At 36.4% G+C, this 208,622-nt stretch overlaps 10 protein-coding genes and 2 non-coding genes across 18 annotated transcripts in view; 8 read left to right on the top strand and 4 right to left on the bottom strand.

Moving 5' to 3' along the window:
• LOC129746578 (uncharacterized) overlaps nt 1-1,021 on the top strand; it is a 1,939-nt gene extending 918 nt beyond the window's left edge. Inside the window, exons 2-3 of the mRNA XM_055740298.1 lie at nt 1-662; nt 719-1,021. The exon at nt 1-662 is cut by the window's left edge and continues 427 nt beyond it. Of these exons, the coding sequence (XP_055596273.1) occupies nt 1-662; nt 719-883 (827 nt within the window). The 3' untranslated portion in view covers nt 884-1,021. The remainder of the gene's footprint in view (nt 663-718) is intronic.
• Nucleotides 921-14,114, bottom strand: LOC129746577 (phospholipid-transporting ATPase ABCA3-like). Of its 2 annotated transcripts, none has more exons than XM_055740296.1 (9): nt 13,536-14,114; nt 13,077-13,364; nt 12,808-13,009; nt 12,468-12,746; nt 12,018-12,405; nt 6,502-8,330; nt 5,574-6,423; nt 4,429-5,467; nt 921-1,250 (listed from the first exon to the last, which is right to left on the bottom strand). In XM_055740296.1, exons 2-9 carry the CDS (start codon nt 13,283-13,285, stop codon nt 1,067-1,069), a joined length of 4,980 nt encoding a protein of 1,659 aa, XP_055596271.1. In that variant the 5' UTR covers nt 13,286-13,364; nt 13,536-14,114; the 3' UTR covers nt 921-1,066. The 2 variants fall into 2 exon arrangements, with proteins under 2 accessions (XP_055596271.1, XP_055596272.1); XM_055740297.1 differs by having other exon boundaries at nt 13,550-14,114.
• Nucleotides 14,115-20,545: 6,431 nt separating this feature from the next.
• On the bottom strand, nt 20,546-39,107 carry LOC129748519 (phospholipid-transporting ATPase ABCA3-like). Its single transcript, XM_055743167.1, has 12 exons — nt 38,745-39,107; nt 38,230-38,509; nt 37,964-38,165; nt 34,074-34,352; nt 33,761-34,015; nt 26,909-27,041; nt 25,007-26,844; nt 24,726-24,935; nt 24,383-24,659; nt 21,865-22,221; nt 20,789-21,803; nt 20,546-20,732 (listed from the first exon to the last, which is right to left on the bottom strand). Exons 2-12 carry the CDS (start codon nt 38,439-38,441, stop codon nt 20,546-20,548), a joined length of 4,965 nt encoding a protein of 1,654 aa, XP_055599142.1. The 5' UTR covers nt 38,442-38,509; nt 38,745-39,107.
• A 9,857-nt stretch (nt 39,108-48,964) lies between these two features.
• Nucleotides 48,965-79,354, bottom strand: LOC129748456 (phospholipid-transporting ATPase ABCA3-like). Of its 2 annotated transcripts, none has more exons than XM_055743098.1 (10): nt 79,235-79,354; nt 65,940-66,171; nt 65,388-65,877; nt 53,402-53,789; nt 51,960-53,334; nt 51,804-51,901; nt 51,254-51,615; nt 50,981-51,187; nt 49,254-50,914; nt 48,965-49,187 (listed from the first exon to the last, which is right to left on the bottom strand). In XM_055743098.1, the coding sequence occupies exons 2-10, from the start codon at nt 66,152-66,154 to the stop codon at nt 49,007-49,009; spliced, it is 4,977 nt and encodes a 1,658-aa protein (XP_055599073.1). In that variant the 5' UTR covers nt 66,155-66,171; nt 79,235-79,354; the 3' UTR covers nt 48,965-49,006. The 2 variants fall into 2 exon arrangements, with proteins under 2 accessions (XP_055599073.1, XP_055599072.1); XM_055743097.1 differs by lacking the exon at nt 79,235-79,354 and adding an exon at nt 66,282-66,401.
• A 34,814-nt stretch (nt 79,355-114,168) lies between these two features.
• LOC129748112 (peptide transporter family 1-like) lies at nt 114,169-150,704 on the top strand. 4 transcript variants are annotated; one of them, XM_055742603.1, is made up of 6 exons: nt 114,169-114,391; nt 114,981-115,291; nt 145,536-145,614; nt 145,734-145,962; nt 146,027-147,380; nt 150,048-150,704. In XM_055742603.1, the coding sequence occupies exons 2-6, from the start codon at nt 115,256-115,258 to the stop codon at nt 150,525-150,527; spliced, it is 2,178 nt and encodes a 725-aa protein (XP_055598578.1). In that variant the 5' UTR covers nt 114,169-114,391; nt 114,981-115,255; the 3' UTR covers nt 150,528-150,704. The 4 variants fall into 4 exon arrangements, with proteins under 4 accessions (XP_055598578.1, XP_055598577.1, XP_055598580.1 ...); XM_055742602.1 differs by having other exon boundaries at nt 114,933-115,291; XM_055742605.1 differs by having other exon boundaries at nt 114,175-114,293.
• A 7,258-nt stretch (nt 150,705-157,962) lies between these two features.
• On the top strand, nt 157,963-160,169 carry LOC129746962 (uncharacterized protein K02A2.6-like). The gene is made up of 2 exons (XM_055740934.1): nt 157,963-158,637; nt 160,144-160,169. The coding sequence occupies exons 1-2, from the start codon at nt 158,131-158,133 to the stop codon at nt 160,159-160,161; spliced, it is 525 nt and encodes a 174-aa protein (XP_055596909.1). The 5' UTR covers nt 157,963-158,130; the 3' UTR covers nt 160,162-160,169.
• Nucleotides 160,158-162,778, top strand: LOC129746961 (uncharacterized protein K02A2.6-like). The gene is made up of 2 exons (XM_055740933.1): nt 160,158-160,334; nt 160,452-162,778. The coding sequence occupies exon 2, from the start codon at nt 160,675-160,677 to the stop codon at nt 161,872-161,874; it is 1,200 nt and encodes a 399-aa protein (XP_055596908.1). The 5' UTR covers nt 160,158-160,334; nt 160,452-160,674; the 3' UTR covers nt 161,875-162,778.
• A 726-nt stretch (nt 162,779-163,504) lies between these two features.
• Nucleotides 163,505-165,417, top strand: LOC129748624 (uncharacterized protein K02A2.6-like). Its single transcript, XM_055743286.1, has one exon. The coding sequence runs from the start codon at nt 163,777-163,779 to the stop codon at nt 165,328-165,330; it is 1,554 nt and encodes a 517-aa protein (XP_055599261.1). The 5' UTR covers nt 163,505-163,776; the 3' UTR covers nt 165,331-165,417.
• Nucleotides 165,418-169,484: 4,067 nt separating this feature from the next.
• On the top strand, nt 169,485-171,541 carry LOC129746356 (uncharacterized). Its single transcript, XM_055739979.1, has 3 exons — nt 169,485-169,792; nt 169,846-171,132; nt 171,190-171,541. The coding sequence occupies exons 1-3, from the start codon at nt 169,766-169,768 to the stop codon at nt 171,412-171,414; spliced, it is 1,539 nt and encodes a 512-aa protein (XP_055595954.1). The 5' UTR covers nt 169,485-169,765; the 3' UTR covers nt 171,415-171,541.
• Nucleotides 171,542-172,178: 637 nt separating this feature from the next.
• LOC129745317 (mitogen-activated protein kinase p38b-like) lies at nt 172,179-203,837 on the top strand. Of its 2 annotated transcripts, none has more exons than XM_055738308.1 (7): nt 172,179-173,064; nt 199,453-199,786; nt 200,055-200,289; nt 202,873-202,952; nt 203,112-203,266; nt 203,321-203,418; nt 203,477-203,837. In XM_055738308.1, the coding sequence occupies exons 1-7, from the start codon at nt 172,961-172,963 to the stop codon at nt 203,545-203,547; spliced, it is 1,077 nt and encodes a 358-aa protein (XP_055594283.1). In that variant the 5' UTR covers nt 172,179-172,960; the 3' UTR covers nt 203,548-203,837. The 2 variants fall into 2 exon arrangements, with proteins under 2 accessions (XP_055594283.1, XP_055594282.1); XM_055738307.1 differs by lacking the exon at nt 202,873-202,952 and adding an exon at nt 201,025-201,104 and having other exon boundaries at nt 172,181-173,064.
• Nucleotides 202,208-202,280, bottom strand: Trnaf-gaa (transfer RNA phenylalanine (anticodon GAA)). The gene has a single exon. It is a non-coding gene; the product is annotated as a tRNA-Phe (tRNA).
• A 1,648-nt stretch (nt 203,838-205,485) lies between the features above and the next one.
• On the top strand, nt 205,486-205,558 carry Trnav-cac (transfer RNA valine (anticodon CAC)). The gene has a single exon. It is a non-coding gene; the product is annotated as a tRNA-Val (tRNA).
• The last annotated feature ends 3,064 nt before the right edge of the window (nt 205,559-208,622 follow it).

Below are 208,622 nucleotides of genomic sequence, written 5' to 3'. Positions count from 1 at the left end.
TGGAAGCTGCACATCTTGAATATTTTAGTATAACCGCTCCAAATTTAACGGAGCTTAGCCTACACATACGCACAGAGGATGACATGGATTTACTACCTCATTTTGCTGCTCAATTGATTCATCTTACCGTGGTATTCGTTTCTAAGGATATTTATTATTTCTACCGATTGAAATTCCCAAAACTGAAAGAAATGGCAGTTCACAGATGTTTGAAGGGAATGACTCGCAGCGAGCAGAACATCAGCATTGTATTTTTCAAACGCTTAACCCAGCTAAACAAACTACATCTCGCTGTAAAATTTATAGACAGTTATGTCTTGCAGCGAATCAGTGAGAGTCTTTCTTCCACAGTAGACCTCAGTTTAGTTGTTAGCGAAGGTACCATCGAATTATCAAATATATCTAAACTTGTGAGTTTAGAAAAGCTGACAATTTCAGCTGAAAAGGTTAATCTTTCGGGAATTAAATTTTTCAAATTGCGAGAACTCCGGCTTGGTTCGCAAAACTATAACAACGGTACTTACGTTTATGGCTTGGAGAATTTAATGTCATTCCATAATCTTAGAGTCATGGCTTTGCATAATGTCAAATTCTACCCAGAGATTCTCAAGCTCACACCTTCATACAACGTTGAGACGATGATAATTACACATTACAAAAGGGTAAGATTTGCTGATTCAGCTTAACAACCTATTTTAATTTAATCGTACTTTTCTAGTTGGAGGAAAACCATTTGCAAATTTTGGTACGAAAATTTTCAGCAGTTGTCTGGTTAAAAATAGCATCATGCCCCGGGTTCACTATTCGAGAAGTAGAAAAGCTGAAACGTCTTATTCCTAAGCTGTGCGTTGCTTTCGATGAAGTAGCTCTTGGAAGGCTGTGATACAATATTAGAAAAGAAAACGATCCCCTAATTTAACAAACCTTTGTTTATTATTGCACAACATTTAATGAACAAAATCGTAGCTTCTGTTGCTATTCACTGTAAATAAATAAGTACTTACTGTTGTTGTTTTTGTTATTCGAGATTGTGTTCCTTCAAGTACTGAAATTTCCAGAGTGCAGATCACTCATCACTGGGTCTCTGGGAAGCCGTCAAAGCTAGGAAGACCTGTTCCAACGTCGTTTGTCCCAGAGCGTAGTCTTCGATGCCGAACCGGGCCTTGGCTTGCTCCATGAGTCCGAACATTGTTGACCATTTGAGGGACGATTTTTCAATGTGGTACGTCAGATAATCCTGGTAACGTTCCCTAGAATAAAATTTGATAGTTGAACACAAATTTATGTTAAGAGTTAAGAGTAACATCTTTCATAACAGTAAACCAAAAAAGTATTATGTAAAAACAGCGAAAAAATTTTCAGAAGATTGATTCTGTTTCCTACCTACCTAAGGGTCCAGCGCCGATTGACCGGCGCATAAGGCTGAGATAAAAGATCTCCACTGCTGGCGATCCGGAGCCAGCGTCTTCACTTGCTGCCAGCCAAGGTTCTCGTCAACTGTGCGGATTTCAGCGGCTAGACTTCGCCGCCACGAGCTTTTGGGCCTGCCTCTTCTTCGATGCCCATCTGGATTCCAGTCAAGCGCCTCTCTGCAAATCTCGTTTTCATCTCTTCGCAGCGTGTGCCCAATCCATCTCCACTTACTTTCCCGAATCTCGATTTCTAGCGCCTTTTGATGACACCGGCGATGTAGTTCCTCATTCGAGATCCAGTTGCCAGGCCACCTAGCGCGGATGATATTCCGCAGGCAGCGATTCACAAAAACTTGCAGTTTTCGCGTCGTCACCGCATATGTGCACCAAGTTTCACACCCGTACAGCAATACGGATTTGACGTTTGAGTTGAAGATTCGGATCTTAGTTCGTAGAGAGATCTGGCGTGACCGCCAGATGTTTCGGAGACTCGCAAACGGAAATCGGGCTTTTCTGATCCGGGTTTCGATGTTCTTCTTGGTACCACCATCAGGCGTAATCTGGCTACCAAGATACTGGAAGCACTCCACTGTCTCAACCTGTTGTCCAGCTACCACGAAATTGGAACGATTTTCTGTGTTGATTTCCATCGACTTGGTCTTTCCGACATTGATTTTGAGACCTGCTGCCTTAGAGCTTTCGGTGAGGTCGTCGAGTTTGCTCTGCATGTCTTGTTGTGTTTGGGCGAGCAAAACAATATCGTCTGCCTGGTCAAGGTCGTTCAGTTGCTCCATTGTTGAAGGATTCCACGGCAATCCTCGGTTTGGTCTACAGTCGATCGATCCAGTCAAGATCAGTCAAGATTACGATGAGAAAAAGCAGCGGTGACAAAATACATCCTTGTCTCACTCCAGCAGTTACCGGGATAGGTTCGGACAAGACACCGTCGTGCAAGACCTTGCACGAAAATGCCTCGTACTGTGCTTCGATGAGATGGACTAGTTTCTCTGGGACCCCTCGTCGTCTAAGAGCAGCCCAGATGTTTTCGTGGTTCAGTCGGTCAAATGCTTTTTCGAAATCAACGAACACCAGCAGAAGAGAGTCCTGGAATTCGTTGATTTGTTCCAGTATTATTCGTAGCGTTGTGATGTGGTCCACACATGATCGTCCGGATCGGAATCCAGCTTGTTGCCGTCGGAGTGTAGCGTCGATTTTCTCCTGGATCCTGTTCAGAATCACTTTGCAGAGTACTTTAAGGGTTGTACAGATCAAAGTTATGCCACGCCAGTTACCGCACTCTGTTAGGTCTCCTTTCTTTGGAACCTTTACGAGGATACCCTGCATCCAGTCGGCCGGGAATGTTGCAGTATCCCAAATGTCAGCGAAAAGACGGTGCAACATTTGTGCTGACAAGGCAGGGTCGGCTTAAGCATTTCAGCAGGAATGCAATCGATTCCAGGCGCTTTGTTGGATTTCATGTCCTTGATTGCCGCTTCTATTTCAGCCAGCGTGGGCGCTTTCGAGTTGACGCCATTACTGCGACTTACTGTGGGCGCCTCGAGCTGCGGGTTCTGTTGGCCATTGCTAATTTGTAACTCGGAAAAGTTGATAAAAATGCTCAGTCCAACGCTTGAGCTGATCTGTTCGATCTGTCAGCAGCTGACCTGCTCGGTTTTTCAGCGGCATTATTGCATTAGTCCTTGCACCACTAAGGCGGCGAGAAATATCATATAATAATCGGATATCTCCAATGGCGGCGGCTCTTTCTCCCTCTTCGGCTAGGGAGTTTGTCCAGGCTCTCTTGTCTCGTCTACAAGCTCGTTTAACTGCCTTTTCAGCTCCGCATATCGTAAGCGGGTGGCTGCTTTGGCTGACTCGGTACATGCCTGCTCAATTCCGACTTTCGCCTTTCTCCGATCATCGATCATCCTCCAGGTTTCATCCGACATCCATTCACTTCGTCTTCCACAAACTTTACCGAGAGTACCATGGCTCGTCGTGATAAAGGCATTCTTGATTCCACACCACTGTTCTTCGACTGTTCCGTCTGTCGGCAGCTCCGAGGCTCGGGATTCTAGCTGTCCAACGTATGCCCTTTTCACCTCTGGATTCTCCAACCGCAACTCTCAGTCAAATCTCGCAAAGGACGAGGTGATGGTCAGATGCAATGTCTGCGCTTCGTTTGTTGCGGACATCAAGAAGGCTCCTTCTCCATTTTCGACTGATGCAGATGTGGTCAATTTGATTTTCTGTTCGGCCATCTCGGGATACCCAAGTGACCTTATGTGCTGGTCGATGGGGGAAGAGCGATCCACCGATCACCATGTTGTTGTTGCCACAAAATTCTACAAACAGCTCTCCGTTTTCGCTCATCTGTCCTAGACCATGGCGCCCCATGATGCGCTCAAAGTCCTGATTATCGGAGCCAATCTTTGCGTTGAAGTCGCCTAAGTGGATTTGAATGTCACCCTTCGGAATTCTCTCAACCACGCTGTTCAATTGACTGTAAAACTGCTCTTTCTCCTGCAAATCGGCAACGTCAGTTGGCGCATAACACTGAACCATTGTAAGGTTTCTGACCCGTGTTCTGAATCTGGCTACGATTATTCTTCTCTCTTATTTCTTCTCTCATTTTCTGTAACAATACAAGGTATCAGGAGCAGTAGGTTGTTAGCCTAAAGTCCCTATCCCGCGATGGGGCTGCCATCTTGGACTTAACTGGTGGGAGCTGCATTTCATAAATTCAGCCGCTTGCTGCAAGACAGACGCTGTTTGAGCCGCCCCTGACCTGGAGAACAGACGCTCGGTTGTTGTTGCACGCCGCCCCTGACCTGGGGAACAGACGCGTTTAATGCCGATTTTAATGCCATCTTGAAATCCAAGGTAACAATTTCCGTTTTGCTCTAACAATAAACAGTCGTATAAACCTAAACATTTGCTTTTGGAAGCAAGTAACACAGACTTATCCAAACAAGACCTAGAATAATAAAATGGAACAAAAAGTGTCATCTCTTACCTTAGACGGCTTCCTTCTAGTTGAGTTTCGATAAAATTCATGACTAGATTGGTTCTATCATCTGTAGTTGGTTTATCACATTTGCTAAGTTTAACTGTTAAGAAGTACCCTTCGGTGAATTTGTTCTTAAGATGCTGGGCCGATCCAAGGCACTTGAATTCCCCGTTCACCATAATTGCGATGCGAGTGCACAGTGCTTCGCATTCTTCCATGCTGTGCGAGGTTAGAATGATGGCCTGGCCATTGGCCCGAATCCGGCAGATCACGTTCCAGAAATTCCGCTTTGCTCCCGGGTCCATACCGGTAGTCGGTTCGTCCAGGTACACTATTAGTGGGTGGCCGATTAAAGCTAGTGCGGTACTCAATTTTCGTTTATTGCCACCGCTATAAGTTTTGATTTGCTTATCGAGATGCTTAGTGAAATTGAAATCTTCCGCAAGTGTTGAAGAAACCGAATCAATGCATTTCCGGGGAACACCTCGCAAAAGTCCAATAATTTTTAACGTTTCTCGTCCAGTCAAATCTTCCAATAGAGCGTCAAATTGTGGGCAATACCCAATCAAACGGTTTACTTCATTCATCTTTGCTTTCATTGAAACTCCTTGCACCCAACCATTTCCGGTTGAAAGCTTTTCGTCTCCCGTTAGCATCTTGAAGGTTGATGTTTTGCCAGCCCCATTCTGACCCAACAATCCGAAACATTCGCGTCCTTCCACCTTAAGCGATAATCGATTAACGGCCAGGAATGATCCGTAGTATTTGGATACGTCCTTCAAGACCAATGAATACTTATCGAGATCCCGTTCTTCTATACCATAAATGAGATCTCGTTCTTCTTTCACATCCGAATCTGATTCGCTTGTATCTTTTCTAGTTGCGGTAATCTGGGCTTTACCCCATGGTTTGGAACATTTAAAGTTGCAGTTGAAAATTTTAAGCTCATTTACTAGTAAAATTGTGAATGAAATGACACCCACGGCCAGCATATACACCAAATTCCGGCTGATTCCAGTTGGTTGAAAGGAGAAAATGTCTGTATCTGTAATTAAATGAATTTACTAGATTTTCTTCTATAATTTTCTAGCGTTTATGCATTAACTTTGAGAAAATATAAGAAAATTTGGGTTTTCTATCAGCATACTCACCACAACATCTTTTGTCGAAGCTACACAACAAATCGTCGGTACAAAATGGCATTGCTTCGCATTGCGCATCACATATCTGCCGAATTGTCAAAATGAGGTTAATGTTGTTCAAGCTATGACTTAGCGCGAAGTGCGGAAATATCATGTAGATCCATTCAAGTGTTTCGGCAACGTCCTTCAAATTAAATTCACTATACTTGAGTAGAAAGATTCCGGTGAAAAACACAGTTCCAGTGAAAATATTGAATATTAGCATTTTGATGAATCCGGTCGAAGGGACTTGGAAAAAGTACGACCCTAGATAGGTGAACGGAATAACTGCACTTCCGAAGCAAAGCATAACAAGAGCCACCCGAGACAGCTCCGTAGCGGATGACCATCCTTCTTCTTGAAATACTGACAAAGTTAGAAGGTAGAGAAGCATTGCTAGGATGAACACCATAAAATCCCACAAAAATGAAACAACCCAAAACACCACAACATTGGCGCCACTAACGAACTGCAACAATTTAGCACCGGAGGCTCGCTCCTTGATATAAAACATCACATACATGGCTCCAACGAAAGCCATCGCAAAGCCCGTATTGAAGGCCAACTGAAATCCTAGATTACTGCCGGCTTGCAGGCGTAGAAACCGAACTCTGGAGCTGTATGGCAGCGGTTTATTCATAATGTCTAGGGTGCAGTTATCGCAAAACGTTCGCAATATCGCATTGTAGATCGTGTTCAACGAAAGTGGTGCCGTATGGTAGGCCTTGTTGTTGAACCATGCCGTGTAGTTGAGCTCCGATTCGTCTAGCGTGGCTCCGATCATGTACTTATTGTCCACCTGCTTGATATTCTCCATGGACTAAAAATTAAAATGAATTACTGTTTTCATTCCGAAATTGTCCGAATATAACCTACGTATAAATCGACAATAAATTACCTTTTCAAGAATGTAATTGGTGAATGATTCTGGAATAACAGCCAGTTTGTTTGGTGGTGATGCTTCCGTCACAATATCGATGTAACTCCTCGAGACTGGCGCAAATTTGTCGTTTGTTTCCAATACTGTTGTCAGCTGTGAGTAAGATTTGAATGAGATTTCCAGCGGTGGCAAAACGATATTGTTCGGAAAAGAGCGTACAATAACTATAATAACTATAATGTAAAACATAGACAACGTAGTTTGCAGCGTTGAGATCTTCCAGGCTCGAATAAAGCTGAGATACTTTTTCATGAACATAGCTTTGATTTGATTCGCCAGTAGCCTCTTGCCGTCGGCTAATAGTGAAAGAGATTCATGAGGTTCAAATGTATGTCCATTAGCGATCATAGAAGGTTGTTCCAGCTGATCATGTACATTCGAGTCACTTCCTAGTTTCATAAATACTTCTTCCAGAGTTGACATGGTGATTCCAAAACTGGAAATTCCGCATACTTCGGTGTGCTGCTCTAAATCTAACAGTATTGCCTCATATTTGCTCAGATATTGTTGCTTAAGTACGTAGCTCAACTCGGTTCCAATATCGGTATCTATTTCTATATCCGGAATGTAATTCTGCAATAATTTGGTCAAAACCGTAGGGTCACAGTCATTGTTTTTAACACAAACGAGCCTGTAACCCTGACCGAATTTCTTTTTCAAGAAGAATGGTGATCCAATGGCTTTCAGCTCACCCTCAGCCATTATAGCCACTCGATCTCCCAGAATATCGGCTTCGTCCATGAAATGCGTCGAGAGCAAGATGGTACGTTCTTTTTTCTCTTGCTGTAACAAATTCCAGAGAATTCGTCTTGCTGCGGGATCCATCCCTGAGGTAGGTTCGTCACACAGCACCACTTTTGAGTTTCCGCAGAGTGCAATAGCCATGGAAAGTTTTCGTTTCATTCCACCGGAGAGAGTGTGCGATTGTGCATCTCGTTTATCTTCTAAGTCCAATAGCCGTATGTACTTGTTAATTTCTTCAGTGATTTGCCTATCCTTGAGTCCTTTTAGTTTCGCAAAGAATTCTATGTGTTCCGCAACAGTTAATTCGTCGAATAGAACATTGTGTTGTGGACATAGCCCTAGCGAGTTTCTTAGTTGCTCAATATCATAGCGTATGTCGAATCCATTGACTACTGCTGTTCCACTCGTTGGAGGAAAAATTCCGGTTAGCATCGACATTGTCGTCGTTTTACCAGCCCCGTTATGACCTAGCAGCACTGATATTTGACCTTCATAGAAATTTAACGTTAAATCGTGCACAGCCGTTTTGTTTCCTTTGTATATCTTGGTAAGTCCTAGCACCTTGATTCCTGCATGTCTATCCGTGGGCTCCTCCTCTGCATTCGTCTGGCTTTGATTGGTTAGGTATTCTCTGTTCAGCGTGTTTGTTTGACGTTCGTATCTGCTTTGGGGATACCAGAATTGTTTGGTAAATATAAAGTTCCATTTTTTCGGAACGCCGAATTGTCCTGGAGCAACTTGTTCCACATATAAGGCAATGGACAGGTAAATTAATGCATCAACTATCATCATACCCATGACGTGTGCTACTGTTAGCTGATCGTCGACTGTTACTGGTGAAAACAAATTTGACCATTGTAATCCAACCGATGTGCCTTCGTGTTTCATGAGCAACATAAAACCGTAGCCCATTGCCGTGTTACACCACAAGCTGGAGGCCAATTTGGCTCCCAAGGACATACGATCGTAGTTACCGAAGGTTATATTGTAGGGCGTCAATGAGTAGAACCATATGATTCCGGAAACGCCGGATGCGATGTTTGCTGGAAAGGAAACGAGAAGACGGAGTTTATTAATTTATCTTGGCCATTTGAAAGGTGAGGTCTGCCATATGGCAGTAGACTGAGTCGATTTTGGGTCATATTTTAATTTCTCCATTCTTGGGGTCTTAAACGCTTTGTTTTGGTTCAAACTCATCCATGAGTTTTGCCAAATTTTTAAGTAACGTTTAAATGAGTAAATTTAAACGTTTAGGTTTGTATGAGAAAATTTAATATTTTGTACTAAAAAATCATTTTTTTTTTGGTTATTTTGTGAAACCGAGCCTGCTAATGGATTTTGTGCTAATTTGTAAATTCTCTGAAGGAAATTTTTCGCTGAACAACGCTGCCCAAGACCGTAGCTTTGTATCTTATTACACAAAACATTTACTAGGTGTTGAATAGGGGCTTTTTTGGCATTGAAAAACAATAAATTCAGTTGACATCACTGCTGGGTGCATAGCGAGGTATTGCATAACTACTTTTCATGCAACACTTCGCGAAAAACGTCGATAAAATTCAACAACAATACTTTGCGAGGCAGAAGCAGTGATGTCAATTAAATTTATTGTTTTTCAATACCACAAGACATATCCCAGCTAAACAGCTAACTTTTTTTGAATGCATGAATAAAAATCGATCAAATTTTCAGCGAAGTTACCTAGTTACGTAATGTTTACATATGCAAATTTTTATGATGTTCTGAAGAAATTTTTCGACTTTAATTTTTGGGCAACACGTGCGCCATCTAGAATGTATACTATAAACGACCTTTTTTTTAAATAATGGCAATTTTTGATTTCGTTTACTGTTTCCTGAAGCTTGACCTTCAAAATAACTCAAAATTTTGAATATGGTCGGAGTTATAACAAGTTTAGCTGATTGTCCTCCTTCGGCACAAAACAATATAGTTGAATTTTTATTACTCCACCACCGTTTTTGAGTGATGGCACTGTTCCAAATCCAACTTAAACAGATAATAAACTTTGTGGGTCCGATTGAACAGCTTTGAAGAGAAAACGGTCGCATTTGGAAGCAGTCTTCTTTGTATTTTAGCCATTCATCCTGTCATTCGTTATGTAAGAATGAGTAATTTGCAGTTTCCGCAAATCGTTAGCCTCCTCAAGTACTAGGCTCAATTTTTTTTCAACTTTTTATCCTTGTTTATCTCCGGGAAATATAGGCGAGAAATGTCAACTAAAAATTTCTGTTTGGAAACCTACCAGGTGACCGCTAGAGAGTTCGTTTTGCTGTCCATTACAAAAATTTTCAAAATATCTCTCCACAAACAGTCCAAATATTTTGCGCACGATTTTACCACCGTATTTCGTTTATTTTAGCGGTGGGTAGTTTTTATACCTTGTTGAAAGGAATTCGAGTCTATTTAAAAGTCAACTAGACGAACTAGTCAATGATCCAGTCAATAAAATGACTTTTTTATCACTTCCTTATTCATATTCTCGGATTGAGCTTGAAAAACCCTCTATCATTCCTCTCACTTCACGGAATCAACAATCTTCACTTTTATTCAAATTTTAGCTCACTATTGGGTCCTCTATTACTTTTTAAACGATTTACCATGTGAACTTTGATCGAATAGATGATTTCCAGCTGTTTTTGGGTCTCCCACTGGGACTTTTTTGGATTACTCTCGATCCTGTCTAAAAAATTTTGTGCTTCAGTATTGGGCGATATCTCAAAACCCACTTGATAGATTGTTACCAAATTTTGTGCACGTACACATTACATTACTAGGTAGCTTCACTAAAAATTTCATCAAATTCCATCCTTACATTCAAAAGATATTCACGAAACAAAATGTTGCATTTTTTTCGAATACACTCCTTACATCAACGATGCAGCTGTCAGACAGTCATTGAAAAACTTATTCAGTACAACTGTGATCGTAAACATCAAACTGAACTCGAACTCGAGGACATCGGCTCAGGAAGCAACTGACTTGCCAACTGAGCTATATCACAGACCATTTAAACAGCTAATAACTTTTTTGCCTAATAAAGCATGGATCACGATGAATCTGGACGCACTGTTTATTATACCATAGCGCTCCTAGTTGTCGGATCTGGAATGTTTTGACAGTACTTTGTTCGGAAATGTTTGCTCTATCAGTGCTGAAAATTTCATTACGATTCGTTTTGTTCCAAAAAAGTTACACGTGATGGAAGCCGCGAGACGAAAACTAATTTTGGACACCCACGTCAAAAACCCAACGTAGTCGGGTTCAAAAATCGCGAAATCCATAAAGATGGTCAAATCGACCGTGTGCAGCGTTCTTAAACGTTTTCGTAAGTTGTATACTATCGATAGGCAGGTTCATACCAAGCGTTATAGTCGACCTAAGGATCGGAAACTGCATTTGCAGGTGTTGAGAACGATCAAGGTAAACCTGGTAAACCCAGGGCAGTCGGACTATGACATCACCAAGAAATTCAATGCCGACCGGTGCACCGTCAGAAGGATTCGTCTGCGCGAAGGAATACGATCTTATCGGGCCAGTAAGCAGCCAAACTGGACATTAAAGAAGTATGTAGAAGCCAAAAGACGTGCCCGGAAGTTATACAACAAGGTTCTAACGAAGTACGACGGATGCATCCTCATGGATGACGAAACGTACGTGAAGATCGATTTTGGGCGGCTTCCTGACCAAAAATTTTACAAAGCCACTGGTCGGGGTGATGTCCACGCCAAGTTCAAATTCATTTTTGCCGATAAGTTTGCAACAAAGTGTTTGGTCTGGCAAGGTATTTGCAGCTGCGGACGAAAAACTCCGATTTTTGTGAAAAACAAGACCATGGACTCCGAAATGTACAAGAAGGAGTGCCTGAAAAACATTTTTTTTTTTTCATATACATATTAGATCTCACAAAGGACCAGTGAGTTTTCGACAGATTTGGCAGGCTGCCCCTACAGCAAAGAGGTACTACAGTGGTATCGGGACAATGGGTGGATTTTGTCGAAAAGGACATCAACCCACTCAACTGCCCTCAATTCCGCCCTGTCGAAAAATTATGGGCAATTGTCAAGCAGAAGATGAAGAAGAACGGTAGGACGACTCAGGATGCAACAGAGATGAAGAGATTGTGGAACAAAATGGCCCCTGAGGTCAGCGAATAGGGTGTCCGAACTATGATGCGTGGTACTCAACGAAAAGTTCGAAATTTCATCAAAACAACATTGGAATATTTGTTTTATTATTTTTCCTTTAAAGTGCAATAAAATTCCTACATTTTGAGTACACAATATTTTAATTTCGTTTACAAAGCTCTGAGATAGACCCTTTTTAATGCGTACATGTTCATCGTGATCCATGCTTTAAGATACGAAGTTACCATCTTCGACAAAGTTGTGCAGCGGAAAATTTCCTTCAAAGAATTCATAGATTTCCCCAAAAATCATTGAGTTTTGAACCAAAACGAAGCCTATTAGACCCCAGGTTTAAGAAATTCAAAAAAGACTCCAAATCGACTCAGTCTAACATGGCAATGAACTTGAAACAATGTTGTAGAATGAGTACTCCTTCAGTTCTCTTGATTTGATATTTAAAAAACGCAAAAAATCGTTTCTGACAGCACATTATTTTGTATCAAAGCTAGTTTTACTACAAAATCCTAAAAATTCTCTGACATTTTTGAATTTTATTACATTGTAAGTTTTTCTATGACGACTTACCTTTAGAGAAGAACGAACTAAGCATAAAGCAGAACGTGATGGTCATAATGCTGTAGATGAAGAGGAAAATCCAAATCAAAAGCCAGTTCGAGAACTCGAAAATCGCTATGTCCGTATTGGTGGTAAGGCTAACGCAGAGCAGCACCGTAATCAGCGTGATCGAAATCGACAGAAGAATTAATGTTTTCACAAACCACGCGGTCCAGTGCAGCCAACCGGTAAGACCCATCACTTTCATCGTTTCCTTCAACTGCCGCTCCTTTTCCAGGGTAATAAATTTGACCGTATTTATGCACGAGTAGAAAAAGGCGATCATTATTATGGCGGGAAAAAGATTTTCCAACCCTCGTAGCAGTGGATCATTGTAGAAGGGCGGATACGGGAATCGCTGCAAATTAGAATTTGTGTAAGTCTGATAGTTGCAATTTTCGTTTAATTTTATATAGGTACCTTTAACGAAACAGTTGGTAGCGTGAGATTCACATTCTTAATGCTTAGTAAGGCACGTGTAACAGCATTTTGTACAGAAGCGAAACCTTCGCCGTAATAATTGGCCGGATATCCACCGTCTGTGTAATTGACTGCTCGAGCTCCGTAGGTTTGAAACGGAGGAAACACCAGAAAGGTACGCCAGTTAGCCCAGAACTGTGCTCCCGGAAGCATAGTCGTTCTCATTTCACTTGGATAGCGCAAGGCAAATGAAATATCATCCGGAATGCTGGTAATGTTCTGAAAAATTCTCAGACGAATTGTCATGTTGTAACAACTGAACGGAATCCTCCAATTTTACCTCTAAATTATCCCCAAATTCAATTCCTGCTAAGTAGTTGTTGGTCACTAGCACGTTATACATACTTTTGCTATCATTATAGCTTCGCACTCTTACGTCGGTTCCTAAGGTTCGAGCAGCTTTCCGAACAACCCGTTCTAGGAGTGCATTCTTGGGGGCATAGGCCAAAGTTAAGTCAATCGGATGATTCGTTACGAGAGTTCTGAAATTAGATATTTATTACGTTATAAAAAAAAAACACTTCATCGATTTCTATTGATTTCACCTACCGTATATTTGCTATACTGCTCACATTCAGGCTTTCGAAGGTCGTCGGTTTGCTGTAGGTTGAGGGATTTACCAAACCACGAACAAGAATCAATAATGAACAAGCCAGCACCGGAATGGTTATCTCGAATATGGTTTGAACGTAATGCCTTTTCTGGATTACCCAGTTTTTCCACAGCAGCAGCCGAAATTTATCCCAGTTGGAGGTCATGGTGGAGCTTTTCTAACTGCAAACTTCTAGAGCCAATCGAAGTTCTAGACTATGCTAGCAAGCTGCTCTAGGCAATCACCTGAAAAGCAATAAAAGCGATGACGATTATCCACTAGTATTAATCACACTTTTTTCCGCGAACTGCTTCCAGAGCATTTGCTTTTCGAAGGGGGTTCTGCTTCTAAGTCGGTTGGACTTTGTTATCTAATATCTAGTTTACAATAAACCCAAACACCAAAAATGTACATACCACTTATTAATTACCATTACTTCCTGTTACGCTTGATGTCATCGAATATAGGTACCTACTTAATGACGACAAAGTGCGTGTGATTCAAGTGTGTCATCTACCAAACTCAGCTGTAAGTGACAAGTGACCTTACAGTAGCAGAGCTTTGATCGAACGCTCGAATGATTAGTCGGTCCTCTTGATGTGGTGTAGGTGAAACCGCTGAATGCTGCCCTCTCAACCCCCCAAACAAAGCATGACTTTTGGCGATTCCGCGTCATGAACACACAGTCTGTTTATATCATTCACATTTCGGGGAGCACGTGGTCGAGCGAAGTATGGGTGAGATCTCGCGTACGTTTGGTATATAATAAACAAACGCCATGCGCAGTTCAGGCAAAATGTTTGTTTACCTACCCGGTGCAAATGTACTGATCAGTTTTGTATAAACCATCTGTTTTGATGTTTATTTTAACTCACATTTCATTTAACTAATTTAAACAATGTTACACCCATTGCACTGCTACATTATTTACAATAAGTTAAGTTAAACACTACATACTTCGACAAAATAATCGAAAAATTGGTCACCGGCGGATAATGAAACCGGTTTTGAATGAATTCTCTCTGTGAATGTGCCATTCATCTGTTAACCCTTCAATAAACGTTCTTGAAAAAGGAATTTTAAAAATCTTTTTAATCTCTTGCACCATCACATAATCAAAATGGCTAAGAATGATTAGCACAGTAATGTTAAATCTATTCGACCATTTTTAAACATTTGATTCAAGGGATTTAATTTAAAATTGGAATTCCCTCGCGAATTAACGTTCTGCATAAAAATTGAGTGAAATTAAAGCAATTGTTATCTTAAATAGCTTCAGGGGTGTGATTTTGCTTGTAGTTAAATATCACAGAAAGTATTTTTTCTAAAAGACAAACGTACCAAGCTAAATTCCTCATCGCGATATGAATTAGATCAAGCTCAGTTCATTTCGAAATGATTGTATCAAGAGACAGTAACAAGCAAAATTAAGCTACATTGAACTGCCGCAGCGATGTATGCGTGTATCTAAAAAGCCATTCTTTTGATCGAAATACTGTATATGAAGGAAATAAATGTATTTTTTCGATAATTCATGAAAAATTTGGAAAATATTGATCAGTTTTTCCCACTTATATTTCGACAAATCTGTATTTTGGGTGGCTGTATCCTTCTTCTTTAGTTTACGCTTCTTTTTGGTTCAATACTTCTCTTTTGAAAGAAACTGAAGGCAATTTGATAGACAAAAACCAAGCAAAACCATCATGAGATTGAACCTCAAGTATAATCGGTTAGTCAAGACCGTAGGTTGCGAAATATACCTACAAGAGTGCTTTTTTAGGCTTTTAAAAACAGTGAAAATCAAAGTTTTTGTTTTGAAAATTGTTGTTTTTTCCATAGGAGCAGAGTCTTGGCAAATTATTATAGTTTTATAGAAAACATCCAGCAAATACATACTTTAATCTACTAGGGACCGTGCCACGAGCAGAAATGTTATAGGATTCAACCGCTGGAATTTGTTTGAAATAGGGTTTTTCACAAGTTTTGTCGTCCATCAGAAATCATCTGTCCCAATGCCTCGGTACCGGCAGTTTATAAGCTCTGGAACTAGCAAAAAATTTCTGTTTGAGGTTAGATTTCAGTGATAGCTAGGCAACACTTTTAGCTTATCGGAGAAAAATTTGCGGGACATTTAAACGATATACGCTTAGTTTTTTGCTTGTTCAATAATAAAAACTTTGGTATGCATGATTTGAACTTGGTGGACATTTTTGACAGTATTTGCTTACTTTTCCACCACTCGGTCACATTTTTTTTTTTGAAGAATTAACGGTTTTCCAGCTATCGATTTGATAATGATGGTTTTATAAGGAAATTTTCCTGTGGAAAAGAAACAACAATTTTCAAAACAAAAATTTTAGTTTTCGCTGTTTTTAAAGGCCTTAAAAGAGTAATCGTGTATGTATCCTCCGCAACCTACAATCTATGCTAACCGTTTCAATCTAATAATGGTTTAACTTCGTTATTGTCAGATTTTGCTAGCAGACATTCCATTAAAAACGCTTTTAAGTGGCTCAAAAAAAATCAAGTTTTGTTAAAAACAGCTGTATCCACTAAATTGTCCTCAGTTTCTATCAAAATAGAAGTATTGAACCGAAAAGTAGCAGAAATTGAAGGAGGAGGATGTAGCCACCAAAAATTCAGATCAGACGAATTATAAGTTTGAAAAACTGTTCAATGTCATGACTGAAAAAAGTGTGCGCTGGCCGATGGAAGGTACCAAGAATAAAGTATAATTTTTTCTTACGTTAACGTAACATATTTTTTTTCAATTTTTTTCATGAATTATCATAAGATACTTCATAGAAAGTACTTAGATCAAACGAATGGTTTTTTTGATACACGCATTCGTAACAGTCGCATTTCTAAAAGAACTAAGCGTTACAATTTCGAATAAATAAACTTAAACTTACACAAAAACTAAATTTGCTAATGCAAAAGTGTATTTTAAAAACTATTCATATGATCGGAAAATTTTCTATGGATGAAAGGAAGGTGTTATTATGATATTTAATGTAGAAATATAAAAAAAAAAGTCCATTGATTAAAAATAAATACTCTTACTTTATTAAAAACAACTTTTCTATCTTTGCACACTTTTTTCAGTCATATATTGATCTATTACTTTTACCACAGAAGCAAAACCTATGCAAAATCACGATATTTTACATAAATTTACCTGGAAAAACCAATTGAAATCTGGTTGGAACCTTTTCATGAGTAGGCATTTCGAAGAATTTGACCTCTTAAATTCGGTTTTAACATTAATTTCTTTGTCCATCAGAACACATATGTCACATTGCGTAAAAACCGGTTGCACAGATTGCGATCCATGGAAGTGCTCATTTTTAGTTATTGGCTGGATGTCTACTAGACAGGCAACAGTTTTCCCTTATTTGATATCAAGGGTTCCACTACGATGCTTGGTTTGAACTTCGTGAGATTCCTAGAGTGGCTTTTTATACTTCTTAACCATTTTGACCAAAAAAAAAAAATTTCTGAAAAAAATCAACCATTCATGAGTTTTCAAATCAACAATGAAGAATTTCCAAGGCGGTTGTGTAAAATTATTTTTTTCATGTCTTTTTGCATCGTAAATATCTCAAACACACGTAATTTTAAAAATCTGAAAAAATATGCAAGATAGTCCTTTTTATAACCAACACAATGCTGCTAAATTTTTGTATATCCGAGCTCAAGGAACGTAGCTATCACCGAAACAAAGTGCCCGAATCATAGCTGATCATAGCTTTAGCTTCTCGATTGAACAACAACAATCAAAGTTATGCCTCTTTAAAGTTGTGTCTTAAATTCACTCATTTAAAACCGAAGAGGGTAGTGTACTAAATTCACGTCACGAAATTTCAAGTTATTCTGAACAATTTTCGAACGAATTTGATGTACACTAGACTGCCCCAAATTTGTATGGGAAATTTCAAGCATGTTAAATGTTATGCGCTGCTGACTTAAATTGATCCTAGGCCTAGTACAAGGTATCATGCCAAATTTAGGCCAGATTGGATCACGGGAAAAGGTCGCTCAATGAGCCTAAAGTTTGTATGGGATTTTGGGAAATTTTTCTCGGAAGGACATGAAAATCCCCTTTTTCATGAATAAATTTGGTCCCTTTCGGCCGACTTCATTTGAAGACGGTTTTTCTTAAAGCCTAAACTATTTTTTCAGGGTGATATTCATCACTGTTAATGCTGCCTCAAAATGTTCGAAGCAATGTCTCTCATTAATAGTGATGAAAAACTCTTAAAAGAGGTTAACTATTTTTTCAAGGTTAATAACTTTTGTGTCTTATCTTGAATCGAAATGCAATCTTTGGATGAAATAGTTGTCATAGTTTAGGCTTTAAGAAACCCCGTTTTCAAAAGAAATCGGCCGAAGGGGACCAAAGTTATTTATGAAGAACTGTATTTTCGTGTTCCTCCAGAACAAAATGTCCCAAAATACAACCTTACAAACTTTAGGCTCGTTGAGCGACAACTTCCCGTGAACCTATCTGGTTCAAATTTGACATGAGACCTTGTACTAGGCCTAGGATCAATTTAAGCCTGCAGCGCATAACTTTTTCAAATATCGGGTCATTTGGGGCACTCTAATAAACACTTTTTAAAGTGATAAACTTTTCAGTATCTTTCCTTATTTTGGCTGGCACTTGAATAGCAACATATTGAGGAATCATATGTTAAAATTACTACTGTTTCTCACAATCTTTATTTGAAGATTCACAAAACATTTTTAATTTTTTTTTAATATTTTTGTTTTCATATTCGGAAATAACAAACGAATTAAAAATCAACATGTTCGATTTGTAAAAATCTGACCACCTGGAGGGTCAAACAGCTTTTAGAGCAAATTTCATTTATAACATTTTACAAAAAATCAAAAAAATGACAAAAGAAGAATTTGAAATTTGCTCCTAATCCATTTTGGAATATCTTCGCGATGAGAAACTCCATGGTTTAGGACCTACAGGCCTCGCATAAACTCATAAACATACGTTTATTCACATATGTTTGAAAAACTTGTGATCCTAAAATAATTTTTCATCTTTCCTTTAGTGATTGAGGGCATGTTATAAAGTTCAAATTTAGCATGAGCATTTTTAGAATTTTTTTTTCCATCAATAAACACAGACCAGAGTTGTTCAAAACAGTCTGAGATTCATCGGTTTTGGAATCGAAATCTTGGGGCTAAATTTATTCCCTATTCTAACAAAAGATTTTAAAAGTGAAAAAATCATTTTTTAAGCGCTAACTTTTATATGTTTTGATGAAATCTTCTGCTAAGTTGATGTTTGAAATCACACGTACTTTCGAGAAAGTCATTTGGATCACATACAATTTTAAATATAATTATAAATTATAAATACAAAAATTTCAGCACAAAAACAACATATTTGACTTTTTATCACTCCACCACAGTTTTCGCGTAGTGACAATATTCCAGATTTAACCAAAATAGAGAATCAACTTTGATATACCTATTGAAGTGCTATGCAGTAGGAAGGAAATGTTCGCATTTTGAGGCAGTCTTTTTAGTATATTTAGCCATTCATCGTGTCAATCGTTATGAAACATTGACTGAGTGACATACACCGTCTTAGCCGATTTAGGCTTTACAGACTGAATAAATGACGTGAACAACTTAAGATTAACATTTATCATCCAGTACCGAGATGGGAATCGAACCCATGCCATCAGTGGACCTAGCGATTACCGTCTTACCACGCTAACCACTCGACCAGCGAGACGTACAGTTGCAGCTTCTACAGATCGTCAGCCTCCTCAAGTGCTAGACATCGCGCATTACGGGCGGGTGCTGTTCGGAATTTTGTGAATGGTTATCTAGGCAGTTGTTGGATTGTGAAATATGTCCGTACTCGAATTTGGAGTTAAATGTGGATTTATTAGTGTATAGCAAAATTTGGTAGGGGATAGAAAGGATGCAGAGGCAGTGATGATTAAAGAAGATATGGGACAGGAATTAAGAAACAAACCATGAGTTGAGATTCCTCAGATTTTTTACGAAGAAGGTGACGCTTAAAATAAAGGTGATTAGAGTGAATAGGAAGTTCAGTATTTGCAGATGATGATTTCACATCGTAAAAATGTCTGCCCATTTACCAAATGGTGTTTCTTTTTCACGAGTACGTCTTTAATTTATGCGATGAATTCGGATTGACACGCACACTCAGAAGTGCGATGCTGGTGAGAGCGGAAGAATAATCATCGAATGTGTGAATAGGTGTTAGTGTGGCGTAATTTGATTCAAGCAAGCTGAGGAATGAGGAAGCATATTGAAAGGGAATTTGGTGAGCTCGTTTCATGGCATTTCTCTTCTTTTTTCTCTGTACTCCTGTACAAAAAGCGCCTTTAAACCTACAGTGGCGAGTAGCAAAAACATAATTGCACTATTAGCTAGCTTTGAAGTGCTACTGAAATTATACTTCATTGTACCACTTCTTACTGTATCCTTTTGAAAATATCATATAAATTATTATCATATACTATTATAACATTATATACTCATATATTTATATTTTTAATATTTTCACACATTTCCTTATACTACAGATCAAATAATAATATATTTTCAGAAGGAATGCATCTGGTGATAACCCAAAGAAACTATTGCAAGCGGAGTGGGTTGCCAACCATTGTAGGTTTCTTAGGGTTGGATGCCTTCCTTCGATGAACCATCGGCCGTGGAAGCCCGAAAAGTAATTCGAAGGCCAAGCCACACAGACATAGGCAGGCCCTTGCTACCGATGGGGGAACCATACATACATACATACATCACCGGAACATCCAGGCGAGACATTCCCGAGAAGTATCTGGCTGGAAACTTACTAGGGCCCGCTAAAGAGTTCATTTTGCTGTTCATTACGACATTTTTCAAAATACCGCTCGAAAGCAGTCCAAATATTTTGCCTGCGATTTGACCACCGCATTTTGTTAACTTTACAAGTAGGCAGCTTTTTACCTTTTAAAATTGAAATAAGGCGTGTTTATTAGTAAGCTACACGAACCAATCAGATTTTTTTATCACTATTGAAAATTTTAGAATTGCGCTTCATAAAATCTCTCACATTCCTCAACAACATGTTATCAAACTTTACTTTAAAAAAAAAATTGTAACTGTTGGATCCTCTTGAACGATTCACCTCACAAATTGTGTTCGAAATGTTGATTTCCAGCTGTTTTTGGGTCTCCCACTGAGACTTTCCTGGATTTTTCTCGAGACTGACCAAAAAATTTTTTTCTATCGGACGCTATCTCAAAAACCACTTGACTTGATTTTCGTTCTTTCACCGTGAATTTTCAGAAAAAGGAATGTCCGGAATTACAGATTACCAATTTTTTCATTGTTAAAAACACTTTTACTCAACATTTTGTACAATAAGTAGTGCGTTCGGTTATTCTTTCTCGTTCAGTCGCTGATATTTGGTGAATCCCAGGAACACCTGCTCCAGAGTCGTTTGCCCGAGCACATAGTCTTCGATTTCTAAGGTTCGTTTCGCTTGTTCCATTATTCCAAACATAGCCGACCATCGTATACCATGTGATGGGATTTGGTACGTTAGGGATTCCAAGTATTCCTCCCTGAAAAATAATTTTGTTCAGTTCATTTATTTGTTGTTGGGATAAATTAAACTTACTTGAGCTCAGAATTTGGGAATCTTTCCTCGATGAATGCCTTAATTTGATCCACCTTTACAGCATCGGTTTCGAAAAGTTTTCTTTTCAGTTTGATCGTGAGATGGAAACCGTTCGAAAATTTATTTTTCAAATGTTGTGTGGAGCCGAGACATTTGAATTCTCCATTAACCATTATGGCTAGCCGAGTGCATAGTGCTTCACATTCTTCCATACTGTGGGATGTTAGAATGATAGATTTTCCGGCGCCACGCTCTTTGCAAATAACATCCCACAGTTGTCGCTTTGCTCCCGGGTCCATTCCCGTGGTGGGTTCATCCAGATATACTACCGAAGGATTTCCCATTAGTGCAAGCGCCGTGCTCAGTTTTCGTTTGTTACCTCCACTGTACTGCTTAGTACGTTTGTCAATGTGCTTCAAAAAGTTCAAACTCTCTGCCAACTTCAAGCTGACCGAAGCTATTTCGCTTCGTGGTACTCCTCGAAGAAGCGCAAATATTTTCAACGTCTCCCTCCCGGTGATATCGTCAAGAAGAGCATCGAACTGTGGGCAATATCCTATCTGTCGGTGAACAGTTGTCATGTCAGTTTTCAAATTGTAACCGTTAACCCAGGCGTCTCCACCAGAAATATTCTCGTCCCCAGTCATCATTTTGAAAGTAGAGGTTTTTCCAGCTCCATTAACTCCCAACAAGCCGAAACATTGCGAGTGTTCAACAGAAACCGAAAGCTGATTTACAGCCAGGAAAGATTTGTAAAACTTCGTCAAATCTCGAAGTACCAGATTGGTTGCACCTATCTCAGCTTCAGTCATTCGGCTGACTCGTTCTTTTTCAGCTAGCACATCGGAATCGATATTGAGCGAAAGTTGAGGGGCTTCGTTTTTCCGCATATTGATTGATCCAAACAGTCGATATTCAATCACCATTAGCAGTATGAAGCATCCCACGCCAAGTGCAGTCATGAATAGCAAATTACGATTGATTCCGGTTGGTTCGAACGAAAATATTTGAACATCTGAAAATGAATTGAACGATTTATTGATAAATTGAAATGAAATATTAACTCATTTTACTACCGCAACAATTGGGAAACAATTTGCAGAGGAGTTCTTCTGTACATTGCGGAATTAATTGGCATTGGGAGTCACATATTTGCAGCGTTGTCGAAGCTATGTTGATGCTGCTTAGGGCATGACTGAGCGCGAACAGCGGGAATATCATAAAACCCCACTCCAGGCCACGTGCCACGTCTACCAGATCAAACCCATCAAATAGCAGCAGAAAAACTGCCATAAAGAATATGATTCCGGTAAATATGTTCAACAGCATAAGTTTCACGAAACCGCTGGCCGGAACATCGAATCGGAACGATAACAGATACGTTAGAGGCAGGAAAGCAAACCCGAAGACCATCAACACCAGAAATACGCGACCTGAAAACGAGTGAAATAATATCTTAAATTCATGTTTTTTATATTGATTTTGTATTGTATTTTCTTTTCTCCAGTGTACACCATTTTTAATAATTTTAGATAAACACTTCAGATATGGTCATGTATTGAAATCGTGGTCATTTATTTCTATGAGACCCCAGTTGTAACAACTGAAGCGTACAGTGGTTAGAGTCTCAAATCTTCTAAGCCAATGGTCATTAGATCGATTTCCGTACACACTCTTTCTTTGTGTAAAATGCTGTAGCTAGCCAACATAACTTCGAAAGATATACTCTTTAATGTTAAGGAAAATAATCTCTTATAAGAGACTTCAAGCTCCCTGAGATCCTAACTGTGTAATAGACTGCCCCAAATTTGTATGGGAAATTCAAAACCTGTGAAATGTTATGCGCTGCAGGCTAAAATTGATCCTAGGCCTAGTACAAGATCTCATGCCGATTTATTTATTTACATAGTATTCCGTCTCACGACATAACTTGACGAACATAATTCCTAAAATTCACTCGGTTCATAGCAACCGTTCTCCAATTTCTCGGGCACCCCACGTTCGCCAGATCACGCTCCACTTGGTCTAACCACCTCGCTCGTTGCGCCCCCGCTCGTCTTGTTCCTACCGGATTCGTAGCGAACACCTGTTTTGCAGGACAGTCGTCCGGCATTCTCGCAACATGTCCCGCCCAGCGTATCCGGCCAGCCTTCACCACCTTCTGGATACTGGGTTCGCCGTAGAGGCGCGCGAGCTCGTGGTTCATCCTTCGCCTCCACACTCCGTTCTCCTGTACGCCGCCAAAGATGGTTCTTAACACTCGTCGCTCGAATACTCCGAGTGTACGCAGGTCCTCCTCGAGCAATATCCATGTCTCGTGCCCGTAGAGAACAACCGGTCTAATGAGCGTCATATACAGGTTACACTTCGTGCGAGGGCTAAGTCTTCTCGACCGCAGTTGCTTGTGGAGTCCATAGTAGGCACGACTTCCGCTGATAATTCGCCTCCGGATCTCACGGCTGGTGTCATTGTCTGCGGTCACCAGTGAGCCGAGATAGACAAAGTCTTCGACTATCTCCAGCTCGTCGCCGTCGATCGTGACCTTGTTATTACTGGACAAGCGGGTTCGGTCGGTCTCGGATCCGCAGGCCAGCATGTACTTCGTCTTGGACGTATTAATCATCAACCCAATCCTTCCTGCTTCGCGTTTCAGTTTGCGGTAGATCTCCTCCACCGCCGCAGATGATCTGCCGACTATATCAATGTCATCGGCAAAGCAGATAAGTTGACTGGATCTGTTGAAAATCGTACCCCGCATTTCGCCCACCGCTCGTCGAATAACACCTTCTAGCGCCACGTTGAACATCTCATGCCGAATTTGAGCCAGATCGGATCACGGGAAGGGGTCGCTCAACAAGCCTGAAGTTTGTATGGGATTTTGAGACATTTTGTTCGGGAGAAACATGAAAATCCAGTTTTTCATCAATAACTTCAGTTCCCGTCGGCCGATTTCTTTCAAAAACGGTTTTTCTTGAAGCCTAAATTATGAAAAATATTTCATCCGAAGACTGCATATCGATGAGAGTTAAGATAAAAAAGTTATTAAGCTTCAAAAATCGGCTAACTTTTTTAAGGATGGTATTCATCACTGTTTATAAGTCGGGGGCGGTCGAACATATTGATGCCTCATTAACAGTGATGAATACCACCGCTAAAAAAGTTAGCCCACTTTTGAAGCCTAATAACTTTTTTATCTGAACTCTTATCGATAGTTTAGGCTTTAAGAAAATCCGTTTTTGAAAGAAATCGGCCGACGGGAACTAAAGTTATTGATGAAAAACTGGATTTTCATGTTTCTCCGAACAAAATGTCTCCATGGGAACTTCAGGCTCATTGAGCGACCCTTTCCCGTGATCCGATCTGGCCCAAATTTGGCATGAGATCTTGTACTAGGCCTAGGATCAATTTTAGCCTGCAGCGCATAAGTTTTTCAAAAGTCGGGTCATTTGGGGCACTCTACTGTGTAAGTTATGGTTTTTTTTTTTCTAAAGAGTCCATGAGTGTTATGTTAAATCTCTGATTCAAGCCTAAAAAGATCTAGCCAGTACCGGGTGTACACAATGTGTAGAGTTAAGAACCTTAGTTTTTTCTTACCCAATTGCTCAAAAGTGGACCACCCATCCTCCTGGAAAGCAGCCAACGTCGCGATATAGAACAAAACCGTGATGATGTATGTCATGTAGTCCCACAGGAACGATACCAACCAGAAGAAAAACACATTGACGCCACTGACGAACTGGAGCAACTTGGCCCGCGTTACCCGTTCCTTGATGTAAAACATCACATACAAAGCGGCCACAAACGCCATTGCAAATCCGGTATTGAAAGCCAACTGGAATCCCATATTGTTTCCAGCTTGAAGTTGCGTGAACTGTTCAGTTTAAGAGTATAATAATGTGTATTAAGTAAAAAGAACGTTTGGGCTACTAGCTCATACCCTTGTTTCCGGGCGGAACGGAAGTGGTTTGTTGGTCACCCTGATAGAACAGTCATCGCACACGGTACGAATGAGCGCATTGTAGAAGGTGCTGATAGCGAGCGGCGCCGTATGGAACCCCTGGGCATTGAACCAAATTGTTATGTTATCATTGGCAATGGTGGCCCCAGCAAGAAATTCGCTGTTCACCAGGGGTGAGTTTGCAAGTGTCTGCAAAATGTGGGCAAACAATAAAATTTTAATAATGAAAATAATGTATACTGTTGATTTCTAGTAATTACCTGTCTCAAAATGAAGCTGTTCATGTCTTCTGTTATTGTGAGCAGCCTCCGTTCGGTTCTGTGATTTCCGATAAAAAGTTTCTGGTACGCATTGATAAGAGCGGCATCAATCGAATCATTCTCTAGAACAGTCGTTGTGCGAACGTAATCGTCGAAGGAAATCAGCAAACTTGGCAGCCTGACGTTATCCGGAAATGAGCGTACTATAACAATAGTCATCACCACGAAGAAGATTGGAATAAATATCTGTACCAGCATCGATATCCAACTCCTGTAGGTCACAATTACCTTTTTAAGAAACATTGCGTGAATTTGATTCAGCTTCAGGTTGTATCCCGAAAGCAATTTGTCATGTTCTGCCATATTTATTGCAACTTTTGAACCGTTGCTTTCATGATATTGTTGTAAGTTATCATCTTCCAGATTGATCGGTTCTGATGAATTCGAATCGCTTCCAACTTTCAGAAAAACTTCTTCCAATGTTGTCAACGATATACCGTAACTATCTATTTTCAATGGTTCGGAATTATTTTCCAAATCTTGTAATAACGTAGGAAAAATATTGATAAAATTATCATCCAGTACATAGGAAAGCTCAGAACCGACCTCAGTATCTACCGTTATATTCGGGATATATTGATTCAGCAACTGTGTTACATTATTCGAGTTACAGTCGTCTCTTTTCACGCAGATCAATCGATAACCAACACCGAATCTTTTTTTCAGGAAGAACGAAGAACCAACTGCTTTCAATTCCCCGTCAGCCATAATGGCAATCCTATCGCCAAGTATATCTGCCTCGTCCATAAAATGTGTCGACAGCAAAATCGTTCGTCCCTTCTTTTCTTGTATAAGTAGATCCCACAAAGCCCGTCTTGCTGCAGGATCCATCCCGGAAGTAGGTTCGTCACACAGTACTACCTTGGATCCTCCACACAAGGCAACTCCGACGGCTAGCTTTCGTTTCATTCCTCCCGACAGTGTATGTGACTGAGAATTGATTTTATCTTCCAATTGCAACACTTTTACATAATGTTCAATTTCATCGTCAACATCTTTACTACTGATTCCTTTCAAGCGCGCAAAGAATTTTATATGTTCGGCGACCGTCATTTCATCGAATAGAACATTATGTTGAGGGCACAATCCCAAGGATTGTCGAGCGCTGTCGATGTTTGTTCTTATATCAAAATCGTTTATGTACGCTGCCCCAGAGCTTGGCGTAAGAACACCAGTTAACATCGACATGGTTGTAGTTTTTCCAGCGCCGTTATGTCCCAAAAGAACCGTTATTTGATCATCGAACATGTTCAGATGCAAACGCTTCACAGCTACCTTATTTTTACCGAATTCTTTTCTCAAACCTACAATTCTAACGCCTGCATGCTTACCGAGCGGATCAGGTTCTCGACTATCAGGATTCTCCATAACCCCATCAAACCCGTCGGAAATAACATCCACTCTATTCGTCCAATACCTAACGGTGAAAGGAAAATACCATGGCTGTGCAACACCAAACTCACCAGGTAAGACTTTTTCGACGTAGAGAGCAATCAGTAGATAAATCACAGAGTCTGCTAGCAACATCATCATCGTTGCCCCTACACTCAGATCATCGTCCACGGTGACCGGACTGAAGAGGTTGGACCACTGAACTCCGGCAGTGGTGCCCTCATGCCGCATCATCAACATAAACCCGAAGGACATTCCTGAATTGTGGAAAAGACATAGGGCCAGCTTGGCTCCCAGCGAAAGCGTATCGTAGTTCGAAAAAGCTATGTTGTACGGCATAACGAAAACAAACCACATCAAACCCGCTATCCCGGAGGCCGTGTTAGCTGAAATTGAAAAAAAAATCAATACCTTCTAGATTAATGAAACTTTTGATTATAATTTACGCACCTTTGGAGAAAAACGTGCTCATCATGAAACAGAAAGTGATTGTTGCAATCATGTATACCAGAAGGTACACCCAAACGACCGTCCAGCTTGCGTAGGTGAACACCGCCAGTTCTGTGTTGCTTGTGATGCTGACCTGAAAAACAAATCACTTCAGTTTTAACAACACCAGAACAGAGGTTGCAAAATTTCAATGCCGATTGGAGCAAACTTTATTCCGAAAGCGTGCTAAAAAGTGCATTGCGCCGAAAATGACACGTTGCCTTTGTAACAACTGGCATAAATACTCGAGCTCTCGAGCAAAACGATGCATTAAAGGGTGATACGGTCAAAATTTGGCCAATATCAACTTGACGTATTTCTTTCAATTTTGCATTTAAAAAACCTGAACACCCCTCATTTTGAAGGTGTGTATGTAGAATGTTGCTCCTATTTTGATTTTGGAATTCACTCTTTAGTTGTCAAAATGCCGTCCAAGGATGAAGAGCAGCGTATCCAAATTTTCCTCGCGCATCGCGAAAATCCGAGCTACTCGCACGCAAAGCTGGCAAAATCGCTAAAAGTTGCCAAATCATCCGTTACAAATGTAATTAAAGTGTTTGGGGAACGTTTGTCGACAGCCAGGAAGTCTGGATCGGCGGGAAATCGAAAACCGGAAGCCGCTGAGACGACAAACAGAGTTTAAAGCGATTGCGGTAGTTTCAAGCGAAACCCAAACCTCTCTCTCTGAGATGCCGCAAATAAGCTGGGTGTATCGTCGAGCCAAAAATGAGCCGGACTATCGACTTACAAGAAGGTAGTGACTCCAAATCGCGATGATAAACAAAATACGACGGCCAAAGCGCGATCCCGGAGGCTGTACACGACGCCGCTGACGAAGTTTGACTGCGTGGTAATGGACGACGAAACCTACGTCAAAGCCGACTACAAGCAGCTTCCGGGACAGGAGTTTTATACGGCAAAAGGAAGGGGAAAGGTAGCAGATATATTCAAGTACATGAAACTGTCAAAGTTCGCGAAGAAATATCTGGTTTGGCAAGTCATCTGTACCTGTGGCTTGAAAAGCAGCATTTTCATAGCTTCCGGGACTGTCAACCAAGAAATTTACGTGAAAGAGTGTTTGAATAAACGTCTACTGCCTTTCCTGAAGAAACACGGTTGTTCCGTACTGTTTTGGCCGGATTTGGCATCTTGCCATTACGGTTAAAAGGCCATGGAGTGATACGCCACAAAACACGTTCAGGTGGTTCCTAAGGACAAGAACCCGAGAACTCGAGCTCTAGTTGTGGCTGACCTGCTGACATCGAGAATAGACTCTCCCACGCTGCTGGAGGCTGTCCCTCTCAGTGTACGACCCCGAGGATTAAGAAACCAGCATTTGCAGCTCTACGTTCCCATTCGTCTGAACAACTATGGGGCCAAAAGCGCTTTTGTCGGAATCTTAAAAACTTTTAATCGTTTTTCTGCGCATTTCGACTTTGACGTTTCGAGAAATGTGTTCCGAAGGAAAATATTAGACGTGTCCAGAACTGTGTCGAGTGGATTTTAATTCTGATAAGGATTAAGTTATCATTCGGATCAACATGTGATCCGTAGATTTTTTATACAAATAAACAAATAAATAAACCCTCCCAACACGCCAGAGCTCCGCCCAATTGAGAAATACTGGGCTATTGTCAAGCGGAACCTAAAGAAGACCAAAAAAACTGCTAAGGACGAGCAGCAGTTCCAGGCAAACTGGCTTCTGCGGTGAAGAAGGTGGACAAGGTGGCTGTACAAAATCTGATGGCAGGGGTTAAGCGTATGGCTCGGCAATTCGGATTTGGAAAAGCGGAAGCCTAACTGAATATTTTTCCTGAATTTTATACTAGTTAAACTTGAAAAAGAAATTTAATTTGATATTTTAAATAAACGATTTCACCGATTTACATGCGTTTTCCCTTGATCAAATTTTGACCGTATCACCCTTTACAGCTGAATACAATCATTTAAGTGAAAAAAGTGCCAGGCATTTTTTAAATTGAAAAAAAAAAGCCGATGCAAAGCGAGGATCGATATCAAAATAACTTCTCAACTCGTTTTGCCAGCTACACCACTTTGCCATGTGTTCAACCTGGGTCAGTTGGAGAATGACGGTTAATTGTCATTGTGTTTTGAATTTTTTAAGCTTGCTTCTTGGCGCTTGGTCGGTGATTTTTTTTTAATCCTGTAAATCCTTTTAATCTTGTGTTGGGAATGAGAAAATGTTTTTTTACTCTATATCAAGAACTTAATCTTGCCGGCTTATAAACATGCGTTTACGCTCGTATGATTCATTCGAATTTATTTTTGCTTACAGCTGGGCTTGAAGCTGTGTGAGCTATGCCCCCTTATTCTGCGCCGCGCGTGAGGTGACGATAGTCGAGTCACCCGATTCCAGTAGTCACTTTAGGTGAGAAACGTCTTTTAGAATTAACTTTTTGAGTTATTATCCTAATCTAGTAGTCACCGTGAGTGACAAATCGTATGCTCTGTCACATCGGTTTCGGGAATAAGGTGACAAGACTCACGCGACTCCGACTCGACTCGACTATCGTCACCTCACGCGCGGCGCAGAATAAGGGGGATGGTTTTGAAATACGGAAATGTTTTTTTTTATTCCGTAGTTTTTCTAATACACACGCACAGGGCTCGTTCGATTCATTCGTTGGCTGCCTGGTACTTGACCGGTTATTTTTTGTCTTGTGATGGGATATGTTTCATTTGGTTACTTTCAAACATACACGCACCTTTATTTAAACTCAAAATTAAGTATGACCGAGGTTCAAAACATAGTTCGATTCTACGAACATAAAGTTAAGTAACCTTTTTCCTGCTTGCGATGGATCAAAACGGAGTTCGAACTGCGAACTCAAAATTGGTCCTTTTTTCCTTCGGCGAGGAAGCAAAGCTGAGTTCGACCTTGTGAACTAAAAATCGAACTCTCTTTGTTGGACTGAAAACACTTAGCGAGTTCACTTTGAACCGGAACAGCAACCAACGAACACGACGCCAAATTTTATCGTTCCGGAACTATTACCGGAAGACTATGGAGGAACTTCATAATGGAATGTCCACCGTGTCAGCGTAAAATTCTGTCCGTCATTGTTATCAAATGGTTAATGACTTGAAATTTCCGAAAACTTCCGTATGTTATTTACTTTCCGTGGGAAGTAACATCCGGAAGTTTTTTTTGACCCGGAGTGTCAAAACTTTCCACCGCTCTGTAATTGCAATGCAATGTACCGGAAGAGCAACATCCGGGTACAAAAATTTTTAACCATCTTTTAATTCCCTGAAAATAAACAACTCTCGAATAAAAAGGATAAATTTGAATTCGGCCGCCGAACTTAGTATTGAGTATGCCTATCAAAACTTAGTTTTGCGATTGCCCAATTGAACTCAAAGTTGAGAGCTGCCACTGAAGTGCTGTTTTGAACCAAAACTACTTAATTTTGAGTTTAAAAAAAGAGCGTGTATGCAATGCGGTTGCGCTGGGAGAGCAATGCCTGGCGGTCTCAGTTAGCTCTTGAAACTTTGCTTTTTCCCCAGGAATGGGTCAACCCAGAAGGGGCTGCCCAGCAACACCTAGTCCCTGGTCTAAAGCCACGGGGACTAATGGGTTTGGGCGCTCAAGGCCTCTTTTGTTCCTGGGTCTCAGGGCGTATGTTAGGCTGGGGGAGCTTTCGGATGGGAGGATTGTATTTCGGCGTATTCACGTTGGGATGCCACGCACACGAGGTCGGGATGGTAGCGGGGCACTCGGCTCACTCGGTCGAACGTCTTGATCGCCAGGCACCTGGCGACGCCTGAATGGCCAGGGGAGGAAGCGCGGTACCACGCACTTACGGCTGGGTTCGGTCTCTCTCTTGGGCTTGGATAGGCAACCCACACACGCGCCTTTGGGACCTCTCGGCTGGACCGTCGTCGCACCGGACGCAACGTATGGAAACGGATGGAATGGAAGAGGTGCGATACCACGCACCGCACTCACGGCTAATCGGTTCTGTCTCTCTCTCGGCTGGGATGGGACCAGACTGACAAAGCAACGCGTAGTGTAGGATCACACACACAAGGCTGATCGTCGTTTACGCTGCTGGCTTAACGCGCTTGCTTGGCGCACATCTCGGCTTCGGGATGCTGCTGACCAAAATATTCTAGCCACGCGTAGGGTGGTCACGCACACACTCTTGATCGCGACTCGAACGCCCTGGCGGCTGGCACACAAGAGCGGGTAAATCCAACCAACAAACGCGCTGGTTGGATTTTCGCACACGGGTTTGGTCGGTGTTGCCTGGGATGGCAATTCTCTGGCTTCGGTCTCGTTTCACCTCAGAACCACGCACTGCACGGCTAATCGATCGCCTCGGACCACTGCCTATCGATATCGGTCGATCGATAGGAATCCTCTTCTTCGAAACTTGTTTGGGATTCGCTTTGAGGAGCGCTTGCTGGAGACGTCTGATAACTTTCGCCGCCGGAAACCAAGAGCCTTGGTGATTTGTCTCGCCTCAGCAAGAAACCTCGGCTCGGCTCTCCTTGCGTTCTTCTAAAACGCGTGTATCTTGCGGCGTTGCGTTATAGGCTTACGCAAGTCGTCAAACCCATGTGCGGTTTGCTGTGTTCGCTGACCACGCTTTTGAATTCGAACTCGCCGTTTACTTTTTAAAGTATCTATTAACAAAATACTACCCTAACTCCAACCCATCAATAAATATAAGAATAATATTAAAGCAAAACAAAACAATGTTACCGAGTTGGCAACACTCTTGAACTGTAGGAAGGAAACTGTACCGAATGTCTTTTTACTTTTCCACTATTCGGCGATACTAATATTTGGCTGAATCTTCGTTCAATATTAAATTGAAAGATCTAGCACTAGATATGTTGGGTTTTTTAAAGATATAATTCGTCTCATTGACGCTACTGAGTAGGCTGCGGCCTTGAACGACGGGTGTGATTTTTTTTCGCTGCCAATTTTAACTCCTGGAGAAAAAATCATTTTTTCTTGTCATTTGTGCTGAAAATTTGTTCAAATGTTAGAAATTCTCAATCTGTTTTCAAGAACGCCCGGAACGATTACCACGACGTTAACAGCAGACAGTAGTGTCCTCTGCAACCAATGCAATCATTATCAGCAATGCTTCGGGAAGCAACATCAACGCTTCGCAACAGGCCAGTTTATTATTAGCTAGCTACAGCAGCCCTCGAATTCTTGATCAAGCCACGGGGATTTTGGTGAGAATGTGCCTCATGCGGCCGTTTTTGATTGGCTAGCAGAGCACAATTACGAAGAACCTCGAGTCGACTTTGACGAGGGGGTGACACTAATCAAGAAATCCAAAATACCGTGTAGTGTGTACCCGAAGAGGTGGTCGGCCAACAGGAAATGCTACTGCGGGATGTCTTGGGGCTCGAAGATCGTACGTGGTGAACCGGGTGGCAATGGTTGTGCCGAACCTTCAATTTCGGAACTCGTTGAACTTTGACGGGTTTCAAATGTTGCTGATCAATTGCTGTTGGAGGTGGGTGATGTTGGTCACTAGCAGTTTCTCAAACCCTTTCACACGTTGGTCAACCCCCGGTAAGTGCAAGAAGAGCAATTGTTGGCAACTGGCGGATTTGGCTGCAGGCTTGCCCGTTCCTGTCTTTTAAATATTCCCGGAAATTATCCCTTTCAACATGTATCCTTTTCAAATGAAAAAAAAAGGTAAGATGTAAAAAGTGTTTTTTTCCTATGTTCAAAATAGCTTAACTCTATTATGGGGTTCAGCGGGGGGTTGGACAGGACATCAAACGATCGGAAGCCTGATATACAATGGATTGTGGGTTCAAGCCAGCCGGAGTATCTCGACAAATTTAGAATCATGAGAAGGTTACTTAAGTTCCTTTTCAGAATTATTTATTTGTTTTGAACAGTTGGAAGGGAGTGAGATGAGTCAAACCTGTCCCAAGCCAGTGGTAACGGACCCCTTGGTTGTGCTGCAATTATTGTTGATGAGTTAGGCATGAACAATTTTTGAATATGCGATCGAGACTTCCCGTACTGCCTCGGGTCGAAAGACCTATCAGCCACTGGTGGGTTTTCATACATACATACATACATACATACAATTCGTCTCATTGACGCTACTGACTCGTGCATTGCGTTACATAAGCACAACATTTAAAATTCTAAGGGTTAATAATTAATCGATTCAAGATGCTCAACTCCATCCCAGAGATAGAAAATATCATACTAGAAGGAGCAAAATGTTTCCCCAGCTATCAACTGTCACTCCAATCAAAAGTGCAGGTGAGTCTCATAACTCGCATATAATAACGCGAGGTAGCTACCTCAATACATCAACTGCTGGTCGCAGTAGGCTCTTTCCCACAGGGGAAATGAACGTCTGGCCATTCCTCTTTCGACTTCACCTGTTGAGATTCTCAATTAGGTACCTCAAACTAGTCTATTCCAAAAAATTTTTAATTAATTATGCCACGCACGTAAACAGGTTGTGGCATAATTATAGGTCTAACATCTTTAAACATTGAATGTGTAATTCTTACATTCAGTGACAATATTGATTGTTGAAACAGCGAAGTAAGCCCATGGAGTGATTTATTACCTTTTGAAAGGCGATGTTTCTTCATTCGATTTTGACCTCGACAAATGTTGAAGGAGTTCAAAGCTAACGCACCGCATGTGTTCTGCCTGTTTCAAATATTTTTACCGTAATTTAATATCATTACCCTTGAAATGCTTGGAATTCAACAACTGCTTTAGTGCCTATTCAACAAATTTAAAATTCAAATAGAGTATTGGCTAGTTTTTAAAGTTCAAAATATACTTACACACAATAACACAGTTATGAGCGAAATTGAAACCAACAGCAGAATGAGTGATTTAACAAACCAAGCGGTCCAGTGCAGCCACGTGGATAAACCCATGATCTTCATAGCTTCCTTCAGTTGACGTTCTTTTTCGACGGCAATGTATTTCACGGTGTTGATACAAGAATAGAAAAACGCTACTATGATGATAAGCGGTAGCAGATTTTCCAAGCCCAACAACAGTGGATCGCTGTAGAATGGGGGATATGGATAGCGCTGAAATTAAAATTGAATAGGTTAGTATCACTCTAATCTAAATTAAAGAAAACCTTACCCTCAAATAAGTCGGCAACGGTTCGAAGTCAGACGCGTGCTCCATGATGATGGCTTGCGATATGGCACTCTGAAACTGGGCAAACGTTTCGTTGTAGTAGTTGGCCGGATAGCCGGCATCATCTCGAAAGGGATTTCTCGGTCCCGGTGTGTCAAACGGTGGGAAGAATCGGTTGGTTTGCCAATGGTTCCAGAAGGCACTGTCCACCGATCTAAAGGTTCGCATTTCCGCCGGATAGCGCAGGGCAAATTCTGCAGAGTGCGGAATTTGACCAGCGCTCTGAAAAGTATTACAAGTGAAGATAATTTTAAATACTTTCAATGATGAGCGTTAAAGACGAGTTTTGCTTTAGATTACTAAGTATAATATAACTCGTATTTGGATTCTAACTTCTCAGACTGAATCCTGAATTCGAGATCTAAACATAGATTTTATCTGATTTCTTAGCTTGTCCTTCAATGTTGTTCATTAGGTATTTTGAATTTCAATCTGTGGATTTGAATCAGGTTTCAATAATCAATTTTGGTACTCTATATGTTATCTTCCCCTGAATTTTGAAAGAATTTTAAATCAGGTAATAAAAATTTCTGATGAAAATAAAAATTTGTGAATCAAATTTCTACATTTTTGGGACGGATGAGGGTTAAGGACCGCAAATTCAGTATCTTTGAATCCGAGAGAAAGTTATTTTATAAAATACAATTTCATGATTAAATTTATAACATTCGAGTAACGCTTCTGATCGTATCACATTCGTGGCAAGCGAAAAAACAAATATTTAGTTCGCGCTTTTGTAGCCTATTTTTGACAGTTTTGGTACGATTCCAGCTGATGGAAATTTAAACAAATTTTAAGTAGGTCACGTAGTCTCTGTGTGAAAACTTTATTGTTCGAAAATTAACATCGCTAATTTTTGCACCATTCGACAGCTGGGACATTTCTCTTTCATTTGAGCCCAAATTTGAAATAATCCATCGGGGGTTCTAGAAAAATTTGTTTTTTCGAAGATTTTTTTACCTTTTTAATTATTTTTTTAAAGACAAAATCATTCTAATCACTGTGAAAACGCTTGTCTTATCTTTAGCGTTAATCCAACTCCATATGTCAATAACATGATTTCCCTGGCTACAATTTTGTACTAGACATCAAAGTGATGCAAATTAAGAGAAAAGAGTTGTAATGTGACAAACAGAGTGATTATTATTCAATTTGAAAAATCTAATAAAACTTCTCGTCACTGATTGTACCAACACCAGAAACAGTATTCTACCAACTTAGTTATTGATTGTAGAGTGTTTATCGTTTATCAACTTGGTTTTACTGTGAAAAAAATGTCCCTCCCTTTTCTTGAAAATTTAGTGATATATATTTTGAGCTAAGTTAGTGTGGGAACTTCATGAACAAATATGCGGGACTAGGAAACAAATTTCACTTACTTCCTACATTTAAGCCCAAATTTTAAATTATCCACCTGGATTTCAAAACCAAATATACTTTTCACTTTTCATTGACATAAAACCTTAAACACGGGTACCAAAAGGATGATAAAGTGTCATATATAAATCTAAAAAAAATCAACCTATTGTTTATGTTTGATTGCATGAATAAGATTACAAAATCTCAACATCAACTTTATTTTCAACAATTTTAAATGGTTGATTTGATGTTACACGATTATCTGAAAATATTCTCTCAATTCACTCTAAGTTGTCAGATCTTAAAACATTAGATTTAAAAAATTTTGCATTTGTTCAAATTAATGATTTTTTTAAAAATTTCTTAGATACAATTATAAAATAATAAAAATTAATTCAAATTTTCAATAAATTGGACAAAAGCTAGCTCGCTGCAAACTTGTATATAATCTACATTGCACAAAAACAAAAAAAAAAAGCGAGAAAATTTAGATAAAACATTTGAAAAAGTTTCGTAAACATCAGCTGATTATTCTCATCTTCAACAGTTTGGCTTTCGCTCTTTCAACTGTTTGAATTTTCGAAAAAAAGTATCAAATTATTGTTTGAAAAGCTTTAAACTTTATTTATTCCCCACTTCCGGATTTTTAGAAAAATCGGAATGACAAAAACAGAATTTGATATTTGTTCCGGAATAATAAAAGCCCATTAATGCTCATTACTTCAATTAATCCTGATCAAATTTATGCAAAAGATAGATTTTTTAATGTAAATAAGCCATCTTGAACATTTAAACACTCTACAATCAATAACTAAGTTGGTAGAATACTGTTTCTGATGTTGGTACAATCAGTGATGAGAAGTTTTATTAGATTTTTCAAATGAAATGAACCACTCTGTTTGTAACATTACAACTCTTTTCTCTTAATTTGTACCATTTTGAAGTCTTTTTCAAAGTTGTACCCAGGGAAATGTCTTATTAAATCATGTTATTGACATATAGAGTTGGATTAACGCTAAAGGTAAGACGAGTGTTTTCTCAGTGATTAGTATAATTTTGTCCTTGACACTCCTCGTCTAAAACCGCTATATCTCTCTTGTTTCTCAACCGATTTTTACAAAATTTATAGTTTCGGAAACCTCGTAATGGAACTCAAGTTTGTAACTCAAAAATCTCAGACATTATTCACCTATAACACTTAAGATCATGATCGCAAAAAAAGTAAAAAAGTGATGTGAAAACCGTACTTTTCAATCAATGAACCATTAAAATTGTTTAAACCACACGATATAAATTTGGAAAGAGGATTGAAAAGTTTACGTGATTTTGCACATTTTTGCAAAACACAGAATTTTTTACGAACTTTCAAAGGTTGCTGTGTTTCGTCAATCTACATTTTTTTTTTAATTCTCCTTGAATTGTTCTATTTGTATAAAGTATCGCAGCGCTTACGTAATTATACCACTAGAATCGGTATAATACTGGCTTTCTGATAAATGTAAATTTATTGCGGAAATATTGAGTCAATATACTCAAAATCCAATGCAAATTTGAATTTAAGTTGAAGAAAATCTGAGAAACTGCAAATTGACAAAAAATAAAAAAAAAACAGCTACCTATGAAAATTTGTCAAAAATTCTGTTTCGTATTTTGACAATCTTAAATTGCAAAAATGTGCCAAATTACGTCATCTTTTCACTCCTCTTTCAAAATTCATCTTGTGTGACTTAAGCAATTTTGGTGGTTCATGAGTTAAAGAGTACGGTTTTTACAAAACTTTTTTTCTTTTGTTGTGGTCATGATCTTGAAGAAAATTAAAAAAAAAATTATAGTGTGCAACGTATAGCTTTCTTGGACACTGAGTGTTTTTTTTTTTAAATTTTGTGGCTGATCTACAGTCTTTTTCCGAAGCATGTTTTTTCAGTTTTTTTTTCCTTAAACGTTGAATAATGGAATAATGTCTGAGAATCATATTTGAGTTACATTACATGGTTTCCAAAACTATGAATTTTGTAAAATCGGTTGAGAAACAAGGGAGATATATTGGTTTTAGTCAGTAGTGTCAAGTTGACACTCTAGCTCGGAACTGTAACGGGTAAAAAATTTCTGGTATGGATGAGGGTTAATCTAGACGTAATTTCACAAACATACATCATTCGAAGATACCATAAAGATACGAATAACGGTAGGGTAAGAAAGGGGTATGTACATATGTCAATCTCAAATACTTATTCTATATTCATATTGAGTTTGAGCTCTGAAGCTACATTTGAAAAATCTATATTTTGAAATCTGAATTTTGCTGTATCCAAATTCGAACTTGGTTTTCGTTTTAAAGTATCTGTTTTCCAGTTTCAAATCTAGTTTCTTGTTCGAGCTTTAATTCGTTCTTGTGTAATCAATGTTCTTTAATTCAATTACTCTGCCTATGTTTTTTCAGTTTTGAATATGAAACTATTACTATTATTACTCACCCGATAACTTTCGGGAAACTGCACCCCAACTATGTAGTTATTCCTCTGAAGTTCCACTTCCATCGTGGTTGCATTGTCAAAGGACATGTACAGCATATTCGGAAAGTCCAAAAGATTGATAGCATTTTCGACAACCCTCTCCAAAACCTTTGACTGTGGAAATATTGCAACCGTTGGATTGACGTTAGGGAACGCATACAATCTGAAAACAAAATTGAAACTGTTTACTTCACCGTATGCAATTTGTAATTTGACGATTTGTATACCTTACAAATGCAGCACTACTTAAATCAAGCGGGCGAAAAATAAAATTTTCCTTAAACTGTTCCGCATCCACTAGACCACGAACTAGAATCAACAAAGTGGCAGCGACAACCGGAATCAAAACTTCAAAAAACGTTTGAAAATAGTGCCGTTTTGAGATGATCCAATTTTTCCACAGCAGCAGTAAAAATTTGTCCCACGCAGATGTTGCCATTTTCCAATCAGTGTACAGGTGATTACTGAAACAGATTCACGTTTTTTATGCGTTGTAATCGGAAGTTTCTGGCAAAAAAAAAGATTCGTCACTGGTAGCACCAGATTTTTGTTTTCGGCAGCAATGCCGCGACGCCCGACGGTCGTAAAGATTGTAAATCCTTTGATAACGATAAATAACTGATGACGTTCGGCACGCAATGAAGTTGTTCCTGTTCACGAAATCTATGTCACTTCGCATACTGGTGTTCGCACACCTGGACTAATATAAAGTGTGATGTCAATTGTAGGAAGCCCAACATACCTACTAATTTAATAGTTCAAGCACATGCTTCACAAGGGCAGGGCTATTTTATGGGGTGAATTCACGGTCAACCCTCCTCCTATCGATCCAGATATTATACACACGTTTTTCACCGAACAACGGTTACTGTTAGCGCCACACTCAGCAAAGTTCAAGTTGAAGTTCAACGAAAGTTTCCGGGATTTTTGAACCGAAGCCGATTGTTGCTGCTGCTTTTCCACCAAAAGTTCGACACTGACTGTTGAATAGGCAAAACTTGGATCGAATCATTAGGAATATTATCTACAAAACTGGCATTTATATCAGAGATTGATAAATAAATAACGAAGCATTTTATCGAACACCCATGGGTGTACGGTGGGAATTTCATTCACGAAGGCAAAAGAAATACTGTCTTTTTTTCCTACTTACCAGGAGAATCATACACGAAGATGATTCATTCTTCAATTTTAATGTGATAAGTTTTGTTTTGGTTGATAGCAAATTACTATCAATACCAGCCTCATCGGCATGGTTTTGCAGTCTCAAGTGGACAGACATACATACTCGTTCCATTTGACAATAATTAGGTTATTCAGGGGTCATTTTTTTCTTAAATAAAAGCTTTTTCAAGTGAGCTTAATGAGAAATTCTCGTGATTTACCATATCTAGAGTTTTCGTTTTTTTTCCACTGGCACAGTGGCAAACTTTTACAAACAAACAAAACTACTTCTACGTATTGACACCGCTTGCTTTAAGTTCAAAACTCATGCAAAACTGGTGGACTGCTAGGTGGATAAACGAATACGATGGCAGCAGTTAGTGCAAAACTCGTAGCAAATAAATTTGCTTCTGCCAAAGTTTTTTCTTTAAATCATGAATGTCAACCTTTTTATTTGTTTATACAGCATATAGCTTTCTTTGTCGCATGCAAATGCATTCTTTTTTAGATTGATAATTGTAGACTTATCATAGTTCTGACTTGATCTTTCACATGACAAAGGGATCTATCATGACTTCATGACATATAAACAGATCGCTTAAATGCCACCCAAAATAGCTAATCATTGCTCATCATGGGTTATGTTTGCAAAAACGTTCACGTGCCAGGGCAGTGCTAGGCTTTTCGGGAGCACCCATAATAAGTAGGCTAGCGAACGGTAGACAATGTGCAACTCGAGACCCCATACACCCAACCTTCGGGTAGTGGTCATATCACCTCTTGTCTGCAACTCCGATTCTCTACCTCCCCGTGGTGCTAGCTGGGGTGCGAGCAACCTTAGCGGAGATCGGGTACCCAACCCCGGTGGATGCTTTGGTCGCATGCAAACTGAGTCAGGGGGCTTCGTACGCGTCTGTTCTCCATGTCAGCGGCGGCGTGCGAAGTGCAACAACGTCCTGATGGTGTTCGGGACCCAAAACAGCAACATCACGACGGTCCTCCTGCGAGATAGTGGGGTTAGCTGCGGGCCTTGCGAGACCGTGACTACAAAAAACATAAGCAACGAACAACGAACAACAAATTTCGGATGGAAATCGGCAAAGACCCACGCGACGAAAAGGGACTAGCGATTGGAAACTTGGAACATGGAACTGCCGATCTCTAAATTTTGTGGGCAGTACCCACGTGCTCTCCAACGAATTGAAGAGCCGCTAATTCGACATCGTAGCGCTGCAGGAGGTATGCTGGAAGGGCTCCACGGTACGAACGTACCCAGATGGTCGTGCCATCTACCAGAGCTGCGGCAACACACACGAGCTTGGAACAGTGTTTATAGTGATGGGAAAAATGCAAAAGCGCGTGATCGGGTGGTGGCCGATCAACTCACGAATGTGCCGGTTGAGAATCAAGGGCCGGCATCATCAACGTGCACAGCCCTCACCTCGGAAGTACCGGTGACGACAAAGACGAATTTTACGCGCAGCTGGAGCGTGAATACGACCGTTGCCCAAAACATGATATCAAGATCGTCATCGGGGATTTCAACGCTCAGGTCGGCCAGGAGGAGGAATTTAAACCGACAATTGGAAGGTTCAGTGCGCACCAGCTGACCAACGAAAACGGCCTCAGACTGATAGATTTCGCCGCCTCCAAACGAATGGCCGTACGTAGTACCTTTTTCCAGCACCGCCTCCCACACAAGTACACCTGGAGATCACCGTACCAAACGCAATCACAGATCGACCACGTTTTGATTGACAGCCGGCACTTCTCGGACATCATCGACGTCAGATCCTGGAGTGGAGAACATGGAGTCAGACCACTATCTGGTGATGGTGAAGATGCGCCCAAAACTCTCGGTAGTGAACAACACACGCAACTGGCGCCTCGAAGCAACCTGAGGTCGCGGCAGACTACGCGCAATCGGTCGAAGCAGCGCTGCCGGCAGAGGGCGAGCTTAATGAAGCCCCTCTCGAGGACTGTTGGGATACCATCAAGACAGCCATCAACAGTGCTGCGAAGAACGTCATCGGTTATGTGGAGCGAACTCGACGGAACGACTGGTTCGACGAGGAGTGTAGGAGGGTGATAGACGAAGAGAATGCCGCGCGGGCGGCGGTAGTGCAAAGAGGCACCCGTCGAAATGTGGAAAATCACCGACACCGGAAGAAGCAGCGAGTCCGAATTTTCCAAGAGAAAACGCGCCGCCTGGAGGAGGAGGATCTCGAGGAGCTGGAGCAGCTGCATCGTTCCCAAGAAACACGAAAGTTCTATCAGAAACTCAACGCATCCCGCAAAGGCTTCGTGCCACAAGCCGAAATGTGCCGGGATAAGGACGGAGGCATCCTGACGGACAATCGTGAGGTGATCAAAAGGTGGAAGCAGCACTTCGATGAACACCTGAACGGCGCACATGCAGGAGATCAAGACGGTGGGGGAAGGTACATCGCCGGCGTAGCCAACGACGTAGAGGAGCCAATCCCAACGATGAGTGAAGTTAAGGAAGCCATTCACCAGCTGAATAGAAACAAGTCGGCTGGGAAGGATGGCATCGCAGCTGAACTCATCAAAATGGGCCCGGACAAGTTGGCCGATTGCCTACACCGGTTGATAGTCCGGATCTGGGACATATAACAGCTACCGGAGGAGTGGAAAGAGGGGGTAATATGCCCCATCTACAAGAAGGGCGACAAATTGGGCTGTGAGAACTACCGAGCGATCACTGTCCTCAATGCCGCCTACAAAGTGCTGTTCCGAATCCTATTCCGCCGCCTAACGCCACAAGCAAACAGATTCGAGGGAAGTCATCAGGCCGGCTTCATGGAGGGACGGTCAACGACGGACCAGATATTCACATTACGGCATATCCTCCAAATATGCCGGGAACACCAAGTCCCTACGCACCATCTATTCATCGACTTCAAAGCCGCATACGACACGATCGACCGTAACGAGCTATGGAAAGTCATGGACGAGAACGGCTTTTCCGGGAAGCTGATCAGACTGATCAAGGCGACGATGGATGGAACGCAGTGCTGTGTGCGGATCTCGGGTGAAATGTCGAGTTCATTCGAATCGCGCAGGGGGCTTCGACAAGGTGATGGTCTATCCTGCATGATGTTCAACGTGGTGCTAGAAGGTGTTATTCGACGAGCGGTGGGCGAAATGCGGGATACGATTTTCAACAGATCCAGTCATCTTATCTGCTTTGCCGATGACATTGATATAGACGGCAGATCATCTGCGGCGGTTGTAGACATCTACCGCAAACTGAAACGCGAAGCAGGAAGGATTGGGTTGATGATTAATACGTCCAAGACGAAGTACATGCTGGCCTGCGGATCCGAGACCGACCGAACCCGCTTGTCCAGTAATAACAAGGTCACGATCGACGGCGAGGAGCTGGAGATAGTCGAAGACTTTGTCTATCTCGGTTCACTGGTGACTGCAGACAATGACACCAGCCGTGAGATCCGGAGACGAATTATCAGCGGAAGTCGTGCCTACTATGAACTCCACAAGCAACTGCGGTCGAGAAGACTTAGCCCTCGCGCGAAGTGTAACCTGTATATGACGCTCATTAGACCGGTTGTTCTCTACGGGCACGAGACATGGATACTGCTCGAGGAGGACCTGCGTACACTCGGAGTATTCGAGCGACGAGTGTTAAGAACCATCTTTGGCGGCGTACAGGAGAACGGAGTGTGGAGGCGAAAGATGAACCACGAGCTCACGCGACTCTACGGCAAATCCAGTATCCAGAAGGTGGTGAAAGCTGGCCGGATACGCTGGGCGGGACATGTTGCGAGAATGCCGGACGACTGTCCTGCAAAACAAGTGTTCGCTACGAATCCGGTAGGAACAAGACGAGCGGGGGCGCAACGAGCGAGGTGGTTAGACCAAGTAGAGCGTGATCTGGCGAACTTTGGGTGCCCGAGGAATTGGAGAACGGTTGCCATGGACCGAGTGAATTTTAGGAATTATGTTCGTCAAGTTATGTCGTGAGACGGAATACTATGTAAATAAAAAATAAATAACATAATAAGTAATAATGTAAAATCGAAGATTTTTCATGAACTCAAATAGAATTATTCAAAGATTTTTCATGAATTTAAATTGAATTATTCAATTAGCCGGTTTCAAAAGAAAATACGAAAAAAAATTAAACGGTTATATGACACGAGGAATGAGAAGTGACAAGTGGTACGTGTAAGATGAGAAGTGAAATGTGAGAAGTAGCACGTTAGAAGTGAGGTGTGAGGAGTGAGCCATTAAACGTTGGAAGTTAGAAATTGTACGTGAGAAGTGAAATGCAAGACATAAGAAGTGAAAAAAGTCGTGAAAGAGAATAGTAAGACGGGAGAAGAAAGTGTGAGAAGTGGGAAATTCGAAGTGAGAAATGTAAAACGTGAGAAAATAAAGGGGATAAATGGAACATTAATTGTGAGACGTGAGACGCAACACGTAAGAAGTGAGACGGAAGCCGCGAGAAATGAAACATGAACGTGAGATTTCAAGCCTCAGAATTTTCAACGTGTCTAGTTTACTATTTCGTTCTGAATCCCACTAGATTGGTTTCCGTTCAATTTTAAGTAGCATTTCCCTATCTTCAGTTCCAATTTGAAAGCTTTGGACCTACTTTCGAATTGATAAAAATGTATCCTTGAAAGATGGTTAGGAGGTAAAAATGTGAAGTTTCAATCCACATAGCTTCCTCGGCCTATTTTGTGGCAGGTTTCTTTGAAATTCAAAAGACGAGGTTGACCTCCAATTTCTTAATTACCGATGAAAGAACATTTAATATGTAGGAGAAAGGTTTCCTAAATGGGCCTATCGGGTTAAATGACCCTACGGCTGTTTGATGAAATGGCTGAATAGACAGCTTATCTGACCAATGCATTTTTAGGGTGATACGCTTAGAACATAAGGCAAGAAAGAATTTTACGAATTTACAAACTCAAAAAAATTTAAAAAAAATCATACAAGGTTTTGATACATTTTTATGTAATACTAGCTGACCCGGTGTGCTTTGCTACACCTTCCAAAAATGAATGATTGCTAGTACCCAGTTCCACTGAATGGAGGGAGGGGTGCTAAACCACTGGAAAAACATTTGTTGTGTTCGAATACCCTCTCATGCTAAATTTGGTTTCATTTGCTTTATTGGTTGTTAAGTTATGCTATGAAATTAGTATCGGAACCCCTCTTCCTACCTATCCCCTATCTGGAAGGAGGGGATCAAGATCAAACATTCCGTGTATTCAAATACAATCCCATGCTCAATTCTGTCCATTTGTTCGATTGTATGATTGTTCGCATACCATATTTGGTTCCATTTGTCAAAAAAGTTCTTGGTTCATGCAAAACAATTGTATGTGAGCTCTCGTCTTCTTTAACTGTATCCCAAATGCTTTTCTATGCCAAAGTTGTTTCCATTAGTTCTCGAGTTATGCGAAAAAATGTAAAGGAGCCCCTCTCTCCTTCCTATCACGCAACTGTAAGTAGTACCAAATATTCACAGAAACATTACTTGTGCTCAAATACCCTCCCAACCCAAATTTCATTCCATTTCCTGGGTAAGTTCCCGAGTGATGTGGAAAATTATATGGGAGCATCCTCATCCCTCAAGATTTTCCGCCTTGAAAACGGAGGTTTTTAAAAATATCATAAAAACATTTCTCGTAATCAAATATCTTCCCACGCCAAAGCTGGATCCATTTGCTTGTTTATTTTTCCAGTAATGCTGAAAACCGTAAAGGAGCCCCCTCCCCACTTTCTATCTCCTCAACAGACGGAGGGAGAGGTACCAAATATTCATAGAACTATTTATCGTACCCCAAATACCCTTCCAAGCCAAATTTTGTTTCATTTGCTCGAATAGTTTTCATGTTATGTAATAAAAAAGGAGTTAAAGGCCCCTCCTCTCCTACTTGAATCTTCACTGGAAAGAGGGAGGGGTCTGAAATAATCATAAAACGATTTCTCGTATTCCACTTCCCTTCCATGATAAATTTGGTTCCATTTGCTTGATTAGATCTCCAGATATGTAAAAAATTGTAAGTTAGGTCCCCTCCCCCCTTCCTATCTCCTCACTGGAAGGAGAAAGGGGTACCAAACCATCATAGAAACATTCCTCGTACCAAAATACACTCCCATGCCAAATGTGGTTCCATTTGCATTATCAGTTCTCGAGTTATGAAGACTTATCACTTTTATTTATATGACCCCCTCCCCCCTTCCAAGAAGAGGGAGGGGTCCCAAACTATTATAGGAACCTTCTCCGGTCTCCAATACTCTAATCTGCCAAGTTTCACGCAAATCGGTTCAATAGATTTCGAGTCTAAAGGGAACAGACAGAAAGACAGACAGACAGACAGAAATTCATTTTTATATATGACCCATTCCAAGCACCCCTGAACTGGAGAACCGATTTTTATTTTTCATTATCCAAAAATAAATTACATAGCGTTAGAAAGGTTATTTCTTGAGTGTCATTTTCCATTAAAAGATTTTCAGCTACCTTTTTTTAGAATTGAGTATGTTAACGTTGAAATTTAAAAAATTTAGTATGAAATTAAATTGATTTTTGCAAATATTCTTTATTTATAACAAAACTTCGTCAAAAATCTAGCTATGTCAAAAAAAAATTACTGCAAAATGATGGTAGTTAAGCCATCTTTTAAACATGATATAAGATAAATAACAGTTACTGCAAGTTAACGCCCTAGAATCGTTGATAAAGGTATCTTTTTTTAAGCGTTGTGACGTCACGAAAATTCTACTGTTTTTAAATTTATGATTTACTGAAATTTCACATATTGTCGAAAACTGGAGGTCTCTTCAAACTTTTGAGTGGAATTTAATGCAATTTTCAGATTGAAAATCGGTTCAGCAGGTTGTGAGTTGCACCCGGGTAAAGAATGCGTTGTGACGTCATGAAAATTTATTTACTTTTTTTCGAAAACGTTCACGACTTTTTACTTCAACAGTATGATAGTATTTCTTCAATACAAGTTCAACACAACAATGTGCTTCAATAAACGAATTCGATTATCAAGTTTTTAAAGAAACTAATTTTTTTTTTGCATTAACTTAGTTGTTTTTAAACATTTCTAATAAAACATATACAACAGCGCTAAAAACGCTTGATTCAAGAATAAACAAACTATCAAACAAATGAAATCCTCATCGATTTTGTAAAAGAATATTTGTGAATCATAAAGCAGGCAGGTAGCAGGCAAGTTCTTCATATATCTATGTTAGAATGAAAAACACCGCTAGTAGCTTCTATTTCTTTCTGGCATTATGTTCAAACAAAATCAGTTCCATGAAATAAATGTAATGAGATTCAAAAAATCTTTAAACATGGTAAACTTAATAGATTAACTTTTTTATTAGAAAATTCATAAGATTTTCATAGAAGTTAATTAATAAAATTAATTATATTATTTTAATAGAAAACTGCCCTTATTGAAATTTTCACCTCAAAGAATGTCACTAGAAAATCCAAATCGAACCCAGTGTTCACATAAAATCTCACAAAAGAGACTTTGAACTGAATTACAAAATTAAATAAATTCAAATATGTACTAGCACAAGGTCTCATGCAAAATTTGGGTCAGATTATTCTAAGGAAAGGGGTTGCGCAACGCACCTGAAGTTTGTATGGAATTATGTAGATTTTGTTCGGCATGATAAAAAACCCGTTTTTCGTCAATAATTTAGGTCTTTATCAACCAATTTTTCTATTTATTTGAGTATTTTAAAGCTTTGATTAAGACAATATTTCATCTGAGGAGCGCGTTTCGATTAGAGTTATCATAAAACAGCTATAACGTTCAAAATTGTATTTGACCTATCAGAAGCTAATTTTTGAAACTTAAAAACCTTTTTTACTAAACCATTGTCGAAATGGGATCTTGAGATAAACTATTTGTCATAATGAAAGTTTTGTGAATGACTATAATCAAAACAAATCAGCCGATAGGGACTTCAGAAATTGGTGCATAACATGGTTTTAATGTCCTTCCACACCCAATTTCTCATGATTCCATACAAATTTTAGGCTCATTGTGCTCTCTATTTCCGTGGGCCAATCCCCAAATTTGGCACTGGGCTTTGTGTTAGGCCTAGGATCTATTTAAGCTTGCAACTTATAAGATTTTCATTAGATGGCTGATTTCGGCACTCTAGTGTCGATTAACTATCTTTGAAAAGATCGGCGGCTTTGAAATTATCATTTATTTTTCCTTTACTTTGCAATTCAAGATTAAAAAGATTCAGAAACACATTTCAACGCTTTTACGAAAAAATATTTGCTAGTTTTAGTTTTGTCCTAAATAATATTCACATGATCGCTCAAAAAAACTTCGAATAAAATTGATGTGAACAGTGTTGCAAACCTTATCTGCTTATATGGGCCTTTAAGATTTAATTCCTTTTAATTTTTGAGAATAAATCGATCGATTTCATCACCAAATGACATTATTTATTAAGTTTTTAAGCATTTTAAATGAATTAAGCACCCGTTTTAAGATTATACTTTGATTTATTTCATGTAGCTAACCATAAAATTTCGTGACGTCACAACGCTTTGCAAAACCCTGCTTTAAAAAAATGGTGCGTTGTGACGTCACGAAACTGAACCGCTCTAAAATAAATTGAAATCGAAATTTGAAAAAATCAAAAACAGCGATTTGTTGGTTGTAATAAAACGATACTTTCCTGAAATTTTTATAAAATTTGATCAAATAGAAGAGCAGAAAATTGGGGCGTTGTAAAAAAAACTGAAAAGTGGGAAAAGAGGCGCGTTGTGACGTCACGATTCCTTTTGCTTATATTTTGTTAACTATTTATTCTATACAAATACTTTTGGTTCCAAATTGTAGAGAATTAAATTTTGACCTTATAATGTACAATTTTCAACAATGTGCGATGTGACCTGTAAAACTTACATATAATATACCAAAAAATTGTTTTGCAAACGTTGTGACGTCACGCTGGAATGGGTCATATATAGATTTCGACTTTTAAAAATTATACGTAAAGAAGCTTAAAACAAAAACTAGGATGATTTTTGTTTCTTACTCAAATGAACTTAAGAAATTAAACATATTTCAGCTTTTGTGGAGGTTTAATAATGATTATATAGTGGAATAATAGAGTGTTTTTGTATGCCCCCATCATGTTTGTAAAATGCCTCCATTCTAAAATAATAGGTTAAATAGAATAAATAAATGATTTTTATCACTAAACCTTCAAATCTAAGCTCTGAATAACATCTTAAGAGAGAATTGAAGATCTAAAAACAGATTTGATAAAGTTTTTCTCATTGATGAACTGCCTCCAAAGTATGGCAACTCTAACTTTTGTTTTATTCCATAAAACTATAATGTACAAAGATTTTTATAAAAGTTCAGCTGAAGCGTACGGAAATTATTACTTTCTAGCAGTTCCAATGAAATTATACGGAAATATTGCCCAAAAAACAGAAATTTTGTTCAAAACATAAATAGGCGCATTTAGCCCGCACGGTTTGAGGTTCGGCATTTTAGACAATACTTATAATAAAATCGTTTTCTTGGAAAGAGAAGAAAATTTTAACATAAAAATTACTCTAATGTATAGAAAACAGATGCCTGCATACGTATATATAGTTTTTGTACACATATTCGATGTGATATCTTTGGAGAATCCTTTTTTCAATGTCAAATTATATCAAGTATTTATATAAAAATCTAAGTAGTACATTTCTCTTTAAAAAAAATTTCAAATATTAATATGACATTCTAAAATTTATTTAATACTGCTTTGGTCTACCTTACATATTCTAGCATACGCTCAATCACTCACACGCTGGTATTTTGTAAAAAACAGAAACACCTGTTCCAGTGATGTTTGCCCTAACGCATAATCCTCGATGCCGAGCGTCTTCTTAGCTTTTTCCATAAGCCCGAACATGGTTGACCATTTCAGTTTTGAGTGAGTTATGTGATAGGTTAGGGAATCCTGGTGCTCCTCTCTGTGGAAAATCAATACCGTTGTAATTAAATGTAAATTTTGATTAATTACACAGATGATGACATACTTTAGGACAGCGCCCGGGAAATTTTGTAGAATGTACTCCTTGAGAGCGTGAGAATCATCATCGCTTTCGGAAAGTCGTTTCAGCTTAACCGTGAGGAAGTATCCTTTCGAAAATTTATTCTTCAAATGTTGCGTCGACCCGATACATTTGAACTCGCCGTTCACCATAACAGCAAGTCGCGAACATAGAGCCTCACATTCTTCCATGCTGTGAGATGTAAGAATTACAGCCTTTCCGGATTTTTTCACTTTAAGTATAACATTCCAGAGGTGTCGCTTAGCTCCAGGGTCCATTCCCGTTGTTGGTTCATCTAGATAGATAACCGAAGGATTGGCTAGCAAAGCTAAAGCTGTGCTAAGTTTTCGCTTATTCCCTCCGCTATACTCCTTGACTCGTTTGTCGATGTGTTGCATGAAATTCAGCTCAAGTGCTAACTTTTCTGAAGCTTCTCTAATTTGATTGCTTGGAATTCCTCTTAAAAGACCGAAAATTTTTAGAGTTTCTCTTCCTGTTAAATCTTCTAACATGGCATCAAATTGAGGACAGTATCCGATGTGCCGATACACTCTGTTCATATTAGTATTAAGATTGATTCCTTTAACCCAAGCTTCACCTGCCGAGATATTTTCATCTCCCGTCAGCATTTTAAAGGTGGAAGTTTTGCCAGCTCCGTTAACTCCTAATAAGCCGAAACATTCCGAATGATCAACTGATAGATTCATTCGATCGACTGCTAAAAATCGGTTGTAGTATTTGGTAATATTTTTCATCACCAAATTGCCTTGGAGAATCTCTTTGCTGGAAAGATTGTGAACACGTTCCGTCTCTCTCAAAACATCATCATCCATTGTAGCTGTGATATCTCTTGAGGGATTTGCTGGATTTTTACTGCACCGATTGATAAATATACGTGAGAAAAATTTAAACTCTATCAAAATGAGCACAATGAAAGCTACAGCTCCAACGCTGGTCATGTAAACGATTTGCCTATTGACTCCTTGATTTTCCCAGGTGAACATTTGAGTATCACAACACCTGGGAAACATCAGGCACATCAGCTCTTCCGTACAAAACTCCATCGATTCACACTGATGTACGCAAACCGATCTGGTGGCAGCCATCACATTCATATTACTTAGTGTTTGGCTGAGTGAAAATATTGGGAAAATCATAAACACCCACTCCAATCCATTGGCTATGTCTTTCAAATTGAAGCCATCAAATTTCAGCAGAAACACGGCCGTAAAGCATATGGTTCCACTGAATATGTTGATCATCATCATTTTGACAAAACCCGTTGATGGGACGTCAAACCAGAACGAGCATAGATAAGTCAAGGGAAGAAAGGCAAATCCGAAGACAACCATTATCGATAGAACTCGACTCAGATCTTCGGGGGTGGCCCAGCCTTCTTCTTGATATATGGCCAGAGTTCCCAGATACACCAGCGCTGTTATCAAGAAGGTGAAATAGTCCCAGATAAACGATACGCACCAGAAGGTGAACACACTGATGCCACTGACAAACTGTAACAGTTTAGCTCGAGATGTCCTTTCCTTGATATAGAACATTATATACATGGCCACGATGAAAGACATGGCAAATCCAGTGTTGAACGATAGTTGAAATCCAAGATTGTTTCCAGATTGAAGTTGAATGAACTGTGAATGAATAAAATTAATTTGAAAAATTTATACTTTCTTCAAATAGTTTGTAGAATACGCTACCCTCGTGTTGGGTCTGTAAGGCAACGGTTTATTTACGGTGACAATTTCACAATCCGGACATACGAGCTTCAACAAGGCGTTGTAGAATATGCTTATCCCCAAAGGTGCGGTGTGGAAACCTTGAGCATTGAACCAAACCGTCGTATTATCCCCTGCGGTTGTGGCCGTCATATACTGTCGATTGACTCGACCAATGTTAGCGGTTGACTGTAAACAAATGAAAATTTATCACCCTAAGGAAAACTTCTTGAAAATCTAATTTGATCCACCAACCAATGCTAAAATATAATCGATCATCTCTCCGGATATCACTGAAAATGTATGAGTGTCCGAATATCCGTCGAAAACTCGCTGATATCCAATTCGTATGGGATCATCTGAAGAGCTAAGTTCCAGTAGAGTTCGCGTTTCCGAGTAATTTGTGATGGTGATCGGAAGTGGAGGCAATTCTCGGATGCCGGGAAACGAGCGGACAATTGCAACCGTAACGGAGATAAAATAAACCGGAATCAGCAGCTGTACGAGCTGTTGCACCCAACTGCGTTTGGTCGATAGGATCTTCTTTAGGAACATGGATCGTATTTGATTAAAGGTTAGGCTTGAGCCTTCCAGCAGTTTTTCCTGGTCTTCATACACTGGAAGAAAAGTTAACTCTTTTTCAGTTAAGAGTAATAACTAGGAATTTCATATTTACAAAAACTAAAAAGATTGTCAACACATTTAAATATCTCAGTAATTCTTCTCAAATTTAAGAATCTTTAGTAATATTTCATATGTTTTTTGTGCGTGACACACGACTTTTTGTGTTTATAACCCTACTTACGTTTGATAGTTGAATGAGATACTCCATTTTCTGCTAGTTCAAGCTCGCTTTCTTTTAAAGAGGAATTCTGGTCCAGGGCATAAGAATCACTGCCAACTCTGGAAACAATAAACCAAGATAAGATACACCGTTGGTTAGTTTTTATAGAAATTTTACCGTAAGAAAACTTCTTCCATGGTTGTGAGAGAAATTCCATAGTTCCGTATTCCCACAGAAGCTGAATTTTCTTCCACCTCTTGAAGCATTTTTTCAAATATGTCCGTGTACTTCTCGTCCAGCACAAATGACAACTCTGTTCCTATGTCGGTGTCAATTTCAATGCTTGGTATATACTTTCTCAAAAGAGACTTCAACTTTTGGCTGTCGCAATCTTCGCTTTTCACGCATATTAATCTGTAACCGACACCAAACTTTTTCTTCAAGAAAAACGACGACCCAACGGCTTTCAAATCGCCATTAGCCATGATCGCGATTCTATCTCCGAGAATATCTGCTTCGTCCATAAAGTGTGTCGACAGTAGTATAGTTCGACCTTTCTTTTCCTTTATCAGCAAATCCCACAGCGCACGCCTTGCTGATGGATCCATTCCAGATGTTGGTTCATCACATAACACCACTTTAGATCCTCCACAAAGAGCTATGCCAACGGATAGTTTTCGTTTCATACCCCCAGATAAAGTTCGTGATTGTTTGTTCGTTTTGTCCATCAGTTCCAATAGCTTGGTATATCGATCTATTTCATCCTTGATGGCAGATTTCGGTGTTCCTTTTAGCCTAGAGAAAAATTCTATATGCTCTGCAACTGTCATTTCATCAAACAAGACGTTGTGTTGAGGACAGAGACCCAAAGACCCCCGTGCACCGTCAATATCAGTGGTGATATCGTAGCCGTTGATTATTGCTGTTCCTGATGTTGGAGCAAATATTCCTGTCAACATTGACATGGTCGTTGTCTTGCCAGCTCCATTATGTCCAAGCAAAACCGTTATTTGATCTTCGTACATATTCAAATTCAGTCCACTGACGGCAGTTTTATCTTTGTTAAAAACTTTCCTCAGATTTCGTATGCTGATACCGGCGTGTTTCCCCGAAGGCTCTTTCTCCTGGTTCTCATCAAATGTGGGATATGTTTTGTGCGCGTAGGACTTCTTTGGTTTTCTTGTCCAGTATTTTTTCGTGAACAAAAAGTACCATGGTTGACCTACCCCGAACTCCCCCGGGAAAACTTGTTCCACGTATAAAGCCACCAGCAGATACAGAAAAGCATCTAGCAAAAGCATAAGCATAGTGTATCCAACCGAAAAATCGTCATCCACCGTAACTGGTTCGAACAAATTAGACCACTGCAGTCCGGTTGAAGTTCCCTCATGTCTCATCATCAACATGAACCCGAAAGACATTGATGAATTAGCAAATGTGCACAGCGCTAGTTTTACGGCCAACGAAAGCTGTTCATAGTTTGCAAAGGCAACATTGTACGGCACGGTCATTATAAACCAGATCAATCCGGCTATTCCAGCGGCAAGATTCGCTGAAGGTAATAGAAATAAAAAACAAATAGTGGTTTCTAAGTATAAAAAAAACTTAAACAATGTTACCTTTGGAAAAGAATGTGCTCAACATAAAGCAATAGCAAATGGTCGCCACGCTGTACGCAAACAGATAAACCCAAACCACGGTCCAATCGGCGTAGTGGAAAATGGCCAATTCACTGTTGGTCGTTAATTTCGCGCAAAGGAGGATGGTTATTAGCGTTATCGAAATTGATAGGAGTAAAATGCTTTTGACAAACCAGGCCGCCCAATGCAGTCCAGATGACAGACCCATGATTTTCATTGTTTCCTTCAGCTGCCGTTCCTTCTCCACCGTTATGTACTTGACGGTGTTCAACGCGGTGTAGAAGAAGGCTATCACAATTATCAGTGGAAGCAGATTTTCCAGGCCCGTCAGCAGGGGATCGCTGTAGTACGGAGGATACGGGAATCTCTACAGGAAGAGAGAAAAATATTGATAAGCTTAACTATAAGATTTGATTATTGTATTTAGCTAAATGTAAAGATACCAAATTTTATCAAATTTGAATACAAATTGTGAATTTTATAAAGAGATTAATCACCGTAATTTATGTTTGTAACTTAATTGATCTACCTTATCGGTGAAAAGTGATGTTAAGATTATGTAATTTTATAGACTAACCGTCTATAGGTTATGCCTTTCTGAGTTAAAGGGAGCTCATCTCCATCAAACCTTTTTGTAAGTATATTTCTCAACCAACTTTGTTTTACGTTTCATATGCATTATAGATTCATCGCATTAAACTCGAAAAAACAGCATTTGCCTACTTAAAGTGTGATACGGTCAAATTGTTTATTTAAAAAATCAAATTAAATTTCTTTTTCAAGTTTAATTAGTTATAAAATTCAGGAAAAATATTCAGTTAGGCTTCCGCTTTTCCAAATCCGAATTGCCGGGCCTTACGCTTAACCCTTGCCATCAGATTTTGTACAGCCACCTTGTCCACCTTCTTCGCCGCAGAAAGCCAGTTTGCCTTGAACTGCTGCTCGTCCTTAGCAGTTTTTTTGGTCTTCTTTAGGTTCCGCTTGACAATAGCCCAGTATTTCTCAATTGGGCGGAGCTCTGGCGTGATGGGAGAGTTCTTGTCCTTGGGAACCACCTGCACGTTGTTGGCGGCGTACCCCTCCATGGCCTTTTTACCGTAATGGCAAGATGCCAAATCCGGCCAAAACAGTACGGAACAACCGTGTTTCTTCAGGAAAGGCGGCAGACGTTTATTCAATCACTCTTTCACGTAAATTTCTTGGTTGACAGTCCTGCTGCTTTTCAAGCCACAGGTACAGATGGCTTGCCAAACCAGATATTTCTTCGTGAACTTTGACAGTTTCATGTGCTTGAAAATATCTGCTACCTTTACCCTTCCTTTTGCCGTATAAAACTCCTGTCCCGGAAGCTGCTTGTAGTCGGCTTTGACGTCCATTGCCACGCAGTCAAACTTCGTCAGCATCGTCGTGTACAGCCTTCCGGGATCGCGCTTTGGTCGTCGTATTTTGTTTACCATCGCGATTTTAAGTTAGGTTATGGTTTCGCTTAAAACTACCGGCAACTTTCTTTGTCGTCTCAGCGGCTTCCGGTTCTCGATTTTCCCCCGATCCAGACTTCCTGGCTGTCGACAAACGTTCCCCAAACACTTTAATTACATTTGTAACAGTTGATTTGGCAACTTTTAGCGATTTTGCCAGCTTTAGGAGTAGCTCGGCTTTTCGCTATGCGCGAGCAAAATTTTGATACGCTGCTCTTCTTCCTTGGACGGCATTTTGACAACTGAAGAGCGAATTCCAAAATCAAAATAGGAGCAACATTCTACACACACACACATACACACACTTACACACACACACACACACACACACACACACACACACACACACACACACACACACACACACACACACACACACACCTTCAAAACGAGGGATGTTCAGGTTTTTTAAATGCAAAATTGAAAGAAATACGTCAAGTTGATATTGACCAAATTTTGACCGTATCACCCTTTAAATGGAGGCAATATACATACATATTTTTAATTTCTGGCTAGAGCGATAAGAATTATACAAATTGGACGATATTCAACACCTTATTCGTACATCCTGAAAGTACGCGAGAGAATGCAAGTTTTGCTCTCAATGCATGCGAACCGTTGTCAGTGACAATATTTCCAACTTTTCTCATTGGACAATTTTTCCAATAAGCCATCTGATTTTTAGCAATCTGGCTGCACTGCTTTTCGAAGAAAGAACAACAAGGTTGTTTTCTCACTTGAATCCCGCGCAGCAGAACAAATTTGCAAACATAGCTCTTTTTATCATTTCTGATTTATACCAACTTTAAGTAACCATTTTTACGATTGTCTACTTATTTTTAAGGATTTGCGATTAGCATTAACATTGCTAACGATTTGAGCTATAATTTTTAATTCGATTTTATGATTGCTGGATCTGAGCGATCACATAGGGGAAAAGTTCATATAACGCCCCATGTGGCTAATACGCGCCACTCTTGTTTTGAAGAATCTGAAACATTTTAAGCCTGAAAAATATTACCATGTGAATCGTCATGGCAAGTATGAATTATTCCTTAAAATGCCCCTGTGTCGTGATAATTTCACAAATTAGGGTTTTCTTCATTTCGATCTAAATTTTAAAAGACTTTCAATAAGGTGTCACCAAGCAGAGAAAAACGAATAAGACAATATTTTCTGACACATCGATAGAGGAGAATCTAAATTATGGATTTATGCTAAAAAATCATACTGAACTCGCTAAGGTATGCTTTTCATGGGTATGTTCTATCATGCGCCCATGCGCTCTTTATAACGCGCCAATCGTAGTAGGCTGAAAATAGCATTAATTTTTCAAAAAGGCCAATTTTCATTGAAAATGAACAAAAAGTCTAAAACCATATTTTGAGCGTTAATTCAGCCCAAAAAATCTATTTTTCATTTTTTGTTAAATTTCTATTAGTCCATTTTGATTTTCTTTTCAGTCAAAGTGTGTGTAAGTATTGGTGTGTTTTCGGTCTTCGGCTGCTCTCGGGTGTGTTCGGCTGCTAGGCGCGTATTGAATACACAGCGGCGCGTATTGAATACACAGCGGCGCGTATTCGCAACACAGTTTTGTTCTGTGGCTTTGAATATGGTTTTAAAAAATCATGTTTTTGAAGAAACAATAGCAATTTAAGGAATGAAAAATCATAGGAATTTGTAGAAAAAACTTTTCTTCAACGATTACACCCATTTTTAACACAATTTGTACATGGAATACATAGAAAATCAGCGATTCGCTTAGGTGGCGCATAATAGGGCATGTTCCCCTACCATCTTTTTGTTCGTTCGCACTGCAAGTTTTCGTTAGTGGGGCGACCCACGCTTGCTCTACTAATTTGTGGTGGTAGATGCAACTCTATCTGTATCTACCACTTCGAAGTAGTTGACCCGTGTCGAATAAAAATTTGGTTGATCTTTAAATGATGGTTATGCCTGACATAATTATTTTTTCGCAAATTTTATAACAGAACTATTTTTATTTCAAAAAAATGTAAGTATTTGTCATTATTGTAATTTTTTTTAAGTTTTGTAGATTTCGAATAACGTATGTGGTATTAGACTGAGTCTAAAAAGCTTCGTTTTGGTTCAAAACTCATTCATGATTTTTTGTAGATTTTTTAGTGACGTTTAGATGGGTAAATTTTATTTTTTAGGTTTGTATAGGAAAATTAAGTATTTTGTACTGAAAAATGAACATCATTTTTATTTCTTCCGTGGAACCGAGCTTGTTTATGGTTTTAGTGTCAATTTAATAATTCTCCAGAGGAAATTTTCCGCCAATCAACTTTGCCGAAGACCGTAACTTCATCACTTAAAAATTCTGCAAAAAAACTTGGATGAGTTTTGAACCAGCTTTTTAAACCCCAGGTTTCGAGAAATTCAAAAATGATCCCAAATGGACTCAGTCTAATGTGGTATACTTATTTATACCGCATGAGTCAAATGACGTAAAACACATTTTTCGCTGAAACTCTCTTGCTTCTCAATCGATTTTTTGCTAAATTTATAGTTTTTGAAAGCTCAAAAAATAATTCATTTAGTACTTAAGTAAGCTAAAGGTAAATGCTATATGTTGCCAGTGTGAAAATATGTTTTTTATTTTTTTTAAGATCTGGCAACAAAAATTTCAAAAAGTGGTTAAAACCGTACTTTGCCATTAATCAACCAATTACAGATTTTATATGTAATTACTAATGTTTATTCGTATTTCACATCTACTTACAGTATGTCTTTTATCAGTCGGTCATCAAGACCCAAGAAGTCGAACAAAAACAATTGGAACGATAATCTGACCTATCTTAGAAAAACTGTTATCAATAACACATATGATTTACCAATTTAAATGCATTATAATTTATAAGTCGTACTAAACAAATTTCACGGTCACAAAAGAATTATTGCACCAAATCATTACGCTATCATTTCTATTATAAACTCTGTCTTCAAAATGGGAAATTCGCCATTCTATCAAATATTACTTTTTCCAACATGTCAGCGCCCATGAATATGAACATCAACAGCATTCAATGTTTTGTTTTTATTTTCCTTTCCTTTTATGCAAGGCCGGATTAAAGGGGGGGCAAAAGGGGCAATTGCCCCGGGCCCCCCGGCTCAGGGGGCCCCCCGAGGGAAAAAAAAGTTTTAACCTTACTTTAATCATACTACCACAAATCCATGAAAAGAAATCAAAACTAGAAAATCGGAATAAAAACTTGAAATATAAAAACTAATGGGCCCACGTGAAAAAATATCTAGATTAGCTTTTGTCTTAAAAAGTTAAGGGGCCCCCTAGAGTAAGCAGTGAAGGGGCTCTCCCACAATTTGCGAGCTGAGAATATCAAAATCTTCTGGACAAAACTGAATTTGAAAAAAAAAATCAAGAAGAATATGAGGCAAAACACCTCAAATTTTCATTTTTTTATCGAAACATATCAGTTACGATATTCTGTACAGAACACGTAAAATTTTACACATTTTCATTACATTCAAACGTCTTGCTCAAAAATAATGTTTGTTGTTACGTTAAGTTTCCAAGTTATGGTTTTCTGCACATAAATACCAGCTCATTTCGCTTTATGATAAACATTTCAGAATTTTACCCGGGCAGTATCCAGGTTAATATCGCGTATTATAATAACTTTTCACCTTCAATCATTATTATTGAAATTTTCATTGGTTTATAAATTCTTAACCCTTTTCCCTCCCTATTTTTTAAAGTAAAATCTTTTTAAATCTTTGCAGTTGCTTGAATTGGCTCAATCTACAGTACAGGGTTTCTTTATTGAATTTTCATATCAATTTCTGTCTTAGACTTGAAATTTGTACTGGAACATTTTCAACTGATTTAACCAAAATTTTATCATCTCCTGAAGTGAATATCCTGAATTCAGCAGATCATTTATCAAATTATCATTATCAAATTATCATAAAAACGATTGAGTGATTTTCTTAATATGAATATTTCTTTGATCATTTTCCAGATCCAATTCATTGGGATTTTCAAGTCTTGTGTTGTTTCTTCAGTTACTGAAGTTCAGTTTCTTCATTTTTCTGAATTTTGAAAATTCAGGATTTTTGTTTAGAGTAAGGCTGCCAGAATTTTTTCAGCACGTACCCGGGCCGAACAAATCCAGGCTATTTTAGCTAAAAACCTGGCAAAATCCGGACATTTGATACCAAAATGTCGACCCAGGAAGTACACAAATCGAGAAAAAAACTTGATTGAATCGAATTTAAGCTTTCAAAAAAAACTCTTCATTATTAATTTTATAAAACTTGCTCAAAAAATTCCGTTTGGGTTGATTGATTGCCAACACAACATAATATGATTTTCTCTGTTTGCTTTGGCAAATAATGTGAATGAAATCCGGACAATCGAGCGGGACCGGACTTTTGTCAAATTTTTTTTTTAAATATCCGGACAAACCCGGAAAATACCGGGCATTCTGACAACCTTAGTTAAGCGTACTAAACTCATTTGGATTCCGTATCTGATTTTTTTTTCAATAATAACTGATTGTGTGTTTTAAACATTTAATCTCAAGTTTTTTTCAACCGATCATTTTTGCACTAATACCCCTTTGGCTTTGAGGGCATCGAATGAAACTTTCGTCACATTTAGAATAACAATTTGATAAAAAAAATTTATCTGATGAGAATCATATTCAAAAACCTATCATGAAATGATTTTTTTCTGATTTTGCTCTGATAGTAACTTAGTATCTCTATTTTTTAAATTTAATTCATATTTTGTTTCTTAAAACTTGATTTGAAATTATGATTTAGATTTGGGACACTGTATTTTGGTTCTAAATATAACGTGATTTAAAGTTTTGAATTCCTAAACTCTTATATCTGTATCTCTATGGAATATGGATTTAGTTATTTTGTTTGTTTTTTTTTTTTAATTTTGTTTTCTATGTTTCAAATCTTCAAGCTTCTTCCTTATTGTCACTAGGTAAATATTTCTCGAATAAGCACAAACTAAACGATCAATGATTATATGAAAATCATCTAAAATACCTATCCGGTAATTTTTTAAAATTAGAGAATTTTAGTTAATGATAAGAATTAAATTTAGCATTTTGCAGCTTAAGTTAGAGTTTTCATTTCTAAGAAATTTCTAAACTCTTCCGCAATGTTTGCACGTGATTGATTAACAATTTTTATTTGAAGATACTAGAAGCTATTTTCTACGCAGACAACATGGCTATTTGAAGATAGTATACTGAACTCATCTCCAGTTTTTTAACACGTTTAAAAGCTTTTGTATTTTCTGGGTAGCATTTGAAAAAAAAAATCGATTTATAGGGCCCCCCCCGAGATAAATTGCCCCGGGCCCCCCGATGGCTTAATCCGGCTCTGCTTTTATGCATTCTATTTTCCGTCTGTGCCGCACAGTGGTGAGTAATTCCTGATTTTTTTTTTTCGAGCACCTAATAACTGATTTATGGCCGTTTTCCCGTAGCATGTTTTTTCAAACAAAAAAAACTTCGACTTTGAATAACGTTGAAATAAATGATTGTAGCTGAATACTGTCTGAGAATCACATTTGAGTTAGGATACAAACTCGTTTGTGAAACAAGAGAGTTATAAAGGAAACGTGAATGAGTATGAAGAGGTACATATAATAACAATATCAAAAAAGCACAACAAAAAAAAAATTTTCTGATACCATTTTCTTACTCATGTACGACCATCACACATGCTCGAAAAAATAAAAAATTTTACTGATACGATTCATAAACCGACTAACCATGTGATATATAAACCACAGTGATACAACCATAGAACCCAGTCAGCCTGTTAAAACTATAATGGGGTATGATAATATATCCGACACGGATCTTAATGTGGATCATATTGATAATTTTGAAAGTTTTATTCATCATTATCAAAATGTAATTGAACTTAATGCCAAATCAACACCCATTCAAAAATTGAATTTAAAAAAAGCGAAAACTGTACGATGCTCTCAAACACGATAGAACGATTGAATCCGAATATAAACGGATTCGAAATTTGTTGAGCAATAAAATTAAACTCTCAAAAACACAGAATAAATTGAAAAATCCTAAATTTCTGTAGCAAAAAATAAACGAATAAGTTTTTAAGAAAACAGGAACAAAAGATACAGTAAAGTATACAATCAATATCAACGACAATTTGGTTTCAGATGAGACAAAAGTAGCTAATGCTTTTAATAATTGCTACCTTGATGTATGTAATGAAGTTCCTGAACCATTAGAATCATTTGTTCTAGACAGAAATGTTCTAAATCCTACATTTAATTTTTCTTCTGTACTGCAAAACCATATTTCCAAATTCTTGCAGCAATGCAGCCACTGCACAGTGGTCCGAAAAGGCTAAAAGTGGAACTTTTTTCGTAGCGCCTCTGTTTTTCATTTTATCTCTTAAGTGTCTTCAGAACATTTGCTTCTTCAAACATGCTTCATAACTTGAAATTATCAAAAGTTAGTCAAAGCCTACTATAAAAAAATTGAAAATTGTGACTTTTTTAGTTCAATACATAGAGCATTACTTTATACTACAAAGTTGTAGAATACAAGAAAATATGAAACTTTGTTAAATACACCAGAACTCTATCTCTTTTCAGAGCAGAGTTATAAAGGTTTTATTTTAAAAGTTATTTAAAAGTAAGTTTTTTAAACTTAACTATAGTTAAATGAGGATTTACATGAATAAAATGTTCTAAACATTTGTTGAGACATTCAAATCCCACGTTTTGCATAAGATTGCAACATTCTACGACGTTTCCTAGCCAACTTATAGCATTTTTAAGTTTCATTTACGTGCAAATACGTGCAAGTGGATTTTCCAAACTAATAAACCACATTCAAGCTTGAACTTAGTGAAACAAATTGGTGTCGGCACCATTTGTCTCCACGCGCTTATATTTGAACACAACAAGCATAAGTTTGATGTATTTTGCGTGTTTCCATACAAAAATTATTTTTCACTGCCTTCTGCCTTCGTTTTGCGTAGCATCTGCGTAGCCTGGAAATCTTTTTTTCCATTTTTTGTATGGAAACATGTAAAACATATCAAATATATGTTTGTTGTGTTCGAATATGAGCGCGTGGAGACAAATGGCGCCAACACCAATTTGTTGCACTAAGTTCAAGCTTCAATTTGATTTGTTAGTTTTGAAAATCCACTTGCACGTTTTTGCAATAAGGCGGCATCCATAAATTACGTAACGCAAAAAATGCACTTTTTTGACCCCCTCCCCCCCGTATGTCACAAATCGTAACGCTTAGACGTACCCCCCTACGAAAATTACGTAACGCCTCCCCCCTCCCCTATGTCACAATTCGTAACGATCAAGCTTACTCCCTCCCCCCCCCCTAGGAGCGTTACGTAATTTATGGATGCCCCCTAAGCGCTCGTGAAGTTGACTAAAAATGAAACTTAAAAATGCAATAAGTTGGCTAGGAAACGTCGTAGAATGTTGCAATCCTATGCAAAACGTGGGATTTGAATGTCTCAACAAATGTTTAGAACATTTTATTCATGTAAATCCTCATTTAACTATAGTTAAGTTTAAAAAACTAACTTTTAAATAACTTTTATAATAAAACCTTTATAACTCTGCTCGGAAAAGAGATAGAGTTTTGGTGTATTCAACAAAGTTTCATATTTTCTTGTATTCTACAACTTTGTAGTATAAAGTAATGCTCTATGTATTGAACTAAAAAAGTTAGAATTTTCAATTTTTTTATAGTAATAATAATTTGATAACTTCAAATTATGAAGCATGTTTGAAGAAGCAAATGTTCTGAAGACACTTAAGAGTTAAATGAAAGACAAAGGCACTATGAAAAAAGTTCCACTTTTAACCCTTTCGGACCACAGTGTACTGGCTTGGACAGAATTTCAACGAAGTTTATGAAAATATAAAGATACTCTACCTTTCAAAGTATACGACTCTTATCAATGAATGTATAAGTACTAGTAATTTCCCTGATATCTTGAAACTTGCGAAAGTAATACCAGTTTATAAATAAGGCTGATAAAACTGTTCTTGGCGATTACCGACCGATATCGCAAATACACGATTTTGTATAAGAAATAATATTATTCACCTAGTAGATGGAATCTCAAGTGGATTAGACAACACAAAATTTGTAGCATGTGTATTTATTGATGTTAAAACAGCTTTCGACTCTGTTCACCATAAGTTACTGGTCAAAAAGCTCTCTGACATTGGTTTTTCTTATGATGCTCAGCTTTTCATAAAATCCTATTTACATAATAGAAAACAAGCAGTAAAAATTAATAACATTACCAGTTAACTACAAACTATCAAACACGGGGTTCCTCAAGGATCCATTTTGGGACCGTTGTTGTTTATCATATATGTCAATAGCATCTTCACGTTGCCTCTAGTAGGAAAACTGCAGCTTTATGCAGATGATGCTACAATCTTATATACTTCTGAAGATTTGGCTACATTAAAACGAAGCATCGAACATGATCTTGGAATGTTAGCCGACTATTTCCTATCAAATCGTATGAAAATGAACCTGAAAAAGACCAACTTTATATTATATAATCTTCCAGGTAATACCCCAACCCTTCAGATCTCTGTACGAGGATCTCTAGTGCAACAAGTCAACTTTGCAAAATATTTAGGTCTGTTTATTGACGAAAATATGAAATGGAATATTCAAACAAAAAAGGTTTGCTCTAAAATAACGCCATACCTTTTTGCGCTGAAAAAAATTACGGCCAATAATAATTGAAAATACAGCTTGGAAAATATATTTTTCCTATATCCACCCTCATTTTGCGTATATGAACTCCATATGGGGTAGCAGCGCTAGCATGAATTTGAATCCAATTCGTATATTTCAAAATAAAGCCATCAAGATCATAAGAAACCTTCCTATACTACATTCCACTCTTCAGCTTTACAATTCCAGAGTACTATCTCGTGAAATGTTGATTAAGCTCGAGTTTTGTTTGTATATCTACAAAGTTTTGATTAACATCATTAAAAATCAACTAGATCTTACACTTAAATCAGAAATTCGATCACATTACACAAGAAGTTCGGCTCATGTTAATCTCCTTACTAGACGATTTCGAACTTTCTTCGCTTAAAATAATGTAGTGAACAAATGTATAAATCTGTTCAATTCGTTACCAATCGAATCGAAATTCGTTACCAATCGAAATGCTAACCAATCAATCATTAACGATCTTCAGCACAGTATGGTCCACCCACTCTTACGAAACCATACCATACATAGATAGTATGGCTTGTGGAGGGGTGTGATTCTACTGTGCTTCTCAAACCAAACCACAATTTAAACTGCACGGACCTCCCAAGAAACTGCATTCCCACAGCGCGGTAAATCTTGACATTACTATGGGCTCTTGGGAGTAGAGGACAGGAAACTGTGTTTACAACCGTGTGCAACCTGGTGTGAGATCTTTAAAAATTGTCCTTCCTAATTGCATCCTAACCCTTATCTTCGACCACTTTCCACCATCAATTCCAATCCTTTACTTTCTATCCTTTCCTTCATCCTCAAAGGCAGCATCGAAAACCAAAATTCCAAAGTTAGATAGCAGCTAAGTTAAAGCAAACACACAATCACTGAAGTTGTAACACCTTATAGGGACCGTCAATAGTTTTTTTTTAACTTCTTCGGTTTGTAAATTAAATAAAGTAAAAAAATCAATCAGAATCAATATCTCAAATTAATTGAATTTCCGGTAAGCCATTAAAAAATTATTCAAAATTATGATCCTTATTCTGAACAAGAAATTTACCTGAAAATAAATTTTAAGCGAATTAAAACCAGAATTTAAAGCTTTCATGACTTCATGAAAGCCAATGGACAGAAATATGTAGAATCTATAAAATATAACACCGGATTTAAAGACAAAAATCAAATCCGTATTGAAAAATAAACTTCAGACCAGGTTGGAAATTAACCGTGATTAAAAATTGTTCAAAAAAATGATATGATATAGTTCAGTTACACTTTTTAATAAAAATCCAATTCTTAAGGTAGGGTTTTTGTGTGTCGAGATTTGAGTTTCAATGCAAAAGGTTTATTGAATAGCAATCCTAAACTTACAATAAAAATAAGTTACAATTCATAAACGTCAGAGTGACTTGGTACTAAATTTCGCAAGAGGCGATCAAATTTTCTTGCATGTTTATTAACACATCTCCTTTAGGGTTCAAGAAATTTCCCGTTACTATGGTAAATACATTTCTTTATCTTAAAATACTGCTTAAATACTCCGTACAATACATATACTGAAAGTGTTATCAATTAGACACTAGTCTCTGAGTTTTCTGTATTAGCTTGGTGTTTGCGGATCATAAATGAATAAGTACTTGATGAATCATCCAACACGATGGAAATCCCCGAAAAAATTCATAGATGAAAAGGGGGCTATTACTAATTCTTTATCTAACTTACCCTAAGAAACACCTTCGGAAACTCCATCTCCGGCTCCCGTTCCAGAATGATGGCCTTAGCCACTGCACTCTGTATGGCTATGAAGGATTCGTTGTGGTAGTTAGCCGGATAGCCTCCGTCATGCCAATCGCGGTAGGTGGCACCTGCTATTTGAAACTGTGCAAACATCAGCTCCGTTGCCCAATTAGCCCAGAAGGCACTGAAAGTGTCCTGAAACGTTCGCATTTCCGATGGGTACCGTAGGGCAAAAGTCACTTTGCTTGGCAACGTAGCCAGTGATTGGTAGTTTTCGGGAAATTCTATCCCCACCAAGGTGTTGTTGTTGCGCAAGAAATTCTCCAAGGCTTGGGCATTCGGGAACGGTTGAAGTTCCAGAGGTTCTTGTATTTGAAGTGCCGCATTTGCAACGAGTCTATCCACCAAAGGGCACTGCGGCGAATACGCTATCATAAAGTTGATTGGAGGGTCGATTGTTGGATTCACATCTGGGCTAAAAATTTAGGCAAGAGGATTAGTAAAGAATCTCAACAGCTTTTTTATAAGATCACCTACAATAAATGTGATACAGTATCTGTTTCCAGAGGTCTCCATATCGTAGATTCAGGGAAAAATTCCGGATCAACTAGTCCTCTGAGTAAGATAAGCACGGTGCAGCTTAGCGCTGGGATGAGTATTTCGAAGGCTGTCTGCACGTAGTGTCGTTTTTGAATGATCCAATTTTTCCACAGCAGGAGTAAGAATTTACTCCAGCTACTTGCCACTGCCATTGGTTCGAGTGCACTTCCTAGGGTTGAAACCACATATTAGAAACGTGCCCATAACTCTGATCGTGTGATTTTCGGAACAATACCCAATTTATTTTATCAATCGTAAAATTATCAATGAGTCACACACCGAAATCAGTTACCAGATTACCGTTGCTCAAACTTTCAAACATTTGTCGGGGAAATGAATGGAATGGAGCGCCAATCATTTCCCCAACAAATGTATTTGTGTTTTCGAATTACACGTGCAGTAAAGCATCGCAAGATGGGGCCTAAACAGCTAAAATATAGCGGGAAGTTTTCCGGCACCAGCTGCTTGTAGTGCGTAAACAAATTCGTGGCTTTTTGGAACCTCAATGGAATGTGAATTATCGATTTGTAATCGATCCAGACGAACGATGTGTGTTTACGATTGTTATCGAAACTGACGTGTCATAATCGGTCAGATAGGGTTTAGATATGTTATTTTGTATTGTTTAGAAACGTCACTTTAATAGGCATCGTGTGACTTCAATTATCACCATCACCGAAATCGGATTTGATTGTTGATCAATTGTTGCTTCCCAAATGATCCACATTTTAGGGCATTTTTAATTGAACACTGGAATATTTTTAAGATTTTTTATTTCTGAATTCATGGTTTTAGCATTTGTAAGATGCCCATAGAATTATATCGTCGAAGGATTTACGCTCTGTGTCGAGTTCTAAGATTTATGAATTCAGATTCGGATTTAAAAATCAGATTCAAATTTGAGATTTCCAATTTTTTTTTTAATTAAAAATACTTTTATTAATAACTCATTTACAACAAGATAACAAATTTTACATTTAAAACATTGCTTTGCACTATTCAATTCTTATTTCCATGTGTTTACTCGTTTCCTGACTGTAGCATCTCGTATATAGCGACAGAATTATTGATTTGTGAAATCAAAACAATATCTTCACTACTACGTACTGAAACGTTAGAATTCTAACCTGAGATTCACAAGTCATACATTTTCCTAACCTCAATTTTAAACACGTGATTTCTTAGCTTGTAAACTTGTTAACGTTTTCTTCATTGTCAACGAGCGCGATCGTCTCTCTTGCAGCTTTATTAAAGATGTTGTTTCCGGCACCACCATGGATTTTTTTGCTTTTCCTTCTTCCGAGCTTCCTGATTCGGTTTTAGCCGCTCGATTTCGTTTTGGTTTACCTGTCGGCTTCAAGGGTTCGGTACGTGTGAGCTGATGTTTAGTTCCACTTCCTCCAAGTTCTTGTTTGTTTTCCGTAGATTCTGTCAATTCTGGGAATGATGTCTTGTCTTCTGGCTTCTTGACTGTTTGTTGGTGCATTATTCCAGCTTTGTCACTTGTTGTCGGATGAGCGTATGACCCCAGTCTTCTATTCATCGTATTCCGGGCTGGACAATTAGCCTTCAAATGTTCTTTTGATCCACATGTGAAACATTTATTTACCATTCTTTCGTAGTAAACCCTGGATTTAAAACTCTGTACAAATACTTGGGTCGGAATTTCGTCACGCAGTTCAATGTGCAAACCACGGACGCCATTCCAGATTGGAAACCCAAGCTCCGCCGAGTAACGCTCTCGCACTATCTGCTTAATATCTCCATACTGTGAAAATACTGCCGTAAGCTGTTTGTCGTCCACCTCTGGAGGTAAACCAAATACCCGGACATATTTAATTAATCCGTTTGCTTCAGTAACATCCACCTTAACATTTGTATTATCAGCATAAATAAAAGCCACAGACTGCCCTAGTTTTTTCAACGCATTTTCCATCAAATTCTTAGTTTCAAATTTGATAAAAAGACAAAACTCCTCTCGATACATCGCCGTAAGTTCGTCTGGATTCCAACCTTGTTGTCTAAAGAAACCAAATATTTCTTCATTTGAAGGATTTCTTGTAGTCGGTCCAAAATGCAGCCTCAAAGTATTTTCTCGAACAAAAATCGATTCCATTTTTTGCAAACAATCGAACACGTGTTCCTCTAACAGATACCAGTTTGTGGAGCCCTTATCAAGCGACCTTGAACTAGACTTCACAATACCGCACTAAGCACAATGCAAAAACACGTCCGCTCTATTCCAGGTCACACAATAAACTGATTCAGCATTCAGATTCAGATTTAGAAATAAGGATCAGATTCTTATCACAGATTCAGATTTCAGATTAAAATTTCTTATTCATATTTCAGATCCAGTTTTCATATTGAAATGTCAGGATTCAGATCCAGGTTCCAGGTTCAAGTTTCTGTTCCAGATTAAGAATTTAGATCAAGGTTCAGAATTAACCCGTTGCTTCTCATGGTAGCACAGGTGATAAACAACTTTGCACAACTTGTATTTGAACTGGACGTTTTGGATCAAAACCGAATGTGCAAGTATGAGTGGAGAATCATTGAACAAAATTTTAAGTCGGATTTTTTTTCTAAATTAAATCAAGTCGTTAATTGATGTTCAATAATTTGAGACAAGTTTTCATAATAATCCTCGAATCAAAATACTGACGTGAAGAAGATTGCTTATGGAAGCAGTATCAAACGATGTTTTACTTAGATATCAACTAAAACATATAAATTTTTCGAATAAGTAAAGTGGATCACTCGTAGGTGATACACTGTTAACAAAACGTACTTTCTTGTTATGCTTATTATCAATACTCATAAAAATCATTACGTCAAAAGATTTTTCGTTTCAGGATAGGTATTTCAGTTACTAAAATAACCAATGTACAATGGGGAAAAAAGTGTACAAACCGCGAAGAAATTCAATATATTTCGCCCTACATGACCCAAATTTTTGAAATTATTCTTTCCTTATGTGAAAATTTCCGGCGAATCGATTGGACACAGTTTCAAACGCCGCACAAGCTTACGAACGGAGATATAGTGCCTTTTTAACCCCTAATTCCCCTATATTTTGTGAACATTCCAGAAAAACACTGATTTGAATCAGAGAATTTTGAACAAAAACAGACCTATCGTGTGTAATTTTTTCTGAGGAATCGAATGGAGGCTGTTTTGGCCACCGCACGCTTCAGGAAATGGAGTTATGGCTGTTTATACCCTCAATTCCCCTATGTTTTTCAATTATTTCAGAAAAAAGCTTCTTCAGACTTGAAAATTTTGAACCAAATGGGTTGTATCTTGTGGAGTTTTTTCGGTGAATCGAATGAAGGCTGTTTGAGCCCCCGCACGCTTCGGAAAATGAAGTTATGGCTGTTTTGTCTTCAATTCCCCTCAATTTTTCAAATTGTTAAGAAAATGCATGTTCGGACTTTACAATTTTGAAATTTTTGGGATGTATCTTGTGTGATTTTTTTCGAGGAATCCAATGAAGGCGGTTTGAGCCACCGCACGCTTCGGAAAATGGAGTTATGGCTGTTTTTATCCTCAATTCCCCTACATTTTTCAATGATTTCAGAAAAAAGCATGTTCGGACTTGAAAATTTTGAAACCAAATGGGTTGTATCCTATGTGGTTTTTCCCGAGGAATCCAACGAAGCCTATTTGAGCCACCGCACGGATTGGTAACAGGAGTTATGGCTGTTTTACCCTCAATTGCCCAACATTTTTCAAATAGCTCAGAAAAAGCATGTTCGGACTTGAAAATTTTGAACCAAATGAAACGTATCATGTGTGATTATATCCGAGGAATGCAACGAAGCCTTTTGACACACCGCACGCATCGGAAATAGGAGTTATGGCTGTTTTACCCTCTACTCCCTTTCATTTTTCAAAAAGTTCAGAAAAACCATGATCGGACTTGAAAGTTTTTAACCAAACAAGATTTATCTTATGCAATTTTTCCCGAGGAATCCGATGACGGCTGTTTGAACCACCGCACGCTTTAAAATATGGAAATATGGAATTTCCCTACATTTTTTTCTGAAATCATAAAAAATGTAGGGGAATTGAGGGTAAAAACAGCCATAACTCCATTTTCCAAAGCGTGCGGTGGCTCAAACAGCCTTCATTGGATTCTTCGGAATAAATCACACAAAATATGCCCCAATAGATCCAAAATTTTCAAGTCCGAACACGCGTTTTCTTAACAATTTGAAAAATGTAGGGGAATTAAAGGTAAAACAGTCATAACTCCATTTTCCGAAGCGTGCAGCGGCTCAAACCGCCTTCATTCGATTCCTCGGAAAAAAACTCCACAAAATACAACCCATTCGGTTCAAAATTATCAAGTCCCAACATGCTTTTTCTGAGCTATTCGAAAAATGTTGGGCAATTGAGGGTAAAACAGCCATAACTCCTGTTACCAATCCGTGCGGTGGCTCAAATAGGCTTCGTTGGATTCCTCGGGAAAAACCTTATAGGATACAACCCATTTGGTTCAAAATTTTCAAGTCCGAACATGCTTTTTTTCTAAAATCATTGGGGTAAAAACAGCCAAAGCTCCATTTTCCGAAACGTGCGGTGGCTCAAACAGCCTTCATTCGATTCACCGGAAAAACTCCACAAGATACAACCCATTTGGTTCAAAATTTTCAAGTCCGAAGAAGTTTTTTTCTGAAATAATTTAAAAATATAGGGTAACTAGCAAACCCGGTAAACTTCGTCTTACCATGTTTAACTTGGCGTCCATTTTTCATTTTTCCTAGTTTTCTTTACATTTCCCTTTTTCCTTTTACTCGAATCGTCCCGCTTAATTCTATCAAAATTCAACCTAAGAATTTTAACTCAACGGGTCTTTTAAAATCCATTTTTTGTAACTTGTTCCATAAATAACTGTATAATGATAACATGTATGTTTCATCCGCTGTATTTCATTTAGTAGATTAATTGCGTTTTGTTCGAGTTCACATTAAGGTTTAAACTGAAATAAAAAGTTTCTCATTTATTGGAATATATTGCTTATTAATCCTAAATTAAAATCCATATTTTCACCAAAATAATTTCCAAAAAGTTTCGCCTGATACTTAAATAATAGACTTTACACATTTCAACTTAAAATGTTTTCAAACAGCACTTGTCATAGCATTGAATCTGACGATTTTGTATACTGCAAATTCCTTTTTTATTCATGCAAAAAATGCAAATTAATTTCTTTTGAACTTTAAACCCAATGAATCAACGAAACGATTGGTTTTGAAAAGAGGAAAACATATGTTTAGATATATTCACCCATTATTTTAAAGATTCTAATTGAAGCATTGGGAAAATTTCCTGAACATTGTTGATGGTGATATGTGATTTCATTTAGGATTATGTAATATTTTTAAGATTTAATAACATTTAATTAAAAAGCAGATTTTTGAAAATTCAATAGATCGAAATGAAATATTCTGTTCAGACTTCGATGGTTTCGTGAGTTCATTTCAAAAATGAAACACCGGGGCAAATGCAAACGAATATCACCACAGTTCAACTTTCATATTTTCTGAATATAATAATATTTAAAAAAAAATATTAGTTATGTTGACAAAAAGAAATATCGAAGTATACATTTGTCCCATTTATTGGGGCAAGTGAAAACACATAGGTCTTTTTTAGATGCGTCAGTGAAAAGACTTTAAAATTAATTTAATACTTGTTCTTGTTTGTCTCTTTTATCAACTTTCATTGCTATATCCTAAGTTTTTCTCCGGAATAAATTTATGCTTGGTACTTCAATTTCACTGAATGCTGTTCAACCAAAAGACCTTGATTTACAAAGACCTTTATAATAATTTTGAATATCAGCTTCAGATTCAACACTCGGGATATCCTTTCTGGCCATTTTGAAGATAAAATTCTTAAATTATAGATGATTCATAGCTAAATGGCGCGTTTTCACTTATTCCACCTAAGAAATTACAGGAATTAATATCACTTTCACTTAATTAACACTTTCAGGTCATATTAAAAGTTCATCATAAAAATCTGCTGCCCCTGGAATATCAATCACAAAAAATCTTTTCAACAAAAAAGTGAATCAAAAGTCTCTTCTATATAGCCAAAATATGTAAAACAAAAACACACTTTTTATGTTAAGTTTGTACTTTAATTGTGTGTAAACAAACAGTAAACGTGTAAACAGTTTTTTGGTGAATGATTTAAAAAAAAGAGTTCAGTTTATTTAATCAAATTTTTTTTTGGGCCCAACAATTATTAGATGAAGAAATAATGTATACATTTTTTGTAAAAGTTGATAGTTTGCACTTGCTCTTGTCTACTATCTTATTTGAAAATTCTTCCAGAAAATGCATATCCTCACTTTTTGTCATTGGAAAGTTGATTATTTTATTAATAACTTCAATTTACGTTTGCAAAAAATCAAATAGTTCATACGGCCTTTTAAAACTTCAATTCTATCTAATCTATTTCAAAGAACAGACTCTTGTTGAGAGGACGAATGACCAAGTTGGTTAAAATCCTCTATAAATAAACAAAATAGAATAGAATAGACTCTTGTTCACTTAATGTGTCTAGCGTTCTAGGCGTATTGGATTATACGAAATTGAATGTAAAGATTCCCAATTTCTTATTTTCAAACGTACGCAAAGTGTCATAACATTATTTCATATTTATCTTTACCAAATTCATATTTTTTAGACAACAATTTACTACTTAAATTAATACGAATTTAAAATGGTTTTGATATTTGAAATCGTTTATATGGTTTTGATTCGATCGATAAAATATCAATCCGTGTCACATCTAGGCGTCATTTATTACCATGTGCTGTGTACAATAAATAAGCAAGAAAAAAAAACATCTAGGTTGCATATCGCCCTCACGTGCATAAGAAATATAGGTACTTGGTTGAGAAATAGGCGCCTAATTTTTAGATTTTTCCAGCGATCAATGATCAGTATGCTTTGGTTACTATTATCTTGTAACGACGTTTGCTAGCGACGCCTCGCCCATGCAGACGAAAAACAAACCCCTCGAAGAAAAGAAAATCTCTTAAAATGGATGCCCGACTTTTCAATTTCAGATTTTGGCAAAACAAATATTATATGTTTTATTCGATCAGCAAATTGTCAACCTGAGTCACACCTTGGCGTAATTCAAAACCATGTGCTGTAGACATGAGCTAGGAATCAAGAACAAAAAAATCACTTCAAGGCTTCATATCGCCACCACTTGCATTGAAAATATGCTTGGTTGAGAAATACGCGCCAAAATATTCTCACTGATCAGTATGCTATGCCATGGTTACTATCTTCTAACGACGTCAGGTCGCGACGCCTCGACCTTGGAGACGAAAAACAAACCGCCCAAAGGAAAAAAAAATATCAAAAAAATGGAAGCCATGACTTTTGTTTCATTCAAAAAACTACAAATTTAATTATTACTGACAACTGATGCGACTTTGTGTTATTTTTATTCGATATAAACCAATTCGCATGGCTACAGAATATTCTAAAAATAATTTCATTCGAATCGTTTGGGTCATTTCGGAGGAGTAGTACTACAAACACCGTTACAAGAGAATTTTATATAATAGAAGAAGAAGACTAGCAGACCCGGTAAACTTCGTCTTACCATGTAAAACTTGGCGTCCATTTTACATTTTTTCTTCGCTGTTTAACTTTAAAAAACCATCAAATCTAGAGTTGTTAATCGTCTCGCTTTTGTGAACATGCCCTAGTTTATTTTTACATATCCATCCTTTCCATTCACTCGAATTGTCCCGCTTAATTCTATCGAAATTAAACCTTAGAATTTAAACTCAATTCTACGGGTCTTTACATAAATTAACAAAAAAATACCTTCAATCAATCTTACATGCATCTTACATGAATTCTTTTCATTTACTTTTCTTTGATTCGGTTGCTTTGAATATTGCCGAATGGTATCAGGTATCAGCTTCCCGTTGCAAAATCGTTTTTTTCAGCACTCAATGTAACCATCAAACTTGGCAAGCTTCATGTTAAAAAAATCCACTTTTGAAACTTGTTCCATAAATAACTTGTTCCATAACTAACGAATTTATTGCATAAGACACTTTATGGAAAAAGAATTTTGAATATCGGGACAATTTTTGGAATATTTGCTCAATATTCTGCCTAACGTAGCACTTTCATCTCCCGAGTAGCTTTGGATGGTATATTTTTTAGAACTGAAGGAATAAAAAACATTAGAGAAGATTTCTTATAGCCATTTTCAAGCAGCTTTTTGTTCACTATCCTCGTCCTTGGAAGCAGTGGTATTAAGTATCTATATTTTCATCTTAATCATGTTAAAAAAAAACGCCGTTTTTTTTTCAATTTGTTCGAGCATTTCTATTTTTTTTTGTCCTAAAGGACATATCTGCCTATTTGAATCATTGTTTTCAAAGATTCTACTTGTTCCTGTTTGTCTTTTATCAGCTTTCATTGATATATCTACAGTTTTTCTCCAGAATACAATAATGCTTGGTACTTCAATTTCACTGAATACTGTTTTACCATAAGACCTTCATTTACAAAGACATTCAATCATTTTGAATATTCGCTTCAGATTTTACACTCGGGATACCCTTTCTGATCATTTTGAAGAAAAAATTCTTTAAAGGTATATGTTTCATGACTAAAACGGCGCGTTGCCACTTGTTTCACCATGTGAAATGGCAGGAGTTAATATTATTATCAACACTTTCAAGTCATAATAAAAACTGTTTGAAAAAAAATTGCATCTGCTATAAAAAAAATGCTTCTAAAATATCAATCACAAAAAAAAACTTTTCAACAAAAAAGCCAATCTAAAGTCTCTTCTGTGTAGCCAAAATATGTTAAACGAAAACAAACGTTTATGTTAAGAACGTACTTGAATTCTGTGTAAGCAAACAGTGAACCTGTAAAAAGTTTTTCGGTAAAAGATTTTAAAAAAGTTGAGTTTATTTAGTCAGATTGTTTATTTGAATCCAACCATTTATAAATGAAAAAATAATGTATATATTTTTTGTAAATGTTGAACGTTTGCACTTGATCTAGTGTATCTTTTAACCGAAAGTTCTTCTTTTTTTATTGATAATTTTTACTTATGCTTGCAAAAAATCAAAAAATTCTTTGATAATATAATCCATTTTAAAGGACAGGCTCTTGTTGACTTCATGTGTCTGTTCATTTTCAAAGGATTTTGTTGTTGTTCTGTGAATTCAAATGCGCTTGATACATCTTCAGTTAAGCACACTTGTACATGTTCGAATAATATTTACAGGCGTTTTGGATTATAAAATTGTATGTAAACCTTCCCACTTTCCTTTTTTCAAATGTCCGCAAAGGGTCATTCCATTTTTTTTATGCATCAGTACTGAATTCATATTTTTCAGACAACAATTCCTTCTTTAATTAACACGAACTTGAAATAGTTTTATTTTAAATCGTTTAATTGGTTTTGATTTGATCGACAAAATATCAATTTGGGTCACATCTAGACGACATTCATTACTATGTGGCACATAGTATGTGCTGTATAAATGATCTAGGAATCAGAAGAAGAAAAACACATCTAGGCTTCATATCGCCACCACATGCATTGAAATTATTCTTGGGTGAGAAATGCGCGCCAAAATGTTCCCACTAAACAGTATGCTATGCCATGGTTACTATCCTCTCTCGACGTTTGCTCGCGACGCCTCGACCATGGAGACGAAAAACAAACTGCCCGGCGCCCAAAAGAAAAAAAAGTTTTCTAAAAAATGGAAACCATGACTTTTATTTGATTCAAATTATTACAAATTTAATTATTACGGACAATTGAAGCGACTTTTGGTTATTTTTATTCGATATAAACCGATTCGCATGCCTACAGAATATTCTAAAAATAATTTCATTTGAATCGTTTTGGTCATTTCGGAGGAGTAGTACTACAAACACCGTTACAAGAGAATTTTATATAATAGATTGAGGGTAAAAACAGACATAACTCCATTTCCTGAAGCGTGCGGTGGCCAAAACAACCTCCATTCGATTCCTCAGAAAAAATTACACACGATAGGTCTGTTTTTGTTCAAAATTCTCTGATTCAAATCAGTGTTTTTCTAGAATGTTTACAAAATATAGGGGGATTAGGGGTTAAAAAGGCACTATATCTCCGTTCGTAAGCTTGTGCGGCGTGTGAAACTGTGTCCAATTGATTTTCCGGAAATTTTCACATAAGGAAAGTATAATTTCAAAGATTCGGGTCATGTAGGGCGAAAGATATTGATTCTCTTCACGGTTCGTACACTTTTTTCCCCATTGTGCACTGGTTAAAAAAAGTTATGTGATTCTTGTTTAGTAAAGTAATTTTAAGTTTTGCCTGGCGTCAAGTGTCATGGCCATGCAAAAATTAAAATTTCGAAAATTCCAATTGTTTTACTTTTGAAGGATGGGTATACCCAAGAAATATGTTGCAAAATACGATCGTTTTACAGGGTTGCTAGCGAACCGGGAAACCGGGAACAAAACCGGGAATTTCGGTACATCACCGGGAAAATTATCATGTTAGGAAATTTTCCACGGAGTTTCAAAGTTATTTTTAAATTGGTTTCTGAATTTAACAGCAGTTTTCGACAATCCCGACATACATTTAAATGAAGTAACACTTATTTTCGTTCATTAGTATCAAACAAAGCTTAAATAGTTTTCTCAACTCATTGCGGATCAAATACGAGATTTTGTTTTCGCTCTCAGCTTGTGTTTGCTTGCTACACTAACAAGCATATTTCAAATGTTCTAAATTTAATAATTAAACTATAATCGACAAAACTAAACACTGAACGTTTGTAACTTAATGATATTATGTTTGTATAAATTGGTCCAGTGGTTTCTGATAGATATAAAGAGTGTCGACATTCCGTGTTACTTGGGGTATGTTACCTTAAACCTACCAGTTTTAGTTTTCGGCGTCAAATGGTTCAGTATTCGATAAACACATTTCATTAAATTATTTCATACAGAAACCAAATATTTTGGTGATTTTTTTTAAGCAGAGTTACATTTTTCTTCTGAAAGAAATATCTTTTTTGCTTGGAAAAGATATTTATTTCAATGTTGTTGTTCTTGTTGTTCTGTTTTTCGTTTAATTGGCCTAAAGAGCGAAGCCTATATCGCAAATGTTTTGATTTTTTTTACTCTTCCAACGTTAAATTTTTGCTTAAAGTTTCCTGAGCTGGAATATGTGTTATATTGTGAAAATTCTGTCGAGATCTGAGGTCCCCGGTTTAGCCCTGTCTTATTCGCAATTTTCAATATTTTCACGAATCTAAAGTTCAAATGACTACAGGGCACTACTGAATTTATTTATTGTTTTGTATAAAGAAAACTATTTTTGTCTATAACCTGTCTTTGGATTTCTATAAAAAAAAATTAAACTGCGAGTAAGAAAATAACTAAACATTTCCCTCCGATCTGATGATTTTAAGTTTTTTAAGAAAATTCCTATTCAAGTTGACAAAATGATTTAATATTATATTTCGATGTATTTTCTACAGATTTCTATATGAACTGTACCATTTTTTTCTACAACTCTGTACAAATTTTAGATAAACTGGAATATTCATAGTGGCTCAAAAGAACCTCAAAACATTGAAAATTTGAAGATCGAGTCAGCTGAACCCTTTCTAGACATATTGTTCAAATTGTGGAGCAAAACAATGGATATTCCATTTTCGTTGGGTTTGCCTAAAAATTTATAAACACCTGTCAATTTGATGCAAAAAGACAACGTGTTGAAATACGTTGAAGTATTTGTCATGATTTCATACCGGTTAACAAGTTTAAAAAAAAAATTGCTAGAAATTTTAGGCCTTTATATTGGTGTTTTTTATTCGCCTTGATTTTAAATTAAAAAACGAGTATAATAAATACCGAGAAAATCATCATTTTTAACCGGAAAAAAACCGGGGGAAAACCGGGAAAAACTTTGGAACTTCAAAACGAAAAATCGCTTGCAAGCCTGTTTAGTTTGTGTGTGATCATTGAAGAGAATATATTTCATGTATTTTGCTATTATTTCTTATTTTTCATTTTTACCCTATTTGTTGTTATATGCTCAATGGAGCATATATGATCCACCTCAAAACTCCAATTTATTAACTGGATCGTTAAAGTAGACTTAAATTATGCATCTTTTGTTCTAGAAATTAAGTTGTAAATCAATATTTCTATTTAAAAAAAACGTGAAAAACCTTGTGAAAAGTAAAGGTTTAAGATTTCAAATTGAAATACAAGGTTCAGATCCCAGATTCAAAATTATATTTAGTTTGTAGGTTAATTGTGAGAACTTTCAATTGGCCGATATTGAATCTTCTTCAGATTAGTTGGATTTTCTACACAAATACGTCATTCATTCCGATGTACAATTTCTTATTCGAAAAATGAACACTGGACGCTCACTTGCTTTTTTACAATTGACGTCTGTTTTTTGCGGGAAAATCATTTACTGCATCAAATGATCAAAGGATTAATCGAATCGAAACAGTCTTCACCTAATTTTCCGAAAATAAGTTTATTGTTTCAGACATGATATTGGCTTAAATCATTTTTATAAGTTTGAAAATTCATTGGGCATTTTTATTGATAACTGTGCAAATTCTATCCAAATCATTTCGAAAGATTAAAATTCGTGAAGAAACAAATCATGCTGTGTTGTTTCGTGATGATTTTATGGGATAAAACCTAACTGATTTTAAAACGTTGTCATGTCGGTGTTTATGTTTATTCAGCTACGCAAAAGGGTTTATGTAGCACTTTTTTCATTACAGTAATGAATTCATTTGAATGCCAAGAAAAGTGTCCAGTTAACAACACGAATAACTCAAATAGTACACTAATTAGTTCAACACAGATTGCGCATAGATAACAGAGATGTGTTAATCGCAGCGCCACTACAATACGCACTTATTCGTACCGGCTACTTTAATGAATATTGATTATTATCTCTCTCTCTTAACAACGTTGACTACACCATTGAAAGCACATTCCAGGAGCCAACACTTGTTATTTTCGTACTAAAGTATTAAACACTTTTGCTATCTGATAGTAAAGATACATTTGAACAATGCTTAAAAGGGTCTCTTTGAAAGTAAACTTGAACATAGAAATATAATATAACTTATGAACTACACCAAATCCTCATTAAATCCAAATGGTCGCAATTTAGCTACACATCACCTTTCAACAACCTCAATCACAGCTTATCGAGAGCTCATAAAAGATTCCGAAAAAAAACCTTGCACCAATTCACCAGGATTATTTCGACTAAGGGGTATTACCGTCAAGATTCGAATTCGCGAATGTACTAAATTATTTCACATCGCATGCGTTGTATATAATACGAGATTCTATTGATAGTACACTGAGGTTTTTTTTTACGCGGTATTATGTCCCGCGTAAAAAAAAATCCGCGTAAAAAAAAACCGCGTTAATTCGAAAATCCGCGTAAAAAAAAACCGCGTTAATTCGAAAATCCGCGTAAAAAAAAACCGCGTTAATTCGAAAATCCGCGTAAAAAAAAACCTCGTTAATTCGAAAATCCACGTAAAAAAATCCCAAAATTCGAAAATCCACGTAAAAAATCCTTTTAATTAAAAAAATCGCGCAAAAAAGCACGTTACTAAAAAAACGCGTAAAAACCATGATTATTTAAAAATTTGCGTATAATGATAGTTTATTTTTATGATAAAAAACAAAATCAATTAGATTAATAGAATAGTAGAGTATAGTGAGGCTTATTTGACAGTGTGGAATTCAGATCGTCTCATGTCTCATGTCTCAAGTCTCACATTCCATGTCTCAGGTCTCATGTCTCAGGTCTCTATTCTCATGTCTCATGTCTCAGGTCTCATGTCTCATGTCTCAGGTCTCAGGTGTCATGTCTAATGTCTCGGGTCTCATGTCTTAGGTCTCATGTCTCATGTCTCATGTCTCAGGTCTCATGTCTCAGGTCTCATGTCTCAGGTCTCATGTCTCAGGTCTCATGTCTCAGGTCACATGTCTCAGGTCTCATGTCTTAGGTCGTATGTCTCATGTCTCATGTCTCAGGTCTCATGTCTCAGGTCTCATGTCTCAGGTCTCATGTCTCAGGTCTCATGTCTCATGTCTCATGTCTCAGGTCTCATGTCTCAGGTCTCAGGTCTCATGTCTCAGGTCTCAGGTCTCATGTCTAATGTCTCAGGTCTCATGTCTTAGGTCTCATGTCTCATGTCTCATGTCTCAGGTCTCATGTCTCAGGTCTCATGTCTCAGGTCACATGTCTCAGGTCTCATGTCTTAGGTCGTATGTCTCATGTCTCAGGTCTCATGTCTCATGTCTCATGTCTCCTGTCTCAAGTCTCGAGTCTCATGTCTCATGTCTCCTGTCTCAGATCTCGAGTCTCATATTTCAGGTCTCAAATCTCAGGTCTCATGTCTCAGGTCTCAGGTCTCAGGTCTCAAGTCTCAGGTCTCAAGTCTCAGGTCTCAGGTCTCAGATCTCATGTATCACGTTCTTAGTCTCAGAGCTAAGATTTTCTCAACTACAAAAAGATCCTAAGTGTTTTCCTTTGAAAAAGTCTTTAAATATTTTCTCTCAAAAACCGCGTTAATTCGAAAATCTGCGTAAAAAAAAACCGCGTTAATTCGAAAATCCGCGTAAAAAAAAACCGCGTTAATTCGAAAATCCGCGTAAAAAAAGCCGCGTAAAAAAAAACCGTGTAAAAAAAAACCGCGTAAAAAAAAACCTCAGTGTAGATACCCGGGAGGGCTGAACAATTCGTTTGACTTTGTGTGAATTGATAAAAACAGCTAATCGGGAGCTGATTATCGACAATTGCACCTAGACAGCGTTAAACTCCAATCGGTGGGAAATGGAATGTTTTCATTTCCATGCTTCTGTTTACGTCCATGCGTTCTCATCTGACCCAAGTGGCTATCGTGCATCCTTCATACACTCTCGGCATTCGAGTGCAATTTTTCTCTCAGTAAAATCAGTTAACATTTAATTTTTTAAAATTTGTTAATAACTGTTTATCGATTACTAAGCTCTGTTTAGCTTTTCAAAATATTATTCATATTCAGCCTTTGCAAATCCAAACTTTTGTTCTTAAGGTTTGAGTGCAATCTTTAACCGAACAATTCGGGTAGGTCAGTTAGTATTTTTCCAACGCTCACTCGTTATCGGTTGTTAATTTGATGTACAACACTCTTCAAGCAAGCTATATGTATGACTTGATACCAAATTTGACATCATGGATATTGAGTACGGTTGCACTTCACGTGGAGGTAAAACGGCATCTGTTTGCTGCTTTAATCAATCAAGAGTACAGCCAATATTTTGAAGATAGGTCTTTGTGAATGAACGAATGAGACTCTCGGAAGATTCAACCAACATATCGAAAAAAAATAGTCAAATTTAATACAAAAATTAGCTACATCAGAATATTCAAGGACAAGCTACAATTGCGCAACTTTGAATCGATGACTTCAGTTGTTAATTTTACCAAACTAGTCGTAACGAAATACTTTGATGATCCATTGATATAAACTATTTCTTCCACCAAACTTCTGTTGTTTGTGCTTAAACCAACTATTTTCGTTTTTTTCTTTTGATAAAACCGGCGTTACAAAATTTTGGTAACCGTTGATGAACTGGCGAGTCTTTTTAGGAAAATTAGCTACCAGTTCTTGGATGCGGGATTCCTAAGCATCATTCGCCTTGCCCTGTCCTATATTCGAGCTGAGGAGTCGGGGTCGGAGTCCAGGACTACCCTGTATCAGACACCTGAAAGGGATGTCCTAGAAGCCGTTGAAGGCGATAAAACTTGCAGGAGTTGGGACATTGATGAAACTAAGAAACTAAACTAAGAAATTGGTATAAAACAACACCGAGAGGAGTAGGCGTTCTTCAGACAAAATTACCAACCAGTCGGGTCTGGCTGAGCTGTTGGTGAAAGATGAGAGTATTATGAGACTACAACCATAGACTTTCTATAAAAGTGCCCTGATAGGCATCAAGAGCCAATCATAGGGAAGTTATGAATCGTCGAGGATACATTGATACTCGCCATGGAACGGATAAATTTTCCTGAACGCTCAAACAGGTATTTTGAAACAGCTATCAAAATGGAACGTCGGTTAACTGCACTGCAATGGCATTTTAATGAGAGAGGAACAACGGTCAGGAGAACTTCCATGAACAGAAAGTTATTATAAGCTGAAGTAAAACGTGATGGGTGAAGAAGAAGGTTGTTCTGAAGTATACGCCCAAGTAACCATAAGCACTAAAGCTTTGCATTTTTATAGCTTGACACCAGCATTCCAGTGCTAAATAACACTATATTAGCACATCAAGTGCAACTTTGCATTACAACAGCCCTTCAAGTGCTATACTGCGTTATACCACTCTTTTAAAATGCAACTAGCATTTTATCAGCTTTGCAAAATGCTTTTGAAATGCAACATAGCTCCAATTCATAATAACAAATGCTATATTTTATAAGCGTTAAACTGGCATCACACAAGGTTGCTTTAATGCTTTTATGCACTTTGTAAGCACTACAGTGGCATTAGGCTAAAGCACATTAGCACTGATTGATGCTGAATTAATGGAAATTTAGGGCACCGGTTGCTAGAAATTTTATTCAAATAGGCCTTTTTTCAAAGATTTAACGCGCACTTGATAGGTTCACAAGCAGAGTCAATGTCAAGTGGCAGAGCCATAGATGTCATGAGTTCGATTCCAGGTAATCTTCACCCGAAAAATGAAACAATATCATGTAGGAAATTCAACCTGATAGATCCCCTTAATATGCATAAGCGAATATAAACAAATAACAAATTTAGCATCATGGAAAATGAAAAACTTGCGTTCTTCATTTTACTTTTCAACAAAATATCGGTTGTAGATACAACAACGGCCAGGCCAACCATGTGATGAGATATTATGTTTTCCTATGGGAAGTTTTGCTTCTGTTACACAGACTACAACGATGTCTAGGCCGAGCTGTGTCGGCTTTTTAACATTGGAATTGGATAGCAACATCCAGTGCGTATTCATTATGCTATCATTCTTTCTGTGCAGAATGTGCGTGCCCTTTTCTCATGACGCAATTTAGGATTATTCGTATGGCCGTTTCTCATACTCGCTCATGAATTATTTTGTTATACGTGCAACCAGAAACCCATCTGGTAGAATCTTGTGTTTTGCTGTCTGTGATTATATTGTTCACAAACGAATAGCGAGCAGTGAGTTATGAATATCTCTGGCCTCGTCGCTGAGTGAGCGTCCTAGACTACCGCTACCCTAAAAGTACGGTCGAAAGGCCTAGGTGAGAACTAAGTGACTAGAAAGAGTGCGAGTTCATAGTAAGCATCCCCTTTATCCAACCAGGCTTCGACCTTGATTCATCAAAATAGAAGGTCAAAATGAGTACATCTAGAGAGAATCTTCGTCTAGGTGCATTGCCGTGGAGAACACTGCTAGGGCGAATATCTCTTCCATATTTTTTAACTTTTTTGATTTATGTCTAAAAGTTCGATTTATGTTAAATATATGTATGTTGGTAATCCAACATGGGTGCACGGATTCACCGCAGTTTCTGCCTAAGTATGTGCTCACATGCATTCTTTAGGTTAAGTTCGAAAAATTTTCAATGCAGAGTCGCCATACCCAAACCCCATGGCTTCGTATGAACTGTTATGGAGTGAATTGCGTGTGTTGAGAAGGTATATTAGTTTGGGGCAAGGAGTCAATCAGTTGAGCTAGTTTACTTACAGGTATTCCCGCATCCTTGTATATACCTGGCCAGCCGGCAATTGATTGAACATTCCTATTATATAGTCGGTTATAGAATGGAACACATCTTACCCGTCGTCCGCTTGTGGGATTCAAACCCAAAAGTTTTTCTTGCCGGTTTCGGGAATTGAACCCAGTATGCCTGGCATACCAAAACCAGACTCGCGCCAGCTTATCCGCAAGACCACATCGGTTCGATTAATAGTAAAATCACAGACAAACAGACGGGACACTCTGTTTCCGGTTTTCGCAAACCGGTTAAAGATTTCTCGAAGCTAGGCAATGTCGCCACCAGGGTGCACTAGTATTAATATGAATGAACTTTCGCATCATAGTAGCAGTTTGTTTTTAATATTCCCATGGAGCCTTAAACACATCAAACTTGAAAGTCAACAAAGCACGTCGTCTCTATATAATATATGTTAAATAGTGTTTCAAGTTTTTTAGTTGAAAATTCCCAAAAACCCCAAAGAAACTTCACTTCTAGTGTCCATGTACCTTTCATTCAAACGGATCCTTATTTTATACGAAAGAGGTGGTACCTGATAGTTGCTGCTGCAGTGTTCCTTTTGATACCTCAACAAACGATTGTTCATTTTTTTCAGGCAGGAATCAGGAAAAATCGTCAACCGCTGTCGAGTGTACGAACCAGCTCAGTGATTTCTTTTATGTCCAATTGGCAAAAGTTGATGAATGGAATATTTCAACTCAAGAAAATAAGGATTATAATAAGGGACAAAACAATTCGGTTTCTCATATTCTTATAATCTGAGGTGTTTTGCAAAGAAAATACAAAGGAAGTTTCCTATTGCAAATGACTTTTTCAATCAAATACCTATTAAGGCTGTTTATTTTTTTTTTAAACACATGACTAAACAAGACTTAAAAAGTTTCTGTTGATCCCGAATCTTACACGCTCAAATTTTTTTAAACATTAATAACTTTTATTGAACCATTTTATGAGATTTCCGATAGAACTGCGATTATTGTTGTTGTTCAACCACTGTTTACGGTTCAATTTCAAGCATTTTAGAAGTTCTGAGGAAGAATGTAAAAAATGGTTAAATTTCAACCGCAATAAGCAAGAAAAACAGTTGCCATCTTTGGACGCGCCGATAACAAATTTTTGTTTTTTACTGCTGTGCGTCGAATCGACTGAATGTTGAAGTAAATTTTCTCACTTCAGGGGAACAATCAGATTAAAAAGTTTGTAAGTATCTGCTAGAATGAACTAATTTGTTAAATTACTTTCAAACTTCCTCCAAACCCCCCGCGTCACTAACATTTTTTCTCTCTCAAACAGGACAACCGGTAAATGAAATTTTCTACCATTGGACGGATCACAGGCTGCTTCATATGGATCCGCATCAGGAGCTTCCAGAGTAATTCTGCAGTAACAGAATCGGATGCTCCGCAGTCCCCGCAGACCAGAAAGCATTCAGCGCTTCATCCGGAAATAGTGGCATAAGAAGTAGAGGAAAATAAAATTACAAAAATCGTAATTGTATCATATTGATAAATATATTATAAAATATAGGTACTATTCATGAAACTCTGATTGATTCTTGTTGTTCTTAATTCATTAAAATCATTTTTCCCTGAATTTATTTCATTTTCACTTTTTTTGACCATGCTTGAAAAATAACCATAATCCAAGTTCTCCCCGGAATCTCATTTTATGAGTTTTCACTGAAAACTCATAAAACGACTTGATCCACAAAACTGTCATTATGGTTATTTTTCAAGCATTTATGGTTCAATATGGCCGAGCGTGTATTGGTTAAGCAACTGCCCAGAACCAAGAAAAACACAATCATGTGAATTATTTTCTGTTTAATTTAAGAAAGGATTCTTTGGAGGTCCAGCGTCCAATAGTTTTTTTGTGTAGATAAATTCTGATACCAAAATTGTTTTAGGGAAAAGTCTTCATTGGTGAACGTATTTTATCAGTTGACTGTAACTCTTTGTAAAATTCTAACCAGAGTATTATTTAATCGAATCAGATGTATGATAATAGATGACGAGTATGACACAAATGTGGTAATTAGAAAATTGCATTTTTCTGCAATCATTTATTAATGGCTTCCAGCACTTACGAGAAAACAAATTTCCGAGCACCGTTAGGATTTTAGGTATCAAAAAGTAGGTAAAAAGCACTTTCTGAATTGGACTTGATGTCAAAAATAATCCAAATCTGTTTGTTTACATTATTTTATGAAAAGTTTGTTTTCGTGGGTATCATGATGGTTCCACATTTTCCTAACCGGTTCACGGCTGTATTTTGTCATAATAAACAATTTCGACACCAGATGGCAATGCAAGCAGTTTTGCGAAAAAAGTTTAGATTTTGCTTCGAAGTGTCATGTCTGTTTGTCTGTGGTAAAATCATTAAAATACTTCCAATGCATTTAAAGAGTAAAATAAAAAGGCTTAGATGAGCTAAATATCACCGTATGGCAAGGTTGCCGATAAAAATTCTGTGTTTTGTCGAAAAAAGAATTCGGACTTTCTTGTTTTTACCCAAAAATTCTGTTATAGTTTTCTGTGACTCTATTTCCGAAAGTTTAATTGAAAATTCATGAAAAATTGGGTCTTTGTAATTTCACTTGAGCAAAATTAATCAACCTTTCTAGTCTTATCATATTTTTCCATCATATTTATCCATACTTTACATCCAAAATTAAAATGTTGGAAACACGTACAAAATTTAAAAAAAATACCGTGAAATCTGTGAATATTCCCAAAATTCTGTGTTCTGTGACACAGATTCTGTGATGAAAATACAGAATTTTCTTTTTTTTTTTGCCACCTTTCCATATGGTATTCTGACAGTTTTGAATCGAAAAAAAAAAACATTTTTTTCATTCCGATATTACAGTTTCTTTTCTCGTTATCATCTACATTTTAGAAGCTTAAAATTATGATGTATTACTTAATATCAAAAATTTCGTTAAAAAAATAAATTTATAAAAAAAAATTATAATCGCGTCAGTTACAATTTTCGTTTCCGAACGGTATGTTTGATCAAATGGCACCCCTTTAAGATAGACTAAACCAAAAAAAAAATCATTTTTGAAACGGCTGAACAGATAAATCCGTTGTTTGTCTTGAATTTCAAACGGGTTCCCGTAACAACTTTTCTCCATGATTTCAGTAAAGATGATAAGGAATCAAGAATGAGCACAATCGGAGTTTCCCATTCAAGCCGATGCCCTTCTGAGCATATCATATTTTTCCTTTACAAATTATCATCATGCAGGGCGGGGAATATGTATAACAAACTATTAAAAGCGTAGCAAAAACCAGACCAAGATGGCACCTTCAACTGGCATAGCTACCTATTTCTTGACAACATTCAATGGCATTTTGATATGGTAGCCCGTAGGTAGAATATCATTTTCACATTACACTCTAAGTACACAGTTCAGAACGGGTTTCTTTCTTATGTTCCTTACTTGATATCAACAACTAAAGCCTGCAAAATTTACGATGTGTCCAGATTATTAGAATGATGTTGACTAAGCTGAGTTCGAGAATTTTTTTTACTAGCAGTTCTATTTTGAGACCCAAGAATTAACTTTTGAAATTTATTCAAAAACGTTAACTCTTTTTGGCAAAACTGTAGAATATTTCCGAAGTATATTAGAGGGAAGTGTTCCTAAATGCGCATAGCGGGTAATATGCGGATAGAGGAGGAGCAGGCTATATGCGTCTCTTAAGCAAAATACTGATTTTATCAAATATTCCATCAAATATGTGTATAAAAACTATATACACAACTGTATACATATGTACATATGTGTTTTCCATACGTTGAAGTAATTTTTAAGTTGAAGTCTCCTTCAGTTTTCGAGAAAATGATTTTATTTTAAAAGTTGTCTAAATTGTCGAATCTCAAACCATGCGGGCTTAATGTACCTTTTTTATGTTTTGCACAGAATTTTAGTTCTCTGGCAATATTTTAGAATAATTTTATTGAAAATGCTTGAAACTGATATTTTTCATTAGGCATAGCTGTAATTTTATGACAATTTATGTTTTTTTAATTTAAATTTAAAGGATAGAAAAAAAGTAAGGGTTGCCATATCATGGAATCAGTTCATTCATTAAAAAACTATCAAATCTATTTTGAGATCTACAATTCTCTTTTGAGGTGTTGATAAAGGCATTTTACAAACATGATAGGGGCATACAAAAACTCTTTCTTATTCCCCTTTCTAATCATTATTAAACCTTCATAAAAGCTTAAATTTGCTGTATTTTTTCAGGGTAGCCAGCGAACCGGGAAAACCCCGGGAGTTGAAAATGGGACCGGGAAAACCGAGAAAAAACTGGAAATTTCAAATCAAAACCAGGAAAATTATTCATGGATTATTTTTCCCCATACAGTAGGTTTTTTTTTGCACAGATATACGTACCGCGTAAAAAAACCGTGCAAAAAACCGTGTTAATTCCCGAAAACCGTGTATAAAAAACCGTGCTAATTGCGGAAAACCGTGTAAAAAAGACCATTCAAATTCTGCAGCTCTGAAACTTGAAACAATTTTCACTAAAGGGATCTCAAGTTGAAATCTGAGCTAAACTAATTTCTCGCGGTACTAACACTAGTAGCTTGTACTAGCGAACTCGCGACACTTTTTTTCGTCACCTACAAGTCAAACCATTTCACTAGAAGAGTCGCAAGTTGAAATCGGAGCTAAACTAATTTCTCGCGGTACTAACACTAGTAACTTGTCTCAGGTCTAAGGTCTAAAGTCTCATGTCTCAGGTCTCATGTTTCATGGCTCTTGTCTCATGCCTCAGCTCTCACGTCTTATGTCTTATGTCTCATGTCTCAGGTCTCAAGTCTCAAATCTCATGTCTCTAGCCTCAGGTCTCAGGTTCAAAGTCTCATGTCTCAGGTCTCATGTTTCATGGCTCTTGTTTCATGCCTCAGGTCTCATATCTTATGTCTCATATCTCATGTCTCAGGTCACAAGTCTCATATCTCTTGTCTTAGGTCTCATGTATCACGTTCTTAGTCTCAGAGCTAAGATTCTCTCAACTTCAAAAATTTTGTTTCCCGTTCAAAAGGCTATTTTCTGTCCAAAACCGCGAAATCCGTGTAAAAAAACTCGTGTAAAAAAACTTTGGTTTATATGTATAAACCTATTATTTCCGAAAATTCATTCATTTAATTCATGCATTTATCTTCATCAGAAAAATGCCTGGAAAAGTCGGGATTTTTTTTAATTTTCTAATTCAGCACATACATTTGTCGAACAAAGAAACGTCGTAGAAAATTTCTTAGCATAGCTTAGCTTAGCTTGTTTGACTCATATCCACTAGGGTGTTCCAAAATTGCATAACTTCTGGGAATCTGGGGGCTCACCCTCCAAATGGTAGATCAGGATGTGGAGAACAAACTTTTGTATGGGGCCGACTAAAAAAAATCATGTTTAGAGGTTCCGCAAGTGCGATCTTTGAAAAAAGTCCACTTTGAAAATATTTGATTTTAATTGCATTCTGGGTTAAAAATTTTTCACAAAATTTATATATTTTATTTTTTTAAATTTTGTTTGGATTAAATACTACACGTCAAAAATGAAAAATGAACCTAATTTGTGTCAAAATGAAAAATAAGCCAGCTATTTTCATGAAAAAAAATTTTTTTGGTCCAAAAATTTTTGTTTTCAACTGACCAAAATGTGTACCAAACGTAAAATATTTTTGATACCAATGCCACCAAAAGATGCAATTTTTGTGCATTTAAACTTTGCTGAACAAAGCATGTTGTTTGTAGCATCGTGTGAAGAGCTATTCACAGTTTAATCCTTAAAAAAAATCGCAATTTTGAATATTTTTTATTTAATTAATCAAATTTTTCTTAATAAATACCTACTTTAAAATCAAAATACTTGCAAAAAAAGACTTTGATGGTTTAAGGTAATCATCAGAAGGTCATATGCCAAATTTGAGCGGAATCGGACAACAGGAAGGGGTTGTACTGAATCTCAAGTGTAAAAGGGATTCTGAGCCATAGTGTTCTGAAGAAGCATAAAAAGCTGGTTTTTCATCAAACATTTTTTCTTTACGAATCGAATGCTTGATTATGTTGATTTTAATAAAATTTCAACTAAGACTAACATTTCACCTGAAGACTGCAACTCGATTGGGCTTAAAACAAAAAAGTTATGGCTATTCAAAGATTGTATTTTTGTGGCAAATTGTTGTTTAATACACAATGAGTACATTTTACTCATTGCGTTTTACAGATCAATTTGCGACCAAAGTACAATCTTTGAACAGCCATAACTTTTTTGTTTTCAGTCCAATCGAGTTGCAGTCTTCAGGTGAAATGTTAGTCTTAACTAAAATTTTATTAAAATCAACATAATCAAGCATTCGATTAGTAAAGAAAAAAATGTTTGATGAAAAACCAGTTTTTTATGCTTCTTCAGAACACTATGGCTCAGAATCCCTTTTACACTTGAGATTCAGTACAACCCCTTCCTGTTGTCCGATTCCGCTCAAATTTGGCATATGGTCTTCTGATGATTACCTTAAACCATCAAAGTCTTTTTTTGCAAGTATTTTGATTTTAAAGTAGATATTTATTAAGACAAATTTGATAAATTAAATAAAAAATATCTAAAATTTCGATTTTTTTTAAGGATTAAACCGTGAATAGCTCTTCACACGATGCTACAAACAACATGTTTTGTTCAGCAAAGTTTAAGTGCACAAAAATCGCATCTTTTGGTGGCATTGGTATCAAAAATATTTTACGTTTGGTACACATTTTGGTCAGTTAAAAACAAAATTTTTGGACCAAAAACATTTTTTTTCATGAAAATAGTTGGCTTATTTTTCATTTTGGCTCAAATTTGGTTCATTTTTCATTTTTGACGTGTAGTACTTAATCCAAACAAAATTAAAAAAATATAAAACATATAAATTTTGTGGAAAATTTTAAACGCAGAATAAAATTAAAATCAAATATTTTCAAAGTGGACTTTTTTTCAAAGATTGCACTTGCGGAACCTCTAAGCATGATTTTTTTTAGTCGGCCCCATACAAAAGTTTGTTCTCCACATCCTGATCTACCATTTGGAGGGTTAGCCCCCAGATTCCCAGAAGTTATGCAATTTTGGGACACCCTAATATCCACCTTAAATCATTCAACCCGAAATGCTTCTCTAACATTGTGTCTAATATTATAATTTTTTGATTATTTGAAACAAAAAATAATTGAATACATTTCGAGCTCCATGATCGCTGGCGTGGCTAAGTAGAACGAGTTCCACATCGCCAGTGGTTGCTACTCCGTGATTGATCGAGGCCATCAATTTTGTGCAAGGGCCAAAAGAATGCAGCTTGGGATTAGCAATTCCTTCTCACTGCACCAAACTCATGCTCTCCCTTTAAAAATGATCAATAACGACGCCGGCCACGTCCTAGTAGTCAATGAGGGGTGAAGGAAGGATTGTTAGTGAGATACTTTTTAGGATCAACTATAAATCCGTCGTTCCAGTTTTCTTCAAAAGCTTGTTTTGAAAAATTCTGAAACAATGATAAGTCAGTTTCACCAGCTATAGAAACCGTCTATACGTCTGCGAATCTATATTCAAGTATCTCAGAAAGGGTTGTGTTATTAAGGGAGAGGTTTGGATCAGGAGCCATTTTTGGAAAATGGTGCGATCTTCGTTTTACCTACACTCCCTTAGCTCCTAGACATTTCCCGAGAATTCTCCTCTTAATACCTATGGACTAAGGAGTGTTATTAATTTGAATATCCAACAATCAAATAATTGGAAAAGGAATCATTCAAATTTCTCACAAGCAAGCTGTTTCTCTCATTAAAATCTCTGTAACATCATCCTAGCAAATCAATTTTTTGTTGGACTAACTACTGTAGATCTACTTTTTATAATCTACACTTTTAACAATAACAACAAACAATACAAGAATCATGTTCAAAATTTTTAGATATTTGAATTTCAAATCGAATACCTAATATGCACCGTAAATCTAACAATAATTTTTTGTCTTATCCTATCAATTGCAATCTTCTACAATGCGCTCAAATTCTAATTGAATAGAATACATCTCAGAAGAAATTTAAAATTATTAAAAAAAAACATTATTATTTTAAAACTTGTTTTTTGGCAATGTTGAACTGCGTAAAAAACTAAACTTTAAACGTAACCATTAATTTAAAATTTCATAAATCAAAATTTTAACTCATCCCTGTCTAAACCTCAATTGATGGAATACGGAGAGAATGAGATCCGATGAGATTGCAAAGTTGAGCCTTTCCCTTCTAATTTTTCTATAAAAGCTAACAAACATAATGTTTTCTTTTTAAACGGTTGCAATCGCCAAAATTTAAAAATGTTACCAGAAGTTCAATTTTCTACAAATATATCTGAATAACTGATAAAATGTTTATCTTGGAGCAAAACATTAAATTTTTCAATGATTTTTTAAAACATCATTGAAGAATGTTGTTTTAACAATTAATCATTAGTTTATTTTTGGTCCAGCTATTCAAATTCATAAAAAAGACATAATCGAATGATAATAAAATGCAACTGAGAACAATAAAATTAAAATATAATTGATTTCGTTACTTATTTATCTTTTTAAAATCTGGATGTGAGTAAGTGCAGGTTCCATCGCCATACCTCGATCCCGATAACACCTCATTTCAAACTGCCGTACCACCATCACTTTTTGGTCCAGAACCGGGTAAAGAGGTTTCAATCTTGTCACTAGTGGAACTCTTACTATTCTTCTGTAAAATTTGGGCCACCAAATCTGCTCATTTTATACTCAATCGAGGACAAGTTTGAAATTTTCGACAAATTTCCATCAGCTTGTTGAAACACGTCCAGAAACATCGTAGAAAATTTCTTGACCATAAACTATTTCTTAGCTCACGCATATTGTGAAGTCCTTACTCAGTCGACTAATTTTCTGAAAAGCTATTTTTTTGTCTTATGAGGAAAGGTTGTTTTAATTAAATTGAATAATGAGATTTTTTTGTCCTGACTTTACTAATTTTCAGCTGTTTTCAATTGAGTTTACGGTACTTTTATTTAAAAAAAATACAAATTTATTCATAACCATACTTCATATTTTCGTTTGATTGGAAGTATATCAACAAAACTTATAAAAAAAATCAAATTTCTTTGTTTTTTTATAGACTTACTCACTAAAAATTATCCAAAACTATCAATACGTAAGTTCAAAAATCGAATTTCTGATGAACGACCTAACCTCGAAGCTCTTACCTTATTTGATTTCAAAAATATTTTCTTAGATAATTTAGCTCAATTTTTACTTTTGAAAATCGTTAATTGTCCCATGCGGGAAAAATGCCGGAAACAATAAAAAAAGTTGCCACCATTTTATTCCGTTGATTGATAAACGCACAGGAACCAGAAGATGTAACAAGATACCAAGTTTATGTGTGATACTTGTTCAAATTTTTTGCTCAAACTAGTAGGATTTCAAATTAAAAATCAAATAAAAACCATTCATCTTTTAAATAGGAGTGAAAATTGAGAATTTAAATTTAGATAAATGAACCAGAATTTAGGTACATAAATAGATTGAGGAATCTAGAACTCAGCATATTCTAAATAAGGTTTCAAGGTATTGATTCAAAAACATGATTCAGTTTATCAGTGATTCAGTATTCAATATGAGAACCGAAAAAAAATTTCAGATTGCTTAGCACGAATAAGGTTCATCGGAATCTGTTTTAAGAACTTAGAAGTAAAATGTTGGAATATCAATCAGTAGATTTCAGTAAAATTCAGTATTTCAACTTAAAATTTCAAAAGTAATATATATGTACATGGCATCATATTAAAATTATAATTTATCTCATGCAAACAATAAAAATAAAGTATTTTCCCTTATGAAAAGCGAGGATTGTGTGAAAGACTGGAAAGAAGAAAACAATTTTCGGCTAAGGTTAGGACAACTAGAATTATTTTCTTACCGTATAACCATCACTGTAATTTCAATATCTAACCTTTGAGTTTCAAGATAAAACTAAATAAACAAATAAGTCCTCACACCTTTACGTTCAACTTGCATAAACTTATCTTCATTTTTGGTCAAAAACCCTGATGGACAAATTTATTTGCACATTTTCAAACAGAGGAAACCATAAAATCTCAATCAAGAAAACCGGGAAAAAACCGGGAATTTGAAAATGGAAGCTTGCTGGCCACCCTGTTATGTTCATCTGAATAAGCGCATTCAGTCTGCCTGGTTTCGGAAATCGGTTATTTCAATGGTTAGATTTCAACACAAAAAAGTGCTACAATGTATAGAAAACAGATGTCTGCTCATATGCATTCAGTTTTTGGACATTTATCTAGCGGAATATTGGTCCTTTGCTAAGTATGCGCATTTAGCCCGCTTTTCCCCTACTGAAAGGTTTTAAGTCAAATATAAATTTTCTGAAACACCGCGAATAGTTTTGTTTTGGGAAGAAAAAATTTACAGAATTTCTTTTTTTGTTTGAGTTTGAGAACATTCTGGACTTCACACACACATTTCACAGTATCGCATCACTGAAACAAGTAATTGTATGAAACATAAAAATCCTCGTTGAATATATAATTGATTCCCAATACGTTTAGTTTTTCTTTAAGGTTAATTAGTTTATCAATTATCAATGATTGATTTTACTCAAAACTGAGAAGCTTCATACCACTAAAACCAGAGATTCTGATTCAAGACGCCAAGTTCTACTAAATAGTTTTTTTTAGCTAAGGACGCTGCGTTTTTCAGTTTGACTTTTATTGTTATAAGTTACAAAATAAAAAAATGCATATGCTTGATAATAATAATTTCGTTGTTCAGTGTACGGTGTTTTGTTTATAAAGTGCCGCGCATAATTGGTGAGTCTTGATAGTTTTCCGATTAAATTGTTTGTTAATTGATTGTGACCATCATCTATGTGGTATGTATGCACGTCTAACTTAGGTAATTTCCATAAAGCTTTAGCTATTGGAGTCTTCTAATTGCTATCGTGGTAGTTGCTTAATAGACGTTTACTCAACGTGTTATTATTGCCGGAGTGATAGTAAAGTAGTATAAAAGTATGCTCAGGGAGAACGATATGTTTTTTTTAAACCTTTTAGCGGGAAATAACGTTCTTCATTATTCAAATTTGATGAGTTTCTATAAATTAAATTTGTAGAGCATATTTTAAGCAAAAGCAAGAAAAACCGAGTTGAAAAAGAAAACCTAGAAACGGATTTATGAGTCGACATCTAGAATAAGAGTTCATCAGTATTTAAAGTAATTTTTTTAAATGCGATTTCATTTATTAATTAAACTATTCTATATCCGTGTACTGGAGTCATACAGTAATTTTATAAACGATGATCAATGTCGGAGCGGACATCTTCGCGCTTCGTAATCAAGTGATAATAATTTGTCGTGCCAATGATGCATTCCATTTTGGATGACTCTCCCTTCCCTACCACACTGGCTGAATACTTCGATTTGAGATGACGATGCAGGCCGTTTCTCTTATCTTAGTGCACATCTGAGATTGATATCGATTCCAGAACCTAAAGGCTTAATAGTTTTCTAGGGTGCTGGTTTGTATTTTGGCTTCAAATTTAACGACGCCAATTGAGTCATGAAAGGAGATTTCCTTATTCAATCAATATAAACCCTATAAGTAAAATTTGAAAACAGCAATAGAAGTAAGTATATTTATCGATCGGGTAATGGTACTTGTACCCTATGTTTCGGCCAGCGCTGATCGGAGCAGCAGTATTGACGAAATATTGAACACCATTCCATGATCGCAGTTTTGATGCTCTCTATGATAGTGTTCAGACAATTATACTCTATTCCCTCATCATAAAGCTGCTGGTTGTACCGTTGCGATATCGCATGACTTTATCCGAATGCAAATTTGAATGTTTGTATTTTTAATAAAATTTAAAAAAAAATTATATTCATTTTTTCATTCAAGAAACACAAGAAAACTTAGGAGTTTTAAATTTTAAAAAGTCATAGCAGCCCTAGATTCTATTCAAACAATATTCAAAAAATCATATTTTTTTTAAGTAATTATACTAGACTAGAGATATACAGAATATTCGGCCGGCCGAATACCCCCCAATAACTTTTAAGCCAAATTGCCGGCTCACCCAATAGTTCACGAATAGGCCTGATCTTCTGATATGTACGACGAATAATATGTCGAATAACGCCCAATTGGTGTAGTTTTCATCGCTTTATAAAGAAGTGAAATTTATGGATGGATATAACCTCCACTTTGGTAGATAAAAGCTGTTTTTGTAACATAATATGATCATTGTGTAACGTATATGAAACCTATATCAAATTACCATAGGAATATAGCAAAAATGTTAACTGGGATATGTATATGATATCAAAAAGAAGCATTCCTCTCTACACGTCTCGGAGATGCAGGCAAAATAGAGCATCATTGGCTCAATAAAATGGTCCATTTTGTCAGGAAAATTGAGAAGGAATTGATAAATGAAACAAAGAAAAAACTTTAAAAAAATGCCTTCACGCATGTTTTTTGTCTGCCACGGCATATCTTCAGATTAACTGAACATTTTAAAATTTTTGTTGCAAATATTGAAGATAAATTGATAACACGCATACACACGATGAAGTACACTTTCACTAAGGTGGTGCAGGAAAACGCACACTATTTCACGTTCTCTAGAATTAAGCAAAACACATATAAAGCCAAAGATTGCCATTAATAAAACTTCTCGTAAATGTTGTTTAGAATGAACGGACAAAGTTGATCAATATTCCATTACTTCAATTTTTGGATACATTTACTTTGTTTTAAATTGATGAGTAATAACTAAGCAATAATTTGCTTAATTGTTAACATCAGCCGTGAAATACAAAAAAAAAATCAACTGGCGCAAAAAAATTAATTCAAGTGATAACAATGCAGTTCTAAATTAAACAGCTTTACAAGACCTTTGCTCGATTGGAATGACACTGACAGAGAATCGAAAAATTCTAATTGTTACATTTCGCCTCTTTGTTTACTGTAATCTCTTTAATCCTAGGCAATATTTGTCACGAAAATTGTCTGAAATGAAGTCATTTTTGTAAATATGTTTCCGAATAAAAATACACGCACACCTCTGCAACAGTGAACATTACACTCCCCTCAAGGATTTTTAAAGTAAAGTGAAGTTTAATTTTACATGAATGCAAAGCTTTGCATCGATTGTTCCAGGAAAAATATCACTTTTATTCTTAGAAATCTTTGCTTTGCTATAGGACGGCTGCTAATTTTGACATTTTTCGTCGGGTCACTTTTTTTTTTTCACGAGAACTGAATGAGATTCGGATTCGTCTCACATGAATCAAAATAACACTGATTCACTCCAGATTATAATTATAATTTCTAGACTTAACGTATGTAGATGTCAAACAGATGCACTGCACATAATGCGCAACGGACTTGCAAAACAGAACTGACTGACCAACTTTAATAATCGCACACAATACGTGCTTCTAGTGGAAAAAGGATACAATATATTGCATGGTTTTATCCGCATTGCGCTCTCGTGTGGCGGCAATCCATACGGAATGCATCTAAATTGCACCATGCATTCTAACAGTGAGTGAACAGTCACCAAGATTTAAATAAGTAGGTAATTCATATATTTAAACTCGACGATGTGTTTTATTTGAAAATGGAGACCATGTTTCAACTTTGAAAAATAATTTTCATTTATTTTTTTCCAGCTACATTTGTTCCTTATACTAATTTTACTATATTTAAGTTCAGAGAGAATATACAGTTACGGTTAAAACTATCATGTAGAAAATAGTTGTGGCTTAATTCTTATTGGAATTCAAGCAACGTTGTGGATGCATGAACCGCTTCGGGAAGTGGCGATGCTTTTTCTTGAAATAAAAAAGTTTCTGTATCTTTGTTGCAAGAAGATTTAAGCCTCAAAACTCGTTTATTCTATTGTTACTCTGGTCGGTATTTTGGACCACCCTCAGTACCTATTTTGGACACTATTGTGCATATTAATAAAATTTTTAGAAACGTCGTAGGTGAAATGACAGCTGAATTCAGACTTCCGACAGTCCAGCACTTCATTTTCCACTGTCGGAAGTCGGAAGTCCGGACTTCCGAAGTAAAATTTAGTGCTGTCGTGAAAATAATTGATTTATCTTGACTTCCAAAACCAAAGTGGATTTGGTTTTTCTTTAGTGCTATAGCGTACCTACATATATTCAAGCAAATTAAATTTTTTTAACCCTCTAAAATCCAGAAATATACTTAAGGTTGAGGAAAATTAATACAGAAATTGTACAACTACAGGAGCAGAAGAACTAAATGTTTCCTACTATCTCGATTGTAGTTTTATAACATTTCAACAATGTTTCCTTAAAGTATTGAAAAATGTAAATATGGTCTCATAGTCATAATTTTAAATAATTTTTGGTAAAATAAGTGAAATATTACAAGTTTTTACAAAAATTACACTAGGTACATATTTGTCGATTTGTTGTCGTGTTTTTGTCAACCTCATCTTTAGACGGGTTTTATATTTCATCACTTCAACCTAACATAAGATCATATTTTACTCAAAAATCAAGCCGGAATGGTTATTACTCTTAGCCTTAATGTCATTAGTTTTTTTTATATGGCTACCAAAATAATAATTTTCTATAAATAGGTCCATTTTCAGATTTCTCATGTTTTTTAGCTGTAGCTTTTGTGAACTGCTTGTCAAACAGCTGCTTTAAGTATGGATTGTAAGATTTCAATGTTTTGACTCATTCTGCGCGTTTTGACTCATTCTGGATTCATGCCGATTATTGTAAACGCCGCCTTAAGGTAGGATTGGATTTAAGATAAGATTGCCAGAATTTTTTCAGCACGTGTCTGGGCCGGATAAATCCGGAATACTTTATCGAAAAACCAGGCAAAATCCGGGCATTTGATTTAATTTTTCTCTCAATCAAATCCATCAGAAGATTTTCAATCGTATTTTAGGCTTCCAAAAACCCTTTTATGATTATTTTTATAAAACTTGTTAAAAAAAATTCGTTTTGGGCGCATTAATAAATAAATTTTTTTTTTATTTGGTAAATAATTTAAAGAAATCAGGGCTTTTTTCAATGAATGAATGAACGGACTTTTCCCTATTTTTTTATTTAATATCCAGGCAATTTGGCGAGTTTAAGAGGGTTAATTAAATACAAAAATATCATAATTTCATATTTTCTTTTTCAAAAGGGATTGAAATAATATCGTCGTACCAGTTGTATATAAAAAAACATTGATTACGTTTGATACTTTGTATGGAAGAAATAAAGGTTATCTATGACAATTTCTGGAAAAATTTGAAAAAAAAATTTCATCGTTTTTTGTAAGAAATATATCTACATATATTATACTTGGTATTTCCCAAGGTGGTTATTGATAAGTTTTTCCCACTTTTACTTCGTCAAACCTGTATTTTGGGTGGCTGCATCCTCCTCCTTCAATTTCCGCTACTTTTGACCCAATACTTTTCTTTTGAAAGAAACTAAGGGTTATTTGGTGGATTCAGCTGTTTCGAAATTCACAAAACCTGATTATCTACTAACCTGCAACAAAAAAAACGTTTTTACTGCAATATCTGCTGGCAAAATCTGACAGCAACGAACAGAACCATCAAGAGATTGAACTTCAAGTATAATCGGTTAGTTAAGATCGTAGGTTGCTAAATATATATAGGTACAAAAGTACTTTTTAAGTAGTTCTTGCTCTGCAGAAAGTAATACATCGGCATTTACTAACATTAGCTTCCATCCCATAAGACTTGCACCAGTCAAAAAGTGTCGAGATGTTGGCTTGAAATGCTGCACGGTCCACTGGTGATTTGATGATCCGGTAAATCTTAAGATCATGTGCGTACATCAGTTTAAAGGATTGCAGTAAACAAGCAAGATCGTTAAGGATAAAGATTAGTGGTCCTATGTGGCTGCCCTGGGGAACACCGGAAGGGACGTCAAATGTCTGAGATCTGATTCCTCGTAGATTTACAAATGCAATTCTATATAAATGGCATCTACTTATTACTTCTTGCTGATAGCAACATGGAGTGTGGCAGAGTAGCTCATCAGACAAGAATCCGTTGATTTTTTTTCATGAAACCATGTTGGTGTTCGGTTTAGCAGCGTTGTAAAGACTCTCGTAGATTATTGACTCAAAAACCTTCGACAAGCCACATAGGATCGAGATAGGTCTAAGGTTAGAAGCTGCTGAGGAAGGTTGATGTCAAATGCAGGCAGTGTTTCGAAGTTTTCGTTGGTAGTAGGTGGCACTTGTGTTGAATAAACGCTATTGAAAAAATCTTCAAAGAGGTTTTGTAGACTCACATACAGTTCCAGAGAAGCGCCCGTCAAATGATACTCGCGATGGAAAGCTGCTGGTACGGCATCGAGACTTGATAAATTTCCAGAATTCAAAAGCAATGCTTTTTACTTTCCTCTCCATATCATTGATGTATCTCCTGAAAAGAGAGTTGCGAAACGCTGAGTAATTAGCTTCCGTTGATGCTAGTTCGTCTTTGTTTGCTGCTGTTTTATTCAAGCATTATCGTTTGCGTATCTTGCGTGGTCTGTTTCTTTAACGACGAAGATCAGCGATCCACCTAGGTTGCTTGTACGACTGATGTTGGTAAGGTCGTTTCTTTGGAGTGTGCAGCGCAACTATTCTTAGCAGCTGTTCGTAGAAAATTGAAAAAGCTTCATCGGGACAGAGGCTGCCTATAAGCTGAAACCAATCTATTGATGCTAGTGTTTCTATTACTTTTCTATCTTCTGAATTCGAGGTCGAGACGATATTCGTTTTCGATCACAGCATGTGGTTCAAAGCAATCGAGTAACACAACATGTGGTCGGTGATGGCGATCAGTTGCCAAGATAAAATTCGGAGGATGCACAATCTTGGCCAGGTCAGGTTGTAAAGATCAAGTCAAGAACTCTACCGTTTACGTTTTCTCGAGAGCACATCTGAGAGAGGCCAGCAGCTAGAATTCGTGCTTTAAAGGGTGATACGGTCAAAATTTGTTCAATATCAACTTGACGTATTTCTTTCAATTTTGCATTTAAAAAACCTGAACACCCCTCATTTTGAAGGTGTGTATGTGTAGAATGTTGCTCCTATTTTGATTTTGGAATTCACTCTTCAGTTGTCAAAATGCCGTCCAAGGAAGAAGAGCAGCGTATCAAAATTTTGCTTGCGCATCGCGAAAATCCGAGCTACTCGCACGCAAAGCTGACAAAATCGCTAAAAGTTGCCAAATCAACCGTTACAAATGTAATTTAAGTGTTTGAGAAACGTTTGTCGACAGCCAGGAAGTCTAGATCGGGAGGAAATCGAAAACTGGAAGCCGCTGAGACGACAAAGAGAGTTGCCGGTAGTTTCAAGCAAAACTCTAACCTTTTCTCCGAGAGGCCGCAAATAAGCTGGGTGTATCGTCTAAAACCGTGCATCGAGCCAAAAAACGAGCCGGACTATCGACTTACAAGAAGGTAGTGACTCCAAATCGCGATGATAAACAAAATACGACGGCCAAAGCGCGATCCCGGAGGCTGTACACGACGATACTGACGAAGTTTGACTGCGTGGTAATGGACGACGAAACCTACATCAAAGCCGACTACAAGCAGCTTTCGGAACAAGAGTTTTATACGGGAAAAGGAAGGGGAAAGGTAGCAGATGTTTTCAAGCATATGAAACTGTGAAAGTTAGTGAAGAAATATCTGGTTTGGCAAGCCATCTGTACCTGTGACTTGAAAAGCAGCGTTTTCATAGCTACCGGGATTGTCAACCAAGAAATTTACGTGAAAGAGTGTTTGAATAAACGTCTGCTGCCTTTCCTGAAGAAACGCGGTTGTTCCGTACTGTTTTGGCCGGATTTTTCATCTTGCTGTTATATCCAAGACAAGCTAATTTTATTTGAGCGTGTCAGCTTGTGCTAACGCTCAGCCGAACCAAACAAACAACCGAAAGAAAACAATAGCTCTGGAAAAGTATAAATAAACTAGCAACTGGAAGAGCTGGTCTCTTTTAGTTCTGGCTTCAAACTAAGTTATACGCGTTTTTTAATTATATCCGAAATCTAGTGTTAAGACATAAAAGTGGCGACGATGATGAAAGTGTTGTGTAAATTCGCGATAAGTTTAGTGGCCAAGTGTTTGAAAGAAGGAAAAAAAGTTTACCAGGTGAATAATTTCGCCGGTATTTGCCACCTATCCGATTGGTGAATGGTTCGCCCCAGGCCACCGGAAAAGTTCGGTGTTGAAGACAAATGAAGGGTACGGAAAAGTTCGTCCCAATAGTTTCGGTGATTTCCGTCATCGTTATCGTCAGTTGACGAGGACAAATGTCCGCGCATAACCATTTTGTGCGTTGGTTAAAGCCATTTTGTAAAGGCAAGAAATGTTGTTTGGTGTTCGCTTTTCTAAAGCGTTTTGTGTTGGATTCAATTATTAGAGTGATTCAAAAAGAAAGAAAAAACTTTTTTTTAAATTATGATAAAGTGATATAAATTTATTGCGATGATTGTCGTTGTTTTTTAAATTTTGTGTACACACAAAAAAAAAACGGGAATATTTGAAAGATACTTAGAAAAAAAGTGATCAGTGTCATTTTCATTTTTTGAACAGACCTTGGCAAATTCCAAGTGATTTACAAGCCCGCAAGTCGTTTGAGGTCTTCGGTGAGTTACCGGAGTTTCCATTTTGGTAAGTGTATCTTAATGTTTTTTTTGTTGTTTTTTCTACATTTTTGTTTAGAAACAAAAAAAAATGGTGGCTAATGTTGCATTTCATAATGGGTTTTACCAGTATAGCTTCGGCAAATGCCTTGATTGGCGAAGATGAAATGAAAGAAATTCCTTTTGATTATTGTATTGGAATTTTAATTTTACATGGATCTAAAGATTATTTTATGTAATCAAAATGGTTGTAAAAATTTGCAACTTTGACATGAGAGGAAAATTTTTCAGAATTTTACTGATTTCGCTTTTTGTTTCAGATTGCCTGGTTTTTGGTAAAAAAATAAAAAATATTTTTTAACATGTTTTTCTAGATTCAGGTGTGAAACTTATCGTAATAGACTATTGTTTAATGAAAGTTATTTAATCAAAGCATTTCGGAAAATTTATATTTTTTTTGCAAAATTGCATTGCTCATAAAATTAACTTAAAAGCAAGTTAAAAAAAAAAGTTAGGCAGAAGCTTGCTTAGGGTTAGAAGGATTAATATTTCCGAATATGTAAGAAGTAGACCTGTATGGTTCATGTTTTTCTCACAAATTGAAGAATAAACAAAATGATATTTTATTAGTAAACTTCAGAAACGTTTAAAAAATTTAATATTTAAATTTTTTTTGTGGATTTGTATTTCTCTATTAACAAATATCTTTTTAATTACACATTTTATGTTTGGCATAGATTTTTGAATAACTTAAGTTAATTTTATTTCTCTTTCAAAACTTTTCATTCAATTTTCAATTGAGACTTATTTTTCAGATTTTTTTTAATTTTTTTGATTCAACAGCAAAAGATTTGGGTGAAGTAGATGACAAAACAATTATCATTTCCAATCTAATATGTGTTGTGAGCCTACTTGGTTGATTTGATTATTTTATTATAAACTGAAATTATGGTAGTCTTACATTTAAAAGTGTTAGAAGTTCAACAAAAAAATCAGCAAATGTTTGAAAACATGGCTTACATATTCAATTGTGTTATATAATACTGCTCAATTTACTGATTCGTAAATATATTATCAATTATTGCAATTGCCTGATATTGAAAAGTTAGTTTTAAATTAAGATACCACTGTTGTAATTTAAACTGATGATTTTCATGGAAGTAGTTTTTTTTAGAAAAATCTTACGTGAGGAAAATTCCTTGAAATCTTCATGTGCACATATCTAATGTCGATACGTTTTTGTTCGAAGTTTTATATAAGATGAGAAAAGTTCATCAAATTTGACTAGATAGCAAAGGCTAATTTAAGTTTTATTATTTGTCAACTTTGAAATACAACATCGACCTTCAACTAAAATGGTTGACATTGATTTAAAAATCATTTGTTGTGATTATTGACAATAGAATGAAACTGTTTTTTTTTTTTTTTGAATGAAAATGTAAACAAAGATGAATACTATTTATTTATAACCTTTTTAATTCTAAAAATAATCGATTGCACAGAAAAAACATGTTTAGCTAATGTTAATATTTTTATCCAGTGCGCACTATAAAATTGTAGATAATTGTCTGCATTACCAGGATAAACTAATTTTGTAACAGCAAATGGGAAAACATTTGTTAAAATTTTACACTTTTTTTACATTTTTTTCACTTATTTATTTTTACACATTTATAATTTAATTTTAAAGGATCATTATGGAGAAAGTTGTGCATGGGATTAAGGCAATATAAGGTTATTAAAATTAATAAAACTTTCGGCAAGAAAAGTTGAAAAGTCAACATATTTTTTGCGAAGGAATTACATAGTATGTATTTATAGGATATTTTGACTAGTGATGGTCATTTCCATCATGTTTTTTAAATTATATTAAAATTTACTTGACCTTTTCAAGCATAGAAACAAAAAAAAATAATATAAAAAAAATTATTTAAAAATTGTCCCATGGAGAAACTAACAGAAGGGGGATGAAGAGTGGTAAGCCGATAATAATCATCTCATCAGTAAAATAAATAAAAAAAGCACATCTCGTATTCTAGGATTGATTTTAAAATTGCTAATTATTGTTCGCCGTTTCACTCACCCCATCGAGGACAATTTGTCCTGGACAATATGGTTTGTCCAAAAATTATCATAACACAAGGCTGCAGAATGTCGGTATTGAACGAGAAAGATGTCGGCGATTTCCGGACTTTTCCTGATAAGTGTCAGGAGGACGATGGTCCAAATTCCGTTGGGTGAAAAGAAAACGCTCACGCAACTCGATTGCTGTTAACGCTGAATTACCGGAAATCCATTGGTCGAAACTGAAGCGCAAAAAGCAGTGTCCGAATATTATGGGATAGTGGGTAAAGAAATTTTGTGAAATCTTTTCCCTTTCGTTTTATATCACATTTTACATTAAAAAAATAATAATTTAGGCTACTGTTAATAAGTTAATTAAAGGGGGAAGAAGCTGTTATATCCAAGACAAGCTAATTTTATTTGAGCGTGTCAGCTTGTGCTAACGCTCAGCCGAACCAAACAAACAACCGAAAGAAAACAATAGCTCTGGAAAAGTATAAATAAACTAGCAACTGGAAGAGCTGGTCTCTTTTAGTTCTGGCTTCAAACTAAGTTATACGCGTTTTTTAATTATATCCGAAATCTAGTGTTAAGACATAAAACTTGCCATTACGGTAAAAAGGCCATGGAGTGGTACGCCGCCAACAACGTGCAGGTGGTTCCCAAGGACAAGAACCCTCCCAACACGTCAGAGCTCCGCCCAATTGAGAAATACTGGGCTATTGTCAAGCGGAACCTAAAGAAGACCAAAAAAACTGCTAAGGACGAGCAGCAGTTCAAGGCAAACTGGCTTTCTGCGGCGAAGATGGTGGAAAAGGTGGCTGAACAAAATCTGATGGCAGGTGTTAAGCGTAAGGCCCGGCAATTCGGATTTGGAAAAGCGGAAGCATAACTGAATATTTTTCCTGATTTTTATACTAATTAAACTTGAAAAAAAAATTTAATTCGATTTTTAAATAAATGATTTCACCGATTTACACGCGTTTTCCCTTGACCAAATTTTGAACGTATCACCCTTTAGGACCTGAGGACCTTTAGTACCTGAGGACCTTTAGTACCTGAGGTTGCATCCTAGAAAATAATTTTGTACAGGAGAGTGAATAAAAGAATGAGGTTGAGAGCAGAGCTGTTAATGGTGATAGTTAACGACTGACATCTAACGAAAATGCCAGCTAGATCGATATCAGCGTCATTTCTTGAACCAAAAGCATGCTATCATAACATGTAGTTATCAGTTTAGAGCGTTTTCGTGTGTACCTATCTAAAAAGACTACATAAACAAAGAGGTGCCATATTTCGATTGGAGTTTCGGAGTAACTGTCAGTGTCATTCCAATCGAGCAAAAACCAAGAAGTCTTAAAGGCAGCCCTACAGCAGAGTCAGACGGCGCCTCTTTGTATGTAGTCGCTTTAACCCAATCACTTTTTCAACTATCATTGAGACATCAGCCTGCTGATGATCCCTGACTGTGGCTCGGTGCATATTTAATTGGAGTTTGGGTAGCTCCTCTTGCTTGGACGCCATTTTAAAAACTAAAGACCTAATGTCAACAGCCAAAAAGGAACATCATTCTACACATACACACACCTTTAAAATGAGGGGTGTTCAGGTTTTTTTTTATATGAATGAATAAAAAAAATACGGCGAATTTAAGTTGACCACTTTTTGATCCGAACACCCTTTAATGTTAAAAAACTTAGCCCCTTCATTGTCCATCTATCGATTTTAATTGTTGATTACACGCAAAATAATTTTCACTTAAAAAGTAAGTGACATCTGTAGTAAATTCTTGCCATACGTAATTTCATTTGAATTTTAAGTGATGGGTCAAGTGAATTCACTAAAGTGACTGGTGAAGTGAATGACACTATGACGTTCGAGTGAAATTTATCTGAATTTCTAAGTAAGTTTCAAGTTTTGACGTAGAATTACGTCTTACGGCAACACTATAGGGGGTAAATTGAAATCCGCGAACGGATCTCGCGTCACGAAAAACGCCTCTTTCAGAGACATCTTTCTTAAAAGACATACCAAGCCTGCTTAACGTTTATTGGCTATTCGAAAATGAAAAAAAATTTAGACGCCCCGCCCCTCGATGATTTTTGTTTTTTCCAGCCAACGAAAGTTATAAAAGAAGGAGTCGACTGACGGTTTGTTTCATTCGTTAAGAGAAACTCAAACTTGACACAAGTGCAGCAGCAGAGATGGTCAACAGCGCGCCGGAAAAAATTGTGACAGCTGAGATGATATCACACACACACACACACACACACACACACACACACACACACACACACACACACACACACACACACACACACACACACACACACACACACACACACACACACACACACACACACACACACACACACACACACACACACACACACACTACACACTACACACGCGCACACGCGCACACGCGCACACCTCCCATCCCCATCACAAAAAAAAACCTCCCATGGAACATCACCCACCAGCCGCCGCCCTCTTCCCACATCACCCATCATACTTCCCATCCCCATCCTTCGCTCACGATCCACCCATCGCACACCACCTTCCCATCGCACACCACCCTCCCATCGCAAGTCATCAACCCATCGCACACTACCACCCACCCAACCTCATCACCCATCGCACACTACCGCCCACCCAATCTCACCACCCATCGCACACCACCACCCACCCAACCTTACCACCCATCGCACACCTCCTTACACTCATCTCACCCCACCCAGCCGTCACATGCCACCCACCCATCGCACACCACCCCACACCCATCCATACCGCCCACTCAACGCACACGACTACCAAAAATTCAAAAAGATCAAGAACAACTCTTTGAAAATTTATGGCCCTGAAAAGGGCCGTTTATAATTCTTTGATGGAATGAAATCATGATTAATCTAACGCTTTCTCCGGAACCCTAGGTAAAATCAACATTTTAAGTTAGTGATTGCAATGTGATCTGAAGGGAAATGAAAACATAATAGAGCATTTCCTGAGACAGATGGTGGTAGGGTAGCTTTTTGTTTTTGTTTTGAAAAAGGTAAACACCTACTGATCGCCATTTTGAACTTGGGAGATTAGCACTGTTCAATTATTTCTTCAAAAGAAATTATTTTTTCAAATTAACATTACATAACATCAACATTACCTTCAAAGTATTTCATGTCTACAATTAGTTAGTTTAAGGTAGTTTAAAAAATTCAAATTTTGCATAACCATTACTTTTGCATCGCCAATTTGGTTTCGTTACAATCCGACCATTGAACATGCGTAGTGTTGTTGTTATTTTTACCCTACCACCAGCTGCCGAAAATTGTAAACATGAGAAATCAGCTGTTCTGTTGACAAGTCGGGAAATACCTTATACTGATTCCAACGAGATGCATGAGGCTAAACAGTTCGAGAGCTTTTGCACTGAGTCAAGCGTTTAGATCAAAGCAGTCATTGAAAGCTATTCTCGCAAGCGTTTGATACAAAGCTCGTGTGTTGATAACATTATTTGCATAACTGCCGGGCGCAATCATTTCGACGACATCGGCTTTGTTTCTGCTTATACTTATATTTAATTCGCCTTTTGTTATGCAGTTGAACAAGCTGCATACTATCTATATGGGTCGTTTTAGATCATTAATAGGTATTAAAACGGCAATTTAGGGAAGACTGACTTTTCTTGAAGATTATTTCCTTTAAAAAATTAGACATACTTTATTTTAGAATGCTAATTTAAGACGAAAAACACATTGACACAAGACAGGCTGTCGTAATTCTACGTGGACTTATCGGTTTCTTATATACAACCTCTGTAACTTTTTTAAATAAAAGAACATTTATAGAACACCACTTCGATTTCAAATACATTACGCTTTCGCCATAAATTTATTGATTGGAAAATTCCATCGTAATCCCAAGGCAGATCGGTTACTGCGGATATTGCGACTTCTAAATCTTCCCTGTTGGAAACCAGAAAATATGTCCAGTTCAACCCACCAGCTGAAACATGATAACACCTTTAAATAACTTTTTCTTACATCACGTTTAACACAAACTTCCGTCAAAATCGCCTAGTAAAGAATTGGGAAAATCCAAATCCAGCATAAGCTTTAAACGCTGCTCTTTAGAATTTGCCATTTTGAACTCTGAAAATAAACACAATTACAACCCGACATTCACTTGAAATTCAAGTGATGGGGAAGTGAATATTTTTTCTCACTTCATATTCAAGTGACGACTGAAGTGAATGTGAATGATTTCATTTGAAATTTAAGTGACTGCCAAGTGAAATATATATGTCGCACTTGAATGGAAGAAAATCACTGGATCCTTGTTTTAAAGTGAAAAATCATGTGTATTTTAAGAGTGAATTTGGGTTCAGTGTATAATTATAATGGCATTTTCGGCGGAATGAAAAACTAGAGAGAATTTTATCATTTATAGAAATTTTAAAGAAAGGTGGATAGACAGGTATTAGTGCGCCAATAGGAGAAAGCTTGATAGGTGTTGAAATTTTAGGCTAGAGGGCATGTTGATGAAAAGCTCCCATGAATTGTCCCGCCTTTGCTCTACACTAGCTAACTATACATGAGAAACTGAGAAAGAGAATTCCCATGTATAGCGAGCCCAGTGTTTTGAAAGCGTGGTTTTACACACACTTAAAACGGCGACTAAAATCATATAACAAACGATTTTAATTGTTGTGCCTTAACACATTAAGGACCACGATGTTGTTTTTTTGGATCACGAAGAAATCCAAACCAAGAAATACCGAAATTCAGCATTCTATATCTCAGAATTTACTGGATCTAAAGTTACAAATTTAGTATCTTTGAGCCACCGAAAGTGCTGTGATCAATTTTGTAGAGTTTCATGATTAATTTTATATCATTTGAGTTTATTCCGAACTGACTTAGCAAATGATAAACTAGCAATTGTATTTTTTTTTGTTTCGATTATAGTCGTTTTAACATCTTTATGTCATTCACGACTTATATCAACGATGCAGTGTCCGCCAAGTCATTGAAAAACTTATCCGGTACACTTACACGGATACAAGTTACTCACTTCCTTCCCAATTAATCCTGCCCAATTCCTTGATTCCGTCCGCTCCTGAAAGTCTTACAAAACAACAACAACAAAAAAACCTATCCTTGTTAACTCATTTTTCCTTCCAAGATAATCCTTTGAATCCGATCCCTATGTTATCCCGTGAATCCTTCCTTCCTGAAAGTCTTGCTGGTGAAATGCTGGTGCGGTGCTGCTGTATCGATGATGAAGGTGTGATGTGCTGATGGTGCGGTGCTGATGGCGCAATGCTGATGGTTCGTTATTACTGGTGCGACTTTGCTGGTGGGTTCCACTGTCCCTTACGGTGGATGGTAACCACGCTTATCTGGTGCTGGCGATGCTGCTTTTCCGATGGTAATGGTATCAATATATTGCTGCTTATGGTGGAGCTGACAGACTTGACACTGATGATGCTACTAGTCTACAGAGAATCATGGTAGATATGCGGATTTTTTTTTTCTTTTTTGCTCAATTTGGATTATGAATTGCTGAATAGTGAAATTGTTAATTTTTTTTTTTTTTTTGTATAGTTTGCTTTATGAGATTGTAGATTTGAAATTATTCCCATTTAATATTATGGTCATTTCTAATTTGTTTGAAAGTCGATTTTGTTACGGTTAAACGAGAAAACTTTAATTGTATTTGTTATAATCTTAACTTTTAAAATGCCGTTCATATCCTTAAGTTTTGCTACAATTCTCTCTCTTGTTTCCCTTTTATTTATTAGTTTAAATGGTTTTGGGTAGTCTTCCTGTAAACGGTATCTCCACAGTAATACCTCAGGCCATTCTCAACGCCGCTATGAGTAATGATTTGCTAAACGTATGCCATATTAATGTCCAAAGCATATGTGCTCGCCAGATGACTAAATTTGAAGAATTGAAACAAATGTTTACCCAAAGTAAAACTGATATCGTTTGCATGACCGAATCTTGGTTAGATGACACGGTTAGCAACTCTCTTATAGCTTTTGAAGGGTTTCACATTATTCGCAATGATAGGAACAGACATGGAGGAGGAATATGCGTTTATATAAAGAAAAGTTTAAAGTTTAAAATTCTTAGTAAATCTGTTAATATACACGATTCGGGAAGTTTTGGTACAGAATTCATAATTTTTGAGGTTTTAATTGGTGCTGATAAAATCATGTTCGGTGTATACTATAACCCTCCTAGAACTGATTGTTCGGAATTAATCATCGATCATTATGAAACATTTGCTCTCAATTATAATGATTCTTTTTTTATTGGAGATTTCAACGCAGATTTATTAAAAAGTACTCCAACCGTTCAACGGTTTCGTGATTGTTTACAATTATTATCGCTCGAATGTGTAGGATCTGAACCCACGTTTTTTCATACTAGTGGTTGTTCACTGCTGGATTTGTTGTTGACTAACTCTGCGGAATCGGTACATAAATTCAACCAGATATCAGTCCCCGGAATATCTCGTCACGATATGATATTCTTCACTCTTAAGTATTTGCTACAAAGTAGGAACTCAGGATATTGGTATCGTGATTACCAAAATTATAACAATAACAGCCTTAATGTTGCAATGCAAAACATGAACTTTGATAGATTGTTAAGCATAAATGATTCTGATATGATTTTAAACATTTTAAATAGTAACCTCAACGACATACATGAGACCTTTTTTCCTCTAAAATTTAGGAAATTCAACAGAAAAACATGGTTTAATAATGATATTAAAATTGCCATGGTGAATCGAGACATTTCATACCGCGCATGGAAAAGAGATAAAACAGAAGTCAATCATTCGACATTCAAGATTTTGAGGAATAGAGTAAATACACTTATCCGTTCTGCTAAAACTCAGTATGATAAACAACGAATCGATTTTAATCTTCCACAAAAAGCTCTTTGGAAAAATATCAAAACTCTAGGTTTATCTCAAAAATCGAATGATAACCATCATAGTTTTTCTCCGGATGAAATCAATAAATATTTTTCATCAAATTTTACAAATTGTACCACGGAGTTTTCATCTTCATCTTTAAGTTCGAATAGATTTGTATTTGAGCCTGTTTCAGAATTTGAGGTTATTAACTCTGTTTTTTCAATAAAATCCAACGCCATAGGTCTCGACAATATTCCTATAAAGCTTATTAAAATTGTTCTTCCCCAAATTTTACCAATATTAACACATCTATTCAATACTATTATTTCTTCTTCCAAATTTCCTGCTGATTGGAAAATATCGAAAATCGTTCCTTTACCCAAAAAAGCAAACTCAAACGCAATCTCCAATTTACGACCTGTTAGTATTTTGTGTTCCCTTTCGAAAGTTTTCGAGAAATTAATAAAAGAACAAATATCAAATTACATTAACAGTAATAATTTATTGCACAAATTTCAATCTGGTTTTCGTAAAAACCACAGTACAGAAACGGCTCTGATTAAAGTACACGACGACATAGCTAAATGTATTGATAGAAAGGGAGTTGCAGTTTTACTATTAATTGATTTTGCTAAAGCTTTCGACCGAGTGTCGCATGCAAAGTTGTTTAACAAACTTATAAGTGATTTTTCGTTCGGCACATCAGCTGCTAATTTAATTAAATCATATCTCATTCTTAGGAAGCAGGTGGTATTTGTAGATGGTTCTTTATCGGGCTTTGAGAACATCAAGTCAGGCGTTCCACAGGGCTCCGTTTTAGGGCCTATTTTATTTTCTTTATTTATCAACAATTTACCAAATGTTTTGAAATATTGTACCCCTCATCTTTTCGCTGACGATGTTCAATTATATTTTTGCAGCTACGGCAACTATGACTCTATCGAAGTTGCAAGTAGAATAAACAATGATTTATTCGAAATTCATCGCTGGTCGAATACTAATAGTTTACCAATAAATACTTCTAAAACTCAAGCTCTATTTATTTCTCGTCTCAAATATGCTCTTACACCTCCCCAATTATTCTTAAATAATGAAAAACTAGAATTTGTAGATAAAATCAATAGCTTGGGTGTAATTTTTGATAATAACCTCAATTGGGGCATGCACATCAGATATCAGTGTTCAAAAATATATGCATCCTTAAAACTTCTAAATATCAACACGCGACACTTAGATATTTCAACCAAGATAAAGCTGTTTAAAACTTTCATTCTCCCTCATTTTATGTACGGTGGATTTATTGCTTCCAATATTCAAATATTATTTCTCGACCGACTTAAAGTTGCATTGAACGCCTGTGTTCGGTACGTTTTCAGACTGTCACGATATTCTAGGGTAACGCATCTTCAGAAATTTCTTCTTGGTTGTGAATTTAAAAATTTTTTCGTCTATCGATCGTGCATGGTAATGCACAATATTATTAACTGTAAAAAACCGTCTTATTTATACTCAATGCTCGTTCCGCTTCGAAGTTTACGTACTAACAGTTACATTGTCCCATACCATAGCTCATCTTACTATAGTAACTCGTTTGTTGTGAGAGGTATCGTTTACTGGAACCAATTACCCTTTGAAATTAAAAATCTTAAGCATAAAAAGGGATTCAGAGAGAGTTTGTTGGCAAAACTGAACAGTTCAAGAGATTAAGAGAAAAATAGATATGTATTTATATATTTAAAAACGGCACACTTTTAGAAACGTTGTTAGTAGTTTATACAAGTGAATTTACCATATTGTAACGCATTAAAAGATCTGAGATCTTATGTTACATGAATAAAGATCAATAAATAAATAAATAAATAAATAAATAAATGTGATCGATATTTACTCTTGGGCTCGAAATTTTTATTATTATGAAGGTATTTTGTATCCTCTATGATCAAGAAAACTCATTAAAACTGTCAAAATAGAGACTGATCGATGTTACCCCACAACATCAAATTCTAAACAAAGAAGAAATCGATTTTTAAATCAAATTTAAAGTAGTCAACATGCCGAAACTTCAAAACATTCGATGTTTTAGACCAATTTCTATCATTTTCCAACTGGTTCTGTTCAAATTTTTCATGATTAACTTGATTTAAGAGTAAAATATTGGAAAATAGATGCAAGGTGGCAAAAAATATGCACTCGGTCCAAAACAAATCCGTTACCCTATCTAAAAGAAATGTTCAGTTTTCCGAAGTTCTGATTGTTATACAAAACGATTTTTTTCCAAAAATTGTGAGGAATTGTTGACCACCAAATGAAAATTAGCCTGATTTTTGTAATTATGTTTTTCCATCTAAGTTTTCAAAACACTAACCAACTTACAACCAATCACAATACTACCCACAGCAATTAATCCATCAAACTCACTGGGTGATCTAGCTTGTTGAGTTTCGGTTGCTGCTGCTACTGCGCTTCTACTCATATAGTGGTGCTGTGCAGCTATGAGCTGCAACGATATACCTATTTAAAAAAATCATTTTCCACATTTATTATGGTACAACACTTTGGCAGCCTGTTTCAGTCTTCCGACGGCCGTTGATCGTACGCGAGGTTCGAAATTCAGTTAGGAACAGCACGTGTGTTCGCTGCTACGAACGGCTAGCGGCTAGCTATTGTTTTAGGCAAACAAATTTTAAATACCTGCTCCTCATAAGCGCACGGTCAGCAGTAACTGGAATGTTTTAAGAAATAATTTCTAGAACGGGGGAATCACTTTATCAACTATTTAAATTGTACAGTCATGATTCTCTTTTAAAAGGTAATTTCCGTTGGAGAATGCTGTCTGTTTGCTTATCGAAATCAATCGTTTGAACACTTCAGCGAGGAGGAAGATCGCTCTGATATAACATCGCTTATTATCAAGTTCAATCAATTTCGATGCTTGGCGAAAAAAGTGTTTATCAAATTTTGATGCTTTCCCCCGCCAAAAGAAATGGAGCAAGTGCACGTTGAAAAAAGTAGATAGATACATTTAAACGCACAATCGGCGGTGTTATTTATTATCTGGTATTGTTACATGTGCTCTCGATTGTGTATTGGTTCGTTGGTGAGATCGAATTGTGCTTCCAAAAAAAATAACGATTTCGGTTGTGATCTTCATCGAGTGTGTACAATTACATCAGACAACAACTGATTGGATAGAGTTTACGAAAGATAACTTTTCAATATATCTTAAATTTTTGCTTGTGTATGAGTAAAAAGATTAAAAAATCCCTTGAATAAAGGACTAACAAAACAGATATAACTCCGAGTGAATTTTGACGCGTTCCGATCATATTTTAATGTCTTCTTTTGAAAAGTTAATCCACATCTCTACAGCTGCTCCACGTTGTGTCTAATTTTTACAGAAAAAAAAACGTCTCCATCAGTACATCATAAGTGCTCTTTATCGATCAGATGAATAATGTATACGATCGGGCAATAAAATTCAGCTCCTGATCAGTGTCGTGATATGTGAACCTTTTGACTGAAATTGTTATCATTCAACATTGTAAATCGATCGGAGGATCGGCGCTCCTATACAAGGCAGAAGAAGGTGGCAAAGCACAAACCCAACACTGGAAAAGTCTACACCAAAAGAAAAAAAAATAGCTGAGGGCAGACAGACTGGCGATAAGGCAAAATGGTTTCAACACGATTTGAAGTATCTAGCTCGCCGGTAATTATCTAGTTTGTAATTAGTGTTTTCTTTTGTCGATACTAGCCGCGTTGTGATTTCCAATGCGTACCTACTAAACGATTGTAGACAGTTTTATGTGCAGTTAATTACATTAGCCTTTATTTATGTGCAAATCCAACGCAGCTTTATGTTTAATATGTAAATTTCACTGTAAATCAGAAGTCTGATATGAAAATCTATTATTTAGCTATACATAATAGGTACAATCATGTTATACGTTTTGCATCGAATTGCTCGAAATGAATCAAGAATGCATCTCAATAGTCGCGTTTTACTCAGGATGAGTATTTAAATTTTTTTTGGAAAGCAGGTGCTTATTTATTGTTTATCTCAACAAATTAAAATTTAAAAAAAATCTGATTATGATGCAGAATCCTAATCTGGTTGAAATATTCCAATTTCAAAATTAAATTTTCAAATTCAGAACTTACATTTGAATTCAGAATACCGATGCTAATTCTGATCAAGAATTCTGACTACTGAATTCAGATTCAAGACTCAAGCAATAGACTGAGTCGATTTGTGGTCATTTTGCAATTCCTCAAACCCTGGGGTCTAAAAAGCTTCGTTGTGGTCCAAAACTCATCCATGATTTTTTGCAAAATTTTTCGTTCCCGTGAAATTTATTTGAATTTCTAAGTAAGTTTCAAGTTAATCAATTGAATAAAAGAACGTTTATAGAACACCACTTCGATTTCAAATACTTACATTACGCTTTCGCCATAAATTTATTGATTAGAAAATTCCATCCATATTCCCAAAGCAGATCGGTTACTGCGGATAGTGCGACTTCTAAATCTCCCCTGCTGCAAACCAGAAAATCTGTCCAGTTCAACCCACAAGCTTAAACATGATAACACCCTTAAATAACTTTTTCTTACGTCACGTTTAACACAAACTACCGCCAAAATCGCCTAGAAAAGAATTGGGAAAATCCAAATCCAGCATAAGCCTTAAATTCTGCTCTTTAGAAGTGAATATTTTCTCACTTCAAATTCAAGTGACGACTGAAGTGAATGTGGATGAATTCACTTGAAATTTAAGTGACTGCCAAGTGAAATGTATATGTCGCACTTGAATGGAAGAAAATCACTGCATCCTTGTTTTTAAGTGAAAAATCATGTGTATTTTAAGGGTGAATTTGGGTTCAGTGTGGCTATTTGTTTGTTGACGTTTGACTTGCTTTTAATTTGTATGGAATATTCAATAGAAATAAACAGCAAGTCAAACGTCAACAAATAAATAGCCAGTGGAGGGTTACAACTTTGAATACGTTTCTAATCAAGTTGGAATACAAATAGGACAGCATAATTATTCACAATCCAAATAGATATACAAACCAGAAAATTGCATACAAAAACAACATAAATACAGTACGACGCACAATTCCCTTTAATAAAGGCCAAGATTAAAGACCAAAACGTCGGATACAATGCAATTCGTATTATATTGTTAGTAAAAAAATCAAATTGTCTGAAATGACATTCCAACTAAATACGAAAAAGACCAATAGAATTTTTTTTTTAAGATTTCCGATCCAGAATTTAAATTCAGAATGCAGCCTCAGAATTTCGATTTGGAATTTAGATTCAGAACTCAGAATTCGTATAGCCATCTTAATTTTAGGTTGGTATTAGAAAAGTTTTAAGAATAATGTTCTGTTCCTGAAAAAAACAAAATTGACAGTCCTTTTTATCTATGTCGACAAATGTATGTTTCACATTTGAATTTTTTGTATCAGGTTGAGCGGTCATATTCAATAAACCTTAATTCTCGCGTAAGCTTTCATTTCGTCGTATGAAATAAAACGTAAACGAGTCGATATACGAAAAAATACAAAAACTGACATAAACTTGTCGCAACCTCTTTCCAATTAGAATATTTGTATATAGCCTAGACAACATATTCTATATGTGAAATGCAAATTCTGAAGTTGTTTTGATAACTTTTGCAGCACTTTTCTGTGAATTCTTAAGATGTTTCATACGACGTAATGAAAACTTACTCGAGATTTGACATATTTCATGTACGATGAAATTTTAAGATATTCATCTCCTGGTCCCTATATTCAACTCACATAACGAAGTAACATTGCAGAAATGTTTGCAGATTGCAAAGGTGTAGGTGTGAAAATTTTTGTTGACATGTATTGATTTTTAGAAAAGTTATGAAAAAATGAAATTGACCCATTCTCACCCCTTAGAGGGGGTGACTATGGGTAAACGTTGCACTATGGGTTTTGAGACGGCAAAAAGTCAAAAACTGAACTTTATCGGATCATTTTTTTTATTTATACTAGTTAATAACTTAATATTTGACTAAGATATCCCCAGTTTTTCTTCTCATTATCTTGTTTAATGAACTCACCATAGACATCAGGCTTTGAAAAATTGAAGAATTTATATGATGCAGAAAAAATTCAAATAACATATATTTCTATGGAAAACCTTTTTTCTTAAATTCTAAGTACACTTTATGAAAGCTTATATTAAAAGCTTTTATTTGAACCGTTCAAAATGTTTACACACTAAATTGATCTATGATAAAAATTTGTAGATAAACATTTTTTTCCAAAAGTCAAACTTTTCACTTTCAAGATCTAGTTTACGTCCTAAAAATACAATGAAAGAGTTTCCAGGCACCCCAAAGTACCGTCTTTGGAGTTATAGTCAAACAAAGCTAAAAAAATCATGCAAATGGGTAATTTTTACCCATTAATAGGTATAAATCTAACAAAGTTGTTGCTGATTTGTAAAAAAAAATCTTTTCTCATGATTAATCAATCATTTCACTCATTTTTCTTTCGAGTTTCATGAAATGTTTCGATAATATTTATCATTTAATTATCAATAAGTGTAATAAAAGGCTTTCAAAATAAATAAAAAGTAGGGTCAAAAATTGCACCTATTATCATACTTTATAAGTTGTTAAAAAAAAATTTGTGTTTGAATTTATCTTAAATTAGTTAAAATAGTAATTTTCACTAATTTAAGATAAATTAAAAATTAAAAAAAAAACCAAAACACCAAATAATATATTTTGCCACCTCATCGAATGGAACTGCCCCAGAGTGCGTTGTTGGAACAGAGTATTAGCATTATCTTTTTACCAAAATGATCAAACGGTCTATTGTAAAATAACTGAACTACGGTTGCCAAACAACCGTAATCATTAGTATGTAGGGGAGAGGCGGGCTTTATGCGCATATTAAGGAAAGCACTTCTTTTCTTCCATATTCCAATAGATAGGAGTCTGAAAACTGTATGCACATGAGCGAGCGGACATCTGTTTTCTATACGTAAGAGCAATTTTTTTGTTAAAATCTCTTACAGTTTTTGTGAAAATAATTTTATAATAAAAGAAGTCAAAATAGCCGATTTCCGAAACCGGCGGGCTAAATGCGCATATTTATGTTTTAAGCTATATTTCATTTACACTTGCGATATTTTGAAATTATTTTATTGAAAATGGTAGAACCGGATGTTAAGCATACGTTAAGGCTGAAATTTTGGTGAATTTTTTTACATCACTAGCTCTTTTGCATTAAACATAGTTAAGTATGCGATATGGCCATATTTCATGGTAATATTTTGTTCATATTGTATTTTTATCGGATAAGTATGAAGTTTTTCTTTCTTCGCTGTAAGATCATGATTTTAGCGTAGATTTAATGTTTAAATGATAGAAAGTAAAAAATGTATAAGATTTATCTATTTTTCGTGATATAGGCATTTAACCTGTCTTGATATAGGCATACAGAACCTGTCTCTTATTCCAATATCTTATCATCTACAACTTTTCCAAAAGCTTCAATTGGTTGAATTTCCGATTTTCAGATGAATAAGAAAGAAAAACCATTTAAATTTTTGTTTACAGAGCTTGTACGCACAATAATTAAAGTTCAATATATTATAAAAAAAACTGACAAAAATCTTGTTTGAATTTTTAAATTTTTTCGACTTTATATATCAATTTAATTTTTTCATGCCATGTGTAAAAAACGCGTATGACTCTCAAACTGCACTGATTAGATATGATGAATCTCTAGCCATATCGTCTATCGGCTGTATGCGCATATTACCCAACATGCGCATTTAGGAACACTTCCCCCTACCTCTAGGTTTGGTGATATGTCTTTGAAAAAAAAATTTATTTGAATCGATTTATTATCTTTAATTCAAAGCATGTTTAAGATTTTTTCATGATATTCTTATGTCCGATACAAAATAAATTCTACAATCTTTAGATCATTTAATACTAACTATTTATAATAATTTCTATAATCATTGAAGTATTGAAGGACATTTCTTAGCTTTCGATCTAAAAATTTTTAATTCATTGAAAAATCTTGTTGAAGACTACCTAAATTTTGTTCAAGACTACCAAAATTTTGTTCAAGACTTATGTTAAAACAAGATTTAGTTTTTTTTTTAATTCCTTTAACATTTTTTGATATTTTTTAAACAAAATATTTTAAACACCGGACATAAAAGTAAAACTTCTGTAACTTTTTTTTCTCAGAATTCAAAGTTGCACTAGGTCTTCCAGAAAAATTTATTTTTGATTTGAAACCATAAATTTAGAATGTGAAATTTGTAAACTAAAAGTCAGACTAAGGTCACATCGAGTTAAAAATTTGAAATAAGTTTCAAGTGTAACGGATACTCGTTCTAGTACTTGATATTTTTTGTTTACTTTTGTTAGTATCTCTATACTTAAACATTTTTAACGAATTATCATGAATACAAAGGAATTAAGAATTTTAAAATAGGTTTTTACACGATATCATATTCAAGAACAAAATTTATGTTATTTAATAGGTACCAAAATATGACCCTCTACCAAGAGCAAAAATAAGTCCATATAAGCATCAACACATTCAAAAAAATCATAACAAAAATTTAAAGGAACACCCAAAACAAGCCACGCGGGTAAAACGAGTAGTCTGCCAGACACGAAACTTCCAATTTCAGTGGCAACCGTAAATGTTAGCCACTGCTCTTCACCGGGGTCGATCGGCAAAATTCGAAGTTTACCATGTGGCAGTGCATGGTCAGGGGCTAATTAAGCCTCAGCAATTATTCCCGCGCCAGTAATGTATCAACAACACACTAATTTTCTCCATTGATGATTACCTTACGGACCCGGCCACATTGTCGGTGGATGTTATGAAAGCAAGATAGATGCATCAGTAAGGTTGAAGAAAAAAAAAGCTCTCCTACGAACATCTTCGAGGAAAGATCGAATTCCGAGGTACCGTCATGCGGGGTGACTATGGTTCTGAGGCAGTGGTCGACAACCGTTCGAGGCAGAAGAGCCAAAAATTGAAAATTAAGGAAATTTCCAAGTTTGAAAGAGTCACACTTCTTTTTATCCTTTCTACAAAAAGGCTATTACTAAGACACATTCCACCGTAACGAATGTAGCTTTATAACGTTAAGTTTTTGCGGTTTAATTTTGCGAAGTGATAGAATCTATGATAGACAAAATCTGATAAAAGAAACGAATTCACAATTCTTCCAAAATAAGTGTTGAAACATAGAAATCAAAATGCTGTTCCGCACTTAAGTTAATGGACATTGTTCAAACTGTACAATACAAAGTTTGAATTTCTTAAACCCTTGGGTCAAGAAACCTTCGTTTTGGTTAAAAATTAATTCATGATTTTTTGCAGTATTTTTAAGTATCGTTTACATGAGTAAATTTTGACTTTTTTATTTGTATGGTAAAATGAATATTTTGTTTTTAAAAATTAACATCATTTTTGTTAGTTCTGTGAAACCGAGCCTACTAATAGTTTTAGTGAAAGGAAATTTTCCGCTCAACAACTTTGTCCAAGACCGTAACATCGTATCTTATTAGACAAAAAAGTTATAGGTGTTTATAGAAGTGTGTCTTTAAGCATTGAAAAACAATCAATTCAACTGACATCACTGCTGATACCTGGCGAAGTATTGTTTTAAAAGTAGTTCATGGAGCACCCCATTAAGCACCAGCAGTGATGGCAGTTCAATTTTCTCATACAAATTTTAAAGTCAAAATGTAACAACCCTGCAAAAAACAGGGTTAAAAAAATTCAAAAATGACCCCAAATCGACTCAGTTTACTGTACAAAGGATGATACACGACAAAAAGGGATACTTTTGGTTTTCCTTAGTTAACCTTCTACTGAATTATGGAAGCATTCATTTTATGCGATGAAAACAATTTGGTTTAACTGGTTCTAAGAAATTTATTTAAATAAAACATGTTTTTCGCCAAAATAATCGCCGACAAGAAGTCTGTAGTGAGCGTACTGTCAGATTTCTGGAAAAAGTTCCGATCCTAAAAAGATAAAGTGCATTCAAAATTCGTAAATTAAAAAAAAAAAAAAAGGAACGTTACAAGGCTTCAAAAGTTTATCAAACACGTAGTGAAAATTTACGATGATCTACTAAATGCGTAAATAATATGTATAAAATTTCTTTAAAAAAAACCCCAGTTTTAAAAGGTTTAAATTTCATGGAAACCGAAAAAAATAACTTTTTTTTTCTAAAATTGGGATTTTTCATAAACACCATGTACAAAGCTACATACGTTCAATTATCACCAAAAAAATTGATTTTACAAACGTGTCCAAAGCAAAAATAAAATTATGAGACATTTGGAATATTTACCGAAGGTAGTGCCAAGGCAGCCGTTCTCTTGTATTAGTACAGACTACGACGTCACAATCACGAAAATTCTGTTAATTTACTAGGAAATTTACCTTTTTCGTTAATAATTCGAAGAATCTGCTAGAAATTTTCCTCTTTGAAAGCATGTTATTCTAGAAGGTTTCTAATTCTTCAAAATTGATACTAAAAAAGTTGGATATTCGAGTAATTTTTCTATAGCATAGACAATCGAAGTTCGAAAACATGGTAGAATTAATTAAAAATCTTCCATGAAAATGTTCTAGTCAGTTCAGTTTATTACAATGAAGTAATCAAAAAAAATCACCAAAACGGCAATCTTTTATAGTCATTTTTGTAAACTGAGTTAACAAACATTTATTATTGTTAATAATTCTACATAAGAAAAGTATATGGTAAACAGGTTGGATTAAAATTATGACAATTAGTTGAACACTCAGTAATTACCAACTAGATCTTTTCAAATCTGATTTTTCATTCATTTTGAAACTGCACTCAATAAAAAATAAGAAAAAAAATACATAATGCAACCTTCAAAAGACCAACAAACACCAGAACATAATCAAATAGAGGCTTTACAACACAATCAAAATGAAATTGGAATTCATTTTCATTCTAAAACGTGTTTTCTGTCATTCTCGTATAAATTTTCGTTTTTGTAAAGTCGAGTAAAGTCAAAAAAAATCCAATATGGCTATAGGCACTACCTTATTTAAATATTTATTGACAAATTTGTACCTTTTTTCCAAAATGTTTGGTAAAAAATAATCTTAATTTTTTATTATATATGTCTTTTTTTTAAGAGGTTTCAATATTTAAGCTTAAAAATGGTTCATTTGATGTTTTCATGAATGAAAATTTGAAAAGCCGTTTATTTTGTTTGCCAATAGCTATAAAATATATTCTAGACCCTCCGATGAATTTTTTTTCGTAAATAGTGCGTTTGTTAAAGGACTGTCTCCTCTATAATGTGATAAATTATCAAAGATGCGATTTTTTTTCTGGAATTCGTTTAAAAAAGACGCCGTGATATGAGTTCTAATTCCTCCAAACAGTTAAATAATAGCTTAAAAAGTTTTTCATAAACTTTAAACTTTAATAGGTTCAAATGTTTTATAAGGAGTGTATTCGAAAAAAATGCAACACTTTGTGAATAACTTTTGATGGAAGGAAATTGTTAAAATTTTCAGTGAAGCTACTTAGTAATGTAATGATCGAGAAAAATCCAGAAAAGTCCTAGTGGGAGACTCAAAAACAGCTGGAAGCAACTATTCGACCAAAGTTCACATGGTAAATTGTTTAAAAAGTTCAAGAGGATCCAATACTTACTTACTTAATGATCCCGCGCCGATCCTCCGGTGCATAGGGCCGTGGTAAAAGACCTCCACTGTTGACGATCCGGAGCCAGCGTCTTCACCTGGTCCCAGTCAAGATTCTCGTCGACAGTTCGGATTTCAGCGGCTAGGCTTCGCCGCCACGAGTTTCTAGGTCTGCCTCTTCTACGATGACCTTCTGGATTCCAATCTAGCTCCTCTCTGCAAATCTCGTTTTCATCTTTTCGCAGCGTGTGCCCAATCCATCTCCACTTACGTTCCCGAATCTCGATTTCTAGCGCCCTTTAATGACACCGGCGATGTAGTTCCTCATTCGAGATCCAGTTGCCAGGCCACCAAGTGCGGATGATATTCCGCAGGCAGCGGTTTACAAATACTTGCAGTTTTCGCGTCGTCACCGCATATGTGCACCAAGTTTCGCACCCGTACGGCAATACGGATTTGACGTTTGAGTTGAAGATTCTGATTTTTGTTTGTAGAGAGATCTGGCGTGAACGCCAGATGTTTCGGAGACTCGCAAACGCAAATCGGGCCTTTCTGATCCGGGTTTCGATGTCTTTCCTGGTACCACCATCAGGCGTTATCTGGCTACCAAGCTACTGAAAGCACTCCACTTTCTCAACTTGCTACCCAACTACCATGAAACTGGAGGGATTTCCTGTGTTGATCTCCATCGACTTGGTCTTTCCGACATTGACTTTGAGACCTGCTGCCTTGGAACTTTCGGTGAGGTCGTCGAATTTGCTCTGCATATCCGGTTGTGTTTGGGCGAGCAAAACAATATCATCAGCCAAGTCAAGGTCGTTCAGTTGTTCCATTGTTGAAGGATTCCACGGCAATCCTCGGTTCGGTGCACAGTCGATCGATCCAGTCAGAATCTCATCCATTACAATTAGAAAAAGTAGCGGTGATAAAATACATCCTTGTCTCACTCCAGCAGTTACCGGGATTGGTTCGGACAAGACACCGTCGTGTAAGACCTTGCACGAAAATACCTCGTATTGTGCTTCGATGAGATGAACTAGTTTCTCTGGGACCCCTCGTCGCCTTAGAGTCGCCCAGATGTTTTCAATCTGGGACGCAATAGTGAGCTAAAATTTGAATAAAAATTAAGATGATTGATTCCATGAAATTAAGGAATGTGAAAGGTTTTTTCAAGCTCGATCCGAAAATATCAATAGATGAAGTGATGATAGCTCAATTTTTCTGAGTAGACCGGTAATATAAACAAAATACGGTGGTCAAATCGTGCGCAAAATATTTGGACTGCTAGTGGGAAGATATTTTGAAAAATATCGTAATGGGCAGCAAAGTGAACTCTTTGTCACCTGGCAGGTTTCCAACCGGAAACTTTTCTTTAACAAGTCTCGCCTGTATTTCCCGGAGATAAACAAAGAGAAAAAAATGAAAAATTAGATGTATAGTACTTGAGGAGGGTAACGATCTGTGGAATCTGCGAATCACTCAATATTTTATAATGATTGTGGATAAACTGCGGTGGAGTGATAAAAAGTCAAATATGTTATTTTTGTGTCGAAGGAGGACAATAAGCTAAATTTGTTATATTGTATGTAAAATTTTAATTATTTTGAAGGTCAAGGTTCAGGAAACAGGAACATAACAAAAAATAGCATATGTAAACATTACATCACCAAGTAGCTTCGTCTGAAATTTCATCAATTTACATCCATGCATTCTAAAGTTATTCACAAACAAAGTGTTGCATTTTTCTTCGAATACAATTCTTATTACTAAATCAAGCTATTAAATGGAATAAAAAATCACACCGATCGGACTTAAAAAATGCTAGAAAGCTTTTTGGATCCTACCATCAACTAAAGCTTCTTAAATTTTGATTCCGGAACACACCCTGTTTTATATCTTTTATATCTATTGTATAATTCCCTCAAAAACGAAACTGTATTTAAAATAAAAAGACCATAAAGTCTTTGTAAATTCGAGCGTGGGAACACAAAAACCCAGTTTTTTTTAATATTACCACTACCACGCTGCATTACTGTTTTCTTTGGGAAATGGCTTGGACGCTACCATTTGCATCACCGCAAATTAACAGAAGATGAATAATGATGAGTAAATATAGTAGCATCCAAACCGAACGGAATCGCAACAGCAGTGTCTGGTCACTGAATTTCGGTAGACTACCATTTTACATTACATCATTCTACTTCATACTGATTCATCAATTACACATTTTTTTAAAGTTTAATTAATTTAGATTTTTTAAAGTCAATTTTTACCCGTTAAAGTAGTCTGAGTAGAGCTGGGAACATTTTCAAATTTCTCAAAAGCTTCGTTTTAGTTAAAAACTCATCCATGATTTTTCGCAGAACTTTTGAAGAACGTTTACATGAGTAAATTTCAACTTTTAGAGTTGTATGATAAAATTGAATATTTTGTACTGGAGAATCAACATCGTTTTTGTTTCTTCTGTGGAACCGAGCTTGTTCATGGTTTTTGTGCCAATTTATAATTTCTCTGAAGGAAATTTTCCGCTGTACATCTCAGTCGAATATCTTAATTTCGGGTCTTATTAGGCAAAAAAGTTATTAGGTGTTGAATGAATTTCCCATACAACCCTTAAAGATCAAATTTACTCATGTAAAAGTTACTTATAAATTCTGCAAAAAATCGACAAGTTTCGAAGACTTAAATTCTACTTTGCACTGGATTCTGAGTACATATATTAACACAGGATTTCCGCAATAAATTTCTATTCAACACAACGGAAATTTCATACCGATTCTAGCGGCGTAATTACACTAGCGCTGCAATACTTTACACAAATATGATAAATATAAAACTAAAACTAAATACAGAAAATTCAGACGAACTCCTACGTTTTTTTTCTGTTTTCGCTCACCCGTCGGGATTAAAATTAGAAAATGTAACGTTACGAGGTTTCCAAAACTATAAATTTTGTAAAAATCGGTTGAAGAACAAGAAAGATATAGGTAGCGGTTTAATGCGAGGAGTGTCAAATTGACACTCAAGGTCTGATTATGGAGTTTTTTCCTAGGCTTTCAGGTTGCGCCCATAAAAAAAGTAGAGATCAATATTAACCCTCATCCGCATTAGGGTGTCATTTTGACACCATTGCAAGTTTGAAGGCTTGTAACTTTTTTCAGAAGCTTCAAAATACAAAAATTTCTTCGGGGACCCTAAATGAATTCAAAAGTTCTTCAATATTGCATCTTTACTTTTTTTATGGACGAACCCTGGAAGCCTGGACAAAAAAACTCCCTTTTCCGACTTTTGGTGTCATTTTGACACCACAAAAGTAAAATCTATTTAAGTCGTTTGAATTATTATGAACTTCATATAAAACTTATATCAATAGAAACCTTGTAATGTCAGTAAAATATATTATATACAGCTAAAGTTACAAGTTTTCTCGTTATTCAGCATGAAAGAAAAAAAATCTGAAAAAACATGCCTCACGAAAACTGCTGTAGTTCATACGTTACACGTCCAAAAAAATATTTGCCTTATGCATATGAAAGCTGAAGTTAATGCCTACATCATGAAGACAAGAAATATTTTTTTAAATTTTTTTTAATGAAATGGTCACAAAAAGTTCAAAAAAGTGGTCTAAAAAACCTACTTTTCATTCGATTGCTAGTAAATACTGTTTGAGCAATGGTAGAGTTTTGAAAAAAATATGACTACAAAATGTATTAAAATTCCAACATTTTGCTGTCTTTAGATGTTTGATGCAACAAAAATTGAGTTTACTGGAATTTTTCAAAGTTCACTACTTTGCGCGATTTTTTTACAAATTGAAATTTCATCTGTTTTTGTGGTCCACCGTCAGGTTGTACCCGGATTATCAGTGCTTTTACTTTGTTTGGACCAACCAAGAGTATATTCATTGGAAAGCACATTTAATCTCCATTCTAGTGAGGTGCTACAATTCACGCTGTGAGATTTCACAAAAATATGAAAATTATAAACATAAAATCATTCCTGAATTTCTAGAACTACAAGCACCTCGTCCAGCAAAAAGTGTTTGTTTGCTCTCCGATTAGGTACGGTGGGTGGTGATTCGGGCAGAGAGCGAAGCCGACAGACGAAATAATGATGCGTGTCGTGACTAGCAAACGTGAACTACTGTCAATAGAAAATTTCCAACTAAGAAACGTACGACACGCATCATGATTTCGTCTGTCGGCTTCGCTCTCTGCCCAAATCACCACCCACCGTACCTAATCGGAGAGCAAACAAACACTTTTTGCTGGACGAGGTGCTTGGAGTTCTAGAAATTCAGGAATGATTTTATGTTTATAATTTTCATATTTTTGTGAAATCTCACAGCGTGAATTGTAGCACCTCACTAGAATGGAGATTAAATGTGCTTTCCAATGAATATACTCTTGGTTGGTCCAAACAAAGTAAAAGCACTGATAATCCGGGTACAACCTGACGGTGGACCACAAAAACAGATGAAATTTCAATTTGTAAAAAAATCACGCAAAGTAGTGAACTTTGAAAAATTCCAGTAAACTCAATTTTTGTTGCATCAAACATCTAAAGACAGCAAAATGTTGGAATTTTAATACATTTTGTAGTCATATTTTTTTCAAAACTCTACCATTGCTCAAACAGTATTTACTAGCAATCGAATGAAAAGTAGGTTTTTTAGACCACTTTTTTGAACTTTTTGTGACCATTTCATTAAAAAAAATTTAAAAAAATATTTCTTGTCTTCATGATGTAGGCATTAACTTCAGCTTTCATATGCATAAGGCAAATATTTTTTTGGACGTGTAACGTATGAACTACAGCAGTTTTCGTGAGGCATGTTTTTTCGGATTTTTTTTTCTTTCATGCTGAATAACGAGAAAACTAGTAACTTTAGCTATATATAATGTTCTAAACATATTTTACTGACATTACAAGGTTTCTTTTGATGTAAGTTTTGTTTAAATCGGTCTAACACGCCAAAAGTTATAACGATTTGAGCTTGTGGTGTCAAATTGACACCACAAGTGCTGATTAGGGTAATGAAATCTAATGCGGATGAGGGTTAAAGATTTCAAGAATTCATTGAGTGTCCCCGAGAAAATTGTATTATTTGGGTGCACCCGAAAAAGTTACAAGCTCCCAAACTTCCAATAGTGTCATTGACAATCAATCGGATTAGGGTTAACATTTGGATATCGAATGTATAAAGTTGAGCCTATAATACCCAAAACTTACATCAATCGTTAAGTGGTTTTCTTCGGATCCTAAAAGATTTATCCGATTTATGATCAAAAGTGGAATTTCCAAAATCTGATGTTAAGATGAAAACCCGATTTTTTAAAAGTAAATTCAAGGTATAAAAACAAATGACCTATAATTTCAATAAAAACTCTGCTGTTAATTTATCTTGCTACATGGTATTTTGGTTAAGCAATCAATTTAATTCTAGTACTAGGCACTATAGTACACTGGTTCTTATATTGAACAGTGCAACCATCAAAATGACATAAAAATATCTTGCACCTGTTTTTGGAAAACCCAAAGGAAAAAAACTCACATTCTCGTGTGAAAAAAAAACATCTGGATTGATGTCAGTAACATGTTAATTGTACTCTTTGAATTCAGTCGAGATTATTTGCGTGAGATTAACGTTTATTTGTCATTGAGATTTGAAATCCAGATGCGAAAGCATTTCTCGGTTTTTTTATTCTTTAGAGTTTGTATATTATATTATATTTTTAGATTTTTTTTAAATCATGGGGGATCCATATTTTAATGTAGGGGAGAGTGGGGTAACGGGGACCATGGGGAGACGTGGGCCACTTTAAATATCTCAGCTGTGTGTTGAGATAAAAATCCCAATCCAACTGTCATCGTCGTCGCTTTGCGTAAGCATGTTTTTCTAAATGCTGTTGACTTATGTGCGTATCAAATGCTTCTTTAATTTAACTTGCCTAGAAAAATGTACTTACATAATTAAACAAGCACCCGCAAAATTGCATCTGTGGGAGATCTAAATTACATAACAAAAATATGCTCATACGCTTATGATCTTGGTTTTGTCATGTTCTTTCACATGGAAAAGGAATTTTTGATGAAACATAAATAGGTCACACAAACGCAACCAATTTCCAAATCATTGCTTGTGGGGAATCGTGGGCCACATTTTGTGGGGTATCTTGGGCCACCTATATTTTGGTGATTTTATACACATTCAAAATTTAAAATACGTTATTACAATTTGTAAAGTTTTCTTATGCCAAATGAAGAGTTATGAAAAATGTTTTGTCCACCTTTTCTAATACGATAGAGACGAACATAAATCCTATGTATGTAATTTTGCCGAAACGTTAGCGAGTCAGGTTTTAGGAACTATTCGATCATACCCAGCTCTCTTTTTTATTCAATCATCTGAAATCGCTTTAAAATGACTAATTGAGCTATGAAATTTCAGTTTTGGTTCAACTCATAAACTTTGCACATTATCTAGTCAATTTGGATTTGGTGGCCCACGTTTCCCCACAGTTTTGAAAAATCTAAAAAAAATTACTTTTTTTTAAAACAGTCAAAACTTGGTAAATTAATGTGTTTGAAAAATAACAAAAAATGTAGAAAGCCGTTCCAATTATTATTTTCTTTTTATCTTTTCAAATAAAGAAGTTATGAAACAAAGAAAAAAGTGGCCCATAATACCCCACTCTCCCCTATAATTTAAAATTAGGATAAACAAACATAGCATAGTATAAAATTTGAATAGTACAAATTAATTTCATTTTCACTAAAAGAAGTGCAAACCATCCATCATCTTGTTTTCCAACTAAAACAGCCATTGCCCTGCGTAGCCGTGACCCTTTAATGAAAGATTTACAAAGAAAAACGTCACCACTGACAGCGAAAGATGTTTTTATTTCTACATCGTAATTTCTACAACTTTTTCCTACGAAATCAATTGTGCAACGAATTCCGCTCGGATATACTCGATTGCTGACAAACTGCGTCGCGATGCTGTCAAAAACACTCTTCCGAATCAATTAATTTCAATTTGACCGTGGCCTTCGATCGACAGCAGCGCAGCATCTTGGTCGCAGACCAGTTATGACAAGGGTAACCCCTTCTGTGTATAATCGCTGTTAAGCTGTTTCAAGAGTTTTTATCGTTATTTCTCCCATGGAATGAGAATATACATATTTATACTAGAAGTGGAATGATTTTGAATGTAATCAATTCACCATAAATAAGTTTACAGAAACCAAAAAAAAAACACAAAAACTCAACTTGAAACACCATAATCGAATGCCATCGCGCTAAAGGATCGTCGCGTCGCTGGGGATGATTTCGTATTCATCTCCAGCAACGACAGATGACCTCTGGTGGATTCGATTAGATCGATGAACCCACTAGTGACCAGAAATGTGGCCGTGTTTCCGCTGCTGGGTGCTTACGTGACATATGCGTGCATTGGATAAATGTCACAAGAAAGATACACACCCGCGTGTCATTGTGCAGTTTTGTGTCTGTTGCTCCCGGAAGAACATTTAAACCTATAAATTATTGATAGTAGGTGGATAAAAGTTACTGGTTTGGGCGACGTTGGTGAATGTGTGCTTTCGATGGTTTCTTTTTTTATCGGACTATTTTTAGACTTCCGTAAAAAGAATAATGGGACTCTAAGACGTCCATTTTTTGCAGAGTTGAGCTGTTTGATTACGAGAGATGTAAGGCCGAAGGTCGTTAGGTCGGATGGATTAACAGGCCGAAGGATTTTCGACCGAATAGGACAATAGGCCGAATGGTACATTTGGCCGAAGGTTATTTGACCGAATATTATTTGACCGAATGGATGTTAGGCCGAATGGTCCTAAGGCCCGAATGATCGTAAGGCCGAAAGGTCGTTAGGCCGAATGGCCATTAGGCCGAAAGGTCATTAGGCCAGATGTTGATTAGGCCGAATGGTCCCTAGGCCGATTAGTCCTTAGGCCAAATGTATGCTAGGCCGTTAAGACATATCTTCGTTTGTTTGCATGTTGGACGAATGGTTGTTAGGCCAAATGTTTGTTGGGCCGAATGGTCGTTAGGCGGAATGGTCATCAGGCCTAATGGATATAAGGCCAAATGATCGTTCGGACTAGCATCCATTCGACCTAACGACCATTCGGCCTATCGTCGTCAATTCAGCCTATAGTCCATTTGGCCTATCGTCTATTCGGCCTAATGATCATTCTGCCAAATGACCATTTGGCCTAATGACCATTCGGCCTAACATCCTTTCGGCTTTGCGAACTTTCGGCCTAATTGCCTTCAGCTGGATAACCATCGGCCAAATAACCCATAGGCCTAGTGACCTGTTTGGCCTGATAACCCATTTGGCCTAACGTCCATCGGCCGAATCGCTTTGGCCTCGACATCATGACTTTCGGCTGAATGACTCAGCCTCGATTACCCTGCCATTTACCCTCCATCTATATTAATTAGGCTACCTCTATTTCACTTTTCTGCTCAGTAGGTTTTCAAAGTCTTGATTTTGTGATTTCGCTAGATCGCTTGATCGATATGCGTTTTTTTCGTTCAAGCCTTTTGAGAATGACTTGAATGTTTCCATCCAATTCTTAAATCTGACAACACTCATCGTGTAAAAACTCGTCCAATATCAATTCTTTGCTATTCTTGTTCTGATATATGAAAAGCTATTATCGGCAGCTAAAGATGTTTTGCTTCAAATCCGAACAGACCAAATTCTATCTTAAAACTCAAGTTTTCCCCGGATTTACACCATTTCTTTAGGTATTATAAATGAGCAATAGGAGCTTGTTTTGGCATCATTCACTTTATTCATTTCATCAGTATAACTGAAGGCTCAAAACTTGTTCTTAACCCCAGGCATAAGATTCTGCACGACTTCAAAATCGACGGTTTTTAATGTAATAACCCATGTCCTCTACATTTCTACGGCATTCTTCACAACCCTAGGTCGTTTTAAAAGGTGTCAGCTTATAATGTTGCATAAAGAATATTTATAATATTTTTTAGAAACCAATTAAAATATCAATTGCGATGCTTACGCTTAGTTCTATCTACAAATAAAAAGATAACAGTGATTTAAATGTTACAATAATTTTAATGGCGTAAAAAGTCGATAAGTTCGATTCCGATAGAAAACGAAACGAGAAACCTTCGTCCCTGAATGGCGAACCTCAATGAAGGTACGCGCGCACCATTAATACATTTTACTACGACCATTCACATTCCGGCCAGAGCAGAGCCGGTTAATCGAAATCGAAACTAGTATCATAAGCTTCGGGAGGAATGAAAACGTTAACTATCTTCCCCGCCAACCGAACACACCGACCAACTGTCTGTGCCATGCTTAGTGCTTAACGCATCCCACGCCTCATTGATCGTTCGATAAGCTGCTAAGCCATCAAGTGCAGTGGACGAAGTGTAAACATTAAGTAGTAGTTACCTATTTACTACAGATAGGTACTGACTGCCGTAGCTTTAACATTGACCCCCATTCAACTCATCAAACCTGTACGAGAATCGCCAAATCAGTCTGTCTGTCCGTTGTTGGTGGGTCTGTTTGGTTTGACTTGACACACTGCTTCCCGCGGATTGATTTGTTGCCCGAGAAGGTTGACATGTTATTCCGAATGACGGGCGTAATTCGATTTGTCATTGCAAAGAATTTAGGAAGGGAAGTGAATTCTTGTGGTTCGATTTTTTATGTGAAGTTTAGTAACTGAGGTGATGGTTTCCTTGTTTTTTTCACATTCCATCATTTTAACATTCGATGAGATCGATCAGTCATACAAGCGATCGCGTAAATTATGAAATTTGACACATCGTTATTGACAATCGTTTTCGCCTTCAGAAGAGACTCGAGTATAATTTGAAAAATTCAAATTCATAATTAAATGTGGTTTATGGGTTAAATTTGCATTTGAAGTATGAATATGTTGTTGATTGAATTTGCCAACTTTCCATAATAAATTACTCATCAAAAGTAACTACTTTGGTTTTATTACTAGCATCACGGATTCTTCAAAATCATTACCATAATAATAAATAAATATTTAACCCTCTAGTGCCCAACCCCGCCTTAAGACGGATTCCACAAAAATCGGCATAAAACCAATCCCAATCATAATTCCTACTTACTTTTTGCGCAGAATATTTCGAAATATGTTAATTTAACAATCCATACTAATGAAAACTGTTTGACTAGCACTGAGAAAACTGGAAATGGAAAATATTTATTTTTCGAAAAATCATCAATTTAGAAAAACAATGGATTAATCTTTGATCCATGTGTTTTTCGATCTTACAAAATGATTGGCAGTTAAGTTTAAGAGTTATCACCATTCTGGATTGATTTTTTGAAATAAAATCCTAAGTTAGGTAGTGGAAATGAAACATAAACCCCATCCAAAGGCGGGGAGGAAAGGACAACGACGACAACAATTCGAAAAATATGTAAAATACCCACTTTTCATACATGTTTAAATATCTCATTTTTTTTTTTCGAAAAAAAATCATTTATTCCATTCTTATTAACACATACGTTTTCTATCTTATAAAACTATTATTTTCATCGCTCATTATGTACAATGGTGATTAACATATTTGGGGCCGTTCAGATACCACGTGGACAGAAAAATGAGATTTTTGACCCCCTCCTCCCCCTCCGTGGACAAGCGTGGACATTTGGCAAACCCCTACCCCCCTCCCCGGATGTCCACGTGGACAGATTTGAAATAGTTTTTTTTTAAATACCAATAATTTGAAAGTTAGAAACACCCCTTTTTGCCTCTTTGTTATTGAAATGGATGATTTTGAAAAAAAAAAACGAATAAGGATTTCCGGATATAAATATATGATTTCTAAATTATCATATTTATCACTTGCTTTCTAGCAGCAACTAATTGTTAAAACTTAAACTGGAAAGCTTTGCAATTTTAAGATTTTGATTTAAACATCTTAATATTTATTCACATTTAGAAAATATTTTGAAAGTATGTATGTATGTATGTCCACGTGGGCATGACCCAAACCCCTACCCCCCTCTCCGTGGACAAGCGAGGACATTTCCATACCCCCCTCCCCCCCTAAGTTGTCCACGTGGTATGTGAACGGTCCCTTTCTTGATACCTGGCAATGATTTTACTGCATAACTAAAACTATTCCATGAAAAGTGCTATTATCAAGTTAACATTTTAAAGATTCACTTTCAGTACACTGCCGCTATTGGCAAGACTGTCCCATATGCATTTTCGGCATTTTTCAGTTTATCTCGAAAATCGTTCAAATACAGTTAGTTCTTCAATTTAGACTAAAAACTTTCATAACTTTGTTCTCAACATATATGAAAAAAATACCAAGTCATGTCTGTCCCATATGAAATATACCCGCAAAGCTGTCCCATATGTCTATTTATACAGAATGCTTCAAAATTGCTCCTCTAATTTACGTTAATTTTACAAATATTCATGCAATGTGTGCGACAAAATAAGCATTCATTGAAATTGCGAAAGTTAGACTAAATAAAACAGTACAGTGAAGTTAAAAATAACAATCTCCATAATTTTTACAAGCTAAGTTTAGCCTAATGGGTAAATTCCATCAAACTGTTTTTTTTTTAATTTCACATGAAGCTTATTAAATTGATCTTTGTAAAACATGGAAAATAGTCAGCTACAAAGCCATATTTTTTAGGTTTTTGTCATGCTGTTACTTGCTGCTTGGACTTTCATAAAATCATGAACAAAAATACGCGTACCTGGTAACACACGCTCAAGTCATATTGAATTGATTTTTCTCATCAAATATTTGCAGCCAAGATACTTTGCTGTTTCTGATTCAGCATTAATTTAATTTGAAGGTATTCATAGTCTTTCTAAAAAGATAATCTACCGAAAAACTTCCCAAAATATGATGGTACACAGAAAGAAAAATGTAAACTTACATTACACTTTTTCGTATCATCGCCGCAGAAAATATGAAAAAGAGTATAGCATCTTGACATTTGCGATGAAATTAACTTGCAATTTTATGAAGAGATTAACCACCGTAATTTTTGTTTGTTACTTTGATTTATCGGCCTAGCGGTGAAAAGTGATGTCCTTTTTAGTAGGGACATCTAAAGATTATGAATTTTTTTTTTTTTTATATAGATGGATAGAAGGTTAGAAGAAATGAAAGATGGTGAAAATGAGCGGGTAGAATTTGTCTAGAAGCATTACCATCACATACCAAATTTTTGTTCCTCACGAGCCTACTACTATGAAGTGGTAGATACAGATAGAGTTGCATCTACCACCACACATTAGTAGGCTTAGCGTGGTCCGCCCCACAAGCGAGAACTTGTAGTTCGTCCGCACTACAAGTTCTCGCTTGTGGGGCGGACCACGCTAAGCCTACTAATGTGTGGTGGTAGATGCAACTCTATCTGTATCTACCACTTCATAGTAGTAGGCTCGTGAGGAACAAAAATTTGGTATGTGATGGTAATGCTTCTAGACAAATTCTACCCGCTCATTTTCACCATCTTTCATTTCTTCTAACCTTCTATCCATCTATATAAAAAAAAAAAATTCATAATCTTTAGATGTCCCTACTAAAAAGGACATCACTTTTCACCGCTAGGCCGATAAATCAAATTAACTTGCAATTTCATGTAAATATCGGTGTCACAACCTTCATCCGTATTTTGTTGTACCTGTTCGTGTGCTGTTTGCTTCTGATCCAGTTGGAACCTCCTCCCGGACGTGAGGGCATGGAATTATTCAGTAAGGAAAGTGAAGATTTATTGAAATACCTTTTTGAGAAGCAATTACAATGTCGATTAACTTGTTCCATTTGTTGTTTTTCAGAAATTCGACAGCTTTCGATGTCCTCCGGCACCTGTCATCGTTTCCGTCGCTTAGAGAATCGGAAAACATCAACCGGCGTTTCGAAACAGTGAATAGTTTCAGTGTGTAATATTTAATTTGTTAACTTGTTAATATTAGCTGTAGTGTTTGTGTTCCAAAATAAATGTATTGTAAACGAGAAACCCGATCTTTTTTTTCTTATTGGATAAATAGCCATACCAAAGAGTGACATTGGAAATGTAAACCTACAGTAAACAAAGCAGTTGAATGCGATGGGAAGTTTACATGCATCAAGCAGTATTGTTGCGTGTTAATACCCGATTCCTTTCTACCCATGCTATCGCATGTAATGTTACATGGATTTTTCTAAGTGTGTACAGGTTGTTTTATTCATGGAACGTTGTTATTCATTTTATTATAGACCCACTCAATTTCTTACGATAAACTTTCTTAATCTTTGACTATCTAAACATGTCATAAACATCATTTAAAACTTATTTTTATCAGTAAACAACCAGTAAAGTGAATAATACAGCGCAGATAGAGAGAATCAAGTGATCAACTGACAAAAGAAAAGCCAAATATGGGACAGCTTTGCGGGTATATTTAATCCGCATGCGAAATATACTCGCAAGGCTGTCCCATCATTATTTTCTCCTCCGCATCAACAACTACCAAATCAAAAACACATTGGACGAAATTCTACAACTGTTGCGAGACAGTAAAACCAGTTTAATTCTGTTAATTTATTCCAGGTGTGATGAATACAAAATTTCTAAAAGTAAACTGACGTTAGAATATGTGTAATAAGATTAACTTAGTTACGCTTACGTTCAGTATTTAACTGTAACACAACTAGAAGGCACTTGTAATAATAAGTTGTACGAAGGTTTAGTGACCTATAATGTTAGAGGTTATGTTGTATATCACTGCTTTTAGAGAAGGTTTATTTGGAGCTTACCGCGGCGGTACTTCGATATGCGCTTCTCTAGTGGTCACTAGCAGCTTTGCTTGAAAGCGATTGTAACGAAAGTTAACGTATGAGGGTAAAACTATAGATTAAAGTTGAGTTAAGCTGATCTTTTTAGTTTCTTACCGGATGTAGGCAGTTCAATGTGCTTAGCTTTTAATTGCGAAAGGCACTATCGATAAAGGTCGTATTTTACGCAGATCCAGCTAGATACAATAAGAATGTTAGCACTAATCGATAGATATTTAAGTATTGTACCTACAGATTCACTAGATTAAACTTTATAATCGCCAAATCTCTGAATGTTAACGTGATTTAACTTCGGAACTAAACGTGGAATCGTTTTAACCGTAGCTTGAATGACAAATCCAATTTTCACCTATTCTCTTTTTCTAATCTTTTGGCATGTTGTTAGTGTTCCTGCTGTGAAAGCATGTTTGACGTTTTTGGTCGATGATGGTTTGATGATAGGGGAGCGATGGGTTCGATGTTCGAATCGGCGGTCGCAACAACAACAATTATCTTAATATCTGTGAAGAAAGAAGTAGAAAAGGTAAAGTTTCTACCGAGAAATCCACGAAAGTTTATAAAAACCTTTAAAGCCGTTTTTCTCGGTTCGTTGTTTTTGGATATGGGACAGACTTGCCGGCAGCGGCAGTACACCTAGCAAAAATATTGGATGTTTTACACAACTCTTGTCAAGTGCTGAATTCCTGAACTAGCCTAATGTAGCTATTCGGAAATAGCTTCCGATGATGTTGCAAGTCATAGAAAATTTACCACTTAGCTTTCTTACCCATAAAACACGTTTAGGGAAGAATGACCCTGGCAGTTAACTCCCTTGAAAAAAAAACCTTAAAACACTTCTTATTCTTAACTTGAACCATCGGTTTTGCACGAAGTTCACGCAGCGTCATACCCGAAGAGGTAGGTATCTTCGATATTTGCTCCACTCTCGTCGTCGGCGATGGTCTGCTGGTTCGTATCTTCTTTTTCGGAGCTTTCAGGGGAATCCTGTTTAGTGCGTTTGATTGTAGCACGACGATCTAACTCGCTAACCTCATCTTCCATTTCGATCGGGGCATGATTGCGCTTCGATTTCCTTGACTGCTTTTCGGCTTCCGGTGACAACTAGTGATGCCAACCTTCCAGATTTAGTCTGGATCTTCCAGACTTTTTGGAGTTCCGCCAGACAGTTTTTAAGGTTTCCAGACTTCCAGACTTTTGACATTTTTTCCAGACAATTCCAGACTTTTGGGTTTAGACATAAGTTGTTCTACAAAACTATAAAAATGCAAAATGTTTACAGTGTAAAATGGCAGGAAATGATTAGAATCAGGGATTTTTTTTAATTTTGTAGCGGCTCACCAAACTCCCCCACACCAAAAGGCTCGATTGAGCCCCCTGGTAATGGACGCTACTGTTCTCAGCATGTCTGGCAGCAAAAGGAATTCAAAAGCTATACGCGAGCAAAATTTTACTCAACGCACTAATAGATAATTTAATGCGGAGAAATGTGACGATACTGATTAAACTAACTAACACCAAGAATCTCAATGGAAAGAGATTTCCTTTGAAGAGATCCATGTTAAAATGAAATTTTATTATTCTTTACAACAACAACAAAACAAATTTACAAAAACTAATTAATAAGATTTTAAATGTTTCACTAAGATTATACATAAATTATATCGGGCTTGTGATATAGCTCAGTTGGCAAGTCTGTTGTCTCCTGAGCCGATGTCCGCGAGCTCGAGCCCAAGAGCAAACATCGAACACAGTTGTACCGGATAAGTTTTTCAATAACGATCCGCCAACTGCACCGTTGATAAAGTCGCGAATGCTAATAAAGATGGTAAAACGACTATAATCGTAACAAAAAAAAAAAACATAAATTATTGCTACAAAAATAAAAAAAAAAGGTACTTAAGACTAGCTTTGTTCGACTTTTTTTAACGACTTAATTTAGTTTTGAATATTTGGAGTAATTTGTTTTTGAACATGGAACGAGAATTAGTTTCTTTCAATTCGCTAGGTAGGGAGTTATATTTTGTTGGAAGAGATTCTTTCTGACCTAAGCTAGTTGATGATCGACATCGTTGTAATTGATTTAAGTGGCGAGTATTATGTGTTCTTATTTCAGTCGAGAACTGAATATCTTGGATGATCGTTGTTGAGTGTAAACTATTAAAGACGTATATTATAGTTTGAAAGTCACAAATGTCTACTAGAGGTAAAATATTATGGGATGTGGTTGAGTAAATAACTCTAGTTGGATAAAGCAAAGGAAGCTTTTCGATATTTTGAAACACCGATTTTGTAAGGTTTGAAGTTTTTGGAGATTTGATTGTGATGCGCGTGCCCAAACTATTTTAAGATAATTTAGCAAAGAGTGAATGAATGCATAGTAAAATTTCAGCAAAACATGTTGAGGTACAAAGTTTCTTAATCTCCAGAGCACACCACAGAGGGGGATGTTTTTTATTTTCTCTAAATTTTAGATGTGAAAATTCCAAGAAAGAGTTTTATCTAAACGTAACCCGAGATATTTAAAATAGTTCATAAGCATTTTTCAAAGAGATTTAGAAGATTCAATAGTATTTTAAGCTTTTCATAGTTCGGAATGCTGCGAAAACATACAGAATATTTTCATTGAAGACTTTGAACTAATTTGAGTGAGGAAAATCCACTTTTTTCGAATTTCGATGGTCTCCTTTATAGACAAATTATTCGAAAATGCAACTTTATTCTACCGATTTTGAAGAGCAAGAATCAACATGTTTTCAAAGTGGAAAATTTCCAGCAGATTCTTTTAATTATATTATCAACGAAAAATGCAAGTTTGTAGTATATTGACAATTTTTTCGTGATTGTGACGTCACAGCCTGTACCAACAATAGAAAGGGCTGCTTTGACACTATGTACCTTCTTTAAATATTCCTTGGCTATCCCAGGGTGGCCAGCGAACCGGGAAAACCGTGAAAAAACCGGGAATTTAAAATGAGACCGGGAAAACCGGGAAAAACGGGGAATTTCAAATAAAACCGGGAAAATTTGTTATGGATTATTAAATACTATGAATTCCTAAAATACATTCACTTCATCATGACTGAACTTTCTCTCAGAAAGTTTACAATCTATAGTCGTTTATTCCAGGATTGTAAACCATTTGAGAGGAGCGTGTAAAAATGTCGATATTTTATTTTTATGAGTCAAATTCCGGGAAAATTCGAGAATATTTGAAAAATCGAGATGTCTCGACCACAAACTTAGCTTATTTCTTTGCTCAAGCATATTGTGCACTACAGTGAATAAAAAAAGGTTTTTAAATTAAACAAAAGTTTCACAACTGTTAAGTCTTGGTAGTTAACTAAGCGATAATTAATCAAAGATTTTTACCATTATGCACTTTCTTTGCGAATATCTGATAAAAATAGAACTTAAAAAACTGAATGAAGAAATATAAAAATTCAATTCAAAATAAAAAAAAATTTGAATTGTGATGTGAATTCATATGTTGAAATCAGACAGTCTTCAATTGAATCTACATCTCACAAACTAAGATTTAAGCTTATCATCATCTTATAACTGGAATTATACACTTGTCCAGAATTTACGAAGTTCGAATCGGCATCAGGAGCTCATTTTTTTTTTCAGAAAAACACGTCATACTGAAACGAAACTTGAAAAATTAGCAGAAATTTTTCAAATACATTTACACTGCGGAAGTTATTTTGAAGAGTCCGACTAAAATGTCGGATAATTTGATGAAAAAAATTTAATTTCAATAGAACGTAAAACGAGATATGAGAGATATGAATTCAATTATTCAGCCATGAAGTCTTACCTCGGTCGAAAAATTTACTGAAAAGCTATTTTTACAACAATCTAATGATCAATGGTAGTTTTTAAATAGATTGAACAATGAGAATTTTTTTACGTGACTTTACTTATTTTCAGCTGTTTTCAATTTAGTTTACACTACCTCAAAAATCAAAAATAATCATAACCATTCTTCAAATTTTCATTTGATTAATAAAACATAAAAAAAATCAAATAATTTGTTTGCGTCGAAAAACTGTCAAAAAAGTAAGTTCAAAAATCAAATTTCTGACAAACGACATGACCTCGAAGAAATTATTTTATTTGGTTGCGAAAATATTTTCTTTCAATATTTAGCTCATTTTCAACTTTTGAAAATCGGAAGTTGTCCCATGCGGAAAAAAATGCCAGAAAAAATGGCACCATTTCATTCGGTATATTGAAAACGCACAGAAGACAGAAGATGTAACAAGAGAACAAGTTTTTGTGTGATTCTTGTTTACATTACATAAAAAATGGAATAAAAACATGCATTTTTGAGATAGGACATATAATCTAGAACTCAGCGCATTCTAGTAAATTGTTTAAGGTATCCAATTGTTTCAGTATTCAATATGAGAACCGAAAGAAAATATCAGATAGCATATCATGAATAAGCTTCAACTGAATCTGTTTTAAGAGCTTTAGAAGAAAAAATATCAGAAGGTCAGTCTATACATTTCAATAGAAAAAAATAGAATTTTAACTTGAAATTTTAAAAGTACACAGTAAATGAAAATTACCGAGTTCGGTAATTTTTTTTACCGAAATCCTAACATGTGTAAATCGTTAAACTGTTCGGTAGTTTTTTCGGTAAAAAATAAACGAACATCGGTAAATCGATTCTTCATTAACCGATGTTCGTCAATTTTTTACCGAAAAAATTACCGAACAGTTTAACGATTTACACATGTTAGGATTTCGGTAAAAAAAATTACCGAACTCGGTAATTTTCGTTTACTGTGTAGTATATGGCATCATATCAAAACTATGATTTATCTATGCGAATAATCAAAATATAGCAGTTTGTCTCATAAAAAACAAAGATGGTATGAAAAACTGAAAAGAAAGTAGCAATTTGCGGTTAAGGTTCGGACAACTACATTTTTTTTCTTACCGTATTACGATCACCATAATTCGAATAACTTTTGAGTTTCAAGATTTAACTAAGTCCTCTTACACTTTTACATTCAACTGGCATAAACATATCTTCAGTTTTGGTCAAATGGACATATTTATTCGCGCATTTTGAATCGAGGGAAACCATACAATGTCATTCGGGAAAACCGGGAAAAAACCGGGAATTTGAAAATGGAAACTCGCTGGCCACCCTGCTATCCAGATTGATTTTGAAAAATATTAACAAATGGTTTCCGGTTTATGCAATAAACAAAGTGTATCACTTTCATGTTGACACCCTGTAGTATCATTTGAATAGTTTTTAATTAAAATTGAACGTAGAGTGATGAGTTCAACAAAACACAACAACTAAAAACCTTTAGTCCTTAACCCTACGTAAATATTATAGCTTTTCAAAACTATTTATACTCCCAAAATTCTTCACATAAAAGCTTCGTAGATATTTTCATCCACGAGAATTTCACCTATGTAACAGAGTACCTGCATCTCTACAGGGTCTCATACAGGGTGTTCAATAAGCTCGAATATAAATTAAAGCACGGTAGTTTTCAATCAACTAGTCAGAATTTATAAATTTTTGTCTCTTATGACAAAAATAACAAAAATTATAAATATGAGAGAAAATTACAAAAATCACAAAAACTTCAAAAATTACAGAAATGACTCAAATGACAAAAATGTTAGAAATGACAAAAATGATAAAAATCACAAAAAATAAATAATGACAAAATGACAAAATTGGCCAAATTGACTAAAATGACAAAAATTACAAGAAAAAAAAACAAAAATCACAAAAGTGACACAAATAAAAATAACCAATAACAAAAGTTACAAAAATTACAAAAATTATAATAATAATAAAAAAGTTTTTAAATTACAAAAATTACAACAAGACAATTGAAAAAATATTAAAAAATGACATATTTAAATAAAAAAAAACCTATATTAACAAAAAAAAAGAAAATAATTACTAAATTGGCAAAAATGTCAAACATCACAAAAATAAAAAATATATTACAAAATATAAATAAATGATTGGAAACAATTACAAAAGCGCTAGAAATCTTTAAAAAACTTGAGAAAGAGTCATTGCGTATTTTTATTGAACGCATAAAGCGCTTTTGTCATTTATTTATTTTTTGCAATCTTTCTTTAAATTTTTGTTATGTTTGACATTTTTGCCAGTTTTGTAATTTTTTTTCGTTTTTTTTTGTTAATTAAGGTTATTTTGTATTTTATTTAAATATGTCATTTTTTAAAATTTTTTAATTGTATTGCTGTAATTTAAAAACTTTTTTTTATTGTTATAATTTTTGTAACTTTTGTAACTTTTTTACATTATCGACATCAGCTTTGAAATTCTTGGTAAAAAGTTGTTTTCTCGATCTATGTTATCATTCAGTTGGTTCAATGAATTTGAATAAAAAACAATACATATACATATCTTGTTGTGATTTTGATAATTTTTCCAATTTCTCGAATTAAGACAGCTTTGTTCAGCATAGTGGATTCAGTGGTAAGAAAGATACATTTTTTGTTTTTTTTTTTTTTCATAGTTACTGTAACATTACTTATTCTCTGTATTTATCTATGGTTCATAATAGCATCATTTTTTCTGCTGTAAAATAGAACAAATTTTAATCATAACAATAAGTTTCATTTAAACTTTCAATTCAAAGTCCTTCTAGAACTAACTTGAATAAAACATAACTAAGAGTTTCTAAGAGTGGAAATATAAGCCGATGTATCATATGCATCAATTGTAAAGCGATAGTAAAAATAAATTAAGCCAAGTGATTCACTAAGGGTTAGTTTGGCATAGATTACATTTTATATCTTCCGAATAACATAATTTTTTTTCTATCGAAAAAATAAATTCACATAAATCTTTTGTAGATTCCACCTAAATAAAAGCTGGCTGCACATTTTAACGCTTAAACTGCTGAAGATTCGTTATAGGTTAATTGTCCTGTTCATCATCCCATCAATAACCTCTCTCAACATTTTTGTATCGCTTCAATTTCTACATGAACGGATTATTTTACTCCCACCCTGTTGAATAATTGTGATAGGAAAAGCTTATCAACAAAAATACAGACAGCACATTTGCATCTCCCGATGGATTCTTCCATTGCCATTGGTTGACCGATTTTCAATTTAGCCCCCATAAACATCAAGTCTCATCGAAGGTCAAGATTACCTTCCCTCAACCGTATTGTGTATCGGAATTATGGCGATAGCAAGTATTTTTTATTTCTTCTTTGATGAGGCGGAAATAGCAAATGTCACGACCGTACAATTTCGGTAGGCTTAACCAAGCCAGTATACTTTTGGTAGCTAGTCCTGACAAAAGAGAATTGCAAAATAAATTGTTTAACGTGTCTTAAGGCGCGTGTGGTGGGAGATTATGGCGGGTATCCACTTACGGAAACAAACAATTTCAATGACCGGGGAATAGGGAAACCGTCCAGCCGCACAATTTAGACAGCCAGCGTGCGAAATCGTGATTTGAATAGTAAATATGCCTATGTACATAGTTTTATACACTTTTTCTTGTCCCTTTAGAAGCTGCAAAAAGCTGCTAAATCTAACCTAACCTCACTGGAATCTAGTTGTGGAATTTGTTGAACGTCACATTTGTTGGGTTTATTTTGACTGTACAGAAACTAAAAACATTCCATGCAGTGGTATAGTCTTACATGTGATGTGTGCTCGCTCATGAAAGCTGCCAGTTACGTTGATTAAACAGCAATCTACTTGAAGTATTTAGACGTTCCATATTTTGGTAATTGTAGTTCGATTCCTTAGGAATTTTAGTAATATTTCAAGGCAAAATTATGTTGGCTTGTGACATAGTTGGCAAGTCAGTGCCTCTTGAGTTGATGTCCATGCGTTCGAGCCCAAGAGTAAACATCGAACACAGTTGTACCGGATAAGTTCAACTGCATCGCTGATAAAAAGTCGCGAATGACATGAAGATGTAAGAGTGACTTTAATCGAAACAAAAAACATGCAAACATTTAACGAATCAATTAAACGACACTAGGTCAAACTCATGTTGGTGCCACAATTGCTCTCTAATTTAATGCTTATTTAAATTTACCCAATGCTAATTTGTCATACAGTGTTTCAAATTGGCCGTAGTTTGTTGTCATTCGTTGTTGGAGGCCCTTGACGGCAAACTATAATGAAGGGTGTCTGTTACAAATTGCTCACTCATGTCTTAAATAACATGAATTTGATGCATGATTTGTTTTCATAGTTGATAGCTGTATGTCAGATTTGTATGTTTTCTTTTTCCTGGATTTTCGAATATACCTACGTACACAAATGTTAAGACTTGAAACATAAAATAAAGACCCGACGAAAAAATAATATTTTTATCTGTTTTTCTAGCCTGTGCGGTACCCCAAATCGATATTTTTCATCATAAGTAATGAGTTCAGCGAACGGTTTAACTACTATGGAATGCGAAGTAAGCATATGAGACTGATTAATCGATTCTTTAATCGATTGTTTGTTCCATTTCAAATTTCAACAAGCTGAAAACCAAATCATAATGAAATGTGCCCCCTTTTTTCTCTTCCCCTGTAGCGGTTTTGGCTCTCTACCTCACACAGAAACTCAACAATGATGACGATACTGCCACCGTGATCTATCACGTTTTCACCAGTTTGGCCTATTTCTTCCCAATGATGGGAGCCATTCTCGCCGACAGTTGGATGGGGAAATTCAAAACAATTCTCTACCTATCGATGGTTTACTGCATCGGAAGTGTGCTGATAACTCTAGGTGCCATTCCTTCATTCAATCTGCCAGCTACGTACGTTAAAAACGTGTATTATTATTTAGTATATTGTTGAATAATTCTGATTATTTTTTTTTAGATCCATGACTGTGATAGGGTTGCTGCTCATAGCCGTAGGATCCGGTGGCATCAAACCGTGTGTTTCCGCTTTCGGAGGAGATCAGTTCAAACTACCGGAGCAAGCTATCCAGTTGGCAAAATTCTTTTCCCTGTTCTACTTTGCCATCAATGCTGGATCACTGATTTCCACCACGGTGACGCCAATTCTCCGAGAAGATGTTCACTGCTTCAACGATGCCGATTGTTATCCGCTTGCATTCGGAATACCTGCAATACTCATGATTTTCTCTATATTGATCTTCGTATGCGGCAAATCGATGTATGTGATCAAGAAACCAGCAGGCAATATGGTAGTAATGGTTTTTAAATGTATCGGAAATGCTCTCTCAACTCGTGCTAAGGAGAAGGATGTAAATCCAAAGCGTCATTGGTTGGAATACGCCGAAGCAAAATACGGAAGAAAAACAGTTGCTGATATCAAAGTCCTGTTGAAAATTTTGTTCCTGTACATACCACTTCCAGTATTCTGGGCCCTGTTCGATCAACAAGGATCACGGTGGACTTTCCAGGCCACTCGTATGAACGGCGAAATCGGTTCTTTCACCATCAAACCCGATCAAATGCAAGTGATAAATCCTCTACTGATCCTTGCTTTCATTCCATTCTTCGATGCTCTCGTATATCCGATACTGGAAAAGGTTGGCATCAAATCTCCTCTTCAAAAGCTTACATTTGGAGGTATCTTAGCCGGAGCTGCTTTCGTTTTATCCGGTTTCGTTGAAATAGCTCTAGATAAAACCAATGCCGTAATGCCTAGCCCATCTGAATCTCAACTACGAGTTTTCAACGGACTTCCGTGCGATTATCACTTCAAAACCGATATACCAAATTTCAATACTTTCACTGTTCAATCCCTTGGCAGCTTTGAAGCCATTCACTTAGACACCTTGCAAAATACAACATACCGATTTTCGGCAAACACCTCGGAGAACTACTGTATCAAAGCAAATATGTCCTCTATAACTGGAACATTCTTCCTCAACCCTGGAAATTCTGTCAGCTATTTCATTAGCCAGAAATCTAACAAAGTAAATCTGGTCGAGTACGTCGATTCACCGGAGAAGGACAAGCGAGGACTGCCCCGGGTTCGAATTCTCGCCAACATCAAAACGACCAGCAGAGTCCTACTGAAAAACACCTGGTACCCAGATGCCCAATACAATGTGACCCTGAACAAGCTGGCCCAGATGACTGTATCCGATGGAGAGTACGATATATTTTCGGAAAATGGCACACGCCGTGTGGCCTCTGTAAAGCTGGAACTAGGCGGAGTCTACACACTGATCCTGCATGAGGTTTTGGAGAACGAATTTGTGAGTATTGTTTTTTCTCCACAATAGATCAAATAAATTGGTCGCAGTGGATTTGCTCATACAAAAAAAAAAGTATTGTTTTCGTACTTGAAATTTTAACCTAACAAAATGTTTTCGTTCTTGGGAAAATTGGTTTTTATCGGATTTGACTTATAAGTTAAAATTAACTTTATGTTTTCGACCGGGGAGATGTTTTTGAATAATAATTTTTTGGATTTTTACGGTCTGAGATTTTAATTAAACAACGTTTTATTTGAAATACCCGACGTTTCGACCATTTTTTGTGGTTTTTCTCAAGGGAATTGTCTGTCTGTTGTTATTGTCAATATCGTTTATTTTTTCAACGGCTAGGTGTCCAGTATTTGCAGCTAATTTGAACCGGATAGAAAAGATTGTTTTTCATCCGATTTCCTATGGTTGCACTTTTAACGTACTTTTTGAATTATGTTTGATTAAAATCTCAGACCGTAAAAAGTTTGCAAAGGAACAAATCTTCTTCGAAACATTCAGAACCTTGATAGCGAAAAATACCATCAGAACTGCTAGTCCTGCTACATCTGTGGATTCGTCAAGTTGCATGGCGAATTTTCAAGTTCTCAATCGAGAATCTAAATTGCTTTCAACATCTTCAAAAATTCGCCGAGAAAGCTCACTAAGTACGACGCAAGAATAGCCTTTTCATTGAGTGTTTTGCAGCGATTAGTCATTCTGAGTGAATGACAACTCTTCACGTTTACGCTCGAAAACATCTCGCTGCTTACCTCCGTACTCCGGATGCACTTTTTCAAAATGTCGGCGCATTTTTGCTGGAACCATTGGTTTTGCAAATGTTCCGTATTTTAACCAGCAATCCATGGTGATTCCGAGCCCCAATTTTTTTTAACTGGAATTTTAAAACAACAAATCCATACTCAACACTGAGCTTGTTGGCGTTGTTTGTCAACAGCTCTTTGCTTGTTTCTGTTTCTGTCTCACGCGCTTAAGTCCTTAAGCCTATAACCACCGCTCAAACAGTTTTAACTAGCAATCTAATGAAAAGTAGGGTTTTTAGACCACTTTTTTGAACTTTTTGTGACCATTTCATTTTAAAAAAATTATATCTTGGCTTTATGATGTAGACATTAACTTCAGCTTTCATATGCATAAAGCAAATATTTTTTGGACTTGTAATATATGAACTACAGCACTTTTCTTGAGGCATGTTTTTTCGGATATTTTTTGCTTTCATGCTGAATATTCAAACTTGCAATAGTGTCAAAATGACATTCTAATGCGGATGAGGGTTAAGTAATGCAATGTACTTCTTTAGTGTTGAACATGAAACAATATGCAATTTACATATTGTAACTATTTTATATGGCTGAATAAACGTCTTTCTTAAGGTAGTTATTAAGCCTTTTCCCATAATAAAACATTTTCCATTAGAATTTTAATTGTGTCTATATTTAAAACTGCTTCTCAAAAAGCTCTTTTATGTCATTAGTAAGAAAAGAAAATTTTCAATTGACTTTTACTGAAATCTCATGACTGTCCTGTTACCTGTAAGTTAATTGAAATGAAATTCGGCAGCAAAGACCGTTTAAATTCAAGCCATTATGGACAATCGGTGAATATAAATGAGATTTTCTGCAACATTTAAAATATATTTTGAAAAGAAGTGGTTATCACCGTAAATTTATTTTATGAAATTATTTTCTCGGTTATATCGTAGAAATTTTATAGCGTTTAAGGGGGGGGTAGGGTCTAACACTTTCAAAAAATCGATTTTTTTATTTTTTTATTTTCCTATTGTAAAACGTTTCAAGAATGTTGTGTCAAATTTTCAAGTCAATTGAAGCAAAACTGTAGAAGTTATAGGCCTTTATCTCCTCCTATCTAATACTGCAAGAAAGCAAGAGCAGAAACTTTAAACGCGTTTTCTCGAAAGCACATTTTTAAAGTCCGTGGACATCGTCATTTAAAAACTACTTATCCGATTCTTTTCAAATTTGGAACATATTTTCTACATATAAAATACCAGACCCCAACGTTTTTCTTTTTTGATTTTTTTACTTTGGGGAGATTTTAGAGGTTAAAAATGGCGGATTTTTAAGTGAAAAATCGTAGTTTTTACTTCAAACAGCCACAAAAATTTCATAAAAATATTTTTAAGTTAAATAAAAACGTTGGGGTCCAGAAAAACATCTATTAAAAATATTTTGCTCTGATTTTTTGACTTCAGATGATTCTGTGCTGAGATACAGTGTCCACCGCAAATCCTGTTTTCTTAAAGGCTTCCTCGAAAATGCTCCGTCACCGGCTCATTTTTCAATATTTTTCTACGAAAAAATTACTAAATGTTCTTTTGTATAATGCAAAAAATTTGAATACATTTGTTTGAACGATAGCTCTAGAAAAAAATCGTGAAAATGGTGTTTTTTTATACCCGTTAGACCCTACCCCCCCCCCCCTTAAGAAAGTTAGTCCTGAAACATCTTTCGTGTTATTCTAATCTTCTATCCTATAATCTATCATCTTTCAATGCCTAAATATTGTTTCTCAAAGAATATAACATTTCTCCGATATAGCCGATAAAATAATTTCATAACATTTAAAATATTTAGCATAGGTATATGAATGTACAGTAGGTATAAATTGATAAATTTGAATTGTACCTTCCTTCCGCAGTCACTTCAACGTCACATCCTAACTCCGCCTAACTCGCTGCACATGCTCTGGCTTGTGCCACAATATGTCGTCATAACGGCCGGTGAAGTCATGTTTTCCATCACGGGTTTGCAGTTCTCCTACTCACAGGCACCGGAAAGCATGAAATCTGTGATCCAAGCCTTCTGGCTGCTGACCGTCGCAATCGGAAACATGCTTGTCGTCTTCATAGCCGAAGCTAAATTTGTGGAATCTCAGTCGGTCGAATTTTTCCTCTTCGCTGGACTTATGTTCCTGGACATGGCTCTGTTCATGGTGCTGGCCATGCGCTACAAGTACGCAGAAACCGACAACGATATTGAATCTGGTGATAATAATGTTAAGAAAACGAATCACAACGAGCTCGGGGAACCTAAATCTAAGCTGGACCAGGACCCACTAGAAAAAGGTTTGGAGAACGTTAAACCTTCCTATACTAATGAAGCGTACCGAGAAGACTGAACGCTGGGTTGAAAAACAATTATTTGTGTTAAATGTTAAAATATTCTATTAATTTTATCTGTGCAGCATGTTTAAGTGGCGTGTTTTAACCCAATATTGTTGTGCATTTGTCTATCTTTGTACATGGCTGTATGAAAATTTCTTTAATTTACAAAGAATTAAATGAAATAAAACTTACTATTACTATTTATTTTTTTTCGTAATAACCGTATAATATCACATCATTTTATTATCTTAGTTATGAAATTTTAAGGTGGTCAACAATCATTAAATGAAATCAACTTTTATCAAACTTGTAGAAAAAAGTCATCATATTTTCGGTGATGAAAATTTCAAAATAAATTTGAAAGGCTAAAAAGTTCTTGTTTGACTGAGTTCACATTAATATATTATATAAAGTTGTCGTGTAATGGTGTTAGTCGCACTACTCCTCCGAAATATCTCAACCGAACGTTGCTAGAGGATAGTGTGATTTTTTCTTCTTTATTCCTAGCACATGGTAATGAATGACGCCTAGATATTATCCAGATTGATGTTTTGCCGATCGAATCAAACCTTCAAAACGATTTTAAAAATTAAAACCATTTTTAGTTCGTGTTAATTAAAGTAGCAATTTTTATCTAAAAAATATGAATTTAGTAGGGGAGAGTGGGGTATCATGGGCCACTTTTTTTTATAAAATCATAATAAAGCATAAGAAAACTAACCAGATAGTAATGATGTATTTAAGTTCTGAATGTGTATAAAAACACCATAATATAGGTGGCCCAAGATACCCCACGAAATGTAGCCCACGATTCTCAACAAGCAATGATTTGCAAATTGGTTGCGTTTGTGTGACTTATTGATGTTTCATCATAAATTCCTTTTCCACGTGAAAGAACATGATAAAACTATGATCATAAGCGTATGAGCATATTTTTGTTATGTACTTTAGGTCTCCCACGGAAGCAATTTTGTGAGTGCTTGTTTAATTATGTAAGTATACATTTTTCTAGGCTAGTTAAATAAAAGAAGCATGATACGTACATAACTCAACAACATATGGGTCATTCCATGTCAAGTGTGCACAGCGAGAAAAAAAATCTTATCGAAAATTCGCCAAACTTGGCCGATAGACTTTCTGAGGCCTACAAAACAAATCCTCAATTTTTGAGAATGATCCGCCCACCTCTCGTTCCAGGACCCTCCCTTCTTTTTTACAAGATATTGAAAAATTCATCATTTTTAAAATACAACATCTCTGGACTGAAACATCGTACCAAAATGACAAAATATGCGTTTTGTAGATTTTATTAAAATCTATCGATTGATGTTATTCATTACTCGAAAAAGTGACGTTTTAAACGTCAAAACACAGCTCTAAAAACAAAACGTTAATTTTCTCAAGGAAAGTATATTTTTTTCTTGAATTTTATGATTTCATTGTTTTCTTGAGAAAATTTTACGTAAGAACCAACCAAAATCCCAATATAATATTTCTCGTTTTCGAGATATGAAAGATTTAAGTTGGATTGTCTCACAGTTAGGGGAGAGTGGGGATACTTGATCCCCTTTTCTTATTTTCACTATATCTTTTTGGAAAAATTTAGCAACTCGCCGTCTTTGATATTTTTTGACAGCTTGTAACTTCAAGTTTCTATGCTCCAAAAATAAGAACGATACTTAAACTCGTTGATGAACTAGAAGCATTTTCGTGGGAGTAAAAAAATTGCGATTTTTCTGAAGTTAGGGGAGACTTGATCCCCTTTTGAAGGAGACTTGATCTTTTATTCAGGAAGCCCTAATCCTTGTATAAAAATCAAACAAAACCCCAAGATAGAATGTTAATTGACTATTTTGGACATGTTTGTTCTCATTTCACAATTTATAGCAGACATAAGCAGAAAATTCTATAACTTTGTCTCAACGCTAATAACATTGCATACTTAAAGGCGCTATTTTTTATAATTAAGAGAAAATTAATTATTTTTGCTCTTTTCTTCAGACAATTGTTTGATAAATATTAGTTTTTGGATAAATATTAGTAATTTCGTAATCTACAATCATAACGATCAATTCAGAAGAAGAATATGCCGTTTGGAAGGGGGATCAATTGTACCCAACTCTAGGGGATCAATTGTACCCATAATCAACATTTTAGAAAAAAAAAATTCTGAAAAAAGTTGAGAGTTTGTCAACCGGCTGAGCAAGCTCAGCTGCATGATAAAAGAAATTTGATAACAAAAAGAACGACCGGTGGAAAGAATGCAACCTTTTCCCAGACAGCCGCTAGGTTCGCGGCTCAGAGCAAAAAAAATAACTAATCGATAATCTAATCACGAGAATACCCCAGAACATAAAGAACCGCTTCAACGTCACAAGAGATTGAGGTTAGTTTTAGTGGCATGATTTTATTAATTTTCCTCCCCAGTTAGACTTAAAATACGGTTTTAGTACTTATCTATTGTGTAGTGTGTCTGTAGTCTGCATTGGTGTATCCCTTCGGCGTTCAGCTTCGGTGGTACCACCCGATATAAGAACTGCCCAGTCTGCGACTGGGTGATCCTGAAGGCATCGTCCGAACACATCCAATGACTTGCCACGTTTCAGGCTATCATTATATTGTAGGTAAATTATACAGGCCGATCTTCTTAAATTCCCTCTTTACTACTACTCCATCATACACGTGCTTAATACCGGTGATAACTTATAAATTCGAGTAATCTCAACTAAATCAGTGGGTAATAATAATTTCTGCACTGATTCAAAACTCTTCATGCAACGGACAGAGTTTGAGATAACACATTAGCTCAGTTGATTTCAGTTGCTGGGTGAAGCGGCACGCACAAAATTCACATAATAAAATCAACGCTTCCTTAACGATTAACTCGCAACTGTTGGCGGGATCAGCTTGTGCAACCAGTTTTTATATTTCGAGTTTTGTCAATCATATTCACCACGTATTGTTTGCTTTCTTGTGAGCATGAGTGTCGATTAGTATATAATTGTGGAGTAGTTGAGTATCGGAGTAGTAAAATAGTGGATGCGATGTTTTTCTAGTCTCGCCAATTCTAGCTAAAATTCAATTCCACTCAGTATTTTTCGGGAGAGCACAGTATAAGATCATGACCAAGGGATTGAGGGATTGTTAGATATCGAATCTACTTTCTGTGGTGGATCTCATTATGCACCCAACACGTTTTTTAAAACACCATCAGTTGTCTAATTGGCTACAACTGCGGATAAGCGACGATGGGTTCTGTTGTTCACTGTTGTGAGTGTTCTGCTACATCTTTATCGTTATTGGAGCTATTCGTTAGTTCTGGGGGGATAATATCCTTCCAAGGCCCGAATCAAAACCAGTAGCATGCTACCTTGGGAGCAGGTTACAAGTTTTCCATTACTTTGAAAATATGGCATTATGAAGTTCATTTTACGCTCGAACGATTGGTACATTGGAACAAATATTTTTTTCATAATTTTCCCATGTAAGGAACATTTTAAAGTGATGAAAAAAGATCTTCAAGTTACATTTTGCGAAATTTTTTAAACAAAGTTCAATTACTCAAACAATTATTTTGTTAAAAAATTTTAAACTACAAACATTGTTATTTTGCTCATTTTGGCACATTTTTCTAGAACATTTGATCTTTGTAAGACATTCCAGTTTCGAGATATAGCTAAGGAATCAAGTATCCGCAGGGATCAAGTATCCTCATTCTCCCCTATTTATTCGCAGCACTCAGTTATTTCACTAAGCTGCATAATTCATCCAACTTTATAGCCACATCTTCCTTGCTTGAACAGATTTTTTGTTTTCATGGTTTGTTTTAAATTAAAAAAAAAATAAATTAACATTCTGAACGAAAGAAAAAAATCGATTTATTGAATATTATAATTCCAAAAATAACTGTATTTTTCTTTATATTTTTTCGTTCCAACACTGCAAGTTAAATCATCTTAAAATTGTCTTTTAATTTTGCATACATTTTATATTTGAAATTTCGTTAAGCTTGAACATACTTTCATTCCAATTTTTCCAATATGTAAAGAGATTGCGGCATTAAACGAACGAAATCTTCTTGATGGTGTAACAGGTTTTTCATGTTGAAACGGTAGTTGTATTGAGAAACTGCTCTCTCAGAAAAATGAGCATTTTCTCCAATCCATTGAACTTGGTTTTGAGAAATTTTACACTGTAGAAGTAATATGCAATTTGAGATGATCACGAAGTTTATTGCAACTGCTTATGAATCATCGGAGTACTAGATCTCAAATGATGAGCCTGGTTGTTGTTGTAGTTATTTATCCACTGAACATCGCTCATGAAATTCTTTTCCAATTGAATACGTTGCTTTTGCTCAGAAAACTCAAGACTGTTCCCGACTATTTAGAAGCTTACCAATGTAAGTCACTTAAACAACTCCGTACTAATTTAGCTACAGGAAGCAACTGGATATTTCAACCGCAATCTTCGATTTGAGAATTTGTATTCAAAACTACTAGCAAGTTGCAGCAAGCGAGTGGGTAGCAAGCAAATGCGGCCAAAATTCGTTCATAATGGTCAGTGAATCACTTTAAAAAAAAATCGCTATTGTTTAGTGCTCCACTCGGTATCAACAAAAAAAATCTGCTGTGCTTAAGTTGTATAAATGAAGGCGATATACAATGAAGAAATGCTGTTGTTATAAATATCAGTATCGCGATAATTTATTTAGGGATGAATAACACGAGAGTCTTAAAATCCCAGAAATACAAAAACAAATACAAAGTCATAATTTATGAAAGTTTAGTTATCAACATATGTACGAGCAGATTCTCGAGATTTAAACATTATCTGTGAATAATTGATTTAAGCATCTTTTTTTTACAAATGTTTGGTACTTATTAAAATTAACCGTTTCAACATGATAAACCTGTTACACCATCTAGAAGATTTCGTTCGTTTCATGCCGCAATCTCTTTACATATTGGAAAAATTGGAATGAAAGTATGTTCAAGCTTACCGAAATTTAAAATTTAAAATGTATGCAAAATTACAAGACAATTTTAAGATGCTTTAAATTGCAGTGTTGGAACGAAAAATTATAGAGAAAAATATACCTAGTTATTTTTGGAATTATAATAAATCATAAAACGATTTTTTTTCTTTCGTTCAAAATCATTCAAACAAATCATGAAAACAAAAAATCTGTTCAAGCAAGGAAGATGTGGCTAAAAATTTGGATGAATTATGCAGTTTAGTGAAATAACTGAGTGCTGCGAATAAATAATTGTGAGACAATCCAACTTAAATCTTTCATATCTCGAAAACGAGAAATATTATATTGGGATTTTGGTTGGTTCTTACGTAAAATTTTCTCAAGAAAACAATGAAATCATAAAATTCAAGAAAAAAATATACTTTCCTTGAGAAAATTAACGTTTTGTTTTTAGAGCTGTGTTTTGACATTTAAAACGTCACTTTTTCGAGTAATGAATAACATCAATCGATAGATTTTAATAAAATCTACAAAACGCATATGTCGCATTGTCATTTTGGTACGATGTTTCAGTCCAGAGATGTTGTATTTTAAAATTGATGAATTTTTCAATATCTTGTAAAAAAGAAGGGAGGGTCCTGGAACGAGAGGTGGGCGGATCATTCTCAAAAATTGAGGATTTGTTTTGTAGGCCTCAGAAAGTCTATCGGCCAAGTTTGGCGAATTTTCGATAAGATTTTTTTTCTCGCTGTGCACACTTGACATGGAATGACCCATATAGAAAAACATGCTTACGCAAAGCAACGACGCACGCAGGGGTAAAACATGAAAAAGGCGATCAAAACTGTTTTCTGCCGAAACTGTTCGTTTTAGCCCTATAGTGTCTTCGAGACAAATGACCATCATTACAAGAGCTAAAAAATTAGTTTTTTGAAAAATTGATTAATCCACCTAGTAGTGAGTTAGAAAAATTAACTTTTTTAATATCCATTTTAGAGCTGTATTGTCTGAGAAAAGTTTTTAGCTTGTACCAATTCTAGCAACTTTGCTGAAGAAGTCATAGCTGTAACATTAATTGTTTCAAAGTTATGACAATTTCTAGAAAAATAACACCAATTTTCAGTTTTTTCAACATAACTTTTTTGCGCGTGATTTTTCATATAAAATGTGTTCTAGAGAGTTTTGAAGACAGAAAAGTTGTACACTTTTGCTGAATATACTGTATAGAAATTTTGAAGTTTAAACGAGATATCTTAAAAATACTTAACAAAAGTAGTCATTTTGAACTGGTTATATCTCCTGAGTTCGGACGAGTTCGGTTACATATTTTACAGTTTTGCAATAAAAAGAGTATCGCCTTTCAAACAATATACAATTCAAAGTGTAAAGTTCAATTCAAAGTATAAAAATTTCACTTTCGGCTCACTTCTATTGACATTTACACTATGAAGGTCACAATTGGCCACTTTGAATTGTACATTGTTTGAAAGGTGATACTTTTCTAATTCTAAAACTGTAAAATATGTAACCGAACTCGTCCGAACTCAGGAGATATAACCAGTTCAAAATGACTATTTTTGTTAAGTATTTTTAAGATATCTCGTTTAAACTTCAAAATTTCTATACAAAATATTCAGCAAAAGTGTACAAATTTTCTGTCTTCATTACTCTTCAGAACACATTTTATATGAAAAATCACGCGCAAAAAAGTTATGTTGAAAAAACTGAAAATTGGTGTTATTTTTCTAAAAATTGTCATAACTTTGAAACAATTAATGTTACAGCTATGACTTCTTCAGCAAAGTTGCTAGAATTGGTACAAGCTAAAAACTTTTCTCAGACAATACAGCTCTAAAATGGATATTAAAAAAGTTAATTTTTCTAACTCACTACTAGCTGGATTAATCAATTTTTCAAAAAACTAATTTTTTAGCTCTTGTAATGATGGTCATTTGTCTCGAAGACACTATAGGTCTAAAACGCACAGTTTCGGCAGAAAATAGTTTTGATCGCCTTTTTCATATTTCACCCCTGTGTGCGACGGTGAAAGTTGGATTGAGATTTATATTTCAACACACAGCTGAGATATTTAGAGTGGCCCACGTTTCCCCATTCCCCACTGATGCATATGAAATAATGGTATGACTATTTGCGGACGTTTAAAAAAAAGTGGCCAGATTTATATACAATTCTCGCGTGAGCTTTCATTACGTCGTATGAAAATTCACAGAAAATTGCTTCAAAAGTTATCAAAACAACTTCAAAATTTATATTTCACATATAGAATATGTTGCTGTTGGGAGGAGGCCCACCCTACGACACCATCATCAACCATCATCATCAGTGGGGCTCATCGACCGACGGACTGTTAGAAGCCTGATGCTCCCACACGGAAGTGATAATAAGAAGATAAGCCATAGAATAGTTCTCTTTATATTTGTCCGCCAAAGTCTTAACACGCTATTTTATATCCACGAGAAGTTAAATAAAGTTTTAAAATATTGTTGTGTACGACGCGGCCTTTTAATTACGTATCACAACAAAGTGGCGACGAGGTTCGTAGTAACGCTTTCGCGAATTGCCAAAAAACTCGCCGGGAAACCGTTTTTGGACAGATAGTGGTTTGGAGGTTAGGTATCATGCCCGACCCGTTCCAGCATCCGCCAAACACCGGGGAACAGACGAGTTCCAGTCTGTTGCTCCAGATCCTGTCTCAACAGCAGCAGCTTATGGCAAAACTGTCCGACCAGGTATCAGCGACGCATCGAGCAATTTCGGAGTTGAACAGAGACGAAATAGCTCTTGACTCGCTCTCTAGCAACATCACGGAATTCACCTATGACCCGGAACACGGTAACACCTTCGACGCCTGGTTTTCAAGGTACGAGGACCTTTTCGACAAGGACGCCGGGAAGTTGGACGATTCAGCGAAGGTCAGACTACTCATGCGAAAATTGAACCCGGCCGCACATGATCGGTTCACGAGCTTCATCTTACCGCAGCTTTCGAGGGATCTGAAATTCAGCGAAGCTATCGAAAAGCTCACATCCATCTTCGGTTCTCCCGTATCCACATTCCATCGCAGGTACCAATGCCTGCAGACCATCAAGGAAGACGGCGAAGACTTTGTTTCCTACTCCTGCAAGGTAAACAAAGCATGCGAAGATCAGGGAGATGACCGACGAACAATTTAAGTGTTTGATCTTTGTCAGCGGATTGAAGTCGCATAGAGATTCCGACATCCGTATGCGCTTGATAAACAAGATCACTGACACCGTGGATATTACCCTGCAAAAAGTGGTTGAAGAGTGCAAAAGTTTAGAAAAGATGGCATGGGGGGAGAGTAGGCCTTGGCTTGACCGCAGTGCACGCGTTTTTTTAACTCGTCCGTCGAAACTTTTAGAAAATTGGGTGTTTCTGGTGAAATTATATTGAGCATTAACGAAATTAAGCTGGGAGTGTTGATAAAAGATGCCTTAAAGTGGACAAGTCAAATCTTGGGTCGGATCCACTGGATGAAAATGAAAAATCCAACGGTGATAGAAAAAGGGCGGTGTGTTTTTTTGTGTCGTCGTAGTCGTCTTTCATTGTGGGTGTCCCTAGAGGAAATGCCGTATATGATTTTTTAGTGTTTAATGAGTTGCTTATCATTGCAATCTGGTGAATATTATTTGTGAATATTCTCAACGACAACTGTGACTGGGAATATGAAAAAGTTATAATAAAAGTAGTGTTGTGAGTTTTCAATCAGTGCCTCGCCACGAAGCATTTGTTCAGCTTGCTGCGATCAAATTCTTTTGGTCGTCATTCTTGTGTGTATCGGGTTTGTGGAAAGCCAGCGGGTGCGTTTGATAATCAATAATATGGTGCTGTAAATGGCATAAAACTGTGCTGTGTTTTAGATTTTACGGGTGATTAATAATTTAGTGTGATCGTCAAGAGTGGCGGGATGAATATATCAAGCCGCGTTCTGCTAAAGCGCTGCACGGATCTGGAAATCATTGAGATTTTACCATCAATCAGGGAAGATGTTTTACTTTTTTTTGGTGAGTTCGTTCCATGATGTTTATTTTACTTACATGATGTTAAAATAAATGCTAGATTATGAGTGTTTCCACCCTTAATTCTCCAGATTTAGGCTTCATTTGAATGTGATCGACTGAAGGGAATCGATTCCTGAAATTTCTGGCTCAGCAATTTTCAAAATTTTTTCCATTCATGGTTGAGTGTGTTATAATATATGTTTCATTTTTATCGATTGTTTGTTTGTGTGAAACATTCTCCCAAGAAGTTAAATTTTTAGCTTTGGTGACCAGGACACAATTGATCCATTTTAGAGTTTTGAATTTGGATATTATTATTCTAGTTTATTTATTTCTATTATACGGGTTAATTTTCAAAAAAAAAAAAAACCTTTCGAGCTCGTAACAGACCTCGAAGGGTTTTATGTTCTTTTAATATTTTCCTATTTTCTTTTTTATTTTCAAGAGCGAGTAAAGGCGCTTTATCCTTGGTCGATGATCAGAAATGATCGTACATCGAAATCCAAAACAATTGAATGAAAATAAAAATCTTAGAATTTTAAAATCATCATATTTACTTCTACAGAATGCATTTATTCTTAGGTTTTGTGATTTCGTTGTACAAAATAGATCATTTCCAGCCACTGAAGAGGAACCCCTGTGATTTGTGGAGTTACTTCAAAGAACGCATGGTTTTTTCATCAAGGAGCATTTTTCTTAGCATGCTTCCAACGATAATGCCCCTTTGAAACGTATGGTACTGGTGGTCCACGTTTCTTCTGTTCCTGTGTTCCAGATGTCTCTGCGTTCTCTGCTCCATGGTAGGCCCAACCATTTTATGTTTTTCATCACTTTAATGTTTTTATGTTAAAATGATAAAAAGCATGAACAAAGACAAGAAGAATAGTAACTCACTTTTATTATTCTTTGGGACTCAGACATAAGTTCTGGCTGTGGAAGTACGATTAGTGATTAGTGATTAGTGAAGAGTGCAAAAGTTTAGAAAACCTTAAACAGGACAACAGTTTGGTTGAAAAACAACATTCAGCAACATCAGTGAACGCAGTTCAACAGCATAGTTTTTCCAAACCAAACTATAAACAACCCTCATCCAAGTCTGCAAACAACCACCCGAAAACCCCCTGCTGGTCATGCGGGGGAATGCATTTCAACCGAGATTGCCCGTACCGAGAGCATCAGTGCCGTGATTGCCGGAAAAAGGGGCACAAAGAGGGGTATTGTGTCTGCTTCCTCAAGAAGACCCCCGGGAAGAAGAAGTTTCAACCGAAAAACAAAACATGTAAAGTTGTTTCGGTGAAAAGTGTGAACCAGCGGAGAAAGTATGCGGAAGTTATGATCAACAACTGTCCAGTCCGGTTGCAGATAGATTCGGCGTCCGATATTACTATTATTTCGGACACAAACTGGCGGCAACTCGGACAACCGCTGGGACAAGCACCGTGCGACGCGAGAACAGCTTCCGGAGAACCACTCGATCTCGCTCTGGAGTTCTGGGCCGAGGCACAAATCGGCGGCGTGACAAAATCAGGTTTGTGTCGTGTTGCTTCTGCTAATCCTAATCTGAATATTTTAGGCTCAGATTGGTTAGACCTTTTCGGCTTGTGGGACGTACCAATAAGTGCTTACTGCAAACAAGTAAACACGACATCGCAATCATCCAAGCACTTTTGTCAAACGAAATTCCCAAAGTTTTTCACCGAGAGTATGGGCCTGTGTACCAAGGTTAAGGCTCAACTGACGCTAAAGGGCAACCCGAAACCAGTATTCCGCCCTAAGCGTCCGGTTTCGTACAGCATGCAGGCTGCAGTCGAAGACCTTCATCGGCTCGAAAGTCTGGGCATCCTCCAAGCAGTCGACCATTCGGACTGGGCGGCACCAATAGTGGCAGTGCGGAAACCGACAGGCAAAATCCGTATATGTGCTGACTTCTCGGCGGGTTTGAACGCCGTTCTCGAACCCAATCAGTACCCGTTGCCGCGCCCGGAAGACATCTTCGCTAAAATGTCCGGATGCAAGTTCTTCAGCCACATCGATTTGTCAGACGCGTATCTGCAGGTCGAGGTGGAACAGCGGGATCAACAACTGCTCACCATCAATACCCATCTCGGATTGTTCCGGTATACCCGGCTGAGTCCTGGAGTTAAATCGGCTCCCGATGCGTTCCAGAAAATAATCGACACCATAATTGCCAACTTGGAACTTTGCTGCGGTTATCTCGACGATCTGATTGTAGGTGGACGAACCGTGGAGGAGCACAACCGCAACGTGGACCGTATTTTGGGCAAGCTGGAGGATTCACTGTGCGCATCGAAAAGTGTAATTTCTATATGCGCCAAGTGAAGTATCTCGGACAGATCTTAGACGGAGATGGCATCCGTCCCGACCCGGACAAAACTGCAGCGATTGCTTCTATGCCCGCTCCCCACGATGTACCCACTCTTCGTTCTTACCTTGGGGCCGTAAACTACTACGCCAAGTATGTCCCCGAAATGCGCAAGTTACGGTACCCAATGGATCAACTGTTGAAAGCCGGAACGCCGTGGGAATGGTCCCATGAATGTCAACAAGCTTTTAACCGGTTCCGAGAAATTCTCCAATCCCCGCTGGCCCTCATGCACTACAATCCAGACCTGGAAATAATCGTGTCGGCGGATGCATCGCAGTACGGTATAGGAGCCCGAATCGCACACAAATTGCCAGATGGTCATGTTAAGGCAATTTGTCACGCTTGTCGCAGTCTCACCCCAGCAGAATCCAACTATAGCCAAATCGAAAAAGAAGGCCTTGCCTTAGTTTTCGCCGTTACCCGTTTCCACCGGATGATCTTCGGAAGACGGTTCACCTTGGAAACCGACCACAAACCACTTCTGTCCATCTTCGGTTCCAAACAAGGCATTCCTACACAGCAAAAAAAGTGTTGCGATATTACATCAAAATCGTGCACATAACTTGAGTTGCAATAGGTATCTAATATTACATTCTTTTGATGTAAAAAATCGCAGTAAACAAATTCAAGCACGACGGTAATATTGAGCTCGTAAAAATGTTTCAAATGGTTTTGGATGTTTCGAAATTTACATTCTCTTATACGTTCGGTTATTGTTAAGTTATTTTTTGTATTTGGAAGTGAATTTTAAGGCCTTAATTTAAGGTATGAATTTGTACCAAAGTAATAGTATCAACATCAGGATATTAAAAATAAAAATAGGTTTTTGATACTGTTGATTTCTCATTTATTTAAAATTGGAACGGAATCTTCATCAGCTTTCTTGTGCTAATAGTACCCAAACATAAGAAGGTTTTTCTTCGTGGACTGCCCAAACCGGTTACGAAATAGATACTGTCTTGAGAAGTCTCACTAACACTTTAAGAAAGAAGACCCTTGTGCCTCAAGAATTCAGCAACACCTGTTGCATTCAAACTATTTGAATTGTATGTAGTCGGTTGATACATGGTATCTTCAAATGCCGGAAGCCGGAATTTCATCTGCAGAATTTTTGATGTAACGATAGTTGTATAAACTTCCTTTCATCAATCCGGAGCGGTATCGTCACAGTTCCGGTTCCTTGACAATTGAGCCAGTTCGAGGTTCCGTATCCTTGAGTCCGTGAATGTTTTCTATACGTTACACAAGGGGCACAAGGTACATGAAAAGTAAAAAGAAATCACTCCTCTTCACATCCGGATGTTTATGCACTTTAATGCTCAACGGTGTCCTCCGGAAAATCGACCTAGAATGAAAAATAAAAAATTAAACATTTTCTAATGGTTTTGCTCAATTTTTCCGTAAAGATTGATCACACTTTTCAGCAAAACAAATACTTCTGAGCCTCGCATTTCAACTCAAACTGTTCCACACGTAAAACAAATTAAATGTCAATTTAGAAGAACATTGACTACTTGATGTGATATTATAATGCTGATTGTGATATTACACTGAAAGACGTGTTCACGTTGGGTACATTAAAAAGATGTATTATCAAATCGAAAATCCCAAATATTACATTAGTTGTCCTACATCTTCAAAAATTACATCGGCCATCGTTACATTTTTTTTTGCTGTGTACGTACACGGCGAATCGGCTACAACGGTGGGCACTAACCTTACTCTTGTATGATTTCAGCATCACGTACATCAATACAGATAGCTTCGGGTATGCCGATATTCTCTCCAGGCTGATTAACAAGCACACTCGGCCAAATGAGGATTACGTGATTGCATCCATCGAGTTGGAAGATTCTATGAATGAAATCGTCAAGCAATCTCTAGAATTTCTTCCAATCACATTCAAGGTAGTGCAGCGAGAAACACGATGCGACGAAATTTTGCAGGAGGTTTACAAGTTTGTGCAGCAAGGTTGGCCATCGAATACATCTGACATTTGCTCTAAATTACAACCATTTGTACAACGTCGAGCAAGTCTTTCCAGCGTGGGGCAATGTCTTATGTACGGAGAGCGTCTAGTAATTCCAACCAAGCTGCAACCTAAAGTGCTTCAGTTGCTTCACAAGGGGCACCCTGGCATCGAGCGAATGAGGTCAGTCGCCAGAAACTATGTTTATTGGCCAGGGATCGACGATCAAATAGCACAACGAGTCAAGGCTTGCATCGAGTGCTCTAAAGCAGCAAAAACCAACATCAAAACGAATCTGCAAAGTTGGCCAGCACCTGAGCGACCGTGGCAGCGCATTCATGCTGACTTTGCTGGCCCCGTCGATGGAAATTTTTTCTTGATCGTGGTAGATTCGTACAGCAAGTGGCCTGAGGTTATCCCGACGAAACGAATCTCTACCGCAGCGACACTCAACATGTTTCGAGAAATCTTCGCCCGGCATGGTATGCCGGAAACACTAGTGACCGACAACGGAACCCAGTTTACTAGTGAATGCTTCGAACGCTACTGTGAGTCCAACGGCATTTTGCATCTGCGCACTCCACCATACCACCCACAGTCGAATGGGCTCGCCGATACATTCAAGCGAGGAATGAAGAAAATAACAACGGGGGGAGAGGCCCTTCGTGAAGCTATCGACACCTTTCTCCTGTGTTACCGCTCTACCCCGTGTCGTAGCGCACCTGCTGGTAAATCGCCTGCAGAGCTGTTGGTAGGCAGGAAGCTGCGTACCGCACTGGACTTGTTAAAACCTTCTGCACCACCAACACAGTCCAACCATTCTGCACAGGAGGCTCAATTTAATCGGAAGCATGGTACGAAGTCGATCAACTACGATGCCGGGGATTTGGTCTGGGCAAAACAACATCGAAACAATGCCTGGACATGGGAAGCTGGCCGAGTCATCGAGCGTGTTGGCCATGTCTTATACAACGTCTGGCTGACAGATGGCCAGCACCTAGTGCGCTCACACTGCAACCAACTTCGTAAGCGAAACTCTCCAGACCAGCCCGACCAACAACAATCTTCGGATTCAGTTCGCCTACCACTTGACATTCTGTTGGGTTCCTGCGGAATGAATCGAGCTGAAACCGAATCCACAACACCTGCGCCGGAAAAAGGTTTATTTCCGGGAATCATCCAGCCAACAGGAAATGCATCACTGTCAGCTGTTCAGCCACCAGGTGTACGTCGTCGTCATTCTACAATTCCCCAAAACGCTACTACTCAGCAAGAACAAGTGCAGCCTCGCCTCTTCTCGTGTAAGAAGAGCACCCGTGAGGTATGCACCTTACCAGTTTTATTGAAGGGGGAGATGTTGGGAGGAGGCCCACCCTACGACACCATCATCAACCATCATCATCAGTGGGGCTCATCGACTGACGGACTGTCAAAAGCCTGATGCTCCCACACGGAAGTGATAATAAGAAGATAAGCCATAGAATAGTTCTCTTTATATTTGTCCGCCAAAGTCTTAACACGCTATTTTATATCCACGAGAAGTTAAATAAAGTTTTAAAGTATTGTTGTGTACGACGCGGCCTTTTAATTACGTATCACAACAGTTGCCCAGGCTAGAAATATTCTAAATGGAAAGAAGTTGCGACTAGTTTATGTCAGTTTTTGTTTTATTTTCGTAATAAAACTGTTTGTTTACATTTTGTTTCATACGACGTAATGAAATCTCACGCGAGAATTGTATAATCTAAAGCCTAGTCCACAATAGGCAACATGAACTGCGATTTTTGTTATGAGACGAACTTTGTTGTCTGTTGTTGTTGTAGGGAACCTGAGACGGTCTCAGTGTCTCCCGAAGAAAATGGGAGACGCTGAGACCGTCTCGAGACGAACCGTCTCCTAGTGTGGACTACACAGCAAAAAAATCTGAATCCTTAACATCACTGAAATCGAAAAACCTTTAATATTACATGACGTCGAACGCGATTTGTTGATGTAAATTTACAGATTGAAAAAAGTTGAATCCATAATAGCACTGAATTCGAAGGACATGAGTATTACATGACACGGAATGCGATTATTTGATGTAAATTTCCATCACATATGATGTAAATAAAAAGATGCATCACAAATGACGGAATTTTCAGTGCGAATTAAATATTACACGTCTTAAATATTTACATGTCTTCCAAATTTTACACGTCTGTTGAAATTCATAGACGTGTAATATTCAACTCGCTCTGAAAATTCCATCATATGTGTTGCTTCTTTTTCGTTACATCATATGTGATGTAATTTTACAAATGTTTTTGGTCATACACAATTCTTAACAACACTGAATAAGAAATTTCTTAAAATTACACGTCATGGAATGTGATGACGACATTGAATTTGTGTTTAATCAATATTACAAACACTGAGCATGATAATGTCATGTAAAATTATGAACTGTCAAGAACAGGACCATAGACAAATGTAAACAAAGTGTCAAGTCAAGTCGTGCACCAAAGTTTAAGCAATTTTCCCGCGAGTGAGGTTCCCGGAGATCTTCGTGAAGCAGCGATGCGGTTCCGGAAGCGGCTCCACGTTAATCAACTTAGGATCCGGGGAAGAAAGTAAAAGGGTGAAGTGAAACCTAATAAAAAAAAATGTGTGCTAAAAATGTTTGTCGCTAGGTAAAATAAATTAAATTAGTTATAAAAAAGTTTAATTTTTATGAAGAGATGAGAACATTCCATTGTTGAATCATATAAACAAAAAATAAAACAAAATAAATTCCAATTGGAAAGTTTCTCTTCCAATATTCAGTGAGATTATAATTTACATCATTTTTATTTTACACGTTGCAAAATTTTACATCATTTTTTATTTTACACGTTGCAAAATTTCACTGGCGTGTAATTTCCAACTAGCACTGAAAATTCCGTCATATATGATGCTTCTTTTTATTTACATCACATGTGATGTGATTTTACAGATTTTTTTCGTAGTGTGTAGGCTTAATACACCTAGAAGGTGAGTTTTGATTTGTATCGATAACAGAAAAAAAGAATTAAATTTTTACGACGGAAATAGATCGAGAACATTTTTTGAACTAAACGCCTTAAAATTTTTAGAACAACAAAAAAAATCCGTTGAAAATGAATAGACACATGAACTGAACAAGGTCCTGTCCTTTAAACTAGATTACATAGGATTGATGTATTTAATCCTTCGTTTCATAAAGTAACAAATTTGCAACAATTAATGTATGAAAAAAGTGATTTTATTTTTTTTTCTTGATGTACACATCCTTTCCATATGTTCAAAATGATTATGGTATCAAAAAAGGGGTAGATTTAATATCGTCACGTTAATCAAACACGAGAAATATACCTTGATGCTTTAACACGCAGAGAAAACTTAGATTTTGATACAAAACAAAACTGACTTTGATTCAAAACATTCAGTTTTTTGAATCAAAATCCTGTTTTCTTTGAATCAATGAATTATCGTTCTGATTCAAATGAATAATTTTTGAAAGAAAGAATTAATTTTTTGAACTGAATAATTTTGGACTTTGATTTCAAACAAATTCTTTGGTTCAAAAGAAATTTGTTCAATTGCACATTTCGTTAAAAACAAAGTAAATTTTCTTTCAACCAAAGAAAATTGTTTTCAACAGAAAGGAATAATTTCTTTAAATTAAAATTTTAAACTTAGAAGATATTTTGGATTGAGCAAGAACCGAATTTCGAATAAAGTTTGTCCGGTTGTGTTGAAAATCAAAACTAGTGAATCAGAGATAGCTTTAGGAGGTTTCAGGAAGAAGAATGGTAAGTGTGTGTTAATCCATTAATCAAAAAGTGAATGTTTAAGATTTTATATAAACTCTTGCATAACAGGACCACGGCAGATTCCGCCCCAAATCCAGCGGTCTGATTATTTTTGGCCCGATCTTCAGCGGTAATCACCAGTTGGATGACCACTATTGAGCGCCCCAAGAAGAATGCCCTCAGGCCAAAATTAGGACCAAAATTATAGTGAACCAGTGTCAGTGTTAATTTTATAAATAAACATGAATTTAAAATGTAAATGCTTTCTTTTTATTATTCAAAATATTCCTAAGAGGAACTTCGGGACAACAGAAAATATGTCTTCCAATTGGAATAAAAGGAAAATGGTTCAATGAACCAATCCTTTTAAATCTAAATCTAAATTATATTGTAGCAAACGAGAACAACTTTGCATCAAATGGAACTGTTTTTTGTTTCAAAGCATTAATATTTTGATTCAAAGATTTTTCAAAAGAAAAATTCTTTGAAACAAAGGAAAATGCCTTTGAATCAAAGGAATTTTTATTTATCCCAAAATCAAAGGAAAAAATCCTTTGTTTTTGCGGCACTTTCCTTTGAAATAAAAAATCTTTTCGCTGCGTGAAGGAGCCAAACTCGTTTTGTATGCTTACAATTGTGTGATTAAATCTAGATAATCACTTTTTGAAGAGAACAGGAAATATGAATTTTAATAATATGTTTAAGTAGGGTTTTATTCACATTCTAAGGAACAGTCGCCTAAAACCTCGGTTGGCACTACGCGACAACTCTCCGTTTTATGAGATAACAATCATTCAGAATTGTAACACTTCCCCTGTCGATATTGTTCAAGTTCAAGTTTATTATTCGAAATTACGGTAGCCGCAAAGTAACATATAACTGTTGTACAAGGTCAAGGATAGTAAACGTTAAGTGAGATTTCAAAAGAACATATACAGTTTCTTAAAATTTCGTTCTTAAAATAGAATCACTGACGTAGCATCCTCTTGAAACGGCCATAGATGCCGCCGATCTAGATTGAAGTGGAAGACTGTTCCAGTGTGAAGTGCCATAGACCAGGGTATTTTTCCTTGAAGTGGTTGTATACCGGGGCACATCGAGGCGGTTGATCGAGTCGGAAGTATAGATCTGCAAATCATCGGCATACAGATGGTATTGGCATTTGAGATCACTGACTATGCTGTTAATGTACAGACTGAATAACAAGGCACTCAGGTAAGATCCTTGAGGTGTTCCATCATTGAGTCTTCGCTCGAATGAGTACCTACTGCCGCCCACATTTAACCACTTGTGATCTTCCGTTTAGGAAGGATGAAATCAGATCATAGGCTTCTCCAGAAAAGTTGAATTCACGAAGAAGTTTCATTCGTAGAAGGTGATGATTCCACAGTTGTGTATATTGTGTAGCACATCCTGACTAATTATTCCAAAAGAAGCTGTCTTAAAATTCGTTGTTCCAGATTATTAAATCAGTAGGTTTTTATAGTAGATCAATAAATTTTGATACAAAATATATTATTAATTTGTACTCCGTTGCGTAGAGAGAGACAAAAAAATGAAATTGAGATTCGGATGGGAAAAACTTACACAAAAAGTTAAAATTTGGTATCCAGGAAGCAGTATTGATTTAAAAAAAAAAAGGAAATAAAATTAAAGAATACAATTTCTGTCATCCCCGTTGAGCTCGTTTTTTCTCGAGTAAAGTCGGTCTAACAACAGTTGATATAACGGTAAATGAATCCCGTATTCACGTGCGCGCTTCATGGTAACACACATACATTTCCGAAGCGTGTTCATGCAAACTTTCCCGTCAAATTTTGTTGCCATCTTCACACGGTTTGTTTTGATCACACTCGCCATCATGTGGTGGCGTTAGGTTGTTTATAAATAGGTATAGTAAGCACCACAAACGAATAATCATCAAAAAATGTTATCTCCTCCAAAAGACCAGACACAGCTGAGCATGTTTACTATTGGGAACTTCTTCTAATCATTTCAAGTAGGAAGCTGTAAGTGGTTAGAAGCTTTAATTTTGTGTCTTCGTCACAATTTTGTCATTTTTCAATGAACGTTAACTGTCTTCCAAACGAGGTGAGTATCTACTTCTTCATGTATCTACGGATCTATCATGGTGCTATTTTCAGGTATTGTGTCGAATCTTCGATCTATTACTATGGAGCGACCAGAAACGTGTTTCCCTAGTATGTTGTCGATGGAACGATATCATCAATTCGGATCGCTATTTACGGCAGAAAAAACTGGTGCTGTACAATTACACGAAGGTTCAATTTTTCTCTGGTGTCGATGTGCAAATGTTGAACAAACAACGCAATATCGAGTTTCACTCCAGTGCCATGCTCGACACAGAAGAGCTTCTAAGCACCGTTGCAGAGGCACTTCCGAATGCGGAATCTCTTGTGGAATGTGTTGATATGTTTCTTCGATCTGACCACGAGCAGCTCTTCGAAGTGGTGATAAGAAACCTTCCGAATTTGAAGCATCTTAAACGCTTGAATATTCTTGCAAATGAAGGTTTCAAAACGTTCAGTAACGGACTCGTCATCAAAAGCGAAACGCTGAGGAAACTAAAACTGACCTTCTATCAGAACACCACTTGTCAACTATTTGCTCCTAGTTTAACGTCTTTAGATCTTGTTGTTCGATATCCAAGTGATATCAATCTTTTGCGATCTGTTTGTAGACAGTTAAAGGATTTGAAGATTAACTTTCACTCGAAAGATTCAGTTGCCCAACTGTTTTTATGCAGTTTCGAAAAACTGGAATCGCTTCATCTCGCTATTGAAAATGACAAATACCTACCATATACCTTATCACCAACTGTCGTTAACAGTTGGAATGAAATACGAGATTTTATCGATTCCATGAAAGATTTGAAAAAGCTGGAAGTTGTAGACAAGTGCAACATGCTTCGTCACAATTATTTGAAAGTATTTGTCAATGCTGAAAAACTAACTCACTTAAGCGTAAACTACATAATCCTGGACAGTACCATGGTTGAATTCATATCCAGTTTTAGAGAACTACAATACCTGAACCTACAAGGATGTTCAACGGGTGGAGGATCAATATCCCTCAACTTACCACAACTGAGCGAGCTACTCATGCCCTATAAACATTATTCGACGCTGCCTTGCACCACTTTGAGGAATTTGACAACTCTTTCGTATAGCAGTTCACAAAAGAACCATGCCATGTACATTCAGCAAATATCAAGAACCTTTAAAAACTTGAAAACACTCAATCTGCTAAACTTCGATTATGAGCTCTCTCCCGATTCCTTCGACTGCCTCGATCAGCTTCCAGAACTGAGCTCACTGACTATCAGAGATATGTCTATTTCGAATAAACTTTTTCTCTGTTGTCCAAAGCTTTCAATTTTGAAAAATCTCTCGTTGACAACTGTTGTCACTGTAAGTAGAAAAGTTTATCTCATCATACTGTAGTTTTAATCTACAATCTATTTTCAGGAAATTTCACTTCTTGACACCTTCCCCGAAAAATGTCCCAATTTGTACAGACTCAACATCGACAACTGTTTTTTCTATATTATAAGTAATTCAGCTTCTCAAACGAATCCGTTCACATTTGAGCTGCTGAGGGTTAAAATGCCTCGATGTCATGTATCAACGGTGGACTCGACTGTGTTCACCAACGAACAGTACGACCAAAGTCCCATCTATATACCCGGCTAATGTATGTGATATAATCGATTAAAGATTTTTTTTTGCGATTTTATATTTCGGTCTAAGTAAAAATTAAGATGATAATATAACTTGCATTAAATAAACGTTACAAGAAGTGTTCGAATTTTCAAATCAAGTTACTATGTGGAGTTTTAAATATCATTTATTGTGTTTTTATATACTGAAATACTATTTATTATTGTGTATGATCAATGAATATATAATTTAAAAGTTTATTTTGGGGAAGCTAGACTTTTATAAGTAAGCAAATAATTTTCATCATTACTGCGTACCGTTCGTACCAAGTCTTCTGTACGAGAAGTCAAAACGGTCAAAACAGAAAGTGCTATAATATTTCGCCTGTTTTCTGTTCATTATTTTCGCCGCGCTTTAAACGTCATGCCTTGTGTCAAAGAAGAGCGGCATCCAAAAATAACGTACCTACATGTACGTAGGGAGTACTCAAGGAATATTCGGAATATTGAAATCTTTAAATATCCCTTGTGGGGTACCTCAACTTATGATATTTTATTTTTAATTTACAACTATGTTTATTGGGCCTTTTACTTTGACAAAGTTTAAATGGGCCGAGTGTATCCATTTATTTAACATTAACTATATAGGTTAGTAGGGGAGTGGGCCGTAACTTTTGATATCTCAAAAACAATTTTTTATATGAATGGTTTATAAGAAGTATTATTATTCTTTTTGATGTCACGGAATCTATAGGCTACCCTTCAGGAAAAATAATAAGTTCACTCCAACAGCAGTGCCTCACAGTGCCTCAGTTCATTTGAAACAGTTGTGTCATTCGGTAAGTGTTATGCGGTTTCTCTGATCGCTTCCGATACTGTACTGTCGGTCGAAAGCTAGTTTAGCTAATGTGACAAATTAATATTACGATCCGTATCGCTGAAAACTGTTCGAGTGTGTGATATCCGTGATATCCCATTGTAAGGGCTACATTTTTTGAGCCGGTGTTAAATTACCGAAAAATTAAACGTAGAATAGGCGGTAAATGACGTGTCGCCAAAGGTCGTTTCTGTTTGCGGGGTGATGGAAAATTTACGATGAGATTGAGCGAAGCTTAAGATATTCCCATAATATTCCGAGAGGATCAACGTGAGCTAGAAGCTTGGGTTGTTTATTTTTGATCTATTTCTGGGATGACGGAAGACAAAGTCGTTTTCCCAACACAAAAACCCGAAAATCAAAGGTGACAAAATAAATGAGGGAAAAAATATATTTCTTGGCTGACATCTACCAGCTCTTCTTGATAAGAAAGTGCAATAAGTGAGCTCCAGTCGTCGTATTACAGAAAGAAGAAAAACATACAACGAGGTTTTAAAAGATATTCAACGTTTCTGGATTGTATTTTCTTATCTCTCGTGCCACCCAGATATCAGTAGGAGTGTTTTTGTGCGGTTCATCGTGTGAAAAAGTGTAAGCTCGTTTTGAATTGTTTGCTGAGAGATTGTGCGGAAAGGTGTGAATATTGCAGCTAAAATTACCGATCCCGAGACAGCTGCCTTCCTCTGGCATCAAAAGATTCATCATGCCCAAATTTTACAAGGTCGAAATCAACAAAACAGAGTGGGAGGTACCTGAGCGCTACCAAATGCTGACTCCGGTAGGGAGTGGTGCTTATGGCCAAGTCTGGTTAGTATACAACATTTCAAATCGTTTATTCATTACCCGTACATTACCATCTCATTCCCTGTTCCATAACTCCCAGTTAACTTTATCTGGAAAACGTTGTTAGGTGTTACTTATGACGTCAGGGTTTGCGTTGGCATTTTACCAGTCAGACGAGATTGAATGTTGACACAAATGAAAAAAAAGTTAGAAAATGAACTTGAATGAATCCGGAAACCGGTTCTTGACTTTTTTTTTGCTTTTGTGCATCTATTCACGATTCACATTTTGGACGATTGTTCCTTATATTTACTACAGATACCATCATGTCACCATCTACCGCCCAGACACCATTTACCGCCCAAAATCACCCTTTTGTTTGTATTTTGAAAAAACTGGGATGTTTTCTCCAAAAATAAGACCTGTGTTCCGTGTCGGCATCATTGTTCGATCATTTCACTGAAAAAACATCACTTAATTATGCCAACTATAGCCAGAAATTAAATGTTTAGTTTTTGGTTTCCGGTCAAATTGTTGAATTCGACGCCTGTTAGCGAACTAAGCTTTACTGTACTCCTAGGGCAAAAAGGGTTTTTGTTGTCAAGAAAGTACCTATTTGACCTAAAATCGGCTTGAAACGATAGTTTTATTTTCGTAGAATAGATTTGCATCGAAAAATTTCCGATTTTTTCAATTGTTGTTGTTTTTTGAAGCGTTTAGTGATGGGCGGTAATTGGTGTTTAAAAAAAAGTGTGGGTTCCTAATGACCGGTCACGCAAAATTTCTTTGTTTTTAACGCATGTATTGTGTCAAATGTGTAAATTATAAGAAGAATGTAGTTCGATTATGTTAGAAAATGAAGTTTTATCGCTGAAAGTAACCGGGGTCCTGGAGGCTGTTTGCCTGGAATCATCATTTTGTCAGTCAACGCACTTTGTTACAATTTGTCAAAAATTTGCGGGAAAAATTTCACAAAATGTATTCTCTCAAGTTCCTCAATATGCTTTTGACAGCTCGTTACATGGAAAATACTAAAAAGAACAGTTTCCGTGTTGTTAGATAGTTTTTCCTTAAGAAAACCTTATTGATACCCAAAAAAGTCGAGTGGGCGGTAATAGGGCCAGTTGAACACCTCAAAATTTAGTTTTTTTTTTGAAAAGCGCACATTTTTCGCATTCCACTAAATTTTTAATTGAAAGTAGAGCAGTTTTGAGATGTATTGGAAAAGAAAGCGAATAAAAATCTGCCGTCGTTTTTTTATTACACATGTTTGAAGTTGAAAAACCGCTTAACTGGGCGGTAGATGGTGACATGATGGTATATAGATTCAAACATATGTAATATATGTATAAAAGCTACTTGATGTTAATACACCGACCGACTACCGTTGTCATCATCATTAGAAAAATTTATTACAACTCATCAGGGATACCAGATAAAAAAAATCAGCAATTTGAAATAAATCTGATGTGCTCAAGCGAAGACCAAACTTGATATTGCGGTTACTGGGAAAATTTCTAATCGCGCGACGGTAGGCTTCCGTGCGGTAGGCTAGCCGGAGCAGTAAACACAGTTAAAAAATTCACTCTTACTCACTAATTTCATTGAAAAGTTAAGAAGTAAATTCTTGAATCAATCTTCAAATCATTATTTTGCAAGAGAGGACAAAACATGAAGTCATCGGAATGAAATATTATTATTCTTAGTATTGCGGAAATTGCACCTATTTAGACTCCTGTGCAAATAATTTCCACGCAGAAATATTTTCGCACTGACGCATACATAGACAACCTGTGTCAGTTTTTCAAATCAGCCGTTGCTCGCTTCTGATTTTCGAATCTCATTTCCAAACGGCATAATCGTTATTATTTTGGCGAAAATTATTATGAAATGCGAACCAAGGAGTTTAATAACGAAAATTTACCGAACCGAACAAATGAAAAGAAACGAACAGAAAACAGATTGCATTCTGTACATTCGGGTATAAGAATGTAAGTGGAACAAATAAATCATGCATTTCGGGCGTTTTTCGAATTACTGAAAAATTATCCAAAAAATTATGGATTCACTGACAATTTTTACTGACACACCAGTCGCAATTGTTTTTAATTCAATTTTATCCAAAGATGTAAAGAATATCGATATGTGTTATTCCGTACCCTAAGTTGCAATGGGTTAACGGCTGCGGTGTGTATGTTTGTGAAAATGATGGATCAACCCATCATTTTCCTGACAGTGTCGTTACACACAATCTTGTTAAACATGGTGTCATAATATGGCCTAAATTAGAAGAGGAGCTGGACATCTTTATTTAGTTTAAATTCAGCAGTAGGTTCAAAGATGTCTATTTTTTTTTTTCATGATCCATGTTGATAAGATGAATGGGAGTTGAAACACTTGCCCTCCCTTCCGCAGAACAATCGCAACATTTGGTAGTGAAAGTATCACAATTTACCATAATAAAAGTTGATACTTTCAATAGGGCATAATTCGTTTGGTTAGGTAGTTAGATGGTTTAGTCTTGTAGAATTAAAAATAGAGAAAACGTGTGAAAAGTATTACGATGTTAGGTAAAGGTTATGGTATTCGCCTCCCCAATGCTCTAGTAAGTGTGTATTTGCGGTTTATGAATTTCGTTGGCTTATTCTTAAATCAAGCATTTTACAAGAACTAGAGGCTCATTGGATGGGAATGCTGTTGTTGGAAAATGTTATATTTCATTTGGTAAGACGTTTTTTTGCTTTTTATTTAATTATTCATTTTTAGCAAATCTTTACGTTTTTCGGTTTAGTTTGAAATTCATCTATGGAAGTATATATTAGAATGTACGGTTTTGAAGAATAACAATGAGTAGGTAGTCCTAATTACTGATTTCGGGCATTTTACAATAGGCATGCGGTATATTTTAATAGAACCCCTATGTAGATTTTTTGTAAATTATGATGGATTTTAACATTCAACTATGTGAGGTAGGTAGGGTACGGTAAGATGTGCTCTTATATCCATATTCTGGTAAATTTTCATGATTTTGTGATGTTGTGATAGGAATAAGGTAGCTTACTTCTACTATTAATTTGAGCTAGAATTTTTATTAGTTTGAAATAGGCTTGCTCCAAAAAGCAAAACAAACTCTCACATCCATATTTTGGTAAAATAGTATGATTAGCAATGAAATGGAAAAACTCTAAAAAGAAAAACAAAAATTTCAAAATTCAGAAAATGAAAGGCAAAAATTAGGGAAAAACAGCAAATAACACTTCAATTACTTCATGCAAGAATTGCCGTACCCTGGGTTCCCATGGGTCACGGCGGCGGTGTGCATGCTTGTGATAATGATGGTTTACTATCATTGTCCTGAGAGGGTCGTTGCACACATCTTGTCAAGCATGGATCATAATATGACCCAAATTAGAAGGCGTGATGGACACCTTTATTTAAATTAAATTAGCGGTAGGTTCAATGGTGCCCCAATTTTTCATGATCCATGCTGATAAGATGAATGGGAGTTGAAACACTTGCCCTCCCTTCCGTTGAACAATGGGAAAATTTTGTAGTGAAAATATCACATTTTGTCGTCATAAAGTGATACTTTTCAATAGGGCATAATCTGTTTGGTAAGGTAGTTAGCTAGTTTAGTTTCATAGAATTAGGATGTTTCAAGTATTGATAGGTTAGGTATAGGTAATGGTATTCGCCTCTCCAATGCTCTAGAGAGTGTGCATTTGCGGTTTATGAATTTCGTTGGCTTATTCTTAAATCAAGCATTTTACAAGAACTAGAGGCTCATTGAACGGGAATGCTGTTTTGACAAATATGATATTTCAGTTTGTAATACACTTTCGACATTTGTTTTTATTTATTTATTTCTTTTAGTAGATCTATACATTTTTCGGTTAGGATTGAAATTCATAAATCGAAGTTTAAAATAGAAAATATGATTTCGATAAGCAAAAATGAGTAGATAGTTCAGATCATTCATTTCGGGCATTTAAAAACAGGCACACGGTTTATTTGAATTGAACCCCAATCGTGTAGATTGAGTATAAATGTTTGTTTGAGAAGTTGACCACAATTAGTGATAAGGTTTTAAAGAACAGCACTGTTATTTTCCTGTTCCGTTGATAAGTTGACGATAACAATAAAGCTATTGCTATTTAAGCTTACAGTTCATTGTTGATTAGTTTAAGAGACACCTTTTCTAGATTCTGTTGTTATGATATCCTTATTGAGTTATTGAATAACCGTGTAGTCGCGTAGAATCAATCAAGATATATTCATCTTTAACTTAGCAAATTTATAATTATTTCTAAATCAAACTAGGAAGAATCCAAATTTATGGAAACGAGTAAGGTAGATGACAGGTAGGGAAAATTCAACTACGGTAAGATAGTGAACCCTTCTGACAACGATATCGAGGCGTTAGCATATGATACCATATTATTTGATACCATACTGCTATTGCTCGGTTGAATTGAAGGTTGGGTTAACTCGAAGTTCATATGGGGCCCACCAACCGTCCTAGTCCGTCGAGCACTATCTTAACGCTTCCTTAAACTGGTGCTTCAGATCCCTCAGGCTCTGTTGCCGCTATCCTTTTCTAAGCTATTCTAATCTCATTTAAAATTTTCCTCTTCTGTCCCCCGTTCTGTTTTTCCTTTCCGGGTCAGCCAGGTGCTCATAAACCCATAAACAAAAAAAAAAAAAAAAAAAAACAATTTTATCCAAAGATGTAAAGAATATCGATATGTGTTATTGTCTATGTATAGGTCTGGGAGCAGATTTTACTACGCGCAAATAATTTGCACGGGGGTCTAAATAGGTGCAATCTGCGCAGTTTGTTAAAGACGGCAACGGTGCGTATGAAAGTTGATTTTTTGTTAGAAATAATTTGAAGTAACTGAACTCTGATGTTGGCCCTTTTTTCATATAGTCCCTTTTCAACTTTTAGCACATGATGTTTATATAAAGAATGTGATGGTGTTAGTGAGTGCGGAATTGTTATCTGTCAAATCAGATTCTCTCAATAGTCTAAAAATTCATGCAATTGACAATATTCATTGAGATTGAATTAATTGCGGGCGTTAAAATTCCAGACAAAACAAAAAACAATCTACATTATTGAAAACACATTTTTCCATAGCCTGAGAATTAACGAATTTGGCATGACGAAGACTTTTGATGCGATAAATGCGTCTTTGATACTTTATATGCTGGTCGAATTCAATTATGTTGTCGTTAAAATGTAACAAATCGTATATGAGAAGTTAAAAAAAGAAGTTGTGTGCGGTGAATAATATATTATAGGAAATAATACCATTCGCATCGCAAAAAATTGGACTGCGCACTCATAACTGCGAAATTTGGGCGATCTGTCAAATCAGTATAAAATCTGACGGTTTTCTACACCGCTTTTCAGTTAAACTTTATACGGATAACTCCGACTGCAAAACATAGCACGAAATCCAACATTCAATGAATGATCGCTACCGTGTCGTCGAACTCTAAACTTATTTAAACAACTACAGGTTTTCATTTTTTTTTGTGAATTTGTCCGCTAATTGACCCCATAGCAAACAGGTTTTTTTATTATTCATTTTTCCGTGATTTTGATTGCTGATTGACCAAGCTCAAGGCAAACACAATTTTTTGTTTTATAAACAATAGATAATCCGATAATAATATTTGGTATACATGTTTGTTTGACAACTTTTTATTAAATCAACCTTCAATGTTTTCCGCTTGTTCATCCGATTTAATTTCAGTCGATAAATAATCCTTATGTAGAACAATGCTCATTTTTTTCTTGAATACTGTAATTTTTTTTACAGTGGTACCCTACGGGAGCCCAAATCAGCTATCGCAGAAATAGAAAAAAAGAGTGGATCAGCAATACCAAACAAAGAGTTTAGGGCTTTGGCGGTACGCAAGAATGGGGGGAGGGAGGTGTGGTATGATGGGGTGCGGTTTTGTATTCGATTTTTTTTAGTAAATAAATAGAGTGAATATAACAAAACACAGTTTTCTATCACGGGTCCTACGCCGTTTGGCATAAAGTCATTTGACATAAAGCCGTTTGGCATAACGCCGTTTGGCGAAAATCATTTGGCATAATGGTTATTTGGCATAATGGTCATTTGGCACAATGGCCATTTGGCATAATGGTCATTTGGCATACTGGCTATTTGGCATAATAGACCGGCCCGCAATGCCACACGCCAAAAGTAATTGCATCACCTTTTACTTCATGCCAAATGACCATCATGCCAAACCAGGCTGGCAAAAGTCATCGTCATTAGTCAAAAAACTCCAGACAGTTCCCTGCTACATCCGGAGTTCCGCAAGGAAGCCACCTAGGACCGATTGTTTTTCTCATTTATTTCAATGACGCTCTCCTATTGCTTGATGGACCAAAACTCGACTACGCCGATGATTTGAAATTGTTTAACGCAATCAAAGGTCCTGAAGACACTGTTTCTCTGCAAAGACAAATCAACCTTTTTGCTACCTGGTGCAACAGCAACTACCTGGCGTTGAACCGCAGCAAATAACCCGCAGAACCGACAGTCATCGTTTTGAATTATGATTATCCTTTTGAGATGCTGTTTTGTTGGACAATTTCCGGTCAAGAGACCTGTGTAAGTACTTAACTCGTGCTTACTTAAGTTCAACATGTTTTTGGAGAGTCGTGCGCTTGGTTCAATGAATCTTTTTGCCTGGGTTGCTCCCTCCGCTGTTTTCCAGTTGGAAACAATAGTGGTGCTTTCCCAGTTCTGAGCTCCATAGTCAGGACACTTCTCGATACTCCGCAGAAAGGTTAAGGTCAATTCAACAGTCCCTGAGATCCTTCCCTAGCTAGTTGGTCTGCTTCTTCGTTCCCTAGGATACCGCAGTGGCCTGGTACCCAGAATAAAGATACTCTGTTCCTTATGGCCAGGTTTCTTAGTGCAACTATACACTCCCAAACTAGTTTGGAGTTACATGTGAACGTACTTAGTGCTTGAAGAGCAGCTTGGCTGTCAGAGAATATGCAGATACTTGTGTACCTGTATCCCCTTTTCAAACATGCTAAAGTGCATTCTAGAATTGCTTGAATTTCGGCTTGGAATACTGTTGGCCAGTTTCCCATAGGAATTGAGATCCTGAGTCTAGGTCCAAACACGCCTGCCCGTCCCTATCATTGATAGTTAGTTACATTGTATGATATGTCTAGGTTAAAAATGGGCTCCATCCAGTCATCATTTTTCACAATGAGTGAGTTTAATTTAAATTTCTTTAGGATTTTGAGGTGTCCTGTAAGATCTCCTTCATAGAGCGTTTTGTGTTTGGAGGGTCTCTAGGCACTGCATTCCGCCTCTAACTCCGAATTGATGTAGAGGCAGAATATTTAATAGTGCATTTAGAGCCTCATTCGGTGTGCTTCGCTTTGCGCCAGTTATAGCTAGCGTTGCTAGTCTTTGAAGCTTCGCTAGTTTTTTCTGGACTGTAATTTGCATAGTTTTGGTCCACCATACTAAGGAGGCATAAGAGATTTTGGGTATTATAAAAGCTGTAAATATCCAGTAGCCTTAGCGATTACATGCTCTAAGGCTGATGTCATGCTGAAGCAACTAGCAACGCGACCTACAACGCAACGTTCACACGACTAACCAGCTCTCATTTGATCTCCATGGAAATCGCGCAGACCTGTCATACTGGTTGCTTTGAGTAGCGCGACCAATCTGATGCCAATGCACAATGGGGAAAAAAGTGTACAAACCGCGAAGAAATTCAATATCTTTCGTGCTACATGACCCAAATCTATGAAAATATACTTTTCTTTTGTAAAAATTTCCGGAGAATCGATTGGACATAGTTTCAAACGCCGCACAAGCTTACGAACGGAGATATAGTGCCTTTTTTAGCCCTTATTCCCCTATATTTTGTAAACATTCCAGAAAAACACTGATTCGAACCCGAGAATTTTGAATGAAAACAGACCTATCGTGTGTAATTTTTTCTGAGGAATCGAATGAAGGCTGTTCTGGCCTCCGCACGTTTCAGAAAATGGAGTTATGGCTGTTTTTACCCTCAATTCCCCTATATTTTTCAATTATTTCAGAAAAAAGCTTATTCGAACTTGAAAATTTTGAACCAAGTGGGTTGTATTTTGTGTGATTTTTTTCGAGAAATCGAATGAATGCTGTTTGAGCCCCCGCACGCTTTGGAAAATGGAGTTATGGCTGTTTTACCCTAAATTCCCCTCAATTTTTCAAATTGCCAAGAAAAAGCATGTTTGGACTTGAAAATTTTGAATCTTTTTTGACGTATCTTGTGTAATTTTTTCCGAGGAATCCAATAAAGGCTGTTTGAGCCACCGCACGCTTCGAAAAATGAAGTTATGGCTGTTTTTACCCTCAATTCCCCCACATTTTTCAATAATTTAAGAAAAAAGCATGTTCGGACTTGAAAAATTTGAACCAAATGGAATGAATCCTATGTAATTTTTTCCGAGGAATCTAACGAAGCCTATTTGAGCCACCGCACGGATTAGGAACAGGAGTTATGGCTGTTTTACCCTTAATTGCCCAACATTTTTTAAATAGCTCAGAAAAAGCATGTTGAGACCAGATAATTATGAACCAAAAGTAAAGTATTTTGTGGAGTTTTTTCCGAGGAATCGAATGAAGACTTTTTGAGCCGCCGCACGCTTCGGAAAATGAAGTTATGGCTGTTTTACCTTCAATTCCCCTACATTTTCAAATTGTTAAGAAAACGCATGTTCGGACTTGAAAATTTTGAATCTTTTGGGACGTATCTTGTGTGATTTTTTCCGAGGAATCCAATGGAGCCTGTTTGAGCCACCGGCACTTTGGAAAATGGAGTTATGGCTGTTTTTACCCTCAATTCCCCTACAGTTTTTAATGGTTTAAGAAAAAATCATGTTCGGACTTGAAAATTTTGAACCAAATGGGTTGTATCTTATGTATTTTTTTCCAAGGAATCCAACGAAGCCTATTTGAGCCACCGCACGGAGTGGAAACAGAAGTTATGGCTGTTTTACCCTCAATTTCCCTACATTTTTCAAATAGCTCAGAAAAAGCATGTTCGGACTCGAAAATTTTGAACCAAATGGAACGTATCATGTGTGATGTTTTTCGGGGAATGCAACGAAGCCTATTTGACACACCGCACACATCGGAAACAGGAGTTATGGCTGTTTTACCCTCAGTTCCCTTTTATTTTTTCAAAAAGTTCAGAAAAACCATGATCGGACTTGACAATTTTGAGCTAAACGAGACTAATCTTATGCATTTTTTTCCGAGAAATCCAATGGAGTCTGTTTGAGCCACCGCACGCATTGAAATAGTGAGTTATGGCTGTTTTTACCCTCAATTCCCCTACATTTTTCTGAAATCATTGAAAAATTAAGGGGAATCGAGGGTAAAAACAGCCATAACTCACTATTTCAAAGCGTGCGGTGGCTCAAACAGCCTTCATTTGATTCCTCGGAAAAAATTGCATAATATAAGTCTCGTTTAGTTCAAAATGTTCAAGTCGGGTCATGGTTTTTCTGATTTTTTTGAAAAAATGAAAGGGAATTGAGGGTAAAACAGCCATAACTCCTGTTTCCGATGTGTGCGGTGTATCAAATAGGTTTCGTTGCATTCCCCGAAAAACATCACACATGATACGTTCCATTTGGTTCAAAATTTTCGAGTCCGAACATGCTTTTTCTGAGCTATTTGAAAAATGTAGGGAAATTGAGGGTAAAACAGCCATAACTTCTGTTTCTAATCCGTGCGGTGGCTCAAAGAGGCTTCGTTGGATTCCTTGGAAAAAATTACATAAGATACAACCCATTTGGTTCAGAATTTTAAAGTCCGAACATGATTTTTTCTTAAACCATTGAAAACTGTAGGGAAATTGAGGGTAAAAACAGCCATAACTCCATTTTCCAAAGCTTGCGGTGGCTCAAACAGGCTCCATTGGATTCCTCGGAAAAAATCACACAAGATACGTCCCAAAAGATTCAAAATTTTCAAGTCCGAACATGCGTTTTCTTAACAATTTGAAAATGTAGGGGAATTGAAGGTAAAATAGCCATAACTTCATTTTCCGAAGCGTGCGGCGGCTCAAAAAGCCTTCATTCGATTCCTAGGAAAAAACTCCACAAAATACTTTACTTTTGGTTCATAATTATCTGGTCTCAACATGCTTTTTCTGAGCTATTTAAAAAATGTTGGGCAATTAAGGGTAAAACAGCCATAACTCCTGTTCCTAATCCGTGCGGTGGCTCAAATAGGCTTCGTTAGATTCCTCGGAAAAAATTACATAGGATTCATTCCATTTGGTTCAAATTTTTCAAGTCCGAACATGCTTTTTTCTTAAATTATTGAAAAATGTAGGGGAATTGAGGGTAAAAACAGCCATAACTTCATTTTTCGAAGCGTGCGGTGGCTCAAACAGCCGTTATTGGATTTTTCGGAAAAAATTACACAAGATACGTCCCAAAAGATTCAAAATTTTCAAGTCCAAACATGCTTTTTCTTAGCAATTTGAAACATTGAGGGGAATTTAGGGTAAAACAGCCATAACTCCATTTTCCAAAGCGTGCGGGGGCTCAAACAGCATTCATTCGATTTCTCGAAAAAAATCACACAAAATACAACCCATTTGGTTCAAAATTTTCAAGTTCGAATAAGCTTTTTTCTGAAATAATTGAAAAATATAGGGGAATTGAGGGTAAAAACTGCCATTACTCCATTTTCTGAAGCGTGCGGAGGCCAGAACAGCCTTCATTCGATTCCTCAGAAAAAATTACACACGATAGGTCTGTTTTCAATCAAAATTCTCGGGTTCGAATCAGTGTTTTTCTGGAATGTTTACAAAATATAGGGGAATAAGGGGTAAAAAAGGCACTATATCTCCGTTCGTAAGCTTGTGCGGCGTTTGAAACTATGTCCAATCGATTCTCCGGAAATTTTCACAAAAGGAAAGTATATTTTCATAGATTTGGGTCATGTAGCACGAAAGATATTGAATTTCTTCGCGGTTTGTACACTTTTTTCCCCATTGTGCAATGTGTTTAGTAGCGCGACTAGTAGGAAATCCAATAGGAACATTGTTTTTTCTCGATTTGAAGCAGTGATTCCGGGTTTTAAGCACAATAGTACGAAGATCTGTCCGAACTTTTGATAATAAACTAAAAACTATCTTAATCGGCGAGAAAATTTTCATGAATTCTTAGTTCCGGCAAAAAAACAAGGAATTTTGTCGGTTCAAATTTCGGCATTCTTGCAATCCGGGTCGTGATTTGATGAGTTTTTGATGGCTCCGGAAAGAAAGGAGACGATTCAAAGCATTATCAGATGTAGAGAAGTGATGATTTGTAGGGATTTTCAAAGTGACAGGTCGCGCCAGCATGACATACCAATGCAATGCAACGCAATCTTATTGGAACGTTGCGTTGCGTTGCGTTGCGTTGCGTTGCGTTGCTAGTTGTTTCAGCATGACATCAGCCTAACTGTGGGCTCCATGATAGCTTTGAGTCTAGTACTATGCCTAAATATTTCACTTGTGATTCGAGGTTTAACACTTCCCCATCTAATGTTAGAGGTTTTAGTGTATATTTTCGTCTCCTATTGAAGGCTATCACAGTAGTTTTGGAAGGGTTTATGTTCAGTCCCTCTTCCCTGCACCAAAAAAGTGCGTAGTTTAGTGCAGTTTGCATTTTATTAGACAACACATTCTCATGTTTTACCCGAACTATAATAACTACGTCGTCTGCAAAGCCAATAACTTCGAATTTTATGGATACAAGTTTGTTTAGGAGGTCGTCCACTATCAAGGACCACAACAACGGTGATAGAACCCCGCCTTGGGGACATCCCTTCGTTGGTGTGGCTTTGATTGTAAGTCCTCCCAAGCTTGCATAAATGGTTCTGTTTATTAGCATGGCACTAGTCCAGTTAACAATTGCCGAGTGGCACCCTAGTCTTTTCATAGCTGTTTCGATTGAAGTGTGAGATGCGTTGTCGAATGCCCCTTCAATGTCTAACATTTGCATTTCTTTTGCCTCTAGAGTCTTTTCTAGTTTTTGTGTAAGAGTATGTAAGGCCGTAATCGTGGACATACCTTTTTTGTAAGCAAACTGGAAGTTGTATAGCTTACTTAAGCTAAGATACTGCGATTCAATATGCTCGTCAAGTATCTTCTCCATTATTTTTAAAATAATGGACGTTAGACTGATAGGTCTGAATGCCTTAGGTTGAGTTTTATCTTTTTTCCCTGGTTTCGGGATAAAGATCGCGCGCACCTTCTTCCACTGAGTTGGAATATGACAGAGGGTGATACTGGCGACGAACATCTCTACCAAGGCAGGTATTACCATTTGTTTTGCTTGCTGTATTTGGATTGGTATACAGTAATACCTCGATATAAAGCAACCTCTTTTTAAAGCAACCTCGATATAACGTAACCCAATATTAAGCAACTTTTGCCTCTATATAACGTAACTTTTAAAAATGTTTCTAATTTGAATAAATATGTTTATTTTCAATACTTTTTTGTCATGAAAATATAAAAATGTTGTTTCTGAGCCATACGGTAAATTCTCAGAGGCATAAAGAGCGAATGAGCACAAGCCTTGAAAATGTAACTCCAGTACTTTCAGTATTGTGATAGTCGCTATTATGCTTTTGAAAATCCAGCCTAGAGCATGTATCTCCATTTCAAAACTTAATGACTATATTTGCACCTACAGATAAGTTGCTTAAGCTGAAGTGAGGTTAGGTCATGTAGTCTTTTATTCAAATAAGTTTTTATGATTGCTGACAGTTGATCAATCACTGTACAGTAGACCGCTACATGCTTTGTATGGAAATTTCAAATTCTTAAATTTTTACACCTCCCATGACTTTTTTTGGTTGTTTCTGCTGTCAGAAATAGCAATAAAAATTCTGGAAGCGATCCATCCAGTCCTGAATTAGCGCATCGAGTTTTTAGTTTGTATGGAAATTTGTATGGTAAAACGAAATGTTTCATTCAAAAATCGACAAAGATGTTCTGAAAGTTCCAAAAAATATAACTTTGGATGAAAATTTCCCTTGATTCTTGCAGTACATTTCATGTGAACAAAGCTCAAACCTATCTTATTCCCCAGAAAAGTCCAGAATCCAATGTTTTGTAAAATTTTACTTTTCAAAATTCATTTTTTTAATTATATCATTTTGACTGCTTGTTTGAAAGCTATGTAACAGTAGGATGGAAATAAAAAATCTCGAAAAACTGCTTTGCATTGCGACAGAATTTATTGACTAATAAAGCTTTGCAAAAACATTTCATGCAATTATTAACAGCTCTAACAAGCAAAGTCTGCCATTTTTGAATACTTTTCAATGGATTCAGATTTTTTATTTTGAAATGGTTATAACTTTTTTCATGAAATTCTTAGCTGCTTGTCATGTTTGCAAAAAATGAAGCTTAAAAATAGTCAAAACTAAAAATTATAGACCCACTTCATTTTAAGCTTATCTGGATGATTTAATGTGCAAAAATTTCTTCTTCCATTCAAAATTGAAACGCGTTGCACTAGCTCAAGAATTAACCAAATCATCTCAAATTTTACACTGATGCTTTGTGACCCAAAGGGCAGCGAAAAAACATATGAAAGCAAAAAGTCATTTTTTGCAGCAGTCTACTGTACAGACTTCTGTACCATCGCGAATGTACGGATTTTATCACTTGCTATAAAAATAACAAAGAAACATTTCTGATGTTTTTGAGCCGTTTTGAAAATATATACACCTTCTTTGGGATTTTTGTTTGGTTTTAATCGCCTATCATATCAGAATGTCATTATTTATTTATCACAATTATTAAACGTCAAGGATTGCATTGATTTAATAGATAAAAAACAATTCGTCTGTAGGAGCGATTAGAGCATTGAAGCCAAGATTTTTAATGGTAAAAAGTATTAAAACCGTACAAACAGAATTTAGAATCAACTTTTTCACATTTACGATCACTATCGATGCTCCAAAGGACCATTTTAAGTAGTGTTTCGATATAACGTAACTTCGATGTAAAGCAACGAAAAAAAAAATTTCGTTGCTTTATATCGAGGTATTACTGTAATTCCATCTTCACCAGCACCTTTAAATGGCTCGAATGTACTTATCGCCCAGTCAACCATTGACGGTGTAAAGATTGCGCTCGATTTGCAGAGAGCTTCCTCGCGTCTGACATTTCGTCTGGGTCTTCCAGCCGGAGTGTTTATAACCTCTATCCCTTCGATGGATCATGCGTACTTACTAGTAATTGAAGTGTTCTTCTGGGTCTGTAGTGAACTCCCCATTGTTTTTCTTCAATTGACCCAGTCCATTTGAGTGTTCTTTAGATAGAGCTTTCTGGAGTCTGGCAGCTTCGGGTGTAGTTTGCACGGTTTCACACATGTGCTTCCAACTAAAGTCTGCTTCATTTAATATTGGAACACAAACAATTGCGTGTAGTTCAGTCATTTATTAACGAATTCATAATTTGTTTTTCATACAAATGTAGCATTTTCTTTACTTTTTCATAAAAAAAAATTAAAAAAATTATTCATTGCTGTTTCGAAGAAATTCTCGTACTTTTCCCGTAATACGGCACATTAGGCGGCGCACACCCTTTTCGTCCACCGTTTTGGCGATTTGATTCCACCAGTTCTTCATTTGAGTCATGTTCCTAACAAGTTTTCCCTTTGCCTTAAGCCTCCGCTTCGTGATTGCCCAGTATTTCTCTATCGGCCGGAACTGGGGGCAGTTTGGGGGGTTGAGGTCCTTCGGTATTACGCTGACCCCGTTCGTTGCGTACCATTCCATAACCGTTTTGCTGTAATGGCAGCTTGCGAGGTCCGGCCAAAACATTACTGGACGGTCGTGGGCACGAATAAACGGCAGAATCCGTTTCTGTAGGCACTCTTTGTCTTGTCAGTGAGAAAGACTTTGGTTTTCTGTCCACAACTGCATATCCCCTGCCAAATCATGTACTTGCGGGCGAAGTTATCCGCAAACACGAACTTAAATTTTGCAGGTACATCCCCCCGAGCCGTCGCCAAATAAAATTTTTGACCTGGGATTTGCCCAAAGTCCGCCTTCTCGTAGGTCTCATCGTCCATCAGAATACATCCGTCGAACTGGGTTCAGCACTTGGTCGTACAGCTTTCGAGCACGGATTCTGGCCACATTGTTCTGCTTCAGCGTCCGATTTGGCTGTTTGCTGGCTCGGAATGACCTTATTCCTTCCCGGAGACAAATTCGTCGCATCGTACTGTGAGCGGCCTGGAACTTATTGGCCAAATCGCGGTCTGAAAGATTGGGATTCCTCTTGACAGCCTTGATGACTTTCCCACGCAGTTTCCGATCGACAGTTCCACTCCGACGCTTCGAATGCGGCTTCCGAGCCGTCGTAAATGTTTCCTTGTACTGCTTGATAACACGCCATACGGTATTTCTGGGCATTTTAAGCTGTTTAGCTAGCTTCGATGCCGACAACAATGGATTTTCAAGAAAACCGTGCACAATTTGACCTCTCCGTTCGGCTTCCATGGCGGTTGTTTACAAAATGCTATCGTTTGGTGTAATGACATAAATACATGGTGAAAGGTAATGAATTTCCCGACACGTGGGTGAAAAAAGTTTCCAAATCCGTCCACTAGGAGCGCCACAATGAGCAAAAGAATTTGTTCCAATATTAAATGAAGCAGACTTTACTCCTCTTAGCTTTTCGAATGTTTTTATTGTACTCTGTTAGGGATTTACGATAATTGTCCCAGCTTGAGTCAGCTTTTGTTTTGTTGAAAAGTTTTCTTGTTTTTTTCCTCAACTTTTCTAGTTGTCTGTTCCACCAAGGAACTTTCCTGTTTGAAACACGTTCCTTGAGTGGGCAGCTGGCTTCGAAAGCGTATATGATTTTATTTGTGAAACTGTTTGAAGCTTTCTCTAACGGTTTTGTTGTTCGTATTTTCGTTTCCAACAAAGGATTGCAAGCTTCAAGTGTGTGTTTGTAAAGACTCCAGTTGGTGTTCCTGGGATCTCTATAAACGTCCTTGATTATAACCTCTCCCACTATATCAAATGATATATGTCTGTGATCAGACAGTGATTCTTCATCCGAACACATCAAGAAATCTGTTGCCCCCACGAGAATATGAGAGGATTCACTTTCATTCGAGTAATGAAAGTGAACTCCTCGAAATTGAAATTTGTTGGAGTGAGACAAATAAAGGGAAATTTCAATTTCATTCTTCCCTTTCGACGATTCCGAGCCCTGCTTGAAACACCTCGATTGAGGGATTGTTTTGCCTAGGAGTGTAAGCTTAGGTTGATCAGGTCTATGTTTCTAAGAAAAAAAAACAACCATCTCCGTTTTCTGAAGGAAAAACTCAATCCCAAGCCCCGAAGACCAGGGAAACAATCTGTTCAATACGTATCTTGTAAAAGTCTGTGCAGATGAGTCTTGGTAATGTATCATCTTGATCTACAATTATACACAGCAACATGATGTAACATAAATCCTGAAGTTTCACTTTCATTCTAATTTAGGGTATTCACTGTCAAAACTCGTTTTTATTTCAACTTGTTGACTAACGGCATGAAGAGCATCATTAGTTTTGAAAGATTAGGCACGCTCTGCTTTCTGCTTTTTATTTGTAGGTATATTCCACCAGTGCTTATTTCCTGTAATGGTGCATACAAACAAGGGGAATATCGAGTGGCCATAAGCGGGCTTGGCCACAATACAGCAAATCGCATTAAACTCTAATCAAAGCAGCAGAAAAATAATATACAGTTGGGTTCAAAAAAGAATTAAATCGCTCAAAGCAGTGCACAACCTTTGACAGAATGCCATTTCTTTCACAAATTTTTCATGAAAATTTCACACCAGTTAGATAAACTTATAAACTCTTCATTAAATGAGTTTCGAAGATTTTGCGGGCGCTAGGAAGAGGAATTCAGCTGTTATAGTAAAAGTAGGGAAATTTGAGAAAATTCAACTCAAAATTTAGTGAGGTTATGTATAAAAGTACATTCTGGTATGTGGCCAAATTTTTTTTTTATCAAAATATATAAACGCGATAAAAAATTAAAGCATATTGAATACGAGGTTGGTTATTTTTTGGTGTTTGTATGTATGGAATCAAAGTTTTCAAGTTCTCTTCTTCGTAGTGGAATGTTTTCGTTTTCAAAATGCTTTAAATTCTTGCAAATTTCAATTTTTCCCACAGATTGTATCTGTTGATTCTGTCCATACGAATGAAATCGCCTTTAACCCCGAAAACAACCTCATATTCAAACTGTTTCAACTTTTGAACGCGTAGATCTTGATAAAAATTAGCCATATACTAGAACTACTTTGTTACATAATTCCGCAATACCTTGAGATTGAAACGTAAAATTTGTCAAAGTTACAGCATATAATTTTGTTAGGCAATCTCAATTTTTTCTACTTTTTCTAAAATAGCTGTATCTGTCTTTCTAGTGCCTGCCAAAGCCAAATATTCGACACTCTCTGAATGAAAAGTTTATAAAAGGGAAAGTTTCATGAAAAAATATCAATTGTAAGAGAAATGGCATTTTGTCAAAGTTGAAAGGTTGTGCGCTGCTTTGCGCGATCTCATTGTTTTTTAAACGCAACTGTATCCTATGTGTGTAAAATTTTTATCTTTATCTTTATTGGAGGGGAAAAAGCCCATCTGAAAAATATTGAATCCGTCTCATATGCGCGTAAAAACCCTCACCATTTGCATCAACAGATAACAATTTAAATCCAAATGATAAATCATCGAGTACTAAAATTTATCACACAATGCAATCAATACAATTTTCTCTCAAATCTATGATCATAAAAGTGCTCTGCGAAATTTACATTTTAGTGTGTTTCGGGAGATATGAAAATTAATTTCTGATGAAACGCGGTTGAACGTTCGAATTGTTCTTATGAGAGGTGTATTTTAACCGTAATTAGTGGATACATGCGGAACAACCAGGAAAGATTGTGAGAGCAAAAGTTTCAAGGCCTATTTTTAAAATTCAAAAGTTCTAAAATTTGTGGACAGGTAATATGATACTGGTATGATGTGGTATTATGTCAGATGTGAAAGATGCATCAAACACGGCTCGACGGGAAGACAGAGTTTCAAATCCAATAAGATTTCATATGTTTTCATATGAATTTGCGTTGAATATTTTCGACATACGTTCGATTAAGTTATTATATTGAGGTTTCCATACTACCGAACAGTACTCTAAGTTTTGATCGTACTAGTACACGGAAATCGGAATAATACTTTTACACGTTCGTCGTCACGCTCATTTTGGTTGTTTTAGGCCGATGACATAGTGAGAGCGATGCGATGCGAATTGGCGAACGCGGCCAATGCGAACTCGAGCGGCGGAACAAATTGACATCTGCTTCACCGCGTTGAGTATGTCAGGTTTAAGCGATTTACATACATTTTCATCGAATGTGGTTCACCGCATTGAATCGCATTCGCCGCATCGCATCGCATCGTATTTACTACGTCATCGGTCTTACTTGCCGGGCCCAAAGAAAATCTCTGAGCAAGAAAACAACCAGGGAGAACTCCACTATTTGTAACGTGTGGCTCAACTGAGCGGCTAAGTTGAGTGAGAGAGCGTCACATGCTTTTTGATGTGACGTGACGGGACCTCCCAGGAAATACACACGTCATCCGAATATGGGTGCCATGGCGACGATCGAGTTAAGGCATTGAATGCCTCTTAAATGCTTGGTTATTCTAAATAAGAAACCAAGACATCTGGAAGCTTTATTAACTATGGTCTTCAAATGAGAGTTGTTGCTCGAACATGACAACTAGATCTTTAACTACGCTAAGGCGCGTGAGAGATTTGTTGTATGCGGTAGTCGGAGAAAAATGTTGAAAAATATATATGTGAATATGTGCAAGGATAGTGTAATGTATAAGTATGTGCATAGTTTTAGCACTGATCACACTGACATGACACTTAGAACAAAAGTTCGATCATTTTGTGGCTAATTTTTTTGTCAAATTTTGCAGGTTCGCAATACCGACGGTAGGTGGCGAACCTGCAAAATGTAACAAAAAAAATGCCCGGTAGAAAAAATGTACCTGTTTAGCCCGATTTTGTTGAAGAAATTGCCTATATTTTTTTGAAAGTTTATTTATTTATTTATTTATTTATTTCTGGAGTCTTTGACTATTGTCATACAGACTGATTGTTTAAGATTAGCTTATAATTAAATTACATAGAAATTATGTTAGGTGACGTCACGGATTGCACATTTAAACTTAGATTTTATAACATGATAGTCAAACAAGTGAGAAACAGCATTGAAAACTGCGCTGTAGAAAAGTTCTTCCTTTTCTCAAAGACGTCATTGATAGCAAGGCACACCTCTCAGAATAGGGTGGTAACCGTACGGGATCTTGCCATGGCAATCGTCGCAGGGCGTAGCGGAGGATTTTTTTCAGAATCCTTTCGAGTCTTTCGCTGTGAACAGAGTGGTAGGGTGCCCAGACCGGTACCGCATATTCCAGAACACTGCGTACTGCGTACCAATGAGCAGAAAACTGTTTTCAGAGCATACGGGTCCTCAAAGCTGAGTGTATTCCGACGCAGGAAGCCGAGCAAAGCAAAGGCTTTGGCTGCGGTGGTCGCGGTGTGTTGAACAAACGAGAGCTTTTGGTCAAACGTTATTCCGAGGTCTTTAATAAAAGTTACTCTTTCGAGAGAGGTGTCCCTTAGACCGTAGTCGTAGACAACAAAGGCTCTAGTTCTAAAAAAGCTTATACACATTTTTCGGCGTTAACCTCCATACCGTGTAATCCGCACCATACTAATAATCGATCGACGTCCTCCTGAAGCGCAACACAATCCAATATCGAATCAATGGTCCGGTAGATTTTAAGATCATCTGCAAACAGCAGTTTCGGCGACTGAAGGAATGTTGCCAGGTCGTTAATAAAAATCACGAAGATAAGCGGTCCAAGATGGCTACCCTGCGGAACACCAGACGGCATGTCGAATACGGAGAAGTGAGTCCCACGAATGTTTATAAAGCCTTGACGATTCAGCAGATACGAATACAGCCATTTAGTTGCCCACTCGGGAAATCCATATCGATCAAGTTTTTCTCTTACGATTCTGTGAGGTACTTTGTCAAAAGCCTGAGCAAAATCTACGTATATCGAATCCACTTGCAGTTTTTTACCTGTTGCAGAATGCAAATCGCTGGCATAGATCATTAGGTTTGTCAAGGTTGATCGTTTCTTGATGAATCCGTGCTGGACATCGGTGAGTATTGGTGAGGCTGCTGAGTAGATTCTCTCGTATATCAGGATTTCTAGCACTTTGGAAAAGCAGCAAAGAATCGATATTGGCCTGTAATTCTCCACACGATGAGTATTTCCTGACATATGGATCGGTGAGATTGTTGCGATTTTCCACAGAGTAGTAAAAGTACCTTCCAAGATCGATCGATTGAAAATCATGCACAGCGGTGTGACAAGCGAAGCAGCTATTTTTACAACAAGCGATGTTGGAATCCCATCAGGCCCAGATCCTTTCGAGGGATCAGAGAATTTAGCACTTTTAGAACTTCTTGTTCACTGAAAACGGGTTGCGGTAGAATGATGTCATAGCTAGGAAGTGTATCAAAGTACACATTATTACAATCAGGAGTGACTGGGCTATACACGCTGCTAAAAAAATCTGCAAACAAGTCAGCTGACTCTTTGATGCTTTCCGATGTGCGTCCTTGAAGCGTCACAGACGATGGGATACACAGGGTTGCTAGCGAACCGGGAAAACCGGGAAAAACTTTGGAATTTCATCACGTCACCGGGAAACCGGGAAAAAACCGGGATTTCGGTACCTCACCGGGAAAATGGACATGTTTGAAATTTTTTCACGGAGTTTCAAAAATATTTTTAAAATTATTTCAAAATTTGGGAGTACTTTTTTAAGAGTCTCGATATAGATTTATTTCATAAACGCTTATTTTCGTTCATTAGTAAACAAACGAATTTTGAATCGCTTTTTTAACAAATTGCGGAGAAATACGAATTATCTATTTTTTTCGCTCTCCGCAAGTTTGCTACACTTAGGTACAAGCATAACACAAATGTTATAAATTTAATAATGAAACTATTATAGACATAACTAAACACCAAACTAACTACAGTCGAACCTGGATAGGTTAGAGTCCAAAGGACTGAACATTTTTTCTCGCATAAAGAGGTTTCTAACTTAACCAGGTTCTATTTTATAGAGGATCAGCAACATAGAAATGCATTAACGTGATCTGGAAATGCAACTATTCAATGTGTATTTGATAAAAATGCACCTGTCTCCAGTTGATGCATCAGTTCGAAGGTTTCTGAGTAAGTTTCAATATGGTACAAAAGTGTTATTTTCTTTAATTTCCTTGGTCTAGTCGGGAATACGACTCTAGCTTATAGAGGTTTTACACTCTCATTTGAAGAGGTTTTGTGTTTTGCAAACTTGAGACATGATGTTTTCTCTCACTATAGAGGTATCTCGAACATCCAGATTCGGCTGTACTAGTTTAAATTTCGACGTCAAATTATTTAGTGTTCGATATACATATTTCATATTTATTTTATGCAAAAGCAAATAATTGGGCAGCGTGAGACGTTTTTGAGCAGAGTTATATCTGTGTTTCACCACAAAAAGACATTGGTTTTCCAATGTTGCTGTTGTTGTGTATTTCTTTTGAATTGGCCTGAGGAACGAAGCATTACATCGCAAGTGTTAAGTTTTTAATTCATTCTACGTCAAGCTGTTGCTTAAAGTTTCCGAAATCTAAAGTCTTAAATCTGATAAAAAATAATATCCTACACTAAAACAATTAAAGCACAGCCCTGTCTTATACACGATTTCTCGCGTGAGCTTTCATTACGTCGTATGAAAAAAAATGTAAACAAAGAGTTTTATTACGAAAAAAATACAAAACCTGACATACACTAGACGCAACTTCTTTCCATTTAGAATATTTGTAGCCTGGACAACATATTCTATATGTAAAATACAAATTTTAAAGTTGTTTTGATGAACTTTTCAGCAGTTTTCTGTGAATTCTTAAGATGTTCCACACGACGTAATGAAAGCTCAGGCGAGATTTCTATATTTTCACGAACCTTTGGTTCAAATGACTATTACTTAAGTTATTCATTGTTTCGTTTAAAAAAAAACACATTTTATTCAAAAACATGTTTTCGAATTTGTACAAAAAAAAATATAACTGCATTTAAAAAATAACGATTTTATAGTATGTTTCGATGTATTGTTAACACATTTCTATACAAATTATACTTTTTGGCGGCTATTGTTGGGTGTTGGGTTGAGTTGGGTGACACTTTCTAACTGGGATAGCATTCCTTCAAATCGATCGATGCGAAATCTGGAATCGACATTGCGTACTGTTGGAAAAATTATCCAACAAACGAAATCGAGTGTCCAGTCTGTATGGTCAGTGGTTTTAGTACCTCTGTACACCTTACATGCTTATATTTAAAAATAAACTTATTATGCCCCAGAGGGTTTTCAACTTGACCCACCCATTGGCTGATTTTCAACCTTTGGCAAATGTTTTTAAAATGCATTTTTAATCGTTAATAACAACTTTTCAAATTTCAAACCGGACATGGAATGAGGAATGAACCTCTTTTAGTGTCTGAAGTCTGAACACGATCCAGTGATACAACTTATACACATTTTAAGAGCAAGTTCACTGGTGTTGGGAAAAAGTGGTAGAAATTTCGACACTTGTGACACATATTGAAAACTTTACCATGCAAAAATGTTTTCAAGATCCTCAATTCATTTCGGTCTTCATTTTTTTTTTTCGCATGCTGTGATGCAAAAATAGCTCGATTTCTATCACATACGGCTGAAATGGAAACAGTGCTGTAAAAAAATACAACGCCCAAAGATGTTGAAAACATTTTAGCATGGTAAAATTTTCAAAATGTGCTACAAGTGTCGAAATTTCTACCACTTTTTTTCAACACCAGTGAACTTGCTCTAAGTGTTTTGTAAAGAAGCGGCTTCCTTAAGGTGCTCTAAAAGCCTTTATCTCCCCTTTGGAAAAGATGTTTCCTTTTGTATATGAATTTAACTTTCGCGAAAGTAATTTGATCAAAATATTAAACTTTATAGCAGGAACTCATTTATAATGCATGTAAACATCAATATGCAGGAAACTGTTGCATCACGTTGGAGTATTTCGTTATACATTTTTCCTGAACATATTTTTTTGCTCAAATTCTTTCACGAAGCTTTGATTGTATCTTTCTGGGTAATTGAGGCCAAATAACTCTTAACTGATATGTCTTCGTTCTAATCAGACCTCAGATTTTAAACTCCTGAAAAATTTTCATTGTTCACCATAATATCTAATTTCGATCCCAGCTAATATCCTATTCAATTTTAATTTGAATTGGCATTTCGGTATATTTATTAAAACTAAGTAGAATTATTAGTGATATGATGGAACAACAAGGTGGACAGATCAAAGCGGCACTAATCAATTTGCTTCCCGCATTATATCAATGGCAGGGCTGGTAGCGAGTCACTTTTTAGTGACTTGGTCACTTTTTTTGGGTCAGTCACTAAAAAGTCACTTTTTTCATCATTTGGTCACTAAAGTCACTATTTTCCGAAAAATGGTCACTTTATCACCAAAAGTCACTTTTTTCACCGAAAATATACCAATGAAAGAGTAATTTGAATTGCGCGTGTTAATATTTACGGTAGTAACGGTAAATTACTTCATCAGTCATTTAGAATTTTTTTTCGCCTCCGGCGGAATTTCGGCATAAATCACTCTTGGCTTGAGACATTTCGATCTACGATATTATTTGACGTTCATGAATTGAAACTAACTTTGATTGTAGATTTTAATATTTAGTTCAATCAATTTTTTGTATTGGAACTCAAAACTTGATATACAAAAACACTATCTCGTCTTTAGAATAGGTTTTTATTAAGAAGTGTAACTAAGATTGAGATTGAAACGAACCATTTTTTTTTTATTAAAAAAAAACTTTTAATGTCATAAGAAATGTTATGTTGATATGAAGAATTCTTTAAAAAAACAATTTATTACTCAATTTTATTTCGTGTTTTTTGTTCTTCTAAATACTTAAAAAAGGGTTTTAAAAATTTACACAAGGCCACAAAATTTACATTTTTCTTAGGTGCAATGAATTTAAACGGTAATATCAACTAATTTGGGTTCCCCGAATCTAAATATGTATGCAATATTTCTATCAGCTTTTGTTATTGAAATGACTTTTGAAAATAATTATTCAAACGCCACAAAAAAAGACTTTTGAAAATAATTAAAATTCTTTAGAGAAGTTTCTGCACTTTTTTTTAATAAAAACTCAAATCAAAATCATTGAATCAATTGATAAGTTTTAAATAGAATCAGGTTTTTTTACACTTTCTGCTGTGATGTCAAAAATACTTGTAATGACATTTTTCCATAATCAGTTATCTAGCAATGTTTGATTTTAATAGTAATAAACTCTTTATCACCAAAACTAAATGTGTTCGGCCGAATTTGACAAAATTTCTAGTTTAGGACACTATTTACCAAATCAATAATTTAAAAAATAAGCACCAAAATGGTTATAATGAAACATGTTTATTGAAAAAACTCTTCCTGAAATGTTTTTAAAAATCTTTTTTATTTCCATATTGTTTTTTCAATCTTCAAATAAATTTACCGAATTTTACTGTACAGTTTTTTTTAAATTTTCTAATCAACTTGCCGAATTTTTTTTAATTAAACTTTTAAATTTTAAAGACATATTTTTAAATATTGTTTCCTTGTTTTTAAATTCTGAATTTTCGTGTTCTTCAACCAAAAGCCTTTAACTCTAAATTTTTAATAATAAACCATAATTTCAACCTTCTGTTTTTTCAGGACCCAATATTTTAATCAAAAGAGACAAAATACTCAGAGCTTGTAATTTAAAGCTTAAAAACCCGCGATTGAAAATTTAAAAACTTTTTATTAATATTTTTTATATGAAATCATGTTTTTTGGATCGATCATGATTTTTTAAATTATTCTAAAAAGTTTGAAAAATTTTTCTAAGTAGCAACTTTAAAAATAAATTTTAATACGCAATGTTAACTAAATTTGTACTTGATTTGTGCTTTCAATATTAATAACAAAAGTTTTGAACTCATTATTTTGAATTTTTCATCAGTTTTAATCATTCACGTAATTACTCATTTTCTAACATTTCTGTGTCAGTGTAGTTGAACATGAAGTTATTATTTAAGCTTCAAAAATGACATTTTGATAACTGGAGGATTTTATTTCATTAAAGGTTTATGTCTGGCTTATATAACTGGCACTTTAAAATAATCATAAATATATTCTTCTTTTTATCAAATTAAATTAAACCATCGAACATTGAATAAACTCTGTTCAAAATTCATTTCTTATTCAGTAATCGGTAATTCACATTTTAAATCGTGATTAAATATTTTTTGTTCAAATTAAAAAATTACAGCGGAATTTCTCACTAAACTTCCAGTTGAAAATGAAGAAAAGAATTCCAAATTTAGATGAATAAAAATTAACAGTTATTATCATTTTCCTAACATCTATTCATGGTAAGTTTTGTACAAGATTGAACATTTATGTTGGAATTCAGATTTTTTTTTAATTTTAAATTTGCTAAGAAATTCTTTTGAAACTAATTTATTTCTTACTTTCTTGACTTATCGAAAATTTGAAACATTTATTGTAATATGTTTCCAAAATTTAGTTTATCAGTCCCCCCTGGACGGGTCCTTCGCATGGGCCTGTTTTGGTCACATTTTTTGTACTTCAAAGTTACTTTTTTCGTTCTACATAGTCACTATTTGGTCACTTTTTTTCAAATTTTGGTCACTAAAGTCCCTACTTTTTCATTGTCAAACCGCTACCAGCCCTGCAATGGTAACAGTAATCATCCAGGGAAACACTGCGGTATATCTCTGCGAGTACTTAGTTCGAGATTTTTATCTGAGAAGGGAGTTCATTTGCTGCTAATTAATAGAACACTTTCAAATAATAAATTATGTTTAGAATACTTAGGTATTTGGCGATATTTTAAACAAAATCACATTTTTCTCCTACCTATAAATAGGTTTCTAAATTAACCGTAAAATTGTAGGCTGGATAAACCTTGAAATACTTGAATTTGACCAGTATTTACAGGACATACAACGAATTCAAAAAAAAACTTTTCAATTCCATTTTCGAGTTGGTCTAGTTTGTACATTACGAAACCAGTAAAGACTCGACGCGACAATGATTGCTCAGAACCATAATTAGTGGAGATTTTTTCTTACATTTTTACAGCTCAGCTACCGACAGCCAGCACAACGCAAAGGTGGCTATTAAAAAACTAGCCCGTCCCTTCCAATCGGCCGTTCATGCCAAGCGAACCTATCGGGAACTCCGCATGTTGAAGCACATGAACCACGAAAACATCATCGGCCTGTTGGACGTGTTTCATCCCGGTGGAAATACTTTGGACTCCTTCCAGCAGGTCTACCTGGTCACGCACCTGATGGGGGCAGATTTGAATAACATTATCCGGACCCAACGGCTTTCGGATGACCACGTACAGTTCCTAGTCTACCAGATATTGCGTGGCCTTAAATACATTCACAGCGCAGGAATCATTCATAGGGTAAGCGAGTGGCAGGCCTCCAATAGTAAAAAAAACATTTAGAACGATTCTTCGCGTTTGTGATTGCCATTTGTGTGCTGATAGCGTGCATACTATAACCACGACGTTAGAGTCGAAAAGATTGCATACGAAGCTTAATTATACGTTATTACACTTGTATGTCTCCCCTCTCTGCATCGAAAACTGGCAGAGTTGAAACTGACCTATACAGGGTTAACCGGTGCTCTGAGAATAAAATCATATAAAAAACTTTATTTCTTTCTTTCAGGATTTGAAACCATCCAACATTGCAGTCAACGAAGATTGCGAACTAAAAATATTAGACTTTGGTCTGGCGCGACCAACCGAGAATGAAATGACCGGCTATGTTGCAACGCGATGGTACCGGGCACCGGAAATTATGCTAAACTGGATGCACTACAATCAAACCGTCGACATCTGGTCAGTCGGTTGCATCATGGCGGAGCTGCTGACCGGACGAACTTTGTTCCCCGGAACCGACCGTATCCTTTTCAAACAATGCACCTTAGTTAATTGCTTTCGTTTTGTGTCAGTTTATCACGTGTTCGTTTAGTAACTTCTGGGACAGTTATTCTTTCAATGATGCATTTCTGGATAAGGAACATCGTCCTTTCCATAATCAATGACAATATATACAGTTGAGAGTACCTATTTGGAATTCAAAATTTTATATGATTCTTGAGTTCTGACGGTCACGTTATATTGATCTTCGAATTCTGTAATTAATTTCTTCTATTGGAACAATTAATTTGTACGTACATCTTAAACCGGTTTAAAAGTTAGTTATTATTTTCTTAAAAAAAATAAAACGATTTTTCTAAGAAGAATGAATTTGAGGCGATGTGACGATTGACTTTTGTCACAAGTCATTCTCGTGTACTTATTCAAAATTATTTTTTTTTGTTAATTTTTGGTAATTGGCAATTTACATTACCCTTAGAAACACGTACTTATTTGATTCATCTAAAGAAAATAAATCCAGAAATCTCAACATTTTTCGTTGGTGTTAGATCTTTGTTAGCGTAGTTTTTTTTAGTTTAGAGTATCGTACGATTAGCGAATTGTAATGGGTAGCTAACAGTCCTCACATTATTGCATCATTGGAAAACATTTTATTTTCTACTATCATTGTTTCGCATTTACCAAATATCATTAGTCATGTTGTAATTTTCTTTCAAAGCCGCAATTTTATCCTGAAAACAAATATTTCTATACAGACATACATCAATTAAACCTTATAATGGAGATTTTGGGAACCCCAAACGAGGAGTTCATGGCAAAAATTTCTTCCGAAAGTGTGAGTAATGATCGAGTATAATTACCTATTGAACGTTTTTCTCTTTAGATTGCTTGTTCTACGCAATTATTAACCTTTTCCTGTAGGGCATAATATGTAATGTCAGTTTAGTTATCTACACCAACATCGATGAATCGCTACAGGCACCAAAGCTAAATTTATATTTAATTGAGCTTACGAATGAGTGCAGTGCATACTCGCAAGAAGTTGCTCACAGCCTCACTGTAATATAGATGTAGTGATACATTCTTTCCATGGGTAATTGTTTACCTATTATCGCTTTTGGATCTTGTGTGCTGTAAACTTACGCCTGTGAACATTCGGTTTGCCACAATCTTCTACAAGTCTATCTGGCATCGTACCGGTAAACGATTCCAATTATGTACAGAGATCTAGAGTAGAGTTCACTTCTGTTCTTGATAGTAAACAGCAGACAGTACGCACATCGTTTTTCATGATCTGTTTTTTTTACTCGACAGTTCATTATACCAAACGAGAGCTTAATTAAATCATAAGTTTTTTTACTTTCACTTTTGATAGTTTGTTAAGATAAACATTTTATGTTGCGACCATAGATTATGAACAATTGGTAAAAAAAATTCACTTTTTTAAATATCTTTGATATTGGTTTTATAAAAGACCTCAACTATTTGTCCTGCTACTGAAATCACATGCAGTTTTCCGATTATTACTACAAACTATTGCTTAATTCATTCCTCAAATAAGTGAGTGATAGTTTCTTAACATTTCAGAATCATATTTTTAAAGCTGTTCACCCAATCGGACCAATTTTAAGTAATATATGCTGACTTGTAGGTAAATTGAAAACAACGGTTCTTACAATTATTATTTGGAATAAAAATATATGTAGGTAAATTGAAATAAATGAACGTAATGAATCCCAAACGGCATCGAATAATCAGCATTAGCTCAGGTCATCGAAAGACCAGCGATGGCGGAGCAGAACAAAGGCCGAACAAAGTGCGATGTGGAAAAAAAACACGCCCGTTCGTTCGAGTAAGGCAAAGAAAGTTAAAAATCTACAAAAGTACAGTTAATAAGCATAACTTTTCTAACGGTTTCTGACAAAAAAAAAATGTCTGTGCCGAAACCCGGGATTGAACCGGGGACCTTTAGATCTTCAGTCTAACGCTCTCCCAACTGAGCTATTTCGGCTTCATGCTTGCTGGGTTTCATAAAGTTAAACTGCACTTTCTAAACTCAGAGGTGGTAAACTTTTAAGTTTTAAACGTATGAAATGATATAAAGTATTGAGGAAATATTTCATCGATGAAATGTTTCCTTAAAGCTTTCCAACTAAATAAAATTTGTTCTGATTTGAGATATCCAATGGACGTAAACACCAAATCTCTCATTGATTTAAAAGCTCCGAATTCTGAAACAGTTGTATGTTTCCTCGACGAAATACAGAATTTAATTTTTAAACCCCATAAAAGAAAAATTTCAAAAAAAAATTACCTACATATTTTATATTGCGAGACGCTTCATTTTGTAAAATTGTTTCTAACATCGAGAACCATTGGAAATATTCATTGTAACGTTATCGAAATAACTACTAACAGATCTTACATTATTTTAGTAGTGAGAATAACATTATTTTAGTTATAATAACTAATATTATTCATGCGCTAGACGAGATAGCGATGCTGTATTTTATTTCAGACATACAATCAACATTTACGTTCAGTTAAACCTTAACTCAAAAATAAAATGTCAAATTTTGTCACCATGCGTTATGCTTGCGTAGATATTGATCAACTAACGCGAATTTTGTTCTTTTGCGGAGTGCCAAATGAAGAGCTTATGCAAAAGATGTCAAACCAGGAGGTATGAACATTTATAATTATATGTATGTATTGTTATTCAGGAGAAAAGTTTATCACTAGCCTAGCGATTCATCTTTAGTATGTAGACCAGAACACGTCGAGTAGTTTCCAAATTGAGGTATGCTCTTTAATAGATGTTTTATATCCCTATATCATTTAGGCAAGGCACTACATTCGGTCCCTCCCGAAAACTGAGAAGCGAAACTTTAGTGACGTGTTCCGTGGTGCAAATCCGTTAGCAATTGATTTACTGGAGAAGATGTTGGAACTTGATGCAGATAAGCGAATAACTGCCGAACAGGCATTGGCTCATCCGTGAGTTCAAAAGGTGATTATTTGTAACCATTTTTAACCTTGGAACTATTTTAGGTACCTGGAAAAATATGCGGATCCAACAGATGAACCAACTTCTACGCTTTATGATCAAAGCTTCGAAGACATGGAACTTCCAGTTGAGAAGTGGAAGGGTATATGCATCTTAGATAGAATGGGAGCATTTGTGTTAACCTTTTTTACGCATTCCAGAACTCGTGTTTCAAGAAGTGGTCAATTTTGTACCCCAGCAGCATGCTCATGTCGGAAGCGAACAGCAGTAATGTTGTTTTGAAAAACAGCGAAGATTGTCAACATAGCCATCCTTAGCCCAAGAAGACAGCACATTACACGCCATTATAGTTGCAGCAGATACGGGAAATATTTACTATATAACAACTCTCAAGTTAACCTACGAGGAAGGCAACAAAAAAGGAATTGATTGGCAGGGAATTTGTTCTAAAAACACTACATATTGTATTACAAATGATTTGTATAAGCATAAATTTTTTTAAAGCAAATTAGCAACATTATTGTTGATGTATTGTCGAAATTAAAACAAAATTTAAAATAATTGTATCATTTCACTCTACTTAATATCACCTGATAGAATACATATTTAGGGATACATTTTTTTTCCAAATCTCGTGTTCTGAAACTTCAACACATTAACCAATTTAAAAGAATTTAAAAATACTATGTTTTACTTTAACGTCATTTTAGTTTTTCAAATAAGTATGTAGTGAAATATGTTTTAAAATTTGCAACCATCCCTTGCAGCCAAAAGTTACTCTTTAATGGTAAATTTTGATTTAATTGATGCCCATTTAATATTGTCTAATACCCATTAACAAAAAAAGCATGCTTTTTACGAATGCTAAGCAACTTTTTTTTGAGGGAATACTGCTCAATAACCCTAATCCGCTGTAGTGTCAATATGAATTTTTTAAACTTTAATTTTTGAGAGACGGCGAGAACTGTAAAGCGGGCCATAGACTACACAAATGGCCTGTACAAATTCGATGATTACACGACGATTGTTCGATTCTTGCTCGCCCACACACGATACAAACTTATTTCACGCGAACACAAACGATTGCTGGCGAAAACAGTAACAGCAACAAAAAAAAAACCATCTCCACCCCGGCTGGGAGGATGGTTTGTACAACATATTTCGATCCGGACCGATTTTACTCCAACCGTTTGGGCGCTCATTCAAGCAGTGCCATACACTATGCAAATCGTGTTCACAGCGACAAAATTTCATCAAATTTCATCGCATTTGTACAAATGTTGTATAGTCTGTGGCCCGCTTAACGGGTAAATAAAATCTGGAAGGATGAGGGTTATACATGAACAGAAAATTAAAATTGAAACACGAAAAATAATTTCAAATTATTATATTGACATGCATCCATGTATATTGACTATTCTGTGTTATTCAGTGAATTTGTGTCGACATTTCCTATGTAAAAATTATTTGTTTTTCCTAGTTTGGCGTTTTACGACTTTAGTAAAAAGTTGGTACGCTATGAAAGAAGCTTTTAAAAGCCTTCTTGAAATATTCCATTTGCTCAAACATAAAAGCTGCTGCATATTGTATGCAAGCTTGTTTATGCTAGTACAACATAAACACGGATACTATGTTGCAGTGACATGGATACAATAATACCAGATCCCTGCAACGTTACACGATTTGTCTATGTATCGTGTGACCAACATCTTTTCAATATGTGCTCGTGAATCTCGTGGAAAAAAGCTTCCTCAGATTTAAGTTTTTTTTTGCCTTGAGAGCATAGGAGATGAATGCTTAAATCTGAGGAAAAAAGCCTAAACCTGTCAAAAAAAGGGGAAATCTGAGAGATGTGCTCCACACGGTTTGAATAACATTGCCGGGATGTGGTATTACGCAGTGATGCGACGTATAGGACATATGTATTTGAAATCGCGTCGCATCGTTTGCATTTCGGTTAAGTTTCAGTTAATTCATATGTTGCTGGTACATTGATACATCGTAGTGTGACATATTTATATTTGCATCGAGTGATTCATGAAAATGTGTGATTTGTTCAAAATAGTAAAGCGCCGGCTTTTAAACTATTTTAAAAGTAACTTGTGATGATTCAACAGGTCCGGTAGGTCAGATAATTGGGACAATAAGGCTATACTAGGAAATTCGCAGGCAAATGATTTGTACAGCTTTGAGCAAGTTCCTTTCATCAGTTTCCGTAGTGTAGTGGTTATCACGTCTGCTTCACACGCAGAAGGTCCCCGGTTCGAACCCGGGCGGAAACAGTTTTTTGGCAGTTTGGGTTTTTTTATAATAATAATTTGGTAAGTTCAATCAATTTTAGTGCCCCTACTCGCATAACAGTCCCATATGAATTTTCGTCATTTTTCATCTAACCTGACAGTTCGTCATTTTGAACATTTTACTTCAATATAAAACAATAAAAAAGAGACTTTGTTCTAGAAATTACGAAAAAAATATCAACTAGCGACTGTCCCATATGAAATATACCCGCATAACAGTCCCATATGTGAAATACCATGGATGTAGTTACCTTACTATGTTTCTTTCGGTGAAATGATCTTTGATTTATTGCTTTAAGTCATTTAAACAAGATGCAACTCACTTGATGTCGAATTATGCACATAACACAGTAAATTTAACTACAGTTTTTGAAAGGCAGGCTAAGATAAAGGAAGGATGGGCTTCCTGTGAGAAAAACTACCAGAAACAACCAAAACCATGATAAGATTCAACTTACAATATGGAATTCACATTTACAAGTTCAGAAATGATCAAATTTAAGTCTTAGAAGGTAGCTTGGTGAGCAAACCATATTCTGTATGGGACTGTTATGAGAGTACACTGCAAAAAATCCACACTTCGGATGTATGTTTCCCTACACATAAGCCTTAAAAATTGTTCTACACTTAGATTCCATATGCTACATATGACAATCATATGTCACACATAAAATTCATATTCAAAATATGAAATGTATATGTTATTGATAAATGAGTTCTATAATTTTCGTCTTTGAAAATTTTCACGTGTTCAAAATGTCCACCCTGAAAAAAAAGTTGTGTGTGAAGTGTAGTTCTTAAACACAATAATTAGGTGAGTAATACTCAATAAAGAAAATAACACTGGATTATTATCGATCTTTTTTCTTCTCCCCCGTAGGAATATGACTACTGCATTGATGTGGAGCGGATGTCGAGAGAATAAGGTCAGATATCAATTATTGATTTCTAGCATGATTGAAAATAGTTTTTATTTTTTGTATTTTGCAGAACCAGGAGTCCGCCGAATTCGTCGATCCCGTGTTCCAGGAGAATTTGTTAGCCATAATGAAGAAGTCGTCGTTATGAAGCAGAATTGAAAATAAATAATTCTTGAAAACCGAAACCCTTTAATTTATTTTTTCTTCCGAAAAACTCTTTGATCAAAAAAACGCCATTGAGTAGACAAGTATGAAAACGCCTCCAAGCAGGCAAGCGTTTGAGTACAATGCAGGCTTATAATATTTAAGTGTGGGATTTAACTTTTATGTGACGCATATAAAAGTTATAATCTTGAATTCTATATGTGTGGGCACGTATTTTCCAAATGGGAATCACATTGCAAAAATCTATAAGGCTAACACATATTCCTAATATGTGGATTTTTTGCAGTGTAGATTTGAAAAAGGTCTCGAATATGCTCGCATAACAGTCCCATAACAAACAAAAATTGTGCTCCAGACCTTACCAGTTGCCAAATTCCGAAAAATTCATGTCCTACGATTTATTATGACAACCTAGAACATATTCCATTAAACGATTTTTGTTTCACTTATCACTTATCACTTATCGTACTTCCACAGCCAGAACTTATGTCTGAGTCCCAAAGAATAATAAAAGTGAGTTACTATTCTTCTTGTCTTTGTTCATGTTTTTTATCATTTTAACATAAAAACACTAAAATGATGAAAAACATAAAATGGTTGGGCCTACCATGGAGCAGAGAACGCAGAGACATCTGGAACACAGGAACAGAAGAAACGTGGACCACCAGTACCATACGTTTCAAATGGGCAATGTCGTTGGAAGCATGCTAAGAAAAATGCTCCTTGATGGAAAAACCACGCGTTATTTGAAGTAATTCCACAAATCGCAAAGGTTCCTCTTCAGTGGCTGGAAATGATCCATTTTGTACAAAGAAATCACAAAACCGAAGAATATATGCATTTTGTAGAAGTGATTTAATAAATATAACGATTTTAAAATTCTAGGATTTTTTATTTTCATTCAATTATTTTGGATTTCGATGTACAATCATTTCTGGTCATCGACCAAGGATAAAGCGCCTTTACTCGCTCTTGAAAATAAAAAAGAAAATAGGGAAATATTAATAGAACATAAAACCCTTCGAGGTCTGTTACGAACTCGAAAGGTTTTTTTTTGTAAATTAACCCTTTTAATAGAAAGAAATAAACTATAATAATAGTCCAAATTCAAAACTTTAAATGGTTCAATTGTGTCCTGGTCACCAAAGCTAAAACTTCTTGCGAAAATGTTTCACACAAACAATCAATCCGTAAACATGAAACATATAATATAACACACTCAACCATGAATGAACAAAATTCTGGAAATTTCTGTGCCACAAAATTTCTGGAATCGATTCCCTGCAGTCGATAATATTCAAATAAAGCCTAAATCTGAAGAATTAAGGGTGGAAACACTCAGAATCTAACCCTTATTTAACTTCATGTAAGTAAAATAAACATCATGGAACGAACTCACCAAATAAAAGTAAAACATCTGGCCTGTGTTAATTGATGGTGAATTCCTCTTTCCAGTCTGCTCGCTATGATTTCCAGTTCCGTGCAGCGCTTTAGCGGATCGCGGCTCGAAATATTCGTCGAACATTGATTATCAAATGTCACTGGCACAAATTCAATTATTCATCAAAATAACTCCAAGCACTCACAAAATGTGTACCTTTAAATAATTCAAAACTTACGATCGTTCTTTTGTAACAAATGAATAGGAAATACATTAAATTGAAACACAACATTAAACTTTGGGGGCTTTGGGTGCCTAACATCGTAAAATAGCAAATACATCCCATCATAGCAATCCGGCTAGCTAGCTGACAGCGACGGGACAGCACAAAGGGGGAAAACGATTCCAGCTTGTTAAATTTCTTCAAGATTGGATAAAAAAAACTAATTTCCTCATTCTCTCGACACAAAGAGCTACAATTTTATAGTTTATGGATTAAAAATACTTTTCCGAACACTTCCCGAACACTTTAATCTCGATTTCGAATATAATTCAATAATCAGAACACAAGCTCTCGAAA

Source organism: Uranotaenia lowii, chromosome 2 (assembly GCF_029784155.1).
Source record: "Uranotaenia lowii strain MFRU-FL chromosome 2, ASM2978415v1, whole genome shotgun sequence".
Lineage (NCBI taxonomy): Eukaryota > Metazoa > Arthropoda > Insecta > Diptera > Culicidae > Uranotaenia > Uranotaenia lowii.
The sequence above is the reverse complement of the archived record's forward strand: the minus strand, read 5'-3'. Positions and strand labels throughout refer to the sequence as shown.

Bases quoted from the DNA above. Each gene is read 5' to 3' on its own strand.
- LOC129748519 (XM_055743167.1), bottom strand. From the start codon at position 38,441: ATGGCAACATCTGCGTGGGACAAATTTTTACTGCTGCTGTGGAAAAAT. The intron at 24,936-25,006 runs GTAATTACTAGA...CACATTTTGCAG, and splicing joins ACAGCTTCATTTTGAGACAG to ACACTTGCAAACTCACCCCT. The intron at 24,660-24,725 runs GTATGAGCTAGT...TAAACTGAACAG, and splicing joins CGTTCCGCCCGGAAACAAGG to TTCACGCAACTTCAAGCTGG.
- LOC129746961 (XM_055740933.1), top strand. From the start codon at position 160,675: ATGCATTTCAACCGAGATTGCCCGTACCGAGAGCATCAGTGCCGTGAT.
- LOC129746577 (XM_055740296.1), bottom strand. From the start codon at position 13,285: ATGACCTCCAACTGGGATAAATTTCGGCTGCTGCTGTGGAAAAACTGG. The intron at 13,010-13,076 runs GTAGGTGAAATC...ATCTAATTTCAG, and splicing joins AGCAGTATAGCAAATATACG to AACTCTCGTAACGAATCATC. The intron at 12,747-12,807 runs GTAAAATTGGAG...AGAATTTTTCAG, and splicing joins AATTTGGGGATAATTTAGAG to AACATTACCAGCATTCCGGA.
- LOC129746962 (XM_055740934.1), top strand. From the start codon at position 158,131: ATGCCCGACCCGTTCCAGCATCCGCCAAACACCGGGGAACAGACGAGT.
- LOC129748456 (XM_055743097.1), bottom strand. From the start codon at position 66,360: ATGATTGGCGCTCCATTCCATTCATTTCCCCGACAAATGTTTGAAAGT. The intron at 51,902-51,959 runs GTAAAATTTCTA...TATTGTTTCCAG, and splicing joins ATGGAAGAAGTTTTCTTACG to AGTTGGCAGTGATTCTTATG. The intron at 50,915-50,980 runs GTAGCGTATTCT...ATTCATTCACAG, and splicing joins CTTACAGACCCAACACGAGG to TTCATTCAACTTCAATCTGG.
- LOC129748624 (XM_055743286.1), top strand. From the start codon at position 163,777: ATGAATGAAATCGTCAAGCAATCTCTAGAATTTCTTCCAATCACATTC.
- LOC129746356 (XM_055739979.1), top strand. From the start codon at position 169,766: ATGAACGTTAACTGTCTTCCAAACGAG. The intron at 169,793-169,845 runs GTGAGTATCTAC...TGCTATTTTCAG, and splicing joins TTAACTGTCTTCCAAACGAG to GTATTGTGTCGAATCTTCGA. The intron at 171,133-171,189 runs GTAAGTAGAAAA...ATCTATTTTCAG, and splicing joins CGTTGACAACTGTTGTCACT to GAAATTTCACTTCTTGACAC.
- LOC129745317 (XM_055738308.1), top strand. From the start codon at position 172,961: ATGCCCAAATTTTACAAGGTCGAAATCAACAAAACAGAGTGGGAGGTA. The intron at 200,290-202,872 runs GTATCCTTTTCA...ATGCTTGCGTAG, and splicing joins TTTGTTCCCCGGAACCGACC to ATATTGATCAACTAACGCGA. The intron at 202,953-203,111 runs GTATGAACATTT...TATATCATTTAG, and splicing joins AAAAGATGTCAAACCAGGAG to GCAAGGCACTACATTCGGTC.
- LOC129748112 (XM_055742603.1), top strand. From the start codon at position 115,256: ATGGTTTCAACACGATTTGAAGTATCTAGCTCGCCG. The intron at 145,963-146,026 runs GTACGTTAAAAA...ATTTTTTTTTAG, and splicing joins TCATTCAATCTGCCAGCTAC to ATCCATGACTGTGATAGGGT. The intron at 147,381-150,047 runs GTGAGTATTGTT...TTCCTTCCGCAG, and splicing joins AGGTTTTGGAGAACGAATTT to TCACTTCAACGTCACATCCT.